General features: G+C 43.0%; 5 protein-coding genes and 1 non-coding gene across 7 annotated transcripts in view; 5 read left to right on the top strand and 1 right to left on the bottom strand.

The window, feature by feature from the left end:
- alg6 (ALG6 alpha-1,3-glucosyltransferase) overlaps window positions 1–9,701 on the top strand; it is a 16,660-nt gene extending 6,959 nt beyond the window's left edge. The window contains exons 9-14 of the mRNA XM_070961839.1: window positions 390–475; window positions 1,910–1,994; window positions 2,089–2,159; window positions 3,710–3,778; window positions 5,553–5,745; window positions 8,005–9,701. Coding sequence (XP_070817940.1) covers window positions 390–475; window positions 1,910–1,994; window positions 2,089–2,159; window positions 3,710–3,778; window positions 5,553–5,745; window positions 8,005–8,202 — 702 coding nt within the window. The 3' untranslated portion in view covers window positions 8,203–9,701. The remainder of the gene's footprint in view (window positions 1–389; window positions 476–1,909; window positions 1,995–2,088; window positions 2,160–3,709; window positions 3,779–5,552; window positions 5,746–8,004) is intronic.
- A 9,642-nt stretch (window positions 9,702–19,343) lies between these two features.
- Window positions 19,344–33,397, top strand: efcab7 (EF-hand calcium binding domain 7). 2 transcript variants are annotated; one of them, XM_070961104.1, is made up of 13 exons: window positions 19,344–19,720; window positions 21,253–21,464; window positions 21,627–21,713; window positions 22,220–22,445; window positions 24,527–24,648; window positions 27,069–27,210; window positions 27,975–28,084; window positions 28,934–29,097; window positions 29,260–29,393; window positions 29,485–29,633; window positions 29,949–30,158; window positions 31,068–31,175; window positions 31,360–33,397. In XM_070961104.1, the coding sequence occupies exons 1-13, from the start codon at window positions 19,591–19,593 to the stop codon at window positions 31,438–31,440; spliced, it is 1,875 nt and encodes a 624-aa protein (XP_070817205.1). In that variant the 5' UTR covers window positions 19,344–19,590; the 3' UTR covers window positions 31,441–33,397. The 2 variants fall into 2 exon arrangements, with proteins under 2 accessions (XP_070817205.1, XP_070817206.1); XM_070961105.1 differs by having other exon boundaries at window positions 19,485–19,720; window positions 28,934–29,101; window positions 29,264–29,393.
- Window positions 33,398–35,051: 1,654 nt separating this feature from the next.
- Window positions 35,052–43,457, top strand: pgm1 (phosphoglucomutase 1). The gene is made up of 11 exons (XM_070961106.1): window positions 35,052–35,387; window positions 37,469–37,631; window positions 37,735–37,878; window positions 38,174–38,299; window positions 38,834–39,024; window positions 39,737–39,891; window positions 40,021–40,136; window positions 40,240–40,375; window positions 40,820–41,003; window positions 41,403–41,537; window positions 42,703–43,457. Exons 1-11 carry the CDS (start codon window positions 35,142–35,144, stop codon window positions 42,790–42,792), a joined length of 1,686 nt encoding a protein of 561 aa, XP_070817207.1. The 5' UTR covers window positions 35,052–35,141; the 3' UTR covers window positions 42,793–43,457.
- Window positions 43,458–50,384: 6,927 nt separating this feature from the next.
- ror1 (receptor tyrosine kinase-like orphan receptor 1) lies at window positions 50,385–174,018 on the top strand. The gene is made up of 12 exons (XM_070960847.1): window positions 50,385–50,718; window positions 132,501–132,563; window positions 140,841–141,131; window positions 141,418–141,451; window positions 162,393–162,520; window positions 164,089–164,406; window positions 165,283–165,528; window positions 165,940–166,154; window positions 169,530–169,709; window positions 170,375–170,602; window positions 170,738–171,102; window positions 171,498–174,018. The coding sequence occupies exons 1-12, from the start codon at window positions 50,613–50,615 to the stop codon at window positions 172,201–172,203; spliced, it is 2,880 nt and encodes a 959-aa protein (XP_070816948.1). The 5' UTR covers window positions 50,385–50,612; the 3' UTR covers window positions 172,204–174,018.
- On the bottom strand, window positions 67,481–67,554 carry trnas-acu (transfer RNA serine (anticodon ACU)). Its single transcript has one exon. It is a non-coding gene; the product is annotated as a tRNA-Ser (tRNA).
- Window positions 174,019–202,074: 28,056 nt separating the features above from the next.
- On the top strand, window positions 202,075–284,816 carry cachd1 (cache domain containing 1). The gene is made up of 27 exons (XM_070961455.1): window positions 202,075–202,609; window positions 234,432–234,494; window positions 241,253–241,401; window positions 249,339–249,445; window positions 255,466–255,592; window positions 256,941–257,085; window positions 257,260–257,476; window positions 257,679–257,828; window positions 261,144–261,428; window positions 262,226–262,375; window positions 265,449–265,572; window positions 265,730–265,847; window positions 267,434–267,602; window positions 267,747–267,889; window positions 268,735–268,916; window positions 270,215–270,325; window positions 271,831–271,953; window positions 272,638–272,737; window positions 272,883–272,999; window positions 273,549–273,709; window positions 274,001–274,087; window positions 274,973–275,089; window positions 275,720–275,871; window positions 276,450–276,611; window positions 277,497–277,574; window positions 277,739–277,840; window positions 283,195–284,816. Exons 1-27 carry the CDS (start codon window positions 202,361–202,363, stop codon window positions 283,443–283,445), a joined length of 3,939 nt encoding a protein of 1,312 aa, XP_070817556.1. The 5' UTR covers window positions 202,075–202,360; the 3' UTR covers window positions 283,446–284,816.
- Window positions 284,817–288,358: the final 3,542 nt, after the last annotated feature.

The raw sequence follows: 288,358 nt of genomic DNA, 5'->3' as shown, positions 1-288,358 counted from the left end.
TTAGTGCTTATAATCCTAATACATTTTATTTATACAGAGACTGATTTAACATCTTGACATTTTTCTTTCGTGCTCTGTGGTTGGTCTATATCTGCTGGTCATGCAGAAACTTCTCTGGTCTGACACTTGACCTCGAGTCCTCAAGTTTACAAATAAGTCTGATGCTTTTTCTGACAGGGGAGTAAATTTATGATGGAGGGTTACGTACAAAGGCCCCTCTGGAATGCCCCTGGGAGTTTTTATTGCACTTTCAGTTGGGAGATAAGTACTCACAGCAATACCACTCATTTGCTTTCTCTTTACACCAGCAGCATCAAAGCACGTGTTAAATTTGAAAGTGTTTTTGTGTTATCATCAAACATAATTTGTCATGGTGTGTGTGTTTACAGGATAAGGTGGCCAACACATGGTGCAGCTTGAACATCCTGATAAAGATCAGATCCATTCTGTCCACTGACTCTCAGATCTACCTCAGGTAATCCCTCCATCTACATAACAAGCGTTTGCTTTTGTCTCATCTAGCTTTCATTGTCTTTTGCTCTGTCGTTCTGTCTTTTTTTCTTTGACCCCCTCCATCATGTTTTCACTCCTTTCACTTCCTGGGAAAGCAGAACTTGCCCAAGGAAGTATGAAGAGAGTATTCCAGCAGGGCGACCATGGCGTCACAGCTGTCTTTGGAAATGTGGTGACGAGAAGCTGAATTACCCAAAGAGCGATTGAAACGTGTGACAACAAAACAACAGTAACAAAAATGTTATGGATTATGTGCTTTATTAGATGACATGATATTACAAAATCAAACCTATCATGCTAGCAGCGGAGACGGCGTAGAAAACGCTTGAGTTCCTCTGAAGTATTTGGATACGTTATTTTGTCCAATCAGTGAGAAACGGTCGATGCAGCAGTTGTGTCATGGTGGGGCCTGCTTAAATAACCCGGCACGCTAAATTTAGGAGTCCTATGTTCGCAGCATGGACACGTTTCTGCCAGACTGCTAAGTCCGGGGATCAAGTTGGACTTCTTTGACTGTAGTGCATTTCAAACAGTTGAAAAACACTCTTGTCTTTTTGGCACAGGGAGCAGATTGCTAAATGCTCTGGTGTGGGTGTACTGTGTACATAGAATGAATCAGCTGTGAAAAGTGATCCATGTCCTTCCGGAGTGCAAAACCCTGCCCTACACATAACACACGCATAACACACTCGCTTTCAGACACACCAACTACTGGTCCGGTATTATGCTTTCTATCTACCATCATTCTCTCCATCTATATGTGTGTCTGTCTGTCTGTCGACGCACAAACACTTTGTTGCCCTCCTGCCCTGAGCTAACTCACTGTCCAACCTCTCACAACATTCACACTCACACATAGTCACTATTTTCCGGTGCCTACACCCCCAGCAGGTGACAATTGAAGGGTTAAACTAATGCCTGCTCACCCTAGGAAGGGGCCAGTATTTGGTCATTTCCCACATTGCAGAGGTCTTAGTTTGCGGAGCAGGTGGTGCCTAAATAACACAGAGATGGATCCACAGCTAGAATATGAGTCCACATCTTGTTTGCATGAAAATCTGCTCGTCTAATGCCACTGACTGAAAACATATCTTGCTCTGTTGTTCCTGTGTGTTTTGGCATTCTGGCAGAATAGTCGACCGCTTAGCAGTTATGTGGTCGTCGTCAGTTTTCACATGGAGCCATGGCAACACAACAAAAAGATGAACGTTTGAGTCTGGAATTACGTGCAAATGCAGTTCTTCATATTGACTCCAAAATGATTTTCCTCTGTACATGTCTTCTGCTGTGGAATTATTTTTACCTTCAGGACCCACTGGGGATTTTCATTGTTTTGCACATTTGAGAATACTGATGTGAGATAAATTGACTGCTCGTGTGGATTGTTTTTCATCAGTACTACCTGCACTCTCCTGGCAGTCCTACCTTCCTCTGTGAGACTCCTGATGAAGCCCACCTTCTGGCAGTTTAAACTGGCCTTGGTAAGTGGCTTCCAAAACAACAGCAACCGAATGCACAGACCCTTCTCCTACAAAGACGAGGCCTGTGTGCTGATCATTTCAATGTCCCTTTCAGGTTAATTCATCTCTGGCGTTTTTCCTCTTCTCCTATCAAGTCCACGAGAAGTCCATCCTCTTGGCTGCTTTGTAAGTACAGAGGTAATAACAGTAACTTCTTGAGGTTTTGTCCCACTGGGGGATTTGTCGACAGCAGCGATGGTGCTTTTTCTATCCTGTAGTGATATCTCAAATATTCATGAGTACAGATTTAATTTCTGCCCACAAAGGAGCCATTCGTCTGTTCTCAGTTCATGCCCTGATGATTGTTAATGAGTCGAACACACATGCACACTGTAATGGGGCTGCAACTAACGATTATTTTCATTACTGATTAATATGCTGATTATTTTTCACTCTATCTATTAATTGTTTAGTCTATAAAATGTCAAAGAACTGTGAAAAATGCTCTAACCCGGAGCCCAGAATGACGTCTTCAAATTGCTTCTTTTGTCCAACCAACAGTCTGAGCAAATCTTCACATTTAAGAAGCTGCAAACAGCAAATGTTTGACAGCTTGCTTGAGAAATGACTGAAACGATGATTCGATTATCAAAATAGTTGATTATTTTTCTTTTGATCGACTAATCGTTGCAGCTCTGTTCTTAGAAAGTGACATCATCGTCCAGCTGTGCTGTCAGAGTTGTAGAGCAACAGTCTATTTAAGCACAGACTTGCTAACTGGGAGTTATTCACCTCTGTCATCATGCTCTATTGTCATGATGTGCCGTGGTGTGTGTCAGAGCTGGGTCATATTTAACAGAGTAAAGGCACCACTTGCACACGTGAGCTAGAGTCGTGCATGTGATTCATTACCATTTACCTCCATATGTATAAAGTCATGGAGGCTGTAGGTTGATAGGGAAGTCTGGCACAGATTTGACAGTGAGGGATTTGGTTCCTAGATCTGGGCTCATCTATTAATCTAGATTAGGGTAGATTGTTGCTTTATTAACTATTGAGTTATATCTCCCACCTGTCCCCCTGAATCAATCAGTAATGCATGTCCAGGGATTAGGAAAGAATGGCAGGCGGCAGCTCGGGGCGTTGTTTGCGCAGGATCAATTATTGGGCTGTAACAGGATCGCCAAAGAGCACTGGCTGTAATTATGGGCTCAGAGACCGGTGGAAAGTGCCCCCATCGGAGCACAGTGTACAACTAGCGAGGGCTAGCAATGACGCAAGCAACCAGGCTCAACTAACAACAAGCCTTCACTCCTCGGATACACACATACATGCCATGAAATCCTAATCTTAACACTCTGATTTCTTAAAACAAACATTTTCAAGTCTTTTTATGTTGAGTGAAAGTTGGATTTTTAAAGAGTGTTATTGAAGATTTACTGGACTGCTAGTGTGCACTAGTGCAGTTAAAGTAAAAGTCATATAGTCATATAAAATAATGAGTCACAAACACTTGACTGCCATGTGAGAGACCGTCTGTAATCAATTTATGTATGTCCTATTGATTCATGTGGATGTCCTATCCGGTTAGCTACATGATACACAAATGCTATCAGTTCACATCCACCTCCAACCTAACACGGCCTCACTTCCTGTCTGACTGTAAAATAATATTTAATGGTACTTACTGTAGAGTGTGTTACACAGTGAGTATATCCAACTTTCATCTTTTCAAGGCCTGTCTGCCTCCTGATGAATGATCTCCCCTTGATAGTGATTTGGTTCCTGCAGGCCTCTACATTCAGGTAAGACTATGTGGAAGAAGAAGAACCACAACCTTGAGTTAGAGCCATTACTGGTGAGGTTTTCTATTATTTCTATGTTCTTTTTATAAATTAATCATCTATATTGCATCTTTTGCTTATTGAGAGATGTTGACTGCCTGGCAGGTTACGTCTGGATGACACTGCCTATGAAGCATGTTCAAAAGTCCATGAGCTTGGCACTTCTTTCTGGTTAGCATAGCTGAGCATAAAGACTGGGAACATGGAAAAGTTAGCCTGGCTCTGCCCGCAGGTAACAAAATCCACCTCCTAGCTTTAAAGCTCACTAATTAACACATTATGTCTTGTTTGATCTGTCAAAAAAAAAAAAAAAAAGTAAAAATGACAGGTTGTGGTTTTGTTGTGGTTGAGGTAAGGAGAGTTGTGTGCACAACTGCTTCCTGGCTGGGCAGTCACTATCTGCAGTTGCTGCTGGCTGTCTGGCAACATCAGCATCCTGAAGCTGATAAGCTATTTCCCAAAATGTCGACTATTTCTTTAATGAATGGCAGACTTCCATGCAACCATGCACAGATACCCCTCCTCTGCTGCAACTGTGTAACTGTAAAAACAAGTTTGTGACTGACATTACTGAGTCAGCTCACTGATTTTAGGAGTCTTTTGTGCCTGTGCTACTGTTACGCTACATGCACATGATTTACCTTTCTTCCATACCTGTCACTTGTAGGCCCAGTGGTCACTGTTCAGCAAAAAGTTAGTCTTACTTCAAGAAAAATATGGACCTGGTGGCTAAGTTGGCATGTATCACGTATCTCTTTACCTCTTCTCTGTTTTACCACTGTCAACTATCAAAAGAGCCATAGAAATAATCCCTAAAAAGCTAAATGTATCTACGATACACTGCAGGTTGAGCTGAGGACCATGAATGGAAAAGACAAGTAGTGCTACAAATGCTGTGTCTAACTTTCACCAGCTGTTGTTAAATTCTTCCGGGAGCACTAATTGTTGTGCGAGTGGTTTAGTATAAGGATATGCGGGGATTACATGGCATAGTCTGCATGCCTGCTGTCTAAGTGCGCGTTGTGCAGGGACAGGAGGTCATTCTGTAGCTGCTTCTCAGTACAGTCTAACCTCACATTATCTGCATCCTATACAGACACCACCATTTATAAAAAATACATCTTTTGTTAGCATAATTGGCTGAATGGAGGCTCAACCATAGCAATTTTGAGAGGACAGAATGCAGCCAGTCTGTTTAAATTGATGAAGTATGTATTTCCAAATTGTTAAACATTTATCTGCTGAATGGAGCTTTTTTGTTGGAGTAAAAATTCGAATGAGGGTTTTGTTGTGAGCGGATAGGTTTGTACAAGCTGCTGTGACGCATGATTTACTATGAGTCAACTGTTGTTCTTGTCCATGCCCCTCTGCTAAACTAAGATAAGCTTGGCATGAATGTCAGAGCCTTCTCTCCCCAGGGGACAGACCGCTTGTGCAGGCCTGCTGGAAAGCAGCTATGTGGTTTACTGTTGCCCCTTTCCTCAACTAACATGATACCGGACTTAATGCCGTCTTGTTGGACATGTATAAAAATCTCGTCACCACCATGCTATGTATATTTCCGTATTCCCTTGTAAAAGTTTGTATCAAAGCTCCAGCTGCACGTTGCACATTGCACATAAAAAGTGAAGAGGACTTTTGCTCTGTTTGGGGTTATTGTACATTGCTCCGATGACATCAGCAAAAATGCCTGAATTGCAAACTATAAATGCACCATTGTTCTTCCTCTGTGCAGCATGGTGCCTCTGTTTCTGAAGGACGGTCTGCTGGTGCCCTGTGTCGTGACCTCGCTGGCCTTCCTCTTCCTCAGCATCTATCTACTGTCTGCACTGGAGCGCTGTTCAGAGGAAGAGCTGAGACTGGGAGCCTACCGCAAGCTGCTTTTCTGCCTACCAAAACTGGACCTGGGGCGTATTGTAAGATGGAAGGTCAGTGCAGTCCTGGCCCTGGTACAATAACTAACAGCACAGTACCCAACACTGATTGTGTGATTTTTGATACTTAGGTTACCTTAACGGTTTTAGAAGGGTTTTGATATTTATAGTCCTAAAAATAAAACTTTTAATGGTGTTGAAGCAATAATTATGCATAACCTTCATATCTACAAAACTTTCACTTTTCACCTTTTTCAAATTTAGCCTGGTTTTGATCATCTTTCAACCTGCAAATCTTTAATTCAGTATTTGCTATTATTTGTGGACTCGAGAGCAAAAAAAAAAAAAAATTCTGGATGAGGAGAGATACTGTATGTTGCACAGCTGATGGCAGTGTCTCAATGATGGGGGGAAAAAGCACGACTTGAGTGTCCCCAGCCACGCTGCATGTGAAAGATGAAGTCAGAACAATATAAGTGCACATTAACTAAGTGCAAATGTGAATTCATTGTTTCTACCAGTTACATGCTGCAGAGGTCTGCAGTCCCAGACGTTCGTACAGCAGGCGGTAGCTTCTATCATTGTGGTTGCAGCTCTAATTGGTTGCTAATAAAATAAAGGTTATGTAGAATACTTAATTCATATAAACACAGGTGGGAACGACAGCATTGTATGTCATCTTTGTTTCCATCAACACAAACAGATAATGCCCATAGGAGTAATTTAAAGCCACTGTGTGTAGAATATCTGTCATTGTACTATCTGTGAATCCCAGTTAAACCCAATGTAGTCTGTGTGTGTTCAGCCCATTCATGTCATTGTTACACAGTCAGTTGTAGCTTGACTTCCTCTCCACCTCAGTGTCTATTTTTGATACTACCACTACGAGTCGCCAGAATCACAACTTTTCCAACCCTCCACACAGGGGCTTTAAGTTTGAAGCATGGTGTCCTTTTGCTTCTGACGTTCAATGAACAGGAGTGCACAGTAGTGCAAGTGATACTGCTGCTTGATTAAGTTCATAGTTCATGTCTGCTCTTGTACATGAGGGGAAGAGGATGTGCAGCTGATGCATTTGTAATAAGAAGGGTGCTGATTTCAGGGTCCCAGGTGGCCTGTACTTTGAAAGTGGCACTAGACCTAAATTGCAACCGTGTGAGAAGATATACCCAACTGTATAAATAAAGATCATGTGCCGCTGTAAGCTGTGTAAGCTGTCCGGGGATGAAAGCCGCTGCCAGCCAAAGAATTATTTATCACTTATTTAAGTTTCCACAGCGTCTGAAGTGGCTGCACTGCCAGCCCCTTAGCGACAGGGGCACCGGTAGGGTGTCAGAGATTAAGAGGAGGTGTCTTTTTATAGCGCGTGTCATTAACACAGGTTTGCCTAGATATATTTATTTACACAAGCAGCATAAATAGCGGGCCCCGATGAAGGCGATAAGGTTTCATGGGTTTGGGCTGGCATGGAGGGTGTGGGCATGAGGTGTTTCCTCCATCTTACTCACTGACTTAATCTCTGGGTCATAAAGCCTAAATAGACACATGAATGATCTCACGCTCCACCACCAGTTCTGTTTGCAACTCTGGAACAAGGAAAAAAGTAGTTATGTAGGCCTCAATTCAAACTGTCTTTTCTTTATAGCACCTCTCAAATGACCAATTTGATGGAAGTCATCCAGTGATAAATATGCAATGTGATCTGAGAGCTCTTTCAAATTAAACCATTCATTGGTTTGATGTTATAGTTGCACTTAAATTAAGGGAAAAGCTAACAGTTTCTTCTCAGCCCGAGGTGCCAGATTTTTTCATTGGTTTATGAGGAAGAGTTTCTGGCATGGAATATCAATTTAATCATCGCAAAAAATATCGGCTTGGACACTTGAGTTGTCTGCTTTAAAGGGGTGTTTCAGCAGTTTACAGAAGCCAAGATAGGAGTAGGTCAAACTACAGAAATGCTGGATCCTGTGCTTCACACAATAAAACGCACATCTCAATTTGTAAGATTGGCCTTCTGTCAGAAGTATTCTGCTTCCAAGCCCAAGCTGAAAAAAATATTTACTCCTGCTTTCAACCACATCCCATGGTATTCATCAGCGGATAGAGTTTGCTCAGCTGTCACAGAGGCAGCATGCTTTGAGACAGGGGTTGTAATCTCCCTCTCATACATGATCATTTCACCACAGCCTATGATTGTTGCGCACTGTAATATGTCATTTTGAGCTGAGTATACTCATGTCATATCTCATGTCCCTGTTCTCTGATTTGAATCAACTGATATCCACTCTGTCTGTCTGTCTGTCTCTGTTACAGTTCTACATCAGTGTCGCAGTCATGGCTGGCCTGAGCGTTATGAGTGTAGCACTGGTTCCTCCACCACATCTGCCTGACTTGTTTCCTGTGTTGGTGTCAACTACTGCTTTCCTGCATTTCTTTGGAACATTTGTGTATTTCAACGTTGTCCAGTTCAGTGGACCACCCAACAGAAAGAGCCAGAAGAAGAACAACTGAATGGTGCCAAAGGTTGTGAGGTACACAGCAGGAGATTTGTCGTTTACTTTGCATCAGCCGGTGTGACACCTTGGAGCACGACTGCTCTCAATGTGCATGAAGGCTTTCAGTCATGCTGTCATTTTCCCAGGGCAAACAGCACAAGTGTACAGCTGCAACGATTAATCGATTGAAAGAAAATTAACTGCAACTGTTTTGAAAATCAATGAATCATTTTAGTCAATTGTCAAGCAACACCAAAACATTTGATTTGAGTTTTCGGCTGTTGCTCTGGCAAAACAAGAGATTAGATATCACCATGGGCTCTCTGAAATCGTCAAGGGCATTTTTCACAGATTTCTGGCCAACTTTTACAGGCCAACAGATTAATAAAGTAGATAGTTTAGCTGGTGGCAGCCCTGCACAAATGCCTATTAGGTCATATTGTGAGCTGAAAAACCATTATAGTACAAAACTCATGTGGGATTTTTTTTCCCTATCTTTATTCAAGAGTGTGGTCTTTCAATTTGAGAGCATGATTCATTGATTTTACATTGGATTTTGGATGCTTTCAGTCAAAACCATGCCCTTGCACTCAAAATAGCTGCCTCTCTTCAGATGTGTTCACTTTACTTGTTATATACAGAATTATAAAACCGTGGAGGGTGAGAGTGGATGAACCCGGTTAAAGAGTAACAGCCCATAAGTCACGCTCTAAGAAGTAAAGCGAAGGCACCCCCAACGAGGCAGGGATCATTTCATTAGTCAGCACTAGTTGGAGCCCAAGACATCTGTGCAAGCAACTATATATCTGAGTACAGAGCAAAGCTAAACACAAGCAGGGACCATCTGAGTGTGAGGGCAGGATTTTGAGGTAAAGCATTACAGAATTTGACCATGACGTCAATGAATCATGCTCTCAATTTGAAAAACCATGCTCTTGAATAAAGATGGGAGAAACCCACATAGGTACAGACGCTCAGTAAAAATCACTCACTCGTCCTTGCCCACATGACTTCCTTAATGTGAAACATACCTCTTCTCTTGAATTGTCTTTTAGTTGGACCAATGATACTCTCCAAATGACATGATTGCTGGTTAATGTCACAAGTACCACTTGGCGAGCAGTGTGCGGCCGACACATGTGACTTGAGATAGCTTTGTGTCTGTATGCTCAAGCTGCAGGGGGTGGCCACAATAATAGTGACACCTGTTGTAATGTTCAGTTATTGTTTAAACCGCGGGGAGAGATGTTGAATTCATTTTGTGGTAAGTTTTAATGGCTGTTGGTGGTGCTAGAAGTGTTCCTGTTATATTGTCCAACCTCAGTACAGATGCTGGGGATTGTGATTTAAATGCACACCTGAACTCAGGACTAGCAGTAATAGTTTATTATTATCCATTCACGTGAGCTTTTTTTTTTTTTTTTGCAGTTTTCTACTGTATATTTTTATCCATCATTGAAGTTATTTTGTACAAACTTAGTTTTTGTGAAATAAAAATTCTCAATGACCTGAAGTGAACATCCGTTTTATTGCCACATTATTAAATGATTAGATTTTGAGCAGCTTCATATAAACTGTCTACATTTACCAAGTAGTCCGCTAAATCACCCCTAACAGTCTGGCAGAGACAGAGCCAATAATTGGACAGAAATTATATCTTCCAAAGCTTTTCCTCAACATCATCAAATATTCATTACAAGTCCGAGATACCACAGGGGTCCAGCACAAAAGACCTGTTCATTTAAAACAAAACCAGTGACAGGACAGGCCTTAAAAAGGGATGATGGAAGGTGACATATCTGAACATAATGCTATAAAGTTGAAATACCACAGAAAAAGGTACAAGCAATTTCTTTCTCCAATCTCTGAGCCAGTTAATGACAGGCATAAAAAAATCCATTACAACTATAAATGTTATCAGGTCAGTGAGGGTTGCCTGTGCATCTGAGGCTCCAGGCCGGTAGCCAGTAATGGGCCACAGGGACAAATAGGAGCCCAGGATCTGAGTGAACTGTTACTACTGGAACATGAACACAAGGGGGCAATTAGAGGTGGTGTGAAGGGTGCTGGTTTGCCCTTTACAACACATGTTTATATAAAGTCATGTTCATTTACGAAGATGTGACGTGAAAAAAGAGTCCCACTTCTGAAAGGGTAAGGTAATTTAATCCGTTTTAGTGTTAGTGAAATAATAAATTAGTAGTACCACACTGGTAAGCTGAACCAAAATATGGAAAGTCAACACATTCAGAACAATCATTCCTGGTCTACTTTATTAAAATTAAATACTGTTAAAGATAGTAGTTGAATATCCGATGAAAAGAAAATGATGTTTCCATGACAACTGGGCAAAAGCAGCAGTTGTTGATGTAATTTATTGGCGAAGATCGCTTCTTTGGCTTAAACCTCTCAAATGTGAAGATGTTGTGCATCTTAGTGATTTTTATCATTGTAATGTCAATATCTGGATTTCTTCTGTGGAGGGGATAAAAAGGACAATTTGGAGTTCCCTTTAACAATCTTTCAGTGTTTCATGACACGTTAAAGACTAAAAGAATAATTGATTAAATAAAGAAAACTAAAGGATTAAGTGCTAATGAAAATAATAATTAGTTTCCATTTTCTATGCCGCCTACAGTATATCTTTCGAGGTTGCGGGGGGCTGGAGCCTATCAATGGGCGAGAAGCGGGGCACACCCTGAACCGGTTGCCAGCTGATTGCAGGGCAACATGCAAAGACAGACAACCATTCACACTAGGGGCAAATTTTAGAGTCACCAGTCAACCTAATGAGCATGTTTTTGGTCTGTGTGAGGAAGCCGGAGTACCTGGGAGAACCCACGCATGCATGGGAAGAACATGCAAACTTCACACAGAAAGGCCCCGCCTGGGGATCGAAGCGGCAACCTTCTTGCTGTGAGGCACACACACTTCCTGCTTGCGCCACCGTGCCGCCTGCATTTTTGTCCCATAAAAGCCTATACATGAACCAGATAAAGCAGTCACAGAACAGTCATAATAAAGCTGCAAAGTATCATCAAAGCCAGCGGCCTCTTCTTGCTGTGTTTCGAGACAGATTAACTTTGCACTTGGAAACTCACATATAAATGTCACATTCAACATTTTCAGTCTGATAAAGCATCCAGTTCATGTGCTTCTGGTGTTTAAAAAAAATTAATAATTACACAGCAGAGAGTGAGCCCTTTTCATTTTCAAGCCACAGTGAAAATAAGGCTCCTGTCAGCACTTAGTCTAGTTATCCAGTGTGCGTATCCCCAGTTTCTGTGGCTGGAAACCTTGGACGAGGCAGGCACAGTAAGAAGATCCTCATGGCTAAAACTCTGTGCTAATGGGAGATGGAGAAAATCTCCTCAAGGGACCCCAGACCCCTAATACACATTATTACTAGAAGTAGGAAGACGTGCTAACAGTTTTAGATCCCGGCCTACGGTGAAAACCATTGGTACAGGCAGGAGATTATTCGTGATGCATCAGGGGTGGTAAGGGGGCATTAAAAACACCTCGGATCCTTCTATCAATCTCCAGAGGGGCTTGTATCAAAACATTAGTTTTGTTTATGGGCTTGCTGGCTTTGTCCTTCACGTGGCCTCTAAGGGTGATAAAGTGAGAGTTACACGATCCACCTTAGGCAGAAATAGGAAATGTTGCTGTGAACACCAGCTGTTGCTTGGGTCGACTCGGGCAGCGAGAGGCCTCAGCCTTCCCAGGCACTGCCAAATAAAGAGACTACTGTGTTGTGTGAGACAGTTTGCCCCTCCACCTTTGCTTTTCAAAGGTGTTAAACTGCACAGGTGGGGAGGATTGCATAGTTTTAGCCATAAAGAGGATGAGGGTTGCCATCTGAAAGAACATTATTTGCACAGCGTTGCAGCATTGTGGTTAATGTAGGATCAACATTTGTCAGCTGCCAGGCAGAGGCTCCGGCAGGTAGACAGAGTCTAACATGTCAGAGGATTCGCTCCCACCATTTCAGACACTTCTCCTGCAAATGAATGACGGCTTCCAAGACATCTCAGCCTCACAACTGACAGCACAGATTCCACATTCATCTCCCGCCTTATCTCCGCGGGATCATATGCACAGGAGGTGAGGAGCAATTCCATTAGCTGTCAACAGCCGAGATGCCTCGCTAACAAAAACCAGGGGAATATGGGAGAGGAAAACATGATTGTAACCCCTCTGGCACCCAGTGATATTACACACACCACAGTCACTGTCAAGATCGAATGTTCGCAGTGTTAACATGAGGCGTATTTTCCATAAACCAAAGCGATCTGTTAATAAACCAACATGTATGGCTCTGGATTTCTGTCAGTCTTTACGCGAGAATTTGAAATTCATTTCACATTTTAAAAATTAGAGCTGACGTGGATTATTGTACCTCAGCCTGTAGTGGATTTCAGAAAGCTGTAGGAGCTACCCATCTTTGCAAATTCCTAAAAAGATACAAGATGAAACGTAAAAGTGTATATTTAAAAAGAAAATGCCAACTATTTAATGATCTGGGGGATGCTCAAGGCAACACAAGTGCCAGAAAAATGCAGAAAAGCGAATGCAAAGACAACTGGAAGACAAACAATCTTAATAACTTATCTTTGATCATGCTAATTAGTCCTTTCATTCAACCCTAAATTACATGTCCTTATGAGAAAAACACTTGCTTGCTGTATTACTATTTCAAAGAAACATGGAAGTATATTTTTTGCACCCTAAGATGAATGATGTTCACTAAATCAGAGATCACGCCTGAAAAGACTGCATACTCTGCAACACACATTGTCGATCGAAGGCCACCGGCTTCAGTTGGACCGAAACAGCCTAATATACAACTCCCCCTTTAATTGCAACCGTGTGTTCAATCAGAAAGCATAAAACTCCCAGTGGGTAGGTGGCATCTGTCCGTGAGGCCTGCTAGGATTGATGTGTCAGAGTCTGGGAGCGGCCTGGGCCGGCAGCCCGCGACCTGCGACACAGCCCCATCACTTTTATGACATCTTAAGGAATCTTCTTTTTAATACAGCCCATTACTGCTGACATACAAATCTTCCCCAACGTGGCCCCATCTATGGCCTGATCAATTTTTACACTGCTGAGCCGTCCCCTTTCCCCCTCATTTTGTCATCTCAAAATTCATATTATATAGGATTTTCTTATGGGAAAAACTGCAATAAAAATACGTCACCACCCCGACGACGTGTGCAAGTCAGTACTTTGATGTAACTTAAAAGCTTTGGAGAAAATAAAATTTGTTTCTGCAGTAAGCAGAACTGTTTAAATGTTATTTATTTTTATGTTCCTAAGAAAATATATTGTGAAGTGCAGCATTGATTTAGAACATAACCACGTCTCGATATGGGTTGGAGGGGCTGAATTTATGAATCCTTTGCACAACTCCTTTAATTGAATTTTCCAAATCTCTCACCACACACAAATAATCAATACCTACTGCTGAGGGAAACTTGCCTCAGAATTATTAGGGCCTTTCTTTTTCAATTTTGTAGTCATCAGCACATACAGACGCTGCGGGTATTTGTAATGCCGCGACCATACCCTGAAGATTTATGCTCGCCCCAAGCCTGATTGCTCAACAAGAGCGACTTTTTTTTAGAACGCTTACTGAAACTTTTGTTGACCTTAAAGGACGGTCGTAAGCGCTTCTTAACACTGCACTCTCGCTCCGACAGAGTTTTAACCATCACAGCGACACATAAGTGCAAAAAGGGGATGGCATGGCAGGAAAAAGGGGGAGAGGGAAAGGAAGTGGTAGGGAAGAAGACATGGGAGGAGAAGTGGGATTTACTCAGATTCCCTGGCAAGGTGGAGGTGCTGGACGCTCGGCACCTCAGAGAGGGGAGAGCCTGCAGAGTGTGAGCATGCAGAAAGGGCTCTACCTGGTGTGCAATGGCTGCCAGGGAAGATTTGTTTCACCATACTTCCAAGTGCAGACAATATTCAGAATCAGCAGCGTGTAAAGCAAGACTGTAATGAAAGATGAAAAAACACATTTTTCCTCTTACAAATGAAAACGAGGGGTTTTGCTGCCACAGCCTCACTTGGATTAGTATGAACGTTCGCTTAAGGTAGCTAATGTTAGCAAACATGAGACAGAGTTTCTGTGCAGCTGACAACACAGTCAGTTTGCTGACTATGACTCATGTTACATTACATTTACCATTATCCATGACATTATAAAGGTCACTGCTGTCTGCACGTTTGCCTCCCCAGTCTGGATGTCCCGGAGGAAGGGGGACAAATAGCAACATATTTGAATTGTAGTAGTTAATTCGAAGAGATAGGCAGGTGTTGATCTTTCACACCAGCAATATTTGCATGCAGATATTTGAATGTGACTGATCTCTGCATCTTTTTAAATACTATGACATACACCGGTATGACGTGTAAAGACTTCAGGATGATCGACAGCGTGTTTCTCAGCTAAGTAAATGAACCATCGACCGCTCACTTTAAGTTGGATGTCCTCCATCATAGACTTTCTTGTACAGTGTAGTGAGGGTAAGACAATCCAATTTAAATCATGTGACTCTGGATCTATTGAGTGTTGAGTCTATGAGTGGAAAACAGTTAATTACAATGATCTATAATCGGATGATCAATGATAAATCACTACTGGGCACCTGAAGAAAACATCTGATGTGGTGGAGAAATTAGTCAAATCCATATTGAGTGTGTATGTAGTAATGCTTCAGCATAGCCTTAAATATACAATCATGCTTTTTAAAGTAGATATGTAGGACTACACATCATGTAGCTGGTTTGTCAGGTACAACAAACTCCTTTTTATTATACTTTTGTTCTTATGCATGATATTGAACAGTATATGATTCCCACTGATGATGTCAGGGTAAGAACTATGTCCTCCTAAAACACTCCAACTTTCCAACCAGTTTTTTCCACTTCCCTCCCTTGGATTCGACACGTGGACCCAAAGCCAACAGGCCATAGCAGCGAATCTAAACAAACATTTTACACTAGAGCAGAATCATGCTTCAAGATACCATCAACATCATCTGTCTGGATTTCACGCTCCCAGCAGATATAGGCCAGAACTCTTCAGCAGCTTTGAATAACAGTTTGTTTACTTAAAATGTGTGTCTCAATGCACATAGAGGGCCAATTCTCCCACAGCAATCAGCCTTGACATTGTGAAGTCTGTTGTTGTAAGGAGGCTTATGCAAAACTGATAAATTTCACAGATCCACCATGTGACAAAAATGTGACATTCCTGTGGCGTGGAGCCACAATGCATCATGTATGTTCAGCTCCCTCACTGGAACTAATTAAAATGATTTCTAACAACCTCATCGGAAAACAAGCTTGCCTCCTGACAATACCCCCTATTAATTTTACACAAGTCGCCATTGTATGATTGGATCACAAGAATTGCTCTGCTGCAGGCATAATATGTGCCTAAAATAATCAAATTAATTCTTTCCTTAGGAAATCTACTGACTTGTTTGTGGAACCATAACAAAATGTTGTTTTTCTCCAAAGGTCACAGAACGCACGATTGTTGGAAAAACTAAAACAAGCATCCATTGATGCTGTTAATGCTAAAAAGCAAAGAAGATCAAGGAAGAAGCGAATGAAGTAGTGAAGTAGCGGCAGATGGGGATGTCCTTCGGAATAATGCAGCCTCGTGACTACATTGTTTTTCTGCTCATCGCGAAATAAGCCAAACAATTGAGACCAAAATGATTTCTCACAGCCTTTTAAAGGCCTAGAGATAAAGTCACAATCCTAGCAGTCTGAAGGGAGGTCTTGATACAAGCAAAAAGTAGGGACACTGGTGGAAGTCGACTCATGTAAATGGTCCAGCAGACCAAACTGAATATGCCCTTTGAGGAAATAGGTGTTGAATTTCCACACTTCAAACATGTCAGTTTTAATCTTCAGTAAATCTTGTGATATTGAGGAAAAGTCAGCTCTTCTCAGCATGTGGCCATAAAGTCTCTCAGTGATCAGTAATGTGAAGTCGGCGTGTTTATCCTGATGGCATAAAAGCATAGTAGCAGATGAATGTTAAACAATAAAAAACTGTTTACTCTAACGCTGCGTTAGGGTTTATTACGTTCATTAACAGATAAATTACCTTGACTGTGATGCTTGGGGTCTTTATTTTCTTTGAAAGAGGAGTCTGGATGCTGAAAAGACACAAATGCAATCACAATTATTTTAAAAACGTGAACAAATAGAGAGCGCAGCCCAAAATTAATGCCATAAATAACTGTAGACAGAACAGAAATCAGAGCATAAATATTCTACATCGAGCTGGGTCCGTGAAAAATGCAGCAAATAACTCTCACTCAACCTCAGTTTTCACTTTCACACAGACATATTCAGTATTTTTGTTGATCTTTACTCACTCAGCTCCCTGTGTCTCCTTAGCTCAGTGTTCAGGTCAGTAGATGATCCAGTGAGGAAACGTCCTTGTTCACTGCTGCCCTCTGCTGACAAATTAAAATACAGGATCAAGGAGATAAAAGGAAAACCTCCAAACCCCCTAGCAACAAAGGAAATAGTGGGAAAGGGGAAAATATAGCTCACAGTATTAGAGATGAATGAACAAAGTTAAAAAAAAAAAAAACTCACAGCAGTAGTCTGAAAGGAAAAGCCAAGTCAGAAGTGAATATTCAGTGTGTAATAAAAACCGTCATCTCTCAATCTCAAGATATGATGGAGACGGAGACATTTCCGCCTCTTGTAAAGATTTAGGACCAAAGAAAAAGTCTTTCTCGTGAATGTTTCCTCCAGCTCTTTCCTGGCCTTGATGAATGCATCCGCAGATTGTTAGATCGCACAGAGTCCAGAGAGTGGGCTGACATTTGCACGATGACATGTTCAGAAGTCTTTGTGTTAGAACTCTGACAGTGTGAAATCACTGGTTGTGATATTAAAGCCTAAAAAATGAAACACAGGTCACTGGTGGAGCCTGAATGAGCCTAAAGAAGACATTTAGTTTGTAGTATGTGTAAAATACAATCCAATGGTAACTGTATGATCTGAATAATTGTCTATAACTAAAAGATTTACTATCTAAAATCCCCTGTTGTAAACCGCTTATTTACAGTATTTAAGCTCTTATGTGTTCATTCAATTGTTTACCCCATTTTCTCTTGTGCTTAATTGTACTTTTGTGTTTCACTGGTTGTTTTCAATCTGGCCATTTCGGGTTCCACTTCTTCCCTCCAAATACTACTACATTTATTTTGAAATTTACAATAAATTAAAAAATCTGCTGTGCCCCAAATGACCCTAATATGACATAAGCAAGTGAGTGTTATGATTGCACTGTAAACCGAGCTCATGTAATGTATTAGTGACAGCTCTATAAAATTAAAAACTAATGCTTGTCTTGATAGATGGGCCAGACACAAAATGTCTGCCTTGGCTAAGGAAATGGTTCTTGTGTTAAGTGACTCTTATACAACTATTTTTAGTGCTATGTAAATCACTGATAATTTGGCCAGTGATGTATCTCCGTCATTCCGTGTCTCCTGTCATTAAATTCTGATATGTCATTATGGCCATCAGGAAAGTGTGGCAATTGAAATATAGCAACTCATAAAAGGGAGTTCTCTGAAATGCTTTAACTCTCTGCTCTACTTTTGGCTCTCGACGCATTGACAGTTAGCAGTGGAAAAAAATGTCATTTGCAGCCTACAATATAAGTTATTAATGAAAATAATTGTTTAAAATGTGGGTAATGCAGAGGCTGTGAACATGTCTGTGTGACCTCTTGTCCATGTGTTGTGACTTTGGTCTTGCCTGTTGATGAAGCACCACATCCTTAATAAGAGAGTACACTGGAATATATGCAAATAACTGTTTCTTTGTGGCCTGACAAGGGGACAGTATTGTTTACCACAAAATGATTACGATACACACAGTATGACTTCCACTGACAACAACCACATGTCTATGATCTAAAATGCAGTTGCAGATTATTCACAGATGTGGGGGGCAGAGAACGGAGCTTGTGTATTGAAGTCGTTCATCTGGCAATACACCTTTGCAGTCACAGGTGTTCATTTTAAGCAATCAGGACAGACTGGACTATTATACCATGACACAGGATAAGAGTGATATTCTTGGTGAAATCAAGGACATGTCCTAAAATTCACTTGGCTTCTGCAGGTTTAGGCAGAACTTTTGTCACATGGTACACTGACATGTTTTCAGAGATCCGCAGTGACATTTGATAACACACCTGCTGGAGAATTTGCGCGTGGTTTCTTGCAGGTAGCTGTATTTTGGAGGCTGGATGCTATTCAGGACGGAGAGAGGACAGAATTCGACAGAAACAAGCCATTACAACTCACACTTTTAACACAGGCAGTGTACATGTTTCACTTTAAAAACATTCTATTGCACAGATATGAGAAAGCGGTATGACAGCTAAAGGCGATCCGTAAATTACACTTTTTGTCCCCACGACAATACACGAGAGAGGCTAACTCAAAGTACATTTTCCACTTCACGGTTAAGAGAGAAAATTACTACATTAATAAGAGCAACATAAAGTAATTTTACGTGAATATTGCAGTGACAAAACGACATTATAGACAGGATTAGGCCAACAGCTAACTCTAAAATTAGTAGCAACACTAAGACAGTGTAACTGCGTTGTTGATGTCAGACACAAACTAGCTAGCAAATACTGTATACAATGTTAACTGCCAATGGTGATTGTGTCGAAGTTATACTCTGTGCTGCTCTAGGTTAACGTTACACTTCTGGGGTAACTTAGAGCTCAACTCTTATTAATTACCATAGGCTTCAGTTTAGTTGTCAATACAATAGATAAAAAAGATACAGCGAAGAATACTCACGTCATTTCCAGGTTTAGCAGAAGTTTGTTACAAATGTTTGAAACTAGCGCCTTTGCTACACTCAAATGGTTCGTGTAAAACATAAACTGTCCTATAATTCCTGCTGTCTCTCCTTTGCAAAAACGACTAGGAAATAAATCTTTAAAATAGATCTTTTTTTATATTTTAAACAATGCGTTGAATTTTTTTTGTCAACCGGGTGATTGCAATTCAGCGTCACATTCGTTTTTTTTAGCAGGAACCTCAAATGTTAATGCTTGTTTCCTCAGTGTCGTTTACGGTGAACACCAATGAGTTTTTGTTTACCTAGCAACAGACTGCGGAAAGCAAAGGTGTGTCACAAATCAGTCAGTGCTAACGCGATTTGATTTAGTGAAATGCATCTGGCATGCTTTCAGATTATTGTTACGGTATGATGAAAAAGTAGAAATAATTGAATTTAGCGCAGGTTAGCTGCCATATTTGGTCGACGCCCGGTTTCTAAGCTGGAGAGGGCTAGCAAACGGTAACCAGGTCCCTTTCTTCTCCCAGACATGTCTTTTCAAGAGTCACCTCGTCCTTCTGATGAAGAGGAGGCTTTCTACACGCAGTGCAGAGCCGCATACCTAACTGTGTTCAGATCTAGTTTGACAAATATCGCTTCCAAACAGCAGTTATGTCGTGGTAAGCTAACTTCAAACTATTAACTAAATAGAGCCTGCTCGCTAAGTTAACTAGCGATCCACGTTTATGTGCCATTGATTTTCCAGTTTAAAGGAAAACTCCATCTTTGATTTAATGATCATGTTATTTCTATGAAATATGAAATAGAAAAAGTTTGGGCACCCCTGGTCAGAATTTCTGTTATTGTGTTGGTTAAGTGAGTAGAAGATGCACTTATCTTCAAAAGGCATAAAGTTAAAGATGACACACAAGACCAAGAAAACTTTCTGAGAGAAATGTTCGTTGCTAGAAAGGCAAATAAAACCCTCCCATCTGACTGCCAAAGACCTTCAGGAAGTTTCAGCAGACTTTGGAGTGCTGATGCACTGTTCTACTGTGTAGCAACCCATGCACAAATATGACCTACATGGAAGAGTCATCAGAGGTCATCCTGCGTCCGGGATGCGTGCGGGCCGGGATCTGACCCGGGACACACACACTAATAATAATAATAATAATCATAATAATAATAATAGCAACAACCCAGGCCGGATCAGTACCCGTGATCTGACCCGGGACACACACACTAATAATAATAATAATAATAATAATAATAATAATAATAATAATAATAATAATAGCAACAACCCAGGCCGGATCAGTACCCGGGATCTGACCCGGGACACACACACACTGATGATAATAATAATGATAGTAACAGCTGGGTCGAGTATAGTTGAATTGAAGGCATGTATCAGTTTTTCAGCATTCGACCCAGGGTCAAACCTGGTACCTACCCAAGTCTGACCCGGGACCAACACGGAACTTTCCCTGGACTTTTCCGGGTCGGTCCCAAGTAAGTTCCGGGACATTGCTGGGACCAACCCGGAACTCTCCCGGAAATCTATGCCGGTCTGGCAAATTATTGCTTAATGTGAACCCCGTCCCGTGGCGCAAAAAACGTTGGGGGCCACTGCTCTAGAGGACAAGCTGAAGGTTTTGCCTTGACCCTCGCAGTCCCCTGACCTACACATGATCTAAAATCTGTGGATAGAGCTCAAAAAAGCAGTGCATACAAGACAGTCCAAGAATGTCACAGAACTAGAAGCCCTTTGAAAGGAAAAATAAGCACAAACCCCCAAACAAGAACTGAAAGACTCTCAGCTCACAACGAAAAGCCTTTAGCAGCTGTGACAGTGCTGAAAGCACTGACTATGCAGGGTGCCCAGACTTTTCCTTCGGGCCCTTTTCTTCTCTGTGTTACATGTTCAAAAAGTGTTTGAAAGGGCCATCAGTTTGGTTTTTTTTTTCACTAGAATATCTAGTGGTGATTCCAAAAATACCAAATCTGATAACATTATGCACAATACATTTGGGTTTTTTTTACCTTAAGATACTTAAGGGGAAATGAATCAGGAAAAGTGCATGCCGGGGGATAACTTTTGTAGACTAACTTTTTGGCTCAGAAAAACAAACAGTCCTTTTGCTGCAGTTATTGTCATCAGCCTTTGCTACTTGTAGACTGAGTGTTTTTTCACATTCATCCTATTCAGCTCTCCAGCTGGCCGGTAGGAATCCATCTCATGCAACTCTCAATAAATACTGGACCCCGCGAACATCCAAACTGAACTTTGATGACTTCTGTGAGATTCTCAAGTGTGAGAAGAAAACTGAAGACAATGAGCTGATGAGGGCCTTCAAAAAGATGGACGTGAACGGCGATGGCTACATCTCACACAGAAAACTGGAGAAGGTTCTTACCACGGTGAGTCGCCGAAGACATGCTGTATTAGACAGACCTGCAAAAAAATGAGTACTTATTGTTTCAGTGAAATGATTTAAATCACTGATCGGCTCTTGCTTAGGCAAAAAATAAACGTCTTTTGTCTTGTTTTTCCTACTAAAGAAAATGTGTTGAATCTTGCAGACAGGAGAGAAAATGTCCTCTGAAGAGGTGAATGCTGTTTTCTCATTACTTGACGTCAACAAAGATGGGAAGCTAGACTATGCAGAAGTAAGTTTAGACAAGTATGAAGTGACTTTGATTCTTCCTGATCCTGTTACCGTTTGCTATATATACAACACTCATCAGGTTATCTTATCTGTCCAAGCCTGTGAAAAAGTTTATTTTTAATCCGTTTGTCAGCTTAAGATAATCAGTGCACCAGCGTGGCCTCACAGCAGACGCTACTATCCCAAACAGTCAGGAGAAAAGCTTTTGGAAGCAAATTAAAAATTTGCCTACAGAGGTCAAATGGATTGAATTCCACCCTTCAACCCATATTGTTACTACTTGCTACAAAAAATAGCCATTGTTCTGAACCAGTTCAAATGCACCGCTGTAAAAATACCCTTTCTTATGTCTCATTTGTTCAAAATCTTTTTCTTATAAGTTGAAAAGTCTTGCTTTAGTGTCATACGCTTACCCCCATCCAATATATAAGCATTTGTGACGCTCTCCGTTGCCTCAGAACATCCACATGTGTCATCCCCTTACCACTGGTTTCCTGTTGCTGTCAGTTCTGCAGATTGCTTGTGACGACAGTGGAGCAGTGTCAGATGGCTGCTCTGGAGAGGCTTGAGGCCAACGCCAAGCTGAAGAGACAGAATTTTGGCAGTCAGTCGTACAGCCCTCCGAAGAACTCCGTGTCATCGGCATCAGCGGCAGCAGCATCACAAGCGGCAGTGACTCTCCCTCAGCCTCCAGAAACACCTAGGGCAGACTCAGACACAACACTCAAGAAAGGTACATGTGACTTCCCAGAATAAGAAGAGCAATGCCACAAGGAGACAGATTTCCCCCTTCTCTTTCATCTTCCTCAAAAGCTCTCTTTTTTCCCATCCAAAACACATATCAAAATATATCTCATTAATTATATTATTAATATCATCAAAGACCCAGAACTCTGCACTGTAAAATCTAATTGAGTCACCATTCACTGCTATACTCAGTAACCAAGATATTGAGAAAATATGTAGAGAAGACTATTTTTGCAAGGAAACACTGATGTGTTCCTGGGGTATGACTGCAGATTTCAGTTTATGCAGCACAATCTACAAGTCCACAGTAGCAGCCAATGGCGACTGCACATCACGTATAGTTCAGATTCCAGAGTATAGTTGCAGAACCATGCCCCAATACGCCTCACCGATTAATTTTGATGAATAAATAATAACTCTGTTATTGATCGATTTTTCACTTCCCCTGTGACAAATCACCTCATTAAGACAGGCCATACATCATAATAGCCACACAATTAGGGCAGCTTGTTTGGAGGGAGGAGACTGTAAAGTGTTGTGATTTGGGTAATCATCTCTGCCATTATGAGACTGACAAAAGCTCCATCTACCCTCACGAACAATGGTGCCTTTCAACTATGGTGTTGGAGCTCTTGCCAAAAATATGTTTTCATAGCTTAAACAAGCAATAACTACCATCAAGTCCAACTTCATCCCTCTGCAACGATACTTAGAGCATGCACCAGCAGAGTTGCACCTTCAGCTAGATCAAGGTGGATGTAAAAATCCACTTTTTTTTGCACTGTGGACAGGCCCACAGCGGGAAGATAGATGGGGTTGATTTAAGTGGTCTGTCCATGTTCATGTTATTGATTCGGAGGATTCCACCACTTCTCACTGGGGAGATGATGAGGGATTAGACGGTGGTCAGGAGGAGGGCCCAGTCGACCACCGCTGCAAAAACAAATGAGCTCCCACACAGTTGTCTGGATTATCACATTATTGTACCTCTCCCACATATTGATTTATACCCACTACATTTTAACAAGACTCTGGCACGAGATGCAACGTGATCGCACATGTTGAATGGGTTATTCTTGGAGCTCAAAAACAGTTTTGATTGCTCATTGGGGGTTGCATTTGTCAGTATGAACCAATACCTTTACCAATACCAATACCCTGAGAGCGATGTTATTATTGTATAGGACATGGGTAATTCAGGCTAACTCTTTTACAAATAATTGCTGAGGCACAGATTTATTATTTATCAGGTGTTTTGCATCTGACATGTTTTGGAAAATTGATCGCCTGCCGTGGTGTTTCTCTTATAATCGGTCTGTTTCATTCTTGCAGTTTTCATAAACCACTAATGCTGAAATAACACTGGCGATAAATTCCCATTAAGTATAAACTCAGACTGAAGCTTTTGTTGGGCCATGTTTCAGTGCATCTTTGTCCACATTCACCCAACAGGTACAATTTAAGATTAAACTACCGCCATCAATACAAAATAGATCCATGACAAATACCATGACAGTGGGTCCATTTATTTCTCTGCTTTGGTAATTTGGCTGTAAGCCTATTACTTCACTCGGCATCTTGATTTCCCTGCCTTGGAAACAATCAGACCCCTCATTAGAGAATTGATATTTTCTGGCTTCAATTAGTGTTCAAGGAAAAAAAGTTGTGCAAGAGAATTGATTTGAGTGGGTGCTGTTATGCCAATTGTGATTTAAAATGCCTCCGTAATTAATTAGAAGCGAGTTGAACTTGAGATCGCACTTTCTCAGAAACCTCGCGCAGAATAGCCGTCTCCACTTGAACCCGGGAAAGGACTTCTGAGAAGACAGATTACAGTGTCAATTATGTTGTGCACCTCATCTCTCTTTTGAAAGTGTGTTTACAGTTTGGAGAGGGGAGGGCTGCGCTTAATCTGTCAGTCAGTCAGTTCAGCTATCGGCTCTGCTGCAGCACTGTTTGGTTTTATGATTTATTCATCGTATTTATTTATGTATTTTTTTAGCATATGTGTTTCTGTCGTAGCGTTTATCTTAGTGAGTTTTTCTGTTTGTCTGTGGTGTGTCTCAGACAGCCGATCATCCTCCCGTCCTTCTTCCGCTCGCAGCAGGCGGTCGTCCCTGTCCAACCCAATCAGTGTGACATCCAGCAGCACAAAGGCCAGCAAAATACAGGAGCCCTCAGGCTTACAGGTAACCCCCTCATGGTCACGATGGCTGTAGAGCTGCAACTCATAATTGTCTTCATTACTGATGAGTGTGTCGATTGTTTTTCCAATTAATCGATTTATGATTTAGTTTACGGAATGTCAAAAACGTTGTTAGAGCCCAAGTTTTTCAGTCAACACTGCAAAAAACAAAGATATTCAAGTTATTCAAAACCACGAATCCTCACATCGGAAAAGCTGGAATCAGAAAATCTTTCGCATTTTCGTTTGATTAAACAGCTATTACGAGTAATTGTTTAAAAAAAATTGTTGGAGATAAATCTTTTGTCAATCAGCTGATGAAATAATATATATAGACATATTTTTTTCAGCTCTGCGTTAAGATGTAGAGATTTTTTACGATAATACCCAAACAATAAGATCCTGTTCATGTTTGTGAGCTCATGAATGAAGTAGTAACATAAGCAGGGCTGTCTGCTCCTGTCTGCAAATGCTTCTTAAATTGAATTTGATGACCACAAACTGTGTGTAATGCAGTCATTTATAGTATAACTCATCCATTGCATGGCTTACAGTATATGCTTATTATCTTCTGTAAGCAGCATGCTAATCTCTGAATCTGAAAGATTACCTGTCTGCACCATCACTGGCCAAAACCTGGAAATCTTCGTATGTGGGCTCCAGTGACAGCCTCCATGATAACGCGGGCCTCGCAGCCCCACTGCTCTCCCAGTGTCACTGTTTCCCAGGGTTGTTGATGGGCGAATTTAGCCCAGGGTGGAGAGATATACAGTGTATTGATCCCCCGCTCTTTGTTTTCACTCTTTTTGGCTTAACCTCGGCTGGTTTGCTTTACAGCAAGAAAAATAAATAAATAAAAATAACAGCCCCCTGCTCCATCTCTCAGGTCCGAGCATTGTATTGAGATTGGAAAGGGCCAGACATCATGGAGGTGAAAGAATGTGTGTCCAGAGATTACCTCTGAGAGAAGTTCTGCTCGCTATATTGGCTGCTATATTGCCACAGGCTGATAACTGGGAGGTGGCGGGTGGAGGGTAGGCTGTGTTTTTGTAGTGGCGTGTGTGTGTGTGTTCATGTGTGTATGCCTTGTGCCTTGTTAATGTGTAGTCATGAAGACATAACCAGTAAGGAATCGTCATTAGGATTTACTTTTATGTGTAGGTATTGATTATAAGAATTAAAATAAGATAAGGTAACTAAGATAAGGTAAATGGTTTAAATGTGTGTGTTTGCGTGTGTGTGAGATTGTGTGTGTGTGTGTGTGTGTGTGGCTGGTTTGGTGTCCCGCGACCCTCCGTGTAGCAGTAAATCAGACCTGTGGCCGGAGCAGGTGACAGCGTCTGTATTAGTCTGCAGGCTGACCCTCTCTCTACGGGGGCATTAATTCTGATGTCTTTAAGCAGTGGATGGGTGCCCATGGCAATTTCCCTCATTTAATATTGTCTGGACAAACCACTGAAGTGTTATGGTTTGATCTTTTATGCTTCTCACAGACCAAGATAAATACTTTGAGAAAATGGCTTTTCTCTAAAGGAGTGACACGCTCCGTCTTTATGGTACTTTCTTTGTTTAACTTGGTGATTTATTTGTCCACTAAAAGGATATATAGCCTATTCCAGACTCGCTGGGCCCTCAGTGTCCTCTTACTGTGTGTCCACACCAACTGTGTTTTCATTTAATGTGCCCCCAATGAGTGGAAGGAAAACTTCCTTGTTTTGATGTTCCGGTTCAATTTCAAATTATTACCTCATTTCAGTTGTGCTGCCAGACAAAGGAACAACAGGATTTCAAAATGAGAGAAATATTAGGATTCATAAATATTGCCGAAGTAGCCTCTTGATGCTTTTGAATGACCGCTGGCCCAAGATTGAAAAGGCTGTATTTATCAAAGTTAAATGGACTCCAATTTGCCGTATCAGGTCCCAGAGGGAGATTCACGTCGGCGTTCAGCAGCAGCACAGTGCAACACTCCTGCCCTCCTCTGGATCAGCATGAGTATGACAGGTGTTTACATGATGCTGAGCTGACACAAGCTGCCTAACAGTGGAGTAGCCCCCTGAAGGTTGGAGCGGTAATTATGACGACGGCAGTTTCTGTTAATCAAGAGAGCCACCTCACTGTTATGACTGACTGCTTAATTCACTTTTTCGTGCCAAGATATACTTCCCCTGTCACAGGATCAATCTCCCTTTCAATAGGAACTGCAAATTAGTTTTCTGTTGAATGAAGAAACATGTTTTGTTGTCAAGCGGCACGGCAGTTTGTTGGGATTGTGTCAGGATCGAAACACAGACCACCTGGCTCTACATGTAGGTCTGATAAAGCTTAGAAATGATCATTTTTCAGCTTTATTAGCCGCATTGTATGAGTTTGCATGAGCGTGGTGGGACAGATGTTAAACAGAACTGTTATGCTTCATTGCAGGAGTGGCATCACAGTGATGTGAAGGGCTGCTTCTTCTTGGAGGATGACGGGACTGTCGGCTCATTACAGTACCAGCTCCACATCCCCCAGACCACCAACGTCTACCTAAGCATCCAGCCACTCAGCCTCAGCCACAGACCTGGTACTGCCTCTGTTTTATATTACAGATGAACCCGAAATCAGAAAAAGGGATGTTATTATAGGTCAGTACTTGCGGTGAGGAACAGGACAGCACCTCTGGAGCTGGAATTCAGTAGTTTGCTCAAAGATTCTGGATTTGGACCTCAGTCCCTCTGAATTCATTACTTTCATCAGTTTCTTGGTGGACTGCCTCATGCACCGTTGCTTCGCCACGTTTTTAGTGTTGCACAGTTTAAAATGCTATTTGTGACATTGTAACATTAATTTAAGTATCACCCCAGTAATTTTCAGATTATGAATCATAAAGAAAAAGACTGCACAGAGTACTGGCGCCCTGTGCACTGTATTTTACATTGTGTGGCAGCAGGTAGGATTTTGTAGGTGCTGCGCTGGATAGTGTTGCAGCTCAGTGCACAATAATTTATGAAGAGGGTGCAACTCAGTTCATAAAGTTGGAGCAAGCAATAACAGATAGTGGATTGATGGAGGTGGTGGAAAGTCACTCCTCTATATGTGCTTTAGTAAAGAAGCGGACAGAAGTTGAACACAGCTTGTGAAGTGTGTTTGGTGACTTGAAATGTGTGTGCAGCCAATCAGAGAGGACTGCAGAAGCCTGCATATATTACGCCTACATTTGATTCTTTGTCTGCACTGTACGCTGCAGTAGTTTTGTAGTGAATATGTGGTTTTGTTGTTTTTTGTTACAAACTTGTTCCGTGATAGTCCAAACAAACGCCCTGCATCTTGTGCTGTCTTATTTTTCAGACAAGGCGTCTTCATGGATGACAGTGGACACGGCTCTTTTTGTCGTGTCAGCTGGTGAAACCAAAGAGGACTCCACTTTAGTGTGTTTCACTGAGTCAAAAGACAAAGAGGTATGTTTGTGTGTGTAGTGGGATGTACATGTCACGTACTGTGCTGTAGGATTTGTTCACGTTCAGTTTTAATCATTCCCAGTGATGCCTAATTAGACATTTTTTGCTGACACAAACTAATTCTTACATCATATATTGACCCCCGAATGTGAGATGAAATTGTCTGTAGGTCCAAAGGTAGCAGCTAGTGGAGGATTCAGATCCTTGACTTATGTAAAAGTAGCAATATCACACGAGTTCTGCATCCAAAAACCTTTCTTAAGTTAAAGTACATAAGTATTATCAGCAAAATATACTTAAAGTATGAAAAATAAAAGTACTCATTGTGCAGTAAAATAGTCAGTGTTTTGCTATTATATACGATGTTTTTTACTGCTGCAGGAATGTGTATGTTGCATTTTAATAACATAGTCATTCATGATTGAGTTAATTTAACTAAGTGATGTACTGTTTGGTAGTTTAATCTACAGTTATGCATCATATTCTATAAGATCATCATCATCATCATGTTTGCAGTGTTGCTGTCCTGTGAGAATGTACCTCTAAAAAGTGGAGATGGACAGGAAGAGTATGAAAAACTGTAATCTGAGAAGTAACTAACGCTGCCATACAAATGTAGTAGAGTAAAAAGTATAATATTTGCCTCTGAGATGTGGTGTAGTAGAAATGTAAGGTTGCATAAAATGGAAATACTCAAGCCAAGTGCAAGTACTTCAAGTTTGTAGTGAAGTACAGTACTTGAGTAAATGAAGTTAGTTCCATTCCATCACTGGTAGTTGAAACTTGATTTTGCAAGTTTCCGGATGCTCAGGGCCTTTAACCTCCTCTGCTGCTCCTCCGCTCCTACAGAAGTATGTTTGGAAAGGTGAATTGAATGCTGGGACTTACTACCTGCTTCCCTTCACGACTGGCTGCAAACTGAAGAAAAGGAGCAAAAAGAACATTTGTAATAAACCTGTCGAGCTGGTCTACAGGACTGACACTGGAGAACTGGACCTCACCAGAGAGCTCAGGCGAGTGTGTGAGTGTGTGCGTAGGCATGTATGTGTGCATGGGGTTAGGGTTAGGATGAATGGATGAATGGATGGATACATGAGTGGAAATTTTAGACATATATGGACAGATTTGGACAGTCCTGTATGACACGTCTCTGTGTTGCTTCCTCCGTGCCACAGGGAGGTGCTGTCTGACATCTTTGAGGTGATAGACATGGATGGAAATGGTTTGCTCAGTCTAGAGGAGTACAATTTCTTTGAGCTGAGGACCAGTGGAGAGAAATGTGACAAGGATGCCTGGGCTGTCTGCAAAGGTAATCATTCTCATCATGGCATGAATGTGATGTCAAATTCTATGTAAAGGCTCCATTGTGGCTCTCACTGTTTGCTTTGTTGGGAGTGTAGAGAACTTTGATATGAGGAAGAATCAGCTGACACGGCAAGGCTTCATGGAGCTGAACCTGATGGAGGCCACAGAGAAAGATGGTGACCCTGCTGACCTTTGGGTCACCTTAGAGGCCATGGGCTACAACCGCATGCTGGAGCTAGTCGATGTGAGTTTCCACATCTGCTCTCGCCTCAATGAACCACATTTAATCAGACACATTTTGATCTGTTTTAATATGAGGTGAAATAGCTGTAATATGCTCTAATTTAGGGTTTCCATTTAACACAGCCACTGAATTGACTCAGTTCCTGTTTCTTCACATTTGATCTCCGTGACCAAAGCATCAGAGTGAAAATGTGTGATACAACAAAAGCACTGGTTGTAATACACACAGATACTGAGAGACATACATCCAGGCTTTCACTGTCTCCCTTGAATCCTACTAACTATGAATGAACTCCTCTACCCCTGACTCTGTCAGGCCTGTCCATTCCAGATAGACGTCCACTGTGAGGGCACTCAGCCATCCATGCAGCCACTCAGTATGGACTCAGGGCCCAAGCTTCTGAACCAGGCACTCCAGAAGTCCATCACAGCCAGGACAGGGGCCAAAGCACTGAGGGGGCAAGACAACATCTTCATCTACACCTGGCGAGGAGAACACAGGATCTCCTCCCTCATAGCCAACAAGGTGGTCCTTGTATAGGAGTGATTATCTAACAGCGCAGGTTTAGTTGTGAAGTTAAGATATAAGTGTCATAGATGTGGAGCTACCTCCAAAGTTTTGCAATATCTGCAAAGAAGCAAGTGAATGTTCTGGTTGAGCGTGTCAAATGACCATGAATCCAAATGGCCACTCATGAGTGATGAGGGAAAGCTGTAAGTGAATAAGCTGTTTTTTAAATTCGCAAGGTGATTTTCGTCAAAGAAGTGACGGAAAACGCAGGAGTGGCTGAAACAATTACACTGTTTGTGTAAGTAAGTGGTAATGAAAACACTTTTCCAAGGTTTTTGGATATAGATAGTTTAGACACTGTCTACAGTGTATGGTTGCAAAGACCATCCCCCCTGTTTGTCATTGATATGCAGCCACCGTATTGATTCTCATAGCAACAGGAGCTACTCAGAAAGAATGAACTGGTGATACAAAAGAATGACTGAGCAGGGGAAATGGTTAAATTTGTATGCTGTTTACCTTGCCTTCCCTCTTTTGTTTTATATTGACCCATTGACTTACAATTCTACTACAGTGACAGTACAGTGGCAGCCATGAGTGGAGAGTAATACTGTCATGTAAACACATCCTGTTCCCACATAACCTTCAGTTGTTTCCAAACATAGCAAGAGTTTGGTACAGTACATGGAGATGTAATTTATTCTCAGATTAGCATAATGTTATCTGTTCATTCATAGTTTTATATTGATACAGCACATAAATCCAGATTTATGAGTAAAAGAAAAATAGACTGCTGTTTTAGACTGTAGAGTCCTAATTATGTATCTGCAGTATTTCTATGTTTGTGTAGATGTTGAAGCCAGTTCCTGATCATTCTGTGATGTTAAGAAAGCTGATCAATGACTAATACCCTTTTTGTTGCAGACCAACCAGAAAGTGACTGTCCATGTAAACAATGAGCAGAGCAGAAACTGCTGCAGCAGCAGAGGCATGAGTGTGTTTGCGGTCGAGGTGCCAGCCAGGACCAAGATGGTACGACAATGCTGCCTTAACATCCTGAATCATGAAAAACATCTTAAACAAGACAATGTTCCATATAACTGCATTCAAATTACAACTAAATTGTTCATTCTGAATAAGAAAATACTTAAATTATAACTGATACAATGGAATGAAATGACCGCACTGATACAACGATGTGTGTCCTGTCCTCTAGGTGTGCCAACACATCCTGCCCATCAATGAGAGACAGGACTGGTACTACAGCTGTGTGGAGACCATACTACCCTGCACATAAAGCTGTGCTCCCAACAAGGATTCAAGCCTGTCTGTGCCACTGATACAGAATAGTGATGGGCAACAATTATTCAGAAACCAGTGGTTTGAAGTAGGATGCATAATCAATAGAAATTGTTCTGGCAATATGAAGACTGTTGCTCCTGGTTGGATCAAATGATTGTTCTGTGATATTTTATTGTAATTGACCACGTTCAAAAGGAACACTGCCTAATCCTTTCAACCTTTAGAAAGGAGCCCTGCTCAGATCTTTTTTGTAAAGCCTCGTACGTCAGGCCAGGAGCAGAGACCTTCTGCCTGCTTGTGGCCAGAAGCTTGATCAAGCCCACACTGCAAGGGTGGTGTTTGGGAAGCTCAGTGACTCACGGGTGTTCACCACAGATGGCAGCAGGAGACTGTAGCACAGTGACAGTGGTTGTTGCTGATGTTGTTGTGCCTCTGTATGTTTTGTTTAATGTAAAGAATTTCAAATTCCCTTAACAATAATAAACATTTTAAATGTGTACAATGCATAGATCAAGGGTAACATTGCCAACATGACATAGCATTACGGGAGAGTGCATAACATACATATTGCGAGGTAACAAAAAAAAAAAAAATCTTGCCATGACCCTAGAGGGGCTCCGTAGTTTGGTACTGTACTTTTTTTTTTTTTCAATAAACACTTAAGATGATGAAGGCACCTGTGAATGATAGGGAGGGTAGTAAAAGATGTATGACATACTCTGGTGCTTCATTGTGTGACATCAGTCTAAATTTTGGCTTGGTAATTTAAATAGTTTTATAATAGAGAGTTATTTACCAGATTAATATTCATTATACTTTAGGTTGGTTTATGTTTTTGTTTTGTTTGTCCAACAGCAATCCACAATCACAATTAAATGAACAATAATTTTCACCTTCGTCATGTCACCATATACAGTCATTTCATCAGAGAGGCTCCAACAAACTTGCTAAGATGTTATTTTCTTACATTTTTATATATTTTGCTTTGAAAAACATTTTGTTATTTTATCAATTTACCCGTGTAGGTTTTCCTTCACTAATGTCTCTTTGGTTTACATTTGAATGCAACACTTGCATGCTCCACATCAACAACATTACACCCACATCGACAACTTGTTTCAGGAGAAAATACAGCTGTATTTCAGCACTGTCCTGCTGGATGTGTGAAGATGAGTAGATGTTTCTATAGATGTAACCTGGACATCTATAGAAATGTTCATTTCTTAAACCAAAGCCTGGTGTTAAACATGACATTTCTGTTGACCTGTTAATCCCCAAACCAGTGCTTACTGGTCATTCTTTTTACATTGAAATAAAGGATTGTAACTTAGTTCTTGCACTTGCAGTCTGTCAGCCTGCATGAAATCTGTATTACTGTAGCTACTGGTCAACACTCTCCATAGACTTAATACAGTATGCTGCTGTGGAGAGTTTGGGTTGGCAGTGAAATGCATTCCTTTGCATTGCGCTCAGGCCTAAACTTTATTTGCCCTTGGCCTTTCCACTTGAGAACAGTGTTGACCTCCTATTTATATCTCTCAGGCCATTATTTGCCCTTTGACTTTCTCTGCTGAAACAGTAGAGCCAGCTAGCTAAATGTCACATGGCATGTGAGATGTATTTAATGTCCTGAGCCTCTGTCTGCGCTTCCTTTCCCAACACACAGGTTTAGTAACACTCAACCATTCAGGGCAGTCAGCTTTGGGGTTGTGAGCCAGTTTGAATATCTGCTTTCATTCTGCATGTGTTTTAAGAAAGATTTTTGTTTGTTTCTTTTCCATGCTGTATGATTTCAGTCTTCACATGATTTCCTCCAATATTCATAAATGTGAATAATCGTGCTATAAAATGGATTTCTGAATAAATCAACAGTGGCAAAAAATGGGAATAGAGAATAAACCGCCTGTCAATAAGATGTAGGTTTAAATAAATGGATACAAATGAGAATAAGCTGACTGCTCTTGATGCTGCTCTTATTGAGAGAAACAATTACATGCATGTACATGCTGTTTATACAGCTTACATACGTATCCTCCACACACATACACCCCGCTGGCAGGTTAGACGTTAAACTTTGTTCTACTTATGATGATCAAACACACTGTGATGCAACAGGCAAACAGCAGCGGCCTGAGGTAGACTATTTCACAATATTCTCCCTATGAAGTCAACCCTGTCAGTCTAATCGAGTGTTGTATTGCAATAGCTTTCTCTCTGAGTTTTCATATGGGCAACTTTGACTTATTAGAGAATTAATTGTTTTTATGGCTTGCTATGCAGATCGATTTTCTAGCTGGTGTAAAGTTTGAATAGCATACCTCACAGTCATTGACCCTTCTGTGCATTGGACTTGACCTTAAGGGTACAAACATCTGCATGAATAAATAACGACTGTCTTTCTTCACTGGCAGGTGACTTGAGGTTAAGACCGCAAGGTTGCGTACCACAGGATATTTTAAGGGCCTCGATGCCTTGCTCAAGAGTACTTGCAGAGTGGACGTATGCTTACACAAAGCGTAAAGTGGCAATTGTCCTTTTGGGGAAAGTTATTTTGCACAATCAGGGCCAGAGCTCTACCAATGAAGACAATGTCCTATCCTCTGTATTTTTCTTTCTTTTTAGTTTTTGTGAATTTGGAGATTTGAAACCTGGCAGAACTTTACTTTCTATAGTTCAAACCTCACACATGGTGGCCATTTTAAAGGTGGCTCTCTCATTAACAATGAGAGAGAGGGAGAGACTTTCAATTTGAGTAACAGCTCCATGAGATTGAAGATTTATCAGTTTACAGAACACTGTGCAGCTGTCTGTAACTTTCTCAGTAACTTTCTCCTCCAGAAAGGATTGTACAGCTCTGGAGAGGTATCATTGCAGCAGTTACTCTATCTTCTGCACCATGATCATGAACAGTTACAATGTTCTTTCCCAGGAAGGGAAAGAACAAACGTTTCCACGTTTGTTGCACAGTGTATTGCTGGATGACACTGACTTAAGAAGAAGAATTTCCTAATTCCTTTATTTGTCACACTTTTTTTTTTTTTTTTTTAACACACAACATGCAGAGGTTGAGGAGGAAACTGTACACGCCATGTATCCCGCTATTTGACCCATCCATGGTCAGTCCTTCCTCCACGGCAGACCAGGAGCGGTGGGCTGCCAGTCGACCAGCGCCCGGAGACCAGTTCCTCTTTGTCACCATTGGCCAGGTGGTGATCGTCTTGCGGGGAAAACATGCAAACAGAAAGGCCCCTTTCTGTGTGGAGGACACGCCCAGCACCCAGCGCCCACAGCGGGATTCAAACCGGGGACCTTCTAGCTGTGAGGCGACAGTGTTACCACCGAGCCACTGTGCCACCCATGGTCTAACCATGGATTCATTGAAATGAATGAATGAATGGCCTCTGTGTTTTTAAAATCCTGGCGCTGTGCACCATTATGCTATCATACTGGAACATATTTATCATATCCAAGTATGAATTCAAAAATCACGAGAAAGTACCATTATTATCTCTCGACCCCTCCTGCTGCAGAGTGATCCTCCATGATCACTGCTTGCCCTTTAAATTGGGAGGCGGGTCTATGAGGGGGGAGTTGTCCGGTGTGTACGTGTGGCTGCTCCGCCACTGCAGTCGCCTCCTCGTCGGGCCAGATTGCGGATCACACGGGGCGACCACAGGTGCTTGCTGGGGGTCAAACATGGTGAAGCTCACTATAGTGAAGACCAAGCCGTACACGGACCAGAAACCCGGGACGAGCGGCCTGAGGAAGAGGGTGACGGTGTTTCAACAGAACCAGCACTATGCGGAAAACTTCATCCAGAGCATTATCTCTGTCATCGAGCCTGCCGAGCGCCAGGCTGCCACTCTGGTGGTGGGAGGGGACGGCAGGTTTTTCATGAAAGACGCCATTCAGTTGATCGTTCAAATCGCTGCAGCCAATGGGGTCAGTAGGAGAAGTAAATATTGTCTACCTTTGCTGCCCCCCCTCTGTGTGTGGAACGTTAGCCAGCCAGCTAAGCTAGCAAAGACAGCTAAGCAGCACCTAGCATGTCAGCTAGCAGATGAGCGTCAAGCTAGCTGTCAAGTTCTGTCAACTTTAGTCTACAGTGTCGTTTTTTTCACCTGTCACACTTTAGTACAGTGTTTGACATTTGCTGGGCTGGTGTGACTACTTGGTAAACGAGAGGGAGAGGTCATTGACTTATTGCTAGCGTTAGCAGTAATGGTATCTTTTTTTTTTTTTTTTTTTTGCCAATAAGTCAACAATAACGCCACGTATTGTCATCGTAATGATGCGGCCACGGGTGGGTTGGCGTTAGCCCTGTTGAATGTTTTAGGTTCAAACGTATTCTGTTAACAAGTTAAGTGATGCATTGTTATAAAATGAGTATACAGCCCGCCTTCAGTTCATTACATGCCCCTCTGGCAGGATAAGGCACACTGTTTGAGCAATGGTCTCATTCGTGTCTCTACTTGTTTGCCCTTGATATCAACGTGATCTGATTCTCATTAAGATTCTTATTGTGGGAAACTCCTGTCAGAGCGCCCAGGGCAGTCGATGGAGCCATTACTTTATATTAAAGAGACAGCTGTCCTCAACACCCTTTTGGCTTTCCCTGCACGGTCTCCGATGGCAGCATTGACCGCTGTGATCTTTAGGATAAAGTGCACGAAGGGGGCCACCTGAATCTGACACGGTTACCTTTGACATTTGATGCAGCATACTGACAAGAAACGGTGGCTGCTTTAGCACAAGAGATTAAAGCCTTTGTTGTGAATCTGAAAAATAAACCGAGGTTTAGTCATGCATGCATGTCATACAAATGAGCAAAAGCAGGGCTGAGTGTTGTAAAAGGAAGCATTATAGCCTAACGGAGCGTTGTTTCATAATGAGCTGTGGTGGGATGCCGCTGGCTGTCTTCACTCTGATGTTACTGAAACACTGTCGGCAAGCAGGGGGCGTGACAGGCAACGTGCAGCCAGTCACGTTGCCCTGCATATGTCTGCCTGCATAGATGGAACAACATGTTCAAATGCAGAAATGCATAGTGCATATAGTGCGATTGCGTTTTTTTTTGGCATTAAAAGCATTTTACCACCTGATGCCCTTATGCCAGCTGTTATGGACAGAATTGCAAGCATAAGCGAGCATCATCGTATTTGAAAAGGACATCAAGTCTGCTGTCTAGATTCAGTCTGTGACCTTCTGCAGCCACTACAAAGCAACAATCAATATAGGGCTGCAACTTAGCATTATTTTCATTGTTGATTAATCTGTCGATTATTCTCTTGATCAATTGATTGTTTGGTCTATAAAATGTCAGAAAATGGTGAAAAACGTCGATTATTGTTTCACAAAGCCCAAAATGACCTCCTCAAAAGCCTTGTTTTGTCCACAACCCAGATATTCAGTTTGCTGCCATAGAGGAGGGAAGAAACCAGAAAATTTAAGAAGCTGGAATCAGAGAATTTTGAAGAAGAAGAAGAAAATACTCAAACTGATTAATCAATGATCAAAATAGTTGGCTATGAATGTGATAGTTGACAACTCATTGGTTAATCTTTACGGCTCTAGATTGGTAAATGGTTGAAGTTGCACAAAGATGCATTTCCTCTAAAAGGGGTTTATGTTAGGAAATGAAGCAGTGGAGAAACTGTCACTGCCAAACGTGCACAGACAAAGGCAGGTCTGTTCATGTGTTTACACAAAGCAAACCGCTGCATGTTTATTCTTGACAGAGATAGTGACACAATTTTAAAAAGTAGTCTTCTACAATATACACTTCTGCTGTTATGTGACCTTTTTAGGCAATTTCTGCTATTTAACTTTTTAACCATTTTGTAATTTTGTGGAGTGTAAAGCAGCATTTTGTCAGTATCTCAGTCATAGCTTGCAATATGATTTACAGGCTGTCACAGTGACTGTAGCGGAGGTAATTGGTTCCAGCTTACTTTCTTTGCCCATGTGTTTGTGTATGTATGCATTAATCCGTTTGTCCCGGTATATGTTTGTTCCTCCTGCAGATTGGCCATCTGGTGATTGGTCAGAATGGCATCATGTCCACCCCAGCAGTCTCCTGTGTGATCCGTAAATTAAAGGCAGTGGGTGGCATTATCCTCACAGCCAGCCACAACCCGGGAGGCCCTAATGGAGACTTCGGCATTAAGTACAACATCTCCAGTGGAGGTGAGGGGAGACTGGATCTTGCAGTCCAGTTTTCACCCGAGCTCACAGACCTCCTGTGTATACCAGTACATGTTTTCTCACCAGTCCTTTACTCTGCCCCCAGGACCGGCTCCAGAGGGCATCACAAACAAAATATTTGAGATCAGCAAAAACCTGCAGGAGTATCACATCTGCCCGGAGCTGAAAGCGGATCTGTCCAAGATCGGCAAACAGACCTTTGAAGTAGACACATTCAAGCCCTTCACAGGTACAGTGGCGTGGAGAGCAGAGTCCTGATCTCACCTGACAGAGGAAGAGTTAATGACAGTTCATTCATTTCTTTGCTGTCAGGATTGAAAATGAGTACCAGCGACAGACAGCGTGGTAGCATATGTTAGTTTGAGTTGTGAACAGACAGCTTCTGTTCTTAAACATGATCTGTTCGTATGAAATAATGAATGCATGTAGTTGAATCCATCAGACATGGCTTAGCCACCCAAAGTCTTTGTCTTGACCTCTGCTGCCATCTTAGTTGTGCTCTGTTTCCTGTTTATTTGTCTCAGTGGAGATCGTGGACTCTGTGGAGGCCTACGCTGAGATGCTGAGGGGCATCTTTGACTTTGCTGCGCTGAAGGAGCTTCTGTCTGGAGCCAGTCACATTAACGTCCGGCTGGATGCTATGCACGGAGGTAGGAAACAGCACAACTTCACACTTTTGTCACAAACAAAATAGATTTCAAAGACTGTAAAACCGAGACGGAGGAAAATGGGTCCCTAAATTAAAAATGAATTGTATCAGGAGACACAAATAGCAAAAATTGGTAAAGAACTTTGCATAGTATGTTTCCCTTAAAAGAGAGTAAAATACTGTATATTTAAAACATTCACTATTTCCCAAACAAAGTGTCTTTTAGTATCACAGTTAAAGGACTAGAGAGGGAGTGGGTCCTCTTCCACAGAGTCCACCGTGTTGCACCACCATGTTTCTACAGTAGCCCAGGATGGACAAACCAAATAGTGGTGTTTTTTTGTTCAAGTGAAGGCCAGCGTAGGCTCTGCCACATGCTTGGAAAAGAAGGGCTGAAGCGATGGGTATTCAGCTGCTTGCAATCTGCAACTTCACCACTAGATGACACTAAATCCCACACTGGTCTTTTAAAGGAAGTGGACAGCAGAAATGTTTTAAGACTGTCTCCAAATCTAACCTCTGTCCCTGCTTCCAGTGGTTGGTCCTTATGTGAAGAAGATCGTCTGTGAGGAGCTGGGTTCACCTGCCAACTCAGCCGTCAACTGTGTCCCCCAGGAGGACTTTGGCGGCCACCACCCTGACCCCAACTTGACCTACGCTGCCGACTTGGTCAACACCATGAAAGGAGGAGAATATGACTTTGGAGCCGCCTTTGATGGTGATGGTGTAAGTGAACTTTATTTTCTGGGAAGATGGTTTTACAGCTGTTTAATCAGACAGTATATTGGGGAGAGGTGAGAGCAGAGTTGGGAAGTTCTTGAACTGTGTTTGAATCTATGATGTCAGCTCAAATAAAATGAATTTAATAAACTCTGCTCTATTAGGTGTATAATTTAAAGTTTTTCTTTTTAATGGACTCGAGTCGGTAGCCAAAATAATGGGCCTGGGTCCTGGGGTGAGACTGAATTGAACTCATTTTGACTTTGGCACAGAATTTAATGAGGACAGTGAATGTTTTTAGTTAGCTGTGTTTCTCTAGCTTTCCCACTGACGCTTTTCTCGTGTTTCATGAATAGACCTAATTTTTAACATACAACGGGACTGATAATGTGATAAGAAAATATGCTTACTAAGCCATACTTAATCAATTTGTCAGTCTTTTTCTACATTACAATACATAATGACAATGGAATGACAGTAACTTTTTCTACAAACCCGTATTTTGTTTTATTTTTTGACAGTTGCCTCTACATGGCATCAGGTGTAAAATATCATCCATAGGGACTCAATATCTTCCACAAGAAGAACAAGGGCTGTTAATAAACTTTCCTGTTGCCAGTTAACAGCCATTTACTACAGCTCAGCAAGCTAATTTTAAATGTCACATATCCTATCTGCTATTTGTGACTGTTAGCACTTGCTGTGTTCCTGTTTTCAGGACCGTAACATGGTGCTGGGGAAACATGGCTTTTTCGTCAACCCCTCAGACTCGGTGGCTGTCATCGCTGCCAACATTACCAGCATCCCTTACTTCCAGAAGACTGGTGTGAAAGGACTGGCCCGCAGTATGCCCACCAGTGGAGCCCTGGACAAGTAAAAACCACGCAACATAACAGCTAATCCAAATCTTTCTTTCTTGGGTAAATTTAAAAAGTGCTGAACTCCCATCAGTTATAGATCGTTTTCATAATGTGGTTTACTGCGTGTGCCAATTTGTTCCAGTGTGGCTAAAGCTCTGCAGATGCAGCTGTACGAGACTCCAACTGGCTGGAAGTTCTTTGGGAATCTGATGGATGCTGGCAAACTTTCACTGTGTGGAGAGGAGAGCTTCGGCACAGGTGAGTGAATGTCAGCACATTGACGTTGCCAAAGCTCCAGTAAAAGAAAGCAGTGCTCCTCATTCACGCAATTAACTCCTTCCTCCCTCTGGTAACCAATCAGGCTCGGATCATATCCGTGAGAAGGACGGTCTGTGGGCAGTTCTTGCATGGTTGTCAATCTTAGCCACTAGGAAACAGAGCGTGGAGGACATCATGAAAGATCACTGGCAGAAGTTTGGCAGGAACTTCTTCACCAGGTCAGAACTGATGCCTGTAGAATGGTTTATGAAATGTGAGCTTCAGTCCCAAAACAGGAGTGTTTCAAGTTGTCAGTGGTTAGAATGTTTTTTTAATCCTACTGGGCTCATGGAGGGATGTTGGTTGCTCAAATGGTTCTCTGGCACCTTCTAGTGGTAAATAAGCGAACTGCAGCACATAAAAACTTAAAGACCTTAAGTTACTAGAGTTGTCTTAAGACTCTGTTTTTAAAAGTTTCAGGTTTTTCTGTGAATATTATGACCAAATAAACATTTTTGTACAATTTTGCAAAAAGGGAAAATTTTAACAATGTAATAATAAAGTCCTCACTCCTCTCCCTTAAGTTAAAGCTGTTATCTTATGACTAAAAATCACCTGTTGTCTGATACCAGTTAGACAGCACATTATATTTTTGCATCAACCAACTCCAACTTCACATCCAGGTATGACTATGAGGAGGTCGACTCAGATGCTGCCAACAAGATGATCAAGGATCTGGAGACAGCAATGTTCGACCCAGCCTTCAAAGGAAAGAAGTTCTCCTCTGGCGATAAGACTTACGAGGTGGCCGTCTCTGACAACTTTGCTTACACAGACCCTGTGGACGGAAGTGTGTCCAAAAACCAGGTGAGAGGCTGCAAAGGCAAGGTCGAGGTGGTTAGAGTTTTCTCATCATACGTCATTACTTCGATGAAAATCTGTAATTGCTTTTTTCCATGTTTTTCCACATTGTGCTCAAGCTCATATTTGTTCAGTCCACTTACATTTCAGCTAATGTGGGAAGTCCCACTATGAATGTGCACAATTTAAAATATACAGTTTTTTAAAGTGGTGTATTATTAATTTTACCAACCAAATTCAAAATTGACTGAACATATGATACAGAAATGTAGAAGATATTATGGCCAGTGAACAACTAACAGTGTTACTGCACCTCGTACGTTCTACCTCCACATGCTCCAGCTGCATGTTTTCATTTAGCATAATCTCTTCCCTTCTTTCTCTGTTTCTCTCTCGCTCTCTCAGGGCCTCAGGATCATCTTCTCTGATGGGTCCAGGATTATTTTCCGTCTCAGCGGTACAGGCAGCGCGGGAGCAACCATCAGGCTCTACATAGACAGCTACGAGAAGGACCCTCAGAAGATTTACCAGGACCCACAGGTCAGACCATTGAGGAGTTTTTCCAGCCGGCTAGATCCAGTGAGGGAAAGACTAGACAATGAAGTCATCTGATAGGAAAATAAACCTTCATGGAACCAGCACTGGATTTAATTTTCTGTTAAATATTTCCGTCAATGAAAAATCACAGAAAAAGAATAAGGATATGAATATGGTCTCTCACCCCACCAAGGTTTAAGTCAAAGGTGAGCTCTTGTGGGCCTCAGAAGCCTCCAGGCTGGCCAGAATGATCTGTGACCTGCAGGACAGCCAGCCTGCTTTGGGTGGAGCTCTCCAAAAGCGAATTCCACAGCTTGTATTCAACATGGGAGATGATGGAGAGGTTTGGCCAAGTCTGGAGTTATGGCAGCTTATCAGGGCCAGTATGAGGAGAGGGAAAGAGCACAAGGGAAAAATAAAGAGCATGAGTTCCAGCTACACACTTCATAAAGTCGTTTTGACTGGTGTGGACAGGGAGGTGATGTAGAACAAGAGAGTGAGACAAGACCAAAAAAAAGAAGTGAATGAAAGTTTTACTTGAGCCCTTTATCTTCTTCAGTGCGTACACAGCATGAACGAACAGATAAGCAGAATCATATTGCCTCAGAATCTCAGCCCGACAGATAAATGGCCAGTAGGTCAGTGGATCAGCTGGCTGACTTTAGGTAGGTTTGATTTACACACCAAGAGCATCAACTTTAGATAGAAGTGGGTTTTGAAGGCAACAGTAGTTGTTTTGTGAATCTAGAATATTCAGCTGTGTTTTGGTTTGCTTTGGTGTGTCACATATAATCGTTATATTGTGTTACATCCTGTAGTGTAAACCCTCTTAAAGTTGAGAATAACTATCAGAAAACTGTTTTATTTTGACTGGTCTCACACGATTGCGTCATTTATACAAAGCCTCTTTCTGAAACTCTTTTCAGTGTTTTTGTTTGTTTTTGTTTGTGTGTTGCACAAGAAGATTGATACCACTCATGTCTGTATGCTAAATATGAAATTGTCATGAAACTATTCCCTCGTTATGAGGAATATAAAGGGCCCTTAGTTCAACATTGGAACTCCAGCAGGAAATAGAAAGACATAAGGAAATGCAGTGGAGCATGTGTGAAGAACAGCACGGCCCACACAGGAAGTCATGTGTTTGTTGTGTTGTCGCTTTGTGCAGGTGATGCTGGCCCCCCTGGTAGACATTGCCCTGAAGGTCTCTCAGCTCCAGGAGAAGACTGGACGCACTGGTCCCACTGTGATCACATGATTCCTCTGCCACACTGCCTCCACTCATCCTCAGCAACAGGATACCTCCGCGCCCTCCGGGGTGAAGCTGCCCTTGAATGCTGTCTTGGCTTCAGTTCCTGACCCGCTTAGAAACAGAGCTGCCAAAAAACTGAAACTCAACATGCAGCTTGACTGGAAGGAAATACATGAGGAGCTCTCAACTTATCTTAAACTGGAAGTTAAAGTTATCCACTGCCAGTGTTTAGTGTTAAAAAATCAGCCTGAGCGGTCTGATAATTTCTCTTGACACAACCAATGGTTAAGCATTAGAAACAAGACCCTCTGTGACAGCAGTGACCTATTTTATCAATTTGATTTCAGGAAAACCAAACTTAAAGATTCAAAAGTGGACTGAAGATCTTAAATAGAGTGTGCCTCATGTAACTTCTGGATCCATGTTTAGCAGCATTATTGTCCAGATCTGTTCCTGAACCATATAATGAAGTGGAGAAACTACCAAACTGACCATGAATCAGCAATTTCGGGCAAACTCACCCCACATTTCCCTCACTAACCTGGTGCCTTCCCTTCCCTCTGTTCTCCAAAACCACCAAAATAGCCTTTCGACTTGAACCATAAACCACAGCTAAACCACCTTGAGAACCAACACATCCACCGTTAATAAAATAACCTTACATAAAAGAAGTACCGTGGTCATGTTTTAAATCCACTTTTCATTTCATTTTTCTTGCACAATATTTAACACATCTAATTCATATGCAGATGTCTGTCATAGGCACATAAACACACCACACTCCCAAGTATTTATAGACACTTTCCTTCAAGGAACCAGCCGGCGCTTGACTCAGTGCTCGAGCCAGCTGTAATTGCATTAGCAGATCTTGGTTTAGAAAAGCGAGCATTCACAAGAGAGAGTGAAACAAGAGTGTGTGGGGTGGTATTAATGATGGCTTCTTCTCAGCCGGGAAATTATTCTAGATAAACGCAAAGATCCTGTCCTGCAGTGAGAGAGCCAAGCAGTTGGACAGGCCTCCAGGAGAATGAGTGCTCTGAAAAAGAAAAGTCAATGCCTCTCCAAAGACATTCCTGAGGCAAGCAGAGGAGCATAAACTAATGAATTCTCTCCCTCCCTCGCAAGTCCTCTTGTGTAATGAGATAGTCAGAGTAATCCTGATTAACGATTAGAGTTATAAAGTGTCAGGAGGTCGGGGATCCCACCGGCTATATCTAAAGACAAACAGACATGCTGAAAAAGATTTTTTTTAATGCTTTGAAATGTAGTTTTTCACAAGGGAAGTGGGTGAATGATGTTGGAAGCAGCTTAGGTTATTTGAGACCACAGGTGTTGGACTGGTGTCAACTTCTTCCTCACACGGCCACAATTTAGTTAATAGAAGTGAGGGTGGAAAATCAGGTGCAGCCACGCACGGCACAGGGAACGCTCCGTGTTTCTCTGCGACCACGAAGGGGGAAATTAGCCTCAATCACAGATGGCACATTTCCCCCCAATTTCTGTCATGTACCATATGTCAGTGTTATTCATACTGACCAGCACAATCAGCTCTTCTTGTTAGCGCTAATCCCCCCCTCACAAAAAAACACATGGTAAATAGTAAAAGTTCTTGAGCTGGAACTAACTGACCGCTCAAGCTGTATTTTCTCACAGATATTTGAAAAGATTGATGCATGCTGAAGACACGTTCATTCTGTTTCACCTTCCCAATTTTCCTGACACGAGTCTTAAGACATGGCACTGCCCACTCCTAAGAGCTAAGTCTGAATGCTCAGGGCTTTTAAGGCCTATTGCCAGCCTTCAAAGGTACAGTTGGTGGCATTTGGGATGTATGACTGCCCTTAACAGTTCCTCTCTATTCCCTTTGGGGTCACAATAACAGGGTGGAAACTTTCTCATGCTGCATTGTTCAGACCCTGTCAGGCTGACATAGTGCAGTACATAATGTGTTCCTCTTGTGCAGCTCGTAATGGCTTACAGGCTGTATTTGGATTGGCTGTCATTACATCAGGTAATCACAATAAGGCTTACATTAAGCTGGCATGGTCCGCAGCTATTAGATGTCCAAATGGCTTTCTCTGGAGCTGGCGTGGAGCCTTGTGTTTTCAGAGCGGCCTGTTCTCTGGTCTGCAAGAGGACGGCAACGCGGCGGACTAAGACGTCTTTCTCAAAGTCCTCAAGTCAGGACAAAGCGAAGTGTAGGCTGAGGCTGTGCACAGTGCAGTCAGGTTTTTCTCCTCTGGTTCTTGTGGTTCTGTTTCTGTGTCAAATGAGTGACAGTATTAGAGTCAGGAAAATGGAGCTGCATTACACCTGCCTGCACTAAATAGATTTATCCCAGTTTGTCTCAAGTGGTCTTGCACTTCTGACAACTCTAGATAATTTGATCCCCGTCTGTCTCTTCCAAGACTAAATAATTTGATTCCCATTTAATGTCATCACTTAAGAACTTGAATGGGCATCAATTTGCAGGCTGTTTTATGTTCACGATGCTGCCAGTGAGGACAGTGCTCTGTGTTAGCAGGATGACAACATGACTCACCAGGAAGTTCTGATGGTTGATGTGGTGAAATTAACCTTTTCGTGGTCCAAGGGGCCAAAATGCACTGCTGGGGCCCCTGCTGCTCCCACTCCCATTTAAATGTCCATGTCATGTATGACGTGCTGTAGCAGGATGTGTTAATACTGTATACTTGCATATAGCCTGCATAAATTCATCATGTCCACTTAAAACAAGACCATATGTCTTTGAAAGTGAAGGTAGCCTGCACTTCACAAAATGCTTTTCTATTAGGCATCAAACACTAGGCCTATACCAACACATGCAGCTCAATTTAAAATTACACGGTCTGCTCATTTTCAGACTTTCCATTTGCTATTTGTAAACTTGGCTAATGTTAAGATAAAGCTGGAACATGGGGAATTTAAACTAGTCTGTCTCGTTAAAATACCACCTCGAGCTCGTCCACCGGACATGAACGAGCTTTGACAGTATGAGCGAGGTTAACAAAGTCTCAGACAATCCCAACAAACCTGGTTCTACAGACACAGAGGCTCCACATGAGTCATCGTCATCTTAACACTCTCAGTTTTCTGGCTCTGGAGCCCAAGTGTACACAATGACGTGTGAGGCCATGAAAACTTCAGCTACAGGGATGAGATGAGTCGGAACATTTCTGACCACACAGTTGAACCGAGTGGCGCGGACTGGAGGCTAGCTTGAGTCACTAGGCCGCCCCGCATCCTCTCATCCATTTGTCTTCAATAAGACACCACCCCTCTCTGGCCCACTGTCCTCTGAAGTGTGTGTTTGATGGAGACTGTGTGACCTTTTCTAGGATTTGAGATGAAAGGGAAACTGGACATTGAGGCTTCATGCAGTACCAGAAATAGTCAACATGTTAAAATCTATAGTAACCTATCGATGGGCAACAGTGCAGTTTATGTCCTCAAAAAAGATGTTCTCTCGTGGCTTTCCTTTTTCCCATTCCATATGTGCTGCACTAAAAATACAAAAAAGACAAGGAAAATGTAGCGCGCAATCAAACCCAGCGATGCATTATGTGTTACACGTGTTGAACTGCAAGCAATTATTGTTCTGCTGCCTGAAACTTCACATATTTGGAGACCCTGTAGAGAATACAACATTGCCTTAGCATAAGTGTGTACATTTACCAATTTTCTCAAAAATGTCTCTGCAAGGTTTTTAAAATCTCAGGAAATTGGATGCTTTTGCGGTGTTCAGTATTTCTTCTGTAAAACTATCTGTAACACGAGTGTTGCCCGCTCACAGTGAAGAGTCCCTTTCTTTTAATGCAGGCAGGCTACAGTATTGCGTGGAAAAGTTCCCGGCATTTGTTGTAGATTAGCTCTGACTGCAGTATTTTCCAAAAGACACCTCTGGGGAATAGAGCAACATTGCAACAGGCATTTGAAAAGTAACCCCACATTCAACACGTAGCACAGAGTTAAACTTGGACTTTTATGGAGATGGGGTATGGACAGGCGTGGGTGGGGGGGACGCAAAGGATGCAGTGAGGCCGATGCTGTCTGTCAGCCATTTAATATGCCTTAACTGGGATGGAAACTGTCTTGAGTTATCCGCTGATTGAAGACTGTGCAAAATGCTAGCACATTTTCAGACAAAAGCAAGGAAAATTAGATTAAAGCAAAATTTATTAGCGTCATCAAAGGATGTGAAGGAAAAGAGACGGAGAGAAAGATCGAAAGAAACCTAAAAATTACTTCGAAGATGTGGCAAAAGGCCATCATCACCCTCATCCTTTCATTCTCCTTTATTGACTCAGACACCATTGCCAGCTTTTTAACAAAGGGCCTCCCTGTCCATGTGCTGTGGCCGCTGGAGAAAGCCTCAGGGATCTGCTCTTCAAAGAGACCTTCAGAACCCTAATCCACTCCGCCATGAAAGTTAGATGACTTTCACCATGCATGGTTGCAATTTTAATAATCATATCCTACTTTAGGCAAAATGAAGTCGATAGACATCAAGGAGGAAAAATAGGCCAATGTCAGAAATGATCTTGCTACTTGATCGGCCCAGTGGTGAGGTCTTCCCCTCTGAAACCCTTCTGCTCCTCTGAGGGTCCTTATTACAGAGAAAACCACCTAAACACAGCTTCGGTTAAATTCATTTGGCTGCTTAAACAGCTCATTTAAAAGGGTGCCTCAGTGCAAAACACAGCTGACATGTGATGTGCATCACCTCACACATTTCTCCAAACTGTAATCAGTCATGCCTAATTTCATTTAGTTTGACAGATATTTGAAGTAATTTTGTGTGAATTTGCTCTGCGTAATCGCGCTGGAGCACAAAAGACCTTTGTTGCGTTGATTGAAATGTAACGTGAAATTGTGCACATGCCACGTCTGCACATGCAATCTCACACACTTTTGGTGTGCCTTTTTTTTTTCTGCAGTCCAAAAGGAGCTCACCAGAAATAGGCACTGAAACCACTTTAAGTCCTTGAAGTTGCAGACTGCAGTTCTAAGAAGTTAGAGCTAAAAGTGTACGTATTTCGAAGTTAGCCCCATTTTACTTACAGTTCAATTAAATCAAGAAGAATTATATTCTTAAAAATTCCACTTTTTCAAAATCGCGTCTGGCATGAAAGAATTATGTCCAACCTATCTAAGTGAGACCAAATGCTCAATCATCATAAGCAAATGAACTGCAGTCTCTGTTTACATGTTGAATTGCTTGAATTGACTGCAGCCCTGGTTTTGATCAGAGGTTTGGCAGCTATCGCAACCTGCTGCTTTGTATCCCTCAACCCTCATAATCACCATACTCTTAATTTCCTCAACCACTCAAGTAACAGTGGACCAGGGACACTGCAAAGATGTGTTGACATACAGCATACAGTAATATAGGAATTCTTGAACCAGCACAGAAGCCTATCGACCAGTTTAGAAAATTTAAGGCTCATTCCCCCAACACACACCCGGACACACCCTTATCCTATCTCATGGTATGCAGGAAGCTTGTGCACTGTTATCTCTAAGCACTGGTTAGCAGCATCTCTCCTGGGAGGGTGGGGGGTAGGAAGGGTTTAATTCTTAGGAGGCAGCCATGGACCAGGTCCTGGACCCCTGAGGCCTGACGAGGAGCAGGGATATCAGAGGTGAAGCCCTGACGCTCGTGAGCAGCCCACTACACCCTCTCTCAGATCCTCAATCGAAAATAATCCAGTTTAAAGCATTATCCGTGCATGCTATCCCTGCACTCTGCAACACTCAAATCACAACATTCTTCAGAGAGGATGATATTTCCCTCTAATGAGAAGGGGTAGGTCACAATATGGGAGAACCGGAGATGCTAAATTGCTACCATTCTTTTCCTGGCCCCAAAATGCCGGCATGAGTCTTTCAAAGCTCTCTGTATGTGCAGACACACATGCAGAGATAAAGTATGTGTCAGAATCCAGAAGGGAGTAAAATGAAACAAGGTGTGGAGTTATAGAGGAAAAGGTGAGTTGGGTTAGGCTCTGGAATTAATAATTGTATAAAGGTGTGTGTGTGTGTGTGTGTGTGTGTGTGTGTGTGTGTGTGTGTGTGTGTGTGTAGCTGTAGTTAACATGTCTGCAGGAGTGATTGTTCAGAGCACAAAAAACCTTATTCTCTTCTCTTTCCATTCCCTCTCCCCTCTCCTTCATTTGTTCGTCTCTGTAATGCATGGATGGGAATCAAATAAAGTTAAACTTCTGGATATGGTTTTAACATGGCGGCGGGATATTCATCTAGTTATAATAAAAAGGTAGATCGACTTGCTGAGGTCACCACCACCACATGTGATCATCTAATCAGCTCTTGAGGGATCATTTCCAGACAATCCAGAGAGATTGTTTATTAAATCACATCACTTCGGAGTGTATTTTAGTCAAATGAGAACGTGTGCAGTTGAAGGCTGGTCTGTTTTCACTGGTGTGCCACAGGTAGCAGTACAATCCAATGACATGACATGCTGTTCATCAAACCAGATACAGAACTCAGTGGCAAAATGCACAGTGATCATTGACTGTTAGTACTTTTATGGCATTTAATAGCTAACCCTGCATAGGAATGTCCTCAGAAATATCATTTGTGCAATAAAGCACATGTATAAAAGCATGCTGAATCCACCACTCACATTCCCTGAATTCATTATTGGTATACTTCAGCCATTTTTTTCATGAGAATATTTTCCTTCTCGTAAATACAGGACCTGGTAAATCATGAGTACCACAGCCCGAACACAGTAGCTGCTTAGTGCCCAGGCTCAGCCTGCAGGGGACTGACAAGCTTTCTTTGGGTTACTTCATTCATTTGTGGTTATAATTTAGGTTTGGGTTTGAAATGTGGCCTGCAGAACAAAAATCTTGTCTTAAAGTTCAAAAACATGCTTGTTTATGTGCTCATAGTTATTTGTACCTATGTACCTGTGCTGTTTGTCTTTGTGTCATTTGAAAGTTGGCTTGGAGCTGGTCAATTATGAAATTACTCGGCAACTATTTCGACAGTCGATCAATTGGTGTGAGTAATTTTTTAAGAGAAAGAGAGTCAAAATTCTGATTCCAGCCTCTTAAATGTGACAGTCGAATAAATACGGTATCTTTGGGTTGTGGACAAAACAGGACATTTGAGGACGTCATTCTGGGCTTTTGAGGAACACTGATGATTCATCATTTTCTGACATTATAGAACAAACAACGAATGGATTAATCGAGAAAATAATGGACAGATTAATCGGCAATGATAATAATTGTTAGCTGCATCCCTGCTTGACCTCAAACACATCAGCTGACACCGCAATCTCACCATAATGTCCAATTAGTGAGCTGGGATGATAGATTTCCATTTTTCTCACACCTCCACATTTCTCAGGACTTCTCTGTCCCCGAAGTGGACATCTTAATTTAAACTCAGTACATTTCTCGGAATAAACGTGTCCTCCAGCCCTCGGACAGTTCCCGCAGTGAGCGCAGGGTGGCGACACATGGCTAATCAGAGACATGTGGCTCCTGTGGGCACAAGTCTCCCAGTGAAGTTTGTGGGAAGGATTGCGCTCAGTTGGAGACAGAGAGAGACAGTGAGGGGGAAAGTGAGCTGGGCTCCCGCGAGGAGGAAAGAGACAGAAACCAGAGGAACCGAAGACAACTTTCTTCCTGACGCATTTTTTCAACCGAAAAGGGGTTTTGGTGCGTTTTGAACGAGTGGCGGAAAACGGCGCACACGTTGCCAAAGCGCTGTGTTCATTTTTCTGCTCGAAATTCAATTTTGAGCGCAGTGGATGTGAAAAGCGGGCGAAGGTTTAACACAGAGCCGGAGGAATGTATCCAAGTCGGGCAGCGGCGAGTCAGCGTCTCTGGAGATGTCCAGCCTGCGCTCTCTGGATCGCCCTGCTCCTCCAGAGTGTCCTGGACCTGAGCGCGTCTGGTGAGTCTCAGTACTTTTCCCCTTCTCTCGGTAATCATCCCCGCTCCTTCCCCTGCTTCTCTGCTGGCGTTCCTCACTCTGCGGCTCATCCCAACACGCGTGAATTCAACGATGCAATCTGTCAACCCTGACCAAAAGTCTTTGTTGGGACTTTCAGCATGCGCCTGGAGCACTCTGCAGCGGCTTAATAGTGACTTTAGCTCACTTTAAACGCAGTTGAAGTCATCCATCATTGCGCTCACACATGGTATTTTATTTAAAACCACCTCCTGAAGTGGTCTCATAGGCTGGTTGTCCACACAGTGTTGTTCCTTCCATCTGAAGCAGAGCTCATTCAGCCTCCCCTCTCATGCAAATCATCTTTGGATTTTAGATTATCGTCCTATTGTCATTCTGAAGCCTCTGCACGGGTGAAGACTTGACTCCATTGGCAGACAATGGGAGCCTCTTAACCAGTCAGCTGGATAGCTATTGTACCCCCAGCCGCCCCCCTCAATAATTGAAGTCAGTTTAAAGATGAGGGCAACAAGAAGTGTTAATTAAAAGGCAAACAGTGGTTAACCGTTTAGGTGCGACTGATTGTGAGACAGGGACTGTTTCAGGTAGTGAGATGAGGATGAGTGGGCAACATTGCTTAAAAATAGGACAGAGTGTGGCCTCCAGGAAACAATGCTGCACTTTGTCTTTTTACAACACACTCTAAAATACATCATTGGTTTATTTGTCTGCAGCGTGGTTGAAAGCAAAGAGTTTTAGTTTGTTTGTTTTTTGCTCGACCACATGAACTGTATTTCCACTGCCTTCTGCCGAGCCTGGCTGAGTGTGTGGTATTAACATCTGAGAGTAAGGACAGGCTGATGCTACATAGAACCGGCTTTTGGTTGGCTAAGTATGATTGAATTCAGTTTGAATTCAGTCTGAATTGTTTATGAATCCTCTTGTGGAAAGCATTTCAGCTTTTCTTGTCCTCTGGCTTCTGAGTGTGTAGTGAGTATAAAACAATCCTCCCCTCCCAGATGGGTAGTGATGAATTGTCTCCGGAAGGTTTTTTGTGGTTTGTTTGGATTATCTCTGTCCTCCTTAAATGCATTTGGCTGTTATTTACAGTGGAGGTGTACAGCATGTGCTGCGTGGAGCATAAAGCGCTCTGCTGCGGCCCTGCTCTTGCCATCCCTTCTCTATATCTTTCTACCTCTCTTTCTTGCTCTGTGGCAGGGAGGAATGTTAATCCACATTACTTAACTGGATGAGTTAGCTAGAACTTCTTCCAGTGGAGTTTCGCGATGGAATATGGAGCAGAGGAGAGCCAAGCCTCTGCTTCTGCAACTACTTCATATCTGGAAATAGACAATGGCTGAAATGACTGCATCTCGTAGCTGCAGTTTGGAGGCAGAATCTACCCTGAAAATTAGATTTCATATGCTAATACTGTTATTCATGGAGCGACCCTGACTTGCTTTTTTGCTCCCTCCCACTGCTGGGAACCAGTAAACTCCTGAAAAGCTCCAGCCACCGCCTCTCAGAGATGATCCACAGCTGCTCTATTTAATATTTTTGATACTAACTTTTTCTTTACATCCAAATATGCTATTTTTCTTCCATTGCATCCACTTGACCTCCCATTCCCCGCCAGTGAAGAGGCTCCAGGCTGTGTTTGCAGATAATATCAGTGGGAGGCTTGGCTCTCCTCTGACTCACTGTAATGCGAATGGCCAGAGAGGAGCAACAGTGTGGGTCAGATGTGATCACTGGTTAGTAAAAAAAAGATGGTTGTATTGTGCAAACAACTGAGCAAAAGTGAGAAGAAAGAAAGTGAAAGACATGGCTGCCTGTCTTTATTTGCTGCTGTTTAGTTTACTGGTCAGTCTGCGAGCTTCCAGTCAGAGGTCAGAGGTCATTGGTCTGTCACTGTGGTTCAAATGCCAGCATTTCCAGGAGCAATCAGTTTCCCCTCACTACAGCATGTTTACATAGCAGACTTGACAAAGGCTGTGTAAGCTGACAATAAAAACCTATATGCAGGCGTGATTTATGCATTTACTTGTGCTGTATTTGCTCTCAGCTGCTTACAATACCTGAAACTGTGATTAACTGGCCCACAAAGTGCAGTCAAATGCACTCCTCACAAAGCCTTTAAATCTAATAAAAGCGCAAAACTCTTCCGACACCTGCATGCTCACGCAGCTCTGATTAATGTAAGTGATCAGGTCGAGGCAGGAAATTGGATAATGGGTTTTGTGCTTGTGTCCTTCTCATTACTCTAAATCCTGAGTTTATACACATTTTTGTCAGCCCTCTGATTCGGCCCTCCACTTGCCAAAAACAGCTCAGGCATCAAGATCAGCCTTCTAGGTGCTAATCTAAACAAGGAATCATGTAGAATAGATCATGAGATTTTACTCTTAAAGGCATTGTTTCTCTTGGAAATCACAACTGTCCTCCTCCAGAGGTCTTCTCTTTGCATTTCTGCACATTTGGCTTCCACGATAGCCTAGAAGTTCTTTTTCTAGCTGGAATGAAACTTTGCCAACTGGGTTTATTCTTAATCAGTGAACCTGAGATTGAACCTGGATTTTGCAGCTCAGAAATCATCTCCTGAGAGTGAGGAGCAATCAGATTACTACAGTGCACCTTTTATTTAAACATAAGATAATTGTCATGACTGTCATTCTGTCTTTCAGCCCTGCCTGCCCTTTAACTCCAAAGTAATAATCTGTGACATGTTCATAAAAATAAATTGACAGCAGTGTTTTCCTGCTATATAAACTGAATCAATGTCCCTGAACATTGGACATTCACCTCTGAGCACAGAAGGTCCTCTGCAGGGCAGCAACTATGTGAAGTCTGTTTAGAGTTGCATTTAGCCTTTTAATAACACTCAGGGAGGCTATAAATCATGCTGGGTGGAACTGCCTCACTGCAGTTTTCAACAGGACACACTGTTGACACTAAAGGCACTTCACTCCTGGAAAAAATCCTCGGTCCTGCAGGCTGGGTGAGTAGGAGCTTGTCCGGCTCTCCCCACTCCTGAGATGTCTATCTGTGCTGTTCTGTGTCTTCTTGCATTTTCATATTCAGGGAGCAGTTTACAAGGAGGTGAAACAGATGTCAGAGTTTATGGTAGCGCTTTTTTATGCGTCCTTGTAAAATTTGTGCAAATCAGCCGCTCCCTCTGGTCATTTTTATTTTGCTCAGTCCTTTTCGTCACTGCCCCATCGCTGGGATTTCTCCTTTAATGTGTGACCACGTTCAGTGTATCTCCGTTTTATCCAGATTCTCAGGGACATGTTGGGCGTTGTCATGGTTTGAGCGATACACTCTCTTTCAGATAGATGACTCTGCTGCGTTTAAAACTCAACTCCCACTCTGCACACTAACTCAGGCATCAAGTGGTGTGCATCCCTAAAAGCTTTTGGCAGACGGAAGAATGTGGCAGAACTGTATGTGTGAAACAGATGTATGGTATGTTTCGAGGAGAGGGGGGAATTCATATGTGTATGCATATATATATATATAATTTTTTTTTTCGGTGCTTCAACTCCATTTTGAGTGTGTGGAAAGGGAAGAAAGTCATGGACATTAATTTAATCAGCAGACAGCCATAAATCATACGCGACGACTCTGTTTTATGTCACTGATTTAAAACATTGGTGTGTAAACCACGTCGCACACTGGCAATTACCTACTTCCCACTCATTATTAAGCACATGTGTTTGTCAAGGCTCACTGTGCCTTAGTGTTACCACAGGGCAAACAGTTTGGAGAATATTGTGTGCTAATTGTTTAACTGATGTACAGCCAGCGGGCGATTTGCTTTAAATTATATGAAAAGTATCAAATAACTAAATAACTAATGTTCAGTACTTTTTTTTGTCTGACTTATGTAGCGTTTTTCATCACTTTCGTATTGTGGTTGTGAGCAGGGCTACTTCATTTGTTTCTACAGAGTGTCCATATGATGTGTGTTGCCTGTAAATGCTACAGTTGCTTTCCATTGAGTTGCTGGCTTCACTGTCCCGAAAATATGCTGTCAATGCTCGGTTGACAGAGGAATTTTGGAAGGAGAGCCAGATTTAGGTTTTCCTTCTTTGTAGATCTGCAAAGTCAGCCAAAAGCCTTTCTGTGACTGGTAAGAAGTGCAAATTTCCTGCATTTGTGTAATATTGGCAGAAAAACGCTCTCATTTCCACAGATCGGACTCTGTGGAGCATGCTTGTTTTTTAGCGGTCAGGTCCCTCGGAGAGGCAGCGTTTAATCAAAGGCTAAACACAGTTCACTCAGATCCTCGTCGGAGGCGTTTGATAAAGTTTCTGCCACTACAAACTGCAGCCAAGCGTGAAAACCCCTTTCCTGCAATTTACTGTCTGCACAGGAGGTCAGTCTGTTGGAGAGTAAAACCTCTGCAGGGTTCAGGGAACTGTAGCGCCGGATTAACAAAAAGAACGGTTTAGGTTTTAGTGCGGGAGCTGAGAAGCCAGTTGTATAGATGTGGCACGTCAATGATTTTAGCAGAGGTAGGGTCTGGACTGAGTGGAGAAATGCAGCAGCGTATTATTATTTTTGTCAAAACAGTCCATTGATAGACTAAAATTATATTCGCCCTTTTCCATCAATTGACCTGTTCTGTGCGTCTGACTACAAATTAAATGGCTTTCTATACTTTACTATTCAATACTTTCTATGTTGATGTCTTTCAACTGCTGTCTGGAAGACAAATTATGCCTGCCACATAAAAAATGTTCTCCTCTGCACTTTATACACGCAATACAATGAGTCCTTTGCTGCAGCTGTAAGTGCGAGAGTGTGCTGATGACAAAGTGACACTTTAATGAGTCTAATGGAACGAGCCACACATACTGCATATCAATTTCCCGTATGGACTTGGCACGGTTTAATGTTGAGGACTGCTGGGAATAGCAGTGGCTTAAAGAGCTCTAAATTTCATTGAGAACACTCCTCATTGCAGTTTTATCAAATTACTGCTTCGCTAGCATCCTCCACGGCTAGCTTTGCCATGGCTTAATATGTGCAGATCATGCTACATTTCATTTAATAGGGAGTAGGATGAAACATGGCTTTTTAAATTCCCCTATATGTGTCAGAGTTAATCTTTTAAAACCCTGTTTGTGTTGTATTAAGGACTTCAGAAACCCCCACTGCAAGCAGACGGGCAGATCTCCGTCCACCCACAATTAGGTCTTTGTACAACACCACACTCTTTCCAAGGTATTAAATACCCCCAACTTTATGAGCTTCTACGCCCAAAATATTAGTATTTATTTTCCAAAAAATATGGGTAGCTGATCAGTTAATGGAGTACATTTTCACTTTATCAGCTTCCCTCTCCAAATGTTTGCAGCATGGTGATCTTTTCCACAACATTCACTGAGTTAAGTGCTCAGCAAAGTAGATGGGTGAGGCAAAGTCACACTGAACAAAATCATGAAGTGTGGCCTGCGTCTATTCTCCTCTATAAATTCAATGAAGGAAAAGAGGATATAATCTAACCTCTGACCTCCTTTTTAAATAACTTCAATGTCAGCGAAAGGTCAGAGAAAAACTAATGAAGCACTGCGTTCTCTAGAGAGGTTGTATGTTTTCAGTGGTACACACAGACCTACTTTCCGCCTGCTGGAGGATCATAGAATAGTCAACCCCTCTGTCACCCCACCACCATCAGCATGACATCAAAACTCCTTGGCGCTCCTCTTATCTGGCTGGCATGAAACACATGCTGGCACTCTCTCCCTGTTTTTCTTTTTTGCTCTCTTTCTGACTTTCTTGGCTGTGTTCTGTCTCGCTCTCTCTCTCTCACACACACACTCTCTCTGTCCCTTTCCCTCTCTGTCTGTAGGGATCGTTTTGGCCGTCGAGTGGCTCCTGCACTTGGCCCTTCTTGCCTGGCCGACTGACATGCTGCTCTTGGCTGTGCTACGTGTGTTTACTCAACAATAACTGAGAGTGGGGTGGCTCCACACCAGCTCCTGCTCTCTGTAGAGACATAGCCATAATTACTCATACAGGCCTTTGGCAACATTTGTCAGTGTTTAACGTCTTTAATTTGAGCAGGGAGGCATCTTTTGTGATGTCAGCGGATGCAGCAGCGCTTCATACTTTTAGTTCAGTCGTTGCAGTTAAGATCATGAGGAGGATGTGTAGTCAGAATTTGGCTTTCTCTGTATCAGGTCGATCGTGTGTCTGTGGCTCCTCATCAGCTCTTCCACCCACGTGACGCTGTGGTTATGCTGCGAAACCACTGGACCATCAGCTCCACTGAGACATTTTCTATAAACTTATCACTCTGCAGTTATTAATAGGACATCATCACGTATATTTGTTTCACAGTTGTGCGATTCCAAAGTGATTCTTGGCAGATCCATCACTCAATCATACTTTTCCTTTTTTTCATGCCTCTAACACACACACACACACACACACACACACACACACACACACACACACACACACACACACACACACACACACACACACACAATGACGTAAATAGCACATTTTTCTTGAAATACTGAGTAATGTAGAAAGTGCTTGGAGCACAAACTTCGCTCTCTTTGTGGAATTATTAAGCCAGAGATGTTCTGACGGCATGAAATGTAATTTTATGGGGCGTCTAATGATTTTTGTTTACTTAGGATTAACTGAACCCCTTTCAGCGTGTGTATGTCTGTGTTGGGCGTGTGTGTTTGTGTGTATGTAGTGTAGGATTTGCTTGTCTGGGCTCAGGCCTGATTTATGGTTCACCCTCTCATTTAGTCTTTGAGGAAGTTTTTATTTTTGTGTGACCTACAGAGAGAGGTGTGTTTGGCTTTTTCTTCTTCGTCTTTTATTGCTTTGTAATTACAATCAGTAGCTATAGAAACTGTAATCCTGTTGGAGTCTAAAGTTTAGGAATTCTGTCTTTTGAAGATTAGTTCCTGTAAATGGGTTTTAGTTCAAAGCTGCCGGTTGGCCGGTCTCCTTTGCCACCAAATGCTACATTTGGAGATCTGCTAAAGTAATAACAACAAGGCCGTGAATGTCGAAACCCTTTTCCCCGTCGTTGTTTTCAGTGGGGGATGTGGAGATGTCCCACGAGCCTCTCTCTGAACCTACAAATGGAGCTGTTTTGATTAAAGGCTGCGTCTCTTGTGGATCGCCTCGTCAGAATATTTCCCCCAGTGTATTTTCTAGACTAGATGATGTTGTTTTATCAAACAGGCTGCGCTCAGGCTGTCCATCTGTGTGCAGGTTTCCCAACAATCAGAGTATAATCAGCGACGTCTGTTCCCAGTGTTGCGACAGATCTTGAATATATTGCTGAAAGGATGAAGCTCTCCTGCTTTTGTCTTTGTCCCTTTCCCATCAGAGGACTTGGTTGGCTGTGGGCGCTGACTATGTTTCACAATGTGTTTTTTCTGCTCCATTGAAAATGTTGGCAGGCTTGTGTCATGTGTTTCAATTGTGAGGTGTTGTTTTTCTATTATATGGGATTTACAGTAAGAAACAACCAAGCCTTCTTTTTCCCGCTCATCCCCTTTGTTTTTCTTCCATTGCATTTCTTCATATGTTTTTAAAATAGAAAAAGCCCCAAACATCAGTACTTTCCACTGAAGTGTATGCTTGTTGTGCTTGTGTTTGGTGGTGCTTGAATGAACAGAAGTAACTATAGTTGTATAAAATCAGGGTATGACAGTGTATGTCGCTATGTTGGCTCGGCCGTGACTGCAGAAGCTGAAATACTGATCAGCAGCACGCCATGTGATCGGCTATACAGGAATTCAAAGTGAACAGAAGTTGGGTGTGAAAAGCTTGTGTGGACAGAAGGCCAGAAGTGGGTGGAAAGTTATGCATTTTTGGATGCAGTTGGTTGAGTGCGGGTCTTAAACAGTGTTTTTAAATGTATCAGCATGAGTGTGGACATGGCCTTAGCGTGTTTGTTTAACCAAAGGCTTTGTCACATTGTTCTCTAAGCAAGCCTCCTATTAACCAGCAGCTAGTGTTTACCCAACCACTTCATTCACACACACAAAAGACTTGAGGGGCTGCCTTGAACTGGAGGCTCAGTCCTGTTGTCCAGGGGATCTCAAACTTTCACATTGGACAGACAAGTGCTACATTTAATCCTACAGGGACAGAACTAGTCACCCGCTAGAACTGGAAGCAGTGCCGCTCTAATTTTCTAAAAATGCAGAAGATGACATCTATTTGAATGTCCAGCTTGGCTGTCAATTGTGACGATAATGTCCAGGGACAAAAACTGTGAGGGGAACCAGACACCAGAAATAAAACGCTGACTTAGCACAAATGGAAAAGCACAAAAGGCCATAAGAAACTTGACTTAAATGGAAATTCCCTTTCTATCCATTCTAATCCTGTATTGACCACACTGACCGAGGAATCTGGAGTTAAAGGGCTCGCTGGCTGTAATTCTGAAGTACCGGGAGTTAAATGCCCATCTAGCAAACCACTGCTGGCCAGCCATCTGCCTAATTCAGCCCCAACCGGGAAATCATTGCCCCTGTGTGGCATTAGAGACGGTCAAGGATTGTCTCATCAATCAGACCTCGCGATAGGGCGTAAGGAAAAGTGTTCAGCAATCATTCAGCCTCTTGGTGACAGTTGGTGGAACTTCTTTCTTCCATTTGTATTTCACAAAATTATATTTAAGATAGAAAAAACAAATGAGACACTTTTTGTTTTTTGTTCCAGAAACTAAAACTGGGAGTAGGAGAGTGTGCAGATTATGGTATACTCGACACCCAAAGTTTTGGCAAACCCTCAAAGCTGTCTCCACAGTGTTGGGGAAAAGCTGTTACCGTACGACCACAGTCACTGCTAGCCTCTTAAATCCATTCTGGCTTGATGGCCTCACCATACGGCCGCTTCTTTCAAGGCAAAGTTATTGACTTCCGTGTCGCCCAGCTCTCCAGATTGTGGGTCTGTTTTTCACAGAAACAAGTGAGTGAAAAGAATAGCAGGATGGAGGGACACGGTCAGCCGTTTTACGCTGCTGACTGTCCAGATGCGTTAACCAGAGGCTCGTAGAAACGCTGTGTTTGATGTCTGAGCGGCTGTGGGGTTTTGTGGTGAAATCTGTAGGAATGGTAATAAAAGGGTATGGAACAGTCATAGGGCAGGAATCTGCCTTTGTGTGACTGTGACAAAATTTATGCTATCTTCTTCATCACGGTCTCCCTCTGTTCCACGCAGAGTTCAGCTCGTGTGGGGGAACTCTGTATTTAACTCAGGCGGGCGGAAAGGAATCTTGTCAACTGGGACGCTCCTGACCAGGAATTCATACATTTATCCTGTGGGATGCAGAATGCTGCTCTCGTCCTCCGTGGGATCTCTGCGTCTCTGAGCCCAATGAAAAACCATGGGGAGTGTTGAGGGGAAAATTGAGTTTACCCATTAAAGTAGACCCCCTTTTTCCATATTTCCACTTTGAACATTGATTTAATTTCCCGGTTGATGTCTATGAAAGCTGACACTGACTTGGAACCAGCCTGTGTTTCAATTTATTCTCTAGAGCGGTGGTGTCCTGCAGTCCTCTTGCACCTCAGTCTTGTTTTCCTGTCTCTCTATATATCTGTCTCTGTCTCACTTCCCGCCTTCTCTCAGAAGCATTGATTTCAGCAGGGCAGGAAATGAAACTGCGTTGCTCTGTGACTCCCAGCAAGAGAGGGGGACCCCGGGGAGGGTAAGAGGAAGAGGTTCAGAGAGTAAAAGACGTCCATTACTAGTTTTTTTTAGGAGGGGATGAAAAGATTGATAGACTGAGGATGTGAGTGAGGACTGGGATGGGCCCGGCTCGGCTAGGAGAAAGCTGAGAGGGCTAAGAACGATATTGAGACGAGAAAATATTTTCATAGAGGCGTTTGACTGACAGCAGGCTTGAATGAACTCTCAGCAAGGTATAGCAATCAAAAGGCCAAACATTTGACTTGTTAAATAACACATGACAGAAAACTATACGGGAATAAACAGCTACTGAGCGGCAGTGAAGTTGAGGATCGGTGGCCACACTATCTCCGACGACTCCTGGCCTCCATCCCTCTATCAGAAGTCAATGATCTTCTCCTCAGAGGGGCTGATATAAGAGGCTTAGGCCCGCGTGATCCCACTGCCTGTTTGCTTAACCTCTGCGTGGCTGCCTCAGCGGTGCTAAGCTTTACCCACAAGAGCTCATTACCTCTCAGCCCTCCGCCCCTCTCACTGTTTCATCCAGCCGTTGTAGCAACTGGAACATTGGGTTTAAGAGCCTCTGATTATGTAGACTATTAAGTCCATCATAATAAATATGATGTGACCTGTGAAAACTACTCTTTCTTGTACTCCTACACAATAAGTTAAACTCGTGCCATGTCAACAGCTTTGCTTGCAAAATAGCAGAATTTTCAGGATTAAATTTGGAAATGTTGAGCAAGGCATGCAGGCCATATTATTTTCTAACAGCAGAAAATAGATTCCCGCCACAGTAATCTTTAATGGAACATAAAACCTGTCATGTCATTACAGCCATAATTGGAGTAAAGGAGAGATGGCACAGCTTCAGCATCTTTCCAGACATTTAGCCACAGTTCCACTGAACCTGAAGAGAATATTTATTGAGCTTTTCAGTAAGATGAACAACTGTTTATACACTTGCATGCATAGTGTAATGATGTTTTGCAACAGGACAGGGGCCTGTGCCTGTAGATGTATGCAGCCTGAAGGGTCCTGCTGCAGGGAAACTGAAAAAAAGAAAAGAAGCATCGCTATGGACATTGTGGCTTATTATTCCTGACATGCTCTGTTGAGGTGCTGATTTGAAATGGGCCGGGGCTGATAATTCTCAGCGAGACAGATTGCCGCAGCTATGATTCATGACTGTTTGAGTGGGAGCTCAGACAATAGTGGAGTCGGTCCGAAGTTCCCCGACTGGTACTGTTGAACAGTTTGGACCACTGTCAGCTCACGGCAGGGACTTGTGGTGGAGTTTGGCTGGGCAAGAGTTCGTCTGGGCCTTCCTTCTTTTGCACTTTCTCCTACTTTTTTTCCCCACTCGTCTTTCATCTCCATCTCTCTCCCCACGTCCTCTTTCTCTCATCCTCACAAACTTTGTCCAAGCAGAGGGTTTGTTATGGAACGTGTTTATGTTCCTGGATCATGTTCTGCTCTGGCTCTCTGCTCTTGTGACTTCATTAGTTGTCTGTGTGTCCACCAGCAGACAGCAGTGACCCGTTGCCCACCACTGCCCTTGTGTTGCACTCCAGGCTTTGTTAGTCCATTTACTCTTTAATTTAAATTTGATTTAACTCCAACCAGCTGGCTAGTTTAACCTCTTCTCATGAGTAGGAGCTGACATTCTCCTTTGTCTTAGTTTTTGCTGGTGTGTGTATGTGTGGACAAATGTGCCTCTAAATATTGTTCTATAAAATGTACAAATTCAAAGCAAACATCTGCTTTTGTGTAATGTAACTTCCCAGTGTGTTTAATGTTTTTCATGTGCCCAGGGCTAATTTTGTTTTAATGAGAAAAAAAAGTGAAAATTCTGCACAGCCCGTTAAATAATGAGTGGAAATGGAAAATGTTGCAATATTGGTAGATTTAGTGGTTTTAGCGGTGTGGGGCAATAAACCTAATTTGGGAGAAAAACATCAGACGTACATCTTGGTCAGAACACAAAACAGTCTCTTATCACCTCTAGAGCTGTGGCTGGAGGCATTGTTTTCGGCCTTAACTTGAGAATTCAAACACTAATTTATGATAATATTTCCCACAAATGTCTCATAGCATAAAATCCATCCATCCATCCATCTTCTATACCCCGACTATCCCTTTCGGGGGTTGGGGGGGGGCTGGAGCCTATCCCAGCTGGCAGCAGGCGAGAGGCAGGGTACACCCTGAGCTGGTCATCAGCCGACTGCAGGGCAACATATACAGACAGACAACCATTCACGCTCACACTCACACCTAAGGACAATTTTAAGTCACCAATTAACCTAATGAACATGTTTTTGGTCTGTGAGAGGAAGCCGGAGTACCCGGAGAGAACCCACGCATGCACGGGAAGAACATGCAAGCTTCACACAGAAAGGCCCCGCCCGACCCGGGGATCGAACTGGTGACCTTCTTGCTGTGAGGCACGTGCACTACCTGCTGCTCCACTGTGCCGCCCATAGGATAAAATAAGAAAGCAATTTTATATCCAAAAAGTCAATGGTCAACTTCACTGTGACATCATAAGGTTGTATAAAAACACTTTTATGGCCTTTATTCAACAACATAACTCAAATTTCACAGTTCAGTCAGATACTGAGTTGGTGACTCTAACGTTGGGTGTCCACCTTCAAACTGTGCTGATTGTGTAGATCTTCTGTGCTGCCGGGTTGAAGATGTGTGTAACACGTCCGCATTTTACAGTTTGTAGCTCTTTGGTTCTGCTTATATTGAGCTTCAGGTGATTGTCGTTGCACCATGTGATGAAGCTCTCTGTCTGTCCTGTGAAAATAGTCTCTAAGTGAATCATACATGCCAACATTGTGATAACTTGCATTTAAATTCCCTTGAAGTCTTCAGTGCGGTTTGTGTCTGGACAGAGGCGGTAATTCTCGTGAGAAGCTGCCCCCATGTCAGCTGTAGACCTGAGAGATTATTTAAGGGAAGGGCAATTTTCTTGCCCACTGCCCTCCATGTGTAATTGGCACAAATAACCCATTGCTAATGAGTGTACTGTAAGCTTGTTAAATGTGTTTAGGAAGTCACACAAGCACTCTGCTGCTTGCTGAATGAGTTACATCACTCTGTGGTTTACACACAGTGCCTCCAGAAACATGCAGTGAAGCCTCCGAACTTTTAATGTGACAACCATGCATTTTTTACGTTACATGGGATTCCCTGGCTCAACGGTATTAAAACTCAAAGAGAAACAGCAGTTAAGATGGTCTCAGAAAGAGAAGTGTTTTACTGCTGGTTGCACAGCAGATAGCAGCGTACACGTTGACCCTTGGTCCATGCTTACACAGTAATGCAGCCAGAATGGGATTGGTGGTATGCATTTGCAAATGTGCACGCCCCATGTCCCAGTGTTGGTGGTCTTGGAAGGCCACCAAAATCACCCGGCTGCTCTGTAATGTGAAAGCAATTAGCAGCCAGTGGTTTTATGCAGTGCCGATACGTGTGGAATAACAAAGGGGAATGTAGGTCAGCAGCCAGCCATAGGTGCACGGTGTGGCCATGGCATTTCTTTGGACCATGTGTAATTTTTTCTAACTCTTCTAAATCTTCAATTAAATGAAATACTATCAGAATACTAATTGTGAGTGTCACAAAAGGGAATTTTCACTTTTAGGGAAAGTGATTTTCGGATTCTTGGTAGGGTTCATAGTAAAATTCCTGACCTGAATAGGCTTGTCGTGAGTTTAAAGCCAGATTTATTCAGCTCCCTGCAGACCTCTTTGATGTCTTCACCCTCCGTTTACTTCATCTGACATTCATTCTAATGAGATGGACATTCCCCCCGATAGAAATCTGCCTCTGACTTATGCTGGAATACAGTAAAGCGGTGCCACACACATATTCACGTTAGGTTAGATTGAGTTCCCTCTGTGTGTTAGATTTTTCTTTTGTGTATGTGTGTGTGTATGTTTACAGTGTGTGAGCAGGGTGCGTGCCCTCTGTCACATCTGGCAGCTTGCGGTTTTTTTCATGACCTGCTAAATGAGGGGAAAAATACTCCCAGCTGCCCTCAGGAAAGCTCACCTGGTGTAGAGCCGTCTCAGTTCCTTGTTTTCGCTCTTGCACTTTGTTGCTCAAAATCTCCCTCTTTTGCTCTTCACAAAACATGCAGATATACACGTACACACTCACAGGAACACTCTTGTCTTCAAGCAGGCTACTGTGTTTGCATTTTTCTCCATCTCTCTTGCGTTCCCTGTCAGAACATGCGTGCCTTGTGTGGCCTGGCTGAGGGTGAAAAAGCATGAAAACGTGCACATGTGACCAGGCCTGAAATGTGAATACTCACTTAAATAACATGTTCTGCACTTGTGTCCTTGCATAACCTCAGAAATCAAATTAAGACAAGAGAAGAAGGACAGTTTGGCAATGCTGTTTTCCAGCGGGATCAACCGCAGCCTATTCACATGGTAAAGTCATTTTCACCTCAGCCGCTGTGGGAAGAGGAGGCCAGGAGCAACGTCACCCTTCCTACCCCTCACCTCAAACCCCCAGCCAGCATATTTCAGCTATCTGAAGGCAGCAGAGCTGGGAGGTATCAGCCCTGAAAGCTGAAAAGCAGCTTTTGTCTCAAGCGACCCTCCAAGACCTCTGCCTGCCTGCTCTATCAGCAAATCATAAACCATACGGAACAACTAGAAACGCAGGAGTGCGCAAGGAGAGGAAGAAAGACAAGGGGAAGAAAAGGGAGGGAAAAATCAACAAGATGAAAGACTGGAAATGCAAAGTAAACAAGGCAGAATCATTGCCAGCTATAGATCAAACAGTAACAGTCATATAAGTATGTGCACCGTGCAGATGAAAGATGACCTTGAGTAATGAGACGGGTCTTCAGGGGTTTGGTTGCACAGTATGTTGGAGAGGGAGAGGTGGAGTGAGAGAAAGTTGTTTTAACTCCTGTCTCATGTTAATATAACATTTGAATCTTCCCTCTTTCAAAACTGTATGTAAAGTAAGCATGCCTGCACACTATATGCACACTACCTCTAGATATGAGGGAAGCAGCTCGCTTCTTCTTTTTAAAATAAAGCCATTTCCCCTGAAACTAGCTATGATTTTCCTGATAATAGGCCTGAAACCTTGCACTCATGCACTGCTGCTCTACTTTTAAAATGTTCTGTTTTACCTTATTTTATGCATTCTGTGTACTCTGTTTTTAACTTTGTTCAGTGGTTTTTATTTTCCATCATCGTTATTTATTCTTTCTTCGTCTTCTTTTTCTATTCTGAGGTAAGATGCAGAAGTGTCTCTGGCTTCATTCTCACAAAAAGCACCATGATACGTTATCAGTTTTCTGTCTTCGGCCTGGACCGTACCATTTAGCACTGACATCCAGAAATGGGAGTCTTCGTCAGCAGCTATCTGCACCCTTCAGTCTCTCTGCCTGCCTCCGAAAAACAGTTCTCATTGGTCACCATAGTCTTCCCCCTAATTTTTTTGTCATCTCCTTTCGTGTCCTCTTCCACTCTTCCTTGCCTGGACAGGAAGAAAGCTACCTTAGCTGGAGAGCAATTTTAGGCATCAAAGCAAGGCTCACTACAGAGACTTAGTAGGCTTACCGCTTCTACGCTCTTAAACCGTCTTTTCAGGATTTCCAGGTTTCACTCCAGTTGGGTCCCAGATAAAAAAGGAAACAGCTGAATAGAATGAAAATCTGAAGTGCAGACTTGCATGTCGACTCATTCATTGAGCATTGTAATCATTCTTTTGACAAAAATCCATTTCAGTTTTGTCTTGACATTATTGTAGCCTTTACACGAAGGTCACAAATCTGCTGCAGTCTTCTGCTCCAAATGATGTCTTTTGCCTTTGCTAGGAGTTTAAATTGAATCATCTGCAAGCAGCACGTACATAAGTCACCAGGGTGGTGTACTGGAGCGAGTAGGAAAGCCCCAGTTTGACCACAGGGCCTGAGTTCAAGAGCTTGTGTTGGTGAACACCCACATCCTCCAAGTGTCTCTAAACAAGACAGTGACTGCGTAGCGGGCCTTGGAGAGCTCTTCATTAACTGACCCTGCACTCTGACATCCCTGCAGAGTGGGGAAAATGAAAAGAAAACGTCCCTACTGGGATCTATAAAGCAGCCCATGCAAATCGGTACACTTCCTCAAAGTTTGACTCAGCCTAGTCCCATCAGTGCCACCGGACCACCGAGTTTTCAATCAGACCCGCCCTTTGACTAGCCTTCATAAACAAGAGCTGTGTGGAAGCAGTGGCTTTGGAGTGGAAATCCTGAGCCTCAGTGAAGTGTTAAATGCACTGAAAGGACAAACTGCTTGAAGCCCCATCTTCTTCTTAATCTCTGTCTGTCTTCCACAAAGTATTTGCATCTCATTTTTGCTCACATAAACCTTTGATATGTTCTCTAAATGTACTCATGTTGAAGCGCAGCTTGAACTGGTCAGATAAATACTGTGGAATTCAGTTAACTTGTTACCTGAGTTTGGCTTACCCAAATAAAGCTTTGCAGGAAGGCGAAGTGGGGACATTTTAGGAGATATCAGGAGTCAGACAGCTAAGAAACACAGGCAGCTATTGTGTCATTATTGTCAGCATTATCCTCTTTGGCGTGTCTGTCTTTAGCAAGCCATCAGGTGACCACATTTAACTTCTGTTAGACTGACTGCTTCGCTCCCGTGTTTGCCATTGACAACAGCTATGAATTGACTGGACTCGATGTCTGTGTGCCAAGAAGAAGAAGAAACGTACTTTTATTCATCACACACACACTACATGCACACGCCATGCTTCGTGAAATTATTTCTCCACATTTGACCATCCTGGTCGTCCTTCCTCCGCGGCAGACTAGGAGTGGGGGGCTGCCAGCCGACAGCGGCGCCTGGGGACCCAGTTCTCTTCGTCACCATTGGACAGGTGGTGATCTTCTTGTTTTTAGTGGGGGTATATTTTTAAGGAGGATACCCCAGGTGAACATGGGGAGAACATGCGAGCTCCTCACAGAAAGGCCCCTTTCCTCGAGCAGCAGGCACCGAAGGCATGGTGGAGGACACGCCCCCGGCACCACCCAATAAATTATTCATTAACAAGGCACTGCTGGGATTTGAACCCAAGATCTCCTGTTTAGTAGACAGGAGCTTTAACCAACTAAGCCACAGTGCCTCAAAAGCAGATATTTCAGCTACTTACAGGTTAACCTTTGCCTGCTGCTTCTTATGTCTTTTGCGAATCTGCTGTTTTAAAGGGAAGAGGTGAGAGATTCACAGGACATTAAAAACTGTTGGACCACCAGTCAGGCAATGATGCATTTAAGCAGGGAAAGAGTGAGTGAAGAGGCTGGCTGAGCCTTCCTTTCTCTCATTCAAACACTGTTGAGTAAAAGACCTTTGGGAAAGCTACCATTTAACACACTGTTGAGGACAAGTGACCCCTCCAGCTCAACATGCGCATGTGTGTGTGTGTGTGTGTGTGTGTGTGTGTGTGTTGCGGAGGCTCTTGCACAGCACATCCACCAACTCAAATACAAATAGAAACAATAGGATAAGACTTGCAGGCCAGCCCCACAGATATGGGGCTAATGGTTTGGTTTCCAGCTCTATCTTTAGTAACCATCCATGAATGGAAAGAAAAGAGGAGGCCAGCAGAGGGTAGAAGGAGGGCAAATGAAAGTGGCAGCAGCCAGACAAGAACGGGAATGAGGAGCAGGGATGGTTATTGGTAATCATCTAGATATCGTATTGTCTCGATGTGCCGTAGATGAGGGAGTAAGGGTCTGTGAGAGGTAGTTAGTGTAAGAGGTGAAGAGAATGAGTGCAAGGAGAAGAATGAGTGAATGAAGGAGAGAGAGTGAGCAAACAAGAGAATGAAAAAGAGAGCGGAGAGTAAGTGGGGAGGCGAGGGGCAAGTCTTTTATGAGGCATGGAAAACGGGGTGAAAAGAGGAGAGCGGGGGAGTTGATGCCTGCGGTGGGTCTGAATAGCGGGACCCCATGTCCTCTTTAATGTCAAATGAATAACTCCTGACCTAACACAGGCTTTTAATTGGTATAACCACCAGCTGGATGGAGTGCTACGTTGGTTGGGTTGTGTGTAAGTGAGAAAATACACACGTTCTGTCATCACGGTAAAAGTATAAAACCTTTGAGGTCAAGTGTTGGTGAATTTGTGCACTGCGTATGGAAATGCAGGCGTACACTTGTCTTCATATCTGGTAATGCACGTTCTATGAGTTTTATGCTCATATGGACTAAAATAGCAGCATACGCACCCCATTAAAATCCAGTATTTCTGATTTTAGCCCCGCTCTGTTCATCAAACAGAGGGTGAGGGTCTTTGATTGCTTGATGGTCCACTTTCTTCAAAAGCAATTTATTTTCTTCAGCTCTCTACCATGTTGCATTGCACAGGTTGGCTTCACTAGCCTGTTTGAGCTTTTGCCCGCTGTGAGAGAGAGCTGTAGAAGCTCCTGAAGCCTCAGAGTTGGATGCTCTCAGTGGCATTCATGGTAATAACACATTTTTCACATAACAAGAAGACATTTGAATTAGCTTTAATATCAATAATGCTACTTACTGGAGCTTTCAGAGAAGCTCTGCTAACAGGCTGACTGAGTGACTGGCTAGTGAGGCCCCAGCTCGGGCTGTGGGGCCCTCCCATGTTTGGGAAAAGAAAGAGCCTTGGGCCCGTGAGCTCATGGGATACTCTGAGCGTGAATGACGGGGCAGGAGGGGTGGCAGGGTAGGAGGAGAGGAGATGGCTGAAAGAGGCAGCTCAAGCAGAAAGAGAGGGAGAGGGGTTAAGTGGAGGCAGGTGTTCCATGACAAACCTTACAACCCCCCACCTCTCCTTCACTCCACCGACACTGGTCCACTGAGAGCACAGCAGACTAGCCGAGAACAGACACTTGTTAGTCATTTCCCTCTTTCTCTGTTACCTTCTTTTGTTAGACTTTATCCAACCACCTTATCCCTCTGATCTAATCTATCCTACCAAATTGCACCCTTTTCCTTTAATCCCAGCTTTCTTTCCACCGTCTCCTCTGTGTGCTTTCCCCAATGCTGCAGGACCACCTGGCTTTGTGGTTTGAAATCGTATAAAACTCCTGTTGCTTTAAGCAGACGGACAGCTTTCCCACTGCTTCATGCTGCCTGACCCAGCTGGCAAACTAATTTAGATTGGATTGACGTAAAAATCGTGTTCTCTCATCGTGTTCCAGAAGTTATTAAACTCCAGCTCAAGACTAGAGCAGAACAGTACACAAATCCAGTTTTGATTTCTGGAAAAACAGGGAGTGCCTAATTGATGTAACTTTGTAAAATAAAATGAAATCAGTTTGCGACTGTACATTTTGTCCTTATATATGATATAGTCAGCATCTTTTCCAATGGCTTTTATTTTTGGCTCGTCACTGACACGTTCACAGTTTAATATTCTGAGTCTATGCAGCGATTCTTGATTAGGATTTTGTGCTTTTTTTTCTCACTCCATGTGTCACACACAATATCTCTGACTTAGCTGGATTGGATTCTGATGAAATTATGAAAAATGATGTGGCCATTGTTCCTCGTCAGAATTTGACTGGTTGGTTTTGGGGGCCGCTAAAAAATTTGCTTTGTTTTCTTTCCGTCAGCCACAGTAACTCATGCATCACTAACACATTTTTCGATTCCTCCACTGAAAAAATGTAAGTGCGTGAAAGTCACACAGATTTCAGCATTATCATTTAGAGTCTTTTAATATAAATGTATTGCAAAACTTTGCTGCATTGTGGTTACCAAATGAATACACATGAAATTATTGGGCTTATGACAGAGGTTACTAAGGTATCAACATCTGTGATGTGTGATTAATGGCTCGCCCACTGTCAGAGCTGTAGTATATTTTATTGTAGAGTGTTTCTGGACAGATGAGTCAAAAGGGATTGTTAATGGCAGACACCATAGCTTTCATTTGACCCCTCTCGTTTAAATGTGACTCACAGAGCCTCTATTGTTGGAGTAATGTGTGTGTGCACATTTAGGATAACTGGAATGCTTGGAAGTTGTTGTGACTGACAAGTGTGTATCTTCTGGTTTGCCAAAACATAAAGTGTATGTGTGTGTCTGTCTGTGCGGACAGAGAGGATAATGTTTTGCTCTTTGAAAAGCTGTTGGTTCTCATCCCACAGTGACTGATTGTTGTTGAGACAGCAGTCAGCTTCAGTGCAACATCTGGAAGAAAGACATACGGCTGTTTTTCAGTCTGAATCACTACTTATCATCACACACACATTTATGCACACACACTGTCACACTTAGATCAGCACTAACAGCAACCCATACCCACAACCCACCTCTGGTATGCTTTCGCTGACAGCTTCTTTTTGTTGAGATAAATGAATTTTAGAGTCCTTCTGTCTGCGTTTCTGTTTCATCTCTGCAGTGTGTCTGTCTCTCTCTCACTAGCTGTGTGTCCATCTGATTGTCAAGGGAATTTGAAGCTAATTTTTTGAAAAGTCGCAAAAAAGAGGAAAAAAAAAAAGAATTAAGTGTGTTTCCATCAGCTGAGTTGGAGCGAATAAACAAGGCTTAAGTTGGTGGTAAAGGCTATGTTACGCATGGCTGTAATAAACAGTAGAAGAAGTAGAGATCCAGACCTGGAAACAAAACCAGTTGTTTGCCAACCACCAATAAACGTCAAAGAAGAGGAAACAAAAGCAGTCCCCTCGACCATTTACGAGAAAAAATGGAGAGCGGTCTTCAGGAATTCTTCGACAGCAGAAATGGCTCCCTCTTCTTTTTTCCCCTCAGAGTTGAACTCAGAACTCATCAGAAAAGGAGCTTCCATCTCACATTAAGCACATTAGCTCTTTCTCAAAAAAGACAAAAAAACCCAACTTTTCTTTATTTTATGATTTTCCATCAACCTTTTCTAATGCAGAACTTCAAAATGCACATAAAAATATGTCAATGGAAACACAGCCACTGTCCCTTACAATCTGTCTCCTTCCCATAAGACAATGCAGATGCATTTCAAGAACAACTGATTACTTTTTCCACATCCTTTCCACATCAGGTTGGAATTCCTTTCAGAATGTGTCAGAGCAACACACACACACACACACACACACACACTGGAGCAGCCAGGGTTGTCAGAGGCTCCAGCCCCCTCCGGAAGAGAGCAGCACTGATAGACACACATGGATAAGAGGCAGACCCAGAATAGAAACACCCACAGCAGTTTACTACACTGGTCCTGATTAGAGACTTTAAAAGAATGCAATGTTTCCCTCCAGTCTGCAAGCACCATCTACTGCTGGCATGTATTGTTGTTGTTGTTGTGTTAATATGGTTGTGTTGACGTTTTACAGCCAGTTCCAGTGAGCGATTGAATGTCTTTATCATCAGCTGATCTGATATTGATTACTGTTAATGTTACCCATCTTTATCAGCGAGAAGACACTGCCTCAGTCGTCTTTGTCCCTGTAATGAATTCCGTTCTCTCTAAACATCCCTACAGTGGTAAAACAGTAATCTTATTTAACACTCTCTGTTTTGTATCAGCGTGATAAATCTCCTGAGATGCAGTTTATTGTGGCTGATCCTTCTTTTTCCCTCAAACACGCACACACAAGGCAAAATGTCTGTCTACTTAAGCTCACATCAGACGGCGATAACAAGGTCGCCACTTCATGCCTGCCCCACTGCCTAAACTGCCTTGTCTGTGTGATAAAGAGTCGGACCTTAACAATATGTTATCACCACAGGAAGAGAAGCTGCATGCCAGAGCGGGAGGGGTAGAGAGACTTTCTTATAAACCCCTGTATACCTAACAAGATAGTCAGTGATAACTCCGGCATAGTCCTGCTATAGTCCCTGTTGATTGTACTCGGTTGGACCTCTGGTGTCCTGAAGGTTATTGCAGCACTAACGTGAGTTTTCCTTTCTCCACTTGAAAAACTTTCCATTTTGTGATGTTTTTACTTGAGCTTTTTCAGCACTTGATCAAACATGTCAAACCTAATTATGAGCTGGATTGTCAAACATTGTCCAGGACCAAGACAAAGAACTAAAACCACCCGAAGGCAAGAGACCCCCACGTTTGGCCAAAAGTATCTTTGACTGTTAAACCACAGCAGGGGCAATATATCGTAATCGTACATATCATAGAGTTTCAGAAATTGAGACTAGGTGTCACCTGGGGTTTTGGTTGTTGCTGTGATTTAGCTTAATTTTTGTGTTTTCCTGCACTTACGTTACCCTGTTAATTCCCTGAAATCATCTGAAGCTGAGTGAACAGTGAATGGGTTTTATGTCCACATGATACTCATGTTTTACTCAGATTTTCCAGTGAAATTACCAGCAGTTATGTCTGAGGCATTGTTAGGTTATATTGATACATAGTGACATTGAAGAACTGGGTAGAAATATTGTAATAGTGAAATTTGTCAGTGTCGCCCACCCTCACCCTCTCCTCCACTGACCCCCAGCTGGAGGTGTGTTGAGAAGAAAATATGGAAGAAGTGGCAGATGGCAGATGGACACATACACTAATATGTATTAAGACGTTTCAGACCGCTGACACAAAGTGACTAAAATCAGAGATGACCATGTGTGGTGTATTGTTAGAAATGTGTGTGCGTGTGTGTAATTCCTGCATTACCAAAGTCATAGGTTGCGTACTTGTGCATGGGGAAATGCTTGTATATGTGACTGTGTTTTCATTTCTGTACATTTGTGTAAATTTGACACCGGCCTTATAGGTCAGCCAGCAGTAGCTGTAATGCTACACGAAGCAGGGAAACAGGGAGAGTGAGACAGAGAGGGAGAGTCGAGTAAAAGAAGGAGACATGGGATCGAGAGCTAGCACCGAGGTGATCGTGATACAGCGGTGGAGGAAGAGAAAGGGAGCAGGAGGGCAGGAGGTTATTGGATTGCTCCGGTCAGCTCCAGAAATGACTTTTCCATCACTCCAGGTACGTGATCCCGGCTGAGCCTGGGGATATCCTCTGTTTATGCTCAGGCAAAGACCCGCAGATTAGGCCGCCTGGTATTCACCTGATTAAAATGACCTTCTTGTGTAAACTAAGCTGGCGGGTTCAGAGCAGAGCGCACATACACAGGACCTTTTGGGACCTGGACGGTCTATGAACATTTCTGTCTGTGTAATTAACACACACACACTCACGCTGTGAGCAATATGTGTTCATGTTGCGATAAGGCCAAGTCACCATGGAGATTAAGAACTAAATCCTGATGGAAGAATCAGTGGTCCTAATAAAACTATTATCCACTCTCGCCTTAAACACAAAGGGCTGGTGTACCTTTATCTGTGTGTGCAGTATAGATGTGTGTGTGTGTGTGTGTGTGTGTGTGTGTGTGTGTGTGTGTGTGTGTGTGTGTGTGTGTGTGTGTGTGTGTGTGTGTGTGTGTGTGTGTGTGTGTGTGTGTGTGTGTGTGTGTGTGTGTGTGTGTGTGTGTGTGTGTGTGTGAACACAGTTGTTGAAGCCAGGTGAAAGGATTAAGCAGCAATAGGTCAAGGCCCAAGGCCAGTACACTCATTTGTTTGAGATACTCCATCAGTCATCTGTCTCTTCATCATCCCTGCTTCCTCTCATGTTGCCTTTTTGCCTTCCCCGTTCTCTAACATCCTCATTTAACTCCAGTACGTCTGTCTCTTATTTTTTAGACCCTGTCTGTTCTGCCTCCTTCTCCCTGCTGTCCTCTTTATGTCTGTTTTATGTGCAGAGGTCAAGTAGCGAGAATACACAGATTTCAACCTCGATTAGCATATAAAACTAAAAGCTGACATCTCCCTGCTTTTCAGTGCAACATGTGCTTTTCAGGTTTGTGTGTGAGCATGTGTATTTGCATGCAAAACCTAGTTGTTGGTATATCATTGCTGACAGCTGTCATATTGTTATAATGCAGCGTCTTCCTAGAGAGCAGCTGGTTCTTATACTTGTGGTCTCCTTATCCCCCTTGCTGCTGTAAATCCTTGATAGTCTGAACCTCACTAACTGTTAGTATCTGCTTGTAGCATGATACTTATACAGATACAATCAAAGCAGAGTGTGAATATAGGCAACATTGACCTAATGATCTTTGATTTTCATTAATCGGCAGAAGAAAGTCCTTTCAATGACACTGGACTCAGAGTTTTCCAGCAGTCTTCGTTCGCAACATTTGAACAGTGCACAACTGCACTTAGAATAAAAGTCAAAGACGGGTAACTAATGATTACAGTAGCCCGACCGTGGAAAAATCTTCTGGAAAATATCAGCGTTTTACGCATGTGAAAAACCAGATGCCCATGATACTTCGTCGCAAACGTCTCTGTGACTTAGAGGACCTTGAACATTACACAGTTTGGCTGAATCAGACAAGCCTTTTGCCAGGGGGAAAAAAGAAAACAGTTTACAATTAGACTTTCAGCCAAAATGCAGAGCGGTCTAGATGGAAATATGCAAAAATTTAACTTTTATTTCACGTTGATATCTGCTGGAATGGGATTGGACTGGATCTTCTGGAATTTGAGTGGATCAGTGGTTATTTCTGAGGTCAGAGGAGGGGAGTCAGAAAGAGGGAATATTTTTGGATTATAAAATTTATTTCATTTTTTTCAGTACTTAAATACTGTAATTGCCTCTGCCTTTGTAATTGGGTCTCTGAAAATAGACTCCTCTCTCCCTGTCCTGATCTGACTTGATGACGCTCAGGCTGAACGTAAGGCAACTTTGAGAGGCTTCGTTTGGCTGAGCCAAAAAGAGTGAAAATGTGGCCATAAGTTAAACATACGCACCAAAATTGCAGTAATAGGATTAGCACATGGCTGCAATGATATGCCGGCGGTCCCTGGTGGGGCACACAAGTGTAAAATACAGCTCCCTTCCATGTATGACTGAGTATCAGTTATCTCACCCCAGTACAAAACCTCACAACAGGTAGTCGCAGAGCAAAACTGACTCCAGATCAAAGTCCCTGCATGGGCACCCCCGACCTCCACTCTGAGTTGAGCAGGCCTGCAGCTCTGTGACCTTTCCAACTGTTGCTAGTGGACAGTTCAACCGTTAAAACCTACCAGCCTCTCTGACCAACAACCTACCAGTTTGTAAAACGTCTTCCGAAACCAGTTTATCGTGCAATTCCTAAATTCAAATGAGTGATAAAACTGTTGAAGTTTGATGAAAAACAGACAAGGAAAAAAAAGCTGCTGCCAGTTGGAACAGTTGGTTTTCTTGGTTGGACGCAGGGCTGCAGAGGACACTGGGAGGAGTGGGAATGCCAAGACAAAGACTACCAGTAGAGAAGGAATGCTGGTGTCCTGCTGAGCTAATCCTAGCTGGAAGAAAGGAGAAAATGTGGAAAGCGAGGGAAAGAGGGAGGAGACGATAGGATGGCAAAGGAAGGTCTCAGGGTTTGGGCAGAAATGGAAAGGGTTGCTTGAGAAAAAATCCTCTTCCCATTCACTAGTTTCTCTCTAACTTTCACCTGCTTTCTCTCTATGGCTTTAGGGTGTTCTCTTTTTCGCTGGTGGTCCAACTGGTCTCTGTTCAGTTATCGAGGCATTTGGAGTTAATGAGACAGCTGTACTGTTTGAGAGGTGAAGTCCTTTAGATCAGCTTTTCCCAGTCTGCACGGCCCAGCGCTCACTCGTCTTTTTATTCCTGAGGGGAGTGAGTAATGCCATTTTCACCCTCAAGGGCCATTTATATTGAAACAAACACCTACCTCAGACTGTTTTGTTTATGACTGGATGGAGGATTTTAGATTAGATCAGGCCTTTTCAGTAAATTTAATCAATGATTCCTTGCACAAATTTACTAGATTGTGTTCAGAGTGTCTCAGAGGCATCTGGAACATGACGGTTTTCCCTGGTCAGAAACTCTCTTTCTCTCTCTCTCTCTCTCTCTCTCTCTCTCTCTCTCTCTCTGTCTCTCTCTCTCTCTCTCTCTCTCTCTCTCTCTGTCTCTCTCTCTCTCTCTCTCTCTCTCTCTCTCTCTCTCTGTCTCTCTCTCTCTCTCTCTCTCTCTCTCTCTCTCTCTCTCTCTCTCTCTCTGTGTGGAGCTTATGTTTTTTGCATATGGCATGTTAAGGTTTTATGAAGCTGTGTGTAGACTGTTACGCTTGTGTGTTTGTCAGTGCAGTTCAGTCCAAGCATGAGAAGAGACAGAGCGAGTCTGACCCTTGAGATTTAAAGCATCTTCAAAGCCTCTGTATGAATGCTGGAGAGGGCTGCAGCACCAGATTGGACCCTCAGATAGGAACCAGACCACTTGGAGCTCAGGGAACATGTAACTGGACATGTTGAAAAAGTGAATTGGTATATAGATCTCATAACAACTCAGAATCAATCTCTGGCTCTGTATTCAAGTCTGTATGAATGCATTAATTGATCTTATCTTATTGATATCATAAAAGATGTGTTGTCATGATACATCTGCCCACTCCACTTCTAGGAGAAGCCAGCATGTTGCCCCACTGGCTGAATTTGAACCATTTCCTGTCCAGCTTCCTGTGCCAGGCCTCCTGGTTTCGTCCTGTCTGGTCCAAGCTTGAAGCAATTACAAGCGGCTCGGGGGAAATCACCTCCCTCCGCTATACGCTCGGGCTCATTTTTCACAACACCGCCGACTCCTTTAAAGTGTTGACAGAGACATTAAACACGAAGGCCTCTGTCACTGGCAAGAGGTTTTTGGATGAAGGTGAGTTTGAGAGCAGCTGAAAAAAAAAAGAAGATCCTTCAAAGGGGAGAAGATGGAAAAATTAAAGGCCTCTTTTAAGCATCTTGTTAGGGAAAAACAGTCAAATATATAGTAATGTTGAGACAGGAAGTGTTGTTTTTGGCCAGAATTAGTCATCAGTGAAACATGTTTTAACAATAATGACATCAACTATTTGTTAGTATAAGCTGTCAGCATGCTTTTTGGCACACAGTTTTGTTGTGAAACACACACAGTGTATTTCTCTGACAGACAAATCCTGAAAAAAGACGACACGACTGTCCTTTGATTTATCTCTCACTTTTGACTACAAGTTGAGAAGTTTAAAAGGATAAACTGAGAGGAGAGAGTAGAGAAATGTGATTCATGGACAGTGGAGTGTTTGTTGTGGTGACTGGTCCAGACGGATTTCCACAGCGGATGGAAACTGAAGACAGGATTTTTATGACCCCGCCACTTTTCACTCCTCACAGCTCATCTCACACAAAACAGAGGTCAGCGTTTCCTCGTCCCCGCTGTCTCTGCTTTTCTTCTTCTCTTCTCTGCTGTGTCTTTTTTTGATTTCTGCCGCTCTAACCATTTCTTTCTCTGTTTTTTTGGCACATGAAATTTGTCTTCCTCAAATCCAGAAAAACCAGATGATTTAAGGCCCTCTCCACGCTTTAGGCCAAAAGCTTGTTAAAGTCTTGCTCTCGATTATGTGCAGGCAGGAAGAAGACAGTGCATTTATCATGTCTTCCAGAATTTGAAGAGCGAGTGCAGTCGGTCATTGGCAGCATCTTTGGTTTGTTTATCTCTGCTGCTCTGCATATCGTGCTTTCAGAAATCAGTGAATTCCTTAGAGGAATTGTAATATCAGGAGAGAAGAAGAAGAAAAGAAAAGAGAGGAAGAGGAGGGGCGTTGGTAGAGGTTGGGGAACTCTGGCGAGACACGGATTTCATTAGAGGTCCCTGTGTGAACGGTTCTCCTTTAGGAGAGAGGGCATTGTTCTGCTTTCTGCCCCCAGCTCAGAGCTACTGCCATGGGCAAGACTTGTGAGGGAGACAGCCTCCTGTAGAGGAGGCTGGACAAGGGTTATCAAAGGACAAAGGAACCTTTTGGTGTGCTGACAGGCGGACAGGTCAGACGCCTCGGTGTGTGCGTGTGTGCGTGTGTGTGTGTGTGTGTGTGTGTGTGTGTGTGTGTGTGTGTGTGTGTGTGTGTGTGTGTGTGTGTGTGTGTGTGTGTGCGTGCGTGTGTGTGTGTGTGTGTGTGTGTGTGTGTGTGTGTGTGTGTGTGTGTGTGTGTGACTGAGACAAGGGGTTGCTGTAGTGTGGTGATGTGTGTGTGTTTGTGCTTAGGTACAGGAATCCTTCTCTCGCATGTTTTTACGTGTTTGTTCACAGCAGTTGGGTCAGTGTGAAGAAAAGGCCGTTGATGGATAGAAGGCTGATCAGCTCCCAGGAGACAGACAATCCTGTGTGTGTGTGTGTGTGTGTGTGTGTGTGTGTGTGTGTGTGCGTGTGTGCGTGCGTGCGTGCGTGCGTGCGTGCGTGTGATGACGGAGCACTGATCAGAGCTGTAATGCGATATGGGCGACAGTAGGAAGTGTCAGAGCAGACCTTTGTTTATTCCAGTAGCAGTCTGAATGAGTTCTGCCAGGCAGCTACAAGAAGTTAAACTCCCACATCTGCTGACATGTTTATTGTAGGATTTTGCTCTGTACACAGTTGCCTAACCTTTTCGCATTTACAGAGAAAACAGAAGAGCAGCTGTATCCTGTCAGTGTCAATTTTAATGTGCAGAAGCAAAGATGTCATATTGGCCAGACCAGTTCAATATGGACTCCTCGAGGTTCCTGACCTCTTCGTCTTAAAGGACACAGCAGAGGCTTATGAGCACGCCTGACACCTAACTGCACAGGGTTTTCTTTGCAGGTTCCGATTCTGTTACAGGGATGTTAAGCAAGGAAGATTTCAACTCATCAAATAGGTGAATTTGTTGAAATATGTACTGAACATCCCAAAATTAACCAGATTATTTCAGCTACATTGGCTTAGATGTAGACCATATAGATCATGTTATTACTGTCATTATTTTGCCAAACCCACAGATTTCACAGTTGATTTGACTTTGGGTCACATTTAGTCAAACCTGAGGTGAAATGTAGGTCCCAGTGGAAAGCACTGAGGCAGCGTACATTATCCTTATCATCGTCTCTCATCTCTCGGCCATCCACCGGGTGTTTTGAGGAGCTTGGCTTGACTTATAAAGGCTTCAGTCTTGTGAGATTAGTTATTAAAACCAACAGGGAACATTCCACGTTCACAGGCGTCTCTTTTTCTATCTCGTCCTCTGCCAACACACACACACACACACACACACACACACACACACACACACACACACACACACACACACACACACACACACACACACCTCTTTCACAACGTTACCCTTCCTGTGTTTTATCTAAATTTCATTCCCGCTCCACTTCTGTTCAGCCATTCTGTCTTTTTGCGTTTCTGAAAAGCAAAGACACATGTTCATCTCTCCAGAAATGGGAACATGAATTCCGTCATCCAAATACTTGCTCATAAGTAAATCTCTCTTTCCCTCATCTTTCCTGTCCCGCTGCTGTTTGGATCCCACTGCCCCGCAGATCTCAATGCGGTGGCCTGACCCAGCCGAGCTCAGCCACATTCCAGGAAGTGAACTGACTTTTAGTAATCTCATTTGTTTTTAATTATACCAGAGCTGTATTCTTTTAATTGATTTGTGGGTTATGAAAACACTGAGAACATTTTTTCCCGTCTGTGTGCAGCTCATTTTGGAGTGCACTCTTCTCCTGCTGCTGTGTGCTGTGGTATGTGCTTCCAAATACAAAGTGGAGTTAGTGATTGTTTACGGTGTTTTTGGGAAAGGACAGCAAAGACTACACAACTAGACGCTCTAAATTACCGGCAGATAATTTTCTATCTGTTCCGTGTTTCAGTATTTTTCATTCATGTGTTTTGCATTCATGTCGCCTCACTGGCCCTTTGTCTTACTGTTTTGAATGGTGCACAAAGGATTTGGAGCAGTAACAGTCTGTCCTCATCCTCAGGATCCCAAACCAAATGTTTGTATTTCAAAACAGACACAGTTATCATGCTGACTAAAGCAGTATCCTTTTGTGAAAAATTCATGTTTTGAACATAAAAGGTTTTTCCAGCACAAGATAAGATCTTGGTTCTTAGAAAGTTTTCTGTTTTTCATGTTTTTTTTTCCCTTTTGAATATCTAGAACTATGTTTATTTAGTTGAAAGGCTGGCCTTTGTGCTAAACCTTTCTATTAAGGAGTATGTGACAGTAATGGGATTATACATGATAATCACGGGTCCAACCCACAATATGACTGGCACACTATATATATGCCTTAATCCACAAAGCCTTCATTTGCTCAGTGCTGTTTATTAAACCCTGTGGGCCTCCAGCAGTGACAGCCTTCAGTACTGGATGCTGGGGCACCTTGATGGATTTGGTATGTTATTGGGGGAGACACGGGGTGTTACAACCCTTCCCCTCCCACCTCTGTGTGTGTGTGTGTGTGTGTGTGTGTGTGTGTACATGGGTATTGAAGGCCATGAAGTCTCCCTGCCACATTTCATGCTCAGTGCTCTGAAATGGACGCAGTCTGTCTGATGCGTTTAATCCTTTCCAGTTTCAATACGTCTTGTGGTGAACACTTACATTTAAGCATCTCCCCTGTGTGCCATATGCTTTGTGCAATGCTTCATCACCCGTTGTTTTGTGTCACACAACAGAATGTAAACCCCTTTTCAGTACTCACAGTTTTTCTCAGCTTGATTTTTTTCAACATGTTTTTCTTCTCTCACACATTATTGGATTATAGATTATAAATCATGAATGATCTAGGGTTGATGGAGATAACACTGTGGCCTTGAAAAAAATGTGTGTCTTTGAAACACTGACTGCTGAAAGTTACCCAGACATCTGAGGTCAGCTGGTACTGGACTCTTCTGTTTCCTGTTGCCTTTTGCATTTATGCCTCCATGCCAGCGACACTGTGCCCAATAGCATTATGTTTTCCGGTTGTCCGTCAGTCTGTCCCATTCCCTTGAACATGATATCTCAGGCACTGAGATCCGTGCACCTGGACTCAAGGATGAACTGATTAGAAGTTGGTGGTCAGAGGTCACTGTGACCTTTTTAGCCACAACTCAAGAATTCATAAGCTAATTATTCCCACATTTCACACAAATGCCTCATAGGATAACATGATGAAGTGATTAAGTTTTATATCCAAAAAGGTCAAAGGTCAGCTTCACTGTGATGTCATAATGTTCTGCAACAACACTTTTCTGGTCATTATGCAACAGCATAACTCAGAGACAGAGGAGGCGATTATGACCATATTTCACATTTGGTCAGATACTGAATGGTGACTCTAATCTTGGGTGTCCACCTTCAAACTGTGCTGATTGTTTAGATCTTCTGTGCTCCTGGTTGAAGATGGATGTGAAGCATCAATATCAACATATTTTAAGCACTGTCGTCACCACAAGCTCATTGGATCTGCTCATATTGAGCTTCAGGCGATTGTTGTTGCACCATGTGATGAAGGTCTCCATCAGTCCTCTGTAAAAATAGTCTCTCAGTGAAGACAGCATGTTTCTCACTTTGACAGTGCATGAAACATGCTGTGCCTTGCTACCAGCATGGAGGATTATCATGTGGAGTATTCATAAAGCAGCACACCTTGGCACTGAATCCAATGCCCTGTTGGTTGTATTGACTGTGATTCTGATTAGTCGGGGTGCTGACTAATGTGGACAAGCACCATGCCCATTTTTGTAAATGTACAAATAGCATATATGTCTTGAAGGAACATCTGTGATGTGATAAGTGCTAATAAGCTTTTTTAACATAGAGAACATATCATCAAGTTTTCATCAATATCAAGTTTTTTTTTTGAAGGGTTTTTTTTTTTTTTTTTCTGAAACGAAAAGGACCACCCATACTCTTTTAATAAACACACACTCTGTCTGTGTCAGCCACTCGAATGGGACCACGCAAAGAAATTTCTCTTTTGGCACGAATATACACACACACGTCCACTGTGGCATTGAATTGGACAAGCATACAGATAAGAGAGGCACTGTCTGGTGTACACACACAGATACATGCACTATGTCTGTTCACACATACACGACATGTGAGACCCAAATACAGCATTACTCACTCAAACATACAATCCCATGTAAACATTTTGTTCATATTTATCAATTACCTGACTGCTGATTCACAGTGACTGCTGGGCTCACCTACTGTTGGCTGACTAAGCGCCAAGTGCACGCTGCACGACCCAACATGCACAGATTTGACATGTGGTTTGCGGCGCTTTTTGTTGTTTTTTGCAAAAGCTGTGAAGCATTCAACCATCACTAAATTTCGAAAACAACAAGCTGTTTTGTTTCAGGATGGGCCCTGATTGGTTGGTCGCATCGCTGCAGCTAAACACAGAAAAAGACAAGTCAAAGCATCTGAGCTTCGTAAAGCAGCCCAGAATTCAAACATGTTCCGTTTGCTGTAATATATGACAGAGAAAACATAATTAATCCTTACAATGGAGAATGTGGACGCACAGAATGATTGGCATTTTTGCTTGACAAGTGATTGAAACGATTGACCAGTTATTGAAGTAGCTGCAGATGAATTCAACTCGTCAATCGATTAATAGACCAGTGATTTCAGCTCTAGTCCCGAACATGTTTTACCTGGAAATGCTTCCATATAGGATGCGGGGGAGTATGAGCTGAGTCCAAAAACTATTTGAAATGAAAGCAGCACTTTCACAAAAGACATAATTTGCCACAATAGTAGCTTTAATGCGTCAGAAGCTTCTCGCTGCCCACTGATCCCCCTGTAATGTCACAGTCTGTCACGGAAGATGGCGAGCAGGAGTTTGGGAGTTTGTTGCATTTTTATCGTCCTTACTCACACAGACAAAAATTTACTTGACCCCGCTGTCACGATTAAGAAATGTGCCAAATTAACCACAGCTAGATTCCAGTGGAAGGAGAAAAACACCATTCAGAGAGTGAGAAGTAGTGAAAGACGGTCCACAAAGCTCTTTGCACTTCATTTCTAAACTGAAAACTATTCATCTGTCATTGATATGCCTCCGTCCTTGCTGCCTTTTTTTTTTTGGTTCTGCTTTATTTTTTCAGTCCTCATTTCCATGGCCATAGTCATTAAAGATCTGTGTTTTTAGCAGTTCAAGTGTAGCTGTCATATCACGCTGAGGGGCAAACAAACACAGTACAGTAACATGTGGGCTGCACATGAATGTCAAGTCATAATACCTTATTATGTTTCTTCTTGCCTTCAAATCTCCCTCTCTCTGTCCCCCTCTCACCCGCTTGCCCTCGTCTTTGTCTTTGTTCCAGGGCCCTTTGAGGGTGTTTTTCAAAACAGGCGTTATTGACATTGAAACCCTAATCAAATGCAGGCATCTCTGGCTAACTGAAACCATGAAGAGAGGGGAGGAGGGAGAGAAAAAGGCGAGGGGCTTGGCTTCGGCATTAAAAGGCATAAAACGATTTTCGACACAAGCTGGTCAAGTGTATTTCAAATCTGTCGCTGTTTCCAATTGAAGAGGCGTCACATTTGCGTTTTAGAAGGATGTTTTTCTCCAGATCGCGCTGAACATTTATTGGGACCCACATGGAGAGATATGACAAATTATTCCAGTGAAAAAGGTTAACAAAATATCTTACATTAGAGTGTTTTGTTAATCTGCAGGTGTTTCATACATATTGAAATCATAACATTAACATTAGTATTGACTGCATGTTGTGACTTCAATTGCTGGCCTACATTTTCCCTCTTTTCTAAATGACTTTACCCTTTTGGGAACTTGTTCAAAGCTTGGGATTTAGTTTTATGCAACATTCAACATGTTGCACCAGGCGCATTTATCCTCATCTGAAGGGAGCTGTGCATCTGTTTCTCGGTTGCATCCATCCTCCTTATATTTAAGAGGCCGTAAGAGGTGATTTCATTGCACAGGGTATTGCAAGAACATGCGGGAACATCTTGAGCATTGCGTTCTGTGGCTAAAAACTCAGGCCATTGACTGAAAAGCCTGTCTATCTGCAGTGAGTGAGGTTGAGGGTGAGCAGCTTTTTAGAGATGGGTCAAGTGCATTTGAAAGTCAACTTTGTTGATCGTGTTACTCTTGCCAAAAGAAGTCCAAAGAAAGTTTTGCTTTCTGTCTCATTGGGAAGCTAACTTTGATTTACATGTCGAGTGAGATGGAGAGAGACACGCCTGAACCAAAACATACAGTTTTCATTAATAGACTGCATTTAACGCATGTCTCCTCTGTTGTTCTTCCCACTGTTCTTGCATCAAAGTACAATGTTTGTTGCATTACAGCACTGCTTTACACACACACACACACACACACACACACACACACACACACACACACACACAAACACAAAAAAATGTACTGTCTGGTGTTTGGCCTGAGACTTGACACTAAGAAGAAGCTCAGTCTTTGGACATTTCTCTGAGGGTGGTAGACTCAATGTAGATTCAATCTAAGCTCACTCTGTTTGGTTTCGCATCGTCTCACAGTTTATTGACATTGCTGTGCATGCTTCAAACAGCACAGTGTACTGCTGCACACACACAAATACACACATACACGCACGCACACACACACACACACACACACACACACACACACACACACGCACACACACACACACACACTGCTGTTTTTGTTGGACTCTGGAGTCTGAGACCTGCAGTGTGTCACTGTGACTCGGGGGGAGAGAGAGAGAGAGACCAGGTGCATTGTGTCCCGGTATGTTTGTGTGGGAGAGAGAGGGAGAGCGAGAGAGATAGGCCTGACCTTGTGCATGTGCGTGTGATTTCCCATATTCCCAGTCCTGTCTCGGTCAGGGAGCACACTGAGGTCTCATACAAACCGATCATTCTTAAACTCGCTGTTTGGCCAGAGCTGTAGAAAATAAAACCAGCTTTAATTTAACCATCATGCTATTCTGTTTTATCTCACTCTCAACTTAGCCACAGAGGCCTGCTACCACTCGGTGGAGCTAAGGGTGCAAAGCAAAGAGGTGTGTTTTTGTTTGTTTCATCAGTATGAGTACAGTGGAGAGAGAGGAATGTGATACAGGTCATAAGCTGAATTTGAAATGAGCGTAGCATGAACACATGGGGAGCACCTTACTGTGCTCGACGTAAACGAAGCCTCAGCCTGAACAGGGGAAAGCAGCCTCACTCACATAAACCACACATGACCACATTTACAAGCCACTTCAAAATGGTACACATTCCCCAGGAATTAGACGTTGTGCTTGTTACTAGTCGTTCAAGCAGTTGTTTTTAAAAAATCTTGGGTTTTTTTTCTTTCTTCTTTTTGGTTAAGAATTGCCCCCAGCATTGAGATTATCATTGCGAGGGTATGTAAATGGAAGTGGAAGTATGTTTTAGAAACCACACGTACACAAATTCCACATGAATCTGTCCCCAGACTGTGATTAAAAAACACAACCCCTGTTCAAGAATGCACTTTTGCTTTCCGGGCTTTGGTGAAGGGGGTAATGAGTGTGAGTGTGTTGTTGCTCTACTGTGAGCTAAATGACAGGGCGGCAGGGCAGGATGACAGCAGACCTTTTGATAGATGGGATGTTAATGAGAGGAGAGCGGGACCATCGCTGGGGAGCGAGCGTTTAATACCATGCTCACATGAGACCAGATCTCCCCCTGCTTATGGGAACTCCAGTCCAACACAACATAGCATAATCTGTCTGTATAAATGTACTTTTTAATGGATCACAGTTTCCTGAGAAATGCTGATAAGATGAATTCACAGATTTACAGTGTATTATAATCTGTTGTTGAACATATACAGTCATTATCACAAAGAGAGGATTCAGAAGTATTTGAAAGTTGTGAGGCAAAAGAGCCAGCTAAAATATTTTTGGCAACATGTTCCTAATATGTTTTTATAAATTCACCTTGTATCCATTGACTGCTAAGCACAGGATGTGATATACCAACCCTCTGGGCTCATTGGAGGAGAATCTATGTGGAGAGCAGTCTGGGATAGGATGGACTTTGTCAGAGCAGCCATTCATGATTCACACAAAAACAAAAATATTGGGTGACGTGGTTAAGTTTGTGGCATTATCCTGAAGTTAGTTGCATGTTTCTTTGTCATGAAAAGAGTGAAGTCTGAGGCATCGTAGCGACCTAGCATTTAAGACTTATTTAGGGACTTTGTTGCGTGTTATCCTCCATCCTCTTTCTGCTCTAAGTTATCTAATAAAGGCGAAAAGTATTGCCTGGTAAAAAAAGAGTAAACACATGTTTATAGCCACACTGCTATCATTCAGCTGTGCACTATACACATCTTCAGTGTACACTAAGTGAAAGAAAAAATTGGGTACAAACACAAAAAAGCAAGAATAGTCTAAATATATTTGGCGGTAATTGAGAACATTAAACAGTCAGCTCTCTCTTTAAACGTGTATAGACAGACAAATGTTGTTTCTGAAACTATGGGTTAGAGAGCCACACTTGGCCACAGGCCTACCTGCTCTGGGTCCCTCTCCTCACATGACAAGTACAGAAATATGCTTTCATGGTTCTGGACTGAAGGCAAGAGACTAAGTGTCTCCTCTTGGTCTCAGGCTGAAGAAAATTTAACAGCCCTCATATTAAAGGATAAAAACTGTGTTTCAGCATGGTGAGAACCTGGCTGGGACTCAACAGGACTAACCACTGTTTGATAGAACTGCTTATTCTCTCTCTGTGTGTCTCTTACATATGTAAGGACTCGTTTTACCAATATTTATTAAAAGGTAGGACGTGGTAAAGGCCACCTCTATGACTGGAATTAAAAGATTGCTTTTGCTGTGGTTTTTGAAGATGGAACTTAATGATATGGTGAAATCAAATTGTGTTTTGAGTCTAATTTCATTATAATCAAACAGTTTCTGAAGAATTGCCATGTTATGAGTCACAGTATGTCCATGATCTCATCTCCACACCACTGAAAAATCTTTAACCCTTTTCCTGTTTTTACAGAGCTTGTCAGCACATTTCATCCTCTGTTCAGCTCCAGAGAACTTCTCCTCCACTGAAGTGGACACATGATACCTAATTCTTTTACCCCTCATACCTGCACCATCTATCTGTTCTCCTGTGTCTCTTACGTAACCGCAGAGGCTCCTTGGTTGCCCTCACAACCCACCAACCACCACCCCTCCTCTTGCTTTTCCAGTCCCCCAATAAATAGCATAAAAAAGACTTTTGGCTACGGTTTTTGGAACCGGTTCTTCTCGTTCTATTATATGAAATCGTAAAATGTAGAGCCGTGATCAGTTTTGTGTTTTCCGTCTGTGCAGTGGAAAATAATACTGTCCCAAAATACAGTCTCAAAGGTCTTAATAGGTTCCATATCGCTGTTTTTATGGGAGTTGCTCTGGGCAGGACAGAACAACACAGATGTTCACCGTGGAACAGGGGAAGCCTGTGGAAGCGTGGGGATGGCGGTCTGTGTGTTTTCATGCCGTCTGTGGCGGCAGCGTTGACAGGGGTGCCATCTGTCCTCCTGCCCTTCGGAGGCCTCGTGACTGTTGGTCACAAACGTAGTCGTTGTCCAACAGAAGCCCCATAAGAGTGCACAACTGCTATCTGTCAGCAAAAACGTCTGTTAAAAGCCAGTCCAAATTGTTAGTTACGCAGAAATTCGGCATGTTGGAAAACCCGGGATTAAACCGCAGTGTGTGTGTGTGTGTGTGTGTGTGCGTGTGTGTGTGCGTGCGTGCGTGTGTGTGTGTGTGTGTGTGTGTGTGTGTGTGCGTGTGTGCGTGTGTGTGTGTGCGCTTGATTGATCATTTCCTGGAAAAAAAAATCATGGAAAGATAAAGTGGAGTAGTGCAAAAAAGTGGATGTCAAATCATTGGTGTGCTGAGGTTCATGATAAAGCTGTATCGATGTTAGAGCCCATTAGTGAGGCACGGTTGAAGATCCTACGCTCTGTAAAGAATCCTGTCAACCATTGCAAAGATCAGGAGTGGCGTTTTACCTGGCTGCTTACACCTCCTGTGATAGATTTAAGGAACAGGACAAACTTGCATTGATAGACAGCTAAAGTAGGGGCAAGGCAAACGGAGGATATTTGTCTTCTCATTTTGTGGCCTGGACCTTGTATTTACATGTCATTACTGACCCTACGCTCCACAAAGTGTTCATTCATGCTCGCTGTCCCTCTCTGCGCTGCACTGTTACCTCCATACACCACTACCTTCCTTTAAGCCCTGACTCTAAAAACCGCCAGGCCCAAAGGCAATTAGCTTTTGAACACATCCACTTGTTTTCCAGGGCGAATAGATTATCAAAGTTTCCTCACTTAAATCACTGGAGAAAAGTTATCCAATTTATAGAAAATCCAGGAGGCTATTTTAATCAGTCAAGGACAGGAGAAGCAGCCACTGGACAGGATTGATGTTCAAAACACACAATGTTGACAGATGACAGATTCAGTCGTGTTTGTCCTGGTTTTTTCGTGAAATTGCTTTGCCAGCCTCAGAAACAGTCTGTCGCAAAAAGCCACAGCCCCTGGAACCACCACTTCCATCCATGCATCCATTTATCCATCCTCTTATTAACCCTCCCGCTTCCTTCCATGAAGTTTGTGTCCTTCTCTGACTCCCTCTCTCCTTCCCACGGTGCGCCGTGTGTGACAGCTGTCATTAATGAGTCTAAATCTGGCACCGGGCTGGGCCTTCAGAGCAACTGGCGGTTGGCAGGGAGAGTAAAAGTAAGAGTATCTAGTTAGCATGTCAAATTCTAAGTGCTGAAAACAGGATGACTTAGAAATAGCGCGCAAGATGAAACTCAACCCACTCACCGAATACAAATCCGCTGAGCGGACACACACACATGCATATGAGGCAGTCAACAGCACTTGTGAATTGAGTTTGTTTGTGGCTTGGTGAAAAGAGAGCGTGAAGTGTGTGTGTGTGTGTGTGTGTGTGTGCGCTCAGGCTTGCATGCTGACTTACCTCATGTGTGACCCACATTCCTCACCAGTTGGCTCATTCACACACGTTGCCATTTTGCAGAGTTCGGGTTAGCACACATGCGCCGCTTCATCACTTTATGATGCACACAAGCCGAACTAGCATCTTAAGAACTGTGAGAGTATATTAACATACCAGCGGGTTATAATGTATTCGGCATCTGCTTCCAAAGATTCATGGCATGCGCTGAGGGCCCACCCATGGGACAACAAACATGCTCAGAGACATTATGAAGTGTCAGAATGTGTGAATATGAAGTCAAAAACTGTGCCACATGACTTACACAGTTTAATCACCATCGGTTACTATATCTGTGCTTGACAAGGAGAGGTATGTCTGTATTCTATCAGTGGTAATGAGGTAGGTGAGCCCCGAGGAAAGAAATGAGGGAATAAGTAGCCTGGTTGTTCAGCATGACGTCAGCGACTGACTGTGGCCTCCAGGTGCTGAATGATGAGAGGAAGAAGAAATGAAGGACAAAAATGAGCTTTGAATTTCATCATGGAGTGCAGAGTTCCATTTCTATTAATGTTTCTTTCCTAACAATTAACAGTAGAATAATAAGAAAAAGCTTGCAAAGTGAGTTTCAATCAATAATATCAGTATTGTGCGTAGTGTTGTGTTGAATTTGCTCATCAGATTTGATCAATTACAAATCTCTTTTATTTTTAATGTGTTTTAGGTTCAGCTGTTGCAAAAATGATTAAAAAACGTAGATTAAAAAACACACAGTCAAATAGTTCAGCCTTTTTGAAACAAATCTGTAATCAATCCAGCTATCACAGCCCAACACTAGTTGCTACATTTAAGTTGTTGAAGTTGTTGAAGGGCAGTGCTTTTGAATTTGAATGTGTCGTCTGCCAAATTCAGTACAAACACTAGAAATATGATGCTTGAGACACAGAGTTACACAACACTGCCACACACAGAGACACTATTACGGGAAACAGGAAGAGGAGTCATGTGATGCCAAACAGAATGAAATCCAGTGATACTCAGCACATACTGAAGAGGACTAGATAACAAATCCAGTTTGTATTTTCTATCATCAGTACCTTCAAAGTTCAAAAATGCAGCAGCCACCGTCAGGTCACGGGCCAGTCGTGCTCAGGGACTAATGAGCTTTCAGTCACCCCCCCAGGGTCAGTGCAGCAATCAATTAAAGTTCTCAACAAGCCAACCTGAGTTGATGCAGGCCAATTAGAGAGCCTCATACACAGCTGCACACATGGAACATTCCACAGGCAGGTGGCAAGAGGAGGACTGTGTGTGTGTGTGTGTGTGTGTGTGTGTGTGTGTGTGTGTGTGTGTGTGTGTGTGTGTGTGTGTGTGCGTGTGCGTGCGTGTGTGTGTGCGCGTGTGCGCTCCGTGCCTCGGTCAAGGCCAGCTGGGACTGGTGGGAGGTTGTTTTGGGGCTCAGTGTTAAACGGGGGTAAATGGCCACAGTGTCTCCCTCAGTCCCTTTCCCCATGGCTACAATGCGCTACACTTTGTGTCCAAACTGTGACCGTGGACCTTCTCAGTAGCTGTTTCAGACCCCACTGTGTGAAATATACCTGCGTCCTGCATGAGGCTGTGCACAGCAAAGTATTATAGCCTTTAGGGCCTTCCAGTATTTACAAATAATAATTTACAGATAATACAAATGTGCATGAAAAGAGCAAGTAAAAATCCCTTTTATATAACAGATACTTAACACTGAAAGCAATACAGCAAACAAAACAGAACGTGAAAGACAAATCAAACCGAAAGGAATTGAAAGCAGCACACTTATAGAAACTATACATGTGGCCCGACAGGGAGGGCAGGCGATTCCATAGTGTTGGAGCTAAAAGGCTGAAAGCACGATTCCCCTTTGTTTTGAGCATGAAGTTTGGGACAGCTGGACAGAAGAGTAATCTTGGTGCACAGTATCAGGTTCTAAATTTAGAAATATAAAAGGGCATCATTGCATAAAAGGCTCACAGTGTCTCTGAAAGAGCCTTCAGTCGACTGATTATTCAGTGGCGGCTTATCGGGAACATGTGAGGTCTGGCAGTGCAATTTATCTTACCATCTTAATATGTGATGCCATACGGTTTTCACATCCTAAAAAAAAGCAGGGCTGTACTTGTTGCCTGTTGTCTCTTTAAACATGAGCTCCTCAAGGCGGATGTGGTAAATTGTATACGTTTATTAAAGATGTGGGACTATTGGCAGTGATGTAATGCAATGTAAAACTGAAGACGTCAGTACGAAGTTGAGCCAGCGGAGAAAATCACAATGGAAAGAAGCCCAGGTTGATTATTTGGCCACATTCAAAGGAAGATGTCTGGAAAAATAGAGGAATGAATGGATGATTGCATAGATAAATGAAGTGAAGAATACTAAATCCACATACATGCACATTATGGAACATCCAGGCCCGCGCAGTCATCTAAGAACTATCCGTGACAGGCGGGCAGGTTTGAGTCAGGCACTCTACACCTCCCTTGGCATCTTTTTAACTGCTTATCTCGATGTGATGTCAAATCACCATTCATCAACATGAATTTAAGACAGTGCTAGGCCGATCGCAGCCCACACATCATCTGGAGGGCGGAGGGGATGGGGTGGATTATGGGTAATCAGAGTGGGCCTCAAGACAGAGACCGAGGATGAGCGGGAAAGGAATGTGGGAGGGAGGGATGAAAGGGAAAAAAAGAGGGAGAAAGGGCTGTCAGGGATAATGGAGTAGCAGCATTTATCAGTCTCTGGATCTGCATGTGGGAAGGAGGGACAGAGCGGGAGGGAGGAAAGGACGGAGACATGGATTTAGGGAGAGAGGGAGGGCACCTAATATGATGGGTGAGTGAACAAGGCAACACAGAGGTCGGGGTTCATCGCAGGGAAGTTTTTCTCAGCTTTAACAAGCCAAAGAAAACCGTGTTCATGCTTTAGATGCAGCGTCTCCTGCAGATATACTTAAGCTACTGTTAATGTTGGCGCTCCAACAATGGATTATTTTCACTATCAGTTACTTCGTGATCATTTTCCTGATAATTAGCTTTATAAAAATCAATTAGGAAAGATTTGAGAAGCTGGAAGAAGCAAATATTTGGCATTTGAACACATTCCAGGATCAGTTTGCAGAGGTTTTGGGATTCATTGCGACTCTCAAATCGATTTTTATATTTGATCTTCATTTCTGCTGTAATTGTCACCAGCTGAGCAGGAAGGGCAGATGATTTCTTTTTTATTAACCTTTTTTGAAGACATCCTCTGTGTACCTGGAAGCTTTCGATCTGGATTACTGTAAAGGAAACGTTGTAAAACAAAAGGAATGAGTGCAGATGAGCACAGTGAGAGATGGAGAGAGTGGGAGCTGAGGGACAAGAGGATGACAGATCCAGTGGTTTGAGAAAAGAGAGACAGATACACTGATGAGTGAATGAGCGAGCGGAGAAGGGAGTGAAGGATGCTGAGTGTGTCGGGGTGTGTTTTCCCAGACCTCTCTGTGTCACCTATGTTTGACCCTGTTTTATGGCTCTTTTTATAGCCCTTACATACTGTAGCCGTCCAGATTCTCTTCTCCAGGGCTCTGCTCCCCTCATCAACCCCAGCTCCGAAGCCTCAGGCCAGGGTCAGCTGGCCTTTAACACTGTGGTTCACAACGTCCTACCTCCCTCCCCCCTCCTGATTCACCTCTAATTCACACCAGATCAAATATAAGCTCCCCCCTTTTCCACCATTGTTTTAGGCAAGCGTCAGCCTGACACACACTTCCTCACACACCCATTCATCATGGCTTAGGCCAGTAAATGTCAGAGAAAAGAGAACAGGTGTTTCTCATATTTCATACATTAGTATAAATTAATAATTCAGTTAAGGCTTTTGTAATTAAAAACATTTTAGAGTTGACCTCTTTTGTGCTGTGGGCTTTACATCCTCATCCATTACTCAAGATGTTTTTGGCTCACACAGCTGCAGTCGTGGAAAGCAACTTAATACATGTATTCAAATATTGTACTTAAGTACAAATGTAAGGTACTTTTTACTCTGCTACAGTTATTTGAGAGCAGTAATTACTCTGCAGACATAAAACATATGGTCATCTCATGTATAACAGTTTTTATAAGACATTAGTATGTAAGCTAAAAGGGGTAATTGTGCATAACTTTGCATTACTCAACTGAAGTACATATCTTGATAAAACTTCTTCTCCTTCTACTTGAGCAAAACTGTTGTGACTTAATTCAGTTAAACTACATATTGTAGTATAGTGCATTTTGGGGGCAGTGTGTTGGTTTCAATGTGAAACAATTCTCTTTGCTTTACTGTATGCCAGGTTGAGTATATTGTAGTTCCCCCAGCCTGAACTCTGCACTCACTCACTTACTGCAGATAATTTATGAGTTTTTTTTTTTTTTTTTCCCTACGTTGAAACCCTCCTCAGCTCACAGTTCGACTGGGCGGACCTGGATCAGGAACAGTCAATGTATGAACATACCTCTCAGAGTTTTCTTTCAGACGTCTTAAGGTTCATATATTGATAAATCTAGGTGCTCAAAACCTAATTTGATCCAGCACAGACCAATGGATAGTCCAGCTCTGTGCGTGCGTATGTGCATATGTGTGTGTGTGTGTGTGTGTGTGTGTGTGTGTGTGTGTGTGTGTGCGTGCGTGCGTGCGTGCGTGCGTGCGTGCGTGCGTGCGTGCGTGTGTGTCAGACTCAGACAAGGCTCCACTCATATTTATCCCGGCCATTTTTCAGACTGTGTGGAGAATTCCCGCTCCACTCTAACTTATAGCCCACTCATTTTGGCCTCACGGAGTCTGCTATGGTGACTGATCCAAGAACAGTCACACTCTCAGGGGAGGATTACCAAAGCACAGCGGCCTGAGTGCCTGAAACTTACCCATTTCAGCTTAAACAAAGTCTGAAACAAGCTCCAGATATAGGAAGGTGTTCTCTGTGAGAAATATTTGTGCACTGTACAGTAAAAGGGAAGCTGCACCAAATAAACTCCACTGCTGATACTGTGTGTAATTTTCCCTCACAAGTGCGTAACTTCTCCCCAGCGACCTTCGTTGTGCAGAAACACGCAAAGTCAGGCCGCTTTGCTCTCAGACTTAACAAGGTGAAAAGTGGCGGGGAGGAAAAACTTTTTTCTCTCTAAAATTAGTTTCTGGAAAATAAGGAGAGCGCTTGTAGTAAATTACGCTAACAAGGGACGCCATCCTCTTATCCTGCCTTAAATCACAGCATGCTGCGTGAGTAGATTCTCAGTCCTGCTCTGTGAGCTGCGTGCAGGGTTTCACCTCTGCAAACAGGAACTCTGAGAACGAACCAACAAACAAATACAACTCAGCAGGGAGATCACTCATAGCAAACCAAACCAGTGAGAGGGGCAGACACACAAGGACCCTCTCAGCCATGTGGTGTATGTAGGTGTGTGTGTGTGTGTGTGTGTGCACACACAGAAGTACATGTGGTTTAGAGCAGTTCTGACATATTGGATCTAGTGTAGTAGCATACGTATGGCTCTCACTACAGTTCAACAATCTGCTTTGAAATTCAGCTTATTTTTACACTCGCACACATGCACGCATGCAGTTTCTGCTTCTACACAGTGTGACTGTGTAAGGTTGCAGGTCACATTTAGGTTTTCATTCGTGCAGGACACTTAAATACACAAATACAAATTTGTGCTGATAGGAATAATGCAGTTATACGGAAAATGAATGAGTAAACGAGAGGCAGAGATTAACAAGACTTCAAAAAGATGGCAAGTTTTCGGTCTGTTTATGTCATTAGGTTTGTGTAAATGGACTCCTCAGAAGTCTAAAATCAGCTCATGCTCCCTGCCCAACTGAGTTGTTATTTTCTGTATTCACCCCTCTCTACCACTTTCCTTATCTCCAAAGTCCTTCCCTCCGCCTCCGTCTCGTCCACCCAGTGAACTGCTGCTGACCTCCGTGTTCATGTCAGTGATTAATGTCCCTCTCCTGTACAACTCCTCGTCCCATTCAGAAAAAAGCACAGTCCTAATGGAGATAAGGATCATAGTTAGAGATATGAGAACGATAACAGAGGTGAGATCTTACATCCAGTATGCTGCAGTCATTTTTGTTAACTCATTGTTTCCCCAAGTGACCATCCTTTCCCCTCAGATATGTGAAAAATAAAAATGTTCTACCTCAGGCTGCTGCTGAGCTGAGCAACGTTGTATTGAAGCATGTACATACAGCATGTAGCATTTTAAGGTCCTCTGTTCTGAACACACACCCTACAAATCCCAGTCTGCTGCAGTCTGGCAGAGAAGTGAAATTAAAAGCATGTGAGCAAAATTACATCTTTACATCGTGAGAAGTTCGACTTTAGTGAGCTTTGATATGAGTTTCACCTCAGCAGGTGATGGTCTTTCACCTGCATTCATGCACGCGTGACCGTGCCTTAAAGAATACAGACCATCTGCTGACTGGACCTCAGACATAGTGACAAGCAAAAGTGTTTTATAGCAAATTTTGAAGGGCAATAGAAATTCTTTGGTTTGATTTAATGGAAGATTCCTGAGAAGGTGATCTGTACTAACACTGATGCATAAGCACGAAATACATAATAGATGAATAAAATCAATGGACCACTGCACTCTCTCTCTCTCTCTCTCTCTCTCTCTCTCTCTCTCTCTCTCTCTCTCAAACACAGCACCTACATTGTGCAGGTTGTCTCTGTAGAGCGTAGAGCAGACGTGGCGCTGGTCTGTCAGCAGTAGTAATCACGGCCTCAAACGTCGGCCTTCTCGGGTTTACATGCTGCGTGACTATATTTGCCTGCGTGTTTGACCAGATGTGTGGCCGCTCATTTAGCCAATTTCCTACCTGCACTCTAATCAATACAAAGAAGTCTTTTGGGCTCATTATTTTTCAACTCAAAGCTCACCTCACCTTGAAACCTTGGTGAGATCCAATATTGGAAGACCCCTTTTTTCTGTCTGTGTGTCTGTTTCTCTAGTTCTCATTCATTTATTCACTCACTCATACACACACACGCACACAACATACAACAAATGAAAACAGTCTCAGCCATCAGTGATTTACGTTAGTGGCTGTCACCTGTGCTGTGTTCCCGCCCTCTTCAAGACAAAGTGTAGGTAGGAAAAGCTCTCTGCGTTGCCGTATCCTTTTGGCCCTGCAAACATTGACTCTCTGTGGAGCGACAAGATGCCCTGGGCCCCCACAACAGATCCTGAGAGCAAGAGGGCTTTGACAATTTGTCCCCCTGACCCCAGCTAACCTGCAGTGGCGACTTCACAGGGCTGGAGGACTCTGATCTTTCCCCTTGGCTATCTCCCCTCCCCCTTCGGACCCCAGGTTACTGCTTGTGAAGAGGAACTCTGAGTTTGTGAACAGGCCTTCTGAATAAGGCCTCCAGTCCTGAGGCTAATGGACTGGCTGTTGTGCGGCATTGTTGTCTCCCAGGGGCGAAGACCGTGATAAAGGCAAAATAGATTAGGGCAGAATTGGAGTCGATGTGGGAAGCAGAGGGGGGTCACCTGAAAGACAAAAGCAAGTCTTTGTTGTGTGAGAACTCTGTCCATATGGTGTTTTAATGTTTAAGGGAAGATGCATGGTTGTTGCAAATGAGACAGTTCAACAGTTGTTTAACTCCTGTATGACGGAGGAAGGAGGAACTTGTTTTGGCAGTTTTCATCACATTGAGCTGTGACAAGCGATAATGAGCATTTGTCATCACTTTTGACATCTCTCTTTGATTTGTCAATTGAAGACATGTAATCTATATTAATCTGAAATGATCCATGGAAATGGATATCACTGTGTCAGATATCTTAGCAATGACCACTTAATGAATAAAATAATGAAATAAATCAAATGCACTTCAGAGAAATGACTTTTAAATCTACAGTTTTCAGATGACTTGACCTGCTATCTTCATCATTCCATAAACCATATATGCTCGTGTGCCAGAACAAAAAGATAAAGTTAACTGTCTTGGAGATGCATCTCACTGTAAGAACCATGTCAGTCCAGCTATGATATCCCCAGGTGTGCGAGACTCCAAAAACCACTTAATCAGCTTATGGTCACAAGTGATTTAAATTGAGTATTTGTGCAGCTGCACAACTTGAAGTTGAACCAGAGGGTTTTACAGTGCAGAGTGAGTGTAAATAGTTTCACAGCGTAATGGAGAGAGAGCAGGACACTGAAGGTGAACAAGACTAATTTGCTCTCAGAGGGGGATGGATGGCTTGTCAAACCTCGCATGCACACACACATGCACTCACTGCATCGACATACAGTAGGCACGCAGTGACAAATGAACATTATTGCAAGCATGTGGCCTCTCACGCACACACATCCACACTCACACACATTGCATTCACCTCCATCCCTCACTCCCTCCATCTCTCTGTGTCTGTCACCACCGGAGGATTATACAGCGGGATACCTTACACCGCTGTTGCAAAAAAATGTAGCCTGGAAAAGCTTTACTCTAAGCGAAAACACAACCATTCATCTCCCTCCATCTCTCTGCTCCCTCGTCGCTCCCTCGCTCTTTCTTTTCCACCTTCTCTTTGTTTCTCCACACTTTTTCCCGTCTCGGGTTTTCTCGGGAGCGCTGCAGATGGAGAGCTGCGGTAGAAAACTCTATCCTTTTGTTTTGTGCTTACCTATTGGGTTACATGGGCATGTGGGAATTCTGAAGCGTAGATTAATGTAGTTTCACTGTGCTAATTATGTCCAATGTCGGGCGGTGGTTAAGTGATAATAGAGGCCGTAATGCTGAAACGGAGCATAATTAGGAAAAAACTACTACCACCGGCCCAGTTTTCATGAGACTTGGTGGAAGGGTGTTGCATTGGCCAAGGAAGAAGCCATTAAGTTTTGTATCAAATCACAGAGCGGATACGCACATTATTTTCACTTTGATTAACATCGCAAGATAGGATGTTTGGCCTTGGTGGAATAAGTGCCGTATGTCTTGGTATTGGTATGGTAGTTGAGTTCACCATCGACACATTTTAGCCAATTATAGAAATAGAAAGACTCCATATCAAAATCCATATTCGTGGGTACAAGTAATCCTCTGAGGTAGCCTCCACATGCTCAAACTTCATACAGAGAGCAGTCGTTATGGAGCGCTGATCTTCAACCATAATGTAGTGCTCAGTCTTTAAACTGTTGGAGGTGAGGGATGACTAGTCACTTGCTCAAGTTGTAATTTATGTTACAGTTATCTTCGTTACAAAATGATGTGTGAAGTTAGCAGTAACTATGAAAAGAAATCAGAATATGCTGATGTGTTACCACAGACACCAGAAATGAGTGTGTTCTGTTAAGCCTGGAGGAAACTTTTCCTTTCCACCTAAGAGACATCTGCAACATCTAAAATCTCAAACACGGTGCAGGATAACTGGCATGTGCTCCTCGCCCAGGGCGTCTGAGGAGCCTCTAGTTTCCTTATGTCTGCTTATGAGTACTGTGACATGGTCTTCAACCCCTCCCCCAACTCACTCACTGGGGGAATTTGTATATTGCCTGCGTAATCTGTGAAATCTGTCTCAGAGCAGGTGTGTGTGTGTGTGTGTGTGTGTGTGTGTGTGAGTTTTAGTCAGAAATCATATCCGACCCTGAGGTGCCATCTGAGACGTGTAACAGACAAGTCTCTGCATATATCCCCTCTCTGGCTTTACACACAAACAGAAAAACACACACACCCACAGTGTTGTTCTGCACCTGAACAGGACAGTGCCAACGTGCACTGGCTGTTCAAGAAATGCTGCATGTGTGCGTGCATGTGTGTGTAAGCCCACTGTGGGTAAAGAGTGTGTTTTTGCTAACACTGAAATGATTCATTGATTTGTCAAGCAACAAGAAGTTAACAGATATTCCCTGATCAGACTTTTTTTTCTTCATCACATCCCCCCTCTTTCTTATTCCTTCTCTCTCTCTTTAACTTTTGCTCTCTCATCTCCTCCAACTAACATATACACACTTACACACAGGAATCCCAGGTATGCCGTGTCCATGCAGGCCAGAGAAGAGCTCTGTGTGTGTGTGATTGAAGCTGTTCTGCTGCTCTGGGCTGTGATATGATGAGCAGATAACAGCACTGCAGAGATGAAAGCTTTGAGACGTCTTTATCTCTCCTGTTGTTCTTAGGCTATATGTCTGTTCCTGCTGTCCACTCCTGCAGCATGATGAAAGTTGTTATGTCATCAGGATGTTTTTTGTCTTTTTGGGGGCTTTTTCTTCTTTTCAGCAGTTGTAATTAGCATTTCCCTTTTGCTTGTCGCACTTTACTGCTCTTTCCCTGCTTGTTACTGCTGTAGTCAGCTTTGTAGTCAGAACACTGAATTACTATGAACTCTAGTTCATGACATGAATTGCAAGTAAGCCAAAAAACTGTTCTGTTCTCATGTATGTATGGGTGTCGTGTAGGTGTGACACAAAAACACGACAGTGTTTTAAAGCATATTTGCTAAGAATGTAGTCCTTGTATACATTTCTGTCAAGTAGCTTGTGGTTGGATACAAACATAGTCAACTCAACTTCATAAGGCCTTTAAAGGAAATGATTGACCTCCTCCTTAAACCTGTGACCCAGACTGAAGCAGACTGACACGAGAGAGAAGATCTGCTGCAGTCGTTGGCCCTGGACTTATATGGAAACATACATGGATCATTTAGATTGTGGACACGTCCAACCCACTGCATGCATGGCTGAACTGTGCACTTCTCAAGGCAGAGGGAAAGCCCATCTCCTGCTCCATCGTTTCTACTCTCATTTCATTCATTGGCATCCTGTTGTGTTACATTCTTTTTATGCTTCCTTAACCGCTCCCTTCTCCTTTCCCCACTTCACTCTCCCCTCGTTGCAGCTTTGCCGCAACCCTCCCAGGTCGGCCAGGGAGAGACGCAGTGATGAATAACCTTTATTTAATTGAATGTCATAGTTGCGCTCAAATGCTCTGAGGGCTTGTTTTTCTGCCTGCTTGCAACCAGATGCTTGTTGACTGTAGCCAACAGAGAAAAGGCCTCATTGACCCACCTGCTCTCTAAAACTTTGTCCAGCTAAGTACTGCTGTTAGTGGCCTATGCTGGACATTGTGTCCATGCATGCTCTTTTCTTACAGCTACAAACTGGTAAAATAATTGTTGACTTGATATTTTGGCATCCATAAGGGTTTGTTAGCAGGGATCTTTTGCTTTGTTACAATGACTAAATAAAAGACAAGTGAAAACCACACTGATGTCTTTGGCCAGTAGTAGAGTGGCAATGCTCAATATGACGGCATTACATTTTTTTAGCTGACTCAGTGCTGTGCATCACAACTTTTCTTAGTTTTCTATGTCATAATATGAGAATGTGTTTGATTTTCTGGATTTTCTTGGAGATGGAGCACTGATGATACACACTCATTCCACACTTGCATTGACACACACTTAACGTCTGACCTGTGTATTGAGATGAAAGGCCTGGCCTCTGTTGAGATGCTCGAGCCTGGTCTTATCTGTCTTGCTGAACTCCCTCCAGACTTACTTCCCTCCTAGGTATTCATATTCCGTGTCGTTAGACCAGTCAAGCCGAAGAATCTGCTGGAAAGCACATATGATTATCTTCGTAGATATCTTTGCTCAGGATGACCCTGCAGATTAGACATTATATGTGGTCGGCTGAAATGATGCATGACCCCCACAGGGTCCTTTTAAATTGGGGCAGCTGACAATGTGAAATATTTTAATGGTGCTGCAAAGAATCAGGAGTTTGAAAACCAAATACCAAACCGCACATGTGAGGCCTTTACGCTGGTTTTAAATAAAAAATAAATATCTTTAAATACAAGAAGTGACAGTTTATTTTTTAACCACACAAAGTTTTGTGTGTACATTTAGTCAGGGTGTTTGATATGATTATATATCCATTTTTTTAAATGGATGGATGGATTCTTGAACTTACAGAAAAGTGTAAATCCTGTATATTACTGTCTTCTGATTAGAAATACAAAAATACTGTGATAAAAGAATTCATCCAGAATGGCCCCACACCCACATGCAACAAAAACAAAATCCTCACTATGCAGCGCTCACATTCAAGAGAGGGACAGGGAATTCAGTAGCAGAGCGACTGCATAGCATGAGGTTGAATTCGTCTGCGTGCAGCCTCTGTCTGTCCTAGAAAAGTAGCTCCTCTCTCAAAATAAACAGCATTTTCCTGTGGAGAGTTACTGAGCTGTCTGTCTCTTTACCGTCCTCGTCCCATTTTCTTCTCTCCCTTCTCTATATTAGCTTCCCCACATCTGTCCAATTTCGCTGGATGTGCAATTTGCCGTAGCTCTCTTCACTCCAGCCAAATGCTTCACCTGAACCAGGTCTTGCTGCCCCCACCCTGCCTTCCACCAGAGCATCATTCATTCATGCTCCACTAAGATGAAGAGGGGAAATGGGGGGGAAACGATGAGGCCCTGTGGTGCGGCGAGCCAAAGCAAATAACATGTGTCATGTATGTTTAGATTTGGCCTTTGACCCATGTTGCATGATATCCTCCATCTCCCACCTGTTCTGCTATTCTCTGCTCAGTCTTTGTGAACAAAACTGTAAAAATCAGAGGTGCTTTCACACACAAATGCTAATGTTTTGTCTTCTAATTGCATCTTTTTCTGGAAGAAAGTTTGTTACCTTTACATATTACATAATTTCTTCCTTGACAGAAGTTAAAGAAATGATATGCCACGCAATGTAAGTTATGCATGTCGAAAGGCAGAGGAAGACGAAGCATTCTGGCCCTTTCCAACAAAATACATGATTCAAGGCGATGTCTGTTCTCATTATGTAAAGAAAATCCAGGGCCAGACGTGGTCCATGGACGGATCATATGAACATTCATTCAGAATTAATAGACATACTGTGAATCTCCTGTCAGAACTTGGCAAAGGGATATGGGTGAGCGTAATGCACCCTCTCCAAGCATATTATGCTATACATAGGGTTGTGTGTGTGTGTGTGTGTGTGTGTGTGTGTGTGTGTGTGTGTGTGTGTTAACTGATCCCAAATCTGGGAGTAATTTAACAAAGTTGTACGAACAGGGGTAGTCCAGGAAAGATGGTAAACGCAGCATGACTCAAAATTACCCACCTACCACACACATGCTGTAGGTATTCACACACACACAAACACGCGCGCACGCACACACAGCCACCTTCCGCTCGAAGTCATACAGTGCGACACAGGCATCAGGCTGGTGTACAAACCTATAGACTACTACTCCTATTATTATAGTTGTTCTATTACCATGTTTTTCCATAACAATCAGAGGTGACTGCGGTCTAAATGAGGTGTGCGTGTATGTACTGCTTCCTCTCTTACTTGACCTTTAATATCAGCATGTATTAAAGGAGTAAGAAGGGGAGCAGAATGGTGCCTGTGGAGCCTGATAGTTCTCAGGGAATAAGCACACCCCCAAACACACACCAGCACCCCCCTGTCTGTCCATGCCCATCTGTCTGAGGTTGACCTATTAGGAGTGACCTTTTCCACTGGCTGGATGCATGGATGCAGTTGGCTGTTTTATTAGAAGGTATCAATGTCCCAATCTCACACAAACAGCCCCTCAAGCAGCTATCAAATGTCCAGTTTCATGAAGACTTTGGACCTGGCTGTGTGCTCTCTCTTTCAGCTCCAGCTTACCTTTATTATGAAGGGCTGTGACCATACTGCATTCAATAGGCCCTTTGTCTTGTGTGTGTGTGTGGGGGGGGTCTGTTAGTCAGGTTGTGGGGACATAAATCTGTTTACATAATCACATTGTGGGGACTCGCCTTCCTTATGGGGACAAAACACAAGCGCCTGAAACATAAATCATTACATTTTAAGGTGAAGACTTGGGTCAGGGCCAGGGTTAGGTAAGCAATGGTTAAATTTAGGGTAGGTCCCCACAAAATTAATGACAATTCATTTTGTCTCCATCAACTACTCAATTATTTGACCAATCAGTGTTTGTGGGTTCTTGTCTTTGTCACCTCAAGTAGCTCTTACTGCTGAGTTAAGGTGCTTGTGCAGTTTCGGGGGTGGAATTGGGAGTGATGGGGCTCCTCTTCCATGCTACACAAGGAGTTCATCACTACTAGCAGGTACGAAAGAAAACACATAGAATATTAGGAAGGTAACGAATTCCTCTTTACATCCATTTAAGATAACGTTGTTATGGTATTCAGAACTACAGCACTTAATCAATTGAAGAAAGTTTCTCAGGTATGAAAATTGCTGCTTTTCTTCATCTGACATTACAGTGAACATTTTTGGGTTTTGGACATAAAATATTATAGGGCATTTTTCACAGTTTTCCTCATGATTGATAGACTAATATGTAAATTGGGGAACGATTTACAGATTAATCAACAGCATTTATAAGCGTTAGTTGCAGCCCTGGTGACATTGCTACTTTAAGTATGTAAAGTATCTGAATGTCTCCTCAATCAGCGTTTAAGCAAACAGGAGACTCATCTGTTACAGACAATAACCTCGAGACTAAAGAATAGATTGTCTTGAGACGCTGAGTGTGTCGACAGGCCGGGTTGCTCGGAATCCGATGATTCATTAGCTGGACATCAGCTTAACTTAATTACACTGGACTTGACGTCACAAAAAGTGGATTTGTAATCTTTGGGCTGCATTCAACATGTTCTCCAGCCCTGCTGTCACCAGGCCGTGTGTATGTGCTGGTCAAGAAGGTCTGTTGTTTTCTTCCATCGTGAATTACACTCTATCTCACAGATGTGAAACATCATCTTGTTTTCGTACATTTTTCCTGTGTCAAGAAGAAACGGAAAACCCTGATTGACAATTAAAATTAGGATGCTTCGCCAAGAAAAAGATGGAAAAAAATAAATGCAGATAATAACATGGCCTATAATTCCTCTTGCATATGTGCTCTGTTTGTGTGCATGTGAATGCAAGACAGTGACAGGCAGGGTGAAAATGATAGAGGCTCTGTTTGAAGGCAGCTGGGTAAGGAGCTATTAGTAGAGAGAAGGTTGTAAAACAAGCAGGAATGTTGCTGCTGGGTCCTGTGAGGTTTTCATCAGGGTGGGAGATGTAATGACAGCAACAAGGCTCCCCTTAAGGAAAACAGAGAGAGAGAGAGAGAGAGAGAGAGAGAGAGAGAGAGAGAGAGAGAAGACATGAAGGGCAGTGGAAAGATGAGCAGTGGCTCAATACATAGAAGATGTACCGAGCTCGGAGACGCAGCTTGTCCTGTGGTTTATAAAGACGGTGAGATGAACAGAGATAGTGAAGATCAAAGAGGAATCCAGTGACGTCTCCTCTACCTAACTTATCAACAGTAGCAGCAGGGAGTGGTTGGGAGAAGCCCAACAAGGCAGTAAATAACTGTCTGATTGGTTTTCGTCTGTCAGCCTGCCTATGTCTAGACTGTGTCGGAAGAGAGGGAATTTTAAAAAATGGCTTACTGGAAGATTGACAGATTTTAGAAATTTTATTACAGGCGTTAATTATGTTTCATGATGCACAAGTCAAATAAAACAGTTCAGTTTTCATGACCAACATTTTTGGGGTATTGTGTCATCTGAGTGGTTGGATTTCCCTGCAGTGCTCACAGGGGGCACAAACAGCACATGGAGGTAATGGAGATGTCCAGAGTTAACTCTTATAGGAGAGGTAATCTTGTTTGTCACGTCTGACCTGCCTTGAACACGCACTCAGAGCCTGTTGAAAGTATAAGGCTGCCAACTCTATAAAACCTCTTTCAGACCTATTTTAGTTCTGATTATTAAGGGGAAATTTACACTGACCTGGCCCAAAAGTTACTTACAACAAAGAGCCAAGATGAGAAAATAGAAACACACGCACGTGCAACATGCACACCCTGAAAAGCAGACAGACGGCTGAAATTTGACAAATTAGCCACATGCCAACCAGAACTACTGCCCTGAGGGGGAGAGAGAGCGTGCAGAGGGCGGAGGCAAAGTGAACTTTCCAGCTGTTACCGTATCATTTTTGACATCAGTGTCAGTGTCCTCCACCCACCAAAGAGCTCTCAGATTCACACACACACACATACACACACACACACACACACACACACACACACACACACACACACACACACACACACACACACATAGGTTTATTGGCCCCAGATCACCTCAAGGGTTTTTTCCTAAAGCAGCTCTTTTCTCATACACACTAAACGGTAGTTATACACAGCTACATGCAGCCATGCACAAACACTAACATGAACTTTTTTGTCATTATTACTATAATGTATTTTAGACTCACACGTCACATCAGTCCACAAAATTACAAATGAGTCAAGAGAGGTTTTCCGAGTCAGCGTTTTTAAAAACTGAATATCATCGAAACATGACAGAGAACCAATTTCTAGACACAAATTTGAATACAAATGCCCTTCTGTTCTCTCTCTCACACACACACACGCACACACACACACACACACACACACACACACACACACACACACACACACACACACACACACACACACACACCTGTACACACATCAAGAGACACTGCCAAACCCCAAGGAGCTCGTACACCCATTTCATTAAATACCACACAATTCACCATCCCCCACTTACAAAATATACTTACCTCGACACGCCTCCTGAAATGCGCATGCAGCTACAAGCGTCAGCACACTCAGCACATGGGTGCCTGCTCATTGTAAATGTCCCATTTGCAGATGAGAACAGATTATGTGGAGCATTGAAAGATAAGTTAAATATTCAGGGACGCCCTCCCTTCATGTCTTCATTCACTGCTCTTAACGCCAACTTGCGTGTTGACGCGTTGTCGCCAAACACCCTTTCATAGGAGTGTTAGAAATGACACATTCCTTTACACCGTGCTGCGTTTGGATCATTTCTGCTCAGGGTGAATGCCCCACCTGTGATCACATTATAGCCTGAGCAGGGTCGTGTGCTGCAGCGTGATGCGGGCGCCTGGGGCCTCGCTCCTGCCCCGTTTACTCACCCGCTTCCCAGCTAAGCCACGGCAGCTTGTAAAAGTCACGGCGAGTGTGAAAATTAAAGAGATGCATGCTGCTTTTATGAGCTTTCTCTGACTTTTTCCCCCTCTCTTTTGGTCTCTGCCCCCCCCCTCGCCCGTCCCCTCTTTCTGCCTTTCCTTTGCTTTCTCTGTCTCCCACTGTGAGGGTGAAAGTGCTTTGTGACACATAGTTTGGTTAGTCATTGCAGTCTTTTCTTTGCTCTATCCCGTTTTCTTTCTTTTACAGTACTTTGTCCTCCCTCCCATCCTTTCGGCCTTCCTCTGCTCTCCTCAGATATAGTTTACAGTCTGGAGACCTGTATGTCTCAATTCTCTGATCCCATTTTCAACGGGCCATTAAACTGAGATGATTCACTCTACAGTTTGCAACCTGAAGTACAACTGACCTTTTGACAAGCTGCTCTGAATGACGCGAAAAGCCCCAGAGATTGAAAAAGATATAGATAGTCAACGTGTTGATTAGCCAGGAGAATATAGTCATAAATACGACTATACAGTCACCCTCAGATGGCACACACTGTCAGCCACCATTCATAAATCAGCAAAGGAATGACCAGCCGTTCTCAGTTATTCCTGCTTATGCTTTACAGTCAGTGGCGGTTTGGCCATCTGGCATACCGGGACAAATCCCGGTGGGCCGCCACATCAGTGGCCCAGTGGACTGTCAGAAGATCCATAAAGTTTTCAGCGGCCGTTTAGTCCAGTTTTTCTCTTTACCAGCCCAGTCTGTGTGACCGTCATTCGGGGTGTGCATGAGAGCATGCTGCATGCATGTTCCAGCACTGGGCCTGCTGGCCAGCAAGCAACCCCTCCTCCTCACCCAGCTCGGTCCCAGCGGATAAGTCCAGGGCTGAATTTCTTTCCCAGTACACCCCTGTTTGCAGTTATTCCAGGGCACGGCATTTCCGAAGGCCTCTGGGGATAATGACAATGTTAGTAACATGCGTAAACCCTGCAATCGGATCTGGCTCCATGCTGCCCAGCATTGCCAGGCTGTGTGTCTGAGCAGACGGATGGAGAGCGATGCCAAATCTGTTAGACAGCAGCCTGAAAGACAGTTCTTTTCCACGAGCTAGGCGACTCAGACAGGCGATTATGCCTCTGCTTTTTATAGCAGTTCTAGTGGAGTGACACATTTTCAATCATTACGACCAGTCAGCAGGGGCTCAAGTGTAAAGTAGCCTCTAGTGCAGGGGCATCCAAGCTAATATGTTTACAGTTTTATATGCATTATAGTTTAACTCCAGTAACTCCTTGCTGCACAAGCCTGGTTTCACTTTGTTGAAGGCAGTTTACAATGGCATTATGAAAACTAATTTTTAATTTTTAATTTATACGTTCAGTAAGTACCAGTTTTCTATGCTGGGGTACGCATCATCAAGCCTGCCGTGTACAGCAAGGTGCCAGGGGAGAATCAGTAGACAAGCAAAAATCACCCTTAGACATGTCAGAACATGTCTGCAAGTTAAGTGGATTAACAAGGATGTTTTGTAAATGGCACATTGATGCTTTTATGTGTACCCTTGATATTATACTAAACAACCTTGTTTTTAATGTTTTGTTTTTTGTTTTTTTTTTGCCAAGAAAGACGCCAAGACAACAGATGACAATGTTATATTTGGATCTTGTTTAGATGTGGTTTGTCAGCTGAGTCATAATTTCAAATGAACAAGTGAAAATTACTTCTGTGGGATCCATAAGTGACACTTAATGTTACAATAGAAAATGCTTTGTTGCGCATTAAAAGTAACTGTATTAATGAACTGGAGAACATAGTAGTCCCAGATATTGTTGCAACTCTGCTTATGATTTTGAGTTTTAAACTCTTTTTGTTATATTTGATGCACTTTTACAAGACCAAGACAGTCATTGGGATCTTATGCTGCTCTATGTGCTTTACTCAAGGGCACCATGGCAGTGTTGATAAGAAGGCTGCTGCATGATCAGTTTGCCTTTCATGGTTCAGCTTGGTGCTGTGGCTGCCTAAGTTACAGGTGAAACTACTGCATATAAAACTGACTGTGGCTTTTTGGGCTGCTGGTGGAAGCCAGGCTGTTGTCAGGTTGTAAAAGTTTAGGACACCTCTCTTTATGGGACTGCCCTGAGAACTGGGACTGTCCTTGCTGGAAGCAGCAGTCAGAGCGTGCCGCTGTCACACCTCTCACATAAGGCAAAATGGAAAATGAGAAAACTCGTGTGTTACTCAAACAGGAACAACTTTTTGATGTTTATACTCACATATGGCAAGTAATACAGTACACTGTTGGATAAAACAAAAGACATACACTTGCATACATTCAGACAAATATGTATGAATTCCAATATGTCTGCCAGCAACACCAGAAAATATCTAGGGCACAGTTTGAAAGGGTAGAAAGATCCTTTGAGCAACATTAACAGCCCACAATATGCTCCACAGGCCCAGACTGGTGTTTGGACTATTTTTACAGCCTAACTACCTGTGTTTGCCCACCACAAATCCGTATTTCCCAACTTCATATAAGAAGCCGAAGCATTTTTTAGGATCTCATAACATCTGGCGGTGGCAAAGGTACATAAATAGTGGGATCAGGGCTTAGCTTTTAAATGGTCCAGGTCGTGTAATGTTACTGGATGAAGAGTTGTGGGTGGGTGAATAATTGAGTGTAGATTACAGCGGCACCCTCATTATGTTTCTGCTGCTCACAACACTGTATATGCATACAGAGGGAGGCAGCGCGGTATAACTTGAAGTCCTCTCGGTGTCAGCCACCACTGAATATGGAGTCATATTTTTCCTGCCTCTCTATTTTTTCAGTAATATTATTTTCTTCACCCAATCAAATATTGTACATTTTTCTCAGTTATCCAAACAAGAAAATGAAGGTGAAGTGAGTTTATTCATTTGAAAAAATATTCATTCATTGATGTTAAAGGACACAGTCTGGAGCTCTCCCAGGGAGACCTGCACATCTGTTGGTTCTTGTAAAGCACTGGTTTAGAGAAGACACATACTGTTTACTTTCTTGTTTTGTTTATAGCTCAGTCTTCTTTGGTGTTGGTTTTTGACTTGATGTACATGGTCTTGAGTACAATGTTGGAAGAAGGTATAAATGCCCCTTTAGCCACATTTTCCTTACAGAAACCTTCCCCAGGGATTAGGATCCTTTGGAGGAGCTCAGTGTGTTTCCACCACAGTGACCAGGGTCTAAATTACGTTCTGGGGACATTATTATGAGCTTCAGCATTCTTATCTTGTAGCAGAATAGTATATAATTTAATGCACACCTGTAATAGACAAAATCTAATGAGAAAGTGGTGGACTCCCACACACTGTCAGCAAAGAACGCATCACAGAAGGTCTGTTTTGGCCATAGTCTGCACAGGATGAGCAGATTTAGATAATAGAGGGATGTGGTCTCAGATCCTCATCAGGCATTGACGCACTTCTGTTGTACAGCAAAGAACTTATTGCCGTTGAGAAAACAGATTGCAGTATTAGGTAGAGTATAAATGAAGGATTGCAGGATTAATTTAGCACAGATGCTTGATGTGGAACAATGGCCATCACTGTAATGGGAACAATAAGGCTTTGCAGTCAAGTACACCAAATTGAATAAATGCAGCAGCGGTGGTTAATGTGAACCTTTTCGGTACGAAGGGTCAGCAGGGCAGAGGCCAAGGCTGACTTCTTTCTAATAATGTTGGCTAAACTCCTCAAAGACAAGTTTGCTTTGCAGGTCACACCCTCATTTGGCACTCGATGAGGGTTAATGGTGCAAGTTAGTTGTTTGCTAGTATCATAACTTCTGTTCGCAGCGCCGGTCAGTGGCTTAGTTTGGCCTCTGGGTGGTTATGTTGAGATTTTTGTGGGTTTCAGAAATTTTTAGATGGCTAACATCACAAGAATATGAGTTTCCTGTGGGAATTCATGACTGGAGACTCCAAAAATGTGAAGCTTCAGAACATCAGGGCAAACAGATAGATTTATCACATGAAATGAGCATGTCAGATTTTCCTACTGGGGTCAGTGAAGAGCATTTGAGATTGGCTGGCTTGCACTATTAACGGCAGTGAAACTTCTGCTCTTGTTTCAACTGGGTGTTAAAGGAGTAGACGAGTCATTTTATCCAAGGCTTAAATTGGGATTTGTTATGTTGTTGCGCTCTGTGGTTTCATTGTTGCCACTGTGTGCACATGTGTCCGTGCACAGACTATATTGATTACAAGGTGAGACAAGTCTCAGGTTTGACTACTAAAATGCTCATCAGAATCAATCTGGATGCTGTTGGCAGTGCGCAACATTATAGCTGATGACAGTCAAATCTTTCTGTAAGTAAACAGGTGGAGCGGTTGTCCACTTATCATAAGGTTGGTGGTTCGATCCCTGGCCTCAGCAGTCTACATGTCAAAGTATCCTTGGGAAAGATACTAAACTCCAAATTGCCTCCGATGCTGTGCCATCGGTGTGTGATTGATTAAAAAGCTTACAGTGAGCTGGTGGCCTAGCCATCGTATGAATGTGTGTGTGAAAGGGTGAATGCAGACGAGTTTTGTAAAAGTACTTTGAGTGGTCATCAGACTAGAAAAGCACTATATAAACACAGTCCATTTACCATTTACCATCATGTGCAACGGCAATCATACGACGTAATGACACTTAATAGTCCCTGTTGTTGATAAATTGTACTTTTTGCTTCCCACTGGCTTGCAATAAGCTTTCTCTCAACAGTAGAAGAAATAGTAGCAGGCTGTAACAGTTTCAAAATGTTCTGGTAGTGTTAAAAAGTATGGGGCAGTTTGTAAGCATCGTTTTGGCTTGTATTGCGCAACATAAACATTTAGCTTAAAATGAAATAAAAGCTGAAGTATAAACCGAATCGCAGGAGGATTGTCTTTCAAGAGGTTGGATTAGCGTTGTGCTGCACAGCCAAAAGAACAACACAGAGCTGGATTTGGCAGCGCAGATAGCCATCAAAGATAATGAAAAGTAATAAAGTGTGTGTGTGCAATGGAAAGCTCAGGCTGAATTTCTGAGATATTTTATGTGTCTGCGTGTGTGGAGAAGATGAAATTCATTTCTGAGTCTCAGCTGTTGTGTTTAGTCTTCCACATCGGAATTCAGAGCCATGGCTCCTGTCTTTATTTTGGACTGCTGTCATAAATTACAGTTTTGCTTCTCTAGAATTTCAAGTAAGGTGACGATTTGCAGGAGTGCAGAGTGAAATGTCCAATATAATGAAGGAATAATAATGAAAAGGAGAGGAGATTTTTCCTAAGTGGATTACTGCACTGAGGGAAGGAAGCACAGCAGACACACAAATAACATATGAAACAAGGTATGAAAGGTGATTGGGGAATCCTGTAAGACAATACAGTCATAATTCCTAGTAACAGCCGTGTTTTGGGCCATCAACTGCCGTATGTCAAACTCGTTTTGCACTGCCAGAGTACATGGATTTTCTCACTTGTTTCCTTTTTTTTTTCCTTTTTAGAAAGATACTTTACATGTGCAGTGTTTTCTCCTCCATTTGTAGGCAGCAGCAGTTCTCTCCTGTTTGCAGATATACATGAAATCTTTGCTGTAGTTTGCCTTCGGGAAATCCAATGAACTGATCTGAGCTTCATCGTTATTGGCAGATTTGCCTCTGCAGTTGAAAACACTACACAAAATAAACATGATGCTTCTTTTGACATATTTCAGGTGATTAAATCACTTCAGAAATGACATTACTTACGTCATCACTTGGTCACAATGAAGGAACTCGTCTAAAAAGAGTCTTGGCTTTAGACGTTCACAGTTTAAGTACAAACGTTAAAAGATGATGAATTCCCATGAAACAAAATAGTCATCAAACACAACAAGATAATCTGGGTTTAAATACTTAATGAAATAAATAAAGTTTGAAAATTGAGCCTGATAAGCATGACAGTATGCCTTTCTGCAGTGTTATCCCTGGGATGGATATGAGTGGAGCAAGCCAAGCAAGAAATATAGCAGAGTTCCACTCTGTGTTGTGGAGTGAGCGGGATGAGATCTCCTGGGGTGAGCTGGATTCATAGTCTGCTGTGTTCCACCCCGACGCTGGGATTCTTATCAGGATTATTCACACAAGTTTATTATTTAAAGGAGTGCATGATGGAGAGGGGGCTTCCAGGCTTGTGCAGCATTTTCACCTGTTGACACTAGAAGAGGCTGTGTTACAGGGACAGTGTCAGAATAAGGCCAGTCACTGCAGGATACAACATGTCGATGGGTCTCATGGTCAAGGTGTGACCTCACCAGTAACCCATGGTCCAGAGAATTGTATCAGTGAATAAAGCTGATCTCACGTCTGTTTCCCTTAATTTATCATCATTTTCCCCTTATTGTCTCTTTGCACAGTCTCTTCCTTGTTTGGTCCTTTTTGTTGTCTGTTCTCGCTGTGCGGCTGCTTTGGTTGTCTTCTGAGTCCTCCCCAAGTGTTGGAAAGCTTCAAAGACATAGAGGGCATCAAAGGCTTTGGCCCCGAGTGGCCTCCTCCTCACATCCCTGTGCTTCCCTTCTTCTCTGTCTTTTTTAGTCTCCACTATTCCAGCTTTGTTGTTCCTCCCCCATGTGCAAGTGATTAGACGACAGGGCCGAAGGAAAACACTGGCTTTGTTTTCTAGGCAGCGGGCACGTTCGGAATTCCAGTGGATTTACAGCGGTGAGGATCCCTCAGATCCTAACTGGTTAAATGGGACTCTGGAGAACCTTCCTGCTATCTGCTAACACCATCCAGGTTACTCCTTTTTCTTTGTTCTCCTTCAGACTTGTCTCCAGTTTTAATTTTTCCCCTCTCCTTTCCCCTCTTATCTCCTCACCCTTCGACTTTTCTTTAGTTTTTTTCCAGTCACCATCTACCTAATTTTCCTCCTCTCCTCTCCTCTCCTCTCCTCTCCTCTCCTCTCCTCTCCTCTCCTCTCCTCTCCTCTCTTAGACAGAGGAGATGATACAAAGGTCTATTCATAGTCTGAGTGACTGCTCATTTTCTCCTCTCTGCCCAGCTGTCTTGCCTCACTGTCACTCTGGTTCTAATGAAAGGTCAGGCAGTCACAGTTGGTACAGTTGCTGCTATTGTTCCTTCATAGGCGACGGTTATGTCTGCTGTTTTGTCATCTGCTCAGAAAGCAAAAACAGAGCACTGAGGGCCTTAATATGTATTGACTTGTCCTTGAGATGACCTTGACAAATAGTGGATTCTCAGTCCAGCTCTGGGGCTGTTGGAGGGGTCCCACGGGGCCCACCAACTAAATGAAGAAGAGGTGAATACTCTTATTTGACATATTCAATATTACTACAGCGACACGTGTGAGAATTCATACGCTTTGCTCTCCGTTTGTGCCAAATCAGATTAAAAAGTGTCTGCAGATAGTAATTTAAACATGCAACAAAACTGACAAATATATGGCTAAATTTCATGGCCATCCATCCAATATGTTTTGCAGTATTTCCGCTGCAAACGCAAAAAATGTCACATCTCCGAAATATCAGCTTTTCAGGAACAGCCTCGAAAGAAAAACAGTCTTCTGTGTTAATAGGCCAAGGCGTTGTGGAACTTCTAACCTTTGGAGGAGCATGAAATCCTTGAATTTAGTTTGAAATACAACCATCACAAAACTCTTCAGAGGTTTTCATCAGGCAGCAGTGATATGCTTTGGAACAGAGCACCACGTGCACAGACAGCCCCGCTTACCAGACCCCAGGCAGGCATGCTGTACCAATAGGAGAGTGCCAGCCAGAAGAGCAATTTCTCCCAAAAACAATCAAAGTAAGTGAAGTGTGGATCACAGAGTCCCTCTGGCACGCCTGTGTGTTGACTGGAGAGTAATGAAAGAATGTAAAAGGGCCCGAGCTCAAATCACGCTCCAGTCAAACAAAGGAGGAGTAATAAGGCATTTTGAGAGCAGGAAAACTCAGAGCCTGCAAGTGATTTAAATCAGGGGGCTGCCGATACAGGATGGGGTGTGTGTGTGTGTGTGTGTGTGTGTGTGTGTGTGTGTGTGTGTGTGTGTGTGTGTGTGTGTGTGTGTGTGTGTGTGTGTGTGTGTGTGTGTGTGCGCGTGCGCGCATACATGAGTTTGCTCTCATAGTTTGTCTGTGTGGTTGTGTGCGGTGCAAGTGGAGGTGGAGGAATTCTTATGACCGACCTTGTGTGTGTGTGTGTGTGTGTGTGTGTGTATGTGTTAGTATTGTTGCATGTGCTTGTTTCACAGTCATTTCACTGCATTATATGGTTTCTCAGACCTGGTTGGGTTGTTGTGTGTGAGTACACAAACATGCAAAAAATAAAATCACACATGTTGCCCTCTAACTCTGCAGCTGGAGCGACTGCCTGGTGAAATAAACTGTTTTCAGAGTTCAGTTTAATTCTGCTCACTCGGCTGCATCCCTTCATGTGAGGATACAGTCCCACTCACTTCACTCCTTATTGCTTTTACTTTCACATTTCAGGTGGAAGCAGTCCTCTTGGTAGGAGACTGTCTGGAGGTTTGTCTGGATGGTAAAGGAGCCTAAGATCACGTCAACTGTTTATTTGACTTTGAACCGGGTCCAATAGCAAAGTGTAAAAGCTCTCCAGAGCTGAACCAGGAGCTATGATTCTAACAGGGCCTTTGGAAAGATAGCGTTTTCTCATCTGTCTTTGGTAGATTGAGATACTCGTTACGGATCTTGTTAAGTTGGAGAACATCTTTACACATCTTTATCAAAACTATCATTTCTTAGCAGCCATCTTAATAATATCATTTACCGCTATTTTCCAAGTCAATTTATTGTATTTTATCTTCTCATGAGTCACATACAAAACAGCTGACATGCTTCCTGCTGTTTTGGTGTGTGTGTGCTTACTCCAACAAAAAATGTGAACTGTCAGCTTTGATTTGCAACTGAGTGATGTAACGTCTCACTGTTGTTCATGGCTACAGGATGTAACACACACCTTTACTATTTCACATTGCCACCCCAGGTAAACCAAAACTGAACATGCTAAGCAGTGTGCATTGCAGCATGCGCGTGCACGCATGCGCGCGCACACACACACACACACACACACACACACACACACACACACACTGTCCATTTGTTTCTGTCTCACAAACAGGCTGACGGTATAGCTGGATTATGTCAAGCTCTGTCTGAAGTGAACTGTATTATGTAAGTCAAAGTTCATAATGAGTGTTAAACTAAAGACTTAGGGAAAGATGTTAATCACTAATTACATATTGAAATAAATGTGATATCAGTCCAAGAAGGAAGTATTTGCATCCTTAAATGATGAAGTCATCCCACTAGTCAAAAACTAAAGTGCCTCACTGTGGCAGATCAATGGCAGCACACTTAGAAAATTCAAGTTTTTGGGGGATCTCTCTGTGTGGTTTGGAAGTACACATCTTAACCTCCTAAATAATTTTTCAGTACCAGAGACAAGTCTTTGAAATGTTGCTCTTGGGTCTTAAATTCATAGTTCTCAGTCTGACGGATGAAAAAGCAGAACTGATTCACAGTAGAAACAGCACGAAGCTCTGAATGTCTCCATATTTTTCATCATGCTGGCAGCCAGAGAACCACCCAGTAATACCACATTTAGTTTCCCATTGTGAGAGACTTATGAAGGCCCCGTGTATATCAAAAAGTGTTGAGGCACTTCATCAATATATCAAGGCCGTTCCATACAAAGTGATGACAGCTGCACATTAAGAAATAGTTGTTAGGTACAGCTGGTCTGCAGGTTTTTGTGAAGCAACACATTGGCTTTAACCTTGCCTCTAACTTTCCCTCCACTCACAGCTTTAGTCCACTATTGTCATGTTTTTGTTTTTGGCTTGAAGGATAATGAACTTGACGCTTTCTTTCCTGTCCAATACCTCCATTTGTACTACTAATGTGCAAATGTGCCTGTAACTTTCTTCTTCTTCCCTCTGCCTCCACCTGGCTGTCAGATTATCTGACGCTGAAGGAAAATGGACATACTGTACTGTCTCTGTACAGAACAAAAACTCATAGCGAGAAAAAAAATGCGTCCGTCTCCTTTCTAAAATCGGGGAATGACCCCGTGTGTTGGAGTCTGGTGATTGTCAGCAGTGGCTGCTCAGTTCAAAGGCTTCATACTAGTATATAATAACAGGCAGACAGATGGAGCTAACAGAGCCCATCCACCAGATGTGGAGTCTGACACACTCCAGTGTCTGTCTGTGCCATCTGTCTGCAGCCTGCAGCTACACAATGCACACACTGACAAGCTGGCAACATGCGTATACACCCAGACATGAACCCGTAGAATTAAAAGCAAATCTCTACTTCCTCATAAAGAGCTTAGTTCCTCATCGCTCGTCCTTCTCTATGTCTCTATTTCTACATTTTTCTCTCTTGCACACTTGTTCCCACTGACCATCTCACAATCTAGCAACCTAATATCCAAGGCCTGGGTTCAGTTTATCCCCTAAATGGTTTCCTCCACCTTAGACATCAGTTTTACGCCTTTCATAAAACGGCTGAGAAACCTGTGAAATCATTCTGACATCGCAGAGCTGTGTGCGTCATTAGGCTCCAACTGTAACATCAAAGACTTGGATGGAACTGGGAAAATTCTCTCCTTCGTCCTCGACTCGCGATAAATTATTTTGCTCTCTCGCTAACTACGCAGTTGCTTTGATCCAACCTATTTGTGTCCACATTTGTCACTGCGGATCTCAAATGGGTGGACTCTCAGTAGCCTAGCAGCCCATTCCTCAACCTCTGTCTCTCTCTGCCTTTTGAGGAGGAGGGAGGACTGTTTATGTTAGCTTGAACCAGACCTGAGCCCATCGTGGCTTTATTGCTTTGAGAAGGACCAGGACGCTGCATAATGTGTACAGAAGAGAGACAGTGTTACAGTATGTGCTGGTAGGACAGACATGGAGACAAAGGAGATTCCTGCAAAGGTAATGAAGGAAAACTATGCGTGGACGGGTTTCTCTTGTGCCAAGAAGAGAGCAAAAGTGACAAGGCAGGATCCTGCAATGTGATGAGACATTCGGATCCACCAAATGAAGTCCACAATAACATCAGGGCCCAATGATATTGCTTTAAACATGTTCCATATGCTTCCTCTGTCTCCACCCTGATCTCCTTCTTTTCTCCTCTCCGCCCGTCTCGCCCCATCTCTTTTGATTTGCTTTCTTTCCCCCTTTTCTCACTCCTTGCTCCTCTTCCACCTTCTCTCCTGCCCGCTTGTTGTTTTATTGAGGAATGCTCCACTGAGGGGAGCATTTGATCTCAACGCTGCTTTGACCTAAAGATGGAGGGAGGGCTTTAAGGCTGCATGTGTCCCCAATTACACCGCTGAGATGGCAGAGTAATTCACTGTTTCACTCAGCAACTGGTGGACGGGAAAGAGACGCTTAATCAAGGCCAGAGTACCCCAACCTGCTGCCAATTCTAACACATACGGAGACACTGCACATGCATGACTGTAACACACACGCACTCACATACACTCACACACAGGCTGGCTCTTGACAAGAGCCTCCACACCGCTCTCCACATTTGAAAGCGTATATTGCACACATTTTGCCGCCCCACCCTTTCTCTTCACCCTTTCTTCCTTCCCTCCACCGCACTCTCATAAAAGTCAATAATAAATAATAGACATGACAATAACACGAGTGATCTTTTAGATGCGAACTAGCAAATGCATCCCAACTGGAAACCAGTCTGGCTTTTAGGTTTGCCTTTTCCCTCTTACCTACATCATACAAAATCATTGTCATAACTAAGTCAAACCCATTCTCCCATCTCTGGTGACAATAAATAATCAGTTAAGAAGTGCTATAAATATTTAGGCACCCATTAAAATCTACTTACATATTTCCTCAGAGCGATCAAATTCAGCTGTTATGAGTGCATCCATGGTTACAGTATAAACAGGAATGGACAGCACTTAATGTAGCGTAACTTCCTCTGGTGCAAGTGTAAACAACTTCATACTAAAACACCTGGGCTCAGGTGTAGCCCACATCACCACGCTGACTCCATGACAACATTGTACTTCCTGTTTGCTTCACCTGTTGGCATGATGCCATTTGTGCTGTGTATTCATCCCAAATGGAAACAAGGAAATAAAAAGGATAGGAGTGATGAAATCCATAGAATTAGCATTTTTGTTTTGTACAATGAATATATTTGTTTAGTACCATGGCAAATAATACCCAGTGAACATGGTTGTTGGAGCCCTGCATCAGGATCTCACCTCCTCTGTCCATTCAGTCATTTATTTGTTGTGTGTGTGTGAAAATGTGTCATTTAAACTGCTCTAGTGCATGTAAAGTTCTACTGATATGCCAAAAAAAAAGAAATCACATGCATGGCATGCCAATGGACTGAAGTGTCTGTGCCTGAAGTCTGTAGAAAAGGAGTGAAAAAGCAGCATAAACAGTCTCAGGTTCAAAGGTCTGGCACATTGATGAGAAGTAAGGAGCAGAAATAACATATGATGGTGCACAGCAGGCTGTGGGATCCTGCACTCAGAGGGATCTCACAGATTCCATCTCTGCAACCTGGGAGATTCTGAACAGGAAATGAGGTAATACAATAGATCTTTGTGCCTGTAGTCCTCCTTTAACACCTCTCCTCTCTTCGCCACCATCTGCCTATCCTCCTTTCCATCGTCTGGGGTGGAGGTGGATCAGCTATGAGGTGTGTGTTTGAGAGAACAGGGTTTATGGGAGGTGAGGTGAGACTGTGTTTGGAGAAGCAAGCTGGGATGCTTTACAGGGTGTGCTTAGTCAGCCCCTGCACCAGTCATCTGGTGAAATGAGATGGAAATTACAACAAGCTTTGGAAATGTGAGAGGAACTGTGATCGTCTTTGTCTCTCATGGCAGATTTTGTGTCTCTCTCTGGCACTCTTGCTCTGGCTTTTTTCTGTGCATCCCCACCCTCTTTGTTTGTTTTTTTTTAAAGTTCTCCATGTTCGGTTCACAAAGATGGCTTTGAGTGGAAGTGTTTTCATAAACAGCACACGGTTGCAGCCGATGGAAAAGGACATCAAATAAAGTGAGATCAGGCGTGATGTTCCACACAGCGGCTGTTTGTTTTGAAGTCTGTCTGTGAGGCCTCATGCACCATTAATTATCAGAATGAATTTTTATGATGCAAATTGCAAATAACAGTTCTTTAAAAATCTGGAAACTTCACTAAAAACAAGATTATTTATGTGTTTTAGTAAAAAACATAATGGATACATAATTTACGGATAAATAATAAAAGCTGATCACAGCATTTATCCACCTTTATGTCTCATAGACAGTCTGGCAAGTTAAAACAAGCGTTCCATACAAATCTGAGGAATGTGAAACCAGATTTGCATCCATTTCAACCTTCCTTTTCTTTTCTTTTTCTTTTTTTTTGACCATTAGGTTCTCATTCAGATCGGCATTCAGCTCGTCTGGTGTCTTTTTCCTGCCTGGGTTTTTCATCCCTCCATCTTTTCCTCCCTCCATACCCTTACAAAACCTGTCTGCCCTGTTCATGTTTTTCTGCTTTTCAGGATTGATGCGTTATTTTTCTCTTCCTCAAACACTGATCATTCCCAACATACTGTTTAAAAATCAGCCTGTTTCCTTTCAGCAGGTTTCCCACAACGTCAAGTTTACTTTATTTCATCTCAACATTTCTTCTTCTTCTTCTTCTTCTTCTTTTTCTTCTTCTTCTTCTTCTTCTCTTTTGTTCCTCCTCAACATATTGTTGCCTTCTTTTTTCTCCAAGCTGAGGCTGATCCAGAGCAGGTGTCCCCCCATCCTCCTTCGTCCCCCTCCCTCTTCCTGATATTAGAGAAGGGTTGACGAGGAATTGGAAGTTGGGGAGTCTCTCTACACAAACACACACTGTATAAAATGCACACACACTTCTGGTCCATCTGGTTCTCGCTCAGCTATAAGGGCAGAAGGTAAATTTCATTATAGGAGAATCCCTTCTGACAAACCTTTCCCATTAAGCGAGCCTTTTGGACCGCTGAATCACCTAAATTCTCCCTCACATATGCAATATCCTTTTTCCATTTTTGCTACTTATTTGTGTTTAATTTACTGTTTTAGTGTCATCAGGAAATCAGAGACTTGTGCACCGTTCAGTGCGGTGGAATAGTTTTTCTGCAAGCTGAAACCAGATTTCAAAGTTAGCTTTGGAGTGTATTTAAATGCAGATTTGATTGAAAAAAAAAAAGACTGACTGACAGAGCTGGACTCTTGACAGTCCAAATTACATTATGTTTCCACTTCTACCAAGCACATTTTATACAAATTTTCCTTGGTGGAAAGTGGACACAATGTCCAAGGTTTTTTTTTCTTTGGTGGCAATAATGTTCTACAACCCCGATTCCAAAACACTGGGATGCTGTGTAAAACGCAAATAAAACAGAATGTTCTGTACATATACTCAACTGAAAACAGTAAAGAGACCATATATTTAATGCTTTACTCATCAACTTCACTGATTGAATCTGTGAATTTGATGCAGCAACACGTTTCAAATAAGTTGGGAAAGGAGCAACAAAAGACTGGGAAAGATTTAGAATGCTCTAAAAACACCTGTTTGGAACATTCCACAGGTAAACAGGTTGATTGGTAACAGGTGATAGTATCATGATTGGGTATGAAAGGGGCATCCTGGAAAGACTCAGTCGTTCACAAGCAAGGATGGAGCGAGGTTCACCACTTTGTGAACACATGACGGTATAAAGGACATTAATACATGGGCTCAGGGACACAAACACAGTTTGTTTGCAAATGACTGCGTTCTGTTTTTATTTATGTGTTACAGTGTCCTAACTTTTTGGGAATTTGGGTTGTAGTAGTTCTCTTAAAATTCTTCACAATCTCGGTTTTGAGTTTAAACTTTGGGATATATCTACACTGTAGCCTTTATTGTATGGGGTGGTTCATTTTTTTCAGAGAAAACTAGAAAGTGCCCTCTAAACTGCAGCCGATTTAATGGCCTGTATTGTTTTTACATGATTGCGCATTTTTTCCAGCAGTAGTCCAGCTGTATAGAATCCAAAGGACAGTTTCGTCTTGTGTTTCAGCCGTTGACTCAGTTTCTCATCCATGCTTCATGGAAGACAGTGATTCTAAAATGAAGTGACAGCATTGCTGTAACATTACATTGTCATTATTCTTTCATGAGACCAACATTTCACCACTTGCTGTTTTTCACACACAATGGTAAATGACTCATTGCATGATGCTGATCAACGTTGCAGATGAAAGGCAAACTTTGGATCTACTGGTAATATGTTTTCCTTTTATATCCATTTTTTATTTTTTTTATCTTTTCAACCTCTTTTGGATGACAGTTATCTGAGAATGGGACAGTTAGTGAGACCATTTTCCTGCTATTGTTCATATTACAGAGCTGTAACTGCACAACATTACAATGGCAAAAGTGTTGTTCAAGTGTCTGTAAAATTCTTTTCATTCATACACGTTATGTGTGCGTTTAATGCTTGTTTTATCTTGAATAAGTACCATCTGTTGGTTAAATGCATTTATCCACCACAGTTTGCATCATACTGCATCTCTCTGCACATTCTGAAACGTATGTGAAACCTGTTCTTTGTGGTATGGCTCTAAATCTTTTTCTCTGCAGTAGCGGGAAGCGTTTTGGACGGTGTGGCTTTGTCTCTGGCTTGTTTTCAGCTCTCTCTTTGGGGACACGAAGCTCTCACTTCTCCTCCCCTCCGCTCATCCCTCCCATTCTTTCTTTTTCTCTCTTCCGTCCTTCTGTCTTCCTCATTAGCCGGCTACCTTTTCCTCTAAACAAGCGGAGGAATGCCGGTGCTTATTTTCTTAACCTGGGACGAGGAGAGGTTCCTGTAGAGCATCGATGTGATTGACAAGGAAGCGTGCTGGAATGGCTCAGAGGTTCTCTGTTTGCCTCAGAGTCTCGCTGTTGGCTGCCCACATGGTCTCCAATATAGAGCTGGAAAACCAAAGAATAAGAATAACACAGGACTTTTTTATTTTTTTACTCAAGTGAATATTTCTTTAACGCACATGGCATTTCTTTCTCTCTTTCATCTCCCTGCCTTTGTCTCCACCTTATATCAGCCTGTCTGCTTGGTCTCTGTTTGTCTCTATTTCAGTTTCTTCCTCTCCTCCCAGTCTAACTTTCTCTCTGGCCTGGAGTCAGATGTCTTGTGGCTGAGTCCGTCCTACAGTGTCAGTCATACGGAGCTGACTAAGAGTCTTGAGCTGATGGAGACACGATGTCTCACACCCAGTTTCCCAGAAGCATCCCAAAATTATTCAGCATGGTTTATATGTGCACTCAGAAAGTCACTGGCCCATGTTACACATCAGGCCAATCGCTTCAATGCACACAGTGGTAGTAAAGAGAAAATGTGCAAACCGCAGTGGTTATGTGAATGGAGGTCTTGGTGGAAAACATCCACATAGCTTAAAAAGCAAAAAAGACTTTGATCATTAGTTTTACTTAGATGATAATATATGCAAATTTGTGGTGAATTGCATTACTTGATATGTATCCTTTTTTGCTTTAATGTGTGTGTGTGTGTGATTGAATTAATTCATACTTTAGAGTCAAAGCAACCATGGCAATAGGCTGATGGAAGACAGACCAGCAGCGTTCTGGCTAATGTTTTCCAAATGACACCACCACTGTGCTTGATGCGTTGTTTAAATCAAACACCCTGAGCTTGAAATGGTCACGCTCTGTGCTTCATTCATAGTATCTGGCCCAAATACTCTCATTGATTTAAACTGGCCTGCCAACACTTTTCAGTCAGTACACGTCCTGCAGACGAGGTGAGATGCAGCCTGGCCAGTGAGGAAATACCAACAGACGTAAAGAATAGTTTTGGAATGGCGCCCAGCTCAACTGTAGTCACATGATGTCTAAATCCAAGTCACGTTTGAAATCCAGCAGAATTATCCTGGCGTTCCCAGAGTCTATCTGATGGGGCCTCTCCTTTTGAATTTGTCATCCTCAAGGAATCTGGAAATGCCTGCAGTGAGCTTATGCAGTGTGTATGTGTCCCTGGCTGCACCTGAGCAGACACACACACACAGATTTTTGTCTAACGCACAAGCACACAGGCATGTGTCTTATTCACGCTATTCACACTGTTGGCACACATGATACACTATTTACAGAAAAGTCACGTACAAAAAGCCAAGCGAGATGACTGCAATCATGTCCCACACACAGACAGCCTGACTGACTTCGGGTCATGGACTGGCTTTAGGTCTTAAATCTTACATTCCACACCTGACCCATGACACACAGAGACCTCAGCACAGACATTACATTAATGTGCACCGTGTTCACCTCATCAGACACTATGCCCGTTCTGCACAGCACACTGAGTAGCACATCCTCTGTGACAAAGTGACACACTGAGTCTGTGTCTGCACTAACACATTTCTATTTTAAAATGAAAACAATCTCCGTCCAGTCGAGCATTTTACCAGAAATGATCTCCATTTAGACTATTACACCTGAAAGCACATGACATGACCATTCACATACACGGCCTTTGTGTTTGCCTCCTGTGCATTTAGGCTGGAGTGGAATGATGAAATGCAGAATTTAACTGCACAGCAGCTGCTCGCATAGACACCAAAATCGGCTGTAATTCATTATGTTGAATTAACTGCAGGTAGTCAAAGTTCATGCATATATTCAAGCTGATGTCATCTGATGTCTTCTGGAAAAACGTCTGGGATGTTTTTGGGGGTTCTGAAATGCTGGAATAGTGTGGAGGCTGGGCATAAACGTAGCAAAGTTTATGCATTTTGAAACGAGAGCATGTTGGTGTGGATGTAGTCTAGCATGCAGGTGTGATGACTCTATTCACATTCCCCAGACAGATGAACAGACAGACGGATACCTCTGCAGATTACGTCAAGGTCTCAGGGCTCAGTCTATCTGCTTGGAAGCGATCAGGTTTTCCTGAAAGCTGAGCGGTTCTACACACACACACACACACACACACACACACACACACACACACACACACACACACACACACACACACACGTACTGGACCTGTCAGGTGAAAACAGATGAGCTGCACAGTAGGTGGTAACATGCTTGTGCGCATTCCTCGCTTGTCTGCTTACACCGCTGGTAACTGGAGCCAATGGGAGCCTCACCTAAAATGGGCTAACCAGAACTTATACATCAGAGCAGTTTCCATTGCAGAGCCTTGCAGCGACAGCGCATCAGCCCGTTTAACCTATGAGGCCATAGTTCTATAGGGCCAAACAAGGCAAGGCAGGGCAGGGCTTCTGCAGAGCCATCAGCATAGCATGAAGTCACTCTAAGAACAAAGTATCTGTCATGACAAAACAGACAAATGTGTTAGATTGACTGTATCTTAATATATATTCCAAGATTCATAACACATAGCTGGCCTATTCCTTCACTGTACATAAATCCAAGCAAACCCAATAGACGTGCGCTCGTTCCCCGCTGCAGCCCTCTGTGTCAAGCTTACATGCTGTATGTTTGCATGGGTTTCCTTGGCACTCTCAGGTTTCCCCCTATATATCAAAGACATGCAAGTGGTCTGGTGGACTGGAAACTGTAATTTGCCTGTGGGTACAAATGTGTGAGTGGACTTGACCAGTAAAAAGAGTAGGGTTTTTTCCAGATTTTTCCGATTTCCGTGTGTATCGAGATGTGGTGAATAAGTGCACATTCAGCACATAAAATGAGCGAACTGATGTTAAGTTGAACTTCGTCCCACCCTTATTCTCTCGATCAGGCAACACTTCACATATGTAAAACAAGAGCTCCAATCCATTTTGATGATTAACTGTTAATTAAGATTTGCTGGGAATCATTCTTAAAACATTTTCTGTAACAAAAAACACAACACAGTCACTTTATGGGCATATGATTCTCCTCAAAGTCAACAATAACGCTAAACTATACTCAGGCATAGTGTTCAATGTAGCGTGCCAATATTGAATGTAGCCTTGTAGTGTTGCATGGATGGTCATGATGCTTAAATTTTCAATATGCAGTTATGAGCTGGCATTTGTCCTGCACACTACCCAATGTGGCCTTGTGAGGGAGAGACGCCACTATAGGGTTTCAGCGCACATAGTGGGGGCCCTCTCCCCCTGACAGAGTGGTGGTGGAGAATGGCAGATGATGTTAAACTGCTGGTTTAGATTCAGACTACAAGAAAATCCTGCTCTCTGCAAGATTTTTCTTGTCACTTCCAGAGAGGTCAGAGGTCAGAATCCGCTGCAGGCCAGCATCCCAGGAGGTTGTAAGGTGTCAGTGTCTTTCTGAAGGATGTCCATTCAGCCATGCTGTGGACTGAGGAATGCCAAGTAGTGACAGTTGTTGGTGCGAGCCTGACACTGAGATAATTTTGAATGAAGTGGCAAGCTGCTGTTTAAAGGAATCTTCTCAGTACTTGTTGGTCTGTGTCAGCTTTTGGCTTATTCTTAGTGTACTCAAGTTTCCACTCAAGTAGCTCTGTAGCAGCTTAAAAACCCTCAGAAGTGGTTGGGATTCCAGATTTAATGTAATGATAGGGCTGGGGGGGCCGCTGTGGCTCAGGAGGTAGAGCATGTGGTCCACCAATCAGACGGTCGGTGGTTCGATCCCCAGCCTCTCCAGTCTGGCTGTCAAAGAGTCCCTGGTCAACATGCTGCACCCCAGTTTGCTCACACTGCTATGAAAGGGTGAGCATAAAATCATCTTGGACCACTTTGTATAGAAAGTGCTGTATCCCTCCTGATGAACAGGTTCCATGTAGCCACTGCCATCAGTGTATCAATGTGTGTATTTGTGTTCAGTGCATAAATCTGTTTTAAAAATACAAGCCAGTGTCTCTGAACATGTCTCCAGAAAGTACATACAAGTCACGTCAATCAAGCTCTGCAGTACTTAAAACACAGGCGCTTTTAGCATGTTTGACCCAAAGAGCCAAAAAGTTTCCTCCAACTTTATTGAGAGTTTGTGGTCAAGCCAAACTGTAATTCCAAATGCAATGCAGCTTTCCAAAACATGTAGTATAAGTTGCATAAAATATCCTCCCGGCTCAGCTCTGTGTGATTTTTGGAGAGGAGGAAATAGTTTTTACTATTTTTTTAACTGTGCTTTTTTTATGTTAGAGCAAATGTCTGTTACAACTTGACCTCTTTCTTTTTCTTGTCTATTGTTCTGATCCAAAAAGGGCCTTGTCACGCAGTCACGCAGCCTCCTGTCATCTACCCTGCTCATGTCTCTCTCCCCCGCTCAGCCCCCTTGACTCTCCCCCTCTCACCCCCTTCTGTGGTCTTATAAGGTTACAGAGCAGAACTTTCTGAGGCGCTCCAGGACTGTGTGTGTGTGTGTGTGTGTGTGTGTGTGTGTGTGTGTGTGTGTGTGTGTGTGTGTGTGTGTGTGTGTGTGAATCCTGTGTTCTTTGGTCCATGATGTCCTCAGGTGAACACTCAGTCCCTGAACTGGGCCTGCTTTTATTCCTCTTCATGCTCCAGTTGAGCCTGGGAACAAACACCTGCACACACACGCAGGTGCAGCGATACACGCACAGGTATACATAGGCTGTGTTCAAAATCACCCTCTATTTACTAGATAGTGTACCAACTGTCTTGTCCCCTCTGTCTCTAATTTCAGGTTATTTCAACTTTTTCAGCTTTTTACAGTTCTGGTGGTTTTGGCAGTATCTGTATTTGTGGAAAAAATATTGTACCTACCAGATTGGGAACACATTAGTGTTGCTAAAAAGACACCAGATGGTCCAAGAAACAGAAGAATTCAGACACATTTTAAATCAAATTTAGTCGGAAGATAAAACAAAGGTAACTTTAAATTTTGTGCAGTGAAGAATTACCATTGAAATTTCAGGTGCCCTCACCTTCTGTCTCACCTCCAAACAAGCTGTTTTTACATCATCTGGCTGAACGCTTGGGTTAGGGTTATGTCACATCATCGTCTTTCCTGCCCCAGCTCACTTTGTAGTGGTGTTTCCGTCTTCCCAGATCTCAGCAGTTACTTTGGCAACTCCAGTTATGTCAGATCTTCCAGAATGTCCAAAATTACTAAAATTAAACCCAAGTTTTATAATAAACTGCAGTTGTAACTGCACTTATTTCCTGCCTCCTCCTCCCCTGTGGCTGGCCATCAGTCCCTTGACTCTGTGATGATCATGTATGAACAGTGCAGCAGTTATTTACATCTGACACAATGGCAGTGAATAAACTCTCCAGCCAACATAAACCTGCACTCTGCCCGGTGGGACAGAAGCCCACTTCTTAAAAAGCAGATTTTACGAGCGCCTTCACTCTGGTTTTATTTTGAAGTTTCTCTTTTTTTTTTATTTTTTGCTCCTGCTGTCTTTTTTCTGCACTCTCACATTTTCCAAGTCCTCTTCCCTCCATTTATCTCCAACTACTCTACTCTCCTTTTCTTCTCCCCCTGACTCGTCACCGCTCTTTTTTTCCTCTTCATCTTGGCATGTAAAATCTTTATTTTCTCAAATCCTCATCTTTTTGCCAAGACTGTAACTTTCTGCTCGTTTTCCAATTTTGAGCCTAATTGTGCTAATAATTCATTAAGGCAGCTTGAACCCTATATGGTGCTCAGTCTGGTTTTGGATGTAGGCCATAGTCGGACATTAGCTTCTTGTTTCACTCTTTGTCTGTAACTGCACAGTTGGGTATGTAAGACAAATAGAAATGTTCTAGTAAATACTTTAACTGCTTCCTTGAGATAAGCCTGCAGGAGGGATGTGATATGAGACGGTCGTTTGTAGGGGGATTCAAAGCAGGATTAGGAGGAGATGCCTTTTAGTAGAAGCACATAAATTTAGAGTATAAAAAGACAGTAAGGACACAAGAAGAAGGAAAGAATCTTGCTGAATGGAAAGAGATCTGAGGAAGACAAATTGGAAACGGAAGTGATTATCGCTCCTGACTTTTCCTCATCTAAACACATTTCTCTTTCACCTCTTTAAGACGGAAATGTGACATAGCTATATTGTGAAAATGGTGGGTTTGCCATTCTTCCAGATAACCCCAGAGTTAGGTCAGTTTTCCAGCTAATAGGGAAGGAAGAGGACCTTGGGAGAGGCTCTAATAACAGAGCGGGAGAACTCATACATCAGTCTCACTCACCACACCAACCAGCCTGGCTCCAAACACAGCCCCCTAGACCATATAACAGCATATTAGTTGCAATGCATAACCGCCCAAATTGAACATTTCTGATTTGGTTCAGCTTCACCCTCTAAGGCTCCTTCTTTCTCACTTTCCCCTTCGCCTTTCTTTGCTTTACTTCAGGCCTCTCACTCATTTCCCATGCCTTGAAGTTTGAAGCGCTGCACTAATTCCCATATGCTGCTGTCACAGTAAAGTCACACCAAATTCTCAGAGCTTTACAGGGGTTAAGCTCATGTCCCTGTGTGATTTTTATCATCACAAGCCAAATACAGCTGGATGAGGATCACAGGCTGCTCTCATGGAACTTTCTTTATGGAGATCTGATGTCTGGACTTCTCACAGGCACCTTCGTGTTAACCATTTACTACATATTTTGCCACTAGGATGGCAATCGAGTGGCACTTAGCTGCAAATGAAAGAAGAGCTTCCAAAACTTCCAGTTGTATGAAATATGCAACACCAGCCAAGAGGGGAAAGTGATACTATAATAAAGGTTGTCAGACATCCAGATTTTTGATGTATGTTCTCTGCCATGCCAAAATGGCCTCTGAAGTTTTGACATATCACTACTGACATGCTATGGAAATCTGTACATGCCTCCATGACCCAGGTTATATTGCTTTGAAGGTACTTTAAAGGAAATTACTGTCAAATTAGGTTTTAAACATTGAGTTAATCATTATTTTAATGACAAGCCAATGCGCACAGAAGATTTCGGTGCACAAATAGTTCTGGGAAGCTGACTTAAAAATGGAAGTGATTCAAATGGTAGACACTGGAGAGATAGCATGAAATAGAGTTCGACCGATGCCATGAAATGGCATGAAATGGGGAATTCAGGGGGTGCTGTACGTCTAAATCACGTAAATATGAAGAAGCGGCAGTAATGTCATCAAAAAGTTAAATGAAGATGATGCACTGAGGCCCCTCAGAGTGTCCAAAAACATTAGTAAAACTGCCTTTCTTTATGATTATGCATGTTTGCCAGCAAGTCATCGTACCTAAATGACTAAATAAGTTGGGTGTCATTGACTTCCAGATGGACCCAGAGGAGCCTTTCCTGGCCCCATCCACAGGATGACCTTCACAAACAATGCTAATACCTGAACATCTCCTGGGGGATCCCAGGGAGCGTAGATCAACTGGTAAATCAGCAGCATTACTGCTGACACCACACCAATCCCCCTACCATTCTCACGCTCCATTTTACTGATACTCGTGAACAAGATCATGAGATATTTTAACTCCTTAGCTTGAGGCAGCAACTCACTCCAACCTAGAAGGAGCAATCCACCGTTTCCCCAGAAAACAATGGCCTCAGATTTGGAGTCACTTCACACAGCGTGTGCTGAAGGTCATTGTCTGATGAAGCCAACAGAGCCACATCATCTGCAAAAAGCAGAGATACAATTCTGTACTTCCCAAACCGGACATTCTACTCACCCCAGCTGCACCTTGGGATCCTGTCCATGAATATCACAAATGGGATCAGAGACCAGGGTCCACCACCCTCTGTAAACCTAATTTTGTTCTACTGTGAAAGAGTATTTCAGCTCAAACCAGAATTCACAGTAATACTTTCTTCCTGCTACTGTCTACACCGTCTAAACCTTTCATGCTTTCCAGTGATTCATCCTGGCAGAGCAGCATCTTTCCGATTCACATACCAGTTAACATATGGGAGGCCATCAGAGTCAGGATCAGGATCCAGTCATGGACTGAACCACAATTGCAAGAACCATTGAGCTAAACTGACGCAGGTGCCGTGAAGGTGCCTATTTTTAGGCCCTCATGATCAAATGGGAGTAGTACAATTGCTTCCCTCTGTTACTGAGAAACATTAGAAAACTAATCTCAAAATTACTCTGCAAATCATCCCAGATATTCCAGATGATTGCCTCAATGAAAGAGAACTAACAGATGTGGCGTGAAGAGAGGAGAAATAAACTGGACCAGAGAGAGAGAGAGAGTGAGCAGTGGGAGAAAGTGAGTGGACTGATCCAAAATTGAAATAAAAACTTCTCAAAAAATACCACAAATTCTTCTCAAAATGATGCAGCCATGCCTACTCTATATCGTTTTTAGAAACTTTCCCTCTTCCCTCCTCCTTTCCTTGTATTCCCATGTCCAGCCCCTCTATTGAACTCTCACCTGGCTGCACTTGGCTAGCTTCATGTGAGTGAAGCTAGTGAGCTGCAACATCCCCTCTCCTCTGTCCTTTGTAAACCACAGAGCTCCGTGTTTCTTTAAGCCTATCCACCCAGATCACAGAGGGAATTTAGCCTAACCTTGGGGCCAAGATTTGTTATAGTACACTGTCATGTTAGGAGCCTCCAGGAACAAACCAGCAAGTCATTTCGGGTCCCGTAAGACAACTGAGAAGTATCTGAGGGCAAAGGATGAAGATTTTCTTGTTCTCTGACGATAAAAAACAGTTAAATAAAGAGATAACATGATAAATACACACCTATTTTTTTTGTATATCAACCCTACAGTGTTGCTGTAACAATATCTCATAAAGCTGCCAGCCTGTGAGCCTGTTGCTGAATCTCCAGACTCCCTCACTAACAGGTGCAGAGGCCCCAAACACCGCTCATTAACACAGCTCATTTCACAAGAACTACCACAGAGTCGTTACCATCCTGACACAACACGTGTGAAACAACACATTATCACCCAATTAGCATGACTGTGTCAGGCGCCTGTTTGACTGCAGACTTTCTCCCCGCACACTCCCCGACTGTCACCCTGCATGCCACACACATAACAGTAATGCTTTGAAGCTGTAAATTCATGCAGAAACTTGAAGTTGTTCTTCAATTTGTTGGTGGAACATGTGCAAGTACTGTATTTACAGGGAAAGTTAGGTCTGCAGATAAGTCTGGGTTGTGTTGCCTGTGTTTGTGAATGTAAGATGCATGCCCTCAGTTGGCTGGCAGCCATTTGCTCGTTCATCATGTTAAACTATCCCAGCCTGCACTCACAGACACACATGGACAAACAACAGGTCAGCCTGAGAAGCAGAACTCATTGTAATCGCAGGATAATGTACAGTATGTATATTAAGTGTTTGACAGTGGTCTTGCGTTCAAAGAATCAGCTAAAATAAAACTGTTTCAGGTTCCATCTTTGTTGGTTGTGCGTGTTTAAATCCTGCACAGGCTTTTTCACTTGTCAGGAATCACCTTATGACCCGTGGCAGTGCACACTGAAGCCCATTTTCTGTCTCCTCACTCCTGTAATGAAAAGCAGAGGGCTGCTCTGTCGTCAGCTGGTAATAACGCAGCATTAGGTCCACATGGCTCACTGATAGGCTCCCTGTAATACATTCAAACCTTTGATCTACACCAGCAACGTACAATGCCATCAGCAGTGATGTTTTGTATTGAAGGTGGAAAACTCTCAAAGTTTAATGTGTGTTTGTGTCTAATACAGAAAAGTGGCTGCAACACTGAGATTTATTTCATACTTAATATAATTAAAGCAGCATTAGCCATCCCTTGTTGTGTAATTTCGTTTGACTTAAATGAGAGAGTAAAGCGTTTCTGTGAATGTTGTTGTTGTTTTCTAGGAGCATTGCATTGCCACAGGAGGTCCAGGTTAGAGCAGTGTGTCTGTTGTTGCTGTAGTGACCTCTTATTCATATACAGACACTAAGTGAAGCTGTGTTTAGCGTTGAGCTGGTAATGTACATACTCTGCTCTGATTGTAGTTATTTTGTCCTGTTGCCACTATACTGGCACACAAGAAACGATTGGTTGTCGCTCCCAGACTACTTGGAGTACATTTGTATAAAGCTGAACCTTTCTCAACAATCCCTGTTTGCAGCACGTGGTGACTTTAGATTTTTTGAGCAGCGGTGGGCGGTGGCAGCATGTTGTTGAAGTTTCAGCTCAGAATGAATAGCATCCTGTTGCGTTCGCAGTGTTTGTACCTGTGAAGGGAGCTGAAGATCACAGCTTGTCATTTTTTCAATCGCTCTTCCTCATGTACTGCAGGGTTCACGATCCATCTTGTGAAATAGCAACGAAAAGTGGGAGGGCCCAACAGTCAGAAACACGCTAATAGTCTTCTCCGTTTCCTCTGTTTACAGGGTCTGAGTTTCCCCAAGACCCCAGTGTGCTAGCTACCACTTCATGGAACACCTCTAGTGATGGTAAATACATAGCATACACACACTCACAAAAAAACAGGGCCCAATTTAAACACATCCTTAACAAACCTCTATTCAGCAAACCCGTAATAGCTGTGAACACATCTGTAACAAGAAATCCATGATGATATGTGCAATTAACACACGGTGCACTGAACTGTAACCCCACATGTGTTGTCTGAAATTATGTTCAGTGATGTGTTAAAAATTACACATCCTCTCTCAATGGTCACCTTCAGCAACCCAGACAACACCCATTGTCCCAGCGTAAGCCGCTATAGATGATAATTGATGGAACAAATTACACATTGATCTACTCAACATGTGGGCATACAGCCACAGGTGCACTGTATTTCCGTAATTTCCACTGACCTACTTTTAGTTCTCTCTTAAGCAAAAGCCACCAGTTGAGCTTCAAAATGCTGTCAGTACATCTTGTAAATCAGGGGCGGGGAACCTCCAGCCTCCGGGCCATATATGACCCGCGAGACTGCTTCATCTGGCCTGCTAAGAAAATTCTGAAATATGAAAAAGCAGCTCAGAAATACCAAAAAAATTCTCAAGACAGCAATGACCTTTTTCAGCAATCAAAGAAAATCCCTGAATGCAACACACATGAAGGGGCTGATGTCGCGTCAATGCATCATGGCAACTGTCAAGAAAACAAAAGTAGATGCAGAGTTTTGCACTTTCCAAAAGAAATAGTTACACAATTATTTTTGTTGAAGTAAAGGGCAAACCAGTGTGTCTAACTTTGTGGGGACAGGCTCGCAGTGATGAAAAAGACTAATCTTGAGCGTTGTTATGGTTCAAAATACACTGAACTGGATGAGCTGCAAGGACAAATGTGCTCGGATAAAGTAAATGCTCTTCTGGAGAGTTTGGATGTCCAACAAGTAGCGTTCACAAGACCACATTCTGACAGAGACGGTGGTATTGAGGGAAGTTCTGAGGTGAGTGAGCTAATAGCTAAAAAGCTGAAACCTCATTCAGAAGAGCTGCCCCAGACAAAGTGAAACTGTTCCGAAGTGTCAGTTTGTCTGGAATAATTCATAGAGATGAAGGGAAACCTGCCGTGGAAACTCAGTGATAGCAACTGTCTGTGTGATTTGGCTCCAGCCGGCCTCTCAGCTCTCTGCTTTCAAACGTGAAATCATTGGCAGTAAATTTAAAGCTTTGGCAAGTGCAGCTGGAAAGAGGAAACACTGCTTTTTCCTGCAAGAAAAAAAGTCCACTGTAACATCTGAATACACTGATGAGTGTGAAAACTGCTTCAGGCGTTTGGTGAGAGGTTTCAGGACATGAAAAGCAAACACACAAGCAAGGATGTCAGTAAACACTGTTCATTTGCAAACGATTGCTTTTTTTATTTCCGTTTTTTACAGCATCCCAGCTGTTTTGGAATCACCGTTGTAAATGTCTGAGGATGCACACAACCAACACAAGGTGCATGCGTTAGTCGCCGTGCAAACATGGTTGCATTATTGCAGCAGCACTCTCCATCTGTCTCACCAAGCTAGTTTTTTCACAGGCAAGAGAGAGCTGCCCACTCACAGAGGATCCTGCACTGATGTGTTCAAGACCTCCAGGAGTTTCACAGTCCAACAATGGCTTCTACATTAGGCTGCGTTGTAGAGAACAAACCTGTCAGCAAGTCAGATTCAACATGCATTCCACCTGGTCCAAAACCCCAGGAAAATTGACTGTGGGATGCAGTATGGAGATGAAAATGCCTTAAAGGCTGCTTGGTTCTCCCACATAGGCTTTTTCAGCACACTCCTTCCCTTTCTTGATTAAAAAGCATTCTTGCCAGTTTATTAATATTATGTATTTTGCAGTCAGGATGGTCACGTCTGCTGGAGCTGCCCACGATTAGATCAGCAGATCCTGGTGGAGGAAGAATTTAAAACTGCTGTTCTCCTGTCAGCACTGCAGGAACAACTGAGTCAGAACCATAAAGTTTTCTGGATATTTCCTGAACACTGTTGCCCAGAGTTATCAGTCGAATCTCACCCCCTCTCTTCAGTTTCCCCCGGTCTTGGAGAGCCAACATCCGCCTAATCCCCCACGAAGATACCCTGACTTGGAAGATCCTCAACATGAGACTTTATTGAACTTGACCTTTATTTTTGCTCTCTCATTTTGTCTGGTTTGTTTAATTCTTCTCTTGCAAAGCCAAGCCTCCCACAACATCCGCCCCAAAGCCCATTCTGTGTACACAAAAACAGACATTGTTAAACACACAGGCAAGGACGAAGACGGTAGTTTCTGGACATGATGGAGCAGTTTAGTCAAGATAATGATTATGGTGACCAATCAAGGATGTTTAAAAAGTCATAAATACAATGAGGAGTATTCCCAAACAAATCATAGAAACCGCTTTATTTTTCCACAACAACATGAAATATGAAAACCTACAAAGGCGTGCGCACACCCATGTGTCCATAGTGGTGTATCTGTGTTTGTGTCATTTTGAGCTCAGCCCATGACTAACATCTGTTTCTTATCTGATGGATGGGTGGTGATTGCACCTCTTGTTTTGTCTGCAGGCAGGGAATGGTTTTGATTGACCAAGCAGACAGCATTCAGGTAGCGTGGCTCTATCAGTATGCATCAGTAGCAGGAAGTTATCATGCTGAAAGAGGCTCATTATTGGGCTGAAATCAAGGGTGATGATAGTTTACTGAACTCATTTTCCCCGGGGCTTTCTTTCTTTCTTTTTCTTTGTTTCATTTGATCCATTTAGCTTCCCTTACTTCCCTTTCCCTCTCTCTCTCTCTCTCTCTCTCTCTCTGTTGGAGAGTGACCCAGCTTTAATGAAATTCACCTTTAGCCATAGCTGGCAATGCTACAGTCTCAGCTCCTCAGTGTATCCATGGAGTGTGTTTAGTTAGCTGCGCAGCCACTCAGGTTTCTGTGCCTGCATCTTGCTGAGAGCAGCCTGCCTCGCACAGCTTTCCTCTCATGAGTGACATTGAATATAGACATATTTTCACATGTAGACTGTAGTGTTGCTGGTGAAATGAAAAGGTATTGTGTTTGGAACACGTATAGTTTGTGTGTGTTGTGGTTGTGTGGGTGTGCGTGTTTACGTTCAAGTGCGTGTGAGTGTTTGATTGTACAAAACCACTGCGAGAAAATGCGGGCTGATGACAGGGCACAGTTTAGTCGACGGCCACATTAAAGGGACAGTCCGCAGTGATGGTTTGAGTTTCACAGTGCTGCTGGTGCCAAATACCACAACACTCACCACGAGACAATTACATACAGAGTGACTTTGTTACACAGATGTTGCCTGAACATCCCTCTCCTCTGCCTCTTTCTCCTGTTCACCTCTCTTCTCATCGCCTCCTCCTGTCTATTCTTTCCCTTCCTCTGCTCCCCATGGCTTTATTGTCAGTTATTATAACAGCTAATGAAGTGTGCAGGCACACAGCTCTAAAGACCATTTTCTTTTCCATCAACTCAACTAATGAGACGGTGATAAAGTGACCTTCTTGCCTTTGGCAAAGCACACACATCTTTAAAAAGTGAGTCTGTTCTCATTTACTGTATTAAGTCCTTTTTGTTTTTAGATAATACGGTCAGACTCAACAGGCACATTAAGGCGGTGAAGCGTTACATCATTACCAAAGGAAGATTCGGTCCACCACACTCATAACAGTGTATAGGCACAGATTCCCAGCAGGTCCCTCATGACTTTGTGTTGATAGTTTGGAAGTCAAATCAAAATGAAAACACACACCCACACACACAGAAGTAAGCATGCACAGACACATTGTCAGGCACCCTCATGAAGACAAATGCATCACCAGTAGCAGTGACCTCAGGTTCTACCAGTGTGTGTATTTGCTCACCTCTGTCATTGGTGTCAGCCTTGCATGTTGAGTATGGTTGTTTGTTTTGTGTGTGTAATTGTGGTTGTGAGAGGTGATGACATGTGACTGCAGGGAGTGCTGCAACAGTTTTCAGAGCTTGTCTGATCTAAGTCACATACTAACACGCATCTAAAGCCGGCCTACGAGCATGTAGCTCCAAGTTTGGTGATTTTTGTTGTTTCAGATATCATGCTTCTATATGAGCACTGCATTTATATCACGCATTTACCCAAATTGCTTTACATTTGCATGTCAGACACACAGTTAACCATCAGGAACGATTTGGGGTTCACTTCAACATGTAGGCAGTAGGAGCTGGGTATGTGTTTAGTGGATGACTGGCTCTACCTACAGGTAGAACTGAGCTTAGGCTTTGTTATTAAAGGTTTTATTGAATTTTCTATCAAAGAAAAAGAAGAATACAACAACAAAGACTCAGCTGAACACATAATCAAAAGAAGCTAATAACACAGACCAACCAAAATGACAGCACCATTTCACCAACACTGTGTAAACCTGTCATCACAGCACCAGTTCAAGGCAGAGTCACAGAGAGAGCAGTGAAGAATATCAATGATTCAGCTATAAATGCAAGAGTCCACCCCTCTCACGTATCAAATTATATAGAAAGGAATAATCATAGCACTCAAGTAAATGATTAGCCACATTTTGAGCCTTGTGGCACCTCGCAAAACACAGGTGGCAAATCTTTGCTGGTCCTATGAATGATTCCTAATAGTTTAATTTAATTTGCCTGCCTATTAGACACTCTGACAAAACCAATCAGAGGTCTAAAAATGTTTTAACTAAATGCCATTGGCTTAATGCTTGACACAGAAGGAACACAGTCTTCCATCTCAGTACTCTTCCACTTGTCTCATGACATTTAAAGTGATTACATATGGTAACATAATCAGGTTTGACAGACTAAATAGAAAAATAGAGCAAAACAGCTGAGTAAACAAGTTATGAAGAGGATCGAGCGACACAAATCAACTGCAGAAACTGCTGCGCTCAGTATTTTCATTCATTCAGTCTCTCCCACACACTCGTACATACTGAACCTTCTGTCAGAGCGTGCTTCCTAGTTTCTAATCATGTCAGAGTTTGACCTGAGTATAAATTATGTGAACCCCATTACGCCGCTGGTTGCATTTTATTATCAGATTCAAGGCTTGTTAAACAGACATGGAAGTGTGTGTCTGTGTATCACTGGCTGGATAGAAAGAAAACAAAAAATGAAATTCTTCCTGGGCTGCACGGTGGCACACCAGGTCGCAGGTTCGATTCTCGGGTCGGGCCTTTCTGTGTGAAGTTTGCATGTTCTTCCCTTGCATGCGTGGGTTCTCTCCGGGCACTCCGGCTTCCTCCCACAGACCAAAAACATGCTCATTAGGTTGATGGGTGACTCTAAATTGCCCCTAGGTGTGAGTGTGAGTGTGAATGGTTGTGTGTATGTGCCCTGTGATCGGCTGGCGACCGGTCCAGGGTGTACCCCGCCTCCCGCCCGTTGACAGCTGAGATAGGCTCCAGCCCCCCCGTGACCCCAAAAGGGATAAGCGGCATAGAAAATGGATGGATGGATGGATGGAAATTCTTCCTCCAACTTTGCAGAAGAGCAATAGTATAAGAATATATGGTGTGACTTACATATTGTGTCTTTATGATGTAATGTGAGAGCATCTCCCCCCACAGACACACCTAAGTGAGATATCAGTGATACATGGGCGAGGGCGTGGAGGAGTAAGCAGACAGGGAGAGACAGGAAAGGGGGAGAATGAAGGTGAGGGAGGAGGGCTGGATGATACTGAATGCTGTCCACAGTGTCTCTAAAGTGTTTTGACTTATATTGGTTTCATGGACAGCTGCAGCATTAACTTGCTGGAGGTTTTGTTTTAAGACAGAACTGTGCAAATAACAGAGAGGAGGACAGATAAAAAGTGGGTGAGAAAGCAGAGGCGGTGGTGGTTGGGTGGGGGGGGCAGTGGGTGGTTGCGGTCGATGGTGGGAGTCTCCTCATATTGTCACACACTTGTTATTCCCACATTGCTGTGCTAGGGCTGGAGCTTTAGGGAGGATGGGAGGATAGTGTGTGTGTGTGTGTGTGTGTGTGTGTGTGTGTGTGTGTGTGTGTGTGTGTGTGTGTGTGTGTATGTGTGTGTGTGTGTGTGTGTGTGTCTTGTACACTGGCAGAGGCTTGCCAAGACAAATGTGCCCGCTTCTCTTTTTCACAAACACGTCATAGACACTTATTTAAAACACCTCATGGCAAAATGTCTGATGAGCTGTAAGTATAACCACAAGGGTTGCCACGGTAACTGGCAGTTCAGGGAGTAAGGGCACCAGCCCGCTCCAATCTAAGTGGTTTTGTATGTTGACAATGCCAATAAAGTATATTTGAACAAGACGACCGCATCCTCAACAATGTTGATGAAAGAGAGAAAGGCAGCGTTACAACTCGGAATTCCCCTATCAAAGGAAATAAAAGGAAAACCATGGACCCACAGATGGATGACGATGCAGACAGTTTCTGCATGGTTCAAAAGGCGAGTTTCTCAGCAGCCGTAGATTCTCCTACATGCTTAGAAAGGGACGGGGTATTCAGGGTATGTCGCTCACTGATAGATGCCACTAAATGTTACACACTGGTCCTTTAAGGTATTTAACATTGTAAATAGATACGATTTTTAAATGATGTGTGCACACATTCTGCACCAGCAAAGGGCTCATTTGAAGTCATATCTTAACACAAACAACAATAATAGTAGTTTACTAATCTCTTTAGGAATTCATGATCTCTAGATGGCAAGAATCTGCCTTCACACACAGCTTCATACCAGCAAAAAGAGGAAGGAATTTGAATTTCATTGTTCTTCTTACCAGACCTACTGTGTACTAATTTTACGCTTAACTTTGAGTTACTTGACTTGAGTATACTGTGCACCTTAATAAACAACTGAGGATGATCAGATATATTCAGAGAGAGCACGACAGAGTGCAGCTTTGGATAAGACAGCAATGCCCTTGTAAGGAGAACCCTTGTTGTGAAGCAAGCCCTGGCTACTGTGAGATGTTTTTGTTAGAGTTCTGTGTTATTCTGCCAACAGCTCTCCACGTCTAACTCTGCTGGATGATCATGTGACAAAGAGATGTCTCAGCAATCCCAGATTGCAAAGATATGTATTTGAATGAGTGAAAAACATAGATTAAAAGTTATGTTGTCCAGTGCAGAGTTGCCTTAACTAATGAATTATCACAGCATAAAGGTTCAAATGTGTGGGTGTCCTTGCATATTTAAGTGCGCGCCTCTCTTTTACCCCTCAGCTTCTCTATTCACACAAATTGAAGTTTGTCTGACTCGTATTTGCCATTCCCCTGTATGTGTTTTTCCTCCTTTGTTTGTTTTGGCCGGTTTGTGTAACCAGGAGCATTTCTGCATAACTAAGGTGGGTTTTGGGGTTGAGGAAACTTTCCAGAGGTTTTTCTTGACATTAACACCAATGTTTTTGCTGCACATTAACCTCTTAGGTGGCCCTCCAGATTGTTTTTTTCTGACCACCTTGAGGAAAAATGTGGTTCTGGAGATAATCGTGCAAAAATGTTTTGCTTTGTCTGTTTCAACTCCTTCTGAATTCATCGTGACCGTGATGGGGTATTAAAGTGGGTTCTTGTAGACTCATCTTCACTACATTAGATTGCTCTTTTCTTCTTCAAAGTTTTACCCACAACACAGGTGATGTTGCCTCTTAAGCTCATACACAAGCTGCAGAAAACCCTCTGGCATCATACCGCCATGATGAGTAGTGAAATTAGGTGCCACCACAGTGGCAACCACAAAATAACTTGCAAAACCAGGCTTTGAATATGTGTATCTGAAAACACTGGGTTATTTTACCACTATTTTTTATACAGCAGCATGTTTATATATACATATACTCTGTGTGTGTGTGTGTGTGTGTGTGTGTGTGTGTGTGTGTGTGTGTGTGTGTGTGTGTGTGTGTGTGTGTGTGTGTGTGTTTGTATGTATGTGTGTGTATCTATCTATCTATCTATCTATCTATCTATCTATCTATCTATCTATCTATCTATCTATCTATCTATCTATATATATATATCTATATATAGATATAGATATATACACACACACACACACACACACACACACACACACAGACACACACACACACACACACATAGCTCTCTGACGTAGAAAAGTGTTGTTTGATTTATGTCTTAGTTCTGGGCCATGTGTAATACAATATTTTCTCTATCCCTTTGTCTTTTTGTCTCTAAATCATCTCAGATCACACACCCCCCCCCCCACCCCTTTATCTGTTTTGGGTTTTGTTTTTCTCCCTTTTATTCTTTCCTTTCATCTCTCCTCTGCCTCTATGTCTTCCAGGTCCCTTCTTCATCCGTCTTGAAGCTCCCATGAACAACATCACCACCTCTCTGGGCCACACAGCCGAGCTTTTCTGTCGCGTGACCGGCAACCCGCCGCCAACTGTGCGCTGGCTGAAGAACGACGCCCCAGTAGTGCAGGAGCCACGACGGGTCTCGTACCGGTCCACGCCTTATGGATCACGCCTCCGTATCCGCAACCTGGACACTACTGACACAGGCTACTTCCAGTGCGTGGCCACCAACACCCAGGGCACCGTGTCCACGACTGGCGTGCTTTTCGTCAAATTTGGTAAGAGGAGGTTAGAATGGTGGAAGTAGCATCTCTGCATCTAAAGCTGCCAGCAGAGGATTTGCAAATTCACAGTGAAGCGGCTTCATGAGTGTTTTACGCACTCGCAGTGACAACCAGCGACATTTTTTCTTTCATGTGTTTTTTGTCCCTCTGGAGATCTGGCTCCCTTTAGCAACACTCGTCTCAAATGATTCTTGCTTGTAGCTGGCAGCTTGTGCAGAGAAAAATCTGGGAGCAATACTGTTTATCCTGTTGTAAAAAAAACCCTTGTCTTCTTTTCCAGATCCACTCCCAACACCTCTGCCAGGAGTACCAACGTAAGTCGCTTTTCCGATCCATTTTTCTCTCTGTCAGTCTGTCCGTGCTGTGAGGGAGAGAGAGAGATGAATACATTTTCATTTGCTATCCATACTGATAAACATTTTTTGAACTGCCCATAACAAAAACAAACTTCTTTACAGATAATATGAAAGTCATGATTTGATAGATAAACTAAAGAGAAAGTTAAAGCTGAGTAAATGGATTGAACAACATTGCTGACACTGGAAGCTGGATAATGCAGCATTGTTTGTTTGTCTTATGCTTCTCAGTAATTCAGTGCCTGCTTGCCACCCTAAGAAGTCCCATGCAGTCTGTCCATTGAGTAATCACTAAGTTTATAACAAGGCTCGGTCTGTAATTTTCCATTTTATTGCCACAGGTCTCAGTGTGGCTAAATGAATATTTACTATGAGCCTTTAAATCCCAAATGTCTGTTGTTCTGCGCCGCCGTTTCGGCCCAACCATCACAGCTCACATGGTTCACATTTGCATATGGGCTGTGTGCTGTACACTCAGCCCTGGGCCGCAGATGGAATGTGGCCCATGTGGACTGCTGGGTGGGAACAGGACTGTTCACCAATCACAACTCAGGGCTTAAAGCAGATGTTGAGCTCTATAGTAACACTATATAGCTTCTGTAACATACTGATCCTTGTAGTATTGGAAAATTGGGTTCATTTACTTTCAGTCAACTCTAAATTGAAAACCTGTGCGATTTATTTAATTTCAGGGAAATAATGAGTCATTGATCTGATTTCAGGCCTTTAATGGAGTTATTATAATTAAAAGTGGATGTCTTATGTCTACTAGTGAGTTTAGTTGATTATGGATATTGCCACCTGAAATGAGCACTATAGAAAAATGACCCACATCTGTCTCTGTGGTTTCTGTTATATAACTTTTTATAGTCACCCAATTAGCTGCCAGCTGTCTGAATATACAGCAAAGCCAACCGCAGTCCTGATCTCTTAACATGAACACGCACATCAAATTAAATGGGATTCTGAGTAGCAAATAAAACCAAGTGATACAAGATGTTTTAAGAAAGTACGAAAAAAGACATTCCACCAGAGCATATTTTTGTCATACTGCCGCCCAAATCAAAATTTAGTTTGAGGCCGGTGAGCTTCCTTTGCTTTGCTTGACATCTTCCCAGCGTGATGGGATGAAACTCTTAAGAACTTTTTCAGTTTGCTTGATTCCTCAGGAGTTAAGCTGGATGATTTTCCCCAATGACATTATGGCAAGGCTCACTGCCATGTTCCATGCAGCGCTTTGTGAATCAAAACTGCTGGCACATAGCGGATATCAGACACTTACTAAATCCACTCACACACTGACACGACCGCATGTACGTAAGCACACATTTGAGCCTGTACGCGTGCTCCCTTTCAAACATCTGTTTCTATCATTCCTTTGTTTACACAATTTGGATTTTTTTTTCCTGTGTGACTAAATTGCAGCTTGTTTCGTAGATGAGACAGTTGGCTTACAAAGAAATCACAATGCTCATTTGCTCATGGGTGTTATCAATAAAAGGAAAAATCAGACAAAAATACTGGAAATAAACTAAAATGGAAAATTAAATCTAGATTAGAAAATAGGAGGATGTGATTTTGGCCAAATTACATACATGTGGATGTAAGAGATTATCAGGGTGATGCTGCCAGATTGGCATAATTTATGATCATGAGAATTTTGTAATCCAATTTCTCACACTGGAGGAATGATTTTCCAGCAGTCTAATGATTAGAAAATTGGATGATTAAGTGTTAACCTCCAGACTCCGTCTAACAACCCCTTCTGGACGTTCTGAGGTCTGAGTGTACTTTAATAAAGTAAGTGCACTCGAGTTTTTATCTTCACACATCTTTTCAGGAAGGAAAAAAAGGTTTTCTGCTCTTACATTGTGATCATGATGCATTTTGAGGTCACTTTTCAGGCTGTAAAGGTTTGTAAATGGCTAATTGGTGATAAAATGATCTATTTTCATGTAAGTGTTATGTTTCTTCAATTGAAGTTGGTACCATGAAAATCACTCTGATGAATTTCTCTCTAATATTTCAGCTGATTAAATCCTACAGAAGCTTCTTGCCTCATTTTTAGGACTGCTCTTAATGTTAGCATCAGATTCAAACTCCTACATTTTGCAAGCTGAAATAAATTAAGATCTCCTTTTGTTGTTTTTTTTTCCTGCCAATTTGTAAAGTGTTGCAGTCAATCAAAGACCAGCATGCGAACCCGACTCTCATTACAGTCATTACAGACTTTGTTGAAATGGACAAGGGCCTCCTTTGACAGCGGCGGGGTTGCGGTGGTGGTGGGCTGATCGTCACTGCTGCTCATCATTAGTGCCACAGCCAACTTATTAGCTGTGAAGTAGGATGGCAGGCCGTCAAGGAGACAGGGTCAGCTAATGATGACACGTGATGACCTGCAGCCGCTTACCTCATGCCGCAGCTGCTCAAACGTCAAAACTTGCTGCTCCTTGATTCAGTGTTGTGGAAAGACATCTGGTCTAGAAGCTGTCAGTTTAAGTAAAATAGATTCATTTGCATGTTCACTACCTTTTTTTTTTTTTTTTTTTACCTCCCCTCACCTCTGTTTTCAACAGAGTGTTACAGAGAGCGCAGCGACTTCCGTTTTCTTAGCCACAAATATTGCTCTCAAATTTTGGGGAAAATTTCTCGCCACCCACCTTGTTGAACCTCAACATAACATGAACTTCATGTCCTCAGTGTTGTCTTTGCTTCAGTCTGTGCTCTGATTTCCATCCCCTCTACGTTGGGCTTAAGTATACACTCTGTGGTGTGCAGATCATTACAGTGTGTGTGTGTGTGTGTGTGTGTGTGTGTGTGTGTGTGAGTGTGTGTGTGTGTGTGTGTGTGTGTGTGTGTGTGCGTGTGCGTGTGCGTGCGTGTGTGTGTGTGCGTGTGTGTGTGTGTGTTTCCTCTGGGTTGGGTTTTTGAGCCACAGGCAAACTAAAAGCCGACAGCCCGGAGGTTTCAACTACGATTTAGGCAGCTTGTGTTCAGTGTGGCTGCCCAAGACTGGATCAGACAACTCGAGCAGAGCGGATCAGAAATACAGGGAGGAGGAGACAGAAGGATGAGGACTGGAGAGGAAAGTTTGAAGTATGAACTTTTCCTTAAGAACGGGGATTTTTAGATTCATTCTCGAGCTGTTTTGAGATCATTTAAAGTGTGTCCAATTGAAGTCTTAAGTCATTCAAGGCAAGTTTAGAAGTCAGGTCTCCCAGATCTGGTCCGTCAGAGGCCATGATGGCAAATCTCCAGTCAGGGTACAAGTCTTCATAAGCATACTGCGAGTTAGTAAGTTAAGATGGCTCTGGATGCTGACAGTTAAAATGTTTTTTCTTCTTTCAAAGTATGTGTTAATAGTGTGGTTGAGACCAAGTCCTTTCAGTAGAGGCCTCATAATCAAATAAGTACAAGACTTCTCTGTTGCAGTCTGTTTTGTTGTTGCAGGATTTTGCACGAGGATCCAAACATGAGCACTAGGAGTGGTTTGGAGTGGTTGCCAAGAGTTAGATAAGAAGATCAATACCCCTTTCATGCATGAGCAGTAAATATAAATACATAGCTGGAACCAGCAGCCAGTTATCGTTGCTCAGAATAAAGACTGGAAACATGGGGAACCAGTTAGCCTGGCTCTGTCCAAAGGTAACAAGAAGACGCCGACCTTAAACCAGAACGGCCTCGGTTTGAGACGGACTGGGGGCCTTTGTTGCGTCTCTCTCTCTCTCTTTTCCTACCATCTCTCCCTCTGGTGCTCTCTAATAAAGGGATAAAATCCCAAAAAGTGATTAAGAAGATCAGAAGACTTCATGAACTCACAGCGCCCAGCCAAAAGATAGATACGAGAGTAGTGTTGAACTTTTCATCTAACTAGAAAAAAAGCACACTTCCCAATGTTGAACTCTTCTGCCTTACAGTCGAGTGTCAGATCCTCATTTTGTGACTTAAGTCTGTTTCAAGTCCAAGTCTAGAGCCTCATAACCACAAGTCTTATCCAGAGTTCATCAGCATGCCACCAGTTACCACAGTGCATCTCCTCTACACTGTGCCCATGCTCCTCCCTCCACACCCCCTCCCTTCCTCTCCTCCCCTCCTCAGAGATGTTTTAATAGAGCCAGAACAAACACGGGGTGAGGGGAAAAAGTCGTGCCTGCCAAAATTAGACCCCCAACTTTCTCCATCTCTCTTTCTCCCTCTGTGCGCTGCCACACTTCCTTCGTTTGCTTGGGGAAAAAAAAGAGTGTGATGGAGATGGCGGGAGAGTGCAGGGAGTGAAAGAAAAACAGTGTTAGCAGGGTAGGAGGAGGATGGTACCATTAACACCTGGGGTTGCATGTTGTTCTTTGATTCCAGGGTTCTGCGGGGTCGACGGCGTTCAGGTGTGATTAGCTCTGCGGAGGCGACGGGAGGTTTAGCTGTAAGCTCAGATCAGAGGCAGTTAATAACTCCTAACTGAGGCCTGCGTGCAAACGGCCACATTCTGACAGACCGGGCTAAAACTACCCATGATGCAGTTACACACCCTCTCCTTCATCTCCCTGTTCTCTCTGTCTGTAGTTTTTTTTTCTTAAAGTTGTTTTTACATTTAAATTAATCAGTGGGATTAATTAGATCTCCATCAGACACATGTTAGGCAGGTGGGGCTGAAACTGAACTATTCATGACCTTTTTTTCTCTCTGTCTGTGTTGGAGCCATTTTAATGAGCAAATGAGTCACAGAAAATGTATAATACTGTTGCAATTGATTAATCGGAATTTAATGAGACTGATATGTAAAGGGAAATATTTTTTTAAATCACTATTAGTCATAATACCTTTATTATAGCACTCAAATGAGGCATTTTACTCATGTTGGGGGTTGTGAAATTCCTTTTTGAGGTGGGATTTTACATCATATCTATTGTTAAAGCAGCTATAATAAATATTTTCATAATAACAATGGATAGAATAAGCATGTGTAACATGATCACCCACTGTACGTCTTGTGGCTCATGGTTTTGGGTTTTACGGCCCACAGCTGTACTGTTTGGGGTCACTCTCACTGCTCATATAGTGCCGTTTCCTGTGAAATCCTCTGATAAACCCCCTCTACACAACCTTCCCTGCAACAAACAGCAGGCAAAGTTAGCATCTAGTTGGTGAACATGGTGGAGCATTTGCTGAGAGTTGGTGGAGACCCAAGGTGGAGAGTGAACATTGGACGTAGATTCATCATGTGGTCAGAAATACGACCGTTAATGAACACTAATGTTGCCCTGTAACGCGGAAACAAGCAATATCAACTTAAAAGGTAACGACGTGTTGGTGTTGTTCTTGCGTCTGCTGCTCCCAAGTGGCCAAAAAATCATTTATCAACTTCATTTTTTCAAAATTCCTTGTATGTCTGCCAGAACACAGTTGATTTTATATTTCCATAAATGTTGACTTACTGGATATCTAGGTTTTTTAATCTGACAGCAGCGATAAACAGACTTTATGCAACATGGCAGCTGATCTCAGAGTCTCCATGTTTATAATAGAGGGGTTTTCTCCCTGTTTGAAAAGATTAATACCACTACACCCTGGCTGTCAAGGCTGTTTAAATTTCTCAAAACTTTCCCCACCGCTTTTCTCTCAGCGCTGGCAAAAAAAGCAATTACAAAAATAGCTGTTTTTTTTCCCCCTCCACCGTGCCTCTCTGCTCTCTCCTCCGTCCACTCTGTACTGGAGAATAAAGAGCGTGGCTTTAACAAAGAACAGATTCTCGCTACCCTGTTTTTTGTGCCTTCTTTTTTGTGTATGGTTTGACCTTTCTGTTGCTTCCTCATCTTCCTGTCATTTGCTTCAACATATCCCCCCTTGATAGTTGACAGTGTTTCTCATATGTCCATTCAAACAACTGTTGACCGTGAATTGACCAATCACAGACACCTGATTTTGCTGGCTTATTAATGATTACATTTCTATGCACAGTACATGTTTACGTCTATATGAATAGATGCTTTAACCACGCATCTGCATAGACAAGCAGCTGTTTCGTGAACGTCATTGTTCACGTACTTTGCGTGTTACTGGAGGACTGCACGAGTGGGCACACCAGACAGCTCAGAACATGTAGCATTATCCTCACTCTGTTTTTCCAACGTTCTCCTCAGTGCACGGATGTAATGATCTCGGACCTGTTTCCATTTATTTTTTCAGGTTTCCATGTCAACTTCTAAAATAGTGCTGATCTGTCGCCAGCTATTTTGACAAGCATATTTGTCACTGTGCAGCGGCAATGACACATCATACAGATGCGGGTAACTCTGGACTTGGTCTGCACTGCCCATACACTGCTCCCACTGTTTTTGTGTGTATTGCATCTTGCAGACGTGCATCATTAATTTCTGAGGACGTGCACGGCCAGTGCCCCAAAAAGACTCGGGATACACAAGGCAGCCACATGCAAACTCATAGTTACAAACAAGTATATCTTCAGCTTGACACAGTAAGATAAGATTAGATAAGACCCACTTTACAGACTTAATTAATCCCCCGTAGGGGAAATACAGTAGCAGTCAGGCCTTTATTTACTTTTTGTAAGTTTATTTAGTCTGCTGGTTGAGATCTTGTTTGGGTGTGACTTGACGATTCCAAAGGATTTCTCCAGTCAGGTGTGTTAAACTGTGATACAGTATAAACACACACACAGTATAACCTTTCGTGGAACTTTTGTGTGTATACATACAGTATATATGTCCTCTATATCTGTGCGTGTGTGTGTCTGTGGCAAGAAGCCGAGCAACACACACTGGATGACTCTGTAATTAGCCAGCTGTCAACACGCGGGATTAATTTGACCTCGGAGCAGACGTGACAAGGACCATGAGGCCCATACTGCCATCAGCCCACTGGCTGCCCAATTACACAGTCAAAGCATCAAAGAGTTAAAAACGAAGGAGTAATTCGACTTTGTATAGACAGGACTGTAGCGTGTGTGTCTCAACCACAGCGGTGCACGGGTTGATTGACAAATTAGTTTAAGGAAGTCGTTTCCAAAATGTGTAATGACTTGAAGATGTCACACTTAGTTGATCTTGATGCTTGCTCAGGCTTGCTCAAAGGTATTAGGTGCTAAAATATGTGTACAGTAATCATAATAGATTTATTGATACCCTGAAACCTCTTTTCTCTTCTTCTTTCTGCTGTACAGCAGCTGCCGTGAAAGGCTTGTACTTGGAATGTCTGTGTAATTAGCATCTGATTTATTAAGACGTCAGGTAATTACACGAGCAGTGCCTTCCAGGTGTGGTCTGTGACTGGATGAGGATAAAAGGAGGCCGTCAAAGGGGTATTATCTGGCAGAGATCAGCAAAGCATCCAAAATCCTTATTAATGAAGTAACAACATGTCAAAGTACTTATTGCTTAACTGAGGTAATTGTTTAGGGAATCTATTACAGATATTTTGCTCTCAGCTATATCTTGAATCATTCCTAACCCTAACCCTAACCCCTCAAGATCAAGACTGAGGGACCAACAAGCTGACTGATCAGCCGGATAACATTTACATGTGTGGCCTCTTCTTTTTTGAGATTGGCCATTTTCCTCACAGAACAGACCCATGCAAGGTGCAGGCACATTAGTAAATCCGCTATGTTCCCATGACCCCTTTTTATAGAAATAGTTTGACATTTTGCTCATTCACTTTTTTGCTAGAAGTGAGATGAGAAGATGCCTTTCATTTCTGTGTGCTGAATATGAAGCTACCACCAACGGCTAGTTTGTTTAGCTTAGCAGAAAGACTGGAAAAAACAGCTAGCTAGGCCCCGTGTGAACAAAATCTGCCTGCCAACACTTCTGAAGTTCACTAATTAAAATGTTATATATTGTTTGTTTAATCTGTACAAAAACTGAGGAGTAAAGACAACGATCCGCTCATTGCCTGGTAACCTCACAGTAACAACATGACTCAACACCCGGTCAAAAAATAGTCTGGCACATAAGCCCCCCGTAAAACCACAAATTGGGGTTTTTACACTTTGTTTGTGTACAGATTACACAATCAGGATGTAATGTATTCATTTGGGATCTTCAGACCTGCTTGTAGATTTTGTTGCTTTGGGACAGATCCAGGCCATCTGATTCCCACTGTTTTAAGTCTGGATGCTTTAAGACAGTGATTCTCAACTGGTTCATTTTCAGTGGGTTGTGGTCCTTTGCCTGGGCAAGAAAAAAAAAAAGATCAGGAAAAAATCCAGTGCTTTTATTTTGAAGGGGATTTTTTTATGCAGCGGAGTGCGTCTGTTTGTGTCGAGGCTTGGGTCGCTGCTTGTCATCAAAGGGTGATAGTGGGTCCCAAAGCCAGACCAGTTGAGAACCACTGCTTTAAGATAAGCTAACTGGCTGCTGGCGCTAGCTTCATATTTAGCACACAGACATGACGTATCGATCAGTCATATCAATCTTTTCATCTAGCTCTCAACAAGAAAACTAATGAACGGATTTCCCAAAATGTTGAACTATTGTTCTAAATGAACTGCTAACACCTCAGGTGGCAAACAGCAGTCCAGTGTTGGTGTGCCTGACCCCTCCCTCCTGCATGTGCAGCATTTGAACTGAGACACAAATGTTAGCCATGGTGCTGAATGTCCTGCTTAAGGACACTTCAGCCAGAGAGATATGTAGGTTTAAACCAGGTCCACCACTTAAAAACAGTCTCTGCTCTCACTCTGCCCTCAGCATACTGTATGTGCTGTTTTTGGTCACAATAGGCTCTTAACTCAGACTGTGAACTTGTGTGTGCTGCATTGAGAAACTCTGGATTTTGGTTTCACTTCTCCTCACCTCAGTGCCAGTGTCAACACTGCTGTGGTTCTCAGATGCTGGCCAGGGTCGATGATGATTTGCTCCACACCACAAGCATTGCACCCATTCAGACTGAGGGGATGACAGGTCCACTCAAGTTTTGGATGCTCTACTCCTATGCCACTTCAGCACTGTGTGCCAGACTAAGGCCCGGCGTTCTGCTAAACTTATTTCAATTTGGGATCTGGTTAAAAAAATAAGTGTTTCACCCTGGAACCCTCTGAGACACTGTTCAGACCTGCCAACAACAGGCTCTGTACAAGTGGAGTTTTCTCAACCCATAGTTTGACCAAGAGCGGGAGCAATGGCTGCTGCAGGATCCCCAAATTGCCTAGCAGTCCTATTAACTGGCAAACATGGAAAATGGATTAAACTGTTTTGGCAAAAGGTAAAAAAGGGGGATTCTGTCAGTGTTTTGCATTTACTTTTGAATGGGGTTTCAGTTGCTGAACGTGTGCACTAACACCTTTTGTATTTAGCCACACTGATACACAAGGAAAAACAAAGACAGCCTACTGAGACTTTCTCACCTCTGTCCTCTCTGGAGTAGACTGTGACTTTTTTTCCCTCTGTCTCAGATGCTTTTACCCACATGTAGTCACACATGCACACGCAGCTCTACATAAAACACAGAGTCAAAGAACCGCACACACAGTTACTCTTACAAACCCTATCTCTCACACATGTTTGGTTAAGTCCTCGGTGGGGCTTAATTGCCGTCTTGTTGTGGATTCTTTTTAGCGCAGTGCTGATTGATTGGGGATCAGCCTAATATGGCTCATCTGGGACGGGCCCTTTGACATGGCCTGGTCCCAGAGCGCCGGCACTGTTTGAAACCAGAGATCCCTCCGCAGCCCCCTCCCACAAGCCTGGACGCCTCTCTGCTAAATGCTGCCCAGGTCAGGGGGCATCACACATATACAGACAGACACATGTGAACGCACACACACATGGGGAGAGTCATGATGTGTAGACGGCTTTAACCATTAAAGCAATTTACATTATTAGGCGTTAGTAAGGGCGCAAGTCTGTCTTTACACTCTTTACCACACACCGCGAGTTTCATACACAACTCATTAGGAACACAGCTTTCACACTCAGCTTGGACAGGGCCCACTTCCTGTTTCCTGTTTCCCAGAATCCCCTGTGCCTGTCTGTTGGTGATCCTGTTGGCAGGTCTGGTCAAGGTCAGGTCTGGTTAAGTCTGTGCTATAAGAAAGTGTGTGTGTGTGTGTGTGTGTGTGTGTGTGTGTGTGTGTGTGTGTGTGTGTGTGTGTCACGGTTTCTCCCTAAGGGTTACAAGGCCTAGATGGGGTATGTGGGGTTTCCCTGAACTTTGCCCGAAACCTCCCATGAACACACATACACACACACACTCCTGCAAAGAACAAAAACACACACACATGCAGACAAGCACGCACAGAAAGTGTTCTTTCTTTGCCCTCAGCGGTGGAGGCAGAGTGTTCTGGAGTAAAACAGAGAGCGGCACAGTGTTACCTTGAGTATTTTGAGGTATAAAAAGAGGCTTTTGTTTGCAGTTTGGACTTGTAACCTGTGAGCCTGAGCCAGGGGATATTTAGTCATTTGTAGAGCTTAACAGGATCAATGCAGTTGGATGTAGCGTGTTGATAAAAGACGTCCTTTGAGTTGAAGTCAGCTTATCAATCAGTTTTCTATTTATTGGTCCCGGCGCCCGACAAATTGCATGCATATGACTAGCGAACATCTTGGGTCGTGATAAAGTGGAAAGCCAGTACGTTACATCCAGCTTCCAAATGTTCTTCACAGAAAGTTTTTACCAGGAAGACATTTGGATGTCATGTTCAGAGAGCCACGGGCTGTTCCAACGAAGACAGATGTGGTATTTGATGAAACTTTCATTATAAGCGTCTTGCTTTACAGAGTGATTAAACAATAAAAATGGGATAAACATAGATATTATCACATGGACAGACACACACAAACACGGAAATTAATAAAATAGAAATCATATGCTATAAACAGTCTGTAAGAGTTAAGCTAAACAACATTTCTTGAGTTGTATGATTGAGACTAGGACAGATAGAGAGATTGATCAGTAAGTCATCATCATTTATTGCCATTTCGTGTTTTATATACTTAACCTGTACAGTATGTTTGTAAGCAGTCCTCTTCTGATCTTGTGTCCCTCTTAAATACCATAGATATAGACAACGTTTTCATGACAGTCAGTTTAGTTTATCTGTATGGAGGCGTCCTGGCGCCTCAGTGGGCGGTACCATGTACTGTACAAATATTGTTAGTAAGTATCAGCGTGTTACTGAACTTGTAATCGCCCATAAACTGAACTGTGTGGGCCGGGCGAGGTTCAGTACAAACAATGTCAGGCTGCCAGTCGTCACTGACGGTACAATTATGCATAAAAGGGAGCACATATTTTATTCAGCCATTCTACACACCTGTATTCACTTCTGCACCCAGATATTTTTTTGTAAGGATAAAATCATTTTCATGTGCAAAAATATCAGTTGTCAGTGTAACCTGAATTGGTCCCTTCAGGCCAGCATGTGGGTGGGCTCTCCTGGTCAGCCAGTCTGTTCAACAGAAGAAACTGCAAGAGCTCCATCTTCAACTGAACACTTTACCAAGCTGATACAATGACGAGGGGATATTTTTCAGTTCTCGTTATCATCCCTCCTCTGTGTTTCTCCTCTCTTCCCTCGATTCATTTGCAGCAGTTTTTTCCACTCTGACACCTTTAGACAGGAAGTTCACATGAACACACAGAAGAGCACGAATCACATAAACACATCCATATAAACTATGTAGTAAATATGGATGACAGCTCTGTATATGTGTGTGTGTGTGTGTGTGTGTGTGTGTGTGTGTGTGTGTGTGTGTGTGTGTGTGTGTGTGTGTGTGTGTGTGTGCGTGTGCGTCTGTCTGTCTGTCTGTCTGTCTGTCTGTCTGTCTGTCTGTGTGTGGCCTGTATGTAATTTCGTGCATTTGCTGATAACTAAATAGATCAAGCACCATCCTAACTGTGTTTCCCATAATACCCGGAAACCTCAGACAACATGCCTGAACGCTCTGAGTGTCTGATGTGGGTTTTCTGTGTAGGCAGAGAAAGCAATAAGTGTAGTGAGCCATATAGAGGAGGAAGACGTTTTCCAGTCAAGAACAAGATGAACTAGTGCGTAAGTCATAGGTAGTCATCACCAAGTCATCAGTCTTGCAGCTGCATTGCGTTCTGCTATAATGAGGCTCCTGTCAGTGGATGAATTCACGGCTGCAGAGAAACCAAGAGTTCGACTTTTGGGATGAAGACCTTCAAATCGTGTTGTCATCAACTGTTATTTATCGGCTTTGTTTCACCATGTAAATGTATTCACGTGGATATCCTTTAATCAGGCTGAAGCCCTTTCTGTTTGTTTCTGTGTCCTACAGACGCCTTTGAGGGCAGAGTGTGTAAAGAGGGATTATTTATGGGATCCACGGTGCGACTGTGTTTTCCATCCCCCCAGTACATCCCTTTAGTGACTCTTAATCGCTCTCATCAAGGATTATTCCACTTTCCTCAGAAAGCCACGCATGTGTTCAAACGTGTGCGTTCTTGTTCTTTAAGCACCGTCAGTAGCCAGTCAGCCAAAACATGTGTCCTCCTGTCTTTTTTAAAGAGTCTGCCTTTGTGTGTTCAGATTGGGATCTGTGATCGAGGCAATAAGCTGTCGTAAATCATGCAGGAAAGTGTGTGTGTGTGTGCATGCGTGGGTTTGTGTGTGGAGGGCGGGTTACATGCTGTCTAAATCACAGAAGCAGCATCGCTCTCGGCGATCATCTTTCCCCTGTCCTTTCTTTTGTGCTCTCTTTGCTTTTCCTGTTATTATTATTTCAACACGGATGTTTCAAGGCAGCCTGGAGTCAATTCAAGGAATGCTATTAAGAAAAACTAAAGACAGGAATTTTTACAGCAACAAAGATGGAAAACAGGAATGACGTTTGTAACACTGCTCTGTGGAAAAAGCACTTTTTATATAAATAGATCATGAACAGCTTTATTTGAATATCAAAGTCTTTTTTGTTTTGTGTTGGACCTCCCTGATTGAGGCATGATAGAATGAATCAAGTTATTGTACCATTGCTCTCGTCATTTTTGCCGGGTCTTCATCTTGTTGGGTTTAAGTTAAATGAAAGCACAGCAATGAAAGAAAAATAGATGTTTTTGGGTCAGACACACACATGCTACGTTGTTCAAAAGCAGTGGGACTTTATGCCCAGAGCTCCTAACTGTTTCCAGTCCTCAGTCTCCTTCTTTTCCTCAATTATCTCTCAATCTCTCCCTCTTTCTCACAATTTTTCTCTCTGGCTTCATGTTTCTCTCCCTCCTCTCTGCCCCACATCTTTACTTTCTCCTTCTTCTTCTCCATTCTCTTATCTTTCTATCTTATTTGTTTTCAGGGATATCTACAACCAGTGGGTCAGTGATTAGTCAAACAAATCTACCAGCCCCCTCCTCATGTCCCCTCTAACACACTCGGGTCCTAGTAATGGATTTTACTGTCTCACACCCATGCTCCCTTTGTTTGTGTGTGTATGTGTCTGCCTAAGCGCCACTGGGTTTATGTTGGGGTTTAGGAGACATATTGGCCCCCTGTCATGCTAATTGACAGGGCTGTTGACACAGTCACTCCCCAGACCCTCGCCCCACCTGGACCTCTGATACCCCGCAGTCCTCCGGAGGAAGTGATGTCACTAGGTCAGGAGCATTGTGAGGAGTGACGGCATTGATGTAATGTCCTTCCCTGCATGTCAAATCACCACGTTTGTGTCAGCCCTGTTATTAAAACTCTTCAGCGTCATCCACAGTCATGACTTCCAGCCTGTGTGGGCAAAGACTGAGTCTTACATCAAGTCCAACACCAAATACCAGCATCTATGTCTGGAGTCATTCTGTGCACTATTTTAGATAAGATCAGCATTCAACTTACATTCAGTGAAATGCTAACATAAATAAATATTTGCTCTTATCTCAAATGGAGAATACTTCAACCATGGCCAGTTTCATAAAAGCTTGAGCATGTTTTTGAACAAACAAGTGCCTGCTATGTCTTTTCTGGGAAAAGTCCTCAGACTCACTGGAAATCACACATTTTAGATTTCTACAGGGAGAAGCAATTGCTTGTTTGAAATAAATATAAAAGCTATCATGACCGCAGGCCGTTCTCTGATGGACTGTGGCCCCTGCGTGTAAAAATGCAGCCCTCTCATTCATTTGAATGAGGTTAGCAGTGGGGTGCCAGTGCAGGGGGCTCCGGCAAAAATAACACGGGGTCGTCTGGTCGTCAGGTTTTGCTCGTATTGCAAAACGATGTCATCCTGCAAGGCTCTGCGTTGGCCAATCAAACGCATGCGGGCGCACATTCCTGGTTTACTTTGTAACACGAAGCCCGTATTTGTACTCTTTACCTGTTTACTGTTTATGAAGTGATTGCTGGTGTTATAAACAGTTGTGCGTTGTTTGGCACGTGGTGAGCCTTCAAACTGGACTTCCTGGATTGTATTTTCATTGTCTCAGTGGCATCACGTCCTCACCGATGCTGCCATGTGAATTTTTTAAACACAGATATTCACTCTCAGTGTCCAGTAAGGACCATACTCAGACTAACAATAGCTCTGCGTCCACAAAAACAACAACGCAGTGTCGTGTGGCGAGAAGGATGAACCTGGCACAACATTCATCGCAGCCTGTGTGATGTCTTTTCATTTAGCTCTAATATCCAGTCTCATGGTGTTACAAACCACAGTGCAGTGTTTTGTTTCTATAAGCCTTCATACCTGTAGATGCATTACTTAAACTGGACATCTTGGATAGTCTTTTGTCTTCTCAGCAATAGCTGAAGCAAGATAGCTACATCAGTGCAGCCCCTTGACATGTTTTGTATTGCAGTGCTGAACAAAGGAAAAGGAAAACCAGCAAGACTTCTTATTACTGCTTCCTGCTCTGCAGAAAAACAACAGATTTCTGTCAATCACACATCAGAAAACCCACCGAGACAAATGATCCATGATGTCCTCTCCACATCAGCTCTCATGCTTCTTCTTCCTTCCTCTTTCAGTCAGCTCTGAATCTCTTCGTCCTTCTCTCTGACAGAAGCCTCTATTGTTGCAGTCAGTGAGCACCAGTAACACGAGGACTCAGGAGGGCTCCTTCTTTCTCCATTGTATCCTAAGGCAGCGTCTAGTTGCCCTCGCTCGTTGTTCATTCCCAGTGCAGTCATGGGCCAGTGGCTGCCACAGACCCCAGTCAACCTCAGCCTCTGGTGGCCATTTTCGCTCCCTGTCAGTGATACGTCATTGCACACTGCAGCTACAGATGCATCATATAATTCTCTATGATAATTGAGTTACACTGTATATAAGCAGACGCCACTATAAAGGGTCCAACACATGCACCACTGCCCTACATCACAGTGGGGGTTGTTGCAAAATATCAGCATAAAATCTACCAGTATGGCACAGATAAAACTTCAAAAGTAAGACATTGGAAATGTCCTGTACTTATGTCTTGCAGAGTACTAATTCTGTGGTACCTCTTCTAATTGTGAACAGGCTGAATAATGTTCAACAGATTTATCTATGTCAGACTTACTTCCAGGGAGGAAATGCCATCACTTAACGACATCAACCACACGATTGTCCATTGTCTTTTCCCCTCTCATCCTCTCTGCCCGTCCGTTCCTTTCCAGACTCACAAGTGTCTTTCATTTGTGTTATTGGACACCATCTAACACACACACACACACACACACACACACACACACACACACACACACACACACACACACACACACACACACACTCTTTGAAACGAGAGTGTGGTATCTCAGTGAGTTTGTTCATCACATCACTGTATCTTGATTTAACAAGAGTTCACCGTAAAAAGGACCAAATATCCTAAAATAGAAGCAAACAAATAACATTTCATCAACTTGACTTTAAAGAGCTATACCAGTGGTTTTGCACATTTTAGCCAATGTGCTACACATCACATGACCTTTACATTATATGTATTTTGTCATTTTAGCATCTTGGTGTGTGGCCATCCATTGGTTTCCATTGATTTCTGTTCAGAATGAAAACTGAACCTTTTTGTAGTTGCACTGCAGTTCATACCTTTCAAATGAATCTGCAGATAAACTGACCAACATGTCACACTAACACAGACTTAATTTTCACTGTGATGAATTAAGCTAGTTTTAAGATTTAGGTTTATTCTCAATTCATTTTTAGTTTATTTGTTAAAATTAATTGATTAATAGGAAACTGTAAATGAGTTAGCTTAGAAGGCTAATATCCCTCTGCTGGCCCTGGTCAGGTGTAAATAGAAACAGAATAAAAGTGGTAATATGCAACATACTTAGTGTCATACACAAAATGGTACAGTATACATGCATCCATGAATTTTTGGTTTAAGGAGCTTAAAGCACATGCAAAGTCATTTTAAAAAACATCCTGATTTTATTAAAGGGTTGAATTGCGACCTCAAATCCCTGAATTCTCTCCCAGCCTACTGTTGTTTCAAAAGTCACCACAGTTTGGGATTTGGGGGTTGCTGTTGCACACTAAACTAAGAACAGGGAGTGTTTAAAAAAACACATATAGCACAAGTTGAGGGGCGTCCCCAATCAGGATGCAACAGCTGCGACCTCATGCTGCCGGCAGCTCATCTCCTCCTCACTCAGCACCCACAGCAGCTCCTGGAAACGCAACCCTGAAATCCAAAATGTCATCGGGATCCACCTCTCGCCTCCTCACCCTCAAATCCCATCCTTTCTAGATCCCCTCCAACAAAGAGCGTTGAGTTTCACATCCCTTTTAACCCCAGAACTCAACACAAACCCGTCATCCCAGCCCACAGCGTCTTGGTGAGAAATGCCCAAGTTTACATGTTTAAAGCCTTAAGATTTGTTCCATAATCAAAACACAAAGTATACACCCAACAATGAAATCTTAAGAAGAGAAGTTTGCTTATTCTGGAATAAACAGAGCATGTGTAGTCGTGTCCCACACGTTTTTAGATGTCTTTGAAGCACATTGTGAGAAAAAAAAGGCAACACGTAAATTTGAGTTATCCTCTAGGATTACTTGTTTTTCTTAGTGCTCAACAGTCTGAACTACATATGCAGGGATTTTCTATTTGATGCCATGAATTGCTCTGGATCTTTTGCGTCTTTCAGTTAATTGTTGCACACATGCTGTCAAAGCTAACAATGATGCCTCCAGCAAGTGTGGATAAGCCAAACAGTGAATTGCCACGTCCTCAAAAAGTAGTTTTGGCATTGAAGAATTGTCTCTCTGCTTTTCTTATGCATAAATGATTTCTTTTTTCCCTGGCTGGTAGAGTCCTGTGTTTCAGTCATTTCTGCATGTTGTTTCTTGTTGAGAGAGACGTGGAGGGAAAGAAAGCGAGGGAAGGACAGAGATGAGCTTCTCTTTTTGTCTTTAGTGCCAAGTTGAACTCTTCAACTTTAAATACTCTCGCTTTCGGTCCTTGAACCCTAACCCTCATCTCTGAGCTCAGGGAACTGGTTCTCTGTGTCTCCCTGTTTGTGTCCATGTAATAAACTGCTTTAGCTAAGGTTGATCTATCTTCGCATGCTCAGTTGTGTCTCATTGTTGCAGTCAAAATACTCACAAAACAGCCCACTTCACCCTGTCATCAGTTTCTGGTTTATCAGTTTACCATCTCAGCCTCCTTTTACGCCCCTGCATGTGTGCATGTGATATAAGACCTTATGCAGAAAGCGTGTTTATACATGTGCCTTTTGATGTGACTTGAGTCCTATAGCTAAATAAATACTAATATGTGTAAATATATTTTATTTATTTACTTTTTTGCTAATATTTTCTTTCTCATTTTTCTATCATCTAGTTCCATGATCCTTGGTTTCATTTCTATCATTTTTACTGTTCTCTGTCAACACCCCCATGAGTCCGAGGAGAGCTGTCTAGATCGTCTTTTCATGTGTCTCTGGTGGGAAGGATGTTGCTAGTTTATAAATTTGTCTCTCTTTTTTAAGAAATTCGCAGTTTCAAAGTAGAAAACGTGTTACAATTCATCAGGTTATAGTAAAAAGCCCAAACCAGCTATCTCTGGCGCTGGGTCTTACTGTATGGGCGCCACCCAGGTGTGAATGCACGCGGCCTTATGGATGTGAATCAGGGTGGTGCTGGAAAAAGAGCATGGCTGCTTAGCAAGCACCACCCTGAATAAATAATGAGGTTGGTAAAAATGGAATTTGACAATGAATCAATGTCCTGAATACCTTGTTTAGGTTCTGTGGTGAGGCTCGCCTTTCTGTTTAGATCTGGATTATAGATCGGCGCCCGCAGGGAAAAGCCTCTCCTTGTAATTAACTATTATAAAACATTACACAGAGGGCCCGTGGCGTTGGTGTGTAAAATAAAAGGCCTGAACAGCCATCCACTGTTTACACAAATAGCAACCGCACTTGGCTCTCCCTGCCTGGAATAGCTCACACACACACACAGAAACAAATGTATACACAAAAACAAAAGTCAAGAAATGTTTTCAGAAAAGCTCGGATGTCTCACAGTGATTAGGTTATTCTAGATGTGTCTTTCCTACCCATTTCTCTCTTTAGACATGTCGTAAGTCATTTCTGCTGCACTGGACAGGATACAGACACTTTAATATGCCTCTCAGACATGGCTCTCAATCTTGCAGAAAGAGAATTCAAATATATAAAGCAGTGAGGGGCGATTTGTGATTTGGGCTGAGCTGGTTCGGTTGAGGTCGCTCAGGCTGGCCAGAGTTCTAATTTGCCTGCGGGGATCTGGCTGCATTGTGGTGGATTGTCTGTTCTCCCTTGTCATTTACTTGTCTGTGTGTGGCTTGATGTTAGTGTGGATGTGTGTGTCCCACCATCCTCTGTGACGCACAACCAAACTAACCTCTCTGCTGCCTGGACACACTCCAGCCCTCACTTTGTATCCTGCGTGTGTGTGTGTGTGTGTGTGTGTGTGTGTGTGTGTGTCTGCCTTTTCATATTCCGCTTCATTACATTCAGAATGGATGCAGCTCAGTCAATCACCACTCCCTCAAATCATTCAGCTAGTTTTCACAGTGGCAGCTTTTTTTATTACAAGACTCTCCCATTACAGCTTTAATGCCAGGCATGATTTTCACCTCGTAGCCAAAGGAAAATATCTGAAGATGAAGCACTTTGTGAGTTTGTGGCCTGATGAAGGGGTGCTAAGCCATCTGCAGGCACACCGCAAAATGAACTCATTATTACCAATATCCACATTTTAGTAGGAAATTACATATTCCAAGGATCAAATCTGCTTAAACCTGTGTTAGGCTGTAAATGTAATGTTACCATATCTCAATGGAATCAGCAGTGTGCAGACCACTGCTCTATAGTCCTCTGAGTGTGTGCTTGTGCTTGTGTTTGTGTTTATGTGTGTGTCCACACCTGGAAAGCCCATTTAGATGTGTACAGACAGCAGTAGAGAGAGGGAGAGCTGACCTTGGCCCTTCAGTCACTTAACACTCTGCAGAGAGAGGGAACCTCATGACCCCATACACACACCAAACTTACACACCCATTGCACGTTCATTCAGTTGTGTGTGTGTGTGTCTGAAACATTGTCACCTTGCTTTCAGCTGCATCTTCAAAGCTTTTTGGTGCAGTTTTACAGTTTGTGGAGTAATTGGTGTAATCCGCACACTGCTACGTCCCTCATAAACTACCTGACGCTAATGAACAAAGGCAGCAGACACGGCTGGATGATAATGAAGCGTTAAGCCTCAAGAGGCTCCATTTTACAGTTGAACACAATGTGAAGTGAGGCAGTGTGTTTTAGCTTAACAGAGCTGTATTTATATCATCATTACTGAGCCAATCAGAGCTGAAGACTGCATCTGTCCACTTTTTAATGTAATGTAGTCAGCTTTTATTCCAACATTTCCCCGTCTGGTCAGTTTCAAACGGAGTGCTGGAGTGCCTCTGTTTGCCGTTTCCGGAGCGATAGTGTCTGAAGCATGAGGATGTGCTTTCAATCAGCCAATAGCTACAACATGGTGCTTTTGCACTTGGTTTTGTGTGCATGTGTCTATATGTGTGTGCGCGTCTGTGTTGGTGTGTGTGTGCGTATGTGCACAGTGGCATCATGCACTCCCCTATATATTGTGGTTATGCCTGGTCTTAAAGTCCCCATATGGCACAATTTAAAGCACATGACACAGTGATCTCACACTGAGCGAATAGCCTGCTAGTCAGCATGTGGTTTGTGTGTGTGTGTGTGTGTGTGTGCGTGCGTGCGTGTGTATGAGAGGTAATAGATTGGGGCAGAGGCTGATAAATCAATTAAAAAAGAAGGGCAAGAATGGAGAATGACTATCTAAAATAGAGAAAAGGGCCAAAAAAATCAAGAGTCACCGCACCTTTCTCTCTCTCTCTCTCTCTCTCTCTCTCTCTCTCTCTCTCTCTCTCTCTCTCTCTCTCTCTCTCTCTCTCTCTCTCTCTCTGTCTCTCTCTCTCTGTGCATATGTTTCAGATTATGGCTCATGATGACATCTCTCTGCCATAAACAGGAATAAAGTCAAACAGCCAAACATTAATTCCTAATGCGGTTTACATCTGTGCTATGAACTGGGGTGTTGGGTGTGTGTGTGTGTGTGTGTGTGTGTGTGTGTGTGTGTGTGTGTGTGTGTGTGTGTGTGTGTGTGTTTGTTTCAGATCTCTGCCTTTGACTTGAATGTGACTTATCGTTAGCCAAGCAGAGGGAGACCTCCTGGTTTAGCACCAGCAACAAGAAACAGCCTTTTCCTTCCACTGAAGTGCAACAGTTGGTTTTGTGTCATTTTTCAAACATAGACTGACCTCTAGTGGAAGTTGCTTGTATTGCAGCATCATCTGTCATCTTAACACTGTTGGCAGAAGTCACCTCGTTCTTCTGGTTGTGCAAACACAGCGACATAGTAAACGTGTTAATATTGTTGAGATGTCTATAAACAAACTTTAAATGTCTCTACACTCCCTCCTCTGTTTTTCTTTGTGTCTCAGGGATGAAATTGATGACGAGGGATTCTGCCAGCCGTACAGAGGTATAGCCTGCGCCCGCTTCATCGGTAACCGCAGCATCTTTGTCGACTCGTTGCAGATGCAGGGCGAGATCGAGACCCAGATCACAGGTGAGAAACAGCGGATGTATCTAAGCGGATTTGACTGCCTTTACTGCAAAAAATCTATTTTGTTTACACTAAAGAATCTTGAGAAACGTCTTATATTTCTACAGTAGATGGCGTTCGTGCATTTATAACACATTTTCCTCTGCCCCCTTATTATGACTATGACAAACTAACCTAAATACATGGAGATGTCCCATCCATTAAACATGGAATTATACAACCCTTACTAAAGAAACCTAGCCTACATCCCAATCGCCATAATAACTACAGACCCATCTCCATTTATCCCTAAGATATTGGAAAACAGTTGTCCTCACCCAGGTCTCCTCCTATTTGAACTCATTCAACACAAATACCAATCTGGACCCCTGTCTGCAATTTACACAATGAATTTAGAAATCTTGGTGTTTTAGTGGACACTTTTAAATTTGACAAGCTAGTTGCTCCCTCTCAGGTGTTACACGTCTGACAGGAAAAGCTGAAACCTGCTTTCATCCAGTGAGTTCACTAGTTCAACCATCATTTAGCGTCTCTGTCTTGACTAGCCAAGCCTTCCTCACATATGTCTTCAGCAACTAGGGCTGATGGAGCACCTTTGTAAAGCTGCCTTCTCTGCGTACACTGAATCGATGAAAACCATCTGCGAATGAGGACTGTTTAGAAGGTAAACCTTCACAAATATGCAGTAGGAAGAAAACAGGACGTCACTTATGGAGTTCAAAGGAAGTTCAGCAGGGTCACCCGTCTGCAGCACAAATGGTCCACATATTGTTTCATACTGTTATACATGTCTGTGTCTCTGCTCCTGTTTTTGTTTAGTGTGTTGCATGCATATGTCCTCAGAGGTCACTGCAATGTGTATGTTATCGATTTACATCCGTGTAGCTGTCAGCTTCTCCCCTGAACAATTCAGGGGCAACGGGGCCATGAACTCCGACTTGAATATGAAACATCAAGGACGAGCGATAATTAAGATTTATGATGCCACAGGGTTGCATTAAGGCTACAGTAGGACTGTAAATCCTGCATTTCATACCCAGAACAGCCACATTCGGTAGCTATTCGCCATCTTAAATTCAGTATCACTTTCACTGATCTTCACCATCGTTTTATTGAAGCAGCATGTGCTATAGGAGCGTTTGGATGACTGCCAGCTTAAGTTATCCACTTCACAATCGCTTGTCCTCTCCTCCACCCCCCACAGAGCTGCTTTGCTGATAAGCACAACCACAGACAAGCATATGTTTGCAGTAATCGTACATTCTGACAATAAATCATTGATTTACAGCTGCAGCCTTCGTTGTCAGCCTCCCTCTTTGATCCTTCATGTGTTTAGATGCTCAAAAGTTAGTTGCAACGTGAGCTCAGGATTTCTTTTAAACTCCTCATCTTTTTTACGTCTTTTGATGAATGTATGAAAGAAGCAGATAAATAATATATTAAATGTTTCATTTTTTATCTCCTAAACATCAGGAAAAACTTAATACCAATGCTAACTTATAATTGAGTTATGATGCCAGGCTGTAAAATAAATTGATGAAATTGAACGTGTTACTTTTCTCTCTTTCCAGCTGCCTTCACTATGATCGGGACATCCAACCATTTGTCAGACCGTTGCTCCCAGTTTGCCATCCCTTCTCTCTGCCACTTTGCCTTCCCGACATGCGACCGCAGCTCCGGTACCGACAGACCTCGCGACCTGTGTAAGGACGAGTGTGAGATCCTCGAGAACGACTTGTGTAAGACAGAGTACATCATCGCCCGCTCAAACCCCATGATCCTGAAGAGGCTGAAGCTGCCCAACTGCGACGACCTGGCCGCCTCTGACAGCCCCAAGGCTGCAAACTGCCTGAGGATCGGCATCCCCATGGCCGAGCCCATAAACAAGAGTAAGACTTCCTTTATCACTCCTGCTAGCAGAGCTCATTATTATCCTTCTGGCCTCTACTGTAACTGCTAGCAAGAGCTCTTTTGATAAGTCCAAGTATGCTCCAATATCAGAATCTCGATTGCCAAAGTATGATTAAACTTTGCTAAGTATTATTTTCATTGTTGACTCAGCTGCAGCTCAGCCCAGTGACGCCTTCAGGTTGCTTGTTTTGCCTAACAAACTGTTAAGAACCTAAAGATATGTTATTTGCTATCATCTATGACCAAGTAAAGCAACAAATTTGCACATTTGGTTTGAAGTGGAACAGCATTTTTCTGTGGAGTATCACTCGCACGACTGATTATTAAAATAGTCGGCAATTCATTTCTTTACTTTATTTTTACTAAAATTATAATGCAAAAATTCACATTGTCCCTGTCACAACATCTATGCTAGTTTATTATCCCCATCTGAATTTGATGTCCTGGCAAAGTCGTTTATGAAGTAGAAGCCAATAAGATGTAACACTTCAGCTGCATTAGAATGTGATAATGATGAAGAAAAATAGAAGAGGCTAAATGTTTCAGGTTTATCTAACTTGAGATGGGTAATAATTTCATCTTTTGAAGTTAATTTTGGTAGTTGAATAGATGAATAGAAACCCCTGGCTGCTTCTAAGGTAGGAAACTTAAAATCAAAGAACGAGTGGAACGCTTTGGGAAGTGGCTTGTTGTATTGTAAAGTAGACATGTTTTGAAGTAAATATATGCTGACATAAAAACTCACTCACATGCACACAAACAGCTAGCAGTCAGCTCGTCATGGTCCTTTGAAGAAGATAAATTGGCATAATATGAACACACTTCTCAACCTAACACAAGCGCCTCTCCCCCAGATCACAAGTGTTATAACAACAGCGGATCAGACTACAGAGGCACAGTCAGCAGGACCAAGTCGGGCCATCAGTGTCAGCCGTGGAACTCCCAGTATCCTCACAGCCACACGTACCTGGCCGTCCGCTACCCGGAGCTGAACGGGGGACACTCGTACTGCCGCAACCCTGGGAACAAACACGAGGCCCCCTGGTGCTTCACACTGGACGAGGGGGTCCGCATGGAGCTCTGTGACATACCCATCTGTGGTAAGGGGCTTGAATATGATATATATTATATGATATATATATGAGCCCTGCAATCGGCTGGCGACCGGTTCAGGGTGTACCCCGCCTCTCGCCCATTGTAGCTGGGATAGGCTCCAGCCCCCCGCAACCCCGAAAGGGATAGGCGGTATAGATAATGAATGGATGGATGGATATATATATGATACTAATATACAAAGTCAGAGAATCAGTGGGTGTAATGCTGTTTTTCAAACACATTTGTAGATATTTGGTTTGATGTCCTAAACTGTAGTGACACATTTCTGCAGCTTAATTTTGTGTCGGTTAGCTAATCGATTTATTGATGAATTGCTTCAGCTTCAGTTATATTGCCCCATCATACAATAACCTGTATATCTGGTATTATTCCTCCGTTTCCGTCCATCCCCACAGACCATAAAGAAAAGTCAGGCGGCAGTAACATGGAGATCTTGTACATCCTGGTTCCCAGTGTGGCAATCCCATTGGCCATTGCCTTGCTCTTCTTCTTTATTTGCGTGTGCCGCAACAACCAGAAGTCCTCCAGGCCTCCTGCTCCTCGCCAGCCCAAACCAGTCCGAGGACAGAACGTTGAGATGTCCATGCTGACAACTGCATACAAGCCAAAGGTAGAGCAGCACAGTGTGAACGATGGAGCCTCTGCTCTGCCTCACTGACACTAAGACACTAGATTGGTCTGTTTTTTTTCCATTTTTGATGCACTCACACTTCTCTGTCTGAGTTTAACATGAATTATAAATGAGACTAAAATGAAACAACGAACAGGTTAAAAAAGAGGCATCTTGTGCATTAATATAAATACAGTCAGTTTACGTTTCACTCACTTTTCAGTGAGGATTGCTTCAGTAAACAGAGCAGGACATACTCTCTGATTTAGCTCCTTCTCACTCTGATGTGTCAGAGAAAACCCTGCACTCACATGCAGACACACATGCTTATCAAATGATCTTCATGCATATAAATGTATCCAGATCATACAGATTACTTAGGCCTAGAAGATCCTCGTGTGACCCACAGCACAGTTCACAACAATTCAGTTGTTTGATTTACACCAGACTTTGATCGACAGCTTTCACACAAACTTGATGAACCCGACTGGACACATGCAGCCAAAGGGCTCGTGGAGACTTCACAGTAGAAGTTTTTGCAATGCACATAATGCCACTGACATGTTAGTCCTCCGTCACCCACCTCTCTTTACCTTCTCTGCTGCATTGTCACATATCAGAAGTATAAACTTGAGTCTCCCCACCATCCTCTCACTCATTCCCTGCTTACAGAACGGCAGCAGTGCTGCTTAAAACACACTTCAATTCATTTCGGGGTCTCCTGTGGTGAATCTGGAGCAGTGCTCGTTTGCTGTGTTTGCCTTAAGTCGTAAGAGCAGACGGAGGAAGTGAAAACACTGGCACGGCCCGCTGTGTGTCAGCTGGGATGCGTCGCAGCGTGCTGGGGTTACAGGCTTGGCTGTGTGTACTTGTGGAAATGACCTGTCTCAGACAAAGCTTCAGATCTCTATCATCAGAGCTCAGCAGGTCGAGGAATGCTCAACTGCAGCTCTTTTTCCTCTCTGTTTATTTCTCTCCCGCTGTATTTTTTTTCCACATCCCACACTCCTCTTCACTTAATCCATCTCTCTTTGTTGCTCGTCTTCTGTCTCTCCCTCTCTCCTTCGCTCACAGAACCTCTTTGTAATGTAGCTCATCAAGCTCCTGCTCTGCCAGCCAACACATAGCTCACATTAGGATCTGTGTCAGATTTCTTTCAAGGTTGCACGCTCAATCATATCATGCCTGTTTATCTTTTTCCATATAATTTTGGTGGTGGTGGTTGTAGGAGGGGAGACAGTGTGTCTGCTTGTGCAAACCAGAGCTGATGCTCAAGGTAATGTGTATAATATTACCATCAACAGCTGTAGAGAGAAGTGCCAAACTGTCACTGAAGCGTCAGCAGCCGTTGATGTCTGTGGGTTTGTTTTGTTTTTTTTGCAGTGGAACAAATGCTTCACTGACCTAAGATGGGATTCTGTCCTCGCTGTGTTTACATGACTGCCTTGTATCTGCAAATAGTCAAGGTGACGGGTGATCAATGAAAGTTCTTGCAACAACGGAGCAGTTATGGAATTAAACTGAATTTAAATGGTCTTTGCGAACAACGAGGGCCTGAAATATGGCTCACACACATCAGATGACACAACCGTCCATTATGAGATCTGAAAAGCAAAGCAAGAGCTTTTACAGAAGTGCAGTTCTGTAATCTCTGTATCCACTCTGGTAGCGAAATGACCTACAAGGCAATTTGTGTAAATGAGGATTTGAATGTGACTTCTACCGTTAAAACCTTTTCGATGAGTGATAAAACCTCAAATTATACAGTCATTTATGTATGTTACTGCCAAGTGTCTCCTCCCAACCCCTCGTATCTTTAACTGTGTCTTGGCTTAGGGTTAGGCTGCTCCCCAGCTCTGCTGCAGGGTCACCCAGGGGCCATTGGCTGTGACAATCCATTTAGACACGCATAAACACTCACACAGACACACACACACACACACACACACACACACACACACACACACACACACACACACACACACACACACACCTACTGTGTGCATGAGGAGGATCTGAGGGTTTGGGTGTGGGGAAAAATGAAGGGGTGAAACAAACCCATAACTAAAAACATCTGTGTCTCTCATAACATCAGCAGGCCCCCACACTTGCCTTAGACACACACAGACACACCACCCCCCTCAGAGATCATACAGGCTTGTGTGTCTCTGTCCTGCTCTCTGAGGAATTTCATTATTCACCTCAGAGTTCCTGGAATCTGAAAATCTCCCCACCTTTTATCTTCAAGTACAGCAACACACACAAAGACACACACACACCTACTGTAGCCCCCCTCCTCCCCATCTCTCTCTCTCACATACTCACGCACACGCGCGCACACACACACGCAGAGAGCTTGCAGCTGGTCTCATGATAGTGCGTCTTCTGTTTTTTTTACAGCAGCACATTCATTATTCTGAGTATTTACTGTGGCTTAGCCTCAGTTGCAGTGGTTGTTAAAAAGACTCTCCATATCGTTGTTCTGACAGTAAACTTTGCCATATTGTCACATTATTTTGCTTTTGCACCGCCTCACAATTTTAAAATGCTTCCTTTTCATCAATTTTGAAGAGTAACTTAATAACTTGTTAAATTAAAACGAGTGAGTGACTTGATAGCTGAATTGAATCTGGTCCCAGGCTGTTGTGTTTTTTATTATAACATCAGCTGTCTGCTGCCTGAGTTTGAATGCATTTGGTGGCTTTGTCAAAAGAACACATTCCATCTAAACCAGAGTCTTAAAGTGATTTTAAATGAAGTAGCAGATTTGATCAAGTCCAACTGAATTATGAAAAGTCTGTGACCCTTTTGTAACCCCACAGTTCAGTTTGGCCCTGTTGGATTTGACTGCATAAACACACCTCCAGTCGTTATCCTCCTCAGTCAGAATAAAAGACTTGAAAGGCAACGTCTCCGCTCACAAAGAAAGCTACAGCTACTGTTATTTCTACATCTGACTCTGCAGTTTTTATGGCAAGAGGATTAACTGCTCGGTCTTCCTAAAGGCTGCTAACCTGTCAGTTGAATGACATGTTAAAGCTATAAACATGTTGCCAGATTTCACGATTTTCCCACATCACTTTCCAGAGGGAGTCATTAGAGCTGATGTAATGGACTGAGTGTGATTATGACAATTATCAACTCTCTGGGCTACACTTTCATTTTTTTACAACTTGAAAACATATTTGATATGTTTTATCAGGCGGCTTGCCTGCATCGAATTAGAAGCACCAATGTAAACTTCATGTCAACATGTCACTTCTCCAAGAATAATGTCAGGGAAAGAGTGCTGGCCCAGCAAAGAAAATGATTATCTCATTTTTCTGTCGCGTCTCTTTACCCATTGACCTCACTTCTTCCTTCTTCTCCCTGCAGAGCAAGGCCAAGGAACTTCCCCTGTCAGCTGTGCGTTTCATGGAGGAGCTTGGAGAGTGCACTTTGGGGAAGATCTACAAGGGTCACCTGTACCTGCCGGGCATGGACCAGGCACAGCTCGTGGCCATAAAGACCCTGAAGGATATCTCCAGTGCCCAGCAGTGGAGCGACTTCCAGCAGGTACAGGATGGATCTTTGCTTCTAAAGCCTCAAGTTCACTCCTTCCAACGTTATACAAGTTAAAGAAATACTTAAAAACCATATGTAACCCGCACAGCAGCTCCAAGGCTGAATAGTGAGTCATTTTAAAAGACACGCTTATAACTGGCAATTGTGTGCAGATAGCTAAATGGTACTGAAATAGTCTACTGTTTTAAACTACGAGAGACTACTTTCCCAGTGGAAACGTCTCTCTTCCCACAAGACTTGAAGCATGGCTTGTTATGTTTGCTCAGAAGGTAAACGTGGTGGGCGATGGCAGACTGTATACGGCTAAAAATCACTGAGCAGCAGATTAATCCACTTGAAATGGTTCCAGAAATAAACTGCAACTACTGGTGGATTGTCCAGACAAATTTAGATGTTAAGGAGGATTGAAACAGATGACTCGTAAAAATATAATCCTCCCTTTCTATGCACAGAGAATGAGGCAGACCTGAACTTCCGGTCCTTTAAGTGACACAGCAAAAGTCTGTCTTTTGAGTTTTAAACATTGGGCCCTAACAAACGTCTTGTGGGCAAAAAGTAGATTTAAAACTGGAGGTTTCTGGCTCCAGAGACTCTTGTTTAAATGAAGTTGCCGTCTTTCTTTTTGCTTGGAGTTCACTTTTTGGTTTCCATCACAGGAAGCCGCCGTGCTGACGGAGCTGCAGCACCCAAACATGGTGTGCCTGCTGGGTGTGGTGACCCAGGAGCAGCCTGTCTGCATGCTTTTTGAGTTTTTGCCCCAAGGTGACCTCCACGAGTTCCTCATCATGCGGTCACCACACTCCGATGTTGGCTGCAGCAGTGATGAGGATGGCACTGTGAAATCCAGCCTGGATCATGGAGACTTCCTGCACATGGCCATACAGGTGGGCATATGAATGCTCTCTCAAGTTGATTGAGCTCAGGATCACAATTTTTTCATCTCTCTGTGCTCCTTCCACCTACCAGACACAGCTCACAGCTTCTAACTCCTTCAACTATTGTTTTCTAATCACACATAGGTGACTGCTGGGATGGAGTACTTGTCCAGCCACTTCTACATCCACAAAGACCTTGCAGCTCGGAACATTCTAGTGGGCGAACAGCTCCATGTCAAGATCTCCGACCTGGGTCTCTCCAGAGAGATCTACTCCTCAGACTACTACTGCATCCAGCCCAAAACTCTGCTGCCCATCCGCTGGATGCCCCCTGAGGCCATCGCTTACGGCAAGTTCACCACGGACTCAGACATCTGGTCGTTCGGAGTGGTGCTGTGGGAGGTCTTCAGCTACGGTCTGCAGCCCTATTATGGCTTCTCCAACCAGGAAGTGATGGAGATGGTGAGAAAGAGGCAGCTGCTGCCCTGCCCCGAGGACTGTCCGCCGAGGTACGTTCAGGTTAATGTTGCTCATCAGCATAAGCTGTGGAGTAAATCATGAGAAGGTGGTGAAGAACATACATGGTGTCACTTATTTTTATCCTCATGTGTTGCAAAATGTTCTTCCTCACCTTCTTCTGAGGTTCAAACAACGAACAGGGCATGTGTTGGGCTAGTAAGGCAACACATTTTCACCCTTAGTTTCCTCTGAAAGGCCCTCACCATGTTGGGGGTGGGGTCGAAGGCCACAGTTATTTGTTTTTCTGTTTATTCATTTTGAAAAATGAACCTCTTTAAGTGACATTCACATTATCCAACTCAAGTATTCATTGACCATGTCCATTTCAGACACTGTGGGTAGACATTGTTCCAGTTGTCTGATAACTAACTCTGTCGTCTCTCAGGTTTTATGGTTTGATGACTGAATGCTGGCAGGAAGGACCAGCACGTCGGCCACGCTTTAAGGACATCCATGCCCGCCTGCGGGCCTGGGAGGGGATATCATCCCATGCCAGCTCCAGCACGCCCTCTGGTGGCGGAGGCAACGCCACCACCCAGACCACCTCACTCAGTGCCAGCCCTGTGAGCAACCTCAGCAACCCGCGCTACGCCGCGGCTGCCGCCGCTGCAGGTTACCTCTACCCCGCCCAGGCTATTTCCTCTCCAGGCCAAATGGCTCCCATTACAGCCTGGACGCCCATGGCTGTGCCTCAATCTCACCAGCGCTTTATTCCTGTTAATGGGTATCCCATCCCACCGGGATATGCAGCCTTTCCAGCCCACTTCCCTCCCCCTGTCCCACCAACAAGGGTCATCCAGCACCACCTGCCCCCTCCCAAAAGCCGCTCACCCAGCAGCGCCAGCGGCTCCACCAGCACGGGTCATGTCAGCGGCGTGCCCTCCACCACGGGCTCCAACCATGACGCCAACACACCGCTGCTCTCCCACTGCATCATGCCGGGGAGCGGTGGAGGGCCGGCTCAGGGGTACGGACAGGTTTGCCAGAAGGGGGTGGGACAGCTGGACCACGCATCGCAATCAGCGGCGCTGCTCGCTGCTGATTCTGACGTACTGATGTACAACGACACGGTCATCACTGCGGACCTGTAGATAGATAGAGGGATACTCACACTCTTTCTGCTTGGGACCCAAATTCGAGAAGTTTAGCCTCTCACCAAGGGACCCAGTCCAACAGTTCTACTCTGGTCACACGGAGGCCCAACTGAACACGGCCTGTGAGCAAGAAACACTGCCGCAGCTACACAAGTATATACGCAGCTGTCTGACTTTTTAATGCCTTATTGTTTAAAGTGTACTTACTACCATGATCTGAAAATGTGTTATTTTAACCTCTGTGTAAATACGGTACATAGGTCCTGAATGAATGAATGAATTACAAAGATATATATTCAAAAGAGCTTTTTATTAAGCAAAACATCTTTAAAGCCGAAAAAGTAGTCCATCCTGCGTCCTGAGAAAAGGTTTGTTTTACCATCTGACAAAAAGTTCCTGGGTCAACAACCCGTCATTAGACTGTTTCATGCAGGATGTAAAGGAAACACTGACACTCATACCCTGACCTTTCAGTGCCTTTCAGCAGAGGTGTGACTTGCTTGTTTCTTGATGTACGTTTGCTTGTACAGCTAATGAAACTGCATTTAGTGAGCGATAACCAAGTGAACAAGAAGGGGAGCAGCACACTGAACAAAGGAGAAGTTCAGCAGCTTTTACTGAAGACCAGCACTGACCTGCTCAAATACACCCATATAAAAGGCATGTGACGTGCCACGTCTTTTTGGGGTTCACAATATGCAGCCCGGCTATGTGACAGCTCCCCATGGAAGCGGCCGGACCTCAAACTTAAACAGATGCTACAGGTGAAAAGTTTGGCAGATCTGGCATCATCATCATCAATGTGACACCTGAATGTTTTTTGTGCAACCTCAACATGATGATCTGACTCTTTGGAAACACAGGCATCGTTGCCTTTTTAAGATCTCAGCGTACAGCTTTCCAGGCTGAGGAACGCGGAAGCTGGTGGTACTTCTGATTGGACAATGAATCCTGACTTTGTTCTTCTCTCTCTCACCTTCACAGAGGCACGTTCAGCCCTGACTAAGCATAGCAAAATGTTTATTTAAATGGTGGTCCGGTGAACATCTTCTTGTGTCAAGCAAGCTCACTTCCTTTTTAATACGTCGGGGTTCATATACACACCGCTGCTGTTTGGGCAGCACCTCAGACACATCCACCAAATGAGAGAATCCGTACCTCAAGGCCTGCTGCACGCCGCTTCAAGGAAAAATGTTCAACCCAGAAACTGTAGCAGACAGTGAACACCATTTTCAGATTGGGTGTGCCCCGAGTGATCCCTTCATCATTTCCTCCTCCTCCTTTCCTCCTCTCACGCTGCCTTCCACCCTCCCAGCAGATATGGCATCTGGCTTCACAAGCCAGATGCAGAGGACCCCCAACAGCTCTACAAAAGGAAATCACACAGTGCTCATATCCCCCTAAACTGGACCGGTCTCAGGGCAAATACTTCATTCACCACACAAGGGCTGGGGTTAGTTTACTGTTGGCGATGTAAGCTAAAGTTCACCCTCAGAACAGGACGCTTTCTTTGTAAATCAGATATGGTGTTTTAATTTGTATGGGAGAGTGTCTCAGTATTTGAATTTTGAAGGAACTTAAAGATGTTATTCACAGGTCTCATCTTCACGTCTTTGTCCTTTTCTGTTTTTTCAGCATCTGTATTCTCCAAAAAATATAGATGAAGACATGGAGGAAAGAAAGTACTCAAAGCAGGCAGGGTTAAAGCACATAAGGCTCATCATAGATAATGTTACCATCACAAAAACGAGCCTCTGTCTTTATTTTGTGAGGCCTCCAACATGTACAAGAACAAAAACTCTTAGAAACAGTATGTTTGACGTGCCACTCTTTGGTTTAACAGCGGAGTGTTTGACCTAAACGAGGATCAGTTTCATGAGAGATTCACGTATGTTGCTGTTGTTTGGTTCTGCATTTGCGGTAAATGGAAGATTTCATGTTATCAGTGGTTGGTGGTGCGGTATCAGTAAACACCTGGTGCCAACTGCGCTGACATGCGGCTGACCCTAACAAGGAAAGTGTACTCTCTAAAATCACAGCTGCATGTATATTTCAACATGTCCACTGTCCAGTTGCAGGTTATCATTTTTTTCGTTTTGTGATATGAAGAAGTTTGTGTGTTTGGTAAATTCTCAGTCCTGTAATCACACAGACGAAGCCTGAGCTGTCTGCTGTTATCTGACGGTGGTTGATTAGAAGCACAGCTGAGTATGAAGCGTTTGTTATTAAAAAAAAAGTCATAGAGCCAGCTGCAGTAACGGAACAGCTGGTGAGCGCAGTTGTACCTGTTACGTAGACAATCATTGGTTTTGAAAGGTCCCAGACAGTACGTGTGTGTTGCACTCTGCTCTTCTTTATCATTCTGTCAGTCAGCTGTATTTTCTAGGCAGCATAACACAAGCATACGCTAATAGCATTTCACTGTGGACGTGCAGAGCAGGAAGCACAGTTAAGACAGCTTCAGACTGAGCTTTTTACACCGAGATGGTTTATTCAGACCAAATACGGTCAACTGATTGTCTGCCATTAGCCAAATGAAGGGAGAAGATGTTTGTTCCTCACGTCACAAGATTATTTGAATCATTTCAAGTTCGTTTTCCCTTTGAGTTTTTATTTCATTGCCGTCTTCGGTGTCTTTGTCTTCTTGTTCCTCCCTCTGAAACAGATCAAGCTACCTTGGCATCTGACTTTGTACACGTGACCTCCAGCATGTAAAGGATTTATGTGTGTACTAATATAGCAGTGCGAAAACCACTTGTACACAAGACTGTGAATCTTAATCAAGTCTAAGTATTTTTGTATTTGGCAAAAAAGAAAAAAAATCATTTTTGTGCCTTTTTTTGTTTTATTCGAGATCCATTTTTAAGAAACAACAAAATGCAAATCAATTTATGTGTCAGTAACAGTGTACCCATTACAGAAAGGTTTACATGCTTATCCTTTTGACCAAGAGAGGCCTTGTCTTTGTATTTTATCTGAACATTTTTGCACAGATGTTTTGTATTGCAAAATCATTTATTAAATGATGTTGTTTGGTTAACTGTGGAATCCGTATGATTATTCATTTGTAGACACGAAGAAATTGTGGGGTATTGGGGGGTTTTTTTGTGTTCGCATTGTTTGTCATGGGGAGTTCCCAAAGTTGGTCATCAGAATTGTAATGGCAGTGTGAATCCACTGGGTTTCACCAAATCACCATTTGTGTGGATTTTCAGCGCGTTGTCTCTCTCATAATTGTAGTGACCATTGTTGACCAGGTGGTGGTGCCCTTTAGCTGTTTGATTAGTGAAGGCATGAGCTTTTCACAGCAGCTGGAAATAATATTAGTCCTGTTAGAATTTGGCAAAAGATGGAAAAATGACTCCAGTATAGTGTTCCTCTGTACTTACTGTGTGTGTGTGTGTGTGTGTGTGTGTGTGTGTGTGTGTGTGTGTGTGTGTGTGTGTGTGTGTGTGTGTGTGTGTGTGTGTGTGTGTGTGTGTGCGCGCCTTATTTCATTTCCTACTCAAACTCTCATTTTGCACATTGAATGAGCCAAAACAGCTTAAAATGAAACCAGCATGCCTGTGAGTATGTGTGTACATGCTGAGAAAAAAAGATGTGCAGTAATTCTGTACATATATGGAGATGAATTTATGTGCATGTCTGGTAACTAAGGGGTGTGTTTGTGTGCAGTTATGTATTTGCCACAGTGTGCACAGATTTATGCCCCCACAATGTCACATTGTGGGGACTCACTCTATAAAATGCAGGTCCCCATAATGTAAATCATTACGTTTAGGGTGAAGACTTTTAAGGTTAGTGTGAGGTTAGGTTTAGGTTAGGATAAGTCCCCAGGAAATGAATGTAAGTGTATGTTGTTTATGCTGTTTATGTTCCAGAAATTATAGAAAAACAACTCTGTGTGTGTGTGTGTGTGTGTGTGTGTGTGTGTGTGTGTGTGTGTGTGTGTGTGTGTGTGTGTGTGTGTGAGAGAGAGAGAGAGAGAGAGAGAGAGAGAGAGAGAGAGAGAGAGAGAGAGAGAGAGCAGTCTGCATACACATTTATGCATTTCTATGCATATAAGAAAAACTTAATCTACATCACCTCACCCACCATGATAAACATCTGGATTCTTTAAAGCCGTTTGGTTTTGATTAACTTTTTAGTTGTGTTATAATTTGGTTTCATTCCCAAGATCTTCAGGTAACTTTGCACTAAGAAAGAGTCCATATGGTTAAACAATAACGTACATACAGTCATACAAAAACCACATACGTACACTCAATACACAAAACAAGGGGGTATGTAAAGAAAAAGAGAATAAATCATAATAATAAAAAAATTAATAAAACATTTCCTTTGACACCTGTAAATGAAGCTGTGTATTCTTCAGGCCTCATCAGTTTGTACGTTTACAAGCTGTGACCAGTTCAAACAGATTGTGTCTCAGTCTGAGACACTCAGATTGTTTCATTATATATTATAATAATATATTATTTTGATTGCCTAAAAATTTAAAATCCCTCTGACAATCGTGTGTGCGTGCGTGCGTGTGTGCGTGCGTGCGTGTGTGTGTGCGTGCGCGCCCATGTAAAACTCACGTGGGGACAAAAATCTGTTAACACAGTCACATGTGGGGACAAAATACAGGTCCCCACAATTTAAATCATTACATTTTAGGGTAAAGACTGAGGTTAGGGTTAGGTTAGGTTTAGGGTTAGGGTAAGTCTCCAGGAAATGAATGTAAGTCTATGTAATGTCCCCACAAGTGATGAAAACCCCATTAGAAAAGCTATAGAAAAGCTATTAGTGACACAGAATATACTGTTGAAAACATGTTCTGCTGCTGTTCTGGAACAATTTGTTTTATGAAAATGTTCTGCGAGCTGCAGAAGCAGAGCAGTAAACTCCCATGACTTCTTCATTAGAGACACAGAGCTCTGAAACCATGGGATATCATTTCTCCCAAGGCAAGAACAAAAATTATTTGCTATGCTTGCATGTGCAGCCAGAGAAAGAGAGAGAGAGAGGGAGAGGAGGGCAGAAGAGGATGAAAAATGAGGCATCTGTAGTTGATAGACTCTGGTAGAGCAAGAAGCACATCTGTTCTGATCTGAGATGTCAGGATCATGTCAGAGACCCAGAGACACTCACATCCTGGGAGGCAATTTGGTCTTTCACATCCAGCACTGAGAATCAGCTGCTGCTTCTTCATGATGCTTGAACACAGGTTTTAAGGATATGAGACACACACCATCCTATGCATGTGTCAGAAGACATGTAGGTGTTTGAACTGATTTAAATTTAGCTGAAAACTGAGATCTAGTTTATATACAACTGTTGTTTGACAGCATCTGAATGACAATGTTTGGGTTACAACTTGTGATCATTTTCCTTATTGGTTCATCTGTCAGTTGTTTTTAATTGCTTAGCCCATAAAATGCCAGAAAATAGTAAAAATAAATAAATAAATAAATAAATAAATAAATAAATAAATAAATAAATAAATAAATAAATAAATAAATAAATAAATAAATAAATCATAAGTCATAATTTCCCAGAGTGCAGTGTGACATATTTGCTTTGTCTAAAACCCACAAATATTCAAATTTTCATATTTCTCACACAGAACTAGCAGATGTTTAACGTTTTCCTTATGATAAATTAATCAAATGCTAATAACCTCTGTAGCAGAACTATCCTCTAACTGACCTTCTCTTACCCTCTCTGACTTCTCATGAGAAACGGAGTTGTAAACCAGTCTAACTGATTGAACTATAGACCATCTAGAATGCTCATGATGAAGTGTGATTTCGAAGAGAAACAGGATGTCCCATGTCAATGCTAATGGTCCCCCAATAGCCCTAAGGGACTCAATATAGTAAAGCCGGCTGGGAAGAACAAAGGCCAGGCTTCAACTGAATCCACAAACAGAGTCTGCTGATGGGTTGCAAAGTAGCCAACCTTAAAATGAACTGTTTGTCAGCCGGAGGACTTTGTTTCTTGGTATACCTGACAATTGCATCTCTGTATGAATCAACGCTGGATATATTCACATGAATAACCCATGGTCTATATGATGCCCATGTTCTCTCATATCCCATGACAAGCGGTGAATCTAACTTTGTTTTAAGATTTGCCTGAGGCTCTGCAATGGAGCCTTCCTATTATCTAAGGGTTCGTAGGGTTTGATGTTGACTGTGCTTTATAAGACTTTTGTTAAGGAATAATCATAAGGATGATAATCATTTTAGCAAATATAGTCTGCATTTCTTTATTTCGTTATTTCTTTATTTATTTCTTTATCTCTTTCTTTTTCTTTTGTTTTTGTATTAGTTATACATTGAGTCATTATTCATGTTGGGATGAAACTGTACCAGGATTATCATTTAATGTTGTCACCCAACCATAGGAAGTGCCTGATGCATGCTGTGAACAATGTGGAAATGTCTTTGAAAATTTGTTATTGAAACTATATGTGATTGACCATAGTGAGAAGCAGATGAGCCCCTCATGTGAGTCAGGATTAATTCAGCTCCTTGAGGCGATTGCGTGTCACAAAGCGTCTCACATGTTCGACGGCCTGCCCATTAGACACGCCCCGGAGCGAGATTTAAATGTCTGCAGCCGCAGCATGAATTCAGTGCGTGCGCTGTTACTCACAGTGCGTGCGTTACTCAGGGTGCACGCGTTACTCAGAGTGCGCGTTACTCAGTTTTATTTATGTTATGTTTAGTTTCGTCTTTTAGTTCTTTGTCTTAAGTTTTGCAGTCGTTTTGCTCTTTAAGTTTTTCCCGTCTTCGAGCTACTCAAAAGCCATACCGAGTAGCGTGATTCATTTTTCAGAAGACGTGTTTCTATAATTTGCCGCAAGTTTTCAAGTTAACCTTTTTGTTTAGCCAAACGTTTTGTTTTAACTTCAGTAAATTTAGGCAAGTAATAATAATTTTGTAGCCTTTTTCGACCGGCCATCGAGGAGACTCTTGATTTGTACTATCAGTCTAAAACAATCCGTCACGGACTCAACCAAACCAAACCCTGCAGCCAGCTGTTGATCCTTGGTCCGACTAACGACCATCCGGAGCCGCCCCTCATCTGTAACCGACACCGAAGAACCAGTTCCAGAGACGTCACCGTCCAACATCAGCTCGGTGCGCTTGGCCTTCACCAGACCACTGAGCAGATCGAGTCAACGACGACCATCTCAATCAATCAATCAATCAAACTTTATTTCTATAGCACCTTTCATACATAAAAATGCAGCACAAGGTGCTTGACAAAAGATAAAAACATAACATAGCAATATAAAAGCAACTACCCCTCCCAACACACCTGCAGACATATGTCATGCACACACCCACCCGCACACAACCACACACATACACATAACCACACACACCCACCCCAACGACAATGACAGGGCACTGAGGCATCATGAGAGGAAAAAACCACCTACGGGGAGCTCATCCACACTGCGAAGGATCACTGGCCGTGGCCACAGGGAGCGCCGCCACAACGGAGACCCCCAACCCAGACAAACCGGGGTGGACTCCACACGCTGTGCAGAGCCCTCCAGTCCTCTGCGCCTGAGGGGTCCCCAGGACGACGCCCCGACGGGCAGACCAGACACCCGTCCCAGTGCGGAGGCCCCCCATGAGGAAGCACTGGAGCTAAAACCTAAAAGACAATAGAATTAAATGACCTAGAACCTAAAAGACAATAAAATAAAGGACCTAAAACCTAAAATTGAATAAAATAAAAGGACCTAAGAGCTAAAAGACAAAGTACTGAGATAAAACATGTCTAAGTTAAAAGAGCATAAGAAATCAATTGAAAGCTAAACTAAAAAGGTGAGTCTTGAGCCTTCTTTTAAAAATATCAACAGTCTCTGCAGTCCTGATGCACTCTGGCAGGCTGTTCCAAAGCTTCGGACCATAATGGCTGAATGCTGCTTCCCCGTGGGCTTTGGTCCAAACCCTTGGAACAATCAAAAGGCCGGTGCCAGAGGACCTCAGGATCCGCGAGGGCTGGTATGATAAAAACAGGTCAGATAAATAAGATGGCCCAAGACCGTTAAGACACTTAAAAACTAATAAAAGCACCTTAAAGTCGATCCTGAAACACACGGGGAGCCAATGCAGCGATTCTAAAACCGGTGTAATGTGCTCCCGCCCTCTGGTCCTCGTCAGCACACGTGTGGCTGAGTTCTGTAGTAATTGTAAGTTATAGATAGTCTTTTTGGGAAGACCAGAGAGCAGGGCATTACAATAATCTAGACGGCAGGAGATAAAAGCATGCATCAGCACCTCCGTGTTAGCCTGAGAGAGAAACGGGCGGACTCTGGCTATATTTTTAAGATGGTAAAAACCAATCTTTGTTATATTTTTAATATGAGGAATAAAACTAAGCTCAGAGTCTAAAATGACGCCCAGGTTCTTAACAGATTGTGATGGTGTAAAACCTTGTAGTTTTGGTAAAAGTGTCTCTCTCTTGCCTTCAGGACCAATAACTAAAACCTCTGTTTTATCCTGTTTGAGCTGTAGGAATTTTCTGCCATCCATGACTTAATGTCTAAAATACAGTTTAAAAGGTTATCAATAGGCCCCATGTCATCTGGGCATCTTCGAGTTAGTTTGGAGCAGAGCACAACGGGCCGCCATCAGTCAAGTAGGCATGCTAAGCGGGTTTGAATAAGAGTTGGTCCGTGAGGTTAAGATACTGCTAATTTATCCAAATTCTCTCAACTACTCGTTAATTCCCTAACTTTACGTTCGCGTCCTCATTATTCCCTTTCAACTACCTCTCACTATCGCCAATTTATTTACCATTATGTTGTCATAAGTTTCTTGTGTGTTCTGTCATATCACCTCCCATCTTCTGTCTTATTATCCCTGATACATCACTCATTATTCCTAATTCTGCTTAATAAATGATATTTTGATATAAGTCCTGGTTAGACGGTGTCCTTTTGAACTGAATATATACGATCCCTGTATCCAGAGTTTACACTTCAGATTATCAGACTGATTTACTGTTAGTTCCTTCGTTAGTATTTATCAGCGTTATAGCAGTTGATTTCTGCAGTCCTTCTTAGCTGAAGAAGGTGGTGCCCCGTTATTTTATCAACGAATGCAACATCAAATTAAGGTAGTCCCCTAGTAAACACTACACCTCAAAATTGTTGATTCCTTTTCTATGGATCAACTAATAAATGAATTGACTGATTATGTCAGCCCCATCCTGTATCTCCACATATAAACCAGACCCAATCACAACGGGTGTTTTTGTTTTGGCCACTTGGCTGAACAGAAACATTGACATTGACATATCGCCACCTTTTGGTAAAACTTGCAACTGCATCCAGCAGATAAGAAGCAACATTATCATTCGCTGTCATCTTTGTGTCCACCGGATGAATGAAAATCCAATATTCACAGTTAGCTCGGTTTTTGGTCTCTACCACCGCCTGAGGGACATGTCTGGCTCTGTAGCTGCTAAATGTTCCACTGTGTTCACCAGCTAGTTACTAACTGTGTCTGCAGTTGTTTGGTGCTCAGGATTTAGATGTTCTTTCAAAAATGCTGCTGAATGATAGTGGGGATGGGTGTGTCCTGCCATCATGCTAAAATCTCTCTGGTGCAAAGCCAGAAGGGCTACTTCCTGCGACTAGACATGTAAGTGAGGGTGACCACTCCTTCTCCCCCAATGACAGGCGAGCCCTGAGGCCACTCTCTGCAAAAGGAGCCTCATTAAGCCTCTTGCATTCAGGGTGTAATTGGCTGCAATGGGCTTTGAAAGTAAAGAAGAGGCTGAAGAAGAGGATGAGAGTGCATGTGGCTTTAAGACAGAGAGATGAATGAAGGAGATGGATGCAGGTAAAGTATGCTGAATGGCAGAGAGGGATTATTCACAGCTTCAAAGTACAGCATGAGGCAGAGAGGTCATCAGGGTGAAATGTATTGACTTTACCTCAGGCCAGAGTCCCAGAACCTGATTGTTTCAGGTTGTGGGTTCTGGCTTCATCTGAGTTTACTGGGAGGATCAGGTGGAGAGCTCGAGATCTCTGAGTTTAAAACAGTTAAAACAAACAAGTCAAACAATCTGCAGATCATCTCCTCTGAGAAATTGTGATGCTCTTTTTTTCAATATTAAAAATAATCATTATTTGCAGTCCAGATTAGAAGGTATATTTTCAGCCAAAACATGAAAAACTAAATCTGTGACACTATCAAGAATGACATTTTGGGGTTTTCAGCCATTCGCTCTTGTATTTTATTAAATATACTTGACATATTTGTCCTCCTTTCGCCTCGTCAGTGCACCTCATGATGCCTGATTGTACTTAATATTAGTGGTGGAAGAATTATTCAGTGCCCTAGAGTAGTGTAAAATTACTCATGTGCACATAAAAGTGCATTTAAATTTTGGCTGTAAATGTTCAGACATGCTGTCAGAAAAATATATTAAGCATCAGCGTTAAGGAGAATGGTCCCTGTGAGCGATATATTAATACTGATGCATCAGTGCACACGCAGTATTTCCTGTTGTAGTGGGTCAAAGTGAAGCTATTTTTAATTGACTGTTTTCATCATGTTTTTCATGCAACCCTTTACAACCTGAAAAATAACAAGTAGCTTAGCTATTGCTGTCTAATAAGTGTAGCGGGGTAGAAGCATAAAGTAGTATAAAATGGAAAGACTCAAGTAAAGTACCTCAAAATTTTACTTAAGGGCAGTACTTGAGTAAATGTACTCAGTAACTTTCCACCACCCTGCATACCACACTTTGATTCTTCTCATGCAGAGAACTAGATGATGCTCCTGCTTGTTACAAGTGAAGATATGATGACTGAGAGGAAGGATATGTGAGGGAGTGAGGGACAGAGAAGGATACAGTTTCACCCTCCTCTCGCTCTGTCATGGCAGCACTGGAAGCCTCCAACAAGCCCCTGATTGTTGGGGAACATGAGCTGTTTTTGTTGAGGGGCTGACAGGCGCTTGACCTCTGCTGTCTGTGCTGCCTCATACTGACCTTGAAGAGAGGAAGTGAAGTGCAGCCTTTGAACGTTGTCAAGTGAACTATCACTGCCTTGTTTAATTTGCCCCGGGGGCCTTGACAGAGCCCGGACAGGTCATGTGGACTATGCAGTCATCTGCTGGGTTCATGCAAATTGTTTGCTCCAGTGAACTATATTTAAATTATTGTTTTTCTTGTGATCAGAAATTGGTCTGTTTAAGTTTAATCATATAAAAAAAACTTGACCTGAAGTGTTTTAAGTTTCATTTTTAGACGTTGTGTTAAATAAAAGTATTCACTTTGCACACCTGAAATTTTTTAAATCTCACTTTAAAACTCACTTTTGTGTTTTAAAGAGTGGAAATGATTGATAGTTATCATTAATATGTTGAAGTTTCAGTGGTTGCCACACAGAAACCCACAATGTACACAAGCTACTTTTAAAAGTAACATCATCCAACATTGCTGCAAGAGGAAAAGTCTGAGGAACACCAAAGTTGGTAGGATTCATCCTCTGGGAGCCATGAAGTCTATCCTGTACTTGAGATATCTGAGTCTGGACCAAAGTGACTGACATTACCATCCACAGAGCCATGCTGCTAACATGTCTCAGCACCAGTCACACAAAGCTGCTTATATAATATTCAGTCCCTGACTTCCTGTCAGTAACACTATCTGCTAAAGTGCTGGAACACAGACTTACGTTAGCTGTGCCTGTCGGTGCTGAAAGTCATTGTTCAGGTCGAGAGCAATGAGCTGTTTTAAACATTAACAGTCCTCTTCATTGTCAGAGACATGTATGGCTGCAGAGTTGGAAAGACGGGTGGAGAACAATAGAGTGAAAGATGGATCCACATTCCTTCTCTGTATTCATGCCTTGCAGGTCTGAGATCACATGACCCCTAATAAAAATTTAGCCAGGCATAGAGGTGCTGGTAGATATTTTCCAGCTTTGGGCAGAGGTGTGCTTGCTGTTGCCAGCTGCAAAAGTCAAATGTAACCATATAATAATGTATCAGTCACAAGAGCCATTTTTATGCAATGAACAGTCTAATAATGTGCCAAATAATAACTTATACTTAAAGCCTAAAATAGCTTGCTGTGTTCTGTTCCTTTAAAAAAAATGTTGATGTTGAGTTATTTTTAGTTTTGAAGGTAGTATGATGATTTTATCAACTGGAGCAGGTCTAACTTGTTACTCTACAGCTAGTGAGCCAGATACGTAAGACCTTCAGACAGGAACCAAACAGGAACAGCTTTTAAGGATTTTCTGTGTGTTTAAGCTCTGAAACACTCTGGGTAAGACATTAGGCTGAGAGTTCCAGTACTATCCTTTAAATCACATGCAAGGATGGTCTTTTAGAGAATTTGTGGTGCCATGAAACTTGGTTCAGTTGAGGCCTAACAACTCCTAACTTATAATTACAATCATTTCAAGCATAATGTTTAATATTAGTACTGAAGGTACATATTCATCCATTCACCCCACTTAGCCTGTATGGCATGAACTCAGTGTTAATGTTTCAAGTAACTATGAGTTGTTTAGTCATAAACTATTAATAGAGCTCAGTTTCCGCACCTTACAGAAGTCAATGAGATTTAAATGACTTGAGAGACCACAAGGATTATTAGACTGGGTGTGTTTTAAATGCAGTCAGATCCAGTGAACAAACTTCTGTTCGGGGTTGAGAGATAGGTATCTTAAGACATGGTGCATTTGGTTGTGAAGTGTCTGTGTGTGTGTATGTATGTACACAGTGGTAGTACAGAAATAGTTCTGGGATTAAAGACATAAATAGCCTCCAGCAAGTACCTTACATATGAATGGAGCATGCACGCAAAGAGGGATGTGTCCATGTATGTTTCTCAACAAAAATCTAACAACCAAACAGAGCATACAAGCATATTCTCAACATCGTGCATACACTGTAGGCTATCTGCTGTGCACTTCAGCCCTGAATGAAATACTCTCTGAAAAATTCATAAGCAATTATATCCAAGATATGTTTTGGTAACTGAAATCTGCAATAATTGATTTTATTGGCTTTGCTGGCAAACAATTGTTTATTTACACATCCAGCAGGTACGACGCAACATTATCATTCATTTGGAGTCTTTGTCCAATATTCAGTTATTTTGGCTCTGTTTTGGTCTCCACCCACTCTTATCTGATTCTTTAGCTTCGACATGTTCCACTATGATCACCAGCTTGTCGCTAATTGTGTCTGTTTGCTGTTTGGAGCAGTGAGATTTTTGAGCTTTGACACAAAACAGTAAAGCTGCTTACTCTAACAATGAGATGAAACGATCTGATCTGATGATGACGCTAGATAAGGGATCAAATAAGCTATCACAATTCATCCTAAAGTAACACGAATGTATCTATTGAACTTCATTGCAGTCCATCTAGTAGTTGTTGAGACATTTCGCTCGAACCACATGTGTCAGCCTCATGGTAGAGCCAGAGGAAATTTACCAACAATCCGTCTAATAGGCCTAATTATTGAGATATTCCAGTTAAGCTCTTGCATATATATATTTTATAAGCAATACAGCATTTTCTCTGCACTCTCCTGTCATTTGCTTTCTCCTCTCCTATCAGTCTCTTACTCTGCACTCCTTCCTCTTCTCTCTCCTCCTGCTCCACACAGACTCTCTATCTTATAATCCATCCATCTTTGCATTGGAATGGAGGTCTAATTCTTTCCATCTGTTTGCGTCACTGGTGGGGCTTCAAGGGCAAGGCCTGCCACTCTTTATTCACTCCCCCCTCTCCACTTCAACTCCTTCCCAACAAAACCCAGAGTCTGGTTCCACTCAGCCTCTCTCCATGCCGGGGCCCCTCCTGGCCTGAGGCAGCAGGGGGAGGTTGGCCCTGGCCCCTGGATCTCTGAATGCTGGAGATTCTGGGTCACTCTGAAATGACTGTTCGACTCAATTAATGACACACATAAAGTTTCCAAGCCCATATCACTTACAAAGTACAGCATATTCTGCAGTGAAGTAACACAAAACGAGAGTTTTCACCATCTGCTGATTAGATACTGAAGACACATAACATGTATACATAGTTCTCAAGTTTTTTCTAGAGTACCAGGCTTGAATTATGTGAAAATGATGAGATTACTGTGAAGGATTGGCAACAGAACTGTTTAACTGCTCAAACACAATACATAAACACTTAAAATTACTATAAATCTATTTGGAGCTGCTCGTATTCTTGACTGTTGTGTCAAATGTGGAAAACACAAAAGGTACATTATTTAACTGTCAACAAAAAAGACAAAAAGGCAGAATGGAATAGCAGTCATATTTAGTCTGATTCAAAAACAAGACAGAAACTTTTATATGTTACTGAGAGGCACCGTCTATGACCCGATTTGATGGTACTGTATATAGAAGCCTGTATTCATCAGACAAAAGAATCAATCACAGCATTGATATCATATCATATGAAAAAGAACAAAAAATGATTTAATTCCCTGCCTTTTTCTCAGATGTGATACCTCAAGAACCCTTTGATGGAATTTCTTCAAATTTGGCACAAATTTTGACTCACAAATGACCTGATTAAAATGTGGTGTTCAAAGGTCAAAGGTCACTGTGACCTCACAAAATACACCTTTTGTAGTCATAACGCAAGAATTCATGCACTAATTATAACAAAATTTCACACAAATGTCTCAGAGGTCAACATGAAAATTGTATATCAAAAAGCCATTTATCAACACCATAACTCAGGAACAGAAAGACTAAACAATCAAGTGATAAGTCAAAAACAAAAAGAGTTAATGAACAATGAAAATAAACCAGATTGATTTTAATTATCAGTTTCTTTTCTTTTTTAAATAGAAGACTGATAGAGCTACTGTACAATAAAAGATGCCAGTATGATAGAGACCACCCAGTGAGACTGTATGTGATGTGTGGACTATGACAGCGATGTTGATGAAAGACTAATTGTACAGAGGGCAGCCCAAACTGCAGATTTAACAGTATAATATATCTTGTCATGGTGGAGGAATGCACTAGTGCCATCAAAAGGAGAAATACACCCTAAAACCTCATGTTGTTTGTCTGATCTTTGGACGCTTTAATCAGTTTGTGAACATGAAGTAAACTTACCTCCGAGCTGGAGAAAAGGGAAGCAAGACTTCAGGCTTTCATGTTGATGAAACTATAGCTGAATTCATGCATAAGCATTTCTTTTAATATGTTTTTTTTTTTTTTTTTTTTGTTCACAGAATTTTTGTTTAGGGTGGAATTCTGCAGTAATTTGTGGCAAAAAAAGGCATTCATTTTAGCAAATTAATGGAAGAAATGGTCTGAGGGAGATTTTGCTTGCAGTGAGGCATCAATACAGTACTGTTCTCTGAGAAATGCTCCTTCTTTTATCTGCCCTCTTCCACTGTGACCGATGCAATACTTCATCTTCAACAAAACTGCCTTTGTGGAAAAGTCCTGATTTGGATTAAAGGCAGTGAGTGTGTTGTGCACATTAGGCTCAAGGTCTCTTTCAACTCCTCCGTGCAGAAACACTCTTGAGATCTGATATGTGATTATGATGGCTCTCCCATTTCCTGCTGATAAAGGTGTGAATGAATGTCTTTGCAGCATTCAAAGAGACTGCAGCAGTGCTGACCTGTGTGTTATAAAAGGAATAGGTCGACATCTCGGGAAATAGGCTTATTTGCTTTCTTGCAGAGAGTCAAATGAGAAGATTGGTACAATGCTCATACCTGTAGAGTAAGAAGCTGCATCCAACAGATTGTTATGTTTGCACAAAGACTGGAAATAAAGAAAAGTCTTGCCTCTTTAGATCCCATTTGTTTAATCTGTACAAAATCCCAAGTGTAAAAACAACAAATTTGTGTTTTTCTGGGGTTAACCTCTTAATCCTGAATTTATTTACAAGTGTATAAAAAAAAATAAAAAACTGTACTGTGTTAAAAACAAAAGGACAGAATTTGCATTTATATCCCAGCATGGTATTTTTATAATGATTATAGAACTGGCATTACCTAAAGAAAATGCATGCGATTGCTGAAATCTATCTAAATACAAATAGCATTATTTAGCATAAGCATTACGATTGCATATAGCCATTATGGACGAATGCCGCGATTTTGCTACAAACCTAAATCTTCAACTTACATAAAGAAATATTCATCACATGAAGTCTATTCCAATATGTATAATCAATCAATAATCTGTTACATATTTTTATCTTAGCACAACTTACCTTATTTCGCCAATTCCTCCAAATTTGCAGCCTCCAAATTTTCATTTCGCAAACTATGATGCAAGCTTCCATGAACTGGATGTAGACCCACTCCGAGCGGTCCTACGATAAACCAGCCTCTTTTAAAATGTTCCTAGGTCCATATTGGATGTGCTTAAAACGACATTGTGGGAATGCATACGCATTCTCGGCTGCAGTCTGACTGTAAACGGTATGATGCAAATAACTGACAATCGTCATTAAGGGGTGAAATCTGCTAGAAGATTTAGTCACCTCTGACTCAGCTGTTTCCCCTTGCCTCCAGTATTTATGCCAAGCTAATCTAACCGGCTGTTAGCTGTACCTTCATATTTACTGTACAAACTAATATAATCTGAAGCCTGCAATTTATGAAATTAGAAAAATAGCTTTAATAGCCTGTAAAAAAACAAACATGTCATGATGATTATACTGATAGTTTAAAGGAATAGTTTTGCGACGTGCAACTATTCACTTTCTTGCCAAGAGTTAGATGAAAAGATTGACATCACTCATGTCCATACATAAATATGAAGCTACAGCCAGCATCTGCTTAGTTTAGCTTAGCTTAGCTTATCTTAGCTTAGCACAAAAATGAAAATGGAAGGAAACAGCTAGCCTGGCTCTCTTAAAAGTTGTAACCTGGCTATATGCCTCTGAAAGTAAGCACATATGTCCAGTCTTTATGTGTTAATGTGTGCTTTAGAGGTGCTGGTAGGCAGATTTTGTTACCTTTGGACAGAACCACGTGACCTGTGTCCAGCCTTTATGCTAAGATAAGCTAACCAACTGATGGTTGTAGCTTCATATTTAGCATATAGATATGAGAGTGGGGTCAATCTTCTAAGGTAAAACAAACCAAAAAAGTAAATAAGTGTACTTCTCAAAATGTTGAACCATTCCTTAAACCATCAAATTCATTATCGAACATATTTCTTAGATTTTTTTGAGACTACTTAAGCAAAGCCAACCTTTAATTTTCTCATTTCATAAACTGGGGGTTTGAGATTTAAATTAGTCCTGTTACACTGGGTACACCAAACTGGTTTCAGAATAAATCTGAGCTGAACTTGAAGGTCTGTGATTGACAGCAGGCTTTCAAAAACAACCTCAGATCTGTGTGTAGAGTTTGATATGAGCTGTATGTGGATGTTTTAATTAATATTTTATCTTCAGCCTTGTGTGAGACACAGCACTGGAAACATGATGACACAACATGGCATGTTTCAGTGCTTCACCTCCTCCCGTCTTCCTTTTCCTGTCTCTCTCCTCTTCCTCTCCTCCCCCCTCTGCTCCTTTTATCTCCTCTTCTCCCGCCTTCCCTCTCTTTTCGTCCGCTCCTCCTCTTTTGATATCTTTTTTTTTTTTAGGTCTGTGTCTGTACTTGCATGCAAAATACACTCACACACACAAATGCACACATATTCAAACGCATGACACAACATTTCTCATTATCGGTCTCGACCGGAAGGCTGCTTTGTAATCAAACTGTTTGTTTATATTTGTTGTGCTGCAAACACACACACACACACACACACACACACACACACACACACAGATGCACACATATACCTATTGCTTCTGGTCTTCCACGCACATCTTTCAAACACGAGCACACTGACTCATATTTTTTCTGTCTTGCACACACACAGATGTCAAACACGGCGCTGCATAAAGCCACAGCCCCAGTGTTGAATAGAGCCAGAAATAGCACTGGGTTTGACTTGGAATCGGCTTAAGTCTTCAAAGAGAAAATTTTGATGTTGCAAAGGGAGTGAAAGAGTGAGGGGGGGGTGGGGGGGGGGTGGGAGGAAACTGAGTGGAGAACAGAGCAGATCTGGTTGTTATATCCAGCTGTAAAAAGGGGGCAAAAAACTTCAAAGACTCATGTTGCCATGGTAACAGCATGGTGCCTGCTTGAAAACCCCACCCCGCCCCCCCACCCACCCCCCGCCTGCACAGACGCACATAGACATACATGTAGCAAATGTATTCATAAAAAATGATGGCCGCAGAGGAGAAGAGTGAATGCGGACCTGCTCCCTCACACTTTATCTCTCCATCTCCATCTCTTTCTTCTTCTTTGTGGCTGCTGTTGCTCTTCATACCCAGCAGAGATCATATTGATGTGTGTAGTGATGGGCACTGCTGCGGCTAATTAAAACCCAATAGAGTTAGCAGCGCAGTTCCCCCATGTGAAATGACTGGTTTCGTCTGATCTGGCAGTGAAGGAGTTGCCTCTTCATGTTTTTCTGTATTGATGTTTTGGGGCTTGTTCCCTGTAATTATGACATGCTATCACTTCATAGCCAGTGGATATCATTCCAGTGGTAATCAGATCCATCTCCAGTCTGTCTTTTTCTACATTCTATGTTTTGCCTGTGTTGCTGCTCTTTTTATTGACTGTTCAATTGATTTTTAAGCACTAGCTAAACCTTCATCCTTTAAAAGATAAAGAATCAGGAGAGAGAAGTTGCTGTATGGACAGGTCACATTTCAGTTTAGCTCTCCTGGGATGCTTTGATATGAAGGTCTCACAACTGTTGGATGAACTACCATGAAATTTGGTGCTGACAGTTTAAAAATTAATCTGTCCAATACTTGTAATCATGGTTGGATTATTTTTTATATGAAGAATGATCTTTTACAACTGTACAACACCTCTACTACTTCTTAACCAGTTTTAATTCCTTGTTTTCACTTTTCTCACTTTCTTTTCATCCTATAGGTTGCTGATGTCTTGTTATCTGTTTCTGTCTTCAATTTTGAATGTGGATATTGTAAAGTGCTTTCTTTAATGTTGTAATCAAAGGCAGGAGAGGCATAGTGGGTGAAATGGTAGTTGTTACTAATGAGGGCTGGAACATGTAAAGGGCCCTCAGGAAGTGAGGAACTCAAAGTTTGTATTTATGAGTAATTTAAAGCTTTTACATTATTAACATCATGAGCGAATTATTATTGTCAACAGAACAAGTACTTTAACAGACTATTTATGTGTCCAATCCTCAGTATTCTCTTTACTCAAGTGGCACCTTACTTGTAAACCTTCGTATACATAAAGCATTTGTTACGATCCTGGCTTCCTGTCTCTCCCTGTGTGTCTCCTCTCCTTTTTCCCTGTGTGTGTGTCTGTCTGTCTACCCCTGGTTCCATGGCTGGGCAGCCCCTCACCTGCTGCCAGCTCCTCCCACTGCGACTCACCTGCAGTCACTCTCCCTCATCAGGGAGAGTATTTAAGACGTGGACTTCCTGCTCCTCGTCGCCGGATTATTCCTCGATCTCCGTGTCGGTGTCTGATCATATGGTTCGTAAGTACAAGTCTCTTTTGTCCTCTCTTAAATTCAGATTTTCGTCCTTTGTTGTCCACCTTTCTCCAGCCACTAAGTGTGCTGTGTTTTTCTTTGTTTTCAGTGTCTGCCTGCCGCTTCCACGCGTGCCTCGTGTCTACCCGCTTCGTCGGTGCTCCTTCGGTTTATCCACTCCTTTTGAGTGCGTCTTTTGTTTGTTTGTCATCCACTCGTTGAGCGCGTTTTCGGTTTTCCTTTTTATTAATAAATTTGGCTTTGTTTGCACACAATCTCTGTTTCGGGTCTGCATCTCTGGGTCCTATTACTCGGCGGCTGTACAGCCCTCGTAACAGCATTTTGCTAAGAAATCTGTCCAGAAAATCCCATAAAACAGGTTACATGTTTAAAATATATTCATCGTATGTCATTGAAATAAATATAAAAAATAAATATAAATAAATTCTTGATTTAATTTTTTTTTTCATAACATTTGTCCAGTTTTAACAGAGGGAAACAGTTTTTTGAAGCGTTCCTGAGCCCATGTAGTAATACTGAGTATATGTCAAGAACGATGATCTCATTCTGTTTGAGACAGCGTCCCAACTTTTTGGAATCAGGGTTATAAAATCCCCCTCCATAAAACTCCATGAAATCCTCATGTTTTGATCGAATTCTGAAAAGCACAAAGCAGGAACTGCTAAAAAGGAGAGATCAGCCTTCAGATGGCGTGTCATCATCATCTTTCTAACTATCATGACTGGCTTGGTGCTGCTTTTCCTGACATGATCGTATGTTTCTGATTTTTACTAAATGATTCATTTCTTCTGATGAGGATGCTATTGGCTTGGAAGCAGTATTTTAATGTAAAAAGAATGTGTAATAACCAAATATCATGGTTGGTCTTCCACATTCAAATATCTTCATCAGTAGTACGGGCAGTTGATCAACTATGACATTTCTGCTGCTTTCACTGTGTTCGGTTGCACTCAGTTTGCACAAAGGTGGCAGAGCTTTGTGTCATTCCCAGAGTATAAAACAGAATTAAACAAGCATGAGGGAAATAATCTTGTAATAATCCTGTAATAATTTTCCTTCACGGTAACAGTATTAGATGGTGATTGTACTTTATTTACAGAAACATGGGTTAAAATCATATTTTAGAATCAGAAGTCAGATTATTGCCACACAGGTTTTCACATACAAGAAATTTGCCTCAGTATTTTGTTGTTTAACGCAATAAGCATAGCGAGAGAAAAGAAAAAAGCATTGGAACAGTCAAGAATCATGAATATAAGTTATTTTAAAATGAAAAAAGTTGTTGTTGTTGTTGTCGTTGTTGTAAAAGCCATGGGTAATAATGCTTTAAAGGGTTCAAGGTGACCTGGGTCAACCGACATACAGCTGTGTCTCCATACTTGTCTGTAACCCCTGAACAATGCGAGCCCCTTTACACCACTGATCCATTCCTTTCTGTTTTCTTCCCTCTGTCCTTCTTTCATGGCAATGTGAAGCACAGGGGTCTGTCATGCATTAAGAAGAACTGGGTCTAGCTAGTTTTTCCCGGGAGCATTTCCTGTCTGCAGATGGATGGATGCCCAGTGACTCTGAAGCTAAAGCTCTGATGCTGCCAGTGAGTTCAAGTCAGCTGGGAACTGGGAGGTTGTTTATGTCTAAAATGATTTCAGTTTTTACCACGATGTGATCACCAAGGTCATCAAGAGAGACAATCGGGTTAGTCAGTCAGGATGTCTCCTCCTTGCTTTTATGATTAGTGTTCGGAGTATTTGATAGTTTTACAATGCTTCTATTGTGCTGACTGTTGACTGTTTGTTATATCGACAGCTATCAACCACAGACACATGGAGCAGAGTTGACCAGTGTGTCACAGATAAGTCACAGCAGTCCATTAATGACCTTTCTCACTAGCTGGTTGGTTGTGCTGGTTGTTGTGCTCTCTGTGAAGACACAGAGGGAGGATGAATGATGATTTTCATTAGCATGATGTTGTTGTCTAAACCAAAGAGGAGTATTGGGAGCAGCTGTACCCAAAACATTTCCTCTGAGTGGTTTGAAGCTGATCCAGGACCAGCTGGGATGAAGGTGATGGCAAAGGGCTGTGGTGAGTACACATGCAATGTATCATAACCAGTGTCATGCAGCCAGTCAGTCATCTTACCAAGAATGAAATTGAAGGAGGTTTATTTTCATGTTAACAAATATCTTTTATGCTCTGAACAGACGGTGCTTTGTGTTATTTTGTACTGCCAAGAGGTGTGAAGGTCAAAGGGATGTTTGTGGAGCTGTAGTCCACATGCAGTACATATCGTGCCACATGTGGACCACAGCCAGGAAACTTAATCAGAGCCTCTGCTCTGATTGGCTCTAACTGAGAACCTATTTATTAAATGCACATCATGCTGTATTGAAGACTTGAAACTAGTGATTGAGACCATAAAGTCATTAGAAAACTGTTTACTGAGGTAATAAATCAAGTGAGAACGCATAAGCTAACATACAATACAGACATCTTTTTTTCCCAGACTGGCCATTAGAAAGTATGCTGGTTTAAGGCACTTCACTTAACTGACCTCTTTTTTAGCTTCATATTTAACAGACAGACAAGAGAGCGGTATCGACCCTTAAATAAGCATCTATCCATCCATCCATCCATCTTCTCCCGCTTCATCCGGGGCCAGGTCACGGGGGCAGCAGTCTGAGCAGGGACGCCCAAACTTCCCTCTCCCCAGACACTTCCTCTAGCTCTTCCGGGGGGGATCCCAAGGCGTTCCCAGGCCAGCCAAGCGACATAGTCACTCCAGCGTGTCCTGGGTCTTCCTCGGGACCTCCTCCCAGTGGGACATGCCTGGAACACCTCCCTAGGGAGGCGTCCAGGGGGCATCCGATAGAGATGGCCGAGCCACCTCAGCTGACTCCTCTCAATGTGGAGGAGCAGCGACTCTACTCTGACCTCCTCCCGGGTAACAAAGCTCCTCACCCTATCTCTAAGGGAGCGCCCTGCCACCCTGCGGAGGAAACTCATTTCAACCGCTTGTATCCGGGACGTCATTCTTTCGGTCATGACCCAAAGTTCATGACCATAGGTGAGGGTAGGAACGTAGATTGACCAGTAAATCGAGAGCTTCGCCTTTCGGCTCAGCTCCTTCTTCACCACGACAGACCGATACAGTGACCACATTACTTTTGCCGTTGCACCGACCCGCCTGTCAATCTCACATTCCATCCTTCCCTCATTCGTGAATAGGATGCCAAGATACTTAAACTCCTCCACTTGAGGCAGGAACTCTCCCCCAACCTGGCGGGAGCAAGCCACCTTTTTCCGGTCAAGAACCATGGCCTCGGACTTCAAGGTGTTGACTCCCATCCCAGCTGCTTCACATTCGGCTGCGAATGAGCTTGAGGGAGCCAACAAGACAACATTGTCCGCAAAAAGCAGAGACGAAATCTGCGGGCTCCCGAACCGAACCCCCTCCGGCCCCTGGCTGCGCCTAGAAATTCTGTCCATAAAAATGATGAACAGGACCGGTGACAAAGGGCAGCCCTGCCGGAGTCCAATATGCACCGGGAACAGGGCTGACTTACTGCCGGCAATGCGGACCAAGCTCCTGCTCCGGTTGTACAGGGACTGTACAGCCCTCAACAAAGGGCCTCCAACCCCATACTCCCGGAGCACCTCCCACAGAATGACGCGAGGGACACGGTCGAATGCCTTCTCCAAGTCCACAAAACACATGTGGACTGGTTGGGCAAACTCCCATGAACCCTCAAGCACCCTGTGGAGGGTATAAAGCTGGTCCAGTGTTCCACTGAATCCGAGGTTCAACTATCGGCTGGATTCTCCTCTCCAGTACCCTGGAATAGATTTTCCCAGCGAGGCTGAGGAGTGTGATCCCCGATATTTGGAACACACCCTCCTGTCCCCCTTTTTAAAAAGAGGGACCACCACCCCAGTCTGCCAGTCCAGAGGCACCGTCCCCAACTGCCACGCGATGTTGCAGAGGCGTGTCAACCAAGACAGTCATACAACATCCAGAGACTTGAGGTACTCAGGGCGGATCTCATCCAGCCCCGGTGCTCCGCCACTGAGGAGTTTGCAAACTACCTCAGTGACTTCAGCCCCGGTGATGGATGAATTGACCTCCGAGTCCCCAGTCTCTGATTCCTCTACAGAAGACGTGACAGTAGGATTGAGGAGATCCTCGAAGTATTCCTTCCACCGCCCGACAATATCCCCAGTCGAGGTCAACAGCTCCCCACCTCCACTGTAAACAGTGTTGACAGAAAGCTGCTTCCCCTTCCTGAGGTGCCAAACAATTTGCCAGAATTTCTTCGAGGCCGACCGGTAGTCCCCCTCCCCGAACTCCTCCCAGACCCGAGTTTTTGCCTCTACAACTGCCTGAACTACTGCACGCTTGGCCTGCTGGTACCCGTCAGCTGCCTCAGGAGTCCCATGAGCCAACCAGGCCCGATAGGACTCCTACTTCAGCTTGACGGCATCCCTTACTTCCGGTGTCCACCACTGGGTTCGGGGGTTGCCATCACGACAGGCACCGGCGACTTTATGGCCACAGCTACGGACGGCTGCATCAACAATGGAAGTGGAGAACATGGTCCATTTGGACTCGATGTCTCCAACCTCCTTCGGAATCTGGTTGAAACATATTTCCCTAAATGTCAAAAGACTCTTGTCATCATATTTTAATCCAGCCAGATGTTAAAAGGAATTTTAAAAAAATCACCATTTCAGTGCCCTTGCACATAAATACGGCTGCCTGCTGTGCCTCCCAACCCACAAATTGTTCATTGAAGCAACTCAGTCCTTTTTTCATGGATTGCCTTTGTCAAAAGATGTGATTAAACAAGCCATTTTGATTTACATGCCTGTTCAATATGCAAGTATGGACTCATTTAAATTCTACTGCTCTCTATGAGAGCATCGTCCTCCTCCCACAGCGTTAGAGAAATCTATATACACTATAACAGATAATAGAGCATCATGTGCACAAGAAAAGCCATGCAGCCGTACACACAGTAGATTCTGTGTTCATCCTCTCTCTGTGCATTGATTCTTTATGCTGTTTCAGAGTGACTTCTGCAGTGGATATTCTTGTGCATCATTTCTACCTGTCATATCTTACTTGTGTACCATACTTCTTAATGTTATGTGAGGGGCTTGTTCTGCCAGGGGGAGTGTTGCTGTAAAAGCCTAACAAGCCTCCATGTGTCACTATCAGCCTGCGTGTTTACTGATTATTGCAGTGGGGAATTGTCACGCTCAGTCAGTCGCATTTGGCTTTGGCTTTATTTACACAGCGTGAGAAAATCCAGTGGTAACATTGTCGACTACCCACACACAGAGACACCTTTCCGTACACCACAGTATTCTTACATTAGAAGCTGTGTAACCTCAATGAATCCAGCTTCAAATCTAGTCTCGACTTCCACATGGAGCAGGTCATATTAGAACCCGAGCCAAAACTTTCCTGTTTACATATAATAAAACATTCGCTAAGTCAGCGCTGCCTCTGTAGCCAGATGTGAGTCTTCCTGTCTTCCTTTGAATAGGACCACCCTACACCTCACCCCAAATCTTATTTAATATATTCACAAATCCTGAATCCTGGACTAATCAGCCCCTCTTTCTCTTCTTCTCCCCTTTATCTTGCCAAACCAGGTGGCTTTGTGTGTCCATGCTGTAATTAAAATAATGCAAATGAGGTAAAACAAATCCTTCTGTCTCTGTTAATGAAGACCCCTACCCGCTTTCTTGTATGATGAAATGTTTCATGCTGAATGAACCAGCAGTGCTCTCTCCGCAGAGATGTGCCAGTCAGACAGCCAGTCAAGATTAGGAATTTCACAGACAGACGTGCTGTATTGGCTGAGCTGCACTCTGAAAAAGATCCAAGAGATAACGTGAAAAAAAAAAACCAATGAGAGCAAGTCAAACTGGTGTTGCGGTTGCTTTTTATGGCATGAAGCGACGGCATTGCCAGTTTATAAATACTGCCATATTTTATTCCTTTCCAAGCCAACAATCTCTGTCGTGTTGGATTGATGTGGAGATGTTGTAGTCATCATGCCTGCTGTTGCTTTTTGAGAAATCAAACATGAGCTCTTTAGTGAACTGCAGCCATCACCATTATTGTGGTTACTGGAAGCACCAGTAAAAGCTTCCAGGAAAGATCCAGGTTAAAATGCCATCACAGGATTTTGAACAATCCCTGTCTTCTTCCTACATTGTGCTCCCACTTTATTATGTTTCTGTAGTTAAGGCTAACACAGTCCAGAAGAACAACAGCCCTGCAATCGTTCTTATATTTATGAAGCTTATTGTATTCATGTTTTGTTGAGACTGTGTGTGAGAGTGTTTGATTGAGCATTATTGTAATTCTGGAGGCTGTAGTTTGTCATTCTGCTGAATTAAACAGATTATTTGATTATGATTATTTGCTAAAGTAACCTGTCAGAACAGTGGAATGGAAAATAATACTGGGAAGAAATAAAATAATGTTTGAACATGGCACACTGGTGGTGTAGGGGCAAACCACTTACCCAGTATTCTTCATGGTGGTACCCACCTGGTGGGAAGCTGGTGAGGGATCCCTCACCTGACGCTGCACAGCTGAGTGCAGGGAGCAGGTGACAGAGGGACAGAGTGAGGATTATGTTGCACATATATTCTGATGGTCACAGTCTTCACGTCTATTGAAGCCTGTCGCCTGCTTTTCCTGTTTGACTATGATCTCCAGCCAACTCTGGCATATTCACGGGTCAGAGTTCACCTTTGTTCAACTTTATCCGAGCAGATGTGCTTGGTTGGCCAAGAGAAACACTGATGCACTGTGTTTGGAAATGTGGAAGCTATTATTCCAGCTTGCTTTATCGCTGTATTTTGGACATTATTACACAAACAAACTACAAACAGCAGCATCACTTTCACACACTGTTTACTGTCTGTGATCATTATCTTTTACCTGCATCAGAAACATGACACTGAGTCCTTTTTCTTGGATGAGTGCAGGTAAATTTCCTTGAATATACACATAATGTGGCCACACCCTTAAAAACTTTTGCTGTGTAAAATGAAAGATGTCCATTTATTTACATCACCAACCAAGTCCTTAAACAAGCAGGATGCAAAAGGGCCCCATGTCAAGTCCTTTTCTGTCCCTGACTCCTTGCCCTGAACATCTCTGCACAGAATACACCTGTGGAAGCACAAGCATGAGCACATGTGGACACACGCAACAGGTGTGGAGCAGAGAGAGCGGACTTGGTTTTAAAAATCCTCCAAACTCACAAACACCTCTCTCATCAGCAGGAGAGCTTTGATGAGGTCTGCTATGCCTCTGTGGCTGAGGGGAGAGGAGAGGAGAAATTGGCCCTTAATCTCAAAAAGTTGTGGCATTTTAAGTTCACTTTGAGTTATTTTAGTCAAATTATGTAAATTTATACATTCTTTCTAATGTTTGCACAGGGATTTTTCTATATTTCCCCCAGTGCAAATATTGCAGCCAATTCAGGAAATAATTTCCCTGCAAAAACAGTTACAATTTGTGCCTGTATAAATAACGAATAGCTTACAAATAAGCTGCACTTTTGCCTGTTGAGCTGAAAGTCAAAGGTGACACGAACAACCCCTCGTATGTGGTGCACGCACTACATCTAACCACTCTACAAACATCCTTGTGTTTGCAAGTGTCTGAAAGAATCTGACGGCCATGCAAACATCTGATGGCGTCTGCAGCCAGAGACACAGACAGACGAGCCATTCAGGAGCACAGCAAAGTCTGGAGTCAGGAAATCCTTCTGCTGCAGATCCCTGCTTGGCAAAGCACTGGTGCACTGCATCAATCACACCTGTATTTCACTCAGAGCCATCCATGAGAATTAAACCTGGAGAGGACAATTAGAAACAAATGAAAAGTCTGGTGAAGTACGTATTATGAGTAGTACATCTGGAAAAAGCTCCACTGATAGCTGCAATATCAACATTTGACTTGTTCCACTGCAACACTGCGCTTAACAACACATGTAACAATGGGAGACTTCCCTGGCTAAACACCAAAAATACATCTCCATTTGACAGAAGTTATTTGAGTGAGAAGATCTAGAAGTTATTTTGGCTGAAATGGTGAAATGATATTGGTGGGCTGGCAGCTCTGTACTCACTATTATCAAGATCACAACTAAACATGGTTGAATGACTGACTAAAACGGAAAAATCAGATATTTATATACAGTATGTCGACTTTCCAGCAAATGATGCATCATGAAGAAATGAAAATGAAAAATTCTCATCACACAGTTAATGCTAAATAGCATACTGGTGTTAAAACTACGCGTCAGGGTCTAAGACCCAAGCGTAACGAGCTGGAGACACAGACGGGTAAAGACATCTGTGATGACCATTTGATGTGAGTTTATTGGTTAAAGACTCTACTATCAACTTCAGTGTGAATGACACATAAAGCAAACAATAGAGGGCCACCTGGGGACTCATCACATGACCAACGGAGATGGACAGAAGGTATGATTTCATCCATCTGGCCGTCTCCACATAGAAGAAGTTCTGGATAGGTTTGGTAAAGAATCACTTTTTTGGTGAAAATCTAAAATGAGGAAGTGAGAGCATCTTGACAGGTGCAACTGTGGCCTCTAGTTCAAATCAGAAAAAAAGGCTAAATGGTGGGCATGTTCAGTGACAAGTTACCACCCAGAAGCTGTCCTTATGAGAGGCTGCACAGCTGACAGTGACCCCTCTCCTCAGGACGTTAACACTTTACATGGGCAGAAAGTTTGCAGGTCTTTAAAACATCCCCTAATGTCTTAAAACTCAAATCCAAAAAACACTATTTAAAAAACAGCCTTTGAAATGAGCCCACTCAGTGAGCCTGGATAAATAGGAAGAAATCCAAGTGAGATGATTTTTTTTTTCCCCAATCAAACAGCCATGAAACATATATTTTGTGCATGAATGCAACATTGGTTAACCAGAAAATCTCCACAGAGTTAGAAGAAACAGTGAGAAGCTGGGAGGAGGCCAGCTGTGCAGCTGCAAGTCAGACACGCTGCAATGCAATGAAACACAGGGAGGGAGATCGAAAGAGAGCTGATTAGAGGTCAGCTGTGGAGTGCTGTCACACTTCAAAGCCTCACATCATTGGACCTGACTGTAAGATTCTTTAACACATGAGCTATCTGTCAGTTTTTTCAATGTTACAGGCAGCAATCAAAACTTGAATTGCCTAAATACAGGAGGCTCTGATCTTTGTCAAAGCTGCTGGAGTGAAATTGAAGCTGCGACGAAAAACAGGACTGGATTCATGAAGGAGTGGCGTTTGAGAGTGCCGCTTTCATTCATGTGCATCCTGCCTCTTCAGTTTGCTTTCCCACAGTTGTACCTGCAGGAGAAATCAATAACCTTCACAGAGATGTGGCATCACGGTCTCACATGCATCACCTGTTTACTAGTTTAACACTGAAAAGCAGAGGATCTTTCTTAAGGATTATTCTTAAAGATTTTAGCAGCCTGGGGGAAGAAACGTTGGACACATGGTGGATATTTTATTGGCTGATTCCAGCCATTTTAACACTCACTACGTTGAAATGTGAATTCCATACCTGTTTGTCCTGGAAGAGGGAACCCTCCTCTGTCGCAGTTTTTCCCTTTTCCTCCATTAAGACTTCTTTGTGGAGGTTTTCCTTATTGGAGCTGAAGGTCTGATGATAGAGGTGACGTGTGCTGTAAAGCCATCTGAGGAAAATTTCAGATTTTTTTTTACCTATATGATTAAAACTGACTTGACTTTTAAGACAGCAATTAAAAAGTAAATAAATAATTCAGTATCTCCCCGCCATTTTCTCCTGACTGTGTGAAGGCTTTGAAGCTGCATTTACCTTTGTGTTTGGAAATCATTAACATAATACCATTATTACTGTATTGTATTATATTTGCAAATATTTTAGAGGCTTTCCCTCAGGCGTCTGTTCATAAGCGTTTGAAGAGGGTGGAGAAAGTGGGTGGATGTATTGAGAGGATCTGGACTTTCTAAAATCCTTCTGCTGACTGCCTCGTGCAGAAACATGCTTCATATAGCATTTGGTCGATTTTAAATAAACTCTTTCCCTGTCGTGTTTGAGTACCAGCAGGGTCTCTCCATTCTCTGCCCTTTTCCCAGCAGCGCGTGAAGGCATCACGAAACCCTGATCCATTGATGCGGAGATCCAGGCGCCGGTAGGACTCCCGTGTTTCCACGCCTCCCACTTTCACCCCCATTGTGGTGAATCTCCGGCTCACACACACTTTGCCAGACTTCCAGGAGTTGGAGTGACTGACCGACGACGGAACACCGACAACGCTGAAAAGAAAATCTCCTCTTTTTACGCATGGATCTACTGTCTCCTCCTGACGGATTTCAAGGAGTCGTGGTGGTTTGCGCCGCTGGGAACTGTGCAGACTCGAACCGGAGAGAAAGGGCTCACGCAGTCTACGCTGCAAAGTTGTAAAAGTAGTTTCCCTTGAAGTTTTTTTTTTCCGCCACCAGTTCAGACTCCCGTGTTTCTCCGGTCTGTGCACACAGCCATCATGGCGAGGCGGACAGGGGAGCAACCCGTGCTTTTGACGCCGAGTATGCGCGCTGCTTTCCGGGATAAACACCTTCGGCTTCACACGGGCTTGTTGGCTTTTTCGTGGAGCTTCGTCTTCATCTGCTCGGCTCTTTCTTGTGGATATTGCGGAGCCGAGACGGAGTTTTCCATCCTGGAAGAGGCGCAAGTTTTGGCCGATCAGATGAAAAAGCTGTCCTCTCAGGAGCTGGGAGTCTTTACTATGCAGGTAAAGGAGGAGAAAGCTTTAAGTTTGTTTTTTTGTGTAAAAAAACAAAGCAAACAAACAAACAAAATTATATATTTCTGTTTCACTTCGAGGTGCAGTGCATTTAAACGGCGTAAAGCGGATTGTTAAAATGGGGCGAAAACAGCATCATGATGTGAAATGACAGGAGGAAAGAGATAAAAAATGTTAGAAAACAATAAGCTCTTTCCTCTGAGCTGCAGCAACAGCAGGCGCTTTGAAGTTAGGACGCATTTTTCTGGGACATGAACACGCCGGAGGTTCGTGTTCCGGCCGGCTTGTGTTTCACCTTTTATTATTCCCGAATCTGTCTGAACACACGCATTTGACTGGAGATCAGTTATTTCAGCGCATTTGCTGTGTGTGTGTGTGTGTGTGTGTGTGTGTGTGTGTGTGTGTGTGTGTGTGTGTGTGCTGAAAAGACAAATGGAAAGGTGAATAAAGTGTCACCTGCACTGAGCAGCCATGAAGCAGCATTTCACTGGATTTTCTCCTAAACGCTGGATCTTATTTATCTTCATAATTAACACCATCTTGACAGAATTAGCTCTGTGTGTGTGTGTGTGTGTGTGTGTGTGTGTGTGTGTGTGTGTGTGTGTGTGTGTGTGTGTGTGTGTGTGTGTGTGTGTCAAGTCATGAGACGTGCTTCTAAAGACGGACACGTGCCATTGTGCAGATGAAAAGCCAGTAATGATTCAGCTGGCCTTCAGTGGCTCTGAATATGAGGAATAAATCTGAGAACTGGTCCTGTAGATGGACACACGTTGTCTCCACCAGCGGGGCTGCAGCTGACCTACTGCTCAGTATTATTAGATTTTTGAAGTATTGATTATTTGCTCTGTTAAAATGCCAGAAAACAGTGAAAAATGTCCATCACAAGTTCTCAGAGCTGGTGGGAGTGATGACTCTGCTGTCCATTCATTTTCTGTCCTACTCATCCGTTCATTGTCTGCCTGCCATGGCTTTTGGCTTTTATCAGAGGTGAGGCGGTTCATGCTTTTGCCTCCTTTTGTTTTCCTCTTCATGAGAGCCAGAACACCCAATTTGTGATGAGCATATCCTCACATTAAATTTATTTTAGAGGTTAGTGGAGTGGTCTGTCAGATGACTGATGAAATGTCAATCGATTTATCATAAGTGTCTGCCAATACTTGCAGGTTTTCTTTATTATTTTATTGTTCTATGACAGCAAGCTGAAAATCGTTGAACATTGATAGTTGTATAGAAGACTTAAGTCCTCCAGTTTGTCGTTTTTCAAGCAGAACATATCAAACATTCAAGATCGACCTTCTTAACTCAAAGGATTTGCTGTTTGAATTTGTCTCGTGGTAATAAAGTGAACACTGTGTTTTTGTTTGGGCTAAATAAGAAATCTGAATACGTCATCTTGGGCTTTAGGAAATTGTCACATGCTTTTTTCCCTCTGTTTTCTGACATTTTGAGGCCAAACAGTTCATCAGTGAAGTGAGGAAATGATCAGCAGGTTAACTGAGAATGAAAATAATTATTTGTTGAAACCCAGCCTGATTGTAAACAGACTACATGAACAGAGCCAAAAACGCTAGTTTGTCTTGTCCATCCGTGAGGGCTGCGTCGAGTCACCAAATGGCAGGAGGTGCAGGGTGCAGCGCCGGGTGCTGCAGGGTGTGAGGGGGGTGTTTAGCACTTCAGAGGCAGAGGCGCTGGCAGGCCCCGAACACAGAGGCGAGGCAGCGGGGGGCCCTGCCCCCAAATGGTGTTTCATCTTCTCTGCTTCCATGCTGAGCTGCCTTCATCCCGGCTCTGGGAGTCAGCTTTGAGGGCTTCCTCTGATCCCCCCGGATCCGCCTTTGTCACCGCTCGTTCCTCCCTGAGCTGCAGCCTGTGCTCGGCGTCTGCCTCGTCTCTGTCCTTTCCATCGCTCTCTGCTGTCTGTTCGTGCTGTGTGTTAGGTTTGTTTTCTGCAGTGAAAATGAATCACCCTGTCTTTATTTCTGGTTTCCCTCCATGTACACAGCACAGTCAGCCGCAAAGATGTAATTAATGTGAAATATTTTTCACGACTCATTCTGCTTCCACGCGGCCCTTTGAGATTATTTATGGAAACATGCGTTCGGAGCCGTCCCCCTGCGTCGTGGGAAAACAGTTTGGAGGCTATCATGTTGTTGTACAAGCTGTGAAAATGTGACTTGGCACGAAGCTGATGTGAGTTTGATTGAAGCGGTGCATTTCATGGATTCGTCAGAGAGGTTTTCCATGAACGTAAGCGACGTGCGTCCAGTAAAAAATGTCTGCATCTGCCGTGAAAACAACTGCGGGACTCTGTCGGCCGTGCCGCCCGCGGGGACACCTGCTCCGATGCTCAGATGCGGCCTGACTCTCAGTGTGCAGGTGTGCCGGTTGAACTGGATTTGACTTGGATTTATCTTTCTGCCTCTTTGGCATGTACTCCTGTGCAGTTTGGAGGGCAGTGATTTTCCACTTTGTGATTTATTTATTTTTTTCCTCCCTAAAATTAGTTTTTATCCAAACAGCACTGTAAACTCTAAGTTCTGATTTCTGGAGTCACATCTGACATTCATTATGTCTTCCAGGCTTTTTGCAGCATGCAAAGTTGTCTCTGTATTATTTGGGAGAAGATCTGAAGGGTTTGTTATCGAGCGAGCACCCCGTCATCTCCATTTAAAATGCAACTCTACCTCTCTCCACTCCACCCCTCATTCTCTGGCAGATGTGTAATTTGAGGCTGGCCTTGTCAGTGCGTCTGAGTCACTGGGTCAACTTTGTTCAGTCTGTCATTGAGTTAGTCAATTATCAGGGGACACGAGGGTCCACAGGCGATACTTTCTTCAAGTTGGGAGGTCAAGTTTACAGGGGAGGTTTGTCAGGTTTACACTGTTAAACTGTATTAAAGTTTTTTTAAGGTATTCTTTAAAAAAAACATCATGGATTATGATTATGTTATTGTATTTCATGTACACAACTTCTCTACTTACTTCAATAAGCGGTAATTAGAAGATAATTGAGGGAAAACTCAGTGAATGGTCTAGTAGTTGTAGAATATGATCATGCATTGATGTAATGACTAATAAAGAGCCAACATGCTGCCAATATTCATGATAAGAAGCCACCGCTTAATGGTGAATATGTGTTCCTTAAAGTGTTACCAAATCTCCTTCATGGTCACCCTGTCAGCTAATATTTCTAGTTTTCTGATAACAAAACATTTAGAATTATCAGCTTTTGCACAGGATTTGAGACATATTTCAGTTTTCTCTACATTTGTGTGTTTTCTTGCTTAGTGAGTCGAGGACAATTTACCCTCCCGATAGTCACTTCAGAGGTGTTTTGCATCCGATTTCCATCATTTTTCCATCATTCACATATTACATTTTCCTTGTGCTTATTGTTGTCATTTATTTAAAACAGCCATAGTGTGCCTCTTGCCTTCTTGCCAGTAACCTTCTGCGTTAAGAAAATATTGACGTCTTTCTGAATGACACTGATGTCTGCCATGTGACTCAGTGGTTTAGGGGAAAACAATTTTCTCTGACGTATTTAACTAATGAGCCCCTCATGTCAGATTTTCTGTGGCTTACAGGAGGAGGTTTCACATGGCAGTTTGGACTTAGCTTTGGATGTAAATATGAAAGTGAACCTCCTTTCCGTTTTCCATGTTAGTAAAACACGAGACTTGCGCCGCTCTTGTCATGTGGGCGGCGGCCAGAGCCAGCACCGCGGTACATGTTTCCTGCCCCACTAACAGAGGGAACCTGACGGTGCAGCGGACCAGCATGTGTGGAGCGTCATTACTGGAGAAAGCCAAAAAGAGATCGCTCATCACTGTGTGAACAGTCCAGCTGACTCGCCTTCACTGGGAGGGTATTTATGCCCTGTTGGCAGACAGTTTACAAAGGAGATTTCACTGTGTTAGTTTTAAGAACCTTAATCCACAGAGAAGTGTGGTTTGTTTTTGAGGCTGGCTCTTCACTGTCCCCGGCCCCCTAATTGAATATTGATGGTAATTTGAGGGCGGTGGAGGTTTGTGCAGGAGAAGGAAGGAGAAACCTGGAGGAGCTCGGCCGCTGTCGTTAAGCTGTGATTTTCTGGGTTGGGTTTGGTCCAAGGGCAACACAAGTTGAGGGGCTGTCACAGAGCCCCCCGTTCCTGCTTTATTTTTTTGTCTTCTTCTCACTTGGACTAGACATGTGGAGTCGGGCTCTTTTTAACATGTATGAATGTCTTTCCTGTTTCACCTTTTATTTTAATCTTATCTCTCCACTTTGTCCTGGCTGCTTACGTTGAGTTTCTTCTCTTTTGCTCGCTGCATCAGTTGCAGAGGCAGACAGGCGGGCTGGGAGGAGGAGCAGGAGGGTTAGAGGATGTACAGCAGGACATCAGGATTCCTGCTAGGTTCTCTGCGGTACAGCTTCAAAGCCGTCTTGCCTCTTACTGCATCGCCTGCATGGCTGCGTGCTCAAACAGTCAAGGTTACCATGAGCCTCGCAGGCCCTCTGCTACATGTGGGACTATTACCGTCTCTCATTCGTTCTCTCTTTTGACTTTGAGTGCGTAGTTTTCTCTCTTTTGCTGCCCGACATTGCACATATCCAAGCATAATTCCTTTCAAATAATGATGTGAAGGTAAATGTATGTTCAGCCAGTCTGATGTGCTGCAGCACTCCACGCAGGCCTCCTCAATGCTGACTGCATGTTTAGCTGAATAGAAGGTTATAGCGTGTATAACCTTCTATGAAAGGACACAGCCTGTCCAACACTTTTCTTCACAATAACACTCATCCAAAGGGCAAATGAACACTTGGGTGTCAAATATATCTCAAAGCACATTCCTGAACCTGTCTTGATGGGGGGATAATGGGGCTCTTTTTGTTACCCACCCCTCAGGGCACAGAGGTTGCATAACATTATGGATCTCTTCCCTGTTAGTTAGTCCCCTGTTACATTGACATTACAAATATTTCCTCTAAAAAGTCACCAGACTCCATTCACAAAAACAGCAATTTTATCATTGTAATGGAATATTTTCCCATCTACAGTTAAACATTTACATGGACAGAATTTTAAATATTAACTTTCACAATCACAGTCAAATGTATGGATTTCTTTACAATTGAAATATAACTTTGAATTTCCCATCACCATCTCTTGTTTCCTCCTGTGTGTACCATTGTCACACACGTGCACTATGATGTGGAAAACTGAACTCCCCTCCTGGTTCCTGGTGTGCAGCTGTGGCTCTGTACCATTTGAGCTAAAGCATCCAGGGATGCTTTGTTTCAGTGTAAGTTCTTATGCTTTGTCTAATGTGTCTCCCGGGTGCTGGCTAGGTTAGGGTTAGGGTTAGGTTTGGGTTAGGGTTAGGGTTATGTGTAAAGTGGGTTTTTAGAGCTCTTTCACTGAAAACCAGCTGAAAACAGTGATGACAGGAGCAGAGAGAATGAACCAAAACAGTAAATAAAACCATTTTCATACCAAAGACGAGCATAGTCAGACTGGTTGATGTGCTTTAACCCATTGACAGCATTGGCAGACGCCATTGTCCGCCTCTCATGTTGGAGGGATTTCTTCTCTCTCTGTTACTCCGACCTCCTTTCTCTTGTGTGAGATGTTCAGGTTGAGCAACAGGTGCTTTGTATTAGTCAGACTTGCATTGCGCTGCAGTGGCACAAATCCTCGTTTTTAGTCTGACCATAAATCGTGATGCGCCTCGGCGGTTTATGAGCGCACGAGGCTGCACTGAACTATCTGCACCTCGGCTCTGTTTCCATTTTAACTGTTGCTGTTTTCAAACTGTTATTGCAGCAAGGTTTTTTTAGCACTTCCTTTCTTCCACACAGTTATGGGATTCTTGGTCCCAAGTTGATGCTGATCCATGAATGCTTTATAACTCCGGGTTTTACTGTTCTGTTTGCGTGCGTGCTTCAGTGTTGTGCCGTTTGATTTTTTTATTTTGAGCCGAGCTGCGTTGGAAATGAATGTGGACACTGGTGTGATAAGCTGTTGGGTACGTTTCAAATTAAACTTTTCTATAATTCTAAAGTTAAATTGTTTCATTGAAATTAAGAATTGTGCTTCTTGAGTCCATTTTTCATGGAAAAGCAGGGCCCTCAGCCAACAGCTGCAAAGTCCCACAGCGACATCTGCAATGTTTTAAAACTTGGAATGACCTCGATATCAGTCTTCAAAATTCTTGGCCCGTCCAAAACCCAGGGAAACAACCTCGCTCTGTCGACTGTTACCTTTATCATCACAATGCAGAGGGGAACAGAGCAAAGGGCCACGTTTTCATTTAGCGCCGAGCTGCTTGTATGTTTTGGCCTGAGTCCAAGCAGCGAGAGGCTCAGGCGCCCCTCGTATCCAACTCCTCTGCACCGCCGTGTCTCCCACCTCCAAACTGAACACACATCAGACACACTGACGTCCTCAGACTTGTTGGACAAAGCTGGGATTTAAGTGCTGCTGTCACACGGAAACTGTGTCACTTCTGGGTTGAAGAAAAACAATCTGAATTGCTTGTCAATCTTGATTGTTTGAATTCGTACGAGGGGTCCTTGGGTGGCTTGGTGGGATTTTGTATGTTGAAGTGAAAACTGAGAAAACTTTGTTTGATGTATTCTGATCCATGCAGTGGCTTTTTGCCCAGTAATCCAACTTCTAGATTCTTGAGAAGAAAACTGAAAGATATCTGTACACTGGAATCAGAGCTTCTCCAAGGTCTAGCAAAGTTGGCCTGTTGACCCAACGGAAAACCAGGGTCAAAACTGGGCCAGTGCTGGGTTGAAACTGGTCTTTAGAGGTCCAGCACAGACTTCACACACTGCTAATAAAGCTTAAATTTAAAATTCGATTTCTGATTCCAGCATTTTTTGCATCCATCACTCATGCCACTCAGGTTTTACAGATGTACACTCAAATATTCTCAGAAAGAACTCAGAATATGACTGAAGGTGAGTTTTGTCTTAATGGCGTCCACCTACATAAAGGTCACCTTCAGTCAAATGGCAATCTAGATGTTAGCTGGTTGGCTAACATTCATGAATAGTTAAACTCTAAGTGCCTGCCACAGTTTATGGGATTGTTGTGACTGCAGGTGGCTTGACCCGAGCTCTCGGTCTGTGTTTGATGATGAGGTGTGATGATTTAAAAGAGGAAGGACGGCAGTGGCTGGAACAGTGAGCAGACTCTGCTTTATTCAGTCGGTGCCTATCTGCCAGGCAGCGAAGCCTCGCCTGCCTGCTCTCTGCAGGCAAACAACGGGCAGACGAGTGTGTTTGTGCTGAAGCTGATCATTGATGTGGATTTCCATGCACTTCTTCGTTACAGCCTCTGGTACTGACAGTCTGTGGCTGTGTGGGATAACCTGTCTCTTTTTTTAATAATGCCAGCCTTGTAGCTGGTGCAGGTGTTTTATCATTCTTGCTCAGCTAGCTTGCAAACAGAGTCCCAAAAAAATATGATGCTTCCTTTCTGCATTTATTGGGTAGCACGGTGGCACAAGTGGTAACACTGTCGCCTCACAGCTAGTAGGTCCCCGGTTCGAATCCCGCTGTAGGCGCTGGTGGCGTGTCCTCCACCATGTCTTCAGTGCCTGCTGCTCGAGGAAAAAGGGGGCCTTTCTGTGTGGAGTTTGCATGTTCTCCCCGTGTTCACCTGGGGTTTCCTCCTTAAATAACCCCCACTAAAAACATGCAAGAAGATCACCGCCTGACCAACGGTGACGAAGAAGGATGGGTCCCCGGGCGCGGGCATCGGCTGGCAGCTGGCAGCCCACCGCTCCTGGTCTGCCGCGGAGGAACGACGGACCGAGGATGGGTCAAACGCGGAAAAAATAATTTCACATAAAGCATGGCGTGTGTACAGTCTCCTCCTCCCTGTAGCATGTGTGTGCTGTGATTAATAAAGTAAATCTTAATCTTAATCTTAATCTTATTGTGAGTGAAGAAAAAAGTCTCTTGAAATTGTAAATTGACCCCAAGCTTGGAAAAAAATCACTTTTATTCTTTGGCCATGAGATTAAATCCTGAGTGACAGCAGCAAAAGTTAGATTTAGGCCATTCAAACTTTAACAAGAAATGTGTCTTTTTTTTTTCTTTTTTTTTTTTTTTTAGCTATGAGCTCTTTTCATCTGCAGCCATTGTCAAATGTCTGCTTTTCTGGGCACATGTCACTGTTAATTTTGTGAAATTTCCTGCTCAGACTTTCTTTTGACCTGGCCATGTCCATTTTGAACAGCTGCCAAATTACCTCCACAGAGAGCTGAACAGGCGTCGTGTATCATTTGGAGTCTGGCTTCATCTTTCTTTGAATCTACCTGCAGCCCACTTCCATATCTTACTCTACGCTTGAAGCCTGCTGGAGGAAAGATATGAGGAGAAAAACATTTTCAGGCCTCTGTTTTTTTTTCCTCCTCTGGAGCTTTTGGACAACATGACTCCCATTCATTTCAATCAAATCCCTTTAATTTTTTTTTTTTTTAAGTACAGCCTTGTGCACTGTCTCTTGGCTCCTGCTGGACTGCGGTCGGGACGGAGCATAAAACTGATGTTCTTCCCCTTCTGCACCAGCTGTTGTGGTTTAAATCTGTCTGTACTGTCGTGGCCAGATCATTTATCTGACCGCTTTTTGATCTGTTTCCCACATCTCCCAGTCGAAGAAGGCCTCTCTCTGCTCCGCCTTGACTGAAATTGGTTTTGCAGTGATTTGCAGCCTCCTCAGCCTTCACCTTTTTTGTCTGCTTTTGCTCTAAATCTCTCCTCACTTGTATCCCGTTTTGACCTGCCCTATAATGCTAAGCTCCTGTTAAGAATCTCGCCTGAACATTTCTGCGGCTGCTATCTAACTGCAGTGTAGTTAAACACGGTCAGATTAGGGAAAATAACATTTTTTCCAGTTGCAAACATCCTGTCGTTATCGGTTTGACCTGAGACGAACATTGGGATGCAAATCGCGGTGGTGCAAGCATCCATACACGCGTCTGTGCGCTGTATCATAATGATGTAGAGAGCGGGGAAAATTAATTAGTCAAGGTAAATGCAAATTATTTTAATAATTAATCGTGTCAGTAATTTTTCAAGCCAAAATGCAAAATACTCACCAGGTCTAACTTCTCAAATGCAAGCGTTCGCTGCATTTATCCATAATATTTATGCTGATTCTTGTCTGCTCGTTCGCTCTCCATCTTATTCCACCAGTAATTGATCATCAAAGCTTGTCAATTCATTTTCCTTCTGCTGATCAGCGCTCATTTTGTGTGTTTTGAGCTGAGCCCTGTGCATCAGTGGTACGTCCAGGCCCTCCAGGTTTTCAGAGAAAGTAGCGAACTCTTTCCTCTGCTTATTAAACAGGAGAACTAATTAACGAGCTGTGTTTAATCACCTCATTCTCACTGTTTTTAATGATTCTCCCTCTCTCTGTTACCTCTCACTCTTTCTCTCTCATTCACCATCACCCCCTCTGCCTCGGCTTTCTTCACACAGCCACACACACACACACACACACACACACACACACACAGAGAGAAAGCGATAACAAATGCACTCAATGAGAGAGAGAAAAGGATCTTTATTGGTGATCCAGGCTTTGTGTTTTTTTCCTCCAGATTCCTGCCAGTGTTACTTAGTTAGCTCCAACAGGGCTGACCTGGCAGTGTGAGCCAAGGGACCCCAGGCCACCCCTTAGCAAGTCAGCCCCTTCACTCACCACAATAGGCAAGACTCAAAATGAACTCCCCCTGAAAGAGAGAAAGACAGAAAGGGAAGGGGTGGGGGGCTTGCGTTGAAGGCGAGTCGAGGGACCAGTCCCCCCCCCAGACACCATGAATTTGTAAGGCCCCATCCCCCTCCCAATGCACACACACACACACACACACATACAGAAGAGGCTTTGCATTCTCGATGAGGAGAGAGTTGGAGCTCCTACTGTGGAGAAGCAGATCAGTCTGTTTTTCATGCCTCTTCTCTCTCTCTCTCTCTCTCTCTCTGTTTGTGCCTCTCTCTCTCTGTGCCCCCCCTCTCTCAGGCCTCTGTGTTGCATACATAAACTCACCATAAACCCAAACCTCACAGTTGTGGAGAAGCGCTGTTCCTGCAGTTGGCTCATTTTTCCATTCTCTGCAGTGTTTTTGTATTTGGAGCGTACGAGTTTGTTTTTTCTTTCCACTGTAGGTTGCTACTGTTTGCTTTTTCATGTGCAAAGTCGATTCACTTGTATTCTAGTCTTTGACTTATATTGTGCTTTTTTGTTGACACTGTGTGACCATGATTGACTAGCGACTAATTTGTGGAAGCTAATGGGTTCAAAGAAAGAATAAAGGATGGGTGCATTTTTTGGCCGTATGTCTGACTGGGAATATATAACAGTAGCTTTTGGGGTTCTTCCTCGAGACAGACGGCTGTTAAGAGTGCAAAATGTGGGAATGAAAGAAGACTGGAAGAGATTGTGTGCAGCAGTAGCAGCCAAGAAATGGCAGGTTTCTCATTGCTGAGTCCCTCTCTCTCTCTCTCTCTCTCTCTCTCTCTCTCTCTCTCTCTCTCGCACGCACACACACGCACACACACACACACACGCACACACACGCACACACACACACACACACACACACACACACACACACACACAAACACACAAAGCACGTCTCGGCAGTTTGCATCTTTCTCTCTGATGGTGAGGAATTGTATGACGCCTCTCCAGCTCCAGGGTCACAGGGTTGTGGAGGTCAGCTCAGTTAGTCTAACTTCTCTCCTCACAGCCATTCATAAACATGACTTCTGCCACTTAAAGGTGCAGTCAGCAGTGATTAACATGACGTGTCCAGTCGCTGTTACTTCAGTGGCTGCTGAGATTTAATCAACAGGTTTATTTGCTGGCCCTCTGATGCTTTGCAGCGCGTTCTGCACTGCACGCACGCTGAACTGTGGATTCATTTCTCAAAAAGCAGGGCGAACATTGGTGCACCAAATTAAAGGCAGATGAGCTTTGAGCCCTGGAAGCTTGAATACGGATGTGGAGATGCAGCCTATGATGTAGTGTGTAACATTAGTCATATAGGCTAGAAAGCATAGCTTTGGGAAATGTTTTCCCCCAAACATGTTTATGAAGAACATTCATGGGCTCGTGGGTAAAATGCTTCACTCTTCAATAATGGGCGCATTACTGACTGTGGCTTCACTGTTACTGTCTGAAACCCTTTTAAAGACAGTAAAAATAATGATGGCTGAAGAGCTGAGAGGAATAGTTCCATGTTTCTTGCTGAGAGTTAGATGAGAAGATTTATGCCACCTTTCATGTCTGTTGTTCACCAAGTACAGGGATTAGCATAGCTTAGCATAAAGACTGAAAGCAGAGGAACATTGCTAGCCTGGCTTTGCAAGTTCTGTGCTTCATATCCTTTCATACTGAATATAATTGGATGATAAAGAAGGCAGAGAAAGTCATCGTCATCACCTGTGTCTGTGCTGCTTTTGGTTTTCCTGTGTGCCTTGAGGTCTTCTCAGCAGTCTGACATGATGCTGTCACACAGCACTTTCTGGTTTTGTCGGTCTTCTCCGCCATCTTTTCATCTTCTCTGCTCCCCATACCTGTCTGTGGGCGTAATTGCGTTTGTGGGTGGTGATATGTGAAGCTGTCTCATGCGTGTTGTCTTCTGCCAGTTCACCGCCTTTGAAGAAAAGTCAGGAAGTGACCCGGGCTAATGAGTTGAACTTTGGACTTTCTGCTCCTGTCTCTGTAAGACAAGGCTGGTCGGGAGATGAAAAGAGGTGCAGCGTTTTTTATTCTCGCGGAGAAAATGGCAAGGGGGAAAATGTGATGCAGCTTGCTAATTAGGAGGCAGGGAGGAGTGTCAGGGCTTTGAGTGTGAGATGAAAAATGGGTAGACCGCTTCAGACACTTCCGGTGTTCCAAACACATGTAAACACCTGAAGTCACACACTTACACTCTCTCTGTCTCGCCCTACGAACACACACCTCGCATAAACACAGACTCGTATGAAGCTGCATGTACGGAGCGGCTGCAGCTGTGTTTGGCTATCAGTGTCTCTGAGCTCACTTATGTGTTTGCCAAACGAGTGGCTTATTTGATCTGGACTGACTCACAAGTAATGGAAGACGAGCATTAGGAAAGCCAAACAGGCTTCGCTGTTTTAACGCTGAAATGTTCTGCTGCTGGCATGCCAACACGACTCCAGATCACAGAAGAGCGCAGCTCGTTTTTCCAGGCTGGAATGAAGAAAGCGTCCTCTTTCAGATCATCTGCTTTCAATCTCAGTTCATTCCGAACTCCAAATATGATTTTGACATAATTATTTCAATGCAGAGAAACGGCGAACTTGCCGCTGTTGCACTACGTCACCTCCGAGTGTGTGAGCATGGTGGTTTTTCACTGAAGACTGCAGCAGCAGCAGTATGGCAGACATTTCCTCCCTGTTGGGATGTCAGCCCAGCAGAGGAGAGAGCTCATTTAGGATGGACATAATAACTGAGTCCTTAGGTTTCAACGTATTCAACTCAGTGCCCAAATGATAACCATAATGTCTCACGCTGGGTCCCAGACTCATAAAAACATATTGCTCTTGTTGCATAGGGACCATCTTGAATTCATCTCACAGCACATTTGACATCTTGGCTTCTCATTTCAGAAACTTGACAGATTCTCATGACTTTGCTCTCTGGCTGTCTCAGCCTGTGTGTGCAGGTTCTCTTGTGGTGCCCCCGCTTTGATTTCTTTGCTAAGTTACAAAAAAAACAATCGGCCGTTTGGTTAAATAGACAGATAAGATCGTCTGGTTCCTGTGTTGGTTCCACTCTGGGCTCCCTGTGTGGACCAGCAATTAATCCTTTAGTTCTTTCAAGCAAATTACTGGGACAGTCTGAAATGGTGCTGCTGCTCGCATCTATATAAAGTCCGATTTTCAGGGGAGAACCTCTCGCACCAAGGAAATAATGTGTCTTCATGTTTCTGGCAGCAGCATCAGTTTCACCCCTCTGTCTCCTGTTCAAAAGAAACCCCATTGTCTGTCTGTGTTTGTGTATGCGTGCATGACTGAAATCAGTCCTGGTTTAGCTGAGAGGTCTAATGTTCAGCCAGTTTTACAGCATGCTGCTCTGTCTGACTGATGCACTCTTTGTTTTTTTCTTCAGCGGAGGCCCAGTTACCTCTTTCCGCAAGAAACCGAAATTCTCATTTTATCCAGTCTTATCCGTCCTCTCCTCTCCTTCCAAACTTCCATCTCCCAGGCTTTTTTTTTTCTTTCCAGAAGGCGCGCTCATTGCCAGGTTTGGCTGCTTGGTGCCATGCCAGCCTTTCTCAGTCTGTCTAGCCTTGGTGTTGGCGCTGTCAGCCAGCTGGGGTTTGTGCTGGCATCTCTTGGCAGCTGGGCAGGAGACAAACTCCTTGTGCACATTCTACATTTTAACGAACTTGCTTATTCATATGTCAGTAAATGTTACAGTGAAAGAAATCCACAAAATTAAGTAAGTAAGTAATACACATTGAATTTTCGGTCTGAGTGTCAAAGCTGGCTTGCTCTGTTTACATTATTAGCTACTAATTAAAATGTTGTTCATGCTACTGAAGATTTGATTCGTTGTTCTGTTAGATAACAACAATTCCTGGATCAGGTTTCTGCAGTAATATCTCCAAAGGTAAAAAAAAAATCCTGGATGAACCCGCAGAAGTGAAGGAGTCATTAAATCAATAGTAATCACAAAAGCACACAGAGCACTTGTTATACAATGTAGCTACTGATACTGAAACAATGGCAGCTCAGCAGCATCCAGGTTTGAGAAGATTTCAGCATAATGGAATCACTCTGTCTCGTGGTGTGTGAAGCTGTGTTGCATTTAGAACAATCCTTCAAGCGAAGCACGCAGCAGCCGGGCCTGTTGTCTGGACCGCTGCATGCTTCACTTGAACGAGTGGTGTGAACGAGCCGGATCTCTTACTCTGCCCGGAAACGTTAATCCGTCAGTGTTACTTGGTCAATGTGTGAAAGGGCTCTTACACTGATACTGAGCTCTGTGGGAACTGGAACCCGTGTGTGTCTCTCTGTGTGTGTGCATGTGCACAGGTAAGAGTGTGTTGGTTTTCATTCCTTTGCCTGCGTGGGTGAGTAGGTTGAGCGATGCGACGACATGCTGGATAACGAGACAATAGCAGTTCATCAACTGGTGGCGACGTTGATGTAGCGTTTACATGAGGGCACTATCTGTCCATGCTCTGTTAGGCATCACAAATGAAATGAAAGACCTTCATCGTTTTGCATTGTATTGATGATTGTGACAGTGAATAGTTTCTTAGTTGAATTTCCATCAAAGTTGAAAGAAGTTTTTATTGTCATGCGTGCTCATATTCCTGAATCAGAGTGCTGCTTAAAAAACAGGAAACCAGGGTTCACAATCACATCTCCAGACCTTTGCTGCGTACAGGATAATACACAGATCACTGACTGAAACATTGACTATAGACTTCTGGAGAAATCAGAGTTATTATTTGCCATCTGGCCATCTGTCTGTCCTTTCATAGTTTCATAGTCCACTTCTTGATTGTCTGTACCCCAGAATATTTCAGGTAGCTTTAGTAGAGCTATTTCACGGAAAATGAACCCATGAATTGCCATTTTTGCTGTTAAAGAAAATACCTCTTGCTAAAACTTTCAGTATATATCAATATATAAAGTGACATGTTGTCTTTTCTACTTTAGAATGTGAATGTATGATTACTGAGCAGTGTTTAATGAGGTCCCAACGCAGGCATTTTGATTGACCGTTACAGCAGGAATACCAAACGGAAGATTCTTCTTTGAGAGGGGAAGTATGTCTCCTGCTTACTTAAAAACAGAAACACTGCTCCCCCTCTCCTCAGATTCACAACAGCAAAGTCACTCGTCATTTACATACCAGAAACTTGTGAATGTCCTTGGGGAGCCCTCTCCCTCCCCCTCTCTCAGAGTCTCTCTTTTGAAAACACTCGTGCTTGAGCTTCTGCACACAGCAATGATCGACTCATGAATCTGAATAGGAGAGGTTTCCGATGTTTAGACAGCATAGGAAAGAAGCCTGATGCATATTCAGTCGACACCCCCTATAGGCGTGCCTGCTGTCTAAGAGCTCGGCTTGACACGCTTGTGAAACACAGGCTCTGTGTGTGTGTGTGTGTGTGTGTGTGTGTGTGTGTGTGTGTGTTATTTTTCTTTTCTTGTTAACGAATGTAAACAATGTATTTTTCTCTATATTTTTTTAGATTTACATGTGAAAGTGATTGTGATATACATTTAGGCCTTTTTTTTTTCACTCAAAAGCTGTTTCAGTACAGAGGGGGAACACCCTGTTTTTAATGGTGTGGTGTTAAATGAGGGAGGGCTAATGACACGCATTACTCAGGGAATCCAGAATCATCAAAACATCTCGTTCATTTTTGTTCTGTAAATTTGATGTGTGCAAGCTGCATAATGCACCCGGAAAAATAACCCTAATCAGTGCGTCCTTAGAGTATCATGCCGACAGCGTGCTTGGAAAGTCATATTTTTGGGGTTCAGCAGGAAAGTGTAGATCTCCATAGCCTTGAAGAGAAACAGTGGAATCTGCCAGTGGCTTTAATTTGTCTTCACTCAGCTGGTCCAGGGCACAGTTTTTTTTTCTAGTAGGGGAGGAGCGCTTGTTTTCCTCCTGAGGGTAGTAGTGCTTGCTGGCAGTTGTGTTCACTCACATGACTCCACCCGTCCTCCAGGCACTTATTTTGCCAAATGTCACTTCCTAGTGTTTGAACTGAAGAGAAGCTGAAATGTGCTTATATGCCTATATATTTAAAACACTCCTTCAAGCAGGCTTGTGCACAGCACTGTGGCAGTCCACAAGAGGTACACTAAAGGAAAGAAGTGGAGTAATATAACTGTAATGATGGGCTTCCCTTACCAACCTGAACCCAAACCCAGTCCAAAAGCAAGGATGTGATTCCCACATATAAAGAAGGTGCACAGAAGCTAACACTTGTGATGGAAAAGTGCTAGCTAAAAAAATGCAGATACATCTGGAAATGACATAATGTATGAACTTCAGAAAGAGCTAACTGTTGCTACATTAGCCTGCAATTCTAGGAATAGCAAGTAGGCTACAGCAACTGCTTAAAGTTAGCACAAATGTTGCTATCTTACTAGTTCGTTAGTTGGTTAGCTACTGAGGCCAGATATAAATGTCACTGGATAATGTATTATTGATATTCAAATAGTGACTAGAGCCTTTATTGAACACATTTAACAGAAGAAAGACCTGGACCTTGCTGACTCTTCAGTCATGTTTCTGTTCAGTTAGCTTACTCAATAGCTGCTAGCTACCAGGGTTAGCTAGTTTTTGTCAGATAGCTTGGACCTTTTTATTTTTTTAATTTTTTTTAATTTTTTTTACCTGCCAGAAGAGTGAACCAAACCTTACTTTGAAGAGGGATAACAGACAGACTTTAATTTAGATTTTTATCATATATAAGTAAGATGGTTATTTTTTTCCATCTGTTCCCAGTTTGCTACTTTGCTAATTTGCTGTTGATGCAAACTCAACAGCTCATCCATTTTCCATTTTAAGCCTGTTTTTCCTGGATTTTATTGTGAAGTGTAGTAGAGTCAGTTCAGTCAGTGAAGCTGTGAACAGACCATTTACATAAAGAAGAGACAAACTCAGAGCAACAGAGCGGTGAGTGAAGACATGGCATGACTATGTTGTTGTAATGGTGAGAAATTGCAGTGAAAGGTGGCCAAAACCATTGCAGTTTCCACATTATCTATTTATTTCTAATCCACATTTCAGTGGAGAAGTTTTTCCAGTGTTGTGACTGTCAGGTGTGTGTCTCACAGGTGGAGACACCTGGGCTGTGTTTTGCTCTCTGGATAATGGTTTGCACCCTGAGTCAGTGCGTTGTAAATGTGTTGTATTTGTTTGAAACTTCTTGGTTGTGTGTGTGACTCCCAGTTGCGAGCACCATGGAAATACTTTAGTCCCATTTTGTTCTGCATGAGTTAAGTCTTAAACTGAATCGTTAATCTTTATTCTGGTGTCTTATTTGGATGGGAATGGAAGTCTGTGTGTGTATTTAATTCTCCCTTATGTTGTTGGTTTTTGTAGCAGAAGCTCTGACTAACTGTGCCTCACCTGAGCCAAAACCATCTGTCTTTGTTTGCATTTCTTTTTTTTTTTTTTACTCATGCCCCCCCAATATATCATATCTCTAAACCCTTTTTGTAGGATCTCTGTCCATCTGTCTCTTTCTCTTCATTCTTTATTTTCTTTCTCGCTTTCTTTGTTCCTTGCACCCTGTTCTACTGTGTTTGTGTCTCTCGGGCACTTCTGCAGACGTTCGAGACAGCTCTCTGACACAAACTGTGTATGGTAGTTACTGAACTGCATCTGGACAATAGCACAGAGAGATTTGTGTATGTGCATGTATTTTACGTGTGTACTTTGGCATTGTGGTTTCCTGCCGCAAGTGAGGGTCACAACTCATAAACTGTCCTCCTTTTAATTTACTTGTGTGTGTGTGTGTGTGTGTGTGTGTGTGTGTGTGTGTGTGTGTGTGTGTGCGTGTGTGCGTGTGTGCATGCATGCAGCTGCAGAGCACTGACCATGTACACAGGTCAGACATGAAATTACAGTGAAAAAGGTTTTCGTTGTGTCATGCTGTATAAGCTGTTATTTGCTGTTAGATGCATGATGCATTTGTTGAAGTTGGTCATTTTTATGTGAGTCAATATGAATGCACATAAATGTGCTTGTATATCTGTAATTTAGCCAAGCATGGGCTGATGTTTTCCTTCCTCACCACAGCTCCCAGGTTGCCTCCCTCGGCACGCTGAGTAGCCAACACAAATCCTGTATCCAGTTAATCATCTCATGTCATAAAGATTGATGCTGTGCTGTGTTACACTATGTATGCATTACTGTACTCAGTAATGGCATTTTATATTAGTAATAGTCACAAGTGTGGGTTTTTTTTTGCCACGTTGTCATTAATGTGTTATGGTCGATACTTGCTCTCCTGATCACATGTCAGGGTAATGTGCATTTCTGTTGACAGGCGCTGAGTCTATAGGGCCCTTCAGCGTGAACCATTTTCTGTTGAAGAAATAGTCCAAATGAAATCACTGTTGCTCATGGCATTGATTAAGCTAGCGAAACAGAAAGGTCCTATACAGCAGTCCTGCAATAAATCATTAAGCTTATGATGTTAATTTTTAGTAAAACAGATGAAATCCTCGCTTGTGAACGACTGAGCCTTTCCAGGATGCCCCTTCATACCCAATCATGATACTATCACCTGTTACCAATGAACCTGTTTACCTGTGGAATGTTCCAAACAGGTGTGTTTGAAGCATTCCACAACTTTCCCAGTCTTTTTTGCTCCTGTCCCAGCTTTACATATTGTCTTTGTATTGTTTTCAATAGAGTATATGTCAGAGAGCTCACATTCTGTTTTATTTATATTTTACACAGCGTCCCAACTTTTTAGAATCAGGGTTGCAGTTACATTTAAAAACTGGTAAACGTGTGTGCGTGTATGTCGTATCACTTTCACACACAAACACATGACATTTGACCCATTTCTTCCAGACTGCTGTCACTGGTTAATTCCAGGTTATTGGTGTTAACATGAGGGTCAGCAGGACCAGGCTGCATTAGTTTGGCTTGGCAAAGGCAAAGCCGGTATCGTGTGTAGCTTTAGGCCCCTCTGCAGAGCAAGCCATGCTTCTATTAATCAGTGCGTGTAACTGCCATAAGAATACATGCAGTAGAACAAAGCGCCCTGTCTGTATAGAGACCTGCTAACAGTGGCCAGACATGATCTCACATCATGCTCAGAAACCTGAGAAGGAGACCACCCCAGGAACTTTTTTTCCTCTCTGTCCCGTGTCCTCCCTCTTCTTTATCTCTTCCCCATATCTCTGATCTGTTCATCTTTCCATCTTTGTTTTTTCCTGCTGCTCCTTTACACTCACCTGCCTGAGACACACACACGCACATAAACTCACACACACTTTTTATACTTGTTCTGGTTGTTTCTGCTTTCCTTATTCTTTTTGCTCTCCCTTTCTCTTTTTCTGACCTTCCCTAATCTAAGGATCATTATTTGGTTTGACCACCTCCCATTATTAAGTGGTATTTTAAGTTGGAAAAACCCCCCATCTTCTCCACATAGTGAACAAGAGCACTGCGTTTTATTTTCTTTACATTTGCACCAATTTATCTACAGTGTGACTTATGTGTTGATGAGTACTGATGCTTGTAAACTGCAAGTAAAAGCCTTACAGATGAGTCCACAGCGTAGGAATGTGAAGATAATCCAGCGCAGACAGTGCAGGCGCCCCATCTGAACATCCTCTCGCTTGGCTGGGAGTGGGGCTCTTTTGGCAGGAAGCGTATATCAAAGTTCAGGATTTATTGATGCTGGGCGATGAGCCCTTTGCTCTGTGTTTCTCTTTTACTGCCTTTTCTGTGACCTGAACCTCTAGTTCCAGTCTCAGGTCTTTCACACACACTCTCTGATCTTTTTGACATCTTCAAGGGGTCAGTATGAAGTTTTGGCCTTGGCAGGGCGTACCATTAGCGTGTGACTGGGACTTGTGGTGCTAGAGGCTGCTGACAGGCTGGCACTGGGTCCTGAGATGGCTCAGGGCCAGTCCAGAGGTTAAGTGTTGTGAGACTGTTTCTTGGTTTCCAGTGCTGTGCCGCCTGTTGGCTTCAGTCATGTCATTTGTCAAACGTGAAGCCATTGATTGAAAGAGGTTATCCTGAGTTTATGTTTTATTTTGTGCTACACTAAAATGAAGCTTCACCCCCCTCCAGTTCTGGCATTTGTTTGTGGCTTTCTTTGAGTAAAAAAACAGCAAATCTGAAGTACTGCATTTCAAAATTCATCCCAAGTCAAAGCGTCAGTGTCAGTATCCATTGTAAACATGCCCGTGAGCCCACCATAGGCCGCAAGTAATAGTTAAAGGAATGTATAGTAAACATCAGCCAACCATGATTTGCAGCAGAGGTTCTTTTTTAGTTTGTACTCCCTCACCCCGATCCCCACAGTAATTTACCAGCATTCTTGACGTGAAGTCGGTCGTATGAAATGAGCACAGTACTTTCAACTAATTGCTAGAGTCCCCAGTTATTTACAAGATTTACACATCATCGATGACCTAAAAGTGAATGCTGGTTTAACTCCAATCCTCCTTTGCCTCTCAGTCTCAGGCATATTGTGTGAACCAAACGCCGTCATTTATGGACGTCTTGATATGGAGAAAAACATCCAAATCCTCTATAAAACACTGAATTTTCTCATTATCTTGCATTCCTGTGCTGAACTTATTTGACAGCAGTGTGTGAGGTTTTGTTTTCATCCTCCTTCACTCCTAGATTTTATCAGCTTAATGGAGGTGCTCAGGTATGTGGCTTTGATCTGTCTTTGGAAAGTTTTCACATTGGCTCCACTTTAACAGCAAGTTGCTATTCCCATAATGCACTGCTGGCTTGGCGCTACTGCTGCTACATGCTGTATGTGTTGCTGCTTTCAGGCTGAAATCCAAAAAGTACAGAAAATCTGTGCGGACTCTGATATGTCTTTAGAGCTGTGTATGGTATATTCCAATATATAAAATGGGTTGTCTGCTACCTTAGATCATGAATTTTGCATAGTGCTAAAAAAGATTGAGAATGCTACTATCAAGGATTTGTTTTTTCCATTTAATTTTTCTATTTCTAATTAGTCGAGTATGATTAGTGCATGGTTACTGTGGCCTGTGGCCTTCTTTTAATGACTCAACTCCTCTGACATCAAAGGGCTTTGTGTGGGGGAAACTGTAAGGTAATGATCTGCATGCTATGCCCCTTACCACATGCACTCTACATGCTCTCATAGGCACATACACCCTGTAGGTTGTGCTATGATAAACTATATACTAGGTAAGATATCAGTGTTACCCTGTCCTTCACTCTTCTTTCTACCCTCAGTTCACTCTGTTTGATGGTGAGTGCCCACAACATTCATTGTTTCTAAAGACCCGAAGAGAGAGAGAAAGGCAGAAACCTCATTTGCTCCCACTAAGATGCCAGATTATGTCTCTCATTTGAGTCACAATGGCTTATTTTCAGAGTGTAGCGAAGCCACAATTCAGTTGGTTCATTACCATCCTTTGTCCTGCAGGAGAGCTAAATGGGGCAATAGCAGACATGCTAGAAGTACGCTGAATTTCACAGAGACGAGACGATAAAATGTCTGCTACGTGGGTCTTTACAGCCATTTTCACTCGTGATTTACCTCCGTCTCTTTTTAAATTTAAACATCATTGTGTGTCTTGAGTTGGCTGCAGAACACTAATTTGAATTCACAATTGCAAATGGGGAAAAAAACCCACAAATCCAGCCAACAAAAACACAATGGTCTTTTTTGCTGGTGCAAAGCTGCTTGGTTGCATTAACCAAATGCAGTGAAATGCGTTGAAATGTTTATGGGATCCATGCCAGTAGTCATAATATCCGTCGTGATGGATCATTTGTACCTCTAATGTCCTTGGTTCAATCCTCCCCCCTGCTTTTCTCAGATTTTACTGCCTCTCTTTATTACCAGCTATCAAATAAAGGCTAAAATACCAGGGGATATTCAGATTTTACATCTGAATTCACAAGGAGCTCAGCTTTGGTGTAGAGAAGCTGTTATCAAACCACAATTCTGGTGTCTTTCTCTTCTCTTTACTGCTCTCCTCTGACCCCACCTCACTTTTCCACAGTTCTCTTGTCCCCTCTCTCCTCCCTTCTTCTCTCTTCCATCCTCCATTCCCTCCTTTTTTTCTCTCACATGTGGAAAGCATTATGTCCTGTCTGGTGGAGAGGGAGAGCAAACATCCCAGGCCGAGGCTGAGAGCCTCTCGGGTAGGTGTAGGGGTGGTGGGGAGGCTGTTGGGATATGCGTGGCGGTGACTCTCTCTCTCTTGGCCCCAGTGCTGTTTGGACAAAAGGGGGTCTTGTTATTTCAGAACCACAGCACCCGATAGCTGACAGGCTTCACCCTCCCACCACATTGGACTGGACGAGCGAGGGAGAGGGAGATAAAGAAAGGCCCAGTTAGAGGTCTTTGCTCTCCAGTATTTCATGTGAATAATATCTATACCATCTGTAGATGTGAGTTAAAAGCACGTATAGGTCTCTCTTTGTCCCTTTTAGAGAGCTGAGTACAGTATGACAGCGGTGCTACGGCTCTTTCTCTTTTTTTAACCTTTCTTTAGAGCACTGTCACTTTTGAGTTTTCAGGTTTGTTAATTAAATAAATCTGACAAGCAACAAAAATAAAACGTTTGAAGTTGTTGGATTCAGCGTTAAAATATGTGGAACCAGTCAAATGAAATGCAATCCCAGTTGTACAGAATAGGACTGCAGCAGTAAGTTGAGTAATCAGCTGATTGAAAGGAATAAAAAACTCTTAAATAATCTAATCATTTAAGGTATTTTCATGCAAAAATGTGAAACCTTTGATCATTCCAGGTTTTAAAATGTGTGAATTTGCTTCATGGTCTCTTAGTAAACTGTGTATTTTTTGGTTTTTGACTGTTGATTACAGGAAAAACACATTTATTAATGTCGCCTTGTGGTGTAAGATGTTGCGGTGGACATTTTTCACTGGTTTCTTATGTTTTATAGAAAATGATTTGTCAGATTAATCCATAATGAAAATAATTGTCGTTGAAGTCTGGAGCCAGAATTTCGTACCGAAACCATACAGCTGCTGAACAGATCTTTCTGCTGAATGTTTGTGTTTGTATCAGGACTCATCTGTTAGACATCTGTATCAGAGGTGGGCTCTTTATACTTCACACCATCAGGGAATATTTCCAAAAAATTTGAAGTACATTTCATAGTCCAGGTCTCTTTCTGCTTTTTCTGGCAGCTAGATCAATATGTTGTTGCTCTCAGTTAAGTGAAATAACGCATACAGTGTTACAAGTGGAAAATGTGCACGTTACCACTCGTCTGTAAATGGCATACCTCGTCAAGAAGGCGTCAAACCATTTTGGGTGATGACTCTTTATACGAAATAGAATTCAGTAGAACAGCCGTTATCTGTTGCTGTTTTGTAAGTTGCTCCACATTGAAAAGCCATCATATGTGGTCAGTGTGACACAAGCCTTGGACTTGTCAGATGTTGAAAAGATTCCCAGAGTTCACTTTATGTCTCAAATCTGGATACCAGGACAGCCGGCTCAAACCACCACCACGCCCTCAGTGCTTGGATCAGGGCCCACTAAATTGCAACGTGCTTGGTTATATTTTTGTAACTTTTTAAAAAATTTCAGGCAACTCACAGATGTGGCACGACTTTCCTGCAAAGCCCACTGTTGGGAAGCGGTGTGGGCACAGCAGGTGTTCATAATCCCACATCAGATTCTGATACAGACTATCCATTTGTTGTACTTTGTTTCCCAGTGTTACTTTGACTGAAATCAGCGGATCAGTATCTTAGCAGTTGCAGTGTGGGAGGGAGACATGGATGTGCTGACATTCAGTGTTTCTGTGAAGCACCCTGTGCAGCCTGGGATATAGAGTGTGCCATAGAAAACAACACTGAACTGTTTTATCCATTACAGTTTAAAGGCACATTGCTATGACAACCAAGTTATGTTTTTATGAAGATGTGAGGATCATTTCTGCATGTGGCAGCAATCCCCTCTGTTTGTGCCACTTTTTCAAGCACGCACAAACGTCCACAAGCACACACATGCACGCACAGAGGATTGAAAGGGGAACACAGTAAATCAGAGCTATCCATGGAGTTCCAAGCCTTTGACTAGCAGGCTGCACGCATGCATGCACTCCCCACATTAACACAGTGTGTGGGCCGGGGATCTGGAGACATTGCCTCAGGTTGTCCGTTAGTTAGATTCAAGCAAATTTAATTGACCCCCAGCACCCTCTAAATGCAGCAGCAAGCAGTTGGCAGACAGCTAGTCGTTTAATTAGCGAACCTATTCCACTGCGTTGAAATGGAGATGCACTTAATTAGCGAGGGTTTGGTTTCTCTGTGGCCATTATAGCGACATTTAGAGATCCATGTTTGACATGTCTCTTCCTGCACAAACCCCTTCTTTTTTCTTCTTCTTTACAGTGCTGTGGCCTTAACCTTGATGAGTTTAGATTCATTCCCTAGTCGCTGAAGCCTGCTTTGGACATTCAGGATTTGCCTGCCATGTGTTGTAGATTTGTATGACATAAAGTCATACAAATGTTGAGGAGTGCAGCTTCAAAATTCTGTTGTTCTCACTGGTGGTAAACAGTCGAGTGATGCAATAGTTTAAGTGTGATCAATCTCCTTTTCAAAAGTTGTAACCTTGATTAAGGTTAACCACTGATTAAAAGAGAGCCACGCTTTCATCCAACTTCCTTCTGACTGAAGTGAAGAGAAATTTAAGTCTATAGAGCCTCTGTGTTTGAGCCCAGTGAAGAAATTCACCAGAGGTGGAATTGCATCTGTTATCTGGTTTCTAACTGTGCTGAGGTTGTGTTGTGCATAGTTATAATTGATAGGAAACACAGCGAAGCCTTTCAAAGCATTTCTGTGGTTAGTTCACCAGGTTTATCCCCACAGACAAATGAATGAATACAAATGCGCTTTTCTTCTGTGGTTCTGGTCTGTGTGTTATGGAGCTGTAAACTGCAGGTGCAATTATTTCAGACTTTTTGTGTTCTATTGCGAAAATACAAAAACTGTGCTCGCTCCCTCTCCCTCTCCCTCTCCCTCTCCCTCTCCCTCTCCTTCTCTCTCTCTCTCTCTCTCTCTCTCTCTCTCTCTCTCGCTTCTCCACTCCCAGGTGTCTGTTTCCTGACTCTGCTTTGTAGTGTTTGGGAAAAAATGGAGAGGGGAGGGCGAGGTTGGGGATGGAGCCATGGCAAAGAGTCTAGGAAAAAAATAGAAACTCCAAACAACACACATGCACATCAGAGGAGAAGCTCTGATGCTGCATCCCCGGCTCCAGTTCTTTGTTGTGCAATGAGCGGAGAGTTGGCTGGGGGCGGGGAGGGAGGGAGGGAGGGAGGGAGAGAGAGAGGAGAAGCCAAGGGGGGGGATAAAGCAGTGAAGGAAGGAGGGAGCTGAGCTGTATACCAGCAGCATGGAGGAAGCAGCAGTTACTCTCCCTTGGGCTTTTGGCTTTTATCTGTCAGTTGTATGGAAACCAATCTCTCAGGCCTTACAGCTCCAAAAAACATCTACACTGCCGCCTGCTGTGTGTGTGTGTGTGTGTGTGTGTGTGTGTGTGTGTGTGTGTGTGTGTGTGTGTGTGTGTGTGTGTGTGTGTGTGTGTGTGTGTGTGTGTGTGTGTGTGTGTGTGTGTGTGTGTGTGTGTGTGTGTGTGTGTGTGTGTGCGCGCGCGCGCGTGCTTGTGTGTGAGAGACGTTCACATTCATAGAAGTTTCCTCCTGTCAGAAGCCTGCAGTGACAGCAGTCGGTGAGCTCCACGTATGTACGTTTGTGCATGTGTGTCTATGCAGAGCCCACATTCACAGACTGCACATGGGCACATAGACACTTTGACTTGCTCACACACACACACACACACACACACGCTGACACTTTCGAGATGTGCCCCACCCAAGTGATCTTCCCGTTTTGCCCTCCAGTGTGTTCACAGATAAACCTTGGACCACTGATCAACAAGCCCTAAAGATGGGATTAATGTGTGTGTGTGTGTGTGTGTGTGTGTGTGTGTGTGTGTGTGTGTGTGTGTGTGTGTGTGTGTGTGTGTGTGTGTGTGTGTGTGTGTGTGTGTGTGTGTGTGTGTGTGTGTGTGTGTGTGTGCTCTCCAGTCCAGTTCCAGATTAGTGTGGTTTCTGGCTCCACTCTGGCCTTTAAAGATGGGGGAGTTGCTAATAGGTGTTTTCCCTATTCAGCCCTTCCACTGCAGTTGGCCCCAACTTCCTGTCTCGCTCTTTCCTGCCTTCCTTTTTCCTTCTCTTCCTCACTCTCTTCTTCACTTCTGCACAGACGGCTCCATCTTTCCCTCACTTCTCTCTTACTCCCTCTCCATGCCTAGATCTGTGTGTTTTCCCCAAAAAACATACATGACTGACTCTCAGAGTCTCCGCCTTTGGCCTGGTATCCTCTGTCTGCATTTTATTCTCTGACCCACTAAGAACAAAAGAGGCTCTTTAAAGGAGAAGAGCCTCTTGGGGTAGTTTATGGCATCCCCAAGAGAGCCTGACAGAGGAGCTGAAGAGGTAGACCCAATTAAATGGATGCTGTATACATGGAGGGTTCCCATGGTCTAACTATTGAAATAAGCCGCTATAACAGGGGAGGACTGGGGGCCAAGACAGAATGACAAATGATGAAGGATGAGTGCGGTTTTGCCTGGGACACATCAACAATATGTCCTAAAGCCCATGATGGATGCTAATGCTTGACAGGATTGCAAATGTTTTCATGTTTTGTGTAGATCTGCTCAATCTTAATCCTCTTCTTTTGCTGTAGTTGAGAGGGGAGCAGGTTAAATCAGAAGTCTGGATTAAGCCAACAAGCCAGTATCATCATAACAAATAGAGGACTGAAACAACACAGGTTCTGGAATCTGTCTCTGTAACTGGTTGAGCTTCCACTCGGGTTTAGTCGTTCATGTGAACCAGTTGTCAGTGATGAGGATTAACCCCAAAGTGGATGGATTTAAACACTGGCCTAATGAGACAAAGGCTGCTGCTCTGTGATCAATGGACAGGAGTTTGAATGCATTTCTTGTGAGCTGAGCGTTGTTGAGAGCTGCCTATTTGGATCCAGAGTCTGTTAAATGTTCCCGTTTGGTTTCTTTACAGCAAACAAATGTTGTGTTGACATTTGTTTACCCATCAGGACCCGTTCACTGCGTACACTTGAGGTCTAACGGAACATGTCGAGTGCACTCCTCTCCTCACAAAAAAATTGTAGATTTTTTAAAAGTATTTGAAATTCAATATTGTTTACACAGCCTGCCCTCACCAGAGAAAGTGACTGGACAGGTGCACTGTGCAAGCCGCTCGTTTTAATCCGTGTTTACGTCAATTGTTGGGCAGTGACGTCTAGTTGCCATAGTGATAATGACAGGAGCAGTGGAAGACGTTGGGTGACGTAGTATAAAGAGCAAGAAAGTCCCTATTTGCATGAAGGTGGTGTGGATGGGTCAAACAGCAGGACTTTGGTACTCTGCAACGATCGTAATTGTCGTTTTGAGAGTCACTGCAAATCGATCGTGGCATGTGTTCACCACCTGCAGGTCAGCGGAATAGTGCCCCTGCGTCTCCAAGTCCACAGGGAACCTTTAAGGTGCTCCCTGTGACTGCGTTGCATTGCATTGGACAGAAAACACGTTTTGGACCTTCTATGAAGAGCTGGGCTGACTTGTTTGGAGCTTTGGTTCATTAGTCATCCAAATGGATCGCTACTGTATGTGCAGTCGACATGTTATTGCTGCAAAATGATTTTATTCCACAGCTTGACAAATGAGGCAAAGTGTTCATGCAGTTGCTGTTCGAGATGGAGTGTCTTCAGGAAAATGTGGTTGCTTCCCGCTGCTCACACGTTAGACGCTATACAGATGTTAGTATGTTATACGTTGGGTTCTGTCTCTATTTCTAATGCTGTTGTGGGATTTCTTTATAGTTTTTTTCTAAACAACACTGAAACACAGAATGCTCAGATCTCTCCTAAAAACGTGCTGTCTGTCCTCCCAGCAGTGTGCTGGACATCCACTGGATAATTAAGTGTTGATTTTTCTCATCCTCTGGTGTCTCATGTTTATTTCTTCTGTACTGCCCAGCCTTGTAAGGTGTCTGGGGAAGTGTGAGTGCACCCCCTGACACTGCGTGCTTGTCTGTGTGTAGCTCTGTGCTGGTGTGTATGGGACTGTGTGCGTTTCAGTGTTTGATTATGGGTCAGGGGAGGCCACGGGCCCACGGTGGCCTAGGCGGCCTCAGGCCTCTCAGGTTTCAGAGCTGAGCATTCCTCGCTGGCTGCTACATAGCTGTGAAAACCGCAAAGCAGCTCCAACAACAAACACTCGAGGCACTGGGGGAAAGACAGCTAACCTGTGGCTAATCAACAACAGCAGTTTTCTCTCTCTGCACGATTTGTTGCCAGTTTTTCAGATTTGCTGGCTTAATGGAAACAAAGTATTTCTCCATTCCAGTGCCTAGATATCCCCTCATTGTCCCTCTCTTGTGTTGGTGTCGTGTTTTGAGAGCACATGCTTCCTGCTCAGTAGTGGAAGCTCTGTTTGTGTGTGCTTGTTCCTGTTTATTTGACAGTCCTACATCTTTCTCTTTTTTTTCCCCACTCAGAAGGGTGTGGAACAGTAGTCTGGGCTTGGTTTTGCACTTTGTAAATAACTCAGTAGTGAAATATGCAGCTGTGTGTGTGTGTGTGTGTGTGTGTGTGTGTGTGTGTGTGTGTGTGTGTGTGTGTGTGTGTGTGTGTGTGTGTGTGTGTGTGTGTGTGTGTGTGTGTGTGTGTGTGTGTGTGTGTATTTGTAATAATAACATAATGAAACTGTTTGTATAGCCCTTGTGTGTTGGTCTCATGCCACTGTAAAAAGAAAGAAAAGTGCTCAAAAACAGTCATGAGGAGAGCTGCTGACTCCATTTAGACAAACAGGATTAAAACTGAGCTCTTTGTTGAAGTTCTGATGAAGACACATTGGCAGTCGGCAGTATTTGTGCTCATGCCAAACTGCAATTATAGGCCAAATCGGACATAATTGAATTTTCAGAAATTACATTTGATACTTTATCAAGAGTCTTAGCTGAATGGCCTAATTATGGCCCAGAAGGGCGCATTGTGAGGAGATCTAGTATAGTTTCTGTATAGCTGCATTGTATTTTTCAGTCACTGCCTGACTTTTGATCTCTGTTTGTTTACATTTCCTTTTATTCTATGAAGGTGTCTTCCAATTAGAGCTACAGTTATTAGGCAATTAATCAACTACTTCATTGACAGGACATTGATTGTCAGCTTTTTTTATAATCAAGTGATCAAGAATTTCTTGCATTAATGGAACCTAAATATCTTTGTGTTTTCTGCTGTTGGTCAAACGCAAGATCATGAAATTGCGACATGTTTTCCATGATTTTGTATGTTTTATAGACCAAAGGATTAATCCATTAGTAATTGGCAAATGAATGGATAATGAAATAATCAGTAATTACTAGCCCTGCTTTCAAATTGTGCCATTAAAATGCTTTTCTTTGCAAGAGCTGGTGCAAAAAAAAGGTATATTTTAGGCATCCTGGTAATGTCAGGTTCTCCTGATGTTCAGCAGCTACAGTGTCTTTAAGGAACTGCTCACCTTTCCCTTTAACTGTGTGAAACCACTGTTGCTTTGTTTTGTTATGCTTTGCAAAGATCCGTTGAAAGGTGTTGAAGTGCAGCCAAGGCTCGACAATAACAGTCTATAGTGAATCCGCTCCAGGTTCGTTGTGATGTGGTGCATTCTGGGTAATTGGTGTCCTCTGGAATGTGTCTTACAAAAGGTGCGGACAGGCAGCAGGAAATGGTTGCAGTGTGGAACCAGGTAATTTAAGGCTTTGTGTGCAGAGGGGTGGCTTACAGTGAAACACCTGCCTGCCTACCTGCTGCCTCAACACAAACATTAGTTTTAGTCTGTTTGTAGCTGCCACACAGTGCTGCTGCCTGTGTTTGGAAAGTGTGCGTGTGTGTGTGTCAGGAAGTAAGAAAGAGAATGTTTAGCTGATGGGACCCAGGAGACTATCTGAATGGTGTGTGTGTGTGTGTGTGTGTGTGTGTGTGTGTGTGTGTGTGTGTGTGTGTGTGTGTGTGTGTGTGTGTGTGTGTGTGTGTGTGTGTGTGTGTGTGTGTGTGTGTGTGTGTGTGTGTGTGTGTGTGTGTGTGTGTGTGTGTGCGTGTGTGTGTGTAAGCGCCAGCTCTTAAAACGTTTTTCTGTTAGCGTGTGTTCAGGCTGAGGTCACACCAGGACTCATTCTCTCCATGCCTTAATGTGGCGTTCTGCTTCCTATCCACTTAACAATATAAATCAGGGACTATTAAAATGTTTCGGTCTGGAAGGTGAAGGGGGAAACTCAACATCAGCTCGTGATTCAGGCTCATGAAAACCTTCATTTTGTGTTGTGGCTGACCTCCAGATTCAGACAGGTGACGCATTTTCCTCCCCGACCTCGCAGCTGATGTGAATGACAGAACCGTACTGTCTGGGTCTATGGGTTGGTTGTTTTGGCAGATCACCAGGTTTATCTTTCTCTCTGGACCAGTAATAAAATGGCTCCAGATGCACCTGTCTGAGCAGAGAAATCCATCACTGCGAATGTTAAGTCTGCTGCCTCACTCTAGACTCAAGAAGGTAACTTGGAAGGCAGTGAAGGCAGGTTGGGTGTTAATTAGCTGTCTTCACAAAATATTTTGTCAGGCACTGCCACAATGCAACACCACCCACAACACCAGCCACCTGTAAATACATCACTGAAGCAATCAGCCGCTTAGTTTATATCTCATCTGCCACGATGTTGTAAATTATATATGACTGGCCTCTGTTTAAAAAATTTTAACTTGGAGAAGCACAGGTGTGGCTAACGACATTAATGATGCTTTCATCGCATTCAGACGTGCCAGTGAGCCTGTGAGCCAGAATACACAATACTAAGGCCCTGCCACTGCCATTAGAAAGGAAGTTTTGTTTCAGTATTACACTTGGCTCAGTTTATTCAGTAGTAATATTCGCTGAATTCTTTGAACTCTGGATTTTCTCCTCAGAGTGAATGTGCTGGTTTAGTGAAACAGGCTGGACTGTGACCTGGATGGCTGAGAGTGCTCACAGATATGTCTCAGTTTTAAACGTGAAAATGTGTAACTCTGAAACCAGGGGCTAACATGGGCATACATGAATGTAGATTGTGTAGACAAGGTTGGCACCATCCCTTCCTTTACTTGTTATTACCCTGGCAGAAATTCATCAAATGTGATGGGCCAAAGATGTTGATTTACATCACAGTGGAACAGGTTAAAGGTGTCTATTGCTGGTTTTGTTTGCTTGTAGATGTTCAGCTTTGTAACAGTCAGGCCAGGACAAGATATCATCAGCTGTTGTGGTGCGGCCTCTGGAAGCAGTGCTTTTACTTGATTGGTTATTTGATGAATATGCATGATTTTCCTCATATGCTGCTGAACAAAATAAGTCAGGCTTATCAGATACATCAGTGTATATAATATCATTGCTCAAGAAATGGCCATAAAAGAACTCAACATAATAAAGCCTCAATAAAGAACAAGATAAGATTATGAGGAAAAAAATGTGTAAATAATATGTGAAGAATGAGAATCTGCCGCATTTATTTCCAGCTTTTGGTGCTTTGTGATAGCCATAAACACTGATCTTGAGCTGCACTCAAACTTCAACACCCAGCCCCTGTGGCAACTTCATTATAGCTACTTAATTGGCAAGAATGGCACGCAGCCTCTAAATGGTTTCACTGGATTTCATAAATGTGAGGAAGTGCAGTGGTGGCACCAAATGTAAAAAGGTGTGAGCGCTTGAAGTATTCGTTAACCTTGTAATAATAATGCAATAGTTAGATGACTCCCACAGGGAAAAAGTTCTTTTGCAGTCATCTTTTTGACGCTTTGATAACAAAGGGCTCTGCTCAACAACACCTGAAACCAAAATCTATCTCTATGAAGGAACTCTGCCAATACTTTTCCTCAGGTGATGGTTTTCAGTTATTGGATCTGAATCTCCTGCATTCCTCCTGATCTGACCTCACTGTCTCTGCCTCCTCTCTCTCTGTCTCCCCACAGAGGATTTTCAACTCGTTTGTGTACACCGAGAAGACATCAAACGGAGAGACAGAAGTGCAGCAGGTGAGTAACAAAGGCTTCTCCTTTCCTCTGTGTGTGCGTGCCTGTTTGTGCATGCATGCGTCATGGCTGGTGTGTGTTCACTGCTGCTGAATTGAACAGAACACGACCACAGACACACTCACATGTACACTCGCCATCAGAGGGAAACGGGGGTTTATTAAAATTCTACGGCTGCTGTCTCATTGGCTTTGAAGTCCTGTCTGTTTTTCCACTTGTCTGTGGGCTGTCTTTCTCTCTCTGCTCACAGTGTGAGTGCAGAGCTGCAGGCAGACAGAATAAGACGCCCAGAAGGAGAGAATTTTTGAGAAATTGGGAGATTTGTTTCATATGACCTTAAAACCATAAGTCAAAACGTCTGCGTGCCATTTTGGTCCTAGGTCAGGAAAACTATGCTTAGAATTTCTGGCGTCCGGTGTGAAGTCAAACGTGATTGTGTGCATGCAAGTATGTGTGTGTTTGTACTCGTGCGTAGGGGATCTTGGAAGAGTGACAGTAAACACCAGACTGGTAAACAGCCACCAGCAAGAACAGACAGGCTGATGTTTGTTTGCATTTCCCTGTGTTTCTGTGTGTGCACTAGTGTATCCATCGGTGTCACTGCATGCCTGTGATTTCTATAGTATCTCTCACCTTGCAGTTGTTTACTGTGGGCAGCTCAAATCGGCCATAAAGCTGTGCTGTTGTACAAGAGATAGCATACACCCCCTCGTGTTTCCAGGCATTGGAGAGTCATGGTAATCATAACCTGTTGTGTGGGTCTCCATCTTTGTTTGGAATAGGCCAAGGCCAAAAGCTTTTCCTTTCACAGCAACGTGAGCTGCACTACTGAGTCCTAGGTTTTGGATTGGTATCCAGTGGATTTGGTGCATGTTAATAAGCACCAGTCCCAGAGCAGCGCTGCCTTTGACTCATGCCGGGTCCACGTTGGAATAGTATAACCTTTTTATGTCCGTGGCCAGCTCATAGAGTGCCCATACATTGGAGCTGCAACCCTTCAGAAGCAGACGCCAACTAATTCAGATGACAGCTCTGGCACAGTTGGCTCATGTTCTCTCTGGGCAGAGGGGCTGTGTCCATGAGCCAGAGTTGAGGCTCAATTAGGAGTGCATCTGCTGGGGAAGAAAGGGCCGGGAGAGAGGGCAAGGGGCTACAGAGAGGAGCCACTGGTTCCTCCTCTGGAAATGCATTATTCAGAGAGACACGCAGACATCTGTCTCTCTCCAATGACACCAGCCCTCCCTCTCTCTGTCTCTGTGTCGAGTCTGCTCCGGTCTCTTCTGTCAGTCTGTGGATTTATTCTGCTTGTTTAACTCGTTGACGTGTGCTGTCAGAGTGAAGCTACTGGCTGCCAGTGTTTCCATGCTGGTCCACCATTCAAAGGCATGCAATGATGTGTGTAAGCGATGGGTTGTTCAACAAAGTGATATGGTTGTTTGACAGTTGCCCCTTCTAGAGCTACTGGAAGCTACAATGAAGAGTTGAAAGTAGATCAGGCTTTATTCAGCCGATACAGCCCATTTAAAAAAAAAAAGACTGGATAATTGGACCCCAGGACTGATTAACACAAGATGTACTTGACAAATAAGAAAAATGAAACTGCTCTCTTGGGCACTACACTCCTGTCAGAGAATTTGAGTCTCAGTGAGGCCTGACACCAAGGTGTCCTCATGGTGCATAGAGGAAAAAGTGCAGGACAAAGCTACAAATAAATTGCCTCGTGCACGACAAACCTTGGAGAAGAAAAGGCAAGCCATGCTGATCTGTGGTCATTCACTGGATAATGAATTATAACACGAATACACATGCTCACTTGTACAGTATATGCACACTTCAACAGCTGTGGGCTGATGTGAGCGACACTCTTAATACTGAAAAGTCAGCCAGTTCAGCTAAGTTTATTAAAGATGCACCCACATTCAGCGTTGACAGAGTGATATTAAGACACAGTTCAGTGTGGAACTTCTCCAGCTTTGTGTGTTGGAGTGTAGCGGCTGTCAGCAGCAGCCCAGCTACACTCAGCCTTCAGACGGTGACATTTAAGAAATGGAAGGAAAAGGACATCCAGAAATGGTTCCATTCAAGTGAAAAGGGAGATTTTGATTATTTCACAGTTTTTTTCAATTTCACACTGCTGATATGTTGTGTTTGGCATTTCATTGGTTTACTGCGTTAATGAAAACAAACAATCCACAGCCCCAGCTTGATATTAAAAAAACAGTTAAACTGTTATCTAGCTGCAATAATTCATCGTTCATAATACACATTTTTGAAAACTGCTCAGTTCCTTTCATGTCAGCATCACTATGCTGTTCCACTTATATCATGCTTTTATTCTTCCAAAGTAACTGATGCTGCTTTTCATAACAGAGCTGTGAGCAGGAGGCTCTTCCATTTTTGTGTTACACGCATTTCCTCACTTTATCAAATCATGCTCAGTAGAGGCATCAGTGCCAGCAGAGCAAACAAGCTCGGCAGTGTGGAAGTTTAACAAACCTTTTTGACTCTTATTGGAAGCAACATGTCCAATTCTCACACCAGAAAAATGCACTAATTCAATAATGCAATCAGTCCATCCAAGGAGAAGCAAGTGCATGCTTTACTGGGCCAGTCACTTGCCTGCTCACAGTTTTAGTTATCAACTAGTGTCCCTCTCATGCTTAACCCTGCACTAACCTCATTCCTGCACTCTAAAGTCAGCCTTGGTCCTGCCAGAATCACTGCTGCCAGTGACTGTGGTTGGAGGCCGGCTGGCAAACCTCAAATCTCCCAGCACAAGATTTCAGGGTGCACCCATTCCACTCACTCCCGTTCTGCGGCTGAACCAACCCCACTGGGTGCTACAAACCCTAAAAGCTGGTTGGACGGGTCAGAGAGCGGAGAGAGGAGCCCTGTGTTTTGGAGAGTGTGGTTAATCTGCAGAGTGCAGGTTTGCTTTGGCTGCGCTGTGGCAGACTGTAACTGAAGCTTTAACTTGCAGGGCTCGAAGTTTCTGGTTTCTCTTAAGTCACTCTGTTAAAAGTCGGGTCTTACTTTCTCCTTCTGTCTCTCTCCCCCCAGCTATGGAAACACTCCCCAGCTGAACACTGGCCCATTTTCCCCCTTTTAATACAAAGTCCACTGCAGCTAATTGCCATGCTGCCATACATGGACTGTACTGTGTGCGTGCGTGTGATGGAGTGCGTTTCTGTGTTAAACTTTATGTGTGTGTGTGTGTGTGTGTGTGTGTGTGTGTGTGTGTGTGTGTGTGTGTGTGTGTGTGTATGTGTGTGTATGTGTGTGTATGTGTGTGTGTGTGTGTGTGTTCCTTGTGGTGGAGTGCGAGTAATTGTGGGCTGTGCCTCCGGCCCCTGTTAAACCCCTAATAGGAATAGCGGCAGTCTGATTAGGTGTACAAGCGGTCAGTGGGTCGTGGTACATTTCCCTGTTTCTGGCTTGAATCACAGCCCTTTTGTAGGCAGCGGTAATTATGGGATGTGAACAAAGGGAGTCCAGTTACTGTGGAAATAAGCCTTTTTTTCTGTATTCAGCAGGACTGAGTAGGTAACTTACAATAGCTTGGGAGAGTATTCAGACCACTGCCCTTTATATAATTTTTTGTGTTTCTGTTGCCATCAGTGCACAAATATATCCTCATTTTTTGGGATATTTTTAATCTGAAAAAGGAAAAAACTCCACTTACTTGTCGTGTCAAATTCACTTGAGTGGTCATGATTGGACCAGCTCACATTATACAGTTTTACCTTTTGATTTGCTTACGTAGCAAATAATTTTCAAAAGTCAAAAAAAAAAAAAAAGTTTTTATCAGAACAACTATTGAACTATTGAGACGCGAATTCGCCCCTGTTACTACCTCCGCTGCCGGCTTAAAGACGGATCAACAGTGCCCCATTCTGTGTTCATATGTTTTACACAGAAATGACATGGTGGAATAATGGCGCCATATTGCTGCCTTAAACAGGCTGTGTAATAGGGTATAGAGTGTATAGCGTGCACAGGACTAAAAGTAAAACATATTACACAGAACACAGAACAGTTGGCTCAACAGTAAATTAGGTTATTTAAAATGTTGTTAGCCACCCACAGCTAGCCATAATTGCTAGCTTGGTTAGCAATAAAATGATCACAGAAAAACTAAATTAGCTAATCAGCAATCACAAATAAGCTTTCATAAAAGGAGTGTCCACAGAAAGTGTTCTAACAAGGGCATTTGGGGAGGTGATAAAAGGTGCTCGTCCAAATTTGTTTGGTCACAAATCTGACAAAATGGTGGATCTGACAACGTCCTTAGTGGTTGCTTCTAGCAACGCAATGTTCATCTGAAACTATGGTCCGTCCAGTATTCTATACTATGCACTACATACTCGCTTTTTGTGTAAATATATAATAATATGTGTCTTGACCCTCCTTGGAGCTGCATCACCATGGTAACCTGTGCTAACCAACCTCACCTTGTTTTTGCAATAATCCCTTATCTAACAGCAATCATAAAAATAACAATAATCATATAATACATCCTCGATGTGCATGCATTGAGAAGATATTTAAGAACTGTGAGCCACAGACCAACTTGTTGTGGATCTAAATGATTCCAGATTGCATTGTGGGATATTTGTGTTTGCATACTGAAACATGCTAAATAGTATGCACCTCACGTTTAGTTCATACTATGATTGCACCCCCAGAAAAATCCAGTTTACATTTTCCAGAACTTTAATGCATCTGTAAATCTGCACATCAAGGCATCACAACCATGTGCTCACTGCATCGCAGTTCTTAAAGATTTCACAGATTTTAGATGACGAGGTAATCCAAAAGTAACTGCAGGTGATTAGCTCTTTAACAGATCATGAGTAAACCAGTGGATCATGAGACAGCTTTGAAGTTGAGAGAATAATCTGGAACAGATTACACGCATGTGATGGTTAAGTGGATGCGAGTTCCCCCCAGTTCCCCCTTTCAGCACATTCTGATGGAAGAAAGCGAGAGCAGGAACCTGTTGTGAAGAGCTGGTGGTGTGCTGGTTATTAATGTCCCCCAGGAGGCTGCTGCAGCGCTGCTTATTAGTTTCCCCAAAAGAGCTGGAACCCCATTTTGAAAGAGCACAGTGAGATGTGAGCTCAACCAGAGCCCAGTCCTTCAGAGGGAGAAAGACAAAGTATAATGTATGCATGTCCAGGGGCCCACATTAAGGGCCCCATTAAAAACTAATTGAATTGGCTGTTGTGCCTTTGTTTAGAAACACTCATTTTCTCCATCCTGCTTCCTGGTTTTCATGCATCTTAAAGGTAAATTATGCCATAAACAGAATTAGCAAATTCACCCGGAGCTAGCAGGGACCTTCTATGTGATTTTTGAAATATGTATAAATGCACTGAACACGTTAGCAAGTGGCAGAACCAGTTGCATTCACATAAAAGCAGGAATTCTATGACCTAAAAACAGTTTGATGGAATTGTTCTTTTCCACAAATATTTACAGCGCCTCCACCCCCAGCCGTCACTGTGCGCTGACCCTGGGTTGTGTTTTCGGGTGGATTTTCTTATCAAAGCATGAAGGGTGAGCTGTTAGGACATGGAGAGTGTTTTTATTCTGCAGCCTCAGACATCCGTCATTCAGCTCTTCTTTTAACAGTGATGGATTTCACACTTAATGCAGCCTGAGGTGTGGGCATCTTTGATATTGCTCAGCTTCATTTGTGGTTATTGAATTGTGTGTATGTGTGTGCTGAATGTGAGTCAAGCTCACAGTGGTTACATTTCTGACAGCAACGCGTGCTTCACCTGCACTAGGATGCAAATCTAGTGTTACCATAAGATCCATCTCGTCATTGTTGCTGAAAGACGGCTAAATTTAGAAGTTAGCTGCTGTATTTATATTCAAAACACAAGACTGAGAAGAAGACAAAGGTCGCAGGCAAAGGAAGCTTGTTTGGGAACAAAGCAGCAACAAGATAGAAGCAATAAAATAAACTGAGACTTCTAAAAGAAAAAGTAATGGGTGAGCAAAACAGAACCTTATTGATTCAGCAGCAAATAAAATACAGTGAAGACAAAAGGCAGGAAGAGCTTTTATATTATGAGACAAGAGCAGATCCAAGTCGAGTTTCTGTATTCAGTTGGAATGAGTCAACAGGGGAGGGGGGCGGAAAGAACAAGTGAATGAAAATAAAGCGTTCTGGTCCCCAGAAAGACAGTTAAACACACAGCTTAAGTATTTAAACACTGCGATAAACACCAAGTGTTTGTGTGTATGACAGTGATGTGTCCTCGTGGAAGCGACTGGTGATGTTGTGGTTTTTCACTGTGATATAATTTATTCAACAATGTAACTGAGTAACCTTTTCCAAAAAATCTGAAATCTTAAACTTAAAGAAAGACTTCCTGTGCATAATTCATAGGCCAGTGGTGTGTGTTTGTGGTATTTTTGTGTCACCGGGGGGTGACACTCCTCCCACAAACGTGTCATTAATTTGCACTGCTTTCATGGGATCCCAATGCTGAATGAGCAGTGACAGTAGAAAGAGACAAAGTATCGGCAGTATTGATCTGAATGTGTGTGTGCGTGCATACTCGTCTTGATGTGATACTTGTGATCTTTTGGCTCCTGTTTTTTTGGCAGGTTTTAGGCAGACTGGGGGCTGAATAACATCCCATCTTGCCTGGTTTCTTGATCAGTCTTGCAGATGTGAAAATGATAGTGAGCGATAAATTCAGGCGTCACCTCTAATCATTGTCTGTGTTTGTGTCTCCCTCGCGCAGCTGGCCAAAAAGATCCGGGAAAAGTTTAACCGCTACCTGGATGTGGTGAACAGGAACAAACAGGTGGTGGAGGCGTCGTACACCGCTCACCTCACCTCTCCACTCACCGCGATACAGGACTGCTGCTCCATACCTGCATCTATGATGGAGTGAGTGACACATTTTCTCTCATAACACACAAACGTCTCTGCAGGGGGTTCTCTCTCTGTCTGGAAACCCACCTCCCACTGTTAGCACCTGCACTCAGCTCTCTATACATTGCTGTATGCTTCAACTATGCACACAAATCCGTGTCTGTCCTTTGTTTAAACATGTTTTGATCACCGCTGGATTACATCATGTAATTCACAGCCCTGAGCAGTGCTGGCACGCTCTGATATTTGGCAGCATTTTTACAACTCTACCCTGATTTCAGAAACTATTCAAGCAGTTAGTAGTTGTGCCAGTTTTTGCTTTGCTGCTGTGTACCTTCACATTAAAAAGTTTTATGGCACTTGGAGCCCGGGAAGGCTGGGAGATATCAGCCTTTTGTGTGGAATGGAGTTTTCCGGAGCCTGGTTTGGTGCCAGTGTTTGTATCATATTCACTAGATTTTTGCTTTCTTCTTAAAATTTCAAACCTTTTGCAACACAAACGCCAATGTTATTAAAGATGATATGACACAAAATTTAATTGCGGTATCTTATTTTCATTGTATTTCTTATAAAACATAAAGATGTGAACAGGGTGCCCACATGATAAAAGTGTTTCAGAGTTTAAAATTGCCCGATCGTATGCAGACCCAGCTTTTCAGCCAATCACCAACTCCAGCAGGCAAAAACACAGTTCAAAGCCGAGCTCAGAGAGAGAGGGAGCTGCTTTCAGTTCTAATCTACAGAGCAGCAGCTGTCTCTACCCCTCACCCTCCACACACCCCCTCTCTCCATTTCTGTCTATCTCCCTCCCATTTATCAGCCGATGTAACCAGTTATTGCTCTCTGAAGTTTTCGCACTGCAGACTTCACAGGCTGCAAGGTCACCTGTCTTTTCTTCAGCCGTGCAGAGAGGAGGCTGCCGGCGACCTGTAGCCCGAACATGCTCATGACACACTGCACACACCCTCAGCATGCAAACATGTTGTATTTATGTCCTGACGTGCGCTCTAAACACAGGTCTGTAAGTCTGGATTTACGGCTTTGAGAGACAGTTTGAGGCAGAAAAGATGATATCAGACTCAGGTCAGAGGGATGGAATGATGCAGGGGGAGTCAGGGGGATGGTGGAGGGATGGACATACCAAACCGAAGTCTAACAGATCCCTGAACTTGAAAGGATCTTCCTCACTTTCATTTTTTGGGTTTATGCAGGATCGAAAGATGCTTGAAGGAGCAGTATGTAGAACAGTTTCTCTTCCTGAACACTCTGCATCAGGGAAGCTGGCTGAGGAACCGAGCAGTCCTTTGGTTAGCTTAGGTTCTGATGTGATCCTACTGCATGTCTAAAACTGCTAAGAACTGTAGATTTTGACTGTGAAGAAATGTGGTCTGCAGATGTTTTTAGGGAAAATAAATATTGGCTGATATAGAATTATCTGATTTTTGTATCTCCCAAATGTGAATATTGGTATTAGCCTTAAAAAGAAGAAAGACAGAAGAAGAGAAGCTAGACAGAAACAGGTTGAACAGGATCTGTGACAGGGTCAGGGTGGGATTTCAGCTCACTGTAGTTCAGTGCAGTGTCCTTCATTAGTCTCTGGCATCAGCTGCTTCTGGGGGTCCCAGTCAGGTCAGCCGGTTTGAGAAGGATCAGGTGGTTCACAGGGTGTCCATGTCTGTTAGCCGTCAAGCTAGCAGGCTATCATTTCACAGGGAGGCCACAGAGGGCAGTGCTTAGCGCCCAATGGTATGCTTTAATCACCGCACGGTCTCAACGGCAGGCTGTACCTGAAAATAGCCAATGTGTGTGACTCATAGAGTTGGTGTGTGTGCATGTGTGTTTGTATGTTTATGTTTTTCCCATGCATTCTCCAGATGCTCATTTCAACAGCTCTGCTGCTATGCAGTTGTAAAAGCGAGAAGTGTGCTGAGGAGAAGCCCAGTTGGCATTTAACGGTCTCATTTCACCAGAAGAGATAAGCTGCAAACGGACTGTGCCAGGAAAATGCTATTCATATGATCCGCAGGTCTTTTAAGAGGAAAACAAACAACTGTCTCACCAAAATAGAAGAAGAGGAAGGTAGAGGAGGAGGGAAACAAAACATGGAAAGATGGCCTTGAGGATGGCCGTGCTGTTCTAGCTGCCTGCAGGCATGTCGGCATCACAGTGTTCGACGAGCAGCATGTCAAACGTCAGAGCAAAGTTTGACGTTTTTCTCCCTGACTTAGCCTCAATAGCACTCATATTCTCTAACAAGACTACACCAAAGTATTGAATAGATTTTCATTAGTGTGTCAAGAGCATTTAGACGGATTACTTTTTGAAACCGTGCTCCTACCTGTGACAGATACTGATCCATCTTCATCAATTAGGGCTTGACTTTCCAATATCATCAGCGGAAGATGCAAGCAGCTTGTAATGGAAAGATCTCAGAAATGTAGTTGGCGTCATATCCTTGTCCAATCCATGCCAAGTGTGTTGTTTGTAGCCTTATGACTTGTACATTTAAGTATCTCAGTAAGTGTTTTTTTTCCTTTTCTTCTTTAGAAAGCTTTCTTAAATTGCAGGATATCATTTGTATCATGAACAAATACGTGTAATATAATGTTTAATGTATTAATTGCAGGTTTCTAAACTTATTATTGCGTCATTGTAAGTATGTATATGCATGTTGGGTCGCACACACCTTTTGCTGAGGTTGCTGCACAGCACACTGATGCCTAACCCTACAGTAGCACAGGATTGTGATACAATGTTGTAACATCATATGAGGGGATGATATTGCAGAATTTCCAGTAGCTTCACTCATAAATTAAACATAAAGATTAAAGACACCATAGTGCTAATGCATAGCTCCTGTTTCTAAAGAGGAATTCTCACTATCTGAGCTACTGGCAGATTTACAGTCCAGATCAAGAGTATATGTGGCACCAGCGAGCAGCCACTCCGAGTTTGAGCTTCAGATCAAGCTGATGTTCTGGTTGCTCATTCAGCATGACGATGATATCTCACTTTGCACATTAGATGGAGATGGCAAAATACCAGGCAGGTTGGCAGGGGGTTTGTTTAAGTGACCTTAACAGGTGTAACTGTTGGACCACTGTCAGAACTTTGTTTCTCTCGCTCCACATGCGTCTGTTAAGGTCAGCCTCTCCCTCTTTCCAGCTTCACTCCTCTCTTCTTTGTTGCCTCCCTTAAACTTTTTGCTCCCTTCTTCCATTTATTTATTCCTCCTTCCGGCCTGATTTACTTTCTTGATATACTCCCTTCCTCTTCATCTGCTATCTGCCTTCCAATCCCTCCCTTTTTATGTCTTCATTCCCTCCTCCTTTGATTTTCAAGGGCAGATTAAGCAGTGAGGAGGTCCCTCGTTATCCACTATATGGCTTCTTCCCAGTTCCTGCACACCCATTCAGCCTTATCATCTAATATGTCAAACAAAGGCACAATGCGTTGGCTGTAATACATGAGCCAGAATATTTATTTTGACAAATCTCCACACAGTAGTGTTTAATATTGTACTTCCCAACATATTTATCAAAAGGTATGTGCCAAGTTTGGTGAAGATCGGATGGAACGTTCCAAAAGAAGCAAAAATTGCGCTTCCATAAACATCCAAAATGGTGGACAAATTGTATCGGCACAAATGGCCTGTATCAGTCAGATCGACTTATTCCAGGGAACCTGCTGCACAAAAATGTGCACTTGTTCTCGGAAAGAAGTGAAGAATGACGAGAACAACGAGGAGTCTTTTGGCCTTCATGTTGATGTTGCCTCGAATGCCAAGCATATCATAAGTATGACTTCCCGTGTCGTAACCATGAGCTCACAAGTTCCTTTTAAAGGCAGCATAAATCAACAAATCACAAAACAGGAAATTGGTGACACTGTGGAATGCATAACAGTTAGCCCAACAGGAAATGAACATTTAGGCTACTTAGTGCGTTGTATTAGCCTCAGACAGCTAGCTCGTGTAATGGCTAGCTTGTTAGCAATAAACCAATGACAGATAAACTAAATGAACAAAGCAGCTGTTGTACAGTTGTGCCTGTAGAAAATGTTCCAATAAGGCCATTTGGGCAGTAGATAAAAGATGCCTGTCGATATTTGCTTCTCAAAATGGTGGATGTTACAGTGTCAGTTAACCTGTTGTGGAGCTGTGCTCGTAACAGTTGCTATTAGCAACAGAAGCTGAGACTAACTGCCGCAGGTGGAGTAACCACGGTGATTCTGGAAGGTTGAAACAACAAAAGGAGCTGATTGTTCAGAGCAGGCTGCGGCCACACGCCCTCTGACAGTCCTGACTTACTTTGCATTGTGGCGTGATGACTGCCACCAGAGCCAAGTGTTTACCTGCATGACACAGTTGTGATGCTGTTAGGCCTCTGACTACAAGGACCACCCTCAGGTCAGCCAAGGCCCACTGTCAGAAGACCGCGAGCTCCGGCCCCATTCGCCCAGTCTGTAATCAATCCTTATTGATACCCTCACTCCAGTCCAGGTTGATCCTCCCTTACCCTGCTTACTGGACAGCACAGCAGTGAGGGTCTAAATGAAAGAGGGATGGCAAATATGACATCCTGGCAATGGAAGCGAGTTCAGCTAGTCATATATAATTCCTGGGCCGTGTTGTGAGGCATAGCATAACATAGCAACAAGCACTCCCTCAGTTATGTTATTTCAGCTACAGTTGTGACATTTCAGTATTTTCCTACTGTCATAACTTTCTAGATGGAGTTATGGATTCGTTATGTAAAGCTGTTCAGTCCAATGCCATTCAGTGCAGTCGCCTTGCAATAAAACAAGTGGTAGCAGTGTTTCAGATTGCGTGATTTTGAAAGCCGTTCTTAAACCCGTTCCCATTTACACACGTTAGGGAGGCCAAAATATTAGAAATCACCTTTTAGTTTATTTCAGTCAATCAGGATCAAAATCCAGCAGGGTCTTTTCTCCCGTGTCTCACTTCTCGTGCAGGAGCTGCTGGACAAACAGGATTCCAAAATCCACTCTGCATATTGATAACGCAATCCGATCTGTTTGGATAAAGCTTTCTTTAAGCGCTGCCATCCTCAGATAACACGTTGCCTGCTGTACCGCTGCTATTCACTGAGGGATTGCAAACACATTAGAACGGGTATTACTCTTGACGTTGAAGCTCACATAACAGAAAACCTCTTCAAGGTAATTGTACTGACTGGGCTTTTTGAATGGCGTGTGATTGCCTCCTCTGTGCATTCGGTACATGGTTCCTGCTGCAGGGTACAGCGTCATATAATGGGTTTTATGAACAGTGGATGGCTTGTAACTGCTGAACACGGCAGGTGCTGCCTTATTTAGAGGTGTCTGCTTCACTCTGTGTTTTAAGACTTTGGGTGTCAGGTCTTTTCTGCAGTGTCTTACTAAACAGTTGTATTTCCAAAATTGGAAAATCTGTTTTTTTTCCCCACTCTTGCAAGACCCCCTTTGCTTCTTCGGAGCCGATGCATAATATATATTTCAGTTTCATTCTGGTTTTAGAGGCAAAGTCGATGTCAGGTTTCAGTCAGAATTCAAAGAAACATCAATAAATTGCAGTTTCAGTGTTTCTTCAAGGACAGTCAAAGGCCTGTTGAGCTGCGCTGTTGAGTTGTCTTCAGGATCATTTCTAATTACTGCATCAAGAACAATCCCTTTTGGGGAGTTATGCTAATCAAGCAAGCAGTCCTGCAATACTTAATTAATATGCATACACAGTGTGAAATTATTTAAAGCAGCATGCATTCACTGTGGAACATTCATGTATAAGAGTTTGGATTTAGACCATTTTTCTTGTTGTCTAATTCAAATCAAGCTTGCATTGTTGTTTTTTGCCTGTGACTGGTGAGTCCAGCCTTTTGGCAGAACAGACTTTTTTGCTCTCATTAAGATGATCAGCCTGCTCCCTCTTCCCTCTCTCTCTCTTTCTCTCTCTCTCTCTCTCTCGTTCTCATATGTTTGTTTGATGTGGAATTCAAAGCGGCTGCAAATGTATTTTTTATCTGGCACACATTTTGCTGAGCGTCCTGCCTACCCGTTCTATGCAAAGTGGGTTGAAGGAGAATGGTAATGACTTTGGCCTTATGGGACTCTAAATGAGTGAAGTTCAAACGCAGCCTGTACATCACAGCACCTGTCAATCAAACCGGGCCAGTGCCAGGTCTGCAAGCAGAGTGGGGAGCCAAAGAGTGTGTAGCACGTGTGTGTGTTTGTGTGTGCACATGTGTGTCTGCATGTTGCAAAGCTGTGGGGAGGGGAGGCGGGGGGTGGGGTGGAAGGATCAAAGCACCAAGGTTTGGTGCAGTGCAGAACAGGCTTCTCCTCTGCATACCTCCCCTTTTGTCAGCTCTTAACTCCAGAGATGTGGCCTCTAGAAACCACACACGCACACACACAGACACACACGCACACACAGTTGGCATTTTAAAATAACTTATGCTGTTGCTTAACGCTTAAACAAAATACTGAAAAACGATATCTGTGAAGATGTTCATAGAAGAACCACGTGTTTAAGATGCGCTGATTGCCACATGTGTCATTGTTTTGACACCTCTTTAACACATTTGGGTGTGTGTATGGTCCAAGGATAACACTGCATTACTGGGCCACACCATCTACCCTACGCCAAAGCAAGCAACTCTGCCAGGAATTATTACTAGCATGACCTTTTTAAACACAACACTTGTTCCTTATGAGCTCATTGTGATTGCAGATGAAGTGAATATTGCTGACCTCGTTTCTGTCAAAGCTTTGCCTGTGCCGAGCTACTAACAGAGACGTATCCTCAGTGCTAACAGTCACATTATGTAGTACATGTTACAAAATACCGCTGTTTAGGGCCAAATTGAATTAATAATCACACCAAGGAGACAGATAATGTGTTTATCGGCTTTTCTCAGCATGCTTGATGAGGAGGTTTGGTATGCATAAATTCTGTGGCTCATTAGAATTTAGCATAAATCCCAATGTCACACAAGCTTGAGCAGAGAAGCGCAAGCAAACAGTGTCTGATTCTGGATCAGCCCTATATTGTATTCATTTCCATTTTATATATATTGTTCAGAATATAGGAATCAGCATGTCATTGCATTGGCCTTTTGAGCCAGTCCATCCATCCATCCTTTTACATTCAGTCAGGGCTCCAGTAGATGGGAAGAGATTAGAAATGAGTGAATCTGTTTTCTGCATTTTAGTTTTCAGATTTCTGACTGAGATTTTCTGGAACGTACATCCCTAATGCACATAGATTTCAGATCCACAAGTACTAATATCCACCATAGCCCCTGGAAAACAATGGCTCAGCAGCAAACAATGATTTTACTGTAGCTTTTCTGCTGTTGGTGTACAGTTCAGTTGAAAAATGACACAAAGGGAATGAGCGGGGAAATAAAACAAATGGTATAGAGCCTGATAATGCGATTTGTGGCTCCCTGACAGAAGATTTGAATCATCAAATGGGACGGGCAGCCCTTCCTACAATCACATTCAGATGTATTCAGGGAGCTGGGTATCGGCTTTGTTGGGAGAAGAGTAGAATTCAAGCAGTTTCCATGGAAAATATTATTCACTTGCCATAACTCCTGCTTTAAAATGAGGTCTGGGCAACAGATGACATGCCACCAATACAGTTCAACTGAAATGAAACAAGTGGGGTCTATTAGCTTCGACAGATGTTTCATGAAATTGGATTAACATCATGGTTTCACGTATATTTTTTCACCGTTTGTGTGAATCACGCTGATCTCAGTCAAAAGCCTTTTTGGTTAAAACATGAAGTCAGAGGTATTTGCAAACCTGTGCATTTGCCATTATTGGAAATAAAGCTGTGGAGCAGTAAATCTGTTTGAGCTGAGAGAAAAGTCAGAGCTGCTCCACCAACAAATGAGCAGGACACGCTCTGTAAATTTCTCAAATGTTGCCTGTTTGTGTGTGTTTAGGTTTGATGGAAACTTCAATACCAACGTCTCCAAAACCATCTGCTGTGACAGACTTTCCCCCACCGTCAACAGCCGAGCTTTCAACCCTGGACGGGACCTCAACTCAGGTTTGTTAGGCACGCACGCACGCACGCACGCACGCACGCACGCACGCACGCACGCACGCACGCACGCACACACACTCAGATTAAGAGACAGGAATTTGCTGGTATACAGGCTGACCTGGTTTAACAGATGATACATGGCAGGTCAAAGCTTACACCATTTAAACTGTAGAATCCATTTCTTTACCTGGACAGCGTGCTAAATGCTGACTAATTGCCATTGCAACCAGTTTTTAATTAAGATGTTGCATGATCTTTTTTATTCCTCTTAGCCTCTGAAATGTTGAAAGGAGAGGGCATTGATTTGAGATGGAAATAATTAGTTGTGTATGTCCATAGAGATGTTTCTACAGTCTCTCCTGTGCTTCCTCACTCACACGTTCTTCTCTTTCTGTCTCTCTTCTGTGTTTTTCCTTTGCTTTGATTTCTAAAATGATTTTTATAGCCTGAGATCAAATGTGCTCTGTTTGACTTTGAACTCTGTCTGCAATTGTATTCAGGTCGTATATTTTTTTTCCGTCTTGTTGTTAAGGGCTCTGTCACTTCTGTCCTAGCTTTACCTCGAATGGAAATCACATCAGTTGTCACCAACGTCAGGCGTGTTCATGTTGTTATGGCATACATGAAACCTCAACATCGCCCTCAGAAGTCGTACTCGAGAGAGGCACGGAAAACAGTTTGAGTTCTCGCTGCTCCCACAATATGTTTATTGTGGCTCCAGATTGCATGAGCACATTGCAGAATATTACCATGTAAAACCCACATGTGTCTGCGCCACATATGTCGGCCTGCATTTGATTAGGAAGAAAATGGACCAAATTGACTAAAACCCGGGCAAAGGCCAACTTTCCCCTGCTGGTTTTTCTGTTGTGTTGCCGCTGCTGCCTGGATGGTGTGTTCTTTCTGCGTCTGTGACACGAACAGGCTGTATTTCAACAAATGTGACACCACGTTTCAGGTTCAGTCACACATTATAAAATCACTACTAAAATGATAGATAAGAGATGGACCTTAACCTTTAGGATGTCACTTGATATAAAACTGGCTTCAAGCTGCAGTAGGTGAGATGGAGAAGAGAGCAGACTTTGAACCAACGCAAGTTCCACGTCACTCCCCCTCCCTCTCCGCTGCACTCATGCTCTGCCTCCAAGCCCCTCCTCCCTGCGGCGTCTGCACGGCTGCCATGACAACCAGTAACGTTAGCCTTAGCATCTGAAACAAGCTAACTCTGCCCAGCCACCACATCACAGTCGCTAACATACCATACACGCTGCAGAGTGTTACTGTAACAATCACCGTATTAGCTTCATGGTTATTTGTTGTCTTAGCCGTATATGCTGCTGTTGGCAGCGGCGGTATGGCCAGTTTCTCCTTAGCTTTCACTCGCCTCCTGACGCCGCTCACAGAACCATTTGACTGAGCGGAGGGAGGTGGCGGTTCGCAGCGTGTGTGAGTAGTGACTGACAGATGTCAGACACTCCCTCAGATGCTCCTCTGGCTCTGATTGGTTGTTTTGTGGCAGGCGTGGTGGATTCTTGCAAATCGCAGTAGGAGCAGTAGGTGGGACCAATGGAGCTGGGTTTTTTTCCCCACAGATTACATGTTTCATGTACTGCTGTCTGAGCATAGGGACAGTTTTAGCAAATATGACAAAAAAATTACCTTTATACAAGTTACCTACTGCAGCTTTAAGACAAGATAAGATAACACTTTATAAATCCCAGTTGGAGAAATTAGGATGTTACAGGCAGCAGCAATAGTATCAGGAATATGAAGCATACTGAACCCTTTCCTCCTCATTTGCCCCCCATCTTCCCTCCTTTTTAACATGAAGCCTCCAGCATCATTTATTCTTCTTCTGCCGTCCCATTGCTGCCCCCACCCCTCCTGTTTTTTCCAGGAGATCCCAGCCTGCTCCTCTCTCTGCAGACCATTCATAATGACTGCCATTCATAACACGTCACCATCGCCTTGGTTTTATTTTCCTTACAAGCCAGTCACGGCGAGTTCATGTTACCCCTCCATCTCCCCTCTCCTCTCCCTGTCCCTCACACTCAGCCCTCCTTGACCCCCAAGTTCCCAGCGTATTCATTCTCTCCCATTTGTCTCAGCCCAGTCTAAACAAGCAGCAGAGGGGAAGGAGGGAGGGAGTGGGTGAGAGAGTGAGGGATAATTGAGAGGGAGAGGATGATGAATGAAGAGTGAGAAAAGAGGGGTGAGAGCTGATTGAAATGGAGTAATTGTATCAAGACTGTATTGTATTCCATCCATCGTCTCTCCTCTCATCTTCCATTTTACTTTTTTGGGAGAGAGACGGTGGAGGTGGAGGCATCAGTGGTGATACCAGCAGGTGGAAGTGAAACGACAGGTGGATGAGAGATGACTGGGGTGGAGTGCTGTGTGATTAGAGGACTAGTTTGATCAATCTTCTTCCCTCCATCCATTTTTTCCATTTGCAGCCTTCCTTCCTGCGCAATTTCATCCATTTCTCTGGTGTTGAGATGTTATGTCACTTCCAATTTGCTATTGTGCCTCCAATCTTCTCTGCGTCCTTCTCATCCCTGTCCCTCACATGTCTCGAATGGTTCCCAAAAGCTGCATTGCTCAGGATTGAAATTATGTGTGCATGGACTTATGTACATATTTATGTTTGGTTGATTGGTCCACCGCTCAGATTTTCTGTCTCGCGCTGAGGTCCAAACTCAAATATCTAAACTAATATTTGATTGATTGATGTGAAATTTTGTATAGACATTAACGACCCACAGAGGAAGAATTGTAATGACTTTTGACATCCTCATGGTTGGGATGCTAACATGCTAAAATAAGATGGCCGATAACATAACTGCTAAACATCTGCATGTGTGCAGAGCAGCTAGCATGGCTGTTGTTCACTCAGTCATGCATGGAGAAAACACTAATAAGGAAACTGTTCTGATTTTTAAACCATAAAATCTGTTGAAGTCTGGCATACTGAAGTCTCTCCAGCTATAAAAATAATTCTTGAGCTGGATGTGAAAATATTCTGGCTCTACACAATGTTTCCCCCGCTGCCCCTTTGATGTCTGCCCTCCTTCTTGCTCCTCTCCTGATATTTTCACATCTAACTCTGTAAATTAAAGGTTCATTTCAACCAAACCAGAGTTGATGATTGTTGGTGGAACAGTGGAAAGACAAACCATGAAGGGTTTTTTTGGTTCGTGTCGAATGTGTTTTCAATTTTAATTGAATTTCTGTAAAAGGAGTCTGGTGGCTTTGAACTGAGCGATAAAGCGGCGGTTCCTGGTTAAACACAAAGGATCTTATTCTGTAACAAAAAAGGTCTGTCTCTGTAGGGATCTTTTCCATAGTGTTGTCACACACACAGAGCAAAAACTGTTGTCTCCATTAGTCACTTAGACACAGACGCATGGGAAAATATGGCCCATAAATAAATAACATTTGACTAAATTTCTCCCATTTGTCTGGGACACAACATCTTTCGGGACATGAGTACCAGCACCACTTTTTCTTAATTGAAATTCTGATTTAAACGACAGTCTGCAGCATGTTCAGGCTATCTTTTGTAGAATGAAAGAGAGCGAGTGATCTAGCATTGTGCCGTCCCGAGCACCACTGTAAAACAGCTTCTAAAGTAGGTCAGAATGAAGACGCACTTGGTGTAACTCGTTCAGGTTTCTACGCAGTATCTGGATCATTTTCTCCAAGCGTGTCATACTTAAGCTGTACATATGGTGTGTTTATTCAAGGACGTGGATGCAGATGTATCAAAGCAGATCGTTACAAATAGCAGTCTTATGGTTGGAGGAAATAGGTGCCGTTTGGGTCCTATTTCTTGGCTTGTCCATCTGTTTCTGGGCAGATCTAAACATCAGTGGCAGAGTGGAGCACTGCAGCCTGACAGATGTATATAGAGCCCTTCTTCCACTGTCAACACAACTGAGTGTTTCCTGTTTATATGAGCCTCTGGGATGGATGGAGTGACGAGGCAGGGATGATGTATGATTGTGCAAGAACCTGCCGTGCCTCAGTAAAGCTCTTTGCCAAGTACACGTCGCCAGAGGTGCATTTTGGTGCTCTTTATAGTGTTCGGCAGTTGGATGGTTTCACCGTTAACTATTTGTGAATGAATTCAATTTGTTTTGGAATTTAATGTTAGCTGAAAATTTCACACGTGATTTTTCACCCCTCCCATAGAAAAATCTTTTTTTCCTTGTCTTTGGCTGGTAATAGTACTGGAGGGTTGGAAAAGGTAAAAACAGGTTCTCTGTAGCAGGTGATTAATTCAATGTGACCACAAGCCGAGAACCGCATTTTTAGACTGTTTAGACCCAGCTGACTTGCAAGAAAAGCTGTTAGCATAGACTTAATTAACAAGTTATTTGAAATCCTCCCCCCGCCTATGGAAACCTTCATCTGAAGAATAACAAATAGTCCCAGAATGGCAAAATAGTGAATGCATACAGCTGCTAATGACCTGCAGAATTCACCATGAATATTTAGTAGGAGTAAGAAATTATTTATGGTAATACATGACAAATCAAACCAAACTTCCACTTAGAATAGATTATATTGGACTGAATATTATAGATTCAGTTCAAGCCAAAAGCAAGTAGTAGTGTTGTGTGGCAGAATTGGAAATTGCAGTTTGTTTTCTAACCCTACAGCAGGAGCTTCTGAATTGTCAGCCTGCGATCCGATCAAGATGTGTGCTATACAGTCAAACTATATGTGGAGGATTAGTTATTTGGGTCTACTGTTGGAGGAATTGAGGTGATCGGATTTGTTACATTTGGTCTGCATATCTGTGTTTTTAAGAAAAGAAATTGATTTAACAGTTGCTTTGTTGTTTCATGGTATTTGAGGAAAGCCTGCTTTGAAGGCTGTGCTCTTTTTCCTTCCCTCTGCGTCTGTTTTCAAAGTTTCTATTTGTGTCTCTCTAACTCCCTCCCCCCTCCTCCCCCCATCTCTTTGTGAAAGGCCGTCTTGTGTTGCAGTGAGCGGAAAGGAAGTTGCTGGCTTTGTGACGGGGCCTCTGTGAAGATACTGTTGACTCTCTGACCCAGTAGAAGAAGAAACCTGTCTGTTAGTGTTGAGCAAACAGTTGCTCAGTGTCTCTGCAGAGGTTGTAGTTACGACTGTTATTTCAGCTTGCACTGCAGTCACAGTTATGACACAGCGATTGACATCCGGTATCCACATGAAAGAAATGTACTGTACACTCGACTGTAGCTGAACAGCCTTTTCTTCATGGACTTAATTCATTCTGAGAGGTGTAATTGGGGGAATGCATTTACACGTGTGCACCTAAGGCGGGGTGGGGTACGTGGGTGGCACAAGTGGAGCACTGACTTCTGCACACACACACACACACACACACACACACACACACACACACACACACACACACACACACACACACACACACACACACATCGGAATAGCATTACCGTATCTCATATGTGTGCAGCAGCTCGTTTACATGATTAATTGAGATTCCCCAAATGAAGCAGTAGACGCTTTCAGCCGTCCTTTACAGTAACTCTCATGTTATTTCTCACTGTGTGTTCAGAGAGAACTCAAAGGTAATTTTAGAGGCGTTGTGATTACACATCAAGGTTACATCCCAATTCCTGTATCTGACTGTTAAAAATCATTCCGTTCCACCATCAGTGGACTTTCCAATACTCTCAATAGTGCTCTGAGGAGCGAGGGTTGAGGGATGGTGATACACGAGGCCAGCTCTGTGGAAGTGTTTGACTGGAACGGCACTCCTGGTAATTGCTGCAGCTGGTCGGACTGATCTGAAACGTCACTGCAGTTTTTGTTTTTTGATTTACCATCTAATTAGAATAGTGGATCTGTGTTATCTGTATGAGTATCAAAGAGAGAGAGCCTTGTCTTTCCTCCTGCCTTTGTTTTTCCTTCCTTATATTACTCCTCTACGTTTCCGTCTTTCCCCCTTTATCCCTCCCTCTTTTTTAACATATTTTCCATTCCCTCTCTGTCTCTTGCCTCGACAGTGTTGGCAGACAACCTGAAGTCTAACCCGGGGATAAAGTGGCAGTACTTCAGCTCAGAGGAGGGCATCTTCACCGTCTTCCCTGCCCACAAGTTCCAATGCAAGGGAAGTTACGAGCACCGCAGCAGGTACGGACCAGCTTCTCCTTTTGCCTGACGTTTGCTTTTCTTTTATTATTGAACTCAAATTTGCAGACAAACACAAACACAATTTGTCACTCATTTTGCAAAGCGTGCTCCTCCTCCTCACCCTTGCGCTCCCTCTCCGTCCTCCTCTTCCTCACCCCTCCTCTCTGTCAGTTGCTGTGGGGTGGCCCAGAGGGCACGCTGATGGCATGCCGCCCTCACACACCCTGACCACACATGCCCTTGGCAGGAATGTGGCTCGGTACCACTAAAGCCTGTTGGAATTTCACACCTCCAGTGTTGTGGGTTTTTTTAGTGGCCACGGCTGAAAGACATCTCTTTCTCCCTCGTCTTTTCTTTCTGTATTCTTTTGTCTCAATCCTGCTTTTTGCATTTTTCTCTTTTTCTCTCTCTTTTTTTTAATCACGTCTGTTGGATTTTTTTCCCTTTGCTGTTCAAGTCAGCGAGCTGGCATCCAGCCACAAGTGAACTGACATTTCTTGGCTTGCTTCACGTGTGAATGAGGCTTTGTGAGTGCATCGCTCCCCGTCTCTGCCCTGTGTTAGTGTCTCCTTGTCCAGCAGACCACACACAGACAGGCGCTGACCCCCCTACCCTCTGCCCCCCCCACCATGCCACACCAAGCTGATAATATACATACATTAGCACATACACCACAATTCGACCTGCGTCTATGCCAACAGCAGGGCGACAGTGAGCACAGGCCGCTTTTTGCACTTCAGTCATTCATCTTTTTAACAGTCGCTAACAAATGGTCCATCACAACGTCATTGGTGTTTTGCAGGGATTTTCAAAATTTAGCAGCGAGTTCAATATGTTCATTTTTTTTAATTTTATAATTCAAAAACACATCAGCATGAACAGAAAAGTAAAATTCCTTTTGTAACTTTCAAATATGCTGGAGTTGCAGGGAGTCGTGCTCACATGGTTTTAGATAAATTACTCAGAAAAGACAGCGTGAAATGCAGAAACCGTTGAACATCCACCAAAAATAACAGTTAAGGAAAACGGATCTCTTATGAAAACTGTAGCTGACAGCAGACTGGAGAAAAAAATGAAACTGTCAAAAGTTAACAGATGAAGAAGAGGTGAAAGAGGAAGACAGAGGACTTTTAGTTAGTTCAGTTAGCAGATACAGGAGACAGTTGCAGAGTTGCGTCGCTGCTTTTGGTTAACCTTTTCTGTAGCTCATACAAACGAACATCATATGTTTCCATAGTTAATGCACATAAATCTAATGGTTCCCTGTTTATTTTATTATCACTGTACATATGTTACTGAGAAGTCAGTTGTCTGACCTGGACATGCGTGTGTGTGTGTGGTCCTGCAGGCCTGTGTATGTGTCTGCGGTGCGTCCTCAGTCTAAACACATTGTGGTGATGGTGGACCACGGAGCGTCTGTAACAGACACCCAGCTTCAGATCGCCAGGGACTCGGCACTGGTCATCCTCAACGCCGTAGATGAACATGACAAGGTTAGTGCAGGGGAAAAGACTGGATTTCTCGAACCTTGCAAATTTAGAACTCCTATTTACAAGCTTACAGAGCAACAAATGTGCTTAAATGCTTTCAAAAAAAAGCCACAAACTCTGAGAGACGTCAGTGCTGAACGAACAGGTTTTTTTCATTTCATCTCATCTCCTCTGCAGATCTCTATTCTGTCAGTGGCAGAGACGGTTCGCTCCTGTTCTCTGGACCAGTGCTATAAGAGTCTGCTGTCTCCAGCCACCAGTGAGACCAAGAGGAAGATGAGCACCTTCATCTCCAACATCAAGGCCTCTGATGGAGCCACACAGCACGCAGCAGGCTTCCAGAAGGCCTTCCAGCTGCTCCGTAACACCAGCAGCGTCTGCAAACAGAGCAGCAGTGAGTAATGATGTTGTGAAACTGTGGTGATGCTGCTTATTAGGAATGAGCACAGTTGTCTGTGTGCTGCCTGACTGATCACTTCCAGCTCTTGTGCTCAGGTTTTAGGGGCACATTTTGCCTTTCACAACATAATCCACGTTGTCGTTGTATTTCATATGTATTGATATGAGTGTTGAGTTCATCGTCTGTCTTCGATCAGCCACAGACATGGTGATCATCTACCTGTCGTCTGGTATCACGTCTCGAGAGTCGTCCGAGCAGGAGAAGAGAGCGACGCTCGGTGTGGTCAGAGAGGAGAACCGACACCTCAACAACTCGGTCATGATCCTCACCTACGCTCTCATGAACGGTGGGTCACTCGTACTTTTTGGATTGGTTTTTGTTGGTTTTCACCTGGATGTTATTTCTCGTGCCTGACACTATTGCTGCAAGTGATCTGAAATTAAGAGCGAAAATAACAACAAACTGCGAAATACCTTCCCATTTCCCTCAACAATAATTTAGCTGTAAATAGAATTTTTTGAACATCATCACCAAGATTTCACTGTTGATTTTTTTTCCTATCCAAATTTCACCATTTTTTAAATCTAAAAAAAGCAACAAACTAATAAATTCAAATTTGTTTTTGAAAATAAGATCTTAAGGAGCTCTTGAACTGGTGAGACCAGCATTTTGCTTACGGTGCGGACTCTCTCAGTATTTATTTTGTTATACAGTGTAAGTCTTAATCTTCTATATAATTTTTTGCACTGTGTATAATTTGGAATTTGTGGATTTTGGTTATCTGCTTATTGATGTTTTCTGTTGTCAACCTTTCCCCCTTCTGACTACAGCTGCTGCACAGCGATTTCCCCCAGAATAAATAAAGTGTTATCTTATCTAAAATAAACACTAAGAGCTGTCTCCTTCGAGCTTATCTCCCATATTGCAACGCTTAGGCACTGAGAACAGAAGCCCGGCTGAAAAACATCAGACCTTTTAGGAATAAAGCACAAAATAACCATTTTTGGCCAAATATTAGTCACATGCCCTCCACATTAATGTTGATTGATTTATTTGTTTTCTTGTTGTGCACACATCTACAGCTTCACCCCCTTTTAGCTCCGCTGGGAGCTGCTTTTGTGTGTAACATTTTTTTTCTCTGTGTTCTCGGGTACATTGTGCTCAAGAGAAGACTGAAGGTTAGAGAGGCGCTCAGACACCTCAAAGGCTTTTTTTTTCATGCGTGTGTGTTGTCGTGGTGTGCGTGTGCTTCCTTTTCCTCTGCCTCCTCTTAATTCCCGCCTCCCTCTGCAACACACATGCACACACACACACACACACACTCACACGCTCGCCTCTGCTGCGCATGCATTAGTCCACCATTAATACAAATGGTTTTTGCATCTGAGAATGGAAATGAGGTACATCTAAGAGAGGGGAGAGTGAGACTTCAAAGGCTGTACTGCTCACTCTGTGTGTGACTGACAGAGGACCTTGGTTGTTTTAAGAGCTCCATGATGAAAAGGATGCAGAAATCTATCATCCTCTGAGTTTATTAGCATTGCATATCCAAAAAAACATTTGTTTGTGGCAGATGCTGTTACGCACAGCTGAAAGGCCCGCTTTGGGTGTGTGTGTCTTATTCCCTGCATCCCCTGCCAAATGTGAAGTGCTGATTGTTCAAGGAGCATCAGCAGTCTCATGGCAGTATAATGCACGGTTGTTTGTTTGTTTGTTTGTCTGTGTATGGTAGCCTGTATAAACTGCTCTCCTGCCAGCTAGAGTATGGACTCTACCCTACATGTTGATCATTACGTGCATAGATAGTAGCTTTCTTTTTTTGCAATTCATTAAAAAATTTAAATGTCTACAAAAAACTGAAAAATCCCCCATCACAATTGACCCTTCGCTTAGTTATGGCTGCTACGCCTGTCAAGCTTACCATTCTTGCTATGCACATACGGAGTTTACAGAGTTAATGATAAGATAAGATAAGCTTTATTAATCCCACAGCAGGGACATTTGCAGTGTCACAGCAGCAAAGGGGATAGTGTGATAGAAGAAGCATCAGTAAAAACAGTGGCAGATTAACCATTGACGTTCAGCCATTTTTGAAACATTAGGTCTTTGATTGCTCACAGAGATAAATAAAAGCAGGCTTCTCATTTATAGCTGACAGCTGAGGATTTAGGATTTTTCTGATTCTCATTAGCTCATTTTTTTAAGTGTAGTTAGCCAATGTTAGCTAATGATGATGCTTAAACTCCACGTAAAAGGATTTACCAATACAAAGTTTGCATGATTTGTAGCTGAGCATTTCAGAGGCTGGAACCAGTAAATCTTTTTAGTTGGATAAATGACTAAAACAATGAATTCATATTTCATGATTCACTTTGGAATTTTCTTCCAATTGATTGAATGTTTCAGCTCTATTTGCTTTTCCTTTTTTGACAGTGGAAACAGCTTCATCATCTTCAACTGATTAATGTTTGCTGAGTCACAATTTATGTGGAAAAGGTTTCTCCAGATTTTAAAATTTTTGCCATTTCCATCAACCTTTCTAATGCGATACTTCAAAATGCACATAAAAATGCGTTGATGGCTGTATACCGAAATGTAGTGAGATTTACAAACTGTGTTTGTTCACAAGAAAACTTTGCAGAGTATCTTTTAAGGGGTAGATTTTCCAGGATGATCACACCTATCCTAGAAAGAAGACCAGGAGTGGATAGTCGGTCCTGAATGAAGGTGAACAGAAACCTGTGCTGTCAGCAGAATTTCTCCTTGATGTTTGTTTGACATTGCCACCCATGACGACATTGCCTCTCCTCAGTTGTCCAGCGTGATGATCAGCAGAGCAGAGCCTTGGCATTAGAAAGGGATTCTGCTGTAATCCAGTCAGTGATTGGATAGTGGCAGACATTCTGCGCTCTATCCTTCCAAATAGGTTGTGGGATGCCAAATGTTCCAGGTGACAGCTGCACAGCCATGGTGATCCACTCTCCTCTAAATGACCTTGCGAGGGTTGGAAAGATAGAGTCTGAACTGTGCGTTAACGTCTCAGCTGCACATTTTCTTTAAAGTGATGAAGGATTTATTCGTGTTATGATCTCTGAGCTTCACAGATGACAATTGTGTTTGGCAGACGCAGGGGATTGTACAAATAAAGCTTAGAGAGATCATGACACAGGGTCACAAGTCCGGGCCTGCATGTATGAAATATCTCTGCTGCCGATGTCGATGAAGACTGGGAAACCCGTGTGGCAATGTATAGCGTGCACTTTGATTAATGATCCCCTTGAATGCAAGCCTCTTGAGGTTAAATACATCTCTTTTTTCAAAGATTCTTGATGAATTCAGCCTCTGTTTGGTGGCAGATTTCTTTTTTCCAGCCCCTTGGAGGAATTGTTTTTAACAGGCAAAGAGAACAGTGGGTTGCCTTTTATAATAGGAATTTGAGTCATGCGCTCTTTAGTGAAGAGCTGTTTACTCTTTTTACCTCCTGTCAGCCACTCCCTCCTCTTCGCAGTTGCACAGTTACCCCGTTCAGTCGGCCTCTAGCCATGCCGTCAGTTACGGATTTGTTCTTAATATCCCTGTTTGATCAAATCAAACAAATGCTGTCATTGACTCTCCCTGCCTATCCTAATCTCATTCATTATCCCATTCCCTCCTCCTTCAGAGGGAGTAACCGGCCTGAAGGAGCTTGCCTTCTTGAGGGATCTTGCGGAGCAGAATTCGGTTAAATATGGTGTCGACCGAATGTCCGACCGAGACCGCTCCGCCATGGCGTCCTCATCTGGATCAGCAGGGGCTTCCATGATGCCAGTGGTGAAGGGAAGCATGATGGTACTAAACCAGCTGAGCAACCTGGAGACAACGGTGGGCCGCTTCTACATTAATTTGCCCAATCGCATGATCGACCTGGCCCGCTTCAGCCTTCCCTACGCTGACCCCATGGGAGATGGTGAGTGGTTTGGACGGAGAGTCTGCACTAATGTTGGATGACATTTACATTTGTGGCCAGAACAGCAAAGATTCTCAAACAGAACAAGTGAAGGTCAATTGAATAGAAGTGAAGTGAAAGATCCTAGATTGATATGAATTGCAATTACAAGAAATGTGAAAGAATAGTTCGACCTTCCAGGAAATACACTTACTCATGTTCATGAGTCCTATATGACCAGACTCAGCAGACACTTAGCTTAGCATAAAGACTGGAAGTGTGGAGCAGCTAACCTGGCTCTGTCTAAATGTAAAAAGCTTACCAGCACATCTTAAGTTAGATTTTGTTTGTTTAATCTGTGCAAAATACCTAAATGTAAAAACAAGAACTTTTATTTTCACATGGAGTTACATGCTGGGAGTATTTTTTGCCCGGACCAATGACTTGGCAGGGGCGATCAAGTAAACAAGATATAATGTGTTAATTAATGAGCTTTGGAGGTTTTACCTTTGGACAGAGCCAGGCTTAGCGGTTTCCCCCTGCTTCCAGTCTTTATGCAGAGCTAATTGCCTTCTGGCTCTGGGTTCATATGACATGACAGTTCTATTGATCTTCTGATGCTTTGCTAGAAAGTGCATTTCCCAAAATGTCAAACTTTTCTAAACTGTTAAATTTGTGTTCTGCACAGAAATGAATGAAACAGGCTCAACAGAACCAAATGGCAAACAGACAGTGAGCTCAAGAAGAGATCAGTTCAACGTATGGAGCTTAAATGAAGCTGAGATGTTGCACGAACTTGACTTTGCTTCTTTCTCCAGGGTTCATCATGACAGTGAGCCGGCCGTGTTATTTCGGTAACTTGCTCCTTGGCGTGGTTGGGGTGGATGTGAACCTGGCCTACATCTTGGAGGATGTCACCTACTACCAAGACTCACTGGCTTCATACACATTCCTCATTGACAACAAAGGTCAGTCACACAGGGACAGACGAGGTGGGAGTGATCGGGCTCCAGACTTTCCCACACGCTCCCATGGTCTCATGGTCATCACATAAGAATGAGCAGGACTGTCTACCGCAGTGCAGGAAATGGTGTCCTTTCCAACTTGTGGTCAGCCACATGAACAGTGATTGCAGGTGTGCAGCCAAATAAGGCTTTAGCTCATGTTCTCCAAATAAAGCTTTCTCCATGTGCAGGAATAACAGGTCTGCTGCGTGAGACAACAGACACAGCAGAACAAATCAGCAGCTCATTGCCTGTTGCTCAGATTTCTAAGCCAGTAACAATACAAGCAACAATCAGGAGAAGTTGTCCTACGGCCTGCAGGTCCAACAGACTCCAGTGGTCTGCAAAACATCCCTGTGTGTATTCAGGGTATCAATCTTTATTAGTCAGAGCTTTAGAGAAACACTCCCAATGGTTGGGAGAAAGTGTTTCTTGGTGTTCTTGTTTCACATACAAGAGGAGTTCCACTTTATTTTGTCCGTCTCAACTTCCTCCACAGCCATTACCCCTTATTAGACTTAATTGACATCTTCTTGGTAGTGCGGGCACTTCTTTGGCATTTCTCTCTGTGTTGGGCCATGCCTCAGCGCGCTGCCACAGCGCGGGGCGGTCGAGCTCATGTCCGGTCTTGGTTTGTTTTGGCCTCAGCTGAGGGGGTCTTGACTTAAAGCGCTGGTGCTGTACAGCAGGTAAGCTGTGCTGTGTGGACCTGAGGAGCAGCTGTATTGATGGAGTGGCTTTTGCTAGATGGCACTATAACGATAGATCGATTCCCCTCAGAGTGACATTGTCCCCCTGCCAAGCTAATAAGATGGTGCTTGAAGCTAAAGATGAAAACTATATGCGAGAAATGGAAACTGAGATTTTTTTATATTTACATTTGCAGGTGAATGGTGACATTGGTGATATGTCCCAGCTTTTGTTCAGATCTTTTTCTCCTCTGTAAGCTCACATCATCCATCACTCCCAAATCCCAACATGGAGGAGAACAGCGAAAACACCACAAATAACCTGAACTAAAACTGAACACTTGCAAAGCCTGAAGGGAAATTAAACTAGACTTGAAAGTTGAGAAGTAGACGGCAGACCGGGCAGGTATAACGTGACTGGCACACCACAGTAATCAGACGTGATGTGTGTATGATTTTGAGCCTGGGAGAGAGTGCCATGCTAATATGAGGCAAGAAGAAGGAGTGATTAAAACAAGCTGGAACAAGACAAAGTGGAAATGAAGGGCTGTGTGGTGAGTAGAGGAGCGGGGAAACAGGAGGGAGGTGAGGTGAACTTTGCTGGAAACAAAACAGAGAGACTCGCTGGCATTTACTCACCTGGATGTTCAAATGCGTGTTCAAAAGTTGAACCTAATTATTGCGAGCGAACTTTTGCAGCTGTGTGAGTTCTGCTCCTCTGTGGTGCCATTCAGTGAGCCTCTTTCCTCCCTCTAAAATGTTTGTTATTGTAATAAAGAGGCCATCAAATTATAGCTTATTACTGCGCCTCGCTTATTGCTGCAGCAACTCAGTAAACATTAACAAACAAGTCCCATTAAAGTTATTAGCTGGCATTCAGATTGTCTGCTGCCAATTAGAGAGTAGGTAAAAATGATTATGTAAATACACTGCTGACGAGGGGCTTCTGGACCTGCAACGTGAAACAGCAAGTGAGTAAATTGGAATTAAGGAAGCCTGCATCGAAACTGGGATATGTATATGCTTATGTATGATTTGTATGGATGTTCTGGTCTGGTCTAGCTTACTGTATGAGGACAGAGATGTCTAATGCAGCAGATGGAGTCTCCATAAAGAGTGTGAGACACCACACCTGCTGCGTCTCTGACAAACCCACACACTCTGTTCTTCAAAAATGCACTGTGCATCAGAACTGTGCTTAAAACAACAACAACAGCACATGATTTTGTTTGTTTACTCCTTTCAGAACAGATGGGCTCTCCATCCTGTACCTTGAGGGCTTTTTGTCTCTCCTGAAATGATTACCGCTGCTGTGTTTATCACAGCACTGTGCTCCTCAGCACCACCGGAGCGCTGTTTGATGCGGAGCTTCTTTTGATGCTGTTGTCTTTCTCAGTGGAATTTAAGGTTGTGGATAGAGAGCAGCATTAAAATGAAAACCAACCTCAGCTGCTTTTAAGACAGGCTGAAAGTATGAGCCTCTAAATGTGTCTAGTTTGGCAAAATGATTAAATCTACACTGCGTAATAGTAGGCAAGCTGGAGGTTTGTGTTTTCCTAACTTTGAAATGTGCTTGCCGTCATACATTCTTACACTTTTACTGCAATGGTTTGAGGAAGAGGCGGCTGTCGCTTGGCCAGACTTTTGGTTTGACTATCTTATTGCACATTCGATCAATATATGGAAACAAGTTGCCAGGATAGATCAGTGGGTCATGAAGTGGCATTTAGACTCAGCCACATTCAGAAACAATAATCTACTTGTTGGTGGCAGTACATCATTGTATCATGATATCATTGGTGACATATGTCGACTGTGGAAAAACAAGGATTTCAGCATCTCACATTTTTAGTGAATGGGGCCTGAGAATTTGTCAAAATCTTTAAATTACTGTCAGTTTTCCCAGCAGTTGCTTTTTTTAATGTACCTACTGCTACTTTCAGCAGTGCCTACCTACAATGTCTCCTGGGATCAAACCTCACTTCCTTCCTTGTTGCATTTAATGGCTGTTGTAAATTCAAAACTTGGCTTTGCCTCTTCCCTTTATAAAAACTGACAAGAGCTGAATGGACCTGTATGTTCTGTTCCTCTATAAAATGATGATTTAAAAGTCTGTTTTTTATATTAACTGGTGCACAGTAAATGGAATAATGTGGTAGTAATGCTGGCATGAGTCACTGTGACTGCACTTTCCTCCTTTGTGTTTGTGCTTGACAGTGAGCACAAAATTCCCTGCCTGTCTGCCATCGTTGTTTTAATGCTGAATCCCTTCATGGCTCTCTGTGTGTTGTTGTTTTAGTGCGCATAAGCACTCATTGTGACGTTGCTGTGGTCAACTTGTTTCCCAGGTTTCACCCTGATGCATCCATCACTGACACGGCCTTACCTGATGACAGAGCCTCCGCTGCACACTGACATCATCCACTACGAGAATATCCCAGGATTCCCGGCTGTCCGACAGAACATCCTCAGGTAAGAAAGGCTGAGCAGCGCTCCGGTGAATTAACATCTGTGTTATGGTTGACTTTGAAAAACATTTACAGCCAGAATACCTCCTGTCATGGACACACGCACACACGCTGCATTTTTTATGTGTTTTTTGTTGTTTAATGCTGCGTATTTGTTGCAGCGTTCCTCTGGGCAGTCAGGTCATTGCTGTGCCGGTCAACTCCTCTCTGTCCTGGCACACCAACCGACTCCGAGACAACAGCAAAGATGCATACAACGTCAGCTATGCCTGGAAACTGGTAGGAGTCCTGTACGCCGCTGAGAGACTAAATCTAAAACGAGTTCACTGCTGACATTTCACTTCACAGTCCAGCACGTCGGCTTTGGCCTAGATTGAACGATGAACTTTCTGCCCACTACGTTAAACTTGCAGACACAAATTAATGTCTGATCAAGACCTACTCGCATACATGTTGAAGTCTTTATACAAAGCACATGGCATCATGTCTCTGTAATGACTTCTGATGAGTTTAAAATTTCCCAGTTAAAAAAGATATAGGGCTACAAAAAGAAGTCAAATAAATGATGCAGCTGGAATCTTTTGTTGCCAGAGAATAATTGTAATTGAACACATGTGAAGATGAAAATTATAAACTGCTAACTGCTTATTTTTTTCCTCGTTCGAATGCCAGTTGTAAATGAGAGCAAAAGGATTGTATATTTGAAGCAGAACAAGCTTGTCTCACAGAGACAAACGATGTTCAGCTGCGGCCCGATGAGCCATTGTCGTGGTGGGAGAATAACAATCTCATATACTTTATCTCTTCCATTTCTGTCTTTAGCTCTTTATCATTACTGTGCCACTGTCTGAAAGCAGTATAGAGATTTATGCTCGCAGCCTTTATGTCTCCACCAAACCTCCGCCACCTTAAATTAGTCGGTGTAATAAAAACCAAGTGCTCCCACACCCAGAGACTGCCTGCCCCTCCACTCTGCTTTTCCTCTCAGGCCCAGAAGTGTCATGTTTTAGGAAAAAATGGCAGCAGAACAGCAATAACATCACGCCGTATTGAGTCTTTTGCTTTCTGACATTTAGATTCTTGGCAGGAGCAAAAATATCACACTTAATTTCGGCATTTCTCTTTTTGTGTTTTTTAAAAGCTTTTGACATTTATTTTTTCGTGCAGGCACCAGAGTTCAAACACGTCACCTTTGCCATGAGCTTGGCAGCTGTCTGTCTCTTAAAATGAACTCTCCAGAGCCAGAAAAGGGTAAATTAGCGCAGAAAGAAGAACTGAGGAGAGGCTGCTGTTTCATATGCTGTTCTGTCTTGTAGATCTAAATAAATTCCAGGGGCTCCTTTGTGAGTATATCATGTTATTGATTTTTGTGATCATGACAAGAGTTAAGACAGGGTGTCAGAAGCTCCCGGGTCTTCCTGAAAGCTCTTTGACTCTTTGTATGATTTAACAACGAGATCTCAGAATTTGGAAAGCTCTGCATGGTTCATTTAGAATCAGTGGTGTGAAAGCATCTGTCACAGTCTCTGGCTTCTAGTCTGGATAAAACATGTAAGGGTGGAGTTTCTAAATTACATCAACTCCCAGTATTTTGTTTATTAGCTGGCTTTTCATCTGTCTTAGCTGCACTCTTTACATTCTGCAGCATTGTCTGGAGTTTCCAATGAAAAGATCAAAACCAATGAAATGCCTCTACAGTAAGTCTGATCGGTGCCATCAGTGAGCCACACTGTTGCACTGGCTGTCTGCAGTGACCAGGAAATACTCAGTAGTGCACCAAATGTGTACTAATCTGCTGCTGAAATGACATAACAAAAACCCTGAAGACCATCAGCCTCAACCTCCACTCCTGTCTTCCTTTCTAGGTTCAGGACACGTCGTTCATCCTGTGCATCGTGTATGTGCAGCCGGAGATCCCGGTGAAGCAGCTGAAGAACCTGAACACAGCTCCCAGCTCCAAGCTACTGTACCATCGTTTGGACCTGCTGGGTCAGCCCAGCTCCTGCCTGCACTTCAAACAGCTTGCCACAGTCGGTGAGACAAGACCCAAATCCACAGTTCTGGATTAGTATATAAAAACTTTGAGTAATAAATGAGTCTCCAAACTTTATTTTTATCCATAGTCAGCTCTAAAACTTTGATTAGCATCTCTGACTGTCCCCTTTTCCTCTTTCCCAGAGTCCCCCACAGTGATGCTGGCAGCTGGTAGTTTCTCCTCTCCCTATGAGCATCTGAGTCAGCCAGAAACAAAGCGCATGGTCGAGCACTACACCGCCTACCTGAGTGATAACACCCGGCTCATAGCCAACCCGGGCCTCAAGGTAAACAAGCATGGGAACACAGATGCACCTCACCAGCCTGTAGGCACGTTCAGGGTTAATGTTGTTTACCTGACAAACACATGGCACGCAGCCAGCCCTGCCGTCAGCTGACAGAAATGTACAAAAATATTCAGATTTTAATGGCTCCCAAGATAGAAGTACTTGATAAATGCAGCTTTAATTCTGTTTCCTCCAATATCTGGCAGGCTGCTTTACATTCCAGCTAAAATTCACAAATTTGAAATGAAGCTCTGCATCTTTAAAAAGGGGTCAAAGCCACACATGGTTTTGGCAGTCTGTGTGCATTCCTGTCCTGGGGGGAGTCGGGGGTTAGAGTTGGAACTCTAAGCCCCAGTCCCAGCTCTGATTCCCAGGCTAGTCTTAAAGGCCCCCTCCAGTGACCTCATCAGCCCTTTCAAACTCTGAAGTTTCTCTGAGTTGGGATTTTTCAGGGCATTTTTCAGGCCTTTAGGGCTAATCAAGCCTGAATACTGGTTTCCTGAGCCTTGTGGTTTCTTGATTATACTTCTAGGATATTGATCTTAAAAAAAAGTTTGTATCACTGTGTTTAGCAGCAATACAGTAGAAACATGTCTAATTTCGATGTGTTTGATTTGGAAGTCGTGTTTTGTTTGAGGCCAGACTGGAGGCGTGCTTGCCAAAAGTTTTAGCCAACTTCTATTTCACACCAGCCACAGATTAAGACTCTTACTTTTCTACTCCTTCACCTTTTTTCTCCCCTCCTTGTTTACCTCCTCCCTCCTTCTTTGTCTCCTTTCACCTTCGCCTCCACCCTCGCCGTCCCTCCTCACTCTCTGTCTCCCTCCATCCTTTCCCCTCTGCAGTCCTCCGTCAGGAACGAGGTTATGGCGACCAGTCACGTCACGGATGAGTGGATGACACTAATGGAAATGAGTAGCCTCAACTGCTACATTGTGCGCCGTTACATAGCAACGCCCAGTGGGGTGCTCCGGATTTATCCAGGATCACTGATGGACAAAGCCTTCGACCCGACCCGCAGACAATGGTGAGGCTTACTTTGGAGGGTGTGAAGGGGCAGAAAAGAGTGAAGACGTGTGTGTGTGTGTGTGTGTGTGTGTGTGTGTGTGTGTGTGTGTGTGTGTGTGTGTGTGTGTGTGTGTGTGTGTGTGTGTGTGTGTGTGTGTGTGTGTGTGTGTGTGTGTGTGTGTGTGTGTGTGTGTGTTGGGTAGGTAGGAGTTAAAAGGATTGAGAATGTGTGCAGACTGCAGCTGCATGTTTGTGCAGCAGCCATAACTGAGTTGAATGAAGATGAGATTTTCTAATCAGACTGTTGAACTGTAATAAGTTATTAGTTAGCTAGTGAAGTCATATTATATTAGTCTGTGAAGTTTTGTGTTTTTCCTCGTTTCCTAGGATGATAATCAGCACTTTGTGTAGAGCTCTATGAACAAGGCTTTTCTGTTTACATTCATGGTCCCACTTTTGCTACTTTTACCTCAGTTTTTTCCAACTAAAAAAATCTCAAAAATCATCTCCATCATTTTAATTTGCCAAGAACTTCCAAACTGTAATTTATGCATTCATCTCATCCTGGTTAGATTACTGCGATGCTCTTTTCTCTTGCCTCACACAACAAAACCTCAGTAAACTTCAGCTCATTCACAATGCTGCAGCCAGACAGACAACAGGAGAAACCACATCACTGACTCCCAGCTGATCTCAGAATAGGTTTTGAAAGTTTTTAATCATTTTTAAGACTAGTAGAGGGTTAGCTCCAGAATATATATCTGAACTCCTTTGAGCTTAAATGCAACCTGAGGTCCTCTGGCTGGTCATTCCAGGCCATTCCTCAGTCAAACCGTGAAACTGTGGAAATTGTTCTGCCTTACAAATATCACTCTTAGTTACATCCTTTTTTTAGTACTTAAATGAAGTAAATGTATACAGAGAGTAAACAGCCATATGTTTGATATGCACAATCAGATCAGATCAGAAAAATCTTACCTCTTACTTTCAAATTTTAATTTCTGAACATTAAATCTGGCCAAAACAACAATAATCGGGTAAAACTGTGATTCCTGTCATATTCAGTGAATCCAAACAATACATTTTTTCAGAGTCACGTAATGCAGTTATAATGCAAGATAATCCGCATATAGTCAAGACCAAAACAAACGCTCCAGCAAGTCTCTGCCTTCAGTTCAACTCTCCATAAAGCTTTGACAGGTCAGATAAAACCTGTGAAAGCATCTGAAGAAGCATCTTGTTCACTTTGTTAGCCAGGAAAACTTGAAGTGGTTAACTTCCTGAGATAACCCTGTGTCTGTGTGATGTGATGTGCAGGTACCAGCATGCTGTGGCTAACCCCGGTCTCATCACCTTCACGGGACCATACCTGGACGTGGGCGGGGCGGGCTACGTCGTCACCATCAGCCACACCATCCACGCCTCCAGGTAAAAGAGGATTTTTGGATTTTTACCACATTAAAAATCTTTTTCTTGTCCTCTTAAATGAAAGTTTTAAGTCATTTGGAATAAAACTCTCCTTTGCTCAGTACAATACACACGCTACAGATGTATTTGGTCTCCAGGATCCTATGGTAGCTAATGTTAGCTCATGCTAGCAAACTTCAGATAGGTATTGCTGTATAAGGGACATTTGTGCTACTGTTACAAACTGTTTTAGCAAGTCAAACATTTACATTTCAACACTTTAATAAGAAAAGTAAGCACGTTTCCTGATGGTGGTCCACTTACACACAGTGAGGTTGTCGATGGATGGTGCCTTTAAAGCAAAGAGAATCATGGGAAATGAGGGAGAATGGATGTGCTATTGTCATGTGTTTGAGTTTCAGCTCATTGTTAGCTGTCCAGCCCACAACTTCACTCTTTTGGCTCACCCTCACTGTTCTCATAGTGCTGTTTTCGGCTTAGAGTCTAGAGCCAGGTCTTTTCCCTCAGGAGTCAGCAGTGACCAAAATGAATACTAATGTTGCTCTGCAAGTGCTGGATGTGTAAATGTCTTTCTATATCAACATAAATCAGTTTCTGCAGATTTGAGCATTTCATGATTGACACATTTGGATGAATTTTTCCACCTTGGCGACAAAATGATCAGCTCTCTGTAGAAATCATCATCAACAGATTCATTGTTAAGAGCCAAGGCATCATTGTGGGCTCCCGGCCTGGAAGTGATTGCAGCAGAGCACAGTGTCTGTGAAGACGGGAGATAATTTGAAGGAGGCTAAAGGAAAGCATTATTTTGCTTCGGGCCTGTGTAGAGTGTGACAGAATATCCCTCAACCAAATGGTCTGGCTTCAGAAACAGTTATCTTAAGTATCTGCTCTTCAGGAGTGCCCTCGAGCAAACCACCTCCTTGAGCTCGAGTGTCACACCCTTGTGCTTCAGCTAATTGTTCTGGAAGTTAGCGCAGAATGTTTTGGACACAGAGCGAGGCTTATGAAGCCTGTAACTGCGGCTGAGATTTAACTGTTTATGTTTCTAGTTCTGTGAGCTTAAAATGCAACTTAGCGGCACAACACTGCCTGCAGGAGCACAATAGGAGGTGTTTACCATGGTCCACGCAGATGTACAGTGTAAACATTCAGTATCAGTGTGTTTGATAAGTCAGGATTAGTGTGTTGACGGCTGCTTCAGTGAGCATAACATTGCGCAGCCTGTAGTCTGCATAAACACAGGTTTAAAGAGAGAGTGTGTGTGTGTGTGTGTGTATTTTGTGTGGGATTTTTTTCTTTTTGGTTGGTGTTGCTAAATATTTATGTTATCTTAAAGGCAATTACTTCTGTCAGCACACAGCTTAACACACAATCAAAGCAAACAATGGAACTGAAAGTTCAACGTTTTTCTCCATTTAAAAAAAAAAACCTTCCTGGTGTTTTTCTTTCTGCTCCCTGTCTCTCTCTCTGTCTTCTTCTGCTGTGTCTTGCTCTCTGTTTAGCTCTCAGATGGCTCCTGGTTATGCCATTGCAGTGATGGGTATAGACTTCACCCTACGCTACTTCTATAAAGTCCTGCTGGACCTGCTGCCCATCTGCAACCAGGACAAGGGCAACAAGATCAGGTAGGAGGGGACGGACTGGACTGGCTTATCTTCTTTTTTCTCTTTTCACCTCCATGTGCAAAATGTTCCTTCTTTCTTCTTCTGTTTATTCTTTTGCCTTTTCCCCCCAAATGTATTCAGAGGTTGGCTGAACTGTTTTAGCCTGAGCAAGAATTAAACTTGCAGAGAGATGGAGAAGAAGAAAGAAAGGGGGAAGAGGAGATAAGCTGATTATCATGGCATTCCTGCTGGAGACGGGACGTTGCTGCTGTCTCAGCCCCACATACTTTCTCCAGCTTTTATGTCTCCCTTTTTGTTTTTTTTTTCTGCATCGTTTTTCTTCCACCCCCTCCTCTTCCAGTCTCTCTCTCTCTCTCTCTCTCTCTCTCTCTCTCTCTCTCTCTCTCTCTCTCTCTCTTTCTCTCTCTCTCTGTTGGTGTTCAGCAGCCATATAAAACAGGATTAACCCAAAGGGGGTGTGGAGCAGAGAGGAGCAGTATTTGGCAGAGCATTTAAGGAATGGAGGGAAGTAGAATGGAGCCATGTTATGCAGGTTGAAGTTGGATTAAGCAATGGACGACATGGGAGGGATCTAGAAAATAGTGGTCAATGATAGAATAATACTGGTGTGACAAATGTGAAATTACAGATATTCTGTCATCAGCCCTCGTTGTGTCTGCAGTCTTAACATTTTGTGCATTTCAGGTGCTTCATAATGGAGGACAGAGGGTACCTGGTCGCTCACCCCACTCTCATTGACCCCAAAGGTCATGCTCCTGCAGAGCAACAGCACATCACCCACAAGGTAAAGGACCACAAGCTAATATACCAATGAAAAAAGCACATGTTAATGTGCCCTTTAATTATCGCGTCGAGCTTCCTCGCCTCCTCCTTTTCATGCTTATTTTTATGTCATTTCTCATTCTGTCATCTCATCTTGTTGATGGCAGGAGCCACTCGTGGCCAATGACATCCTGAACCATCCCAACTTTGTCAAGAAAAATCTGTGCAACAGCTTCAGCGATCGCACCGTGCAGCGCTTCTACAAGTTCAACACGAGCATAATGGTGAGTCAGGAAAGCATGAGATAACTGTGAGATAAGTGGGCGTATGAATGACTGCAGGAGCTCAGATCCAGACCCTTCTCAGAAGCAGGCTGACAGGCTTTTCTAAGCAATGTGTGGATATGTGATAGTATGACACTGCTACCTTGTGGTGATCCTTGGCGTTGCAACCTTCAATTACTGCCATATGCTATAATCCTACTAAAACTTGAGTGTGGTTTTGTGTTGTTACAGAGAATATTATCCCACTTTAAGTTCTACAGCTTTAATGTTATTGGGGTCATTTTTTTCAACGTGGCATACTATGTAATTCGTGCCCACTTTCAGGTTCATCTAAATACCTCATGTCCCTTTTACTAGTTAATTTACTAATGTCTGATTAATTTCTATATATATGTTTGTTGTCATTGATTCAGATTTTTTTATTACGAGTAATTGTGTGGAGTTCTCTTTTCTTTATTTTCTTTTTTGCGTAGGATATAAAGTTGTAGAAAACTGTTTCGTCCAGATGTCCAGTGTGAATGATGTGTTGATGATATGTCTCTGTCTCAGGGGGACCTCACTAACCTGGTCCATGGCAGCCATTGTTCTAAGTACCGCCTGACCCGAATCCCTGGCACAAACGCCTTCGCTGGTATCGTCAACGAGACGTGTGACTCTCTGGCGTTCTGCGCCTGCAGTACTGTGGACCGGCTTTGTCTCAACTGCCACAGGTCTCTCCTTCATGCACTCATACGCTCATGAGGGATTTTTACTCCTCAGGCACTGTGGATTATTGCTATCATGACATGATCCTCCTGTTGTAAATAACCAAAGAATAGATTTGGTGTTGCGCATGTTGTTGTTGTTGTTGCTGCTCCAACAAGATCACAAGACAAACCTCTCAAGTTCAGTAAAGACCTATAAAAGTAGTTTTTACTGCATCAAAAATGGAGCTCATGCTATGTCAGGACAGTGAATTCTGATGAGGAAGTTTCTCACTCTCATTTAACTGTGTTTTTCAGAATGGAACAGAATGAATGTGAGTGCCCATGTGAGTGCCCCCTGGAGGTCAATGAGTGTACCGGCAACCTCACCAACGCTGAAAACAGGTCAGTGCAAAACTACAATACATTTATATTCAATATTATGGAAGAATATAAGTATTTTTGAAAGTAGCTCAGAGAAGAGGTTGCTTTTCAGATGATGCTTGAGTCCCTCTCTGAAGAAGGCTGGGCTGTAGTAGTAGTAATCATGTATGATAATAATGTCACAATAATGTGGCAAGGTGTGAACTGTGATCATATCACATACCACTAATGCACTGAATAACAGTCACAGCCCGAACAGGGTACAGTCTCCATAGAACGATAAGGAAAATCTATAAGGAACGAGACAAATGAGAAGTTCCTCTCAAAATCTGTTTATCATGCGGGTCAAAACCATGTTGATAGTAGTGTCTTCACACGTACGTATTTCCAGGTCCTTTTCTCCTTGCTGTTATTGGAGATGTGGATGTGCCTGTGCAAACATTCCAGGAGCATGTAAACGTTTGTGGGTGTTTCCTCACTTCTCTTTCTTTCTCACTCTCTCTTCTTTATTCAGTCCTAATCCTGTGTCTCTCACGCCTCCCTCTCATTTCATCCGTCTCCTTTCATCAGCCATCAGCGGCCTTTGAAAACACGTCAATGCTTCAAATGCCAATTCCCTCTTTATTTCAGGAAGACATGCAATTATCATTCTTCACCGTCAGATTTTCCTCAGTGTTTTGTGTCAGGCAGCATTGATGTTTGTCTGTTTACTGCTGCTGCTTTGCATAAACTGACATGCTGAAGACATTCCTTCAAGCGCTCATGCTTGGATTTCTTTTTATGTCAACTTTACTGTATTTTTCATTCTAGGATTTGGATAAATGGTGTCAGCTGAATGTTGGTTTTTGACCAAGAATGTGCGCTGTACCTGCCTTTCTGTATTTTCACCCTGCGTGTGTCGTACAGGAATCCCAGCTGTGAGGTGCATCAGGAGCCCGTCAGTCTGAATGTGATTGATCCCACTCTGCATGACACCCTGCCCCAGTGTATCAACACTCGCTGTAGCCAGAGATACACCAGCAGGTAAACACACTGAACTACATACATCCACAGTAGTACACATGTATAATGAATAAACCATTGCATGTATGAAGTATATATAAGTATATATATAACAGTCTTACAGAGCCACATACTGTCAGACACATGCAACACACACATAAATCTATCGTGAAGTGGAGGGTGTATTTCTAATAAAGTTTTATGACCAACCACGAGAATGTTATTGGTGCACATGACCAGCACAGCGCCACCCAGTGGTAGCAAATGGAAAGTATCCCTTTGTAATGTGCTCAAATCTTTACTTGTAGGTCACTATAGAATTAACTTTTTATCATGTGTATATTGTTAGTTCATGTTTATTTAAAAAAAAAGATACAGAGAATCTACTCTAATGCACTGTGAAAGCAATCACAAGCTCTTAAATCAAAGATTTCAGTCAGTTTATTTAATATACCCAAACAAACAAACAAACAAATACCCAACTAAATTCCTGTTAGATTTAAAATGAATAGACCAAATTTAAATAGATTTACTTTCTTTCCACAGTAGTATTTAGAAATTAAACAGAAAAATGATATGTCTCTGAAAGATTATTTACCATCTGGCTCATCTCTTCAGTAATCCTGCACTGATCTCTGTGTTGTGTTTCAGTGACTGTTTCGGCGTGTTGGACTGTGAGTGGTGCATGGTGGACAGTGATGGTAAGACTCACCTCGACAAGCCATACTGTGCCCTGCAGAAGGAGTGTTTCGGGGGCATCGTCGGCGCCAAGAGTCCCTACGTGGACGGCCTGGGACTCATCGGTGAGTGAATGTGCAAAAAAAATTAAAGTCAACAGATGTCTATCTATTCACTCCAAAGGAATAGATCAACTAGATACTTTCTTTTGTGAAACTTGTGATTTATACATTTTCAGTTATGGTACAAAGTCCTTGCAAAGTGAGGTTCCTCACTTATGAAATACATTTTCTGTAGATGTAACGTAGTGAACCTTGGCAGGCAGCAGAGTATAGAAACAAACAAGAAAGACACAGGAGACAAAAGTGCAATTATTTCCAGGGTCTTTGGTGCAGCAGAAATGTTGCTTTTGTTGATTATGGATAACCTACATTTCAGATTGACTGAAACTTGTCTGTAGCTTGATTATTCTTCTCATCATATTCCAAAGGAGTGCTGGCCATCTGCCTGCAGTTGAATATTTTTTCTTTTCATACTGATGAGAGAATAGAAGTGACTCAGCGTTGCAGCATGAGTTAGGATCTGAGCCCCAGCTGTTTCATGTTGGCTTGTCACTTTTTGAGATGCCTGAAATCCCTTATACTTTAAACGACCCTCTACCCACCCTTTCCTCTCCTTTTCTTCCTCTCTCTGTCCCCCACAGATGAGGAAGTGGCATCCTTGAATATGATCAAGAGCGCCCCTGTGGGTCCAGTTGCCGGGGGTATTATGGGATGCATCATGGTGTTGGTGCTGGCTGTATATGCATACAGACACCAGATCCACAGGCGGTCTCACCAGCACATGTCACCACTGGCAGCACAGGGTAGGCTGATGTCTCACAAACACACACACTGGTACAACGTACAAGTCGGTGAAATTCTGTCAATTAACATCATTTAGATATTAATGCATTTTAGCACCACGATCAAAATAAAGCCAGACCATCATTTTCTGCCCATGTAGTGAATTTGTTTGTATTTTACAGCCACTGGTTGGCCTATAGTAAGGTTAAGATTAAGATAAGCCTTTCTTGATGCAACACTGGGGAAATTAAGTCGTTACAGCCAGCAAGTATTACAAAGAGCTAGAACAGTGGCACAGAAGAGTCCAGATAAAAGTATACAGGATACAGAATAGAACATCAACTGTGTACATGTACATTATGTACAGAATAAAAAAATACTAAAATGCCATAAAGATACTACTGCCCATTAAAAAAAAACCCAGCCTCCAACAATGGAAACATGTCTTGAACAGCATCTGCTTGTGTAAATCGTTACATTTTCACACACTGGCATTTCTTTAAATACCAAAGGCAGAAACAAAGTTTTAAAGCAGCGTGATTACCAAGCGGTGTGTTAAGTGCTGCTGGAGCCGAACAGCTGACATTAGCATCATGTGGCAGCAGCTGCTGCTGCATGATTTGTGTAATTACTCAGCATTATTGACAAAACCATCAAGCAAGATTACAACCTCATTAAAACCCTCCAGTACAAGTCGCTTTCAGTCTGAAAGTTTGGTAAGCAGTTTGGGAATAGGTGGTGGAGAGTGTGGCTATGTTGTCACAAGGCCTTAGGCGGAGGAAGTGGCTCATAAAGTCTTATCTGGTTTAGATAAAGGAATCCTGTTCACATATCATTCATTAGAAGAGTAGCATCTAGCTCATCTTAGCATTTTTCTTATTCCCTTTACCTCCGTGCTGCTCCAGAAATGTCAGTGAGAATGTCCAATCTGGATAACGAAAGAGACGAGAGGGATGAAGACAGCCATGAGGACAGAGGAATCAGTGAGTATTGTTTCATATCTCATTCATAATTATCTTTACTCATGCCACAGATCATTTAAACATAGGATTTGGATACTTCACACAAAGTAATTAGTGTTTTTACTTTTTATTTGACAGTGCAGGTATTTGTTAACGAAGCCTTTGTGTGTTCTCTCCACTTGCAGTCAGTAATACTCGATTCATTGCTGCTGTGATTGAGCGGCACACTCACACTCCTGAGCGGAGACGGCGGTACTGGGGGCGATCTGGGACAGAGAGTGACCATGGTAAGACACAGTTGTGTGCTCTGTATTGTGTCCTGCAGTACATCAGCACTGATGGAGGGAGGAACAGAGTATGTGAAATGCCAGAGATGCTGTGTCAAAGCGAAGCTCTTCATATAATTCCTGTTTCTTTGTAGCGTTTTCATGCTTCTCTGTGGGTTGAGAACAACTGACTGATATTTGCCTCCATGTCGTGTTATTCTTATACAACAGATAGTTCAGACTAAAATAATCTGGTTTCTGGAAAATGAATCATTCACTGGTTACAAAACTGGCCCATCCTGCACTCTATAAAACAACAGCATCAGCCTACTATCAAGCTTCAGCTCAGGCCTGAGGCAGCATAAGCAGAGCTGTATTTTAAATTTAAAATGATGATGTGAATACAACCGTGTGGGCTCACCTCTCCACCTGGGGAGAGAGGTGCGGGTCGCCTGGGCTCACTGTTACGGACAGGGCGAGGAGCTCAGGTATTCAGGGGGATCTTGGAGTATAGGCATGGAATCAGGAAGCTTTCTGAACACGACCAGCTGCAGAGGAGGCCCCAGGGTGGACCCAGAATATACAGGTGTGTAAGCATCCCACCTGGACTGGGAACACCTGGGGGTCCCCCATGAAGAGCTGTATGAAGATGTTACTGTGCTTAACCTTGTGCCACAGTGATCGAGGCCCAGAGAAGAGAAGCGACAGAGCGTGAAACATTGTCTATTTTGTCTTTTAAGGACAAAACATTATAGAACATGAAACCTCACTAAGATAATGAGATTTAGCTCCACTATCAAAAATCAGATTTGAGGCGTAAGAATCATCTCCCTTAAATGAATGTTACCGTTTCAAATCCACAGCTAGCTCGCAGTTCTTTGGCAGAGGTTCAGCTCCTGGCTCGTTCTTTTCATTATATCACAGCTCAGAACCTTGTTTTCTCTCCGGCTCTGGACGAGTTGTTCACTTGTTCAGTAGAACCGTTTGTAGAACTTGAGAGTCTGACACTCGATGAGCGTGGATGGACAGCTTCACCCACCGGCTCTTACCACCTACATATGGCATCACTCCACTTCCTGGCAGTGAGTGTCTCCAGTACATGTTGCATAACTGATGATGACAGAGAAAACAAGGATGAAGAGAGGAGAGTGGGCTAAAGTGAAACAAAGACACGAGTGAGAGCTTGTCAGCTGCATGTTTCGTACAGTAAAGCTGTTAAACCAGAGAGGATGAAGAGATGTGAGATAGAGCTGCAGGAAAAATGAGGAAAACTAGTTTTAATAAGAGGTCATCTTTAGTTTTATGTTCTCTGGAATTCATCTCTGCTGCCTGACATATTTTTACAGATTAAAATCATCAAAATAAAATTATTTTATCTAACTACATTTTTTTTGAAGGAATGTTTTGAGGGGGACATTTTTCATCCAGGTGGACGTCTTATTAAGATGTAACATAATTAAAGTGAGAGCATAACACTGTGACTCAAAGGGGCAGTGGAGATAAATGGACATCAAAGGCGTTCCACGTGTTGTGTAACTGGGGATGAGAAAGGAAAAAAGAACAGAATGGAGGGCGAGTAGAGAGGTGGAGAGATGCAAACCTGATGAAAGAGGGGAAATAAGAGTGAAATGCAAGGGCAAGAGGACAGGGACAGAGAGGAAGATGAGTTTGAAATAATGGAAAGAGGGGGTGTGCGTACGTCAGGGACTGAAGCAAATTCATTACTGAGTTGACGCTTCAAAGTTGCTGCTCCTCTCTGCTTGGTCAAAGGTGCCCTCCTACCACAATCCACTCACTCATAGTGCTGAAGGGTATGATGACACACACACACACACACACACACACACACACACACACACACACACACACACACACAGAGTTATCAGTTAAGTGAGTGACGCACACATACAGAGTGCTGTTTGGCAGAGCTGGTTTCAGCTGCAATATTAGCTTACAGGCAATAGCTAGAACTACTCATTTAATAATGAATACTGCACATACTGCATATATATAATCAGCACTCACCCCAACATTATACCGCTTGTGTTCCTGCAACTGCTAGGTACAATATAATTGATATATATATAGACAGGAAGATATCATTATAGTTGAATATTTTTTGTGCTGCAAAAATAAAGACTATAATTATTTTCAGATTTCATCTTTCATGCTTTCAAAGAAATTCCCCTTTAGGAGTCAGATGCCTTCAGACCTTCGTTAATTTACTTTGGATAGATAAGTTAAAGTTTGACATTTTTCACTTTCTTGCTGAGATTAGATTTTAAAGCTGATACCTCTCCAATGTATGAATGCTAAATCTGAAGCTGCAGCCAGTTAGCTTAGCCCAGCTGGTTACTGCTCCCAGCAAAGTAATCCAATAGTCCGGCACATAACCTCCATTATACATATTAAACAAAGCAGACTATGGTGTCAAATAATGAGCTTTAACCTTTGAACAGAGCAATGCTTCTCCCCTGTTTCTAGTCTTTATGCTAAGCTAAGATAACTGGCAGCTGGCAGTTTCCTACTCAATGCACAGACGAGAGAGTGGTGCTAATCTTGTCGTCTAACTCTTGCAAGAAGGCGATTAAGTGTTTTTAAATCGTCAAGCTATTCCTTCAAATACAGGCGCATTAGTCAACATGTTCAGTTTGTCACAGACTTAACTGCTGTCGTTGAATTGTCTGTAAGCTGAATTTCTTCCCAGGATTTAGACTTGTCTTGTCTTCAGCTGTTCTTCAAGCGTTCGGAAAGCTCAAGGGACCAGTCATGATAAGAAATTTGGAGTGCATCTCCATGGTGCAGTAACATGGTCGTTTACCACGTCTCTTGACATTAAGAGGGATTTGCGCATCTCACCTGGTGCAGCTGCAAATTGTGAACAGGACACAGTTAACTGTAGACCTGCCTGAAAGTCTGCCTCTTGCTTTGGGGAAAAGCGGGATAAACTGTGCTGAAGTTGGCACCTTCCATGTCTGGAACTTCTTTGAAGTCTCCATCCCTCCCGTTCCTTTAATCCCTCCCTTCCTCTCCCCTCTCTGCCACCCCCTCTTTTTGTCTCCTTGTCTCTCCCTCTGCTCATTCTTCTGTCTGTCCTTTTCTTTGTCAGCTTTATTTCGTTTGGTATCAAAGCCCGGCTAATCTTCTGAGAATCAGGGAGGGAAATGTCTGAGCAAACTTTTCAGTTTGAGTGTAGTTCAGGGCTTCAGGACACCTCAGGCACATAACTGCTAGGTACAGCTCAGCTCAACTCGACTCTACTTATTCTTTTTTCGGTTGTGAATAATACCTGGCACAAGGTGCTGCTCAGTATCAACCCAGTCGAGGTTCCAAGCGAGCTGAGCCGAAAGGTGAAAAAAGGCTGAAAGGTGACGTGAAAGCACTGCATGATCACTCATACGACACGAGACGTATGAGCCGGCCTGCATGAGGGAACTATCTGCACTGGAGAATGAAGAGAAAATGTTTCCTCTAGCAACACCATCAGGTCAAAACTTGAATCTGTCCAATATTTTAGTATTTCTGACCAAATAGCTGGAAAACTAATTTGCAAATGTTGGCATGCTAACACGCTAAACTGAGATAAGGAACACAGGAAACAAAACATACCTGCTTTGCAACAGCATGTTAGCACGTTAAAATGCACCTCGAAGCACAGCTGTGCAGAGTTACAGCTGCATGTGGCGGCTGGCATGGCTATAGACTCCTCAGACTTTAAGCATGCGTTTGGTGATGGCCAATATAAAACAAGGTTTCTCTTGATACTCTGAACAAAGCCCTGAGCAGAGTGTTGAGGGATCAGATGGCTTTACTTGATGGTTTAATGTTTAACTGTTTGATGTTTGGAGATAAATCTGACACAAATATATACACATACTTCAACCTAACACCTTCTCTCTACAGGCCACAGACATATAAACCCCCCCAGCACACACACACACACACACACACACGCACACACATGCTCACAATTCACTTGGTTCAGTGTCTCTGGAGGTTTAATGTTTCATCATCCAAAATGGCTGTGATTTTTCTATAAATATAATCGGCGAGGCACTCAGGCTTCCAGGGTTATTTGCTCAACTGCAGTAACAGATTGATGTTCCCATCGAGCAGCATGTTGCTGGTGTCGCTTCAGAATCTGAAAAAGACAGCATTAAAGGAATTAAGGAAAATGAGTTTTTCCAGATTAACTCCCAAATATATTTTTATAGTCAGACCATGTGTTTCAGATGGATTTCATGGCCTGAAGGTGATGAAACGCACTCAGTAGATGAAGGGTTTTTCAGAATTTGAGTTCAAGTGAAAACATTAAGCAAATGGAATAAACCCAGAGCCTAAAAGGTTCTCACGAAGACGAGCTGCTGGAAGCCTGCGTGATTAGTCATCTCAGGCGTCACAAACTTGGAGGTATATTTTGCCCGGTACGAATTTTAATTCGCCTTTCGTCAGTAGAAAATAAAATATTGGTTTCCTTATGTTAATAAGTCATTCTGTGACCCAGTAATTCCTTTTCTCTATGGCAGCACTACCGCACTCCCACTGCTCCACTTACCAGCAGATCCTAACTGCCATGTTGGCTTATGCTCCTGTCTCCTCAGGCTAAACGTATGTGCACGATGTGTAGGAAAGTGGTCATAAATATGGATGCTTCTTATTTCAAACTGCATGAGAAAGCTGAAAACACGTAGCGAAAAAGCCCAGCAGGAATATTTAGTTGTCACTGTGCCATCAAAGAGCCTGTACTGCTCTCAGAATCTTTGTGTTGCCGTGTATTCACATGAATCTCTCCGCGTTGAACGTCTCACACTGGAGGGCATCGTTTGCTCAGTGCTTTCTTTTATGGTGTCTTCCCATTTCTTTTTGATGTTCTGCAGCTATACTAAACAGCTGCATCGTGTCTTAACCATTTCTGCCTCGTGTTCCAACTTCCAGTCTTATGACCCCCCCAGCTGTGAAAAGCAAAACGTTCTCTAGTTGCAGCCTCTCATTCTTCAGCTCTTTTGTCAGTTGTCATTCTTTTAATTGGCATTTTATTGACTAACGGATTGAATTATCAGTTTGGTTATCAAAAGATTCAACAGCTCACTTGATTAAAGTAATCATTACTTGCAGCTCATTAGGAAGTATGGGAGAGAGTAAAGATTGAGCAAAACAATTAACATGTCGGGGTTGTGGCAAGGTTTCTCAACCATTTCTGCCTTTTAAAATTCACCCAACACGACCCTCTAATGCTATAGTGTCGAGTTAAAAATGTAGGTGTGGAACGCTGGCATGCAAGGAGCTCCATGTGACAGTGATATCAGACAAATATCAGTTTCACCGAGTGAGAACAAGCTGACTAATAGCAACCTCTGTGTGCTTTTCGTCTCCAGGCTACAGCACCATGAGTCCGCAGGAGGACAGCGAGAATCCGCCCGGAAACAACGACCCGCTCTCGGCCGGCGTCGACGTCGGTAACCACGATGACGACCTTGACCTGGACACGCCTCCGCAGACGGCTGCGTTGCTCAGCCACAAGTTTCACCCCTACCGGCACACGCATACACATCACCACCCGCTGCACACGCACACGCACCACCTGCAGGCCGCGGTCACCGTGCACAGCGTGGATGCGGAGTGCTGATCTTCAGTGCAGCATTCACCCTCCTGCCGGGGACGGAACTTTTTGTTTTTTATTAAAGACTATTTTTAAAAACATTCGAGCTTGATCGGACAGTAAGTACTGTCGAGAGGGACGGAGGGACCCGCACTGTCAATGGGCCACTGGACCTCCACCGTGAATGGATGGTTAGCTTAATGTGGGTATTAGCCTTGTGGTCTCATTGTGCCAACATATCCATCTTAACCCTTTTTTCAAACCCTGTCCATTATCTGGCAAGTGTACACAGTTATACACACTGTCAAGCTCCAGAGCTGGACTAGAATAAATATCCAAATGGGATTTTTTGGTTTGTTTTCTGACGGAATTTTCGCACTCAGGATTCTGTGAGAGCACACAACAACCTTTGGGAGCGGACAAAAACGCTGTTTGAGCCCATTCGTTGAGAAGAAGACATAAGTGGAAGCTAAAAGTCCTTGAGGGAGGACAACCATCTTCATTTCCATGAGGAACGCCAGAGCAGACACTTTCTAGAACTGGCAGAAAGTCAAATTAACATAGAAATGTAGATGCTGATTGGACCCCTTTAGCCTCAGGGCTCCATCCCAGCCTCCACACAGGCTGTTCCCCCACTGAGAGCCCACTTGTGTTGAGGTTCAGGAGGGGAACACAGCACTCCTTACACTTGTGAAAAAGTCTCAGATGAAGAGTGAAACATACTGTTGTTTCCACGCAGACTGGGATCTAATGTGGGATTCTATGCCAGCTTCACTCTCCATGCTTCTCCAGATGGACACTCCACTGCTTGGTGTCTCTGAAACTTACACAACATGGTTTGGGAAAAAATTTTGGACATTTTGTCTGTGAACTTCAAAGTCTGAGAAATCTTCAATGATTCACTTAAATATAGGAAGAAACACTTTTAAGATGAAAGGATTATTTTTCTACTATTTATTAAAGAGGTAGATTTTGGGGCAAGCAGCTGCGGCTAACACAAACAAGAAAGCAGTCAGGATGAGTGATACGTACCGACCCGCTTCCTGTAACAGTGCATCAGATTTACTGCTCGTTAGTTTCAGTTTTTGTTTCCCTGGAAGTCTGTGACTGGTGGTGTTTATTTTGAATTTTAGAAATAATAATAATGTAACAGCTCGTGTGAAAATTCACACTGAGGGACTGTGGTGCATAATCAGCAGCTCATTTTCCTTCATTTTTCTAACACCAGAAGCATATTCTCAGCTATCCTCTCCATAAGAGATTTTTCATGCTACAGTGCGATGAACAGTGTGCTATTCAAACAGGAAACACTGTTGGATGAGTGGGGACCTACACATCTGAGTCACAATCAGATCTGCTCCTGTCAAATTAAATCCAGGTATTATGTCTGTGAATATCAAAAAATATATATAAAAAAAGAAATCGATGAGCCTTAATCACATCCTGTGTTGGTGCAGTTAGGAAGTGGTCTTTGTCATACAGCACAGCTTTCTTTCTGCAGTCACAGCTGTGAATCACTGGGGTCTTTGCATTCTTGTAAGGTGCAGAGCATCCTCACTCTGGACATGGAGGCAGCCTCCTGGGAGTAGAGAAGAGAGGAGAGAGATGAACACCAAACACCTGGCTTTAGTCGCTGCTGGGGATTTGGTGTGTGAGGGTAATTGGCGACCCTCGCAGAGGTCCTGAGAGATTCACACAAGCTGAGTGCTGTCCCCTCAGTCTGCCTGAGTAGAAAAACCAGTACACAATGCCGCCACCCTCCCATTTTACCACAACTTACTGCATCAGAGGCCGAGCTGATACTGTACATGAGTTAAGGTGCGTGCTGGATTTGAAGCTAAATTTCCAATGATGCCACGGGACGGAGTCTCCGTCTCATCAAGGAGAGCGAAAAGGGGAGAGATGCTGCTGTTGTCGTTGTACAGAGGTTTCACCCATCTGTCGGCTCCTCTGCGGTTAACCACTCAAAATGTCTTGTCTACAAAATGTCTCTGGTTTAACTGTGTGTGTGTGTGTGTGTGTGTGTGTGTGTGTGTGTGTGTGTGTGTGTGTGTGTGTGTGTGTGTGTGTGTGTGTGTGTGTGTGTGTGTGTGTGTGTGTGTGTGTGTGCGCGCGCGCGCGCGTGTGTGCGTGTGTGAGCGAGAGAGTGAGTGTGAGTCCGGAGAGTGATTATTCACCTGGAACATTTTCATTGAATGCATTATTGTATTTTTTTCAAGATAGTATTAGAGAATTATAGGTGAAATTATTATGATCAAGAAATCCACTTATTTTTATTCTGATGAAGAGTCGCTTGGCCTGATCTGTGCTCCGTGGGTTTGATAGTCCAGCTGGTCAGATCACATGTGTGTGGCATCCATTTATGTCTGGGTGCAAAAATGTGTATTGTTTTTCTGAGGTTCATTATGAAGTGTAAATACAGAATCACAAATAGCTATTAATGTCCTGTACACTCCATATTTTTTATGTTTGTAAGACGTGATGTACGCTTCAAATGATGCTCAGATGTTCGGGTTGATGTTTTGAATTGTCTGTTCATGGTGTCTCACTATATTTCTGATGCCTTGGATGTTTTGTTTTTTTTAGTTTTGTTTTTCTTTAGGTCCATATTGGATGGAAGTCAGTACTTGGAAAAATTAATACACACTTTTTACGTTTGAGAGACTTCTAGTTTTTAAAGTTTTATCATGTGTCTTCAGAATGTTAAAGAAAACTTATCTCTCCATGAACTAATTTAGATTTGCAAAAAAAGAAAAAAAAAAAGGTACTACATCTTTTCACTGAGTAATGACCAAAACAACACGACTGTAGTGGAGTCAGGGTTTCCAGGAGGCTGCTGTAAACCCTGCTATGCTTATGTTGCTACTCAAGACTGTCAGCCACATTCATTTACAGTTATTTTAGTGTGTTTGTCAGATCAGTAGAATATTTATATTTGCACATCCAATGTGAGCTCATTCAACTTCAAGTTGCAAAAGTGCTAAATAATTTGAGGCCTGTTAGAGCAGAGAAATTAAAGCATAGTGATATTATCTTAGATAATATCAGCGCTGCTGTGCCTGAACTCATTGCAGGTATAGTGACTTAAATATCCCCTCAAGATTTGGATTACAGAAAGGTTTATCAGACCATTTACTGCTGGAGGATTTATTTACCTGCAGTCATTTGTAACACAAACACAAATCAAAATTCAGAATTGTTCTATTATCACCTCGTAACATGGTTCAAAACTGCAGTTCACTTCAACATCAGAGCAGTCTTGTAGCATTTCAGGGCAATCTTTAGATTAAATGCAGTCTTGCCAGTATATTTTGGTGTGTGTGTGCGTGCGTGTGTGTGTGTGTGTGTTTTTGTGTGTGTGTGTGTGTGTGTGTGTGTGTGTGTGTGTGTGTGTGTGTGTGTGCGTGCGTGCGTGCGTGCGTGTGTGTGTGTTGGGACAAATTTATTTTTTTCTCCAAGTTAAGTTTCATGTTAAAAGCATTTTTTCTGGAGATTTTTTGAAACAGTATTTACCAGCTGTTGTAAACAAGTGTGTGTGTGTGTGTGTGTGTGTGTGTGTGTGTGTGTGTGTGTGTGTGTGTGTGTGTGTGTCTGTGTGTGTATACAGAACACTCTGAATAGAATTAATTATTGTACTGAAGGAACATGTGTACATCACCCCCCTCATGTATCATATAAAGTTATCAAATTGAGATTTATTGCAATGTGAATGTGATAAAGTCCATTTTACACTTAAATTGACTCTGTTTTTATTCCTGCTCCATGTCTTTTAGTGGTTTCCGCTCTGCAGCATGTAGAAGTGCTGCTGCTCAGCTAATGGGGGTTTCAGACTGCTGCACCTGAGTGACGTCAACAGGTCCCGCTGGCCTGCTTTGGCATCAGTTATTGGGGGTGTGGCTTAAGGTGCAGCTCACCTTCAAGCTGGAATCCTTTTGTGTGCGTCATTTTTCCCCAACAAACATTTAGTCATCATAGCTGGAAAATCACAGGTGTAATAAATAACGTGAATAATGGCTCCATTCCCTATTGTGGTCCATTTCCATTTCCTCATTGGCATTGCAAGGACACATCAGAGCACTTGGAGCCATCATCAGTGTCATTAGTCACACCTGTGTTTATCCTGTTATGAAAAAGTCACACAGTATTAGAGAGGGTATGGGTAGTTTTAAACTGTAAAGCTAAAATCAGCTATGTTAGGCACTTCTTACAGAGTGCGCAGAAGGTCTCCATGACAACCAGAGGAGAAAACACACAGCTAACGTGTTAGCCAACAATTGCCTATTTGCACATCAATGAGAGAGGGACACAATTATACCAATGGAGTCGTGTGTTTGGCAACTTGATCAATGTAAGTTCAGTCTCTCTTTTTATCTCTACCTCGGTGTTAAGCAACTCGTGATAAAAAATCTAATTACTCTCTCCTCAATTAGCTTTATTCTTCGCTAGCTATGTTAGCTAACATTAATCATGCTAGCGAGTGACGTGTGCAGTTAGCGGGGGTCAGCATACAGTGTGTTACCATAGACCAGCGGTCCCCAACCACTTGGCCACAAAACCGGTACAGGTCCGTAGGCCATTTGGTGGCCGTGCCGCAAAGAGAGACTGAACAAAATATATTTTATATGTCAGAGTCTGAAAGAAGTTTTATTTTGAAAATCAGGTGCATCCGCCTGTGCCTCTGTACACGTCAAATAAAAACTTAAAATCTGTGGTCGATTCATCACGATAGCGCATAGTTTAAAATTAGCTCCAAAGTTTTCGGAGATGTGTCGTCCTGCTAACGTCATCAAGTACGCTGCTGTCCCAATTGCCGAATGACGGTCCTGCGTCCTCCCGTCCTGGAGAGACTGTACTCCCAAGTCGAACTTGCTAAGTCCGATCTACCAAATTCGTAAGTCCGAACTTGGCGTACTTGGTATTGAGAAACGGCCACAGTCACA

Source organism: Chaetodon trifascialis, chromosome 4, assembly GCF_039877785.1.
Source record: "Chaetodon trifascialis isolate fChaTrf1 chromosome 4, fChaTrf1.hap1, whole genome shotgun sequence".
NCBI classification, from domain to species: domain Eukaryota; kingdom Metazoa; phylum Chordata; class Actinopteri; order Chaetodontiformes; family Chaetodontidae; genus Chaetodon; species Chaetodon trifascialis.
The sequence above is the reverse complement of the archived record's forward strand: the minus strand, read 5'-3'. Positions and strand labels throughout refer to the sequence as shown.

What these genes read in the sequence shown, in the direction of transcription:
- efcab7 (XM_070961104.1), top strand. Translation starts at nt 19,591, where the DNA reads ATGTCTTTTCAAGAGTCACCTCGTCCTTCTGATGAAGAGGAGGCTTTC. An exon ending in CTGAGTCAAAAGACAAAGAG is followed by an intron (nt 28,085 to 28,933) that starts GTATGTTTGTGT and finishes CCGCTCCTACAG; the next exon opens with AAGTATGTTTGGAAAGGTGA. An exon ending in CCTCCCTCATAGCCAACAAG is followed by an intron (nt 30,159 to 31,067) that starts GTGGTCCTTGTA and finishes TTTTTGTTGCAG; the next exon opens with ACCAACCAGAAAGTGACTGT.
- cachd1 (XM_070961455.1), top strand. Translation starts at nt 202,361, where the DNA reads ATGGCGAGGCGGACAGGGGAGCAACCCGTGCTTTTGACGCCGAGTATG. An exon ending in TAGCCAACCCGGGCCTCAAG is followed by an intron (nt 267,890 to 268,734) that starts GTAAACAAGCAT and finishes TCCCCTCTGCAG; the next exon opens with TCCTCCGTCAGGAACGAGGT. An exon ending in AGCCAGAGATACACCAGCAG is followed by an intron (nt 275,090 to 275,719) that starts GTAAACACACTG and finishes GTTGTGTTTCAG; the next exon opens with TGACTGTTTCGGCGTGTTGG.
- ror1 (XM_070960847.1), top strand. Translation starts at nt 50,613, where the DNA reads ATGTATCCAAGTCGGGCAGCGGCGAGTCAGCGTCTCTGGAGATGTCCA. An exon ending in CCTGGACCTGAGCGCGTCTG is followed by an intron (nt 50,719 to 132,500) that starts GTGAGTCTCAGT and finishes CTCTGTTTACAG; the next exon opens with GGTCTGAGTTTCCCCAAGAC. An exon ending in AGTGGAGCGACTTCCAGCAG is followed by an intron (nt 169,710 to 170,374) that starts GTACAGGATGGA and finishes TTTCCATCACAG; the next exon opens with GAAGCCGCCGTGCTGACGGA.
- pgm1 (XM_070961106.1), top strand. Translation starts at nt 35,142, where the DNA reads ATGGTGAAGCTCACTATAGTGAAGACCAAGCCGTACACGGACCAGAAA. An exon ending in CCGCCTTTGATGGTGATGGT is followed by an intron (nt 39,025 to 39,736) that starts GTAAGTGAACTT and finishes TCCTGTTTTCAG; the next exon opens with GACCGTAACATGGTGCTGGG. An exon ending in AGATTTACCAGGACCCACAG is followed by an intron (nt 41,538 to 42,702) that starts GTCAGACCATTG and finishes CGCTTTGTGCAG; the next exon opens with GTGATGCTGGCCCCCCTGGT.